The sequence below is a fragment of the Pongo abelii genome, chromosome 17, assembly GCF_028885655.2.
Source record: "Pongo abelii isolate AG06213 chromosome 17, NHGRI_mPonAbe1-v2.0_pri, whole genome shotgun sequence".
Lineage (NCBI taxonomy): Eukaryota > Metazoa > Chordata > Mammalia > Primates > Hominidae > Pongo > Pongo abelii.
Window position 1 is genome coordinate 39,958,701 of NC_072002.2, and position 288,358 is coordinate 40,247,058.

General features: G+C 39.7%; 1 long non-coding RNA gene across 4 annotated transcripts; it reads right to left on the reverse strand.

Annotated features, from left to right (window-relative positions):
• Nucleotides 1-79,492: 79,492 nt before the first annotated feature.
• LOC129051522 (uncharacterized) lies at nucleotides 79,493-200,801 on the reverse strand. Of its 4 annotated transcripts, XR_008515878.2 has the most exons (10): nucleotides 200,557-200,801; nucleotides 195,971-196,033; nucleotides 115,402-115,501; nucleotides 113,385-113,593; nucleotides 93,282-93,463; nucleotides 92,438-92,518; nucleotides 87,470-87,641; nucleotides 86,439-86,480; nucleotides 83,205-83,233; nucleotides 79,506-79,813 (listed from the first exon to the last, which is right to left on the reverse strand). It is a non-coding gene; the product is annotated as an uncharacterized LOC129051522 (long non-coding RNA). The 4 variants fall into 4 exon arrangements; XR_008515879.2 differs by lacking the exon at nucleotides 195,971-196,033 and having other exon boundaries at nucleotides 79,500-79,813; XR_008515876.2 differs by lacking the exons at nucleotides 83,205-83,233; nucleotides 195,971-196,033 and having other exon boundaries at nucleotides 79,493-79,813.
• Nucleotides 200,802-288,358: the final 87,557 nt, after the last annotated feature.

The following is a 288,358-nucleotide window of genomic DNA, read 5'->3' on the forward strand; positions in this document are numbered from 1 at the left end:
CAAACTGTCTCTCAGACCACAGTGCAATCAAACTAGAACTCAGGATCCAGAAACTCACTCAAAACCACTCAACTACATGGAAACTGAACAACCTGCTCCTGAATGACTACTGGGTACATAACGAAATGAAGGCAGAAATAAAGATGTTCTTTGAAACCAATGAGAACAAAGACACAACACACCAGAATCTCTGGGACACATTCAAAGCAGTGTGTAGAGGGAAATTTATAGCACTAAATGCCCACAAGAGAAAGCAGGAAAGATCTAAAATTGACACCCTAACATCACATTTAAAAGAACTAGAGAAGCAAGAGCAAACACATTCAAAAGCTAGCAGAAGGCAAGAAATAACTAAGATCAGAGCAGAACTGAAGGAAATAGAGACACAAAAAACCCTTCAAAAAAAATCAATGAATCCAGGAGCCGGTTTTTTGAAAAGATTAACAAAATTAATAGATCACTAGCAAGACTAATAAAGAAGAAAAGAGAGAAGAATCAAATAGACACAATAAAAAATGATAAAGAGGATATCACCACCACAGATCCCACAGAAATACAAATTACCATCAGAGAATACTATAAACATCTCTACACAAATAAACTAGAAAATCTAGAAGAAATGGATAAATTCCTCGACACATACACTCTCCCAAGACTAAACAAGGAAGAAGTTGAATCTCTGAATAGACCAATAACAGGCTCCGAAATTGAGGCAATAATTAATAGCTTACCAACCAAAAAAAAGTCCAGGACCAGATGGATTCACAGCCGAATTCTACCAGAGGTACAAGGAGGAGCTGGTACCATTCCTTCTGAAACTATTCCAATCAATAGAAAAAGAGGGAATCCTCCCTAACTCATTTTATGAGGCCAGCATCATCCTGATACCAAAGCCTGGCAGAGACATAACCAAAAAAAGAGAATTTTAGACCAATATCCCTGATCAACATCAATGCAAAAATCCTCAATAAAATAGTGGCAAACAAAAACCAGCAGCACGTCAAAGAGCTTATTTACCACGATCAAGTGGGCTTCATCCCTGGGATGCAAGGCTGGTTCAACATACGAAAATCAATAAATGTAATCAGCATATAAACAGAACCAACAACAAAAACCACATGATTATCTCAATAGATGCAGAAAAGGCCTTTGACAAAATTCAACAAAGCTTCATGCTAAAAACTCTCAATATATTAGGTATTGATGGGACGTATCTCAAAATAATAAGAGCTATCTATGACAAACCCACAGCCAATATCATACTGAATGGGCAAAAACTGGAAGCATTCCCTTTGAAAACTGGCACAAGACAGGGATGCCCTCTCTCACCACTCCAACATAGTGTTGGAAGTTCTGGCCAGGGCAATCATGCAGGAGAAGTAAATAAAGGGTATCCAATTAGGAAAAGAGGAAGTGAAATTGTCCCTGTTTGCAGATGACATGACTGTATATCTAGAAAACCCCATTGTCTCAGCCCAAAATCTCCTTAAGCTGATAAGCAACTTCAACAAAGTCTCAGGATACAAAATCAATGTACAAAAATCACAAGCATTCTTATACACCAACAGACAAACAGAGAGCCAAATCATGAGTGAACTCCCATTCACAATTGCTTCAAAGAGAATAAAATACCTAGGAATCCAACTTACAGGGGATGTGAAGGACCTCTTCAAGGAGAACTACAAACCACTGCTTAACGAAATAAAAGAGGACACAAACAAATGGAAGAACATTCCATGCTCATGGGTAGGAAGAATCAATATTGTGAAAATGGCCATACTGCCCAACGTAATTTACAGATTCAATGCCATCCCCATCAAGCTACCAATGACTTTCTTCACAGAATTGGAAAAAACTACTTTAAAGTTCATATGGAACCAAAAATGATCCCACATTGCCAAGTGAATCCTAAGCCAAAAGAACAAAGCTGGAGGCATCATGCTACCTGACTTCAAACTATACTACAAGGCTACAGTAACCAAAACAGCATGGTACTGGTACCAAAACAGAGATATAGACCAATAGAACAGAACAGAGCCCTCAGACATAATGCCACACATCTACAACTATCTGATCTTTGACAAACCTGACAAAAACAAGAAATGGGGAAAGGATTCCCTATTTAATAAATGGTGCTGGGAAAACTGGCTAGCCATATATAGAAAGCTGAAACTGGATCCCTTCCTTACACCCTATACAAAAATTAATACAAGATGGATTAAAGACTTAAACGTTAGACCTAAAACCATAAAAACCCTAGAAGAAAACCTAGGCAATACCGTTCAGGACATAGGCATGGGCAAGGACTTCATGTCTAAAACACCAAAAGCAATGGCAACAAAAGTCGAAATTGACAAATGGGGTCTAATTAAACTAAAGAGCTTCTGCACAGCAAAAGAAACTACCATCAGAGTGAACAGGCAACCTACAGAATGGGAGAAAATTTTTGCAATCTACTCATCTGACAAAGGGCTAATATCCAGAATCTCAGTGAACTCAAGCAAATTTACAAGAAAAAAACAAACAACCCCATCAAAAAGTGGGCAAAGGATATGAACAGACACTTCTCAAAAGAAGACATTTATGCAGCCAAAAGACACATGAAAAAATGCTCATCATCACTGGCCATCAAAGAAATGCAAATCAAAACCACAATGAGATACCATCTCACACCAGTTAGAATGGCAATCATTAAAAAGTCAGGAAACAACACGTGCTGGAGAGGATGTGGAGAAATAGGAACACTTTTACACTGTTGGTGGGACTGGAAACTAGTTCAACCATTGTGGAAGTCAGTGTGGTGATTACTCAGGGATCTAGAACTAGAAATACCATTTGACCCAGCCATCCCATTACTGGGTATATACCCAAAGGACTATAAATCATGCTGCTATAAAGACACATGAACACGTATGTTTATTTCGGCACTATTCACGATGGCAAAGACTTGGAACCAACCCAAATGTCCAACAATGATAGACTAGATTAAGAAAATGTGGCACATATACACCATGGAATACTATGCAGCCATTAAAAAGCATGAGTTCATGTCCTTTGTAGGGACATGGATGAAGCTGGAAACCATCATTCTCAGCAAACTATCGCAAGGACAAAAAAACCAAACACCGCATGTTCTCACTCATAGGTGGGAATTGAACAATGAGAACACTTGGACACAGGAAGGGGAACATCACATCCTGGGGCCTGTTGCGGGGTGGGGAGATGGGGGAGGGACAGCATTAGGAGATATGCCTAATGTAAATGACGAGCTAATGGGTGCAGCACACCAACATGGCACATGCATAAATATGTAATAAACCTGCACATTGTACACATGTACCCTAAAACTTAAAGTATAACAAAAAAAATTTAAACTCCTTATCATGTTCTTAAAAACTGTGCAATCCTGCCACTGCCCACCCCTCTTAGAGGGCTCATGCCACTCTGGGCCCTCTAGCCTTCTTGTTGCTCCTCTCCCCCTCCAAGATTATCTTTGCTTCAGGAACTTTGTACCTGTAATTACAGTAGCTCTTTCACATAACTTTGTTTATTTTGCAGCATTTATTGCAACCTAGGGTTTGCTTGTTTCTTGAATTGTCTACTTGGTCATCACCCAACTCTATCTCTCACCAGTATTTAAGTTCCCTGCGAGTGGAAACCTGGTCTACCTGGCACTAAGGTAGATCTCAGGGACCTAGAACAATGTCTGGTGATTACAGACATGCCATAAATAAAGAATATGCAATAGTAGGGGTGGCAAGAACTAAGAAGAAAAACGGAACAAGATAAGGAAAAAGATGGCATTTTATTAGGATAAGAAAAGGGTCTCTGATAAGAGTTATTTGGGCTAACATTCAAAGGGAATAAAGAATCCAGCTTTGTAGAGGATTTGGGAGAAGGATAGAGGGTACTCTAGATGGAGGAGACAGCAAGTGTAAAGAAAAGTCCTTCTGAAGGAACAAGAAGGCCAGTATGGCTGCAGGACTAGACAAACCATGTTGATGGAGCCTCTGACCCCAGAAGCAGAGTCCAGGATTTCCTTAGTTCTTTCTGGAACCATATCCTGAAGACTGCTCAATGCTTCAAGAGAAAGAACAGGGTATGGGGCCCTCAATCGGGCATGGGCTATGGCCTCTGGATAGTGGTTTCTACCTGTTGTGGCATATTCTGGTCTGCACAATCTCTGCTCTGCTGTTATGGCACATGGCAGGAGGGATGGGGCAGATGTCATTAAGGTTACTAAACAGTTGACTTTTAAATAGGAAGATTACCCTGGATTTTATGGGTGGGCCCAATATCATCACATGAGCCTTCAAAGGAAGAGGTAGAAGAGAGAGTCAGAAAAATATAAAGCATGAGGACTCCATGTGCCTTTGCTAGTTTGACTATGGTGGGGGCCATGTGTCACAGAAATGGGACCTCAATTGTACAACCACAATGAACTGGGTCCTGCCAGCAACCTGCACATGCTTGAAAATGGATTCTTCCCCAGAGCCCATTCCAGATGATACCTTGTTTTTGGTGTTGTGAGGCCCCAAGCAGAGAATCCATTCACATTTCCCTGGACCTCTGACCTACAGAAACATGAGATAACCAGTAAGTGTCACTTTAAGCTGCTACAGCCATGGTTAATTTGTTGTGCAGGAATAGGCTGAAGTTGAGAACAATTATCAGAAGAAACATCACAAGTAAGAGTCAGGGAAATCACAAAATGCAGGACTGTCTGAGCAGAGCTCCCTGCAGAGAGGGGCTGTGGGGAGCCAGTGATGGCAAAGCTCTAGGGCACTGGGGAAGTAGGAGCTCGCCTCAGCTAGCAGACCAAAGCAGGTGGCCCCCTGGTTGTCTCCCAGATTCCTACAGCTAGGACAGCATGGGGGTTTTCTGAGTGCACCCAAAGAAGCAGACTTTGCTACTTCTAGGTGACAGCAAGAGAGGAAAAATGTGAGGAACAGAGGGAAGAAAGGTGATTGATTATACTCAGTGACTCGCTTGACCAGTAGACTGTGGCAGAAGGGGTGTTCATGGATTTCTTAGACCAGGTTATAAGAAGACTAGTGGCATCTTCCTGGGTCTTTTGAAACACTCATTCTTGGAGGCCTGAGCCAACCACAACCCTGACAGGGCCACCCTGGTTGACACTCCCAGCTGAGTCTAGCCTTCCAGCCATCCACACCAAAGCCACAGGCCTCAAACAATGTCACACAAGCAGAAGAATTGTGCAGCCAAGACCTGTTTGAATTCTTGACAGCAAAATGATGATATATAATAAATTGGTTGGTGTTTGAAGCTACTAAATTTGGGGGCTATTTGTTCTGCAAGAATTGATATATGGAATAACATGGTGAGCCCTGACTCATTCAAGCTTCATTTGGGGTGTAGAAATAAAAGACACAAGAAATTAGCTCCCCTGTCACCCTTCAAAAGAGAGACACAGAAAACTTGAACCACTTGTCCCCTGGTGTGGACCCTCCCAAGGGGACTAGAGGTGGAAAAGACACAGCTCTTAACCCCAAGAATCTCTGCCACAGACACCTGCTAACGCTTTTTCTAACCCAGAGACCCAGGGGCAACATTGCACCAATGTGAAATTAGAAGTTAACATTTTTAGCTCGACCTGTTCATTGCAAATCCACCTTCTAAGCTGAGAACCACCCACACTCGGAATCTTCATCCTCACAATTCAGGGCTTGTTTGCAGCCCGAATGCCACAGCTGCCCTCATCTAAGTGAGGTGGATTCTCCCGTGAACAATACCCCGTGTGCCTTTAAGTTAGAAAATGTCCCTGGTCTAGTCTACCTTTCATGGTTCCGGCTTAGTCACTTCAACTGTTAAATAACTTGTGACAAACTGCAGGATTTCCTTGATGCGACAATTACGCGGCACTAAGTAATCTTATAAATCTTATACCTACTGGGTTTTTCTGCTCCCTCTGCCATCATCTGCATCTGGGCACAGGGCTTCTGTGCTGTTCCACGGGACTGTATGGTGTTTTGGTAACTGACATGGTCACAGGAAGACTCTGAAACAGGGTATCAATCTGGGCATGGGGCGCTGCATTAACTGGAGGTTTACCTCAGATGACCTACCTTTTCTAAAGTTATTTATTTTTTATTTTTTAAGAGCCTCGGTCTCAGTCATCCAGGCTGAAGTGTAGTGGAGCGATCATAACTCACTGCAGCCTCAAACTTCTGGGCTCAAGCCATCCTCCTGAATAGCTGGGACTATAGGCGCACGCCACTGCTACTGCACCCAGCTAATTTTTTTTAGTTTTTTTGTAGAGACAGGGTCTCACTATGTTGCCTAGGCTGCTCTTGAACTCCTGACTTCAAGCAATCCTCCTGCCTCAGCCACTCAAAGTGCTGGGATTACAGGCATGAGGCACTGTACTCAGCCATGACCTACTCTTTCAACATAACGGTTTCATTTTGAAAAACGTTAACTTCTAATTTCACATTGGTACATGTGTGATGCAAAACAGTAAATTGTCTGGCTTTTCCAGGAAGCCCCAGGGCCCCTCTAACATGAACTTTATTCATTCACTATTCATTAAGTGATTAAGTGTGTACTATGTGGGGGGTGCCATAGACAGATGCACAATGATTCAGACAAGATCATCATTTAATACTGTCCCCTGAAAAGTCTCTACCTTCTAAAAGTTCTCAGTTCCTCAAAGACTGGAGATAGTGGAAACAGAAGGAAACTCAGGCTGGGAGCTGAGACTGTGTGATGAGCCCTCATCACACAATTGTGTGAACCTCCAAGGTGCCTCACTCCTCTGAGTATCCATCTCCTCATCTGCTGCACATCGAAGGTCTCCCCAGCCGCATGTTTGTCATGGGCAGTTTTGACAGTCAAATAAGACATTGTCTGGGAAAGTCATCTAAGAAGTATAAAGCTCTGAAAATGTGAGTGAGAGCCCAGCGTGACCAAGCAGATGGCTAATTTAAACCTGGGAATCCCAACTCAGCATTAACCCTTCCTGTCTTCTCCCAGTTTGGCTAGCAAGCAACTTCATTTGTTCATTTAATAACATGCCCTCTTGTCATTTTTACTTCCATTCTGTATGTCACCTTTCCCTCCCTCACTATCATTTTCTACTAAAAATACTATAAGATGCTCAGATGCGGCAAGGCCCCTGCCGCGCACATGCATATGCATGAGGTGGAGCTCTTGCCCCTTGGAGACACTGATGTCAGGACTCTGGGGAAATGACTAAGTAACCATGACAACGTGGCTCAATGTTGCATCTTGTTTTGGAGGGCTCTGCGAATGGCCAGCCCGTTACACAGGCAGGACAGTGACACTCCCTCGGCAAGGAGCACAGAGTGCCCAGGTGGTGGCAGCCGGCCAGTAGTGACAGAGGGACCTCCACGTTTCCTTCCATCTGGCTCCCCTTCCCCACTCTGGTGAGCAGGGAGCAGCCTGTAATTTATCAGGCTGAGTTCCCCCACTCAGGAGCAGAGTACGCGTCGGGGACGGTGAGCGAGGCCAGGAAACACAGCCAACAGCCTTGAGAGTTTGGGTCAGAGATTTGATCTTTGTCAATTTCCTTCCCATCTTAACCAGGTGCCACTGACCCTTGGGTACATATTGAGGGAGATTTTTAATATTTTAAAGTCATTAACTAGAGTGAATAAATGCTGAAATGTGGGCAGAGATGGAAAGAAGACAAATTCTGGATAAAAAGCAGCCAACATGTTACAAGCATTAAGGATGTGAGTTTTTCTTGTAAATCAGCTTTATGTCAATAATAATAATTTAGTCACCATGTTACTTCCAAAGTGAACTTTCTCAGATAAACTTCCCTCACCACTATATTTTCTAGATCTTTTTAAAAAGTGTAAGTATGTGTTTCAAGCTCCCATCACGTACCGCTGAGATTTTGGAACTGTTTTATTCCATTTCCTCAGCCCTTCCCACTAGCAAAAAGTAATAATATAGTGAACACTCAGCGTGTATACATTGTACCAGTCAATTTCAGAAACATTTCCACTATTAAAAAATAATAATTCAATGGGGCCTCAGCATATGAATGTTACCCTATTGTTCAGGGCTATAATTTCAATAGCATTAAAAAAAAAACCTCCCTCACAAACAGCAAACAGGATGTATATTGAGGGCTGTATTCCAAATGCTATACTTAAACAATCCAGAGACATGTGAAAGAAAAGAAAGCAAATCACTTCAGCAACAACAATAAACAATAAAAGGAATGGGTAAGCACTGCTGAAGCACAGGATGTGGTGCTGATATCACCCAGGTCAGGTTGCTTTGCGAAATCCAGGGTATCAAGGACCTCACTCCATATATCACACTCTGTTTTCAAACCTACCTGCCCAGAGCCAAGTGCAGGAGACAACAGGCCCAAAGCTGTAGAGAATACCAGTTACAGGTGGCCCCCAGGGCTCTGATCACAAAAGCTTCTCTGAGGAGGGGGCTCAGTTACCCTCTAAGTGTCCCCTATTGCGTGCATTGGTGCTGGCCTTCCTGTTCTCATCCTCCACCACATGGCCATCTGAGCCCTGCCACTAATCAACCATCCCGGACAGTGATGATCTGACTGCTGGCCAACTGCCAAGAAAGCATCTCTGGGCTCCACACTCACAAATGTCAGGACAGTTAAGCTATTCCTACTACCTTGTTAAGAAGGAAGATTTACAAAGAAACTCACAAGCAAAAGTATAATTCACAAGTATGGCAAAGTCACAGTTGCTAGGTGGGCAAATACCACAAGGGTCACGTTAATCCTATTACCATACAAACGTGCAAGATTATCTTCCACAGTGCAATGTGCTACTCTGGGAAAGAGGAAATAGCTTTGGCCATACAGAACACTTTATTTAGAACCTGAGGCCACGGCAACAACTGTGTGTAAGTGGTGCAAAGTCAAAATTAGCCAAACAGTAAGAAGAAGAGTCATTTATCACTTCTTGTCTCTTGAGACTTCTTAAAAAGATGGCTTCCCTGACACTATTGCTTGTGCTGCTTTAGTATGCCATCTTAACCCCCTACACACCAAGCAGGTGAGCCAGGTTTCTGGTCCTCAGTCACAGGACTTCTTAACACAGGTAGAACACTTGACTTCTGACCCAAATGGCCAAACTATGAGAAATTCTACATGCTTTGCATCAGTCAGGATTCTTAATTGCAAGGGAAAGAAGTTGACTCTTACTGATCAATTAGAAAATAACATTATTGCCAGGATACTGGATAGCTCACAGAATGGTAAAGAGGTAGAAAATGAGTTGCCAGGCGCAGTGGCTTACGCCTATAATCCTAACACTTTGGGAGCCCGAGGTGGGTGGATTGCCAGAGCTCAGAAGTTCGAGACCAGACTGGGCAACACAGTGAAACCCCGTCTCTACTAAAATACAAAACAATTAGTCAGGCGGGGTGTTGTGCGTCTGTAATGCCAGCTACTCAAGAGGCTGAGACAGGAGAATCGCTTAACCTGGGAGACAGAGGTTGCAGTGAGCCGAGACTGCGCTCCAGCATGGGTGACAGAGCAAGACTCTGTCTCAAAAAACCAAAACAAAAACAAAGCAAAACAAAACAAAAAGAAAGAAAGAAAGAAAAGAAAATGAGCTTGCGGGGAAGTTTCCAGGAAACATACCCCAAAGCCTTGAACTGGTCTAACAGGAGAAAAAGCGTCACTGCTGCTGTCACTGAGCACGAGACTTCAGATTTGTTCTGAACCCTCTTCTGCAAAAGGCAGTTGAATTTACCAGCCCCAATCCACTCCTGTGCCAAGAATTCAACCTTGCAATCGTCCGCCAGCCTCAGCATGCTAACTTTTGTCCTTAGGCTTGTTGTCCCAGGGTCTCAAAATGGCTGCCACTGCTCTAAACACAATCACATTCTAAGCAGGAAAAAGGGCAAGAGGTAAGTTTTCCTCTTTCATCAGGAAGCAATCATTTTCCAGTAATTTCAAAGCAGACTTATCTTTACTTCTCATTGTTCAGACCTGAGTCTTGCTCCCTACCTTTTTCAATCTTGAAGGGAGACTGGAAAAGAGAATGTCTGGGAAATGGGGTTGAGTCACCCCTTAGGGCTAAGTACATTGACAGTCTTCACAAACTTGGGGTTCTGTGGTAAAGTGTATAGAATAAGTATGGTCTATTGGTTACAGAAATGTTATGTTACCTCCCACTGATCTCTTGAATTTGTTCCCTGGTGCTAGTTCTGCTCCTAAACATATTAAAAACTTGAGAAGGAAGACTTTTCTCATCACTCAGATTACGTGTAATTAGAATCCTCAGTCCCATCATATAGTCAAAATTTCAGTATTGTTGAAATCCTTCCTCACTTCCATTTCCTCATGAGTGTCCCCGCCCATAAAAAGTACCCGTGCAATCTGTACCCCGGCAATTTTTGAGAAAACAGGTCTTACAAACAGCCACCTCTCCATTGGCTCATCCATTCACAGCTACTAAGCCCTTCTTTCATGCTTTAGACTTCTTGGGTGGCCCACAAGATCCCTTAATTTCAGGAAATGAATATCAAGTTCTAAAATATATCACAAAAGCCCCTCTCATAGGCTAAATGAGTGGGGGAATATCCTCTGTCATTCACCCTGGTGAAACTGGTATCACAGCATAGCATTAGCTGACTCCCTCAAAACATGTTCCTAAAAAACCTCTCTTGGTTGCCTTATTTTTTACCATATTCTACAGGGAGATCTGTTTTCCAACTCACACTCACATTTGATATCTCTCTTCTTAGGAATTCTGTTGTAATGTCCTGTTACAGATGGAGGAAACTGAAAAAGTTATTTTTTCCACAACTAACTGCATCTGCCACAGATTTTAAAATGTAACATAATTTCACTTCCCTCCACGAAGGATTAATTGCCACAAGAATTGTCATCTTGCCATAAACAACAGAAATTCAAACAAAATATATGAAATAAGTACTTTCAGACATTGAACAGAAACACTGAAAAATTGTGATCCCTGAGGAAAAAAAAGATACAAACAAGATGAGCCTTATGGTTGCCCCAGCTTATAACTGGAAGGCCAAGTCCAGGCCACAGACCAAGGAATGGGAACTCCAACAAATCCTAAAGTTCTTTAATTTTTCCATAGGTTATTGGGGCACAAGTGGTATTTCGTGACATGAGTAAGTTCTTTACTTGTTATTTGTGAGATTTAGGTGCACCCATCAACTGAGCAGTATACACTGCACCCTATTTGTAGTCTTTTATCTTTCACCACCTCCCACCCTTCCCCCCAAGTCCCCAGAGTTCATTGTATCATTTTTATGTATTTGCATCCTCATAGCTTAGCTCCCACATATCAGTGAGAACATATGATATTTGGTTTTCCATTCCTGAGTTACTTCACTTAGAATAATAGTCTCCAATCTCATCCAGATCGCTGCAAATGCCATGAATGCACTCCTTTTTATGGCTGAGTAATATTCCATTGTATACATATACCACAGTCTCTTTAAAGACTAAAGTTCTTACTGAGCTGAAGAACATTGACCAGAGTTTGGGAAAGCCAAGGCAGCTAGAATTTTAAGGGCAAAGTAACATATGCAAGAAAAGAGTTCCAGAAATCTGCATAAAAGCCCCTCGGAAGCTTTGGTTTATTTGCTCATGCATAGGTCAATACCCCATTAGACCAGCAAAGAACAACTTCTAAGGAAAGAACAATTATTGAATACCTATAAAATAAACAAATTCAAGTGTTTACATAAGGCTTAGGATTGACTTTTCAGAAAGGCTACACCTTAGAAGTGAAGGTAAATTAATCCTATAATAAAGGCCACTTCAAACTTGCTCTAATCAGGAATAAAACCAAATTATGAAAACAACAACTTATCCCAACTAACTTACCTGTGTGTCAAAACAAATTCTATCACTCTTTAAAGAATACAAGATATGGCACAGAGGAACATAAAATTTACAATGTCCAGCATTGCATAAAAATAACTAGATAATCAAGAAGCAAGGAAAAGTGACCCACAACCACAAAAAAAAATCATTCAACAGGAACAGCCCCAGAAATGACAAATGGCATTAGCATAGCTAATTAAGTTGAAATAAACAGCTGTTCTAAAAATGCTTTATGGCTTAAAGAGATAAATAAAAACATGAACATAATAAGGAGAGAAATAGAAGACATGAAAAGACCCAATTGGAATTTCCAAAGACTCATGAACTTCAAGGTAGAAATATTTCTTATAAACTATCCAAAATGAAATACACACACACACACACACACACACACACACACACACACACAAATACTGGAAAATAAACAAAACAGATCTCAGTTGCCTGTTATACAATATTATCTAAAGTACATATAATTGTAAAAGAAGGAAAAGGGAGAAGGATAAAAATATTTGAGGAGAAAAGAAGAAATGATTATCAAAATTTTTCAAATATGATTAACAACTATAAACTTACAGATAAGGGCTATAAGCCCCAAGTAGAATATTACATTAAGATGCATCATAAACAACCAAAAACCAGTAACAAAGAGAAGAGTCTTAAAAATGAAGCAGAGAGGCTGGGTGTGGTGGCTCACACCTGTAATCTCAGCACTTTGGGAGGCTAAGGGAAGTGGATCCCTTGAGGTCGGGAGTTTGAGACCAGCTTGGCAAACACAGCGAAACCCCATCTCTACTAAAAATACAAAAATTAGCTGAGCCTGGTGGCATGCACCTGTAATCCCAGCTACTCTGGAAAGCTGAGGCACAAGAATCACTTGAACCCAGGAGGCAGAAGTTGCAGTGAGCAGAGATTGCGCCGCTGCTCTCCAGCCTGGGCAACAGACAGACTCTGTCTCAGAAAAAAAAATTTTTTAAATCAAGCAGCGGGAAAAAAGACACATTAAATACAAAAGAACAAAGATAAGAATTAAAGCAAACTTCCTGAAAGAAAACACCATCAAACTAGACTTCTACATCCAGTGAAAACATCCTTCAAAAATAAAAGTAAAATAAAGAATGTATCAGATAAAAGTTGAGAGAATTCATCATTCGTAGAGATATACCATAAAAAGAATTCTTAAAGGAAAATTTTTGGGCAAAATATTATTAAACTAGATTGAAATTTGGATCTGCACTGAGGAATGAAGAGTATCTAAAATGACAAATTTGTGGGGAATATAAAGACAAAAAAATTTTTTTGATTTTTAATCTGTTTACAAGATAATTAATTTTGAGCCAAAAATAATAACCATATATTGTGGGGTTTATAACATACATAGAAATAAAATGTATAACAATAACAGCCAAGGGATGTGAGTGGAAAATCACAATATATTGTTATTAAGTTCTCATACTCTACAAGGCGTGCCATAATATTATAATAAAGTAGACTGTGATAAATTAAAAATGGATATTGTAAATTCTATAGCAACCACTTAAAAATAAGCAAAGAGGAATGACCAATAAGCCAATTAGGGAAATAAAATGAAATCATTAAAAAATACCCAATTAGTTAAACACAGAACAAATTTCAAAGGCAGTCAAGGGTTTCTTGGGATTTACATGTAATTGTATTGCCTGGAACCAAGCACTGTAGACTTCATTGAAGGGCTAGACTTGTAATACTAAACTTTGGATAGCTCACAGTCTGTCTAACCATCCTTTTAAAGTGGGACTGGTCTTAGTAAAACTACCAATGTGATCCCAAAAGAGTAACACATCAACCCATTACCACATTAGCATACAGATGTATCAGACAATCCAGCCAGGTTCCATGACAAATCAGGTTTTTGGTGGCTGAGAGATCCAAGGCTTGAAGATAAGTCTAGAACCCTGGCAGAGAGAAAGAGAGGCTGGCAGGTGGAGGAGGTGTCACACGTTTTGGTAAACTCCAAGAGGGGAGGGTCTGTATTGGCCTTGTTTGCCTCTGGACACCAACACCTCACACAATAACTGGCACTCATCAGAAACTCAGTAAGCGGAAAGAAGGAAGAAAGACAGGAAGGTGGGAGGGAGAGAGGGAACATGTAGGGGAGAGAGGGGAGGAGGAGTTTCCCCGGCTCTGCGTCAGCACCTATCAGAAATCTGTGTCTCTGACATTTCTTACACATGACAATAATAACCACAAAACCCAGAAACTAGAGTAGGGAGAAAAAGATATGTCTTCAACGAATGTAGCACTTAGAGAAAAAGCCCAGAGTACTAATATTTAAAAAAGTGTCAGATGCATCTCTCTCAGATAACTTAAAAGATTTTTCTTGGCTAACTAGTCAGATTTGTGCCAAGAAACATCCATTTACTCTGGCTGTGCAGCTACCACCTGACAATTGTCCTAAAGATTGATGCATAATATAATCAGGAAGGTATATCTGCACAAATTGAGAGGTGTGGATATTACAAAACAGGTCTTAATGCACATCATAGGCCATTCCTCAGGCAGAACATTCAATTTAGAAATCTATTGTCACCTACATACATCTGCCAATAAATCATCGGAGAGATGCGTTTATATCAAGGGCAAAATACTTTGCCTTATGGTTCCTCCTAAGATCCTTGAAAATAAAATGGTTTATCCCCAGCATTTTTGTTTAAATGGCAATAAAAGCCTCACCTAACATGAAGGTCAAGGTAAGTAGGGCAATTGACGGACACACCAATTCCTCAGGAAGGGAACAGGTCTCTAATCTGCATCTAGCAGGACTTAGAATTGATACTGTCTCCTCACAATCTCATTGGTTATCTTAACCTATAAGATGTAGGCTTCAAATGTATGACTGTATGTGGTGACTTAATACCTAGAATTTACCTAAACAATTAAATATACAAACAAAAAAAATTGAGTCTGTTTCATGAAAACATTGCCATGTGGCTAGGAAAACAATCTAGACCTAAATACAGCACCACCACCCTGCCAACCCCACCATTATCTATCCCATTTTCTATTGAAATAAATAGAATTTCTTGGAAATCACCATAAGATTAAGAGAGAAAAAGTATTTATAAATATGATCCCTCCAGTCTTCTCTCTCCTTCTCCTCTTCCATCTCCCCTGCAACCCCCACTCTCTCTCTCTTTCTCCTGATAGGCTTGTTTTTTTCATCCCTCCCCAGCAAAGCTTTGCTTTCATCAATTGCCTTTCTGAGAAATCTACACTTTGCTCAGCAATATCTACCTGAGCCATTGGAGTAAATTTTCTTCCAGCAGCTCCTGCATATTGTAGGGAGGCTGAGGAAGGAGGAGGTCCGTCTCAGTGGGACATCTGTTTATTTTGTGTTTAACAAAAGAGAAAGGGTTGCTTGCAACAACATGTTTTGGCTTGGGAGCCTGAATGTAAACTTACCACAGTGACCTAAGCTCACCTCAGGAACATTGTTAGCTGACAACCACCTTGGGAGTGAAAAACAAAATCCCATTCCAGCTCCCTTTGACTGATCTAAGCTCCTTTTGCTGTCATTTAACACTGCAGATTTGATTTAATTTGATGAGACTTCTAAGACAATTTAGAAACTTAAGCATTTAATACCAACCCTGATCATTTCTCTTTCACACATGTTCAAAGGCTTCTTGGTTTATAAATAAAAAGTAGGATCAGATGTAAGGGCCATGATGGTATTGTTTTTCTACTTTTTAGTCTTCAAGTAAAAGTTATCTTCCAAAGGCAGAACCAGGAGGAATGAGTGGAAATTGCAGAAAAACAAGTTACAACTGAACATAAGAAAGCACTCTCTAACCATCAGAGCTGTTGCCAATGGAAGGAAACTTCCCTGACCTGGGAGGGGTTCAGGCAGAGACTTGGAACCACATGAGGCTCGGGTTGTATAATCTCTGAAGTTCATCACTATACATTATATGGCTCAAAAATTTGAAAAGGATTTTGCTTTCTGGCTACAATAATGTGACATTTCAGCAACAGAAAATCTAGGGTTACAAAAAATGTGTTAAAGGATACAGAGTCTATGCTGAAAAGACAACTTGACTCTGTTCAGTGAAAAACGAATGTACTGAAGGAAAGTAACAATCTGTAGGTGGAAGCTGCACCTTGGATCACTCTCTCTTTTCTTTGTCTTCTCACCAAAAACATGAAATCCTAGCTGAACCTGGTTACGCTGGTATATAGTGGGATTATTGTGATTTCATGTTTTTAATAAAATACTCATTATGAAATGTCCCTCTACTGAAGGTAACAGGGTATAACATTTGTTTTATTGGCAGAAAAGAAATCTGCACCATGATTTCTGCTACCAGGAAAACTGCTTCAATTCAAACTGAATCTTTAAGTCTTTAAACAGTTTCCACCAAGCAAACACCTGGAGGCTAGCAGCTGCCGAGCCGTGCCTGTGGGCACGTCGGCAAGAAGACAGAACCCCTGTGTGTGTGACTAAGGGGAGAGGGGGCTGCATCTGGTCTAAGTTCTTCACCGCCCCCCTTCCCCGTGACCGTGTCCTCTCATCCACAAATCGCTGGTACTCTGGCCAGCTACTTGCAGCTGCTTGTGACACTTTTCCTCAGCAGCCGCCATCCGTTACTCCATATCAGTCATTCCAAAATCTTTCTTTCTGCTTCCACTGCTATGCACATCACCCAAGCCACCACCCTCTCACCTGGATAGGATCGCTGCAAAAACTCCCAACACACACACCCTGCCCCATCCTCACCCTCCGCAGTGGGGTCTCCACAAAGCAGGCTGACGGATCCCGACACTGCGTCCAGTATTTCTGTTTATTATCTATAGCCCCAACTAGAATGAAAGCCCTATGAAACCAGGGTCTTTGTTTCTTTGTTTTCTTTTTGTCCCCCACAATATCACAGCACTTGGAACAGTGGCAGACACACTGTAGACATTCAATACATATTTGTGATGCTCAGTGGAATTTTCTACTTGCACCTGCATTCACCAGGGAAGTATAAAAATTGGATGCTGTGTTTCACAATACTATCAAGAGCATACACTTTGAGGGATAGGGTACCTCACATCCTTGACTTTTTCCTGACCAGTGAAGAGAGGATCCTGTTTTAATCCGACTTATGGATCTATTTCATCCTACTCAGGATAGCATAGTTTTTCTTAATGAGAATAACCACCAAGAAAGCCTCTTTCTAACACTTAAAAAAAAAAGAAAAAAAAACCTCTGACTTTCGTCTCTCAGCAAACTATTCATTAAGTTTCTTCACTGGGATGTGTGTCTTTGCGTAGCAAGTAAATAAACACAAATGAATGAAGGAATGAATGAATGACTCTCCACGGGTGGTCAGGGTTGTTTTGGGGTTTAGACAATTACTAGCTACTTTGCACAAGTACTATCAAGGCTCATTCCCACTTGAAATGGCTCTCCCTAAAAAGAATTCTCAATAAAGCATTGATTTTGGAAGAATCTTTGTATCCGCATGCTAAATAATGGTATTTGGACACTGAAATAAAGAAACATTCATCAGCTGCCAAACGTAGACTTGCATGGTCTAGCGTGGTATGCAGAGAAAGCACAACCTTAGTCTAGGAAAGCACAGTATATGAATCATGGCTCCACCACTTTGGGAAAATTGCTGAACATTATTGAGTCTCTTTCTTCACCTATTAAATAAGATCTGCCTTGCTGGGCAGTTGTGAGAATTAGAGATAACGTACAGAGAGCATCAAACAGTGTCAGACAGAGCCAGCACTGGATATGTTAGTTATTACTTTTCACAAATGGTAGTTATCGTCCTCATAGGTTAGACCAAGGACAGCTTCACCACCTTCCTTAGGAGATACTGCATTCATTTTCTATTGTTGTGTGGTTCTTTTCTCCCCGTTTTGCTTAGTGGCTTAAAACAATATGTTTGTTATCACACAGATTCTATGAGTCAGGTGTCTGGGAACAACTCCTGGGTTGTGGGTCCTCTGCTCAAGGCTACCGTTAAGGTTTCAGCCAGGGCTAGAGTCTCATCTGTGGGTCAGGTACCCCTTCCAGGCTCACATGGTTGTTACCAAGTGATCCCCTCACAGCTGAGGAACTCATCTCCGCTCAAATCTTCAAGGCCAGGAGGGAGACTGATTTCTTCCATCTCTGATCTCTAGACCTCCTTTGAAATGGCTCGGCTGATTAGGTCAGGCTCACCCAATATAATCTTCCTTTTAACATAAAGTCTACCTAATTACATCTGCAGAATCCCTTCACCTTTACTATAGAAGACAACCTAGTCACAGCAGTACTATATCATCACTTTTGCCGTATTCTACTTATGAGAAGCAAGTTACAAGCCCCACTCAGACTCAAGGGTGTGGGCCACTGGGAATCATCTTAGAAGTCTGCCTACCACAGATATAGTTGATACCCATGGGATCTGCTCATTGCTGGTTGACCTGCAGTGGTAATGGAGTGAAGTCAGTGAACACCACCATTAGCATATTTTCTAGCCTGCTGAGAACCCAAGAAAAATAGATATAAGGGACATGACTGTCACAGCTGGTCGGCAGAAGGGCAAGAGAGAAATCAAGACTTGTCATAAGTTGTTTTGGGATTCAGCCTTCCCCCCTTACTCAAGAGAGAAAAGAATAGGGGGCATTGTGATCATAGCTGCTGACTGTTCCAGATTCATCCAATCAACTGGCCAACAGCCCTCGCCCTCTTGGTGATGACTCAGTAGGGATACACGTAGGAAGAATTGCTGTTGAAGGAATGTGTGCACACACGTTCACGTGCACGCGCACACACACACACACACACACAGTCTGCCAGCCCACATGTATTCTGCTGACATTCAAGGATATCTGAGGCAGTTTTCTCAATGTGGCTTTCTAGGTTTTGGGATACAGTGGAGAGGAAGACTGTTTTCATGTGTGGGGGCCTGAAACCAATCCCTCTCTGCCACTAAGACAACACAGTGTCCACAATGACTCCTTCATATGTGGTCCCAGAAGTGCCAGCTGTCCCTAGGCAGATGAGGTCATCACCTAGTTAGGTCACAAATAGGAAGCCTTCTGGGGGGCTTAGAATCTGCCATCTCAACAGCTGTGTCCAGGAATCAGGGGAGCCAGCTGGGGCTGGTGAGCCGCTCACCCTCACACAGGGTCAGGGGCTTGCTGAGGCTCTGCAGCTCTGCTGGCTGCAACAGCTTGTATACGAGTTGCTTCTGAAAGAGCTCCTCTAAAATCCCCCAAATAGGATAATGCACACCAAAGTCTCGAGGGGCACACCACCCAGCTACAGAGCAGCCAGAGCCCAGCTGTATGGGAACCGCCCCTCCATGCTCAGACCCCTATAGCCAAGTAGTAAAGAACCGCGAAGCCTCTCCACCAGGCAGAACAGTTAGGTCGACAGCTGGCGATCCTGGTGCCCAATCACTTCTAAACCACATGCTTGCTTTAATTTTCCTTTCACTGAGTTCAGTTACTACTTTCACTTTCTTTCTTTACTCTTGTATCTCCTGCTCTCTCTTCTTTTTTCATGGTTTCTATTTGATTTATGCTTTTTTCTGTTTATTACCTGTTTATTACACTTTGCTCTCTGCAGCCTTTTTTCCTCCTTTGCCCTTTTCCTACTGCCAGTTTATTTCTCTCTACCACTATTTGACCCTCTTTGACTTGAACTTTCTACCTACACTAGCTGAAGGCAAGATGCCCAGCTTGAATTATCTTCAAACCTTTGCTATGAATGATCATCTAACCATCGTATGAATGTTTTCACCAGAACTTTGAATGTTTTCACCAGAATTTCTTTTTAAAGTCAATGAACAGATTAGATATAACACTCTGCCCTTGTTTAAGAAATAACTCCCTTTGGGTCTGGCAAATTCTTATTGAATAAGTTCTATTCTTACTGACTAGCATATTAGGTAAATTGTATCAACAGAACCAAAGAATGCAAGGTCCATATGGAAACATCTGTGAAGAAAATGAAATATCTTTCAAATGAGGCAAAATCCATTTCTCCTTAGTTACTGTTGATATTACTGTAGGCATTTTTACCTGCGAGGTATGACTTCATTAGCACGCACAGACAACCGTTAGCAAATTGAGGAAACGGGAGGCCCTCGCTGTGACTTCCATCACATTCTTACCTCTCTTCTCTCCTGCTTCCACCCCTCAGTGTGTTCAGCAAGCAGTTCGCACTGTGGAAGATTATGGTTGTATGCTCTGGTGCACTTACTCCTTAAACATCCTCAAAAATGATTTTCTGCATCATAACAGGAACACTTACAGATATCTTAGTGATGACACGGAAAATCTGACCACTTCAGCCATTCCGTCAATGTTTGAGAAAAAAATATTCCTGACCCAACTCTAGCTGAAAAGCAACTTGCTGAAACATCACCTAAAACAGGAGGTTCCAATTCATTGGAACTCAACTTATTACACGCTTGAGCAACTACTGGAACAAGAAAAAGCTGTGCAAGATTTTGCAGGCCAGGGTATGAGAACAAAAAAAAGAAAAAAAAAGATATTCTTTTAACCTTGACTCAGTGGAGTCTGACAAGCTATGTCAGTATCATCCTCATCCTTGGGAAGTCACTGCTGACAAAGCAAGTCTGGACTAGGGGTTTCACTACTGATCAGGTGTCTGTAACTCTTGGTCAAATAAATGCCAATTTAATTTGAAGTCAATAAAGTACTCCAAAGATTCACACCCAGGCAAGCCTTCCAGAGACTTGGGAAGGAAATGTTGGTCAAGGTTATCTTTCTTCACAATTCTTTTTTTTTCTGAGATGGAGTCTCGCTCTGTCGCCCAGGCTGGAGTGCAGTGGCACCATCTCGGATCACAGCAACCTCCACCTCCCTGGTTCAAGCAATTCTCCTGCCTCAGCCTCTCGAGTAGCTGGGATTACAGGCTCGCACCACCACACCCAGCTAATTTTGTATTTTTAGTAGAGATGGGGTTTCACCATGTTGGCCGGGCTGGTCCCAAACTCCTGACCTCAGGTGATCCACTTGCCTCAGCCTCTCAAAGTGCTGGGATTACAGGCGTGAGCCACGGTGCCCAGCCCCACAATTCTTGAATAGTAGTCTAACCCTGTTCCTTGGATGGCCTTGTTCACTCTAGTGAGGTTGATTTACAAAAATCTGCATAGGTCGCCAATTCTTTCCTCTCTTCTTAGGGCCCGGGGAATCACAGGAAAATCTTCAGTTTATCTTGAAATATGAAAAACACTTGTTTCCTCTCAGGCACTGATTAGAAAGTCATGGTGATCAGGGCTCAGGAGTAGCGGTGTTGGGAGGGGAGGGGCTGTGTCTTTTAAAGGCTTTCTCCTGTGCAGCCTAGGCTGATAGCTTCCACACTCGCTGATGTAAAGGAAACTGTAAACTCTCCTGCACCTGGTCTCCTACATGGAGGCCTCAAACGTTTCTCAAATACCTGCCGACAAAACAGTGATACCCTTAATAGTAATTAATATGTGTAGTAGTCTGTATGCCAGTATGTAAAAGACTGTCTCCTTTCTTAAACACAGGCAGTATAAGCCAAAGCAAAGTAGATGAGCAAAGCCACATACCCACCATCCAGATATTAGCAACTGGCTGTTTCACCCACGCATTTGCTAAAACCCAGGATTCACTTGAAAACAGTGGCCAGTGACATTGTCTGTAAATGTGTATATTTTAGTTTTACAGTTACAAGGAAGCTTATTTCATTAAACAGCTCTTTGCTAGGGATGGTGTGAACACATGCCTGGAAACAAAAATTCCAGTCCTAAAACAAAGAGTTCTTACTTTAAAAGTAAGGTCAGGCCATTTTAGGTACATTGTTGTTTTCATCCAGACTTGTTCCTAGAAGCCGTTAATTTAAAAAAACAACAACTCTATATTTCATTTGAGCCTGTTGACACCATATGTTTCAAGCTGAAGCTTCAAAACCAGTGCTATCTAATAGAAATATGATGCGAGCCAATTATGCACATCAGAAAAGAAAAAGAAACAGCTGAAATTAATTCAATAATACGTTATTTAATCTAATATATCCAAATAGTATTATTTAACATGTTATCAATATTTTAAAGTTAATGCATTTTTTGCATTCTTATTCTTGTGCCAAGTCAGAAATCTGGTGTATATTTTTTACTTAAATAGTGTATCTCTATTTGGATGAACCACGTTGCAAGTACTCAATACACTGGAAAGCACAGCCCTAAATGAATGAAAGCTGCCATGAGGATTGGAATGTCAGTTGGATGATGATGATGTAATAGAAATTGCCTAGGCTTTGGTCCATGCAGACCTGCTTTCAAATCCTGGCTCCACTACTCACTGGCTGTGTGACCTTGCACAAATCACTTAGCATATCTGAACGTTAATCGCCTCATCACTGAAGCAGGCATATTAATCCCTGCATTTCAAAAGAGTATTCTGTTATATTAAACATAGGCATATGTTGGTTGCTTAGGTACAATAACTAGCACATAGTGAAAACTCAATTTCAGGCCGGGCGCGGTGGCTCACGCCTGTAATCCCAGCACTTTGGGAGGCCGAGGCGGGTGGACCACGAGATCAGGAGATCGAGACCATCCTGGCTAACATGGTAAAACCCCGTCTCTACTAAAAATACAAAAAATTAGCCGGGTGTGGTGGCAGGCGCCTGTAGTCCCAGCTACTCGGGAGGCTGAGGCAGGAGAATGGCGTGAACCCGGGAGGCAGAGCTTGCAGTGAGCCCAGATCCACGCCACTGCACTCCAGCCTGGGCAACAGAGCGAGACTCCATCTCAAAAAAAAAAAAAAAAAAAAAAAAAAACTCAATTCCAGGCATTTAGCATTATTAGTATCAATCATGGGTTATCATGTATAACAACAGTGCAGAATATGTTTACATTTTTAATATCTGGAGAAAATATTCTTTTCTAATTTTATCTAAAGAGTATTCATATCAAATCCGCACTTCTTGGTAGTGGTTGCACTTGGTTTTGTTGTTAAAATAGTAAATCTTGTAAGGTAACATTGATGAAGATAGGACTCCAAGATTTTAAACCCTTAAGGAACAGAGACTATAAAGAGTTACTATTTTTAAATGGCAAAAACCTTGATGCTGCTCAGCATACACTGTGATTGCTGCCCTACCTATGGGGTGATCTAAAACTAATGTTAGACAATTATCTTCTAGAGCCAGAGGGACAGACCTCACCCCTGTGGGTAGTGATGAGATTTCCCTGAGGAAAGCAGACATTACCAGTGTATGGTTTTATATAACGGTAGACCCTGGGACAGTAGATGAAAGCTCAGTTGGTGGCACTTAGGGAGGTCACTTTAGGAGAGAGACTGTCCCTTTCTTTCTTGGAGACCTTGGTAAGTTAGACACTTGCACTCTAGAAAGGAGAGATAGAAAAATCGCTCCCAATGGGACATGGCTCAAGGCCAGGGACAGACAGGTTCCCAGTGAGGACAGCATATCGAGTGGCTTAGACCTATGCCTCCTAGGAAGAGTCTTACCTAGTATCAGTTTTAAATTTCTTTGCATTGTAATTTCCTTTGAATATTCCCAAGCCTTCAGTAAAATCTTGTTAAATATTACGCTATGGTCTCAGCAGTCATGGGGGGGAAACTAAAAAGAAGGATTGGACCCATCTCTAACACAGGACAGTAGCAGGGAGTGAGGAGCGGCCCCAGAGGAAAAGAGGGAGCCTGGCATGAGGGGAGGCAACCTGCACGGGGCGTTACCTACGACGACAACCCGGCTGGGGCAGTGAGCAGCAGGCTGCAGCTCAGGGGCTGGCCAGGGAGGGGGACTGCGGGGGATGCACCAGCAAAGACAGGTAAGGGAGAATGTTAGTGTCCCCACAGAGTCCCAAAAATGAAAGACGGGATTAGCCCATTAAAGGAACTGAATTCCAAAACGGTGAGTGCTCAATTATCGTAATGTAGACATTGAAAAGAATTGTGGCCACATTTTGTATCTCAGTCTGTGGGAGGCCTGAACATCCTTGCTACATAGTAAGGAAATATTAACTTCTCTAGCCATTTGCTCACAGTAGTATATTCCTGGACAAATTGTCTAACTTCTGAGACCTTCCATTTGCTCATCCCCAGAATAAGGGAATTGAACAAGGTGGTTTTCTGGTTTTTTCCAGAGATATAATCCTTTAGGTCATGATTTTGAATACCAGCTACCTAACGCATTTGGTGGATAGATGCTAGATTTGAAGATAGCCTTGTCATTCAAGTTTAGAAAGCGCTTCAATAACCTGAGTCTACACATGCGTCAGAAATCTCCAATTTGTATATTTGAATCAATTCAAGTATGAGCAAGTCTAATATATCCAGTGAAGATTTATAAAATGAATAAAACTGCTAAAAAATGAATGGAGGTTAGGACATTCTCATTTTACTTTATTAGAGCATTAAGATCTCACATTCATTATGCCTAATTTAGAATTAATTCACATCTGTGTTTCTATGAGTAAGCACATAGTAGGGGCCTAATAAATGTGAGTTGGCTAAATGACTGTAAAATACTCCCAGACAAGTTCAGTTTGACTCTTAATGCTATTTAAATTATTTCATAGGGAGGGGCCCACATGGCCAACTAGGAACAGCTGTGGTCGGAGGCTCCCATGGAGAAGAACAAAAACAGCAAGTGAATCCTGCATTCACAACTCAGGTGCCAGGCAGACTAAATGGTTTAGACACAGGAGGCATTCCCCACAGCGCAGCACAGTGGCTGTGGCAGATCATGGCCAGACTGCCTCTTTAGGCTGGACCCTGACCCATCCCCCCTCACCAGGTGGGGCCTCCCTGCCAGAACTTCAGCAGCTGCAGCCAGGGGTTTAGGGGCAGAACTCTCATCTCCCTGGGACAGAGCCCCTTTGGGGAGGGGCAGCTGCAGTCTCTGTGAATCAGCAGACTTAGTGTTTCCCCTGCTGGCTCAGAGGAACCCCAGCAGTAGGGACAAGTGCGCCCCCTCTGCTAAGACCCCAGCAGAGTGCACCCCCTCTGCCAAGAGGCAGCCAGAGTACTTTGTTAAGCAGGTTCCAGATCCCATGCCTCCTTAAAGAGTGAGACTCTTCAACAGGGGTCACCAGACACCTTATACAGGAGCATTCCAGCTGTCATCAGGTCGGTGCCCCTCTGGGATAGACATCCCAGAGGAACAAGCAGGCAACCATCTTTGCTGTTCTGCAACATCCACTGGTAACACCTCCAGGTGTGGAAGGGACTCAGGTGAATAGGCTCTGGAGTGGACCCCCAGCAAACCGCAGCAACCCTGCAGAAGAGGGGCCTGACTGTTGAAAGAAAAACAAACAGAAAGCAACAGCAACAACAGCATCAACAACAAAAAAAAGTCCTCACAAAAATCCCATCCAAAGGTCAGCAGCCTCAAAGACCAAAGCTAGAAAAACTCACAAAGAGGAGAGAGAATCAATGATAAACCACTGAAAACTGAAAAAGCCAGACTACCTCTTCTCCTCCAAATGATTGCAACACCTCTCCAGCAAGGGCACAGAACTGGGAGGAGGCTGAGATGGATGAACTGACAGAAGTAGGCTTCAGAAGGTAGGTAATAACAAATTTCGCTGAGCTATAGGAACATGTTCTAACCCAATGCAAAGAAGCTAAAGACCATGATAATACATTACAGGAGCTGTCACCCAGAATAATCACTTTAGAGAGGAATACTGAAAAACGCAACAGGAGAACTTCACAATGCAACCACAGGTATCAATAACTGAATAGACCAAACAAAGGAAAGAATTTCAGAGCTTGAAGACTATCTTGCTGAAATAAGACAGGAAGACAAGGATGGAGAAAAAAGAATGAAAAGGAATGAACAAAACCTTCGAGAACAATGGGATTATTTAAAAAGACCAAACCTATGACTCGTTGGGGTACTTGAAAGAGAAGGGGAGAACGGAACAAGTTGGAAAGCATACTTCAGGGTATCACCCAGGAGAACTTCCCCAACCTAACAAGACAGGCCAACATTTAAATTCAGGAAATCCAGAAAACCCCAGTAAGATACTCCATGAGAAGATCAACCCCAAGACACATAATCATCAAATTCTCCAAGGTCAAAATGAAGGAAAAAAATGGACCTGATAGATACCTACAAAACTCTTCCCCAAAAGCAACAGAATATACATTTTTCTCAGTGCCACATGGCACTTACTCTAAAATCAATCACATAACTGGAAGCAAAACACTCCTCAGAAAATGCCAAACAACTGAAATCATAAAAACAGTCTCTCAGACTACAGCACAATCAAATTAGAACTCAAGATTAAGAAGCTCACTCAAAACCAGACAACTACATGGAAATTGAACAACCTGCTTCTGAATGACTCCTGGGTAAATAAAGAAATTAAGGCAGAAATCAAGAAGCTCCTTGAAACCAATGAGAACAAAGAGACAACATACCAGAATCTCTGAGACACAGCTAAAGCAATGTTAAGAGCAAAATTTATAGCACTAAATGCCCACATCAGAAAGCTAGAAAGATCTCAAATGGACACTCTAACATCACAACTAAAAGAACTAGAGAACCAAGAGCAAAAAAACCCCAAAGCTAGCAGAAGACACGAAATAACCAAGATCAGAGTGGAACTGAAGGAGATACAGACACAAAAAAAAAACCCTTCCAAAAAATCAATGAATCCAGAATCTGTTTTTTTGAAAAAATTTAAAAAATAGACTGCTAGCTAGAATAATAAAGAAGAAAAGAGAGAAGAATCACATAGACACAATAAAAAATGATAAAAGGGATATCGCCACTGACCCCACAGAAATACAATCAACCATCAGACAATATTATAAACACCTCTATGCAAATAAACTAGAAAATCTAGAAGAAATATATAAATTCCTGGACACATACACAGTCCCAAGACTGAACCAGGAAGAAGTTGAATCCCTGAATAGACCAATAACAAGTTCTGAAATTGAGGCAGTAATAAATAGCCTACGAACAACAACAAAAAAAAACCCAGGACCAGACAGATTTACAGCTGAATTCTACCAGAGGTACAAAGTGTAGCTGGCACCATTTCTTCTGAAATTATATCAGACAATTGAAAAGGAGGGACTCCTCCCTAACTCATTTTATGGGGACAGCATCATCCTGATACCAAAATCTGGCAGAGATACAACAAAAAAAGAAACTTCGGGGGTGGAGCCAACACGGCCGAATAGGAACAGCTCCAGTCTACAGCTCCCAGCGTGAGCGACGCAGAAGACGGGTGATTTCTGCATTTCCATCTGAGGTACTGGGTTCATCTCGCTAGGGAGTGCCAGATGGTGGATGCAGGACAGTGGGTGCAGCGCACCGTGCACGAGCCAAAGCAGGGCAAGGCATTGCCTCACTCGGGAAGCACAAGGGTTCAGGGAGTTCCCTTTCCTAGTCAAAGAAAGGGGTGACAGATGGCACCTGGAAAATCGGGTCACTCCCACCCTAATACTGTGCTTTTCCACTGGGCTTAAAAAACAGCACGCCAGGAGATTATATCCCACACATGGCTCGGAGGGTCCTACGCCCATGGAGTCTAGCTGATTGCTAGCACAGCAGCCTGAGATCAAACTGCAAGGTAGCAGCAAAGCTGGGGGAGGGGCGCCTGCCATTGCACAGGCTTGCTTAGGTAAACAAAGCAGCTGGGAAGCTTGAACTGGGTGGAGCCCACCACAGCTCAAAGAGGCCTGCCTGCCTCTGTAGGCTCCACCTCTGGGGGCAGGACACAGACAAACAAAAAGACAGCAGTAACCTCTGCAGACTTAAACATCCCCGTCTGACAGCTTTGAAGAGAGTAGTGGTTCTCCCAGCACGCAGCTGGAGATCTGAGAACGGGCAGACTGCCTCCTCAAGTGGGTCCCTGATCCCCGAGCAGCCTAACTGGGAGGCACCCCCCAGTAGGGACAGACTGATAACTCACACGGCCGGGTACTCCTCTGACACAAAACTTCCAGAGGACTGATCAGGCAGCAGCATTTGTGGTTCACAAAAATCTGCTGTTCTACAGCCACCGCTGCTGATACCCAGGCAAAGAGCGTCTGGAGTGGACCTCTAGCAAACTCCAACAGACCTGCAGCTGAGGGTCCTGTCTGTTAGAAGGAAAACTAACAAACAGAAAGGACATCCACACCAAAACCCCATCTGTACGTCACCATCATCAAAGACCAAAGGTAAATAAAACCACAAAGGTGGGGAAAAAACAGAGCAGAAAAACTGGAAAATCTAAAAAGCAGAGTGCCTCTCCTCCTCTGAAAGAACGCAGTTCCTCACCAGCAACGGAACAAAGCTGGACCGAGAATGACTTTGATGAGTTGAGAGAAGAAAGCTTCAGACAATCAAACTACTCCGAGCTACAGGAGGAAATTCAAACCAATGGCAAAGAAGTTAAAAACTTTGAAGAAAAATTACACAAATGTATAACTAGAATAACCAATGCAGAGAAGTGCTTAAAGGAGCTGATGGAGCTGAAAGCCAAGGCTCGAGAACTATGTGAAGAATGCAGAAGCCTCAGGAGCTGATGCGATCAACTGGAAGAAAGGGTATCAGTGATGGAAGATGAAATGAATGAAATGAAGCGAGAAGGGAAGTTTAGAGAAAAAAGAATAAAAAGAAATGAACAAAGTCTCCAAGAAATATGGGACTATGTGAAAAGACCAAATCTGCGTCCGATTGGTGTACCTGAAAGTGACGGGGAGAATGGAACCAAGTTGGAAAACACTCTGCAGGATATTATCCAGGAGGACATCCCCAATCTAGCAAGGCAGGCCAACATTCAGATTCAGGAAATACAGAGAATGCCACAAAGATAACTCCTCGAGAAGAGCAACCCCAAGACACATAAATGTCAGATTCACCAAAGTTGAAATGAAGGAAAAAATGTTAAGGCAGCCAGAGAGAAAGGTCGGGTTACCCACAATGGGAAGCCCATCAGACGAACAGCGGATCTCTCGGCAGAAACTCTACAAGCCAGAAGAGAGTGGGGGCCAATATTCAACATTCTTAAAGAAAAGTATTTTCAACCCAGAATTTCATATCCAGCCAAACTAAGCTTCATAAGTGAAGGAGAAATAAAATCCTTTACAGACAAGCAAATGCTGAGAGATTTTGTCACCACCAGGCCTGCCCTAAAAGAGCTCCTGAAGGAAGCTCTAAACATGGAAAGGAACAACCGGTACCAGCCACTGCAAAAACATGACAAATTGTAAAGACCATCAAGACTAGGAAGAAACTGCATCAACTAACGAGCAAAATAACCAGCTAACATCATAATGACAGGATCAAATTCACACATAACAATATTAACTTTAAATGTAAATGGGCTAAATGCTCCAATTAAAAGACACAGACTGGCAAATTGGATAAACAGTCAAGACCCATCAGTGTGCTGTATTCAGGAAACCCATCTCACGTGCAGAGACACACATAGGCTCAAAATAAAGGGATGGAGGAAGATCTACCAAGCAAATGGATAACAAAAAAAGACAGGGGTTGCAATCCTAGTCTCCGATAAAACAGACTTTAAACCAACAAAGATCAAAAGAGACAAAGAATGCCATTACATAATGGTAAAGGGATCAATTCAACAAGAAGAGCTAACTATCCTAAATATATATGCACCCAATACAGGAGCACCCAGATTCATAAAGCAAGTCCTGAGTGACCTACAAAGAGGCTTAGACTCCCACATAATAATAATGGGAGACTTTTACACCCCACTGTCAACATTAGACAGATCAACGAGACAGAAAGTCAACAAGGATACCCAGGAATTGAACTCAGCTCTGCACCAAGTGGACCTAATAGACATCTACAGAACTCTCCACCCCAAATCAACAGAATATACATTCTTTTCAGCACCACACCACACCTATTCCAAAATTGACCACATAGTTGGAAGGAAAGCACTCCTCAGCAAATGCAAAAGAACAGAAATTATAACAAACTGTCTCTCAGACCACAGTGCAATCAAACTAGAACTCAGGATTAAGAATCTCACTCAAAACCGCTCAACTACATGGAATCTGAACAACCTGCTCCTGAATGACTACTGGGTACATAACGAAATGAAGGCAGAAATAAAGATTTTCTTTGAAACCAATGAGAACAAAGACACAACATACCAGAATCTCTGGGACACATTCAAACCAGTGTGTAGAGGGAAATTTATAGCACTAAATGCCCACAAGAGAAAGCAGGAAAGATCCAAAATTGACATCCTAACATCACAATTAAAAGAACTAGAAAAGCAAGAGCAAACACATTCAAAAGCTAGCAGAAGGCAAGAAATAACTAAGATCAGAGCAGAACTGAAGGAAATAGAGACACAAAAAACCCTTAAAAAAAATCAATGAATCCAGGAGCCTGTTTTTTGAAAAGATCAACAAAATTGATAGATCGCTAGCAAGACTAATAAAGAAGAAAAGAGAGAAGAATCAAATAGACGCAATAAAAAATGATAAAGGGGATATCACCACCGATCCTACAGAAATACAAACTACCATCAGAGAATACTACAAACACCTCTACACAAATAAACTAGAAAATCTAGAAGAAATGGATAAATTCCTCGACACATACACCCTCCCAAGACTAAACCAGGAAGAAGTTGAATCTCTGAACAGACGAATAACAGGCTCTGAAATTGTGGCAATAATCAATAGCTTACCAACCAAAAATAGTCCAGGACCAGATGGATTCACAGCAGAATTCTACCAGAGGTACAAGGAGGAGCTGGTACCATTCCTTCTGAAACTATTCCAATCAATAGAAAAAGAGGGAATCCTCCCTAATTCATTTTATGAGGCCAGCGTCATCCTGACACCAAAGCCTGGCAGAGACACAACCAAAAAAAAGAGAATTTTAGACCAATATCCTTGATGAACATTGATGCAAAAATCCTCAATAAAATACTGGCAAACAGAATCCAGCAGCACATCAAAAAGCTTATCTGCCATGATCAAGTGGGCTTCATCCCTGGGATGCAAGGCTGGTTCAACATATGAAAATCAATAAATGTAATCTAGCATATAAACAGAACCAAAGACAAAAACCACATGATTATCTCAATAGATGCAGAAAAGGCCTTTGACAAAATTCAACAACGCTTCATGCTAAAAACTCTCAATAAATTAGGTATTGATGGGATGTATCTCAAAATAATAAGAGCTATCTATGACAAACCTACAGCCAATATCATATTGAATAGGCAAAAACTGGAAGCATTCCCTTTGAAAATTGGCACAAGACAGGGATGCCCTCTCTCACCACTTCTATTCAACATAGTATTGGAAGTTCTGGCCAGGGCAATTAGGCAGGAGAAGGAAATAAAGGGTATTCAATTAGGAAAAGAGGAAGTCAAATTGTCCCTGTTTGCAGATGACATGATTGTATATCTAGAAAACCCCATCGTCTCAGCCCAAAATCTCCTTAAGCTGATAAGCAACTTCAGCAAAGTCTCAGGATACAAAATCAATGTACAAAAATCACAAGCATTCTTATACATCAATAACAGACAAACAGAGAGCCAAATCATGAGTGAACTCCCATTCAAAATTGCTTCAAAGAGAATAAAATACCTAGGAATCCAACTTACAGGGGATGTGAAGGACCTCTTCAAGGAGAACTACAAACCACTGCTCAATGAAATAAAAGAGGATACAAACAAATGGAAGAACATTCCATGCTCATGGGTAGGGAGAATCAATATCATGAAAATGGACATACTGCCCAAGGTAATTTACAGATTCAATGCCATCCCCATCAAGCTACCAATGACTTTCTTCACAGAATTGGAAAAAACTACTTTAAAGTTCATATGGAACCAAAAATGATCCCACATTGCCAAGTCAATGCTGAGCCAAAAGAACAAAGCCGGAGGCATCACGCTACCTGACTTCAAACTATAGTACAAGGCTACAGTAACCAAAACAGCATGGTACTGGTACCAAAACAGAGATATCAATCAATGGAACAGAACAGAGCCCTCAGAAATAACGCCGCATATCTACAACTATCTGATCTTTGACAAACCTGAGAAAAACAAGAAATGGGGAAAGGATTCCCTATTTAATAAATGGTGCTGGGAAAATTGGCTAGCCACATGTACAAAGCTGAAACTGGATCCCTTCCTTACACCTTATACAAAAATTAATTCAAGATAGATTAAAGACTTAAACGTTAGACCTAAAACCATAAAAACCCTAGAAGAAAACCTAGGCAATACCATTCAGGACATAAGCATGGGCAAGGACTTCATGTCTAAAACACCAAAAGCAATGGCAACAAAAGCCAAAATTGACAAATGGGATCTAATTAAACTAAAGAGCTTCTGCACAGCAAAAGAAACTACCATCAGAGTGAACAGGCAACCTACAAAATGGCAGAAAATTTTCGCAACCTACTCATCTGACAAAGGGCTAATATCCAGAATCTACAATGAACTCAAACAAATTTACAAGAAAAAAAAACCCCCATCAAAAAGTGGGTGAAGGATATGAACAGACACTTCTCTAAAGAAGACATTTATGCAGCCAAAAGACACATGAAAAAATGCTCATCATCACTGGCCATCAGAGAAATGCAAATCAAAACCACAATGAGATAGCATCTCACACCAGTTAGAATGGCGATCATTAAAAAGTCAGGAAACAACAGGTGCTGGAGAGGATGTGGAGAAAAAGGAACACTTTTACACTGTTGGTGGGACTGTAAACTAGTTCAACCATTGTGGAAGTCAGTGTGGTGATTACTCAGGGATCTAGAACTAGAAATACCGTTTGACCCAGCCATCCCATTACTGGGTATATACCCAAAGGACTATAAATCATGCTGCTATAAAGACACATGCACACGTAAGTTTACTGCGGCACTATTCACAATAGCAAAGACTTGGAACCAACCCAAATGTCCAACAATGATAGACTGGATTAAGAAAATGTGGCACATATACACTATGGAATACTATGCAGCTATAAAAAATGATGAGTTCATGTCCTTTGTAGGGACATGGATGAAACTGGAAATCATCATTCTCAGCAAACTATTGCAAGGACAAAAAACCAAACACCGCATGTTCTCACTCATAGGTGGGAATTGAACAACGAGAACACATGGACAGACGAAGGGGAACATCACACTCTGGGGACTGTTGTGGGGTTGGGGGAGGGGGGAGGGATAGCATTAGGAGATATACTTAATGCTAAATGACGAGTTAATGGCTGCAGTACACCAACATGGCACATGCATACATATGTAACAAACCTGCACATTGTGCACAGGTACCCTAAAACTTAAAGTATAATAATAATAAAAGAAAAAAAAAAAAAAGAAACTACTCCAATACAGAGTAGTGTCCTCAGAAAGCAAGAGGAGGAATGCCCCTACCTCAAATGTAACTCTTGCTTATATCGGATATTAAAGATAAGAACAGTGTACTTTATAACAAAGGCTTGTGATTAGCTTGAAAAAAAAAAAAGAATAAGAGACTTCAGGCCAATATCCCTGCTGAACATGCAAAAATCCCCAATAAAATGCTGACATATTGAAGTCGGCAGCACATCAAAAAGCTTATCCACCATGATCAAGTTGACTCCATTCCTGGGATGCAAGGTGGGCTCAACATATGCAAATCAATAAATACAATCCATCACATAAACAGAACCAATGACAAAAACCACATGATCATCTCAATAGATGCAGAAAAGGCCTTCAATATAATTCAACATCCCTTCATGTTAGAAACTCTCAATAAACTAGGTATTGATGGAACATATCTCAAAATAATAAGAGCCATTCATGACAAATTCACAGCCAATATCACATTGAATGGGCAAAAGCTGGAAGCATTTCTTTTGAAAACCAGCACAAGACAAGGATGCCCTCTCTCAACACTCCTATTTAACATAATATTGGAATTTCTAGCCAGGGCAATCAGGCAAGAGAAAGAAATAATGGGTATTCAAATAGGAAGAGAGGAAGTCAAACTCTTTCTGTTTGCAGATGACATGATCCTATATCTAGAAAACCCTATAATCTCAGCCCCAAAGCTTCTTAAGCTGATAAGTAACTTCAGCAAAGTCTCAGGAAACAAAAATCGTTATGCAAAAATCACAGGCATTCCTATACACCAACAATATTCTAGCAGAGAGCCAACTCATGAATAAACTCCCATTTGCAATAGCTACAAAAGGAATAAAATACCTGGGAATCCAGCTAATAAGAGATATGAAGGACCCTTTCAAGGAGAACTACAAATCGCTGCTCAAAGAAATCAGAGAGAACACAAACAAATGGAAAAATTTTCCATGCTCATGGATAGGAAGAATCAACATCATGAAAATGGCCATACTGCCCAAAGTAATTTATAGATTCAATGCTATTCCCATTAAACTACCATTGACATTCTTCACAGAATTGGAAAAAACTACTTTAAAATTCATATGGAACCAAAAAAGGGCAGATATGGCCAAGACAATCCTAAGCAAAAATGACAAAGCTGAAAGCATCATTCTACCTGACTTCAAACTATACTACAAGGCTACAGTTATCAAAACAGCATGGTACTGGTACAAAAACAGACACATAGACCAATGTAACAGAACAGAGATCTCAGAAATAAGACCACACATCTACAACCATTTGATCTTTGACAAACCTGACAAAAACAAGCAATGGGGAAATAACTCCCTATTTAATAAGTGGTGCTGGGAAAACTGGCTAGTCATATGCAGAAAACCAAAACTGGACCCCTTCCTTACACATTATACAAAAATTAACCCAAGATAGATTAAAGACTTAAATGTAAAACCCAAAACCATAAAAACCCTAGAAGAGAATCTAGGCAATACCATTCAGGACATAGGCATGAGCAAAGATTTCATGACAAAGACATCAAAAGTAATTGCAACAAAAGCAAAAATTGACAAATGGGATCTAATTAAACAAAACAGTTTCTGCACAGCAAAAGAAACTATCATCAGAGTGAACAGACAACCTACAAAATGGGAGAAAATTTTTGCAATCTACCCATCTGACAAAGGTCTAATATTCAGAATCTACAAGGAACTTAAACAAATTTACAAGAAAAAAAAAATCAACCCCATTAAAAAGTGGGCAAAGGACTTAACAGACACTCCTCAAAAGAAGACATTTATGCAGCCAACAAACGTATGAAAAAAAGCTCAACATCACTGAATATTAGAGAAATGCAAATCAAAACCACAATGAGATACCATCTCACACCAATCAGAATGGTGATCATTAAAAAGTCAAGAAACAACAGATTCTGGCAAGGCTGTGGAGAAACAGGAATGCTTTTACGCTGGTTGGTGGGAATTTAAATTAGCTCAACCATCATAAAAGACAGTGTGGCGAGTCCCCAAAGATTTAGAACCAGAAATACCATTTGACCCAGCAGTCCCATTACTGGGTATATACCCAAAAGAATATAAATCACTCTGTAATAAAGATACATGAACATGTATATTCATTACAGCACTATTCACAATAGCCAAGACATGGCTATTTGATGAGCCCAAATGCTCATCAATGATATACTGGATAAGAAAATGTGGTACATATACACCATGGAATACAATGCAGCCATAAAAAGGAATGAGATCATGTCCTTTGTGGGGATATAGTTGGAACTAGAAGCCATTATCCTCAGCAAACTAACACAGGAACAGAAAACCAAACACCACATGTTCGTACTTATAAGTAGGAGCTAAAAGATGAGAACACATGAACACAGGGAGGGGAACAACACACACTGGGGCCTGTTGGTGGGTTGTGGGGAGGGAGAGCATCAGGATAAATAGCTAATGCATGCAGGGCTTAATACCCAGGTGATGGGTTGATAGGTGCAGCAAATCACCATGGCACATGTTTACCTATGTAACAAACTTGCACGTCCTGCACTTGTATCCTGGAACTTAAAATACAATAAAATAAAATATTTTTTAAAAAAAGCTCAATAAACACTTTTAAGTAAACAATGAGTGCTCTCAAACCAAGTTCTGCTGATCTTTTTTCCGGCTTTATGGAAGTATGACTGATAAATAAAAAATTGTATTATAGTTTTAAAAATAAATAAAATAAATTATTTTATACCTTTTATTTTTTAACCTCATTAATTCTATTATGACTACCTCAGTACTCAGGAATGGGAACAAAATCCTATTATACCATCACAAATGATAATAATGACAAAGAAAAGAGGGATGTAGATACCTTTAAAAATAAGCACACCTATACAGAGAATTCCAAAATAAAATTGGACTTTTAAAAGTCCTATCAAAATAAATAGCTGAAAGTCTCCAGCCTAGGATGGGGTAAGGTTGCAAAATAATCTGAAAATAAGCAACAACAGATTTTCTTAGCTTGGTTTAAAGTAAGTAAAACAAGCAAATGAGAAGTGACTGCTAGGGAACAATGGCATAAAGTTAACACTTCAGTAGAAAGGCAGAGTTAGTTCCAGGTTGCTTTTTCTTCTCCATGAAAGAACTAACATTCAATCTGGAAAGAGTGGAATAATCATAATAAAAAAAGAGCATAAAAGTTTACAAAACTAAATATTATCCAGTTTCTAAGAATTTTATCCAGTGTTCGAAGAATGCTCAGCTGTTATCACTCAGTCATCTTTGAGGAATTATTAAAAATAGAAGAAGAGCTAAAAGGCTGAGGATGAGAAATTATTGTGCCAGTTTTCCAAAAGAAGGGTGAAAAGTGAATTCACTAGGTGGTAAGTGACTCCTGAGGAAATCTAGTCTGAATTATTAAGCCAGTCATTTGTAAACTTAGAGGAAAAAATATGGTGATTTCAGTAGGAGCCAACAGGGAATCACCAGGAATGTGTTGAGCCAATCTGATTTCAATCTTACTAATAGAGCTGCTTGGAGAATAGATTATGAATATGTTAAGGCATAAAGTCTCTGAATTTTAGCAAAGCACTTGAAAAAGCCCAATACTTCCTTGTAGACAAAAAGATATAGATGGAAAACAATAAAAGGAAGGTTAATTTTATAGTTTTTCAATAATCATAACATCAAAAAGTGTTAACTGCAAGGAATCAAAACATACTACTTGAGAAAATCACTTAGCCACAAAGGAAGTAAGAGAGAAAGGAAGGATCTACAACCAACTAGGAACGGCAGTACTAGGTCCCTGTCTATCAATATTTTCCTTGAATGTAAATGAATTATATTATCTAATTAAAAGACAGAAAGTGGTTAAACAGATTGAAAAAAACAAACAAACAACAACAACCACAAAAAAAAAAAAAAAAAAACCCAGAACCCAACTACATGCTGCCTACAAGAGACTCGCTTCACTTGTAAGGACACACGTAAACTGAAAGTGATAGACTGGAAAAACATATTCCATGCAACTGGTAACTAAAATAGACTAGGAGTAGCTATATTTATTTCAGATAAAGTATTCTTTAAGTCAAAAACTGTAAAAATGACAAAAAATGTTATTATATAACAAGAAAAAGGGCTAATGATAAAACAATCATAAATATATATGCACCCAACATCAGAGCACCAAAATATATAGGCAAATATTAATAGATCTAAAGGGAGAGGTAGACTGCAATATTATAATAGTATGAAACTTTAACACCCCACTTTCATCAATGAACAGATCATCCAGTCATCAGATTTAAACTGTACTGTAGACAAAATGGACCTAACAAACATTTACAAAAGATTCCATCTAACAGCTACAGAATGAACATTCCTCTCAACTGCATATGGAACATTCTCTAGGAAAGATTATGTTAGGCCACAAAACAACTCTCAACAAATTTAAGAAGATCAAAATTATATCAAGTATCTGTTCTGACCACAATAGTATTAAACTACAAATCAATAACAGGAGAAATCTCAAAAATTTTACAAATAAGTGGAATTTTTTTTTTTTTTTTTTTTGAGATGGAGTCTTGCTCTGTCACCCAGGCTGGAGTACAGTGATATGATCTCGGCTCACTGCAACCTCTACCTCCCAGGTTCACGCCATTCTCCTGCCTCAGCCTTCTGAGTAGCTGGGACTATAGGTGCCCACCACCACGCCTGGCTAATCTTTTGTATTTTTAGTGGAGACGGGGTTTCACTGTGTTAGCCAGGATGGTCTTGATCTCCTGATCTTGTGATCCACCCGCCTCAGCCTCCCAAAGTGCTGGGATTATAGGCGTGAGCCACCACACCCGGCCATAAGTGGAAATTAAAAAACAGTCTCCAAAACAACAAATGAGTCAATGAAGAAATTAAAAAGAGAAATGTAAAAAGTTTTTAAGACAAATGAAAATGGAAGAACAGCATACTAAAGCCTATGGAATACAACAAAAGCAATTCTTAGAAGGAGAGGGATGTTTATAACAATAAATGCTTACATCAGAAAAGAAAGATCTCAAATAAACAACTAAGCATTGCACCTCAAAGAACTAGAAAAACAAGAGCAAACCAAACCCAAAAAGAGTAGAACAAAATAAATAATAAAGATCAGTGCAGAAATAAATAAAATAGAGACTAAAAATATATGAAAGATTAATGAAACAAAGAATTGTTTTTTTGAGAAGATAATCAAAATCAACAAACCTTTAGCTAAACTAAGAAAAAAAAGGGGCTGGGTGCAGTGGCTCACACCTGTAATCCCAGCACTTTGGGAGGCCAAAGCGGGAAGATCACCTGAGGTCAGAAATTCGAGACCAGCCTGGTCAACATGGCGAAACCCCGTCTCTACTAGAAATACAAAAATTAGCTGGGCATGGTGGCAGACACCTATAATCCCAGCTACTCAGGAGGTTGAGGCAGGAGAATCATTTGAACCTGGGAGGTGGAGGTTGCAGTGAGCCAAGATCGCACCATTTCACTCCAGCCTGGGTGACAGGGTGAGACTCCATGTCAAAAAATTTAAAAAAGAAAAGAAAAAAAAAGAGAGAAGATCCAAATAAATAAAATTAAAGATGAATTAGGAAATATTACAACTGATACCACAGAAATAAAAAGAATCATAAGAAACTATTATGACAAATGTGCACCAACAAATTGCAAAACCTAGAAGAAACTGGATAAATTCCTGGTCACATACAATTCACCAAGATTGAACTATGAAGAAACAGAAAGTCTAAACAGACAAATTGATATGGTTTGGATCTGTGTCCCCACTCAAATCCCATGTTCAATTGTAACCCCAGTGTTGAAGTGGGGCCTGGTAGGAGGTGATTAGATCATGGGGGTGCATCCTTCATGAATGGTTTAGCACCATCCTCTCGGTTCTGTTCTCATGATAGTAAGTTCTTGCAAGATCTGGTTGTTTAAAAGTATGTAGCACCACCCCCTTCACTGTATCTCTTGTTCCTGTTCCCACCAGCTGAGACATCTTGCTCTCTCTTTGCCTTCCACCATAATTGGATGCTTCCTGAACCCTTCCCAGAAGCAAAAGCAGTATTACTTCCTGTACAGGCTGCAAAACCATGAGCCAATTAAACCTCTTTTTTTAATAAATTAGCCAGTCTCAGGTATTTCTTTATAGCAATGTGAGAATGGACAAATACACCAATAATGTGAAAGAAGACTGAATCAATAATAAAATGTCTCCCCTCAAAGAAAAGTCCAAGACCTGATGGTTTCATATATGAATTCTACCAAATATTTAAAGAACTAATACCAATACTTCTCAGATTATTCCAAAAAATTAAAAAGGAGGGAATTATTTCAAACGCATTCTATTAGGCAGCAAAGAATGAGCAAAACCCAGGTAAGCACACAACAACAACAACAAAACTACAGGCCAATGTCTCTGATGAACGTAGGTGCAAAAATTCTCAACAAAATTCTTGCAAACCAAATTCAATGCCCCGCTAAAAATATCATTCACCATGATCAAGTGAGATTCATCCCAAGGATGGTTCAATATATGCAATCATTAAATGTAATACATCATATTAAGAGAATGAAAGACAAAAGCCATATGATTGTTCTAATAGATTTTAACAGATGCAAAAAAAATCTGACAAAATTCAACATCACTTCATGATAAAAACTATCAGGAAATTAGGCATAAAACAAATATATTTCAACACAATAAAGCCCATATATAACAAACCCATAGATAACATCATATTTAACAAGAAAATGTTGAAAGCTTCTCCTCTAAGATCTGGAATAAGACAAGGATGCCCACTTTCACCACTCTTACTCAGCACAGTACCAGAAGTCCTAGCCAGAGCAACTAGGCAAAAGAAAGAAATAAAAGTCATCTAAACTGGCAAGAAGAAAATTAAATTGCCCTATTTGCTAATGGCATGATTTTATAGAGACAAAACCATAAACACTCCACTAAAAAGGTGTTAGAACTAATAAACAAATTCAGTAAAGTTGCAGGCTACAAAATCAACATACGAAAGTCAGTAGTGTTTCTATATACTAGCAGCTAACTATCAGAAAAAGAAATCAAGCAAGGAATTTCATTTACAATAGCTACAAAGAAATAAAATAAAATAGGGAGCGAGGAGCCAAGATGGCCAAATAGGAACAGCTCCGGTCTACAGCTCCCAGCGCGAGCGACGCAGAAGACGGGTGATTTCTGCATTTCCATCTGAGCTTTGAGGAGAGCAGTGGTTCTCCCAGCATGCAACTGGAGATCTGAGAACGGGCTGACTGCCTCCTCAAGTGGGTCCCTGACCCCTGACCCCCGAGTAGCCTAACTGGGAGGCACCCCCCAGCAGGGGCAGACTGACACCTCACACGGCCAGCCAGGTACTCCAACAGACCTGCAGCTGAGGGTCCTGTCTGTTAGAAGGAAAACTAACAGAAAGGACATCCACACCAAAAACCCATCTGTACATCACCATCATCAAAGACCAAAAGTAGATAAAACCACAAAGATGGGGAAAAAACAGAGCAGAAAAACTGGAAACTCTAAAAAGCAGAGTACCTCTCCTCCTCCAAAGGAACGCAGTTCCTCACCAGCAACGGAACAAAGCTGGACGGAGAATCACTTTCACGAGCTGAGAGAAGAAGGCTTCAGACGATCAAATTACTCCGAGCTATGGGAGGATATTCAAACCAAAGGCAAAGAAGTTGAAAACTTTGAAAAAAATTTAGAAGAATGTATAACTAGAATAACCAATACAGAGAAGTGCTTAAAGGAGCTGATGGAGCTGAAAACCAAGGCTCGAGAACTACGTGAAGAATGCAGAAGCCTCAAGAGCCGATGCGATCAAATGGAAGAAACGGTATCAGCCCTGGAAGATGAAATGAATGACATGAAGCGAGAAGGGAAGTTTAGAGAAAAAAGAATAAAAAGAAATGAGCAAAGCCTCCAAGAAATGTGGGACTATGTGAAAAGACCAAATCTACGTCTGATTGGTGTACCTGAAAGTGACGGGGAGAATGGAACCAAGTTGGAAAACACTCTGCAGGATATTATCCAGGAGAACTTCCCCAATCTAGCAAGGCAGGCCAACATTCAGATTCAGGAAATACAGAGAATGCCACAAAGATACTCCTCGAGAAGAGCAACTCCAAGACACATAATTGTCAGATTCACCAAAGTTGAAATGAAGGAAAAAATGTTAAGGGCAGCCAGAGAGAAAGGTCGGGTTACCATCAAAGGGAAGTCCATCAGACTAACAGCGGATCTCTCGGCAGAAACTCTACAAGCCAGAAGAGAGTGGGGGCCAATATTCAACATTCTTAAAGAAAAGAATTTTCAACCCAGAATTTCATATCCTGCCAAACTAAGCTTCATAAGTGAAGGAGAAATAAAATCCTTTATGGACAAGCAAATGCTGAGAGATTTTGTCACCACCAGGCCTGCCCTAAAAGAGCCCCTGAAGGAAGTGCTAAACATGGAAAGGCACAACCAGTACCAGCCACTGCAAAATCATACCGAAATGTAAAGACCATCGAGACTAGGAAGAGACTGCATCAACTAACGAGCAAAATAACCAGCTAACATCATAATGACAGGATCAGATTCACACATAACAATATTAACTTTAAATGTAAATGGACTAAATGCTCCAATTAAAAGACACAGACTGGCAAATTGGATAAAGACTCAAGAACCATCAGTGTGCTGTATTCAGGAAACCCATCTCACGTGCAGAGACACATATAGGCTCAAAATAAAAGGATGGAGGAAGATCTACCAAGCAAATGGAAAACAAAAAAAGGCAGGGGTTGCAATCCTAGTCTCTGATAAAACAGACTTTAAACCAACAAAAGAGACAAAGAAGGCCATTACATAATGGTAAAGGGATTAATTCAACAAGAAGAGCTAACTATCCTAAATATATATGCACCCAATACAGGAGCACCCAGATTCATAAAGCAAGTCCTGAGTGACCTACAAAGAGACCTAGACTCCCACACATTAATAATGGGAGACTTTAACACCGCACTGTCAACATTAGACAGATCAACGAAACAGAAAGTCAACAAGGATACCCAGGAATTGAACTCAGCTCTGCACCAAGCAGACCTAATAGACATCTACAGAACTCTCCACCCCAAATCAACAGAATATACATTTTTTTCAGCACCACACCACACCTATTGCAAAATTGACCATATACTTGGAAGTACAGCTCTCCTCAATAAATGTAAAAGAACAGAAATGATAACAAACTATCTCTCAGATCACAGTGCAATCAAGCTAGAACTCAGGATTAAGAATCTCACTCAAAACCGCTCAACTACGTGGAAACTGAACAACCTTCTCCTGAATGACTACTGGGTACATAACGAAATGAAGGCAGAAATAAAGATGTTCTTTGAAACCAACGAGAACCAAGACACAAAATACCAGAATCTCTGGGATGCATTCAAAGCAGTGTGTAGAGGCAAATTTATAGCACTAAATGCCCACAAGAGAAAGCAGGAAAGATCCAAAACTGACACCCTAACATCACAATTAAAAGAACTAGAAAAGCAAGAGCAAACACATTCAAAAGCTAGCAGAAGGCAAGAAATAACTAAAATCAGAGCAGAACTGAAGGAAATAGAGAGACAAAAAACCCTTCAAAAAATCAATGAATCCAGGAGCTGGTTTTTTGAAAGGATCAACAAAATTGATAGACCGCTAGCAAGATTAATAAAGAAAAAAAGAGAGAAGAATCAAATAGATGCAATAAAAAATGATAAAGGGGATATCACCACCGATCCCACAGAAATACAAACTACCATCAGAGAATATTACAAACACCTCTACACAAATAAACTAGAAAATCTAGAAGAAATGGATAAATTCCTCAACACATACACCCTCCCAAGACTAAACCAGGAAGAAGTTGAATCTCTGAATAGACCAATAACAGGAGCTGAAATTGTGGCAATAATCAATAGCTTACCAACCAAAAAAAGTCCAGGAACCAGATGGGTTCACAGCCGAATTCTACCAGAAGTACAAGGAGGAGCTGGTACCATTCCTTCTGAAACTATTCCAATCAATAGAAAAAGAGGGAATCCTCCCTAACTCATTTTATGAGGCCAGCATCATCCTGATACCAAAGCCTGGCAGAGACACAACAAAAAAAGAGAATTTTAGACCAATATCCTTGATGAACATTGATGCAAAAATCCTCAATAAAATACTGGCAAACGGAATCCAGCAGCACATCAAAAAGCTTATCCACCATGATCAAGTGGGCTTCATCCCTGGGATGCAAGGCTGGTTCAATATACGCAAATCAATAAATGTAATCCAGCATATAAACAGAACCAAAGTCAAAAACCACATGATTATCTCAATAGATGCAGAAAAGGCCTTTGACAAAATTCAACAACCTTCATGCTAAAAACTCTCAATAAATTAGGTATTGATGGGACGTATCTCAAAATAATAAGAGCTATTTATGACAAACCCACAGCCAATATCATACTGAATGGGCAAAAACTGGAAGCATTCCCTTTGAAAACTGGCACAAGACAGGGATGCCCTCTCTCACCACTTCTATTCAACATAGTGTTGGAAGTTCTGGCCAGGGCAATTAGGCAAGAGAAGGAAATCAAGGGTATTCAATTAGGAAAAGAGGAAGTCAAATTGTCCCTGTTTGCAGATGACATGATAGTATAGCTAGAAAACCCGATTGTATCAGCCTAAAATCTCCTTAAGCTGATAAGCAACTTCAGCAAAGTCTCAGGATACAAAATCAATGTACAAAAATCACAAGCATTCTTATACATCAATAACAGACAAACAGAGAGCCAAATCATGAGTGAACTCCCATTCACAATTGCTTCAAAGAGAATAAAATACCTAGGAATCCAACTTACAAGGGATGTGAAGGACCTCTTCAAGGAGAACTACAAACCACTGCTCAAGGAAATAAAAGAGGATACAAACAAATGGAAGAACATTCCATGCTCATGGGTAGGAAGAATCAATATCATGAAAATGGCCATCCTTCCCAAGGTAATTTACAGATTCAATGCCATCCCCATCAAGTTACCAATGACTTTCTTCACAGAATTGGAAAAAACTACTTTAAAGTTCATATGGAACCAAAAAAGAGCCCGCATCGCCAAGTCAATCCTAAGCCAAAAGAACTAAGCTGGAGGCATCACGCTACCTGACTTCAAACTATACTACAAGGCTACAGTAACCAAAACAGCATGGTACTGGTACCAAAACAGAGATATAGATCAATGGAACAGAACAGAGCCGTCAGAAATAATGCCACATATCTACAACTATCTGATCTTTGACAAACCTGACAAAGACAAGAAATGGGGAAAGGATTCCCTATTTAATAAATGGTGCTGGGAAAACTGGCTAGCCATATGGAGAAAGCTGAAACTGGATCCCTTCCTTACACCTTATACAAAAATCAATTCAAGATGGATTAAAGACTTAAATGTTAGACCTAAAACCATAAAAACCCTAGAAGAAAACCTAGGCAATACCATTCAGGACATAGGCATGGGCAAGGACTTCATGTCTAAAACACCAAAAGCAATGGCAACAAAAGCCAAAATTGACAAATGGGATCTAATTAAACTAAAGAGCTTCTGCACAGCAAAGGAAACTACCATCAGAGTGAACAGGCAACTTACAAAATGGGAGAAAATTTTCACAACCTACTCATCTGACAAAGGGCTAATATCCAGAATCTACAATGCACTCCAACAAATTTACAAGAAAAAAACAAACAACCCCATCAAAAAGTGGGCAAAGGACATGAACAGACACTTCTCAAAAGAAGACATTTATGCAGCCAAAAAACACATGAAAAAATGCTCACCATCACTGGCCATCAGAGAAATGCAAATCAAAACCACAGTGAGATACCATCTCACACCAGTTAGAATGGCAATCATTAAAAAGTCAGGAAACAACAGGTGCTGGAGAGGATGTGGAGAAATAGGAACACTTTTACACTGTTGGTGGGACTGTAAACTAGTTCAACCCTTGTGGAAGTCAGTGTGGCGATTCCTCAGGGATCTAGAACTAGAAATTCCATTCAACCCAGCCATCCCATTACTGGGTATATACCCAAAGGACTATAAATCATGCTGCTATAAAGACACATGCACACGTATGTTTATTGCGGCATTATTCACAATAGCAAAGACGTGGAACCAACCCAAATGTCCAACAATGATAGACTGGATTAAGAAAATGTGGCACATATACACCATGGAATACTATGCAGCCATAAAAAATGATGAGTTCATGTCCTTTGTAGGGACATGGATGAAATTGGAAATCATCATTCTCAGTAAACTATCGCAAGAACAAAAAACCAAACACTGCATATTCTCACTCATAGGTGGGAATTGAACAATGAGAACACATGGACACAGGAAGGGGAACATCACACTTCGGGGACTGTTGTGGGGTGGGGGGAGGGGGGAGGGATAGCATTGGGAGATATACCTAATGCTAGATGACGAGTTGGTGGGTGCAGCGCACCAGCATGGCACATGTATACATATGTAACTTACCTGCACATTGCGCACATGTACCATAGAGCCTAAAGTATTATAATAATAATAATAATAATAAAAAGAAAAAATAAATAAAAATAAAAAAATAAAAAATATATATAAAAAAGTAAAAAAAAAGAAATAAAATAAGAATAAATGTAACCAAGGAGGTGAAAGATCTCTACAATGAAAATTATAAAACATTAATGAAAGAAATTGAAGAAGAGACAAATAAATGGAAAGCTATCCTATGTTCATGAATTGGAAGGATTCATATTGTTAAAATAGCCAAACTACTCAAAGCAATATACAGATTTAATGCCACCCCCATCAAAATACCAATGACATTCTTCAAAAAAAATTTTTAAAATACTAAAATTCATATGGAACCATGAGAGACCCCAAATAGCTGAACTAATCTTAAGCAAAAAGAAAAAATCTGGAGGCATCATGCTACCTGACCTCAAAGAATACGACAGAGCTACAGTAACCAAAACAGCATTAAAAACAGACATATAGACCAATGGAACAGAATAGAGAGCTCAGAAATAAATCTTCAAATTACAGCCAACTGATTTTTTACAAAGGTGCCAAGAACACACATTGAGGAAAGGACAGTTCTCTTCAATAAATGATGCTGGAAAAACTGGATATCCACATGCAGAAGAATGTAAACCCTTATCTCTCGTTATACACAAAAATTAACTTAAAATAAATTAGAAACTCAAATGTAATACCAGAAACTATCAAACTACTAGAAGAAAACATAGCTGAAATGCTTCATTCATGTTATTGGTCTGGGCAAGGTTTTCTTGGATAAGACCTCAAAAGTACAAGCAACAAAAGCAAAAATAGACAAATGGGATTATATCAAACTAAAAAGTTTTTTCATAGCAAAGGAAACAAACAAGAGTGAAAAGACAATCTACAGAATGGGAGAAAAATATTTTCAAACTATACATCTGACAAGGAGTTAACATCCAAAATATATAAGAAACTTAAACAACTAGCCCAAGATACAAATAACCTGATTTTAAAATGGGCAAAAGACCTATAGAGACATTTCTCAAAAGAAGACATACAAATAGCCAACAAGTATATGAAAAGATGCTCAACATCACTAACATCACTAACCATCAGGGAAATGCAAATCAAAACCACAATGAGATATCACTTCATCCCAGTCAGAATGGCCATTGTGAAAAAGACAAAAGATAACAAATGCTGACGAAAATGTAGAGAAAGGAGAACCCTAATACACTGTCGGTAGGAATGTAAATTGGTAAAGCCATATGGGAAATAATATGGAGGTTCCTCAAAAAATTAAAAATAGACTACCATGTGATTCAGCAATCCTACTGAGAGGTGACAGCGTGCTGGCAGCCCTCGCAGCCACCCACTTTGCCTCCCACTTTGGCGGCACTTGAGGAGCCCTTCAGCCCACCGCTGCACTGTGGGAGCCCCTTTCTGGGCTGGCCAAGGCTGGAGCCGGCTCCCTCAGCCTGCAGGGAGGTGTGGAGGGAGAGGCATGATCGGGAACCCAGGCTGCTGCCTGGCGCTTGCGGGCCAGCTGGAGTTCCGGGTGGGCTTGGGCTTGGCGGGCCCGCACTCAGAGGGGCCAGCCGGCCCTGCCAGCCCCGGGCAATGAGGGACTTAGCAACCAGGCCAGTGGCTGTGGAGGGTGTATTGGGTCCCGCAGCAGTGCCAGCCCACCGGCGCTGTGCTCGATTTCTTGCCAGGCCTTAGCTGCCTCCCGGTGGGGCAGGGCTCGGGACCCGCAGCCCGCCATGCCTGAGACTTCCCCACTCCGTGGGCTCCTGTGCCGCGGGAGCCTCCCTGACAAGAGCTGCCCCCTGCCCCAGGGCGCCCAGTCCCATCGGCCACCCAACGGCTGAGGAGTGCTGGCGCACCGCGCGGGACTGGCAGGCAGCTCCACCTCCGGCCCCAGTGCAGGATCCACTGGGTGAAGCCAGCTAGGCTCCTGACTCTGGTGGGGGACTTAGAGAACCTTTATATCTAGCTAAGGGATTGTAAATACACCAATCGGCACTCTGTATCTAGCTCAAGGTTTGTAAACACACCAATCAGCACCCTGTGTCTAGCTCAGGGTTTGTGAATTCACCAATCGACACTCTGTATCCAGCTACTCTGGTGGGTACTTGGAGAACCTTTGTGTCCACACTCTGTATCTAGCTAATCTAGTGGGGAGGTGGAGAACCTTTGTGTCTAGCCCAGGGATTGTAAACGCACCAATCAGCGCCCTGTCAAAACAGACCACTCGGCTCTCTGTAAAATGGACCAATCAGTAGGATGTGGGTGGGGCCATATAAGAGAATAAAAGCAGGTTGCCCCAGCCAGCAGTGGCAACCCACTGGGGTCCCCTTCCACACTATGGAAGCTTTGTTCTTTCGCTCTTTGCAATAAATCTTGCTGCTGCTCACTGTTTGGGTCCACACTGCCTTAAGAGCTGTAACACTCAACATGAAGGTCTGCAGCTTCACTCCTGAAGCCAGCAAGACCACGAACCCACCAGAAGGCAGAAACTCTGAACACATCCGAACATCAGAAGGAACAAACTCTGGACACGCCACCTTTAAGAACTGTAACACTCACCGCAAGGGTCCACGGCTTCATTCTTGAAGTCAGTGAGACCAAGAACCCACCAATTCCGGACACACTACTACTGAGTATATTATCCAAAAGAATTGAAATTAGTATGTCAAAGAGGTATCTGAAAATCTATGTTTATCACAGACTATTCACAATAGCCAAGACATGGAATCAACCTAAGTGTCCATCAACAGATGAATAAAGGAAAATGTGATATATATACATAATAGAATATTATTCAGCCATAAAAAGAATAAAATTCTGCCATTTGTGACAACATGGATGAACATGGAGAATATTATATTAAGTGAAATAAGCCATGCACAGAAAGACAAATACTGCATAATATCACTTCTAAGTAGAATCTAAAAAAGTTGATCACATAAAAGTAGAGAGCAGAATGGTGATTAACAGAGGCTAGGATTTTTGGAGCAGAAGGGAAGAGGAGATGTTGGTCAAAGCATGTATAATTACAGCTAGGGGGAATACATTTCAAGAGATCTATTGTACAGCGAGATGAATATAGTTAATGATGATATATTGTATTCTTGAAAAATATAGAGAGGATGTTATGTACTCTTACTACAAAAATGATAACTATATGAGGTAATGCATTTGTTAATTAGCTAGATTTATCTATTCCAGAAAACATGCTTTACATGATAAAAACTTACAATATTATCTGCCCATTTAAAATAGATAAATGTGTCAATTGATGGCATGGGAAAAAAATCTGTCCTGCTCAAAATTTTTATTAGTTACCAAGGTGAAGATATGGAAAGTATGCTTATTCAATTTAAGGAAGACACAAAGCTGGGAGAGTTAACCCAAGCCCATATATTTCTCAGGACTCTTGATTACAAGTGAAAGAAGACCAGTTTAAATTACCCTCAGAAAACAAATTGTTCAGTGGATAAATTACTCCAGGCATAGTTGGATCCAGTTGCTCAAATAAAGCAACCAAGCATCAGACTTTTTCTACATCTTGGCTCTACTTTCCTCGGTGCTTGCTTCATTTTCAGGCAGTTTCTCCCAAATGTGGTCAATTATGGCATCAGCATCTCCAGGCTTATGTTCTACCAGCTCAACAATCATAATGAAAAGAATGGCCCTCTTGCCCAAGAGTTCTGGTCAAAGTCTTAGGTTGAGGCTTATTGCCCTGACTTAAGACATGTGCCCATCACTAATTCAATCACAGTGATTTAATGCTTTAAATCACTTCACTTGTCCAAGCTTGAGGTGGTGTGTCCTCTCATAGCCCAAAGTCTAAGAACAGGGAGAGAGTTTTCTCCAAAGAGATTCTATACAGGCAAAATATAATGAACAAGTACACCAAAAATAATAGGCTAAGATAATCATTTAAAAGAAAAACAAAATTAAATAATAACAGTACTGAACTTGATTTAAAACAATCAATTTTATAAATTAAAGATGAGGAGAGACCACATTTGTCAACACACCATGTGAAAAATATTAGAAGTTGTGTTAGACAATAAGCTCATTATGAGCCAACAATGTGTTACAGAAACTGGAAGAACTAATTTAATTTTAGGTTGCCTTAATAGAAAAATCATAACCCAATTATGGGATGTTATGGTCCCACTGTTTTCTTCATCGGTCAGATCATAGCTGAATGTTACATTCTAGAAGAATATTCACAAAGTCCAGTGCATCCAGAGGAGGCTGACAAGGATAAAGACCTAAAACATCAGCTAGAGGAAGACCTGAGGAAGTTGGAGAGTTCCATCTTGGAAAAGAGATCACTAAATTATAGCAATGTTTAAATATTTGAAATGCAATCCTATGGCTATAAGACCAACTTCCTCTCTGCTACTTCAGTGGGAAGAGCTAGTACCTACAGTGAAATGAAAGGGAAATGGATTTGGATTGGTTTAACAAGTAATACTGTCCAGCAAAATAATTGGCTCCCTTGAGATAAAGCCAGCTTCTGGCAAATGTAATTATTAGGAATGCCATAGGATTGTGTTGGTCACTAGGCAACTCCTGATCTATCTCTCCCAACTCTTAAAGCTATAATCAAGGGATTACATGAGTATCTTCCCCATTATGGGCAAGTTAACAGGAAATTCAGCCCCTTTCTATATTTTCAGTAGTGAGTGAAAGACTCAGAGCTTTTGAATCTGCTGCATGAATATTACTAAAACCCCTCACCACCCATGGACTGGAAGAAGTTCAGCACTATGTGGAAGAAAACTCCATGTGGAAAAACCTTGGAAGACAAGACACCAAGGAAATTGATGGTTTGGGCAAATGTCTGTCTCACCTGGCACCCTCATGCATTGGTCCAAACTCAGTGTGTGTTCTAAGTGAATTAAAACATCACTACCTGATAATTATTCTTATATCTACTTCTTCAGGGAAATGGTTCAAAATTCTATTGAAGATGTTTTAATCATCCCTTGATTTCTTTACCTATGTTATTTTATAACATAGATATTCTAAAAAGAAAAAAAAGTAGCAAGTACATTGCAAAAATGTAGTAAAATATCTGAAAGTGTTTAATAAATGTCAAACAGTGTATACATGTAAGGAGTTATTGTAATTATTATTCATTCTATCATGGCATAGATAACTTAGAATTGGCTATATTAAAATTTTCTTTAGAAAAATATGAGAATTCACTAAATCCTTGGAAGAAATAAAATAAGCAGGTAAAAGATATCAAATTTCTTTGAATTGAGAACTACAGTAGTTCCAGCCTACGGAGGCGTTACATTGATAGTGCATACTTAAACATCACTGAATTGCCATGAGGAGAAAATGAAATTTTGTGAAAAGTGCTTTCTGAGATGTTGTATAATTCCAAAGTCAAAATGTTATCATTATTCTGTTCTCATTATTAACTATGTTTTTATTATTATACTACAAGGAATTGGCTTCAGGAATATAGATATCTGGACTAAACCAACTCTACTTGATAATTAATATCAGAATTCTGGCACCCAGAGTGGGCAAAATCAGGTATGAGTTTTCTTACATGTGGATGGTTCAAATACATTAAATCAGTCCCTGATAGATTTCATTTTTAATTACTATTAGAGGACATAATGTCAAACATAGGGACTTTGTGGTCACTCTGTATATCACAAATTGCTCTTATAATAGTCCTTATGTTAGCAAAATTGCATGGTAAAAGCACTAGATCAATAATAAAAGTATGTTGAAGACCTATATTAAGACTATATGCTTAAAAGAAATCATTGAAACCATTTTGATTCTCCATTACCATAATTCCAAAGACCAATAAGTAGGATTCGTAAAGCCTAAATATTCTGTAAATTTATGAGAGTTGCTTTTTTAACAAGCTGAATCTCATCGTCTGGGATGGGGGATAATAAGAACTCATGAGGCTGGAACTTTTCATTTCACAAATGAGAAAACAGAGGTTCATGGCAAATAAATGTCTTATCTGTCATCCATTTTGAAATCCAATCTCAACAACAAGAGACTTCAACAAGAGACTGGAATCTGTAGTATTTCTTGTGAGAATTTTACATATTCTTATGGTAAAATATGACCACATATTTAATAAAACCCAATATGTCTATAATCCTTTTCCTTCATGATCATTATCCCTACCAAATAAATATTATTAAACATGTGTAAGGAGGCCTGGTTTAAGTTGGATGTTGTACTTTAAGGTCTAGGATTCATTTCTGGTAATAACCAAGATTATAATCAGAAAGGAATAAAAATATTGCCCAACATATCTACATACACAAATATGTAGGAAAATAGAACTGCACTACTTTACATGCACAAGGTCTGTAAAGAAACATGTTCATATGTGTATAGCCTATGGAAAATATAACAAATCGGAAAGATTTGTTAAAAAAAAAAAAGATTAGCAGGAAATATTGACCTTGTTTCCACTTGGGGTCAAAAAAATGCAAAGAGATTCTTTTGTATATTTTATTTCCCTGAGGAAGGTATGTTAGTTTAAAAAAAAAATCTTTGAGCAATGCAATCTCTCTAGTTTCCAGCGGTGCTTTCTTTTTCTAGTACTATTTTACCTCAGAATTATTTTTGCCTTGTTGAAAGCAAAAAGGCAAAATTTGGCAAACTTTAACCCAGTCAAAATGGATGTTAGTTGCAGTCTTATAACACTAATTTGTGCATCCTTACTCAACCGTAGGAAACTCCTTATGGCGCCATTTAACATTCTGAAAACATTTTTAGACTAGTTGTAGGTTCAAATGGAAATAAATATGACTATAAGTGTAGAATTGTCATTTTAATCAAATTAAATTTTCCAATTAGAGAAAGAAGTCTTATTAAGATTACCCATAATTCATATTCATAGAAGACTTCAGTTTGGGTTGTAGAACTCTGAAAGACCACTTCAAACAAGAAATTTGGATTCTTACAGTGATGTATTTATCAGCATATGTTATTGGTGACTTTTTAAGCACTAAAATACTTTTTATAATAATGTATTAATGATCCATAGTATAAATCTTTTAAGATACTGGCTGGCTTAGAGTTCAAAGGTTAAATTTTGAAAATGATGAGAAACTGGACAAATGTATTTCCAAACAGCATCATCACTTTAACAGGAACGAAGAGTTGAAATTTTGCTTTTCATAATAAATGAAAATCCTTACACTGTTTTAATGCTATTGTCTAAATGCTTATCTATGCTGGTTTTAAAAAAGTATATGACTATAATATCTATAAAATGTAATAAGAGAAATCAAATCAAAACAGAATGTTGAATCTGGTCAGCTTGAAGAGTTTAATAGTACCATTAATAATACATTCATAAACTGTGTTCATTTAAATACCAAAGTTGAGTTCTTAAGCAGAATAAATATACTCCGTGGAATCCAAGACTTTTTAGGATGACTCATTACTTTCAGTCCTGACATTCAGCTAATGATGATATATTACATTGTGTTTATGTCACATTGCATTTATATTACATTAGGAACAATCTTTATGACCTGATGTTCAGGGTTGTTTTTTCTTAAAATTTCTTCCAAACTTACACATTTTTCTAAACATTTGAATTCAAAAGGCACAAGTCTATGCACTATAATTAACATGCTGCCTGAGGTTTATAAGATTTAGGAAGCAAGAACTTCCAAGATTCCTGAAGCGATCTAACCTCACAAGACAGATGGTCTGCAACCGTCTCATCAGCAGGCTCAGAATTAGATCTAGGCAGAAGAGGCTGTGACCCCAGATGTGTGATTGGAGGGCATTAAAAAATGTCTTCTGTTCCACCTCTGGTCTGAATAGTATTTGTTATTCTGTTTACAAAAAGATGCATCCATGTGGGTCACGGTTGCATCTGCCAGAGTCCCCTGTTAAAATGTATCCTGTACATGGCTGAATACATTTGTTGAATAAATATTTACTAAGTGCCTACTATGTTCTAAGTACCAGGAGTAATATAGAGAGGCTTGAGCTATAGGGCTGCAGAAACACTAGGAAGTAAAAAAGAAATTTTAGGGACAGAAAAATCTGGGTTCAAACCTTATCACCACCACCTCTTACAAGCTGTAGAACCATGGATAAGTAAGTCAGTCTCAATTTCCTGACTTGTAAAATAGGGATGTTAGTACCCATGTCTATCATGGAGTATGGATCATAACTGATTGAAGCATGATTAAGCTAAGTGTTTGGAGGGGATTTAGGGGAGTTCCTGGCACATATGAAATATTCAATAATTATGGCTGTTGTTAATATTGTTATGAGCCATAGATACTACACTCAAGGAATTTAAAGTGAAATAGGAAGATATGGTATCTGCACACATAACTATGATACAAAGTAGAAAGAGCAGTTCAGAGAAAGCAAGATGGTCTCTAGAAGTAGGAGTCTAGGGAAGTTTGAGAAAAGAAGTCACAGTTGAGCTGGATCCTGAAATTTGAGCAAATATTTCTAGAAAAAATAGCAAGTACATCTAAATACCCAGTCAGGATTAGTGCATTCATTCATTCTCTATTCATTCATAATAAACATTCTTGGAGTTTAAGAGAGCTTCATAAAGAGAAGGGGTACATTTTTGTTAATGTGAATGGTGAGTTCTGCAATTTTTCTGCTTTGGGGGATTACAGGCACACACCACCACGCCCAGCTAATTTTTTTGTATTTTTAACAGAGACGGGGTTTCACCATGTTGGCCAGGCTGGTCTCGAACTCCTGACCTTGTGATCCACCTGCCTCGGCCTCCCAAAGTGCTGGGATTACAGGCATGAGCCACCGTGCTCGGCCTAAAATAACTGTTTATAGGCATTAGACAGCAGACAGCACAGGACTGTTATCTCCCAGAGAAGGGAACAAATGAGGTAAGTTCTAAAATCCCCATACATTTGGTCTAAAAACAATTTCTGGACAATGGGTACAGGGAGAGAAAACTCAAACTAAGGCTGATAGTCTCACTGAGGTGAGGAGATGCTTTTGGGGAGGGTGGATCTGGGTAGAGTACTAATGGCAGAGGCCAACTGTGAGTACTGGGTGCCAATCTAAGGTAAATCACAGGGGAGGGGGGATACAGGGAGGAGGAAACAAGCAGAAAATGTCCCCTAATTACTTAATAGCTAATTTAGGGAGAAATGATTCAATTAGGAAAGGAATGAAATGCATACATGGACACTGGCTGAATTCTGTAGATTAGAATACAAGGGATAGGAGATTTTGCATTGAGGGGATTTTTAGTATTCCATTTTATCTCCTGTATTGGCTTATTGGCTATGCCTCCTTTTAGATTGTTTTCAATGGCTGCTCTAGGGTTTACAATATGCATCTTTAATATATCCCATTCTACCTTCAAATAATTATTATACTACTTGACATATCATTGAAGAACTTTACATAGTATACCTTATACAATACTGTACTTCCTTTTCTCTCCTCCTGTCCTTTCTGTTATTGTCACCATAAATTTTACTTATACATATTTTATTAACCCCACAATACATTATTATTATTATTATTATTATTATTACCCTGCTTTAAGCCATCAGTTAACCTTTAAAAAGATATAAAAATGAAGGGAAAACATCCTTTATATTTACCAACATATTTACCATTCCTGTGCTCTTCATTCTGTCCCCACCGTACCCCCAACCCCCACCACCCCAATCTGGAATTATTTTTCTATGGTCTGGGATAGGGCTGTACTCTATAACCAACTGACTACTGCACTCAACATTTTACATCAATAGGCAGTGCATTATTCTGATGTCACTATTTTTTTTTTTTTTTTTGGAGATGGAGTCTCGCTCTGTCATCCAGGCTGGAGGGCAATGCCGTGATCTTGGCTCACTGCAACCTCTGCCTCCTGGGTTCAAGCAATTATCTGCCTCAGCCTCCCGAGTAGCTGGGATTACAGGTGCCCGCCACCATGCCCGGCTAATTTTTGTATTTTTAGTAGAGATGAGGTTTCATCATGTTGGCTGGTCTTGAACTCCTGACCTTGTGATCCACCCGCCTCGGCCTCCCAAAGTGCTGGGATTACAGGTGTAAGCCACCATGCCTGGCCGATGCCACTTTTTAACTGTTTCAATACAAAAACATAAAAATGTGTATCTGTGGCCGGGTGCAGTTGCTCATGCCTGTAATCCCAGCACTTTGGGAGGCTGAGGCAGGTGGATCACTAGGTCAGGAGATCAAGATCATCCTGGCTAACATGGTGAAACTCCGTTTCTACTAAAAATACAAAAAATTAGCTGGCTTTGGTGGCAGGCACCTGTAGTCCCAGCTACTCAGGAGGCTGAGGCAGGAGAATTGCTTGAACCCAGGAGGCGGAGGTTGCAGTGAGCCAAGATTACACCACTGCACTCCAGCCTGGGTGACAGAGTAAGACTCTGTCTCAAAAAAAAAAAAAAAAAGGGTATCTGTGGCAAAATATAGATAAGTGTTGAAATTAAATAATGGGTATACTGATTTATTACACCCTTGTCTCTACTTTTGTGTATATTTGGTATTTTCCATGCTTTTTTAGCATTAACCTTTTTAAGGTCTTAGTTTAGTCTCTCAGCTGTCTTCCAATTATATTCAGTCATGTTCAGGAGTAACATTTTATCCCTTCTCTTCATTATGCCTTTGGGTGTGGAGGAGCTCCACCAGTAATAGATCCATTGCCTTTATGACTCCTAGCTCCAACTTCCCCTGAGTAAGTGAAAGGACTTATCTGATGGGTGATTTTGAGATAGGAAAATGGGTATGCATAGTTCATCCCAATCTCTCCTTTCTTTTGAGAGCCACCTACTCACAGAAAGCACACACCTGTTCTGTCCTCCACACTGTAAGTTGTAGAGGGGCAGCCCCTATAAGAGGAGGCTAGTTCAGTGCTACCTGTGATCAAGAGGATAAGTCCAATTCTGGGATAAAGCATTAGAAAGTCCATTGTTGCTGCAATCCAAGCCTTGACAACTGTCCAGGTTTTATAAAGCCAATAGTTTTATGCCAATCTATCTGAGTACTTTGTCTTTCTCAGAGGATTCAGCACTCTGCAAGAAAGAAGGATGCTATGCAATGATCCCTTAAAGCCCCATCAATTCCTGCTTCATGCCTAGAAAGACTTTCCATTCTTTCTTTCCTAGTTATCTTTGTTGATCAACCTTCCTGAGAAGTTTTTTCTAAAGTACTTGATCAGGTGAGTTACTACTTCCCCCAACTCACACTCCTTTTCTCAGTACTCTGTTTGTACTCCCATTATATCATTTATAGAACTGTGTTGTTACTGTCTGTTTAGCTATCTGCGTTGCCAACTGGATGGTGCCTTCTAGAGCAAGGAAATGTTGTTCATACATATGTATCCAACACTGGCATAATGTCTGATCCTCAGTTAAGTATGCTTAAAATATTCTATAATTGAATGAATGAATAAATGAATGAAGCACTTAATCTTTTTGATTAGTAGTTTATTTTTTAAATCTTAGTCATTTTTGCTGAGAGAATCTAAGTACTCTAATGCCTGATCCAACAATCATGTATCTCAACTGAGTTTTGACCTATATTAAATTTATTAATTTATAATCTATGAGCTCTAAAGGCAATGTATTAATTTATTCAGTTCCTTAATTATTACACTATGGTACCAAGAGTCAGGAATCCTGATGTTCATTTTTGGCTCTATCACTGACATCTTTGCCTTCAATAAAACCACTTAATCAGATTGGTGCCTCAGTTCTGTATCTATAAAATGGTGGCACTAGTTTTCTTGGTAAGTGTTCTCATATCCCTTATTAACTAACACTTTCCATATGAACTTGCATTTTTAGTACTACATATTTAGTTATAATTTCAGACCACAGATGAACTTTGGAAGCTTATTGAAAAGCCATTGCATTTAATGCTGAGATATGTTTTTTAACTTTTTATTGGTATAAAAGTATTCTTTAATATTGAAAGAATCAGAGTCCATAAAATTACTCTCATTCAATGGAAAGATCATCATTTCCATACTTTGGCTAAATTAAGAAATAAAGACAAAATTTGGGTATTATTAAATTTAGTGATACTTGAGGGGAAAATATTCACATTAAAATATAATTAATGTATCTGTTAAACAGCAATTTTAATAAGAATGAAAGTCTGGTTCAGTATCAGAATGAAATTGAGTAGCTTTCTCATTTTAGTAACTGGAGAATTTCCCAGTAGCACCCGCCTATTTCTATGGCTTTTGCAGGGAAAGAATGAAGTTGATGGGAAAGAGACACTACTAAAGAGGTTAAGACATCTGTAACCAAGACTACCAGTAACCCACCCAATATTCATTTTTCCTTTTTTTTGAGACAGAGTCTCACTCTATCGCCAGGCTGGAGTGCAGTGGTGCAATTTTGGCTCAGTGCAGCCTCTGCCTCCTGGGTTCGAGAGATTCTCCTGCCTCAGCCTACCGAGTAGCTGGGATTACAGGAGTGCGCCACCACACCCAGCTAATTTTTGTATTTTTAGTAGAGACGGGATTTCACCATGTTGGCCAGGATGGTCTCGGTCTCCTGACATTGTGATCCACCTGCCTCAGCCTCCCAAAGTGCTGGGATTACAGGAGTGAGCCACTGCGCCTGGCCTTTCCCTTTTTTCACTAAATACAAAATTCCGATTTTACACTGAGAGGCAAAATTTTTGAGTTTAAAAAATACATTTCTAGCCTCTCTTGCAGCTAGATGTGGCCCTGACATTAAGTTCTGGCCAAAAAGATGACAGTGAGAGTTGTTGGATATGCTTTCCAGTGAGAAACCTTGAAAGGATGCCCAACAGCTGTAACACCCCTGTTGCCCTTGGCCTTTTCTCCTTTCTCTCATCTGGAATATAGACATGATGGCTGAATTTTCAACAATCATTTTGAGACTTTAAGGATGGAAGCCAGGGCTAAGGATGGCTTAATAGTAAATAACAAGGAGCCAGCCAGGGTTTGAGGTAATTTAATAGAGTTACCATGTAAGTTCCTGGGCATTCTTCAGGACTAATACTTCCTTTCTGTGAAAGAAAATAAATCCGTCATCTCTTTAAGCCATTGTGATAGGGTTGCTGATGCTGACTACCAAGTGTAATTTCTAGGTGGTACAACACATCCCACCTTAAGAGAAAGATAATCCCAGATCCACCTTACTTTAGAAATCTTGTGGGGCAGAAAAAAAAACCTTGTCAGATGTTTTACTATCTTCAGTTGCCAAGTTAAATTTTAAAATCTCAGATTGAGAAATGATCAACTACCCTTGGAAACACTGCATGGGGTCACAGCCCCAAGGGAAGTTTCCTAGCCTTCCTTGTAACAGTTACCCAAAACAAACAACTCTCTGCCAAGCAGTAAAACACAGATTCCACTTAGCTCTAAGCACCTGTGACTTCAAATACATATGGCCCCATGAGGGAGGTAAGATTGGTTCCTGTGAATATTGCTACCATTGTTTTTATTATTACAAGTATCTGTTCATAAGTCTGTTTCTCCCTGTAGGCTGAGTTTCTTGAGGGCTGAGATGGTCATATTAGTCATTGTGTCCCAAAGTAACCAGCACTCCAGAGATAGATGTTGAGTGAATAAATGAATGAATTCTTGGGCTCTAAAGTCCTCAGGAGCAAGTGATGGGGCTAAGAGCCATAGGCTGACTTCAAGAATGCCCAGCTAGTTCATTTTTCCCTCTGCTGAAAAAAAGAGTTGGGTAAATTGAAGATAGGAATATCTTCCACACTCAGGGAAGAGATATTCCACCTGGAAAAGATGATACTGATTGCACTACTTGTTATTCATTTTAACATTCCCGGATGACAGGAAGCTTTGCCTCCCCTTGTGATGTAGGATAGCAATCCACAGTTAGATCCAATGGCTGTGAGAAGGGGCTGTCAGGGTGAGTAGGCAGTCATGAAGCAGAGGAAATCTTTTCCATCAGAGGGGAAAACGGCAGCATGATAAAGTGTGAAGCATGTGGGGAATCCTTACTCCTTCAGTGAGAGATGTTACAACTATTCCATGCCTTGCGTCCAAGCACGAAATTCTGCTCAGATTAACAGAAGCAATTCTAAAACGGATTTCCAAAGTGATTTTGGTCTTGAAACATTTTAGTCAAAGAAAATCTTAAAGTCCAACGTGTAAGACTACAAAAGTGGAACTTCCCTGGTTGAAGAGGCAACGTGTAAGACTACAAAAGTGGAACTTCCCTGGTTGAAGAGGCAGGCGAGAGATGCAATGACTTCCTGTTCCCCATCCCTTCATCTGCGCTATCCCCACATTGCCCTTGGGGGAGAAAGCACAGTCTGAAAACCACTCAGTACTACCTTCTTGCTGTGCCTATAAATGAACCCATAGGCTAAGGAAAGATTTATTCCTTTACTCATTTCCCAGCAGCAGAAACAGCAGATTCACCCAAAAGGGGAAGCTTCAAACTTCAACCAGAGCCTAGATTTCAAAGTGCCTCCTCTTTCCCTGCTACCTATTTTACCTGCCTGCAGTTCCTCATAATGAAGCAAGCTATTAAACTATTCTTTCAACATTTGCCTAAATCCATTCCCTTCATTAGACAGTAGTATACTTCCATTTAAAAGAGGTGATTTGTTAAATGGATTATGCAAAAGGCTACAGCATTACTGACTAACATCCTTCTGTACATATGTCTTTGTTAACTTCCCAAAACTGCCTTTGGCCATTTGAAAGACCAGGAAAGAGAGTCCAATTAGCTACGTTGGTCCATTCTCCTTGATCAAACCACCTTTTAGCTATTTCACATTCTTTCAGTTTCTCAGATTTAGTGCCATCCTATCTGGATGCCAGATGTTTTATTTGAAAATAGTTACTAGAATATAAATGGAATGAAAACTAATCAGGTTATTATAAATTCAAATAAGGTAGATTGTTTTTTTGAGAAAATCTTTGGTGACTGAGCAAGCAAAGAAGTATTTTTATCAAATGAAACTTGGGCATCACACGAGAAAGCACTGGGTAATCTTTCCACATAGCTTTGGGCACTCCATCAATATTAAACAGTAGCAATAAAACCACCATGGCCGTGACCTGCAATGCCCCTGGATTCTCTTGGCTTCTCATGAAGTGTCTAACCTGTCAAATGGTATGATGTTTGTAAGGGGAAAACCTGTAGGCTGATAGTCTAATTCTGCACTTAGTAGGAGAGAGAAGCTTGGTTCTTGTCAAATAAGTCTAAAAGTTCAAGCACTTATTTCTAGATGCTGATAATAAATGTAGTCACTTCTCCTACGGTCAGTTACTTGGTGGGGATAACTTGGGCTCACCATATTATTTTTAAAGTCAAGTCTGACCATCAGCATAGAACATTGTGGATACTTTGTTTACTTATCATGTTAGTTTTCCAGGATTCTCATAACAAAGTACCACAGGCTGGTGACTGAAACAACAGAAATTTATTTTCTTGCAGTTCTGGAGGCCAGAAGTCTGAGACTGAGATGTTAGGAGGGTTGGTTTCTTCTAAGACCTCTCTCTTAGTTTGCATATGGCCACCGTCTCTTTGCGTCTTCACATGGTCTTCCATCTGTGTGTGTCTGTCCTGATCTCCCTTTCTTATAAAGACATCAGTTATATTGCCCTAATTAGGGTCCTTTCTAATGATCTCATTTTCACTTAATTACCACTTTTTTTTTTTTTTTTTTTTGAGACAGAATTTCACTCTTGTTGCCCAGGCTGGAGTGCAATGGCGCCATCTCGGCTCACCACAGCCTCCGCCTCCTGGGTTCAAGCAATTCTCCTGCTTCAGTCTCCCGAGTAGCTGGGATTACAGGCATGCACCACCACGCCCAGTAATTTTGTATTTTTAGTAGAGATGGAGTTTCTCCATGTTAGTCAGTCTGGTCTCGAACTCCCGACCTCAGGTGATCCACCCGCCTTGGCCTCCCAAAGTCCTGGGATTACAGGCGTGAGCCACCATGCCCAGCCCACTCAATTACCTCTTTAAAGGACATACCTCCACACATAATAACATCCTGAGGTACTGGGATTAGGACTTCAACATATAAATTTGGAGGACACACACTTTGTTCCATAACACTTAGAATAACTGAAGAAAACATCGTGTGCATTGATTACCAGTTCCTTATATTTTATAGTTGAGGAAATTGGACCCAAAGAAATGAAGTGCCATGACCAAGAATAGATTTAAAGTGGGATAGAATGAGAGATGGGCAGAACTAGGACCAGAACAAAAGTCTCTCAGGCTTTCAGTCCACTGCTGTCTCTGGAAATTTAGAGGGGGAAAAAAATGGTTCCATGAAAACCTGTTTTATGTCCAGTGAAGTTACAGTGTAAAAAGCATTACAGTAGTTGCTTAATCATGTTATCTATGGATCGGCACAATGAAGTTCACTTTCTCTTAGTCTCAGATGTAATTGCACTGACTTCTGGTTTCAGACTGTTACACAAAACTATGTGACTTCACTTATCTATCGAGAAGTGTATGCAATTCCAGGTGCATTCAAGACTGGGAATAGGAAAAAAATATTCAAATATCTATATTACCTTCTTTATCCTAAAGCAAGAAACAAATTGCTTTGGTGCCTCAGGTGGTCAGGTGTCATGTGGCTCTGAGTCAAGAATGGATATTTCCCAAGAGGCACTTTGAAATGTTGCCATAAATTACAACATATATCATGTGACTGGTTAAATGAATTTATGGTTTCTGTCATCTAGAATAAACTCAGTTGCCCCTCACAAAATGGACATATAGTTTAGAAAGATGCTTTCAAAGAAACTGCAGATTGAAAATAGCATAAATAATATAAGCACAAGGAAATAAGAAAATGGGACTGGGCCCGGTGGCTCACTCCTGTAATCCCAACACTATGGGAGGCCAAATCGGGTGGATTACCTGAGGTCAGGAGTTCAAGACCAGCCTGACCAACATGGCAAAACACCGTCTCTACTAAAAAATACAACAATTATCCAGGCATGGTGGCAGGCGCCTATAATCTCAGCTACTCGGAAGGCTGAGGCAGGAGAATCTCTTGAACCCAGGAGGCGGAGGTTGCAGTGAGCCGAGATTGTGCCATTGCACTCCAGCCTGGTCGACAGAGCAAGACTCCATTTCAAAAAAAAGAAAAAAGAAAAGAAAATGGTTGTGCTGGTTACCTTTTATTTATGAGATAAAAGCAATGAAGATACTTTTAATTATAAGGTAAAAGCAATGATCAGTAATTATATCCGATATATTGTATCTCATTCCTCTCATGCTCTTTTCTTTTTAAAGGGGAGAAAATCCCAGAGGATTTTACATAATTGACAGAAAAAAACCTTATTTTTTTATTTTTTTATTTTTGTGGGCACATAGTAGGTGTGTATCTACATCTCATCCTTTATACATTTACATTGTCATCATGTGTTCATCATGTACATCAAATGTACATCGGACGCCGTAAGATACCAAACATATTTTACAGTGTTCGTGAGTACACGTGTAAGTAAACATACATGTATTGTAAATTCTTGCTCAGCCTATTCTTTGTTGACATAAGATTAAAAAGGTATGGCAGCCACTGACCACAGTATTTAAAAAAGTGAAAGGACAAGATTGGTGCTTTTCCACAAGAAACTGCCCTTTCTTCTAGAACTTTCTGGTACACAGTAGCAGATTCACATTTGGGGGGTATTGTTTTTATTTTGTTTTGTTTTAACTTTTTACTGAAGTTTAACATATATAAAAAAGTTGCACAAATCATAATCCTCAAGGTGAATGCATCCACATATCCAACACCCACAATTCTAGGATGCTAGGAGCCCCTCTCACGACCTTTGCCAGTCACTAGCCTGGCCAAGGACGGGAACTCTTCTGCTCTTACACCATAGCTTTGGAGTGCCTATTTCTGAACCTTGTATAAATGAAATATGCTGTGTGTCTTTTTCTTATTGATTTGTAAGAGTTCTTTACATATTCTGAATGCAAGTCCTTTGTATTGAAACTATGTATACATTCGTATGTATTGAAAAATATTATCTTCCACTCTATAGCTTGGCTTGCCTTTTTACTCTCTTAATAGTGTCTTTGGATAAATAGAAGTTTTAATTTTTAATATAGTCCAATTTACCAAATATTTTTCTTTTATACTTAGGCCATGTATATCCTGTTTAAGAAATCTTTGTTTATTCTAAGGTCATGAAGATTTTCTTTGTTTTATTTTTAAAGTTTTATTGTTCTTCCTTTAAATTTAGATCTGAAATCCATCTGGAATTGATGTTTTGTATGGTACGAGGTAGTGGTCAAGGCTCAGGTTTTATATATGGATATCCCAACTAATCAGTACCATTAATTTAAAATACTGTCTCTTTCCCACTTCACTGCAGTCGTCTTTTTCATAAAACTGTGAATATTTATGTTTTGGTATGTTACTGAGTTTTCAATTTTGTCCCATTGGTCTATTATCTACCCTTGCATCAATATCACATGCTCCTAATCACAACAGCTTCAAAATAGATCTTCAGTCTGGTAGAGTAAGCCCTCTGTTTTTGTTTTTGTTTTTTTCCAAGATCATTTTGGCTCTTTAAGTCCTATTTATAAATAAATCTAGAATCTGTTGTAAATTTCCATTAAAAATGATATTATTTTAATTGTAATCACACTAAATGTTTGGCTCAGTTTGGGAAGGATTGATTCATTTATAGTACTAAGTCTTCCAATCTATGAACATGATATATTGCTCCATTTATTTAGAACTTTAATTTCTCTTAGTAATGAATTGTGGTTTTTAGTATAAAATATAAATTTTATTTTCATAACTCACATTAAATTTATTGGCAGATATTTTATGTTTCCTATCACTATTGTAAAAAAAATAATTTTTTAAATGTCAATTTCTAATTATTTGTTATTGATATGTAAAAGTAGAAATCCATGTTAGCAAATGATCTTTTATCCAGATACCATATTAAATTCACTTATTAATTCTAATAATTTTTCTTGTATTCTGCAATCTTGCTAAATTTATTTATTAATTATAATAGTTTCTCTCGAGTCATTTAAATGTTTGACAAAATCATGTCATCTATAAATAATGAAGATATGTTATTTTTCCTTTTTAATACACACGCCTTGTATTTATTTTTCTTTCCATTAATATATCAACGAAGACGTTCGATTCAATATTCAGTAGAAACCGCTATGGTAGGCTTCCACGTCTCATTCTCAGTCTCAGGGTGTTTCACTATTTCACTATGGTGTTCGCCATAGTGGTTTTGTTTTTTTTTTTAAGATCATCTTTCTCAGCTTAAGGAAGTTCCTTTCTATTATCATTTTGTGAAGAATTTTATGATAAATTAGTGTTGAATTTTGTCACACACTTTTCCTGTATCTATTAATAAGGTGAATTACATTTGTTGATTCTTTAATTGATATTAAAAGGCTTTGGATTCCTAAAATAAATTTGTAATATGCTATCCTGTTGTCATGTTGCTGGGATTAATTAGCTAATGTTTTGTTAAGGGTTTTTATTTCTAAGCTGAAGCAAGATAAATGACTATAATTTTATTTCTTTTAATGATCTTATCAGTTAAGGATTGAGATTATATTGCCTCAAAAAATTGGGGGTATTATTTTTTCTTTTTATATTCTCTGGAAGTGTTTGTGTGTCTTTTTCTTGTTGATTTGTAAGAGTTCTTTATATATTTTAGATGCAAGTGCTTTGTATTGAAAATATGTATATATTCATATATATTGAAAAATATTCTCTTCCATCGTATAGCCTGGCTTGCCTTTTTACTCTCTCTTTTTTTTTTAAATTTATTTATTATTATTATAATTTAGGTTTTAGGGTACATGTGCGCAATGTGCAGGTTAGTTACATATGTATACATGTGCCATGCTGGTGCGCTGCACCCACCAACTCGTCATCTAGCATTAGGTATATCTCCCAGTGCTATCCCTCCCCCCTTCCCCCACCCCACAACAGTCCCCAGAGTGTGATGTTCCCCTTCCTGTGTCCATGTGTTCTCATTGTTCAATTCCCACCTATGAGTGTCAATATGCGGTGTTTGGTTTTTTGTTCTTGCGATAGTTTACTGAGAATGATGATTTCCAATTTCATCCATGTCCCTACAAAGGACATGAACTCATCATTTTTTATGGCTGCATAGTATTCAATGGTGTATATGTGCCACATTTTCTTAATCCAGTCTATCATTGTTGGACATTTGGGTTGGTTCCAAGTCTTTGCTATTGTGAATAATGCCGCAATAAACATACGTGTGCATGTGTCTTTATAGCAGCATGATTTATAGTCCTTTGGGTATATACCCAGTAATGGGATGGCTGGGTCATATGGAATTTCTAGTTCTAGATCCCTGAGGAATTGCCACACTGACTTCCACAAGGGTTGAACTAGTTTACAGCCTTTTTACTCTCTTAATAATGTCTTTTGATAAACAGAAGTTTTATGCTATTTCTTTCATACTTATAGAATTGGTCCGTTTTTCTAAATTTTTTAATGTATTGGCATAAAGTTGTTTATAATATCTTCTTATTTTCTTCTTAATGTCAATTGACTCTGTAGTAATAACTCCTATTTCATTCTTGATGTTGGTAATTTGTGTTTTTTCTATATCTTTCTTGGTTGGTCTCTTTCTTTATCAATTTTATCAATGTTTTCAAGGAACCAGCTTGGGTTTTGTCAATGTATTGTATGTTTGTTTTCTATTTCATGGATCTCTGTTCTCGTTTTCATGGTTTCCTTCCACCTACTCTTTTTGAGTTTGACTTGTTCCTATTTCCTAGCTTCTTGAAAAAGAAGCTTAGATCATTGATTTTCAACTTTTATTATTTCTAATGTACAGTCTATAAATTTCCCTCTGAGCACTGTGTTAGCTGCATGCCACTAATTTTGATATGTAATTATTATTGAGCTGAAATTTTCTAATTTCAATTATAATTTCTTTTTTATCCATTGGTTATTTAGGAGAATATTGTTTAACTTCCAAACAGTTGAGCATTTTCTAATTACCTGTTAATAATTCATTTATATCCTCATTTACACTGTAGACAGACAACATAATCTGAATAATTTCAATGTCTTGACATTCATTGGGGCTTCCTTTATGAACCAACACATCATCAATTATGATAAAAGTTTACTGCGCACTTGAGAAGAATATATATTTGGATGCTGTTTGGTGCAATGTTCTATACTGTATATGACAATTAAGTCAGGTTGTAAAGATCTTCTAAATTCTTAATGATATTGACATATTTTTATTTCTCTTTTTAGTTCTATCAAGGTTTGCTTTATTTTTAAACTATATTATTGGGCACATGCAGATTTAAGATTGGAATATTCTCTCTTACTCTCTGTTAATAATACTTGCCTTAAATATGATTTTTCTAATATTAGTATACTATACTATCTTTTTGTTTGTGTTGTGTGTGCACGTGTGTGTTTCCTTTCTTTCACTTTAAACAAATTTGTGTCCTGATAGCTAAGGTATAGCCTTTGCAGTAAGCATATATTTAGATTTTTGCTTTTCAGTCTTACCATCTTAGTCTTTTAGTAGTAGTGTTTAGTCCATTTACATTTAATTTAATTTAATATATAATTGGGTTTATACATACTATCTAACAATTTGTTTTCTATTTCACTCATCTGATTTGTTTTTTTGTCTTTTCTCTTTTGGAACCTAGTTATATGTATGTTAGATATTTTCACTGTGCCTCATATATCTATTTCACTCATCCCTATTTTCATTTTTTCTATATATGCTTTGTTTTACTTATTTATTTTGAAACAGGGTCTCACTCTGTTGCCCAGACTGGAGTGTGTAGTGTGAACATGGCTCACTGCAGCCTTGACCTCCCAGGCTCAAGCAATCCTCCTGCCTCAGCTTCCTGTGTAGCTGGAACCACAGGCATGCACCACCAGGCTTAGCTAATTTTTTTAATTATTTGTAGAGACAAGGTCTCACTATGTTTCTCAGGCTGGCCTTGAACTCCTGGGCTCAAGTGATCCACCCACCACAGCCTCCCAAAGTGCTAGGATTATAGGTGTTAGCCACCATGCCCAGCCTACATATGTTTTATTTTTAGGCAGTTTCTATTTATCTGTCATCTAGTTCTTTAATCCTGTCTTGTTATGTGTCTAATCCATGCTAACTCCATCCATTGGGCACTTAATTTCATATATTGTAATTTTTATTTCTGAAATTTTTATTTTCTTTTCTCTAGATTTCAGTTTTCTGGTAAAATTTTCCATCAAACTATATTTCTTTCTTTTTTTCTATTTTTCTGAGCAAAATAACTACAGTTGTTTGGAATCCCGTATCTCTTAAATACAATACTAGATCACCTACAAGTGTGTTTGTACTATCTGAGTTTTCTCTTGAAGTTTGGTTATATAATCATATTTCTTGGCATAACTAATAATTTTTGTTTGAACAACAGACATGATGACTTTAGATGATATTATATTTCACCAGAGAAAGTTCACACTTTCCTCTGCTAGGTATAATAGATTCAGGGAGAAGGCAATCCCCTTTATCTACTTGGGACTAAGCTGTTACTATGTTAATAAATATTAAAACATTTATTCATGTTATTATGATTTATGTTATTTATAAATTATTGTATTTATGTTAATGGGAAATTTTTTATGGATTTTTTAACACCCCACTGTCGATATTAGACACATCAATGAGACAGAAAATTAACAAAGATATTCAGGACTTGAACTCAGCTCTGGATCAAGCGGATCTAATAAACATCTACAGAACTCTCCACCCCAAATCAACAGACTATACATTCTTCTCAGAGCCACATGGCACTTATTCTAAAATCGACCACATAATAGGAAGTAAAACACTCCTCAGCAAATGCAAAAAATTCATAACAAATAGCCTCTCAGACCACAGTGTAATCAAATTAGAACTCAGGATTAAGAAACTCACTCAAAACCACACAGCTACATGGAAATTGAACAACCTGCTTCTAAATGACTCCTGGTTAATAATGAAATAAAGGCAGAAATCAAAAAGTTCTTTGAAACCAATGAGAACAAAGAAAAAATGTACCAGAATCCCTGGGACACAGCTAAAGCAGTATTAGGAAGGAAATTTATAGCACTAAATACCCACATCAGAAAGCTAGAAAGATCTCAAATCAACACCCTAACATCACAAGTAAAAGGGCTACAGAAGCAAAAGCAAACAAATCCAAAAGCTAGCAGAAGGCAAGAAATAACCAAGATCAGAGCAGAACTGAAGGAGACAGAGACATGAAAAACCCTTCAAAAAAATCAGTGAATCCAGGAGCTGGTTTTTTGAAAAAAATTAACAAAATACATAGACTGCTAGCTAGACTAATAAATAAGAAAAAAGAGAAGAATCAAATAGACACAATATAAAAAAATGATAAAGGGGATATCACAACTGACCCCACAGAAATACAAACTATCATCAGAGAATTCTATAAACACCTCTATGCAAATAAACCAGAAAATCTAGACAAAATGGATAAATTCCTGGACACATACACCCTTCCAAGACTAAACCAGGAAGAAGTCAAATCCCTGAATAGACCAATAACAAGTTCTGAAATCGAGGCAGTAATTAATAGCCTATCAACCAGTAAAAGCCCAGGAACAGACAGATTCACAGCCAAATTCTACCAGAGGTACAAAGAGGAACTGGTATTTCTGATACTATTCCAAACAATTGAAAAGGAGGGACTCCTCCCTAACTCATTTTATGAGGCCAGCATCATCCTGATACCAAAATCTGGCAGAGACATAATAAAAAAAGAAAATTTCAGGTCAATATCCCTGATGGACATCGATGCAAAAATCCTCAATAAAATACTGGCAAACCAAATCCAGCAGCACATCAAAAAGTTTATCCACCACAATTAAGTGGCTTCATTTCTGGGATGCAAGGCTGGTTCAACATACACAAATCAATAAACGTAATCCATCACATAAACAGAACCAACAATGAAAACCACATGATTATCTCAATAGATGCAGAAAAGGCCTTCAACAAAATTCAACAGCCCTTCATGCTACAAATTCTCAATAAACTAGGTATTTATGGACCATATCTCAAAATAATAAGAGCTTTTTATGACAAACCCACAGCCAATATCATACTGAATTGGCAAAAGCTGGAAGCATTCCCTTTGAAAACCGGCACAAGACAAGGATGCCCTCTCTCACCACTCCTATTCAACATAGGATTGGAAGTTCTGGCCAGGGCAATCAGGCAAGAGAAAGAAATAAAGCGTATTAAAATAGGAAGAGAGGAAGTCAAATTATCTCTGTTTGCAAATGACATGATTGTATATTTAGAAAATCCCATCATCTCAGCCCAAAAACTCCTTAAGCTGATAAGCAACTTCAGCAACATCTCAGGATACAAAATCAATGTGCAAAATTACAAACATTCCTATACACCAATGATAGACAAGCAGAGAGCCAAATCATAAATGAACTTCCATTCACAATTGCTACAAAGAGAATAAAATACCTAGGAATACAGCTAACAAGGGATAGGAAGGACCTCTTCAAGGATAACTACAAACCACTGCTCAAGGAAATAAGAGAGGACACAAATAAATGGAAAAACATTCCATCCTCATGGATAGGAAGAATCAGTTTCATGAAAATGGCCATACTGCCCAAAGTAATTTATATTTTCAATGCTATTCCCATCAAATTACCACTGACATTCTTCTTCACAGAATTAGAAAAAACTACTTTAAATTTCATATAGAACCAAAAAAGAGCCCCTATATCCAAGACAATCCTAAGCAAAAAGAACAAAGCTGGAGGCATCATGCGACCTGACTAAATTATACTACAAGGCTGCAGAACTGAAACAGCATGGTACTAGTACGAAAATAGACATATAGATCAATGGAACAGAACAGAGACCTCAGAAATAACACCACACATCTACAACCATCTGATCTTCGGCAAACCTGACAAAAGCAAGCAATGGGGAAAGGATTCCCTGTTTAATAAATGGTGCTGGTAACACTGGCTAGCCATATGCAGAAAACTGAAACTGGACCCCTTCCTTATACCATATTCAAAAAATTAATTCAAGATGGAATAAAGACTTAAATGTAAAGGCCAAAGCCATAAAAACCCTGGAAGAAAACCTAGGCAATACCATTCAGGACATAGGCACAGACAAAGACTTTATGACGAAAATACCAAAAGCAATTGCAACAAAAGTGAAAATTGACAAATGGAATCTAATTAAAACAAAGAGTTCTGCACAGCAAAAGAAATTATCATCAGGGTGAATAGGCAACCTACAGAATGGGAGAATATTTTTACAATCTACCCATCTGACAAAGGTCTAATATCCAGAATCTACAATGAACTTAAACAAATTTACAAGAAAAAAAAATCAATCACATCAAAAAATGGCCAAAGGATATGGACAGACACTTCTCAAAAGAAGACATTTATGTGGCCAAGAAACATATGAAAAAAAACTCAACACCACCGATCATTAGGGAAATGCCAATCAGAACCACAATGAGATACCGTCTCATGCCAGTCAGAATGGCAATAATTAAAGTCAAGAAACAATATATGCTGGCGAGGCTGTGCAGAAATAGGAACACTTTTACACTGTTGGTGGAAGTGTAAATTAGTTCAACCATTGTGGAAGGCAGTGTAATGATTCCTTAAGGATCTAGAACCAGAAATACAATTTGACCCAGCAATCCCATTACTGGGTATATACCCAAAGGAATATAAATCATTCTAATGTAACAACACATGCACTATTTTATTTATGTTTTATATACTATTTATGTTTATTGCAGCACTATTTACAATAGCAAAGACATGGAACCAACACAAATCTTTATCAAGTCCATCAATGATAGACTTAATAAAGAAAATGTGGAACATATACACCGTGGAATACTATGCAGCCATAGAAAGGAATGAGATCATGTCCTTTGCAGGGACATGGATGAAGTGGGAAGCCATCATCCTCAGCAAACTAACACAGGAACAGAAAACCAAACACCGCATGTTCTCACTCATAAGTGGAAGTTGAACAATGAGAACACATGGACACAGGGAAAGGAACTACACACACCAGGGCGAGTCAGGGCATGGGGAGTGAGGGGACAGATAGCATTAGGACAAATAGCTAATGTATGTGAGGCTTAAAACGCAGAAGATAGATTGATAGGTGCAGCAAACCATCATGGCACACATATACCTATGCAACAAACCTACACATTCTGGACTTCAAGTAAAATATTTTTTTAAAAAATCCATCTAGAAGATTTTTCTTTTACTTCTTCGATTGTTTTATGGGGGAAAATTACATTAGGGCCAATATTTATGTTTAAAATCTTGTTTATTTAAAGGCCAAGGGCAATGTGGAATAACAAATGGTTCTTTTGTAATTTGAAATTTAGCCAGTCGTAGGGTAATTATGAAAGGCAACCAGGTAAATGAACATAAAGCAAGTTGGCAAGAAATCTGCAGAGCATGTTGACTTGTGTAATGTTCTCCTCTCATTGTCCAGTAGAAACCCTCTGTTGTACTAGCTATATGTCAAATGGAGTGGTTGAGAACACCATGGGCTTCTTAAATATACTACACACATCATTTGCCAATTTTTCTACAAAAGTAAGATATTTACAAAAACTACTTCTTTATAATATATTAATACTGACCTGAATTTTATTAGGATATGAAAATTACAAAGTAAAATACATATTCCTATGGGCATATATCTCTCTGAGGATGTTATTTTGAACCTACTATTTATCATATTTTGAAGGGGAGAATAATACTTTCCTTTAAGTGTTTAAAGATATCCAGTGTATCTTAGAAATATGTACCAAAATTTTCTTGTTAACGTAAATAATAATAATTTATAACATAATAAATAAATATTTCATTTTTTATTTACAATCAATGATAAAATATTAATAATGTTAATATAATAACAAGTAAATATTGTTAAATGCTTAACAATCTTTTGTAAGAGCCAGTGCTTCCTCCTTTATGCCTCATCTCATTGAATAATCTCATTAGCTGTATGAGTAGGTGTTCTGGACCTCATTTTACAGATGAGGATACTGAGCTTGGGCTCATACCCAGGTCTGTTTGATTCCGAAACTAATACTCTTAACCACAGCAGTATGTTGTTTATGAGGCTAAACGCAGCTGACGTATCGATTTCCAATCTGATAGATACCTATTTGTAGCTCCATTTCAAGCTGCATTCGATAAAGTGCAAATCAGGTTTTATCAACTCTACCATTTGTCAAAGGCTCAGATGAATGTTGACCGAGGAGAAAAGGTTGCAACTAAAATGAATTTCTGGCATTATCTGAATATTACAATTTTTTGTGTCATCTGTCCAACAGGACTTTAAAAAGCTGATCTTATGAATTCTTCCCATCCCTGCCCTTTCTCTGCAAAAGCCTTTCTGTCCCTGCTTTCCTGCTTCTTCTTGAGTTTCATGGATTAATCTGATCCTTTACTGTCCACTAACCTAGATTCTAATTAGAGGAACTGTGTTAATCCAATCAGCTGTCAATCCTAGGTATATTGGGATGCATTTGGTGATTGATTTTTTTTTTTTTTTTTTTTTTTTGAAACAGGGTCTCACTCTGTCACCCAGGCTGGAGTGTAGTGGAGCAATCTTGGCTCACTGCAGCCTCCACCTCCTGGGCTCAAGTGATCCTCCCACTTCAGCCTCCTGAGTAGCTGGGACTACAGGCACATGCCACCACTCCCAACTAAGGTTTTTTTTGTTTTTTGTTTTTTGGTTTTTGTTGTATTTTTTGTAGAGACGGGGTTTCGCTATGTTACCCAAGCTGGTGTTGAACTCCTGAACTCAAGTGATCTGCCTGCTTTGGCCCCTCAAAGTGCTGGGATTACAGGTGTGAGCCCCTGCACCCGGCCAGTGGTTGACTACTTTTTGAATAAAATCATAACTTATTGTAGAATGAGCTTGACCACTCCTAGCTTCCTTTTTCTCGTCACCTATGCGTTTAATTATTATTTTACCATCATTGCTGTTGCAGTTGTTATTATTGTTGTTCATGTGTCTTAAATAAGTCTTTCATTTTACACTATTTAACCAGACATGTCTACCTTACTGATATTTCCCCACCATATGCCTCTTTCTTGTTAATCTTAATAGAGATATCAAAGACTCAAATCTCATCATAAATTAATTCTACTTCCTTTGGGATACTTAAAAGTTTTAGGTCTCTATAAAAGCATCTGCTATAAATCTACTTTTTTCCATTCTGCAGTTTTTCTATCATTTTTTAATCAAAACAATAAGAATAAAAGTATATCTTAAGTAATAATCCCCATGCCCATGTTATTTGCATGATATTCCATCTTAATTTTTCTGATCTTATTATCAGTTCATTACTCAAAGTAACTTTTTTTCTCTTTCCTCAGGTTGAATGACTTGTAGTTAAAAGTATTTTTAATGGCTTTAGAAACTTCCTTCGATAAATTCTATAAATTATAGTCCAATGTTTTGAAGTAACACTTATGAGTAAAACTCTTCTGAACATTGGCAGATAGCGCTCTAGGAAATAGGGATCAGTGTAGCCAGGCAACGATTTCAGAATTATCACATGGTCAAGCAGTAAGGTGAATATGAAAAATGCAGGCTGAGGTTTTATAGACCCTCTCTGGAGGGGATGTCTTAATATTAGCATTACAAAAATGTCTCCAGCTCCCCGATCTTAAATACATAATTTGTGAATAATATTATGGGTTTGCAGCAGCAGTGAAGTATGATATATTGTTAATGCTTTTTGCAAATGTTAGAGTGGATATCTGTGAAGACGCTATTGTCTCTGATGGCTTTCATATGGCACAGTCCAAAAAACACTTCAATCCCCTGCTAAACTAGAGATTTTACTGTTCTGCAGATCACTAGAATTTTTATTACATCTAAATAATAATAGCCATTATTAGGACCAATTCATAGCTATAGAGTGTGCAATTTTAGGATTTTCTCTATGAATCTGGCTTATACTCCCTGGAATCTAAGCTTTCATTTTGGGGGGAAAAAAAGGTAAGTTAACTTTTTGTAGCTCTCTTGGATAGAAAGACAGTCCTGACAAGATTTAAGTACTGTGCCAGAAAGCCAAGCATATCAGGTTCCAATTAACATTCTCAATCCAAACTCATCTCAATTTTTCTCAGGTTGAAGGAGATTGGGCTATACTGAAGGGTTGTACTTATAAAGTGATTATGAAATTTTCTCCTGTCATTCAGTTTGGTGTGATATCTCTGGGCAATTTCGGATGTTGCTGCTGTAGCAACAGCGTACTTAGTGCTTGTCACATACAGGAGCATTCTGAAATTGTGAGGGAGGAGCCTTGATTTATAATGTGCTACAAATTGCTCTCAGCACTAGAATACAAATTCAAATATGATAGTTGATACCAATCTGCAATGTATTTTGGAGTAATCCCAATTGCTTATGAAAATCCCTTGATGGTTTGGGGATACATTTTGTCTACCAAACAGTCACTCTGACTGCATCGAGAATTCAGACACAATTTTTAAAATGCAGAAGGGATTTCAGGGCAAATTAGATTTTTCAAACCCCAAGTGTTCAAAATAGAGGCATCTTTGCTTTAAGCACCACGACCCTGTAAGACTCTGCAGATAGGGTGTCTCTGAGAAGAAATTTCATTCCTGGTAAATATGACTGGGGATGTCAGTTGAGCACAACTTGAAATAATCTGTGCATGTTAGGCATTTTCCTACATGAAGAGAGAACAGCGCATTTCTCATTTCCTTTCACATCTTTATTGCACAAGAGAAGCCAGTATGTGGTATCACACACACACACATGCACACAAGTAAATCCATTGGTAACTGTTTGTACAATCGCCTAAAAAGTGCCAGTGTGGAAACAAGTGTGTAATGTGGCTACTGAATCAATAGAGTTATAACATATTTTGATTACTTGATTAGAATCCAACACATCTATAATGCATTACTTGCTTAGAATTTGATAATAAAATCATCATAAACTAATGTCAAGTTCAAGTGCCTGTATCTAACTTGAGGGGAAAGAAGCAGAGGAAAGAACTAGACTAATCAGTACACTGCTACCAGCAGGGAAAGGAGGCATTCTCAATGGGCTTGCCCTGAGCTATTGTCAGCTGAATGCAATAGCCAGCAAGAAGGCATGGACAGCTGGAAAAAGGGAAGGCAGATTGTTTTTGTGGCAGTGAGCATGATCCTTGCCCATTGAAAGGCCTGAGAGAATTGCTTAACACCAGTCCCTAGATCAAGGATAGGCCAGGACAGGGGGATGTGCTCTTCATCATGTTACAGATGGGGAGGAGGCCCATAGACATGTCTTATGTTAGAAATTAAAGCCTTGTATTTGTTTGCTAGGGCTTCCACAAGGTACCATAGACTGGATAGCTCAAAAAAATGAAATTTATTTTTTCACAGTTCTAGAACCTGGAAGTGTCAGATCAAGGTGTCTGCAGTGTTGGTTTCTTCTGAGGCTTCTCTTTGGCCTGCAGATGGTCACCTTCTTCTCCATATCTTCCCGTGAGCTTCACTCTGTATGTGACTATTTAGTAATCTCCTCTTCTTACATGAACATCAGTCATATTGAATTACGGCAACCCTAATGATCTCATCCTAACTTACTAGCCTCTTGAAAGACCCCATCTCCAAATACAGTTACACTCTGAGGTACTCTTGAGTTAGAACTTCAAGATATAAATTTGGGAGAGGACACAATTCAGCCCATAACAAGCCGAGATGTTGATGTTACTTATGTTTCATCTCTACTAAGTTTCCTCTTTCCTTATGCTTTTGCCACATTAGCCAAAAGCATTTTGACAAACTGGGTCCTCCCTGCTTGATATAGTAAGAACATGTTAAAGAAGCCAATCAAGGATTTGATACCTCTTGGTTCTAAAATAGGCCTTCTAGTTTTATTTATGCAGTTACCAACTGTCTTGCACTATAAACTTCAGAGGCTTGTATTGTAGTTCAAGTTTAGCCATGTGACTTGCATAGGCCTTTAAAATGCAAATGAAAGTGAAGTGTGCCACTTCCAAGTAGAAGCATTCAGAGCCATTGCATGGTTCCACCGTGTTCTCCTTTCCTTTGGCCATAAGCCCTAAATATTCCCAGATTGAGCACATATTTGAGCAAAATCAGCCTTTGTTGTTGTAAGCCACCAAGATTTTTGGAGTGGTTACCATAGCATGGTTTAGCTGAAGCTGGGTGATACATCCTACATTCTTACCCCTGCCCCTGAGCCTCTTGCTCATCTGTATTGTTGAACAATTCATCAGTTACTATAAATCCCACTAGCATGTCCCATGTAGATCCATCTGCCCACCCTGGGAGGTGTCATAAGTTCTACTTGCTCAAATAAAACTCTGATTCCTTTTGTTCCTTAATCAGCAATCAGAAAAAAGCAATTTGACCAAACTGACACATAGGAAGGTGTGCAGAAACCTCTTCTGCCCAGGTTGATATATAACTTTTCTACAGAAACCTCTAATTTTTTTATTTCAATAGGTTCTTGGGGAACAGGTGATGTTTGGTTACATGGATAAGTTCCTTAGTGGTGATTTCTGAGATTTAGGTGCACTCATCACCTGAGCAGCACACACTGCACCTAATGTGTAGTCTTTTATCCCTCACCCCCTCCTACCCTTTTCCCTGAGTCCCCAAATTCCACTGTATGATTCTTATGCCTTTTGTCCTCACAGCTTAGCTCCCACTTATCAATGAGAACATATGAGATTTGGGAACCTCTGATTTAAAGAGAGATGTATTAATCCAAAGAAAAGACTCTCTAATAATGGGATTTCATAAAAGTTGTCTGGGGAAGAGGAAGGACATTTCAGCATCTGTAACACTACTTTATGTACTTACAAATACCCCTCCCTGCCACAGTTAGAAAGAAAACATCAACATGTATATTCTAGTGATCATATTCAAGATACAATCTGAACTATATATACCTATAACTACTTACCATGTGCAGACACTGTGCAAGGATCTTTGCATACATGATTCCATATAATCTCCTCAATGGCTCTATGCAACAGGTATGACTTTCCCCATACTGCGGAGAAGTAAATAACTCTCTGGCTTCATACAGCTGGAGAGAGACAGATCTCTGCTCACAACCATGGTGCTATATAACAGTGACACCAATATACCTTTTATTCTCAGCATCTCGGGGAAAATAGAGCATTATTGTGGATTTTTGAGTTTTTTTCATCCTACTTTATGATCTATGCTTTAATTTTTTAATGATGTTTATGATAAAGGGGAGTAAATGGAGACAAGTATTTCCCATAAGAATGTCTTAGTCAATTCAAAACCAAAGTTTATCTCTTCTGTTTCAAATACTTAGACATAATAGATGAGAAAGAAAACATGACAAAAGAAAAAAGAAAACAACAAACCAGAAAGATGTATCAAGGCTCAAAGCAACTCAAAGGTCCCTGTGGATCAACGACACAGAAACCCAAAGCAATAATGGGAAAGTGGGGGAGATGCTAAAACCACAGCCTATCAGATTCTGGTGGTCATTAAGCTCGCTCCAAAAAGGTAATAGGGACTAAAAGTGTTCCATGCCAGATGGACATCTAGAGCTAGGCTCACCGCTTGAAGCCAGAAACTGGAGGGTGTCTCTCTACTGTCCTAAAAGGAGATTTTTTTTTTTTTTAATGCTACTGAATGAGGACTGAGGCTTCAGTTGTTAAAAAGCCAGGAGTCTAGCAAAGTGGGAGGAACCAAGTTGCCTTCTGGTTCTGTGAACAGATGAGCTATGTTTCTAACACTATCAAAAACACTGTACAATGATAAAACCTTGTTCTTAACTAGAGTGCCAGGGCCTGAATGAAAGCAATCGTATAATCTCTAGGTAGAAAGAAGTGGGTACAAAGGGAGAAAGCGAAGGAAAAAACAATCTCCCTACTTAAGATGTGTTCATAAACCCAAATCCCAAAACACAAAGAAAACGAATGTTCACAAAGAGAGCCAAAAACAAATCAATTAGTTAAATAAACTCACTTCAAATAAGATCCATGTCATAAAACAGCCTAAGAAAGACTTTAAAATATGTGGCTAGGATGGTCAAAAATATAAATGAGCAACAGCATCTAGAAAAACATAATAACAAATAATCAAACAAGATACTTATGAAAAATAATTAGGAGTTTTAGAATTTAAAAAATATAGAGAAAAAGAAAAAATTAAGGGAATAAATTCTAGACTGGACTGAAGAGATTTAGTAAATTTGAGCAGTTGCGGCATGTATTCAATGGGAGTTCCAGCAAAAGATCATTGAAAAAAATGATGGTTGAGAATTTCCCAGAGATGAAGAAAGACATATATCCTTAGACTAAATGTGTGCTTCAAGTTCTGAGCAGGATAAAGAAGAATAAATGCACACCCAGTTTGAAAAAAATCTAAAAGCTGCCAAAAATGACAGATTACCTACAAAATAACAGCAATTAGGCTGGCAACAACACTTTCATTAGCAAAAATATAGGTCAAAAGACAACAGAATAACATTTTCCAAGTGCTCAGGTAAGGAAATAGTGAATCTCAGATTTTATACACAGCTAAACATCTAATTAAGAGAAAGAGGGAAAAATAAAGGCTTTTTTACATGTATAAAAATAAGAGTTTACCACTCACAGATGCCAATTGAAAGATGTATTAAAGACTATGCTCAGCATGAAGGGAAAGGGAAGCTGGCCTGAAGATGAATGTGGATGATGCACAGCTCCACCATATCCAACGCCCCAGCCATAGGATAATTCTATTTTCCTATCCCTCTTGAAGTCATGCTTGGCCATATGACTTGCTTTGGCCAAGGAAATGTGAGCAAGCATGATGGATAATTCTCTTGCATGGAAGCTTTAAGAGCCAGCATACCCTCTCCCCTCTGCCTCTGCTGATGCCGGCTGCTCCTTCAGGTGGCCTTCGGAATGCAGGAGCTGAATCCTAGCCAACCTGGAATGTAAACAAGAAATAAAACTGTATTGTTTCAGCCCCTGCTTTTAAAGTTGTTACCGCAGTATTATGACTAGGAAGGACAATTATGCAAATTTGGAGAGATTATAGAAATTGATAAAATATGCTGGGAAATTAATTAAAAATCAATTAGAAAAATACTAATTTTTAATGAACTTCCAAATCTCTAGGCAATGATAGTACAGAATATGTTCAAAGGAGAATGTAAAAATACTCTGAAAGAAATACTAAATAATCTTAAGCTTTGTTTAAAAATGTACAGATAAAGGCCGGGCACGGTGGCTCACGCCTGTAATCCCAGCACTTTGGGAGGCTGAGGTGGGCAGATTACTGGAGGTCAGGAGTTTGAGACCGGCCTGGCCAACATGGCAAAACCTCATCTCTACTAAAAATGCAAAAATTAGCCGGGCGTAGTGGTGTGCGCCTGTAATCCCAGCTACTCAGGAGCCTGAGGCAGGAGACTCTCTTGAACCCGGGAGGCAAAGGTTGCAGTGAGCTGAGATCGTACCACTGCACTCCAGCCTGGGCGACGAGTGAGACTCCATCTCAAAAAAATAATTAATTAATTAAAAATCTATACATAAGTATATGTGTTTAAAATTTAAGATACTCAACAGCAAAATGGAAAAGCAATCTAGTTTTCAAACCATAGAGTGGGGAAAGGGGAATACTGACAACTCACCCAATTCATGTGAAATTAGAACAAAGAGAGAAGAGGGGGAGAAAATGATGATAAACAGAAATCAGAAAAGAATATGGCAGAAATTGGTCCAAATGTAAAAATTATAATAAAATGAAAGGAGAAAAGTCACATATTAAAAGACCAATCAAACTGGATCAAACTGAATCTAATCACATTGAATTTTTTAAATTCACCTATTCGCTGTACTGTAAAAAACATACCTAACACAAAGTCACACAAAAAGATACAGACAAAGGACACTAGAGAAATTGTTTTCGACTGAACTGTACTCTCCCCAAAGTTCATATGTTGTAGTACCACCCCCGGAACTTCAGAGCGTGACCTATTTGGTGATGGGGTCTGTAAAGAGGTAATTCAGTGAAAAATGAGGTCATTCGGTGGGCCCTAATCCAATATGACTGGTGTCCTTATAAAAAGAGAAAATTAGGACACAGAGACACACAAAGGGAAGACCATATGAAGACACAGGGAGACAACAGACATCTGAAAGCCAAGGAGAGGCCTCGGGAGAAACCAACCCCTATGACTCAGACTTCCAGCCTCCAGGACTGTGAGAAAATAAATTTCTGTTGTCTAAGTCACCCATTCTCTGGTACTTTGTTCTGACATTCCTAGCAAACTAATACACTCATCCAAAAACATGCCAGTGGCAATATGAATATCAGACAAAACAGAATTACAATCAAAAAGAATTAATAGCATTACAATGAGATATCAACCATGCAAAAGGACCAGTCCACTAAGACATAAGGCCATTTCCTCTTGAACCCTCTCCAGCCAATTAGTTCCCACCCCTCCAAAAAAAAATCACTACTTCACATTACCAAAAACTAATAGTGAGTTTCCAGTCTTCATCTAACACAGCCTTTTGCAGCATTGGGCGGAGTGGATGATACTCTCCTTCTAGAAAGCCTTTCCTCACTTTCCTTCTCAACACAGTACTCTCCTCACCTTCTCCCTCTCACTGGCTGCTCTGCCTTTCCCAGTCTTAAATCCTAGCTGGAGGTGCCGGGCACAAGCTTCTGACACCTTCTCTCTCCACCCAAATGCTCAAGGCAGAGCAGAGGCTGCGGCTGTTTCCTGAGAACAGCTGCAGTGGTGGTGTGGGGGGATGTGGGAATAACAGTCCCCTGTGATGCAGGGCAGAGCAAAGGCGGGGCAGGGAGCAGACAGGGGACCAAGCAAACACACGGGCACAAAATCATGCACAGACATCACAAGGCTGTACTGCAAAGGGACTTCTTCATTTTCATCCCCGTATCTAATTCACTCAGGTCTTTCCCATCTCACTAAATGGCAATCCCATTCACTCAATAGCTCAGGCAAAAATCTTAGGAGCCACTCTTGATCCCTTTGTTGCTATACTCTCTGACATCCAGTTCATCAGCAAATCCAGGGGGCCAAGTATCCAAAATATATTCTGAATCCCCCCCACTTCTGACTATCACCTCCATAGTACAAGCCACTGCCCCCTCTCCTGCCTGGATGACTCCATTCGCCTCCTCACTGGTCCCTATCTCCCATCTTGTTTCACTACGGTTCGTTCTCCACACAGCCGACAAATGGATCCATTCAAAATGAGAGTCATCCCCTGTCATCCATATCTTGCCATTCTTCAAACACACTCATGGTGCTCTCTCAACATAACATCCCCCCTCCTCTGGGCCTTCCCTTCCATTGTCTCCACTTGGAATGATCTTCCCCATACACCCACATGACTCATCTTGTTGCTTTGTCCAGTCCATCACCTGAGTGGCCTCCTGAGAGTACCTTCTCTGGCCAGTCCTGTAGTGCAGCTCCCCATCCAAGCCAACCATCTCTCCCCTCGCCCTGCTTTATCCTTCCGCACAGCACTGGTTGTGACATCTGATATTAGGTGAAATTTGCTTATTAGAAAATTTGTCTCTCCCACTAGGATAAGAGCTACCTGAAAGTAGCAAGTTTCTTGGTCTTGTCCACTATGCCTGGAACAGTGCTGGACACACCATTGGTACTCAGTCAACATTTGCTGGTGGAACGAATACTTAGGTCAGTGAGTTAATCATGAAATTGTATGTATCTAATAGCAAGGAGGCATGAAGTCATTCTCTCTTACACCCCACGGAATCAGCAAGACCTTGAAATATTTAAGCAAAATCTGAGAGAATTCAAGAGAAACCCACAATCTTCAAGTTATATCTTTCTTTATATCAAGTGTGACAGATAAAGCAGATTTTTTTAAATAGTAAGAATGTGGCACATTTAAACAACAAATTAATATCTGCTCCAAAATATACATGAAACTCTATATCCCCCAAATAGAGAATATATATCCTTTATATGTACACATTGATGAAAACTAATGATACACTAAATCAGAAAGGAAGCTCTAACACATTTCAATGACTCTATATCATAGATTCTATCCATCATTTCTAGCAAACTTCAATGAATCTATATCAAATATGGACCAATGAATACGGTCTACATTTCATGAATCTAGGCTATATTTTGTGAACATGACAAAATTAAAATCAAAGTCAACAATAAAAATACAGGAAGTTAAGAAATACATATTTGGAAACCAAAAATTGGGCCTCTAAATATGCATGGGTTAAAAGAAAATTAGAACAGAAATTACTGTATTACATTTCAAAACTTGTGCTGTGTATCTAAAGTATTACTTACAGTTCAATGTATGGCCTTCAATGAATTTGCTACAAAACAATTGTTTAAAAAATAATTAAGCATTCAAATCAAGAAATTAGAATAACAAAAGAGTACATTATAAATGCATGAGGCAGGAAGCAAAATACGACAAAAGACACTTATGAAATAGAAACAAAGAATAGGAAGCATCTACAAAATAAAAGTTATCTTTGGAATAACAAGATGTTAAGTAATATTAACAAATAAAAAGGACAACACTACATACAGAAGAGGACAAAATTATTAGAAGTACTTTACATAACTTTGTGCCAATTAATGGATAATTTTGTATAAAAATAAATTTATCAACATTGAAGTAATAGAAAACTTCACTAAATTAATAAACTACACATTGAAAAAAGTAGCAGCCAAATCTCCTTCACTCCCAATTTTTCCCCTCAAAACAAGTGGCACGGTTTTACAGCTGAGGCTTAACAAACCTTTAAGAAACCCATAATCCCCATTTTAAAAACTATTTTATAAAAGAGAAAATGGGAAGACAAGACAATTAAGTTTATACCACATACCCAAAGAGAACAAAGGCAGTAGAAGGAAAGGTAGAAAAACAAAACAAAGCAAAGTAAAACCATATAGGAAAAAAAATTGATACATTTGGTTCATTAAAATTAAAAGCTTTTCTACATCAAAAGATAGCATAAGCAAAATGAAAAATCTATCCCAGAAAAATAACTTCTGGGAGAAGTTATTTGCATATACAGTCTATATAAAACAAAAGAATATGTGAAAAACTTATAAAATCAGAAAAAAAGGACAAATTAATGCAACAAATGGACAAAATATATACCTAAGCAATTCACAAAACCAGAATAGACAATAAGCTTTTAAAGAAAGACTCAATCTCATTAGTAATCAAAGAAATGCAAAGTGAACCAACAATGAGATGCCAATTTATTCCCAACATATTGGCAAATCTAAAAGCCTCATAATACCTCGTGTTGAGAAGAATATTGAGAAAGGCTGAGCTCTCGTATACGGTTGGTGAACCTATAAACTGGTTCCACAACTTTGGAGCACAATATGGCAATAATAAGTAAGGATAGCATGGCTAACAGCCTAAAAAGTCCAATTCTTGGTATATAATTCAGATAAATTCTCTGGCACATGTGACATGCTCAAGAATGATTGTTGCAGCAATTTTTGTTGTAGCAGGGGAAAAAAATCAGAAACAACTTAAATGTTCATTAAGAACAAATTGGCTAAATAAATTGTAGTACAATCATACAAAGGACTTTATACAACAATCAAAATAAATTAATTAGAGCTGCAATTATCAACATGGATAAATCTCAAAAACATTAGGTTAAGCAAAAAAAAGGGCCAGTTATAGAATATATACAATATATTATCAATATAAGACTGAAAACATACAAAGCAACACAATTTAATGTTTGTATATGGTGTATAAGCAGTGATTTTATTAGTATAAAAACATGCATAAGAATAACAATGTTGGCACTCAAGATAGTGCTAATATCTGGAGAAGAAGAGATTGTTATGTTATCAAGGAGATGTAATACACAGCAGGCTTTAACTATGTTGATGGATGAATGGATAGATGATACATAGATAGAGAGATAGATAGATAGATAGATAGATAGATAGATATAGTATTTTTATTCCCTTAAAAAAAGATCTACTAATTAAACTAAAAAGCTTCTGCACAGCAAAATAAACTACCATCAGAGTGAACAGGCAACCTACAGAATGGGAGAAAATTTTTGCAACCTACTCATCTGACAAAGGACTAATATCCAGAATCTACAAAGAACTCAAACAAATTTACAAGAAAAAAACAAACAACCCCATCAAAAAGTGGGCAAAGGATATGAACAGACACTTCTCAAAAGAAGACATTTATGCAGCCAAAAGACACATGAAAAAATGCTCATCATCACTTGCCATCGGAGAAATGCAAATCCAAACCACAATGAGATACCATCTCACACCAGTTAGAATGGCGATCATTAAAAAATCAGGAAACAACAGGTGCCGGAGAGGATGTAGAGAAATAGAAACACTTTTACACTATTGGTGGGACTGTAAACTAGTTCAACCATTGTGGAAGTCAGTGTGGCCATTCCTCAGGGATCTAGAACTAGAAATACCATTTGACCCAGCAATCCCATTACTGGGTATGTACCCAAAGGATTATAAAACATGCTGCTATAAAGACACATGCACACATATGTTTATTGCGGCACTATTTGCAATAGCAAAGACCTGGAACCAACCCAAATGTCCAACAACGATAGACTGGATTAAGAAAATGTGGCACATATACACCATGGAATACTATGCAGCCATAAAAAAGGATGAGTTCATGTCCTTTGTAGGGACATGGATGAAGCTGGAAACCATCATTCTCAGCAAACTATTGCAAGGACAAAAAACCAAACACCACATGTTCTCACTCCTAGGTGGGAATTGAACAATGACAACACACGGACACAGGAAGGGGAACATCGCACAGCGGGGACTGTTGTGGGGTGGGGGGAGGGGGGAGGGATAGCATTAGGAGATATACCTAATGTTAAATGACGAGTTAATGGGTGCAGCACACCAACATGGCACATGTATACATATGTAGCAGACCTGCATGTTGTGCACATGTACCCTAAAACTTAAAGTATAATTTAAAAAAAAAAAAAAAGATCCAAAGCAAATAAGGCAAAATGTTAACATTTGTTAAAGTTCCATTGTATGTAAGTAGGTGTTTGTTACATTACTTATTCTCAATGATTTTTTTTCTGTATGTTTGCAGTATTTCATAATAAAAAAACACAAAAAATAAAAACAAGGCAGGAGGCAGGAATATAGCGAAAGGAAGGACTAAACAAGAGAGGATGGGGGAACAAATCAGGTTAGAATTATCTGGAAACTGGGGGAAGGAAAACAAATACGAGAAGGTAAAACAAAAAGGACGTGCCAGACAACGAAGGTAGCAGAAAATGGACAAAAGAAAGCCGCCGCTGGCTAATGTCTGAGGGAATGAAGGCATGCCAATACCATTTCACCCTCTCTTCCACTGCTGATTCCACTAACTCAATGGCTCCCCAGGAGACGGGGCTGGTGGCAAGAGAATCCAGGGTTGCATTGATCCCACGAACATCACCTCTGCTCTCATTGCTCCCAGCAGCTGGATCTCTATTAGTGCAGAGCTCAGGGGGGCTGGGGAGAGGAAGCTTTATTTACCTGTCTCCACTTAGGCACAGTCTTGTCTGTGATTCCTGAAATCTAATGATGAGAAAGACGTGTTAGCACTCCTAAGACTGCTTTTCCCTGCCATGGTAAATCGCTCCCTGAGCAACGTCAACTTTAGGAAACTATTGACCATTTAATTCTAGCAAGTAAAGCCATTTCTGCTTTCAGGAGAAATTGATGTGTATTTTGTTCATACAATATAAAGTGGAACTTACCATCTTTAGTCCCAAACATTCCCCATCTCTGTCTGTCCCTCTCCCCACTCAGGCACGGAGTGTGACGCCATCTTGGCCTCTCCTTCCTTACCCTCCACGTTCAATAGTTATCACGTCCTCTCACCTGGGTCCCTACCAACTGCCTGCACAGTTGGTCTCCCTGCCTAAGGCTGCGCCCCTTAAAGACAGTCCCCATTCCACCATCTGATAAAGGTTGTTATAGCCCAGCTCTGATTTTCTTACTCTTTCCTCAGGAAACACAAATGCTGCACCATTGTGTGAATGCAGAGCTCAAACTCTCCACTCCAGGATTGAAAGGAAGCCTGCTACGATCTGGTCCCTCATCTCCTGCAGCTGTTCTGCTCAGCTCATGGCGATCATTAGGCACCCACAGTGTCCCCACCAAATGGTCATCCTTAAACATTCCCTGCCGTTTTCTACCCCTGAACATTTCCTTAAAATGTTCCCTCTACTTTCTCTTTCCCCATCTCCACCTAGGGAAATCCAGTCTAGCCTTCAGGAACCAGTTCGAACGCTGTCTACCTCAAGGCAGCTTCTCTAAAGCAAGATCTACACATCTCAGAACTGACATGTGCACCTCACTACTCTGTTAAAGAGGCAGAGTATTGTTTCCAATTCATTCCTACCTTCCAGTCATATCTAGCACTGTACCTTACACATAACAGATGCTCAACAATACTCCAATGAATGCATGTAAACATGCATTTATATATGTAATACCTATAAGAACATGCATTTTTATAACAGATTTGATATAAACCTAACTTTAGACCAAATGTTTGTTACCTGGTAGTCCCTCAATATGTAATTGTGAGAATTAGTGGATGACAGAGTAAATGAAGGGATGGATTTTCCTAAACTCGCTTTGCCATTGAATGAGACCTCACAGGTCACTGTACATCATTGTTGGTTGCTCTATGTTCTTTCCTGAAGATCCTTAGGAACACACTTCTAGGTTCTGAATGTAACAGATAAACATTAATTCAATTTAATATGGTTCTAAAGGGAAAATACAAATACAAGAACCTGTCTACATTATATAAATGCATTACACTTTACATTGCAACAGACAATGTTAATCACATAATTTGATGTTCTTCTTTTCATTGTTTACTGAACCCTCTTGTTTGAGTGATTCCTCTGCCTTTATTGAGAATACGCTATTGAGAGCAGCCCCTGATGAATACTAGCCCATTTGATTATTTTTTTAAAATAGCACTCAATCACCCTTCTTAGCACTAATAGCACCTTTCTCTACAAATGACTGCCACAGGTTATTAGGTCACATTTTCCTGAAATATTCTTCTTTCATTTATAACTTTTAAATTAACCCAATTATTTCTAACAGTGAGTATCTTCAACAGCAAAAAAAAAAAAATGTATTGTTATGTTACTCAATTCATTGTTGAAAGGAATTGGGAAAGCTTGTGGGAGTGGAAATTGATCATGAAACCAACACATCCTCTGTGCACTTTACAACACCTCCTCCCAAAGGAGCCGTCACTATGCTGAGACTACCAGGGCCACCAGCACCCTCTTGCTTCTGCACATCTAACTGAGAAATGACCCTGCACAAATGAAACTCAATTTTTTACGTCAATCAACTGATATTACTTCCAATGTAATATTTTCACTCACACAGCATTAAATATATATATGCACTAAACCTTCAGTCAGCTTGAAAAGAAGCTAACAAAATTTCACCATTTCAATAAGAGTGAGTCAATTTAGGGGGCTTTGTTTTGTCTAGAGGCAAGATTTTTCTCTTGGGTTATTTCAATACCATGAGTGTCAATCAAAGAGCCACACTCTAAAGACCAAGAGAATATCAGATGAGATCCATCACCAGGCTGAATTTTGGCCTGTATTTGTAAATGATTTCGTCAGCTAGGTCATCAATCACAAAGTTATCTGCATGGAGAGGGTACTTCATTATTGTTCTATGGGGCTCCAATTAAGTGGGACGTGACAAACAGTTATCACATTGACAGCTCATCCAAGTATCAGCAATTACCACAACCTATGGCCATGAGGGGAGTGTGGGCCTCTCTGTTTCCCACTTAGGTGGAGGCTGACTGAAATGAAGTATTTCCTTCCAGCAGCCTTCTGAGCATCGGGCTTCTCACCAAGAAAGCATTTCCTCATAAAACACTCATAGGCCCCCAATGCAATGTCTAATGTACAATCATGAGTTCACATCAATTTTAAATTCCTATACACATGCAGACTGACATTAGTGCAAAGACTTTCCATGCAAAAAAAGGATAATTATGTGTTTTTTTTCATTCCTAGAACTCTCAAGAAAACTTAAGCATTGCATCAGATTTTAGGTCCAAGCTCAGAATCGTAACCATGTTTCAGTACAGCATTTTGTACACTTGATCTGTGTATTTTTATATTTATACAAAAGTGTTTAGTCTCTACCATACCAAAGGAGTTGTACGACTGCATAGGAATGATAGGTGCTTTTAGCTCTTCAGGGAGAGCAACATAGTGGCATTTAAGCTGCCTGTGATTGACTAAGGTGATTTGATTTTCTCTAATAACTCACAAGAGCTGTTAGGAAAATTGGATGGTATTTATAATTCTAATTTGTTTTACTCTGTGACTCTAGGAAACAACATTGTGGTAAATATATTGAAATGTCAGGGTTATCACTTGCCACACAAAGTTTATTTTATTTTTCCCCCACTGAACAAATGCCAGCAGCTTAGCCTGCTGAGCCCGAGCTTATGTGAACCAGCGATCCAGGCAGCCTTTGGCAGTTCCGAGTGGCCATTTGGCCCACCCGAGCTTACGCTGCATAGATTCCCCGGGACGGCCTCCAACTTCAGGGTAGGCAGAGACTTTTCAATGCTGCTGGGGCCCCTGTATCCTCCCGCAGCAGCAGGCTGCCTCCTAAGAAGCTGGCTCCTCTAGCTGTTCCAAGAGGGAAACTTGAATACCGTTTTGGCAGCTTCGCAGCTCCATCCACTCTCTACCCATGGCTAAAGAAACTTTTTTTAAGTGCTAGAAGCAATGCTTTGGAATCTTCGTCCAGAATGACTTGGAGGAAAGCTGTCCTGAAAGTTGGGACTAACTCCTTTGGCGAGCTCTGCTGCGGAGCCAGATGCCATTTTTCAGCACGGCAAGTTCATATGAGGAACACAGCTCCAAGGACAATGTCCAAGGAAGGACAGCTCAGATGCACCAACAATTTCTTCATCAACAGAGCTTCAGTCCTGTGGGTCCAAATCCGTCTTCCGTGGAACACAGGGATCAGTTTCAGGAATCCTAAGCTGCTATTCTCCACTTTTTCTTCATTCATTAGTAAATCTGACCAGATGACACAATTACATCATGCCTTTTTTAAACTGCATTATCGTTGGCTTTGTTAGAGACTCATTTTTCATGCCTGTGAGATGCTTATCTTCCAAATAAAGAAAGGAGGGGTGATGAAAAGTGTTTGGTCAATCAGCTAAGACAGGCAGGCAAATCAGCATCCCAGGATGCTTTCTCTCATCAGCCAGAGTCCAGCTCTTGCTGCCTCAGTTTCGGGGTCTGAACAAAATAAGGTTTTTAGGATCATCCTGGCCTAAGCTCAGCTGCATGCTAAGGAATGCATTTTTTAAAAATTAATTTGTTTCATTTTGCTTTTGATTTATAGGGCTTGCTCATTCAGTTTAATCTTATTTAATAATTATGTAAAGAATATACGTAGTTCAAAAGTCAATCCTACCAAGCACTGGTCCTGTATTCTCCGTCCTTTTCTTCTTCTAGGGGTAACCATTTTTAATAATTTTTAGTTTATCCTTCCATGACTTAAGTATAAGCAAATATATTTATATATTCCTATCCCACATCTTTCTTAGATATGAGATAGCTTATCACATACTGTTCTGCACTTTGCTATTTCCATTTACCCAGGAGAGCACTCCTGAGCAGTCTGTATAGCTATTCCACATTTCTTTTTACAGCTGCATAGTACTCCTGGAGTGCTATGTGTCACTGTGTCATTGTGCCATAGTTTATTCATTTAAATCCATGTGGATAGACAGTAGGGGTTTTTTTGTCTTTTGAAATTACAGATAGTGCCACAATTAACAGGCATGCATATATATGCTTTCGTATTTTTGCCAGTTTATCTTTGACATGGGTTCCTAGAAAGGGGATTGCTAGTCAATGGATAATTATATACACACTTAGCAACCCCTTTCTAGGCTTACTAGTCAATGGATAAGTGTGTATGTAATTTACCTGGCTATTGCCTAGTTCCTTCCATTAGGTTTATACCATTTTTCCCTCCCACAAGCAATGTATGAGAGTGCCTATTTCCTCTCAGGTTAACCAAGAGAGAATACTTTCAACATTTTGGATTTTCGATAATGTGATGTCAATCTCCAAAGTTCTGGTTGTCAGAACCAGCTCCATGTTTCATGTCGGGAAACAATTTGTTTTTTCTAAGTGCTCACCTCAGAAAGCCCCTTGGTAATGTTACTGTTACCAACTTTGACTCCCTTTCATCAAAAGAGTGACTTTTCTCTAGGAATGAATGGGAATAAAAGCCCTTCCTATGATTTAGATGACAAAAAATATCATGTGGTCACACAGGAGCCATTAGCAAGGCCTCCTATTCATTCAACAAAGATTTGCTGAGTATCTCCCATGAACCTACTGTGTGCTACTAAAGTGCTTTTGGACTAAGGTATGGGGCTGAAGGGTGGTAAAGGTTTAGAAAAAGTGTCTACTATGGCAAGATAAACTATTCCATAATAGGTTCCAAATAACCCCAGGCAAGTGTGATATTCAGTTCTCGACTAACCAGCTGTGAATAGCAACATGATGCTATTTGCCCAACTCTGGTATTTTCTGCTGCCCCATCAAAAAGGAAAATGAAGAAATTTTATATTTAAGAGGTAGATGAAAGAAAAAGAGAGAACAAAAGCCAGATAAATAAACACGAGACTTTTCTTTCTACTGGGTAGAAGGCTGATTCAACTCTACAGCCATTAACACCCAGCAACAACTTGCACATTGACATTTATCAGTAAATGTTTGTGGAATGTAGGGATAATAATTTTAAAATATCTGTGTACTAGAGGAGAAATATCTAAACCTTCTTTCTCTAAGTCCTCTTACATAAAGAACGTTGCTGATTTTAACCTTTCAGTTTGGAAGTATTTCTTCCAATTCATCAAATTCTGAAAATAATAATAACTGGCCTTTGTTGAGTGGTTCATTTGTGCCAGGCACACTTCTAAGCCCCTTACTTTGTTATCTCATTCAGTGTTCTAAACAACCCTGTTTTGCATGCTTTGATGCAATTATTACCCCATTTTACAGATGGGACAAGTGAGGCACAAAAAGGTTAAGTAACTTATCTACAGTTCAGTTCTTAAGAGTTCCGAGAGTCAGGATGTAGAATTAACACTCTTGAATTCACTTGTAAACTGAGACCTGCAGAAGAATTCATTTGGGAACATAGAGTTGCTATACATAGAATGACCTTCCTATTCCTAAGTGAAACTGTCACCGCCACCATGGCCAAGTCCATCGTCCTCGCCTTGCTGCATCTGCAGGCAGTTTGCCCACCTCCTGGCCATTCTCGGTGGGTCTCATTCTGAGGCTCTATCTCTGCCTTGAGGCTTTTGCTCCAAATGAGTTGATCCTTAATCTGATTATCTATGCATGCAATTGGCCTATTCACCACCTCCCAGAAGCCTAAGCCTGGAGTGTATAGTCCAAAATTCTTTACTATATATTAATAGAAAGTACCTTACTCAGCCTTTCAGCTGTTTATATCACTGTGCAATGGTTTCCAGGATCCAGCTGTCATCAGTCTTCCCCATATGCCATCTAAAGAGAGATGAGTTGCAAGGTTCTATTGCCAGGCCTCCCGTCTTGCAATCTGATATCAGTTACAGCATTTAGATAATGCTGGTAAAAATGATGAAGAAGCTTGATGTGACATCTATGGCTGAACTACCATTCTCCAATTTTTTAACAACTTGCTCCGAAATTGAGATCATATAAGGGCCACATCCTATTAGCCATTCCAGAAAAATGTTGAGCTTCTTAATACTATTTTATTTTACTCTTTTTTCTGTCAATGAATCAATTATCAAACTAAAATCAAGGCAGAAAATGTTTAGCTGCATATTCATACTAACATCAAGACAGAAAACTTGTAGCTGCATATTCATTTGCTCTGGATCTAGAAGAAAAATAAATGAATCCCTGCCTTCTCTCAATTAATGCTGCTCTAAAGAACTATGCTGTTTTTTACAGAATAATCTAAAACCTCCTGTGTATGCTGTTATTGTCTATGTAACTGTAAACCTGATATGATGCTTATAGTATCTTCGCTAATTTAGTCCATAATCACAAATCACAATCATTCGTGATATAAAGACACAAAAGATAGAGAGATGATCAAAATAAAGGGACTGCCTTGAAAATATCTCACCCATATAAGGGAGACAGCACAAAATCAAAATCAAAATGTGATCATATAATAATTAAATGCTATTAGAGGATAATGCACAAAATTATGTCTTACCATTTTCTACATGACCATATGGTGTTTTTATAGTAGAAGAAAAAAATACATTTTTCTTACTTTAAAGCTCTTCAAAGTTAAACATGTATCTCTTGCGCCAGCACTAATTGGTTGCAACTCCAGGAACTTGGATCTGTAGTCCATGAGGGTAGAGCTCATTAATCCCTGGCTACTTCTGAAGTAGGACAGAAATCCTACTTCCCTTTAAAGTTTGCGGTTACGAGTCCTTGCATCTTCTCACCCTCAAAGCAAAGCGAAAACAAATGAACACAAAGGAAAGGAAGGTTTACATTATGGCTACTAAAAGATATGTTTCTGGTAAGTCCTCTCATCACCTAACCACACAAATGCATGGAACTTTAAAGATGCTGTGGTTTCTTCCTAGCCTCTACAGGCTCTTTTTTTTACTGAAGGCTTTATATGCTGCCATGTCCTGGGCTAAGAATTTAGAGATGAGAAGTCCACTTAGCATTGAGGGATAAAGAGTTCACCGGAAGAGAGTTCTGCCACAGAACTCCAACAGAAAATGCTTCTTTTATTAAAGGCACTTGGGCATTCAAAAATTCAAGTCCAACATGACAAATGGGGGGGTAACGAATAAATCCAAGATGGCGCCATCAACTGTAACATAATTGGATATCTCATCGTCTAATGCTTGCTTCAGGAGTATGATAACTGCTCCAGACATATTTCATTTTTCACGTATTCTTAGCAAAAACTAAAATTCAGCATATCCCCTGCAAGACCAAAGATATCATGATTTTTCTCATCTCTCAGAATACTTTGGTACAAATGTTTAGAAAAGTGTGAGCTGTAGAGAGTGATTTCACAATTGGTATATGGAAAGGCCTCAGAGAATGAAGTATTGTAATGTAACTTAAGTCACATGAGACTGGATATACGTCTGGAGTCCGGCCCATTAAAATAGAACTACATGGGATCCTATTCAACAAGTTTTTCCATTAAGATGAATAAGACTAAAACGTCATCAGCAGCAATGTCCTCCAAATGTAGCTATGAAAAATAATTATCCAACCTCAGTTTCTTGGTCTATTTCAAAATCTATCTCAGAACAGACAGTGCCCCTCTTCTGTAAGATGAGACACTGCTTGCTTGTCACACATTAAATTTTACTTAATATATAATTTCTCTTCAGATACAAGATCCAAACACTTTTTTTCCATTCTGAACAAAAATGTATGAGAAAAGACTCCTCTTCTCTCCCAATAGCTATTCTCAGCTCTATTTTAATGCAAATTAGAATTATACTTTCATTATTATGAATTAGAAATACATAATCAAAAGTGCATTTGAATTTTATTTGATATAAGCCCCTTCATACCACAAATTCTAATGGATCCATGACTATACAATTTCAATTTAGGCTGGGCATGGTGGTGCATGCCTGTAGTCCCAGCTATTCAGCAGGCTGAGACAAGAGAATGGCTTGAACTCAGGAGTTCAAGACTAGCCTCAGCAACATAGTAAGACCCCCATCTCTTAAAAAAAAATTTTAAAGAAAATAACTTATGAAAACAATAAAACCCTAATTTGTAGATTCCCCTGCCCTTGAAATCTTCAGAGAATGTTATTAAATTATTTTAACCAATATAAAAGATAAAACCAATTGAAAAGTCTTATTGGCTACATTTTCATCCATTCTGTCTATCAACAGATGCTTATAGACTACCTACTGGAGTCAGGCACTGGGCTATGCACTTAGGAACAAATAGGACACAGTCATTGAGCTCAAAAGACTCTTGTCTGATGTAGAAGACAGAGGTGTAAACAAACAATTACAAAACAGTGAGACTGCAGTATGTACAGGAGCTAATGGAGATGAGAAGAGAAGGTGCCTAAGAATGTGGGGAGAATCATGAAATGTTTCATAGAGGATGTAACATGACATAAAACTATATTTAAAATGTGAGGGGCTGACGGGCGCCTGATTACACCTGTAATCCCAGCACTTTGGGAGGCCAAGGTGGGAGGATCGCTTCAGTTCAGGAGTTTGAGACCAGCCCAGGCAACATAGTGAGATTTTATCTCTACAAAAATTCAAAAAAAAAAAAAAAAAAAAAAAAGCCAGGCACAGTGGTGCATTCCTGTAGTCCCAGCTACTTGGAGGGCTGAGGTGAGCAGACTGCTTGAGCCTGGGAGGTCGAAGTTTCAGTAAGCCCTGATTGTGCCAATGTACGCCAGCCTGGGTGACAGAGCAAGACTCTGTCTCAAAAACAAACAAACAAAAACAATGTACGTGGTAATTGAGAAACTGAATTTTAGCAGAGGATTCCATGTGTAAGTGCCAAGAGGCAGGAAAGAAGATAAAACGCATGGAAAACTGCAAGTGGTTCCATATGAAGGGAAGTGCTGGGATCTGAAGTCACAAATATCGCCAAGGAGAATATCTTGAAGAACATGGAGGAGGGGCTGTCTCAGGAGAGTCCCTGAAGGTTTTAAGTACGGTACGGTACAGCCCAGACCAGAGTTGTCATTTATACAGCATTCCCATCGCAATTGGGAGGCTGGACTGGAGGAAAGCAAGACTAGCAGCCAGGAGTGCAACTGGGAGTTGATGCAGTGGTACTGGCTGAGCTCATCAGGGTATGAACCAACACAGAAGAGAGAGAAGTCACCAGATAGACACTTTGCAAGTAGAATGGACAAGACTCAGTGACTTAGGTAAGAATGTGTGGAGAGAGGAAAGATATTAAGATGACTGGCAGATCACTTGATGGACCTTGAGCTCTTGTTTGGAGGATCTGTCTGGGAAATTCTGTCACTTACTATTATTGGTGGGAAAATATCCCTGTTGATCTGAGAAGCTCATCTTGTTAAGCAGTGAACTTTGGAAACAAAACACGGCATGAATATGGAAGCACAGGGGTCAGGGTTGTAGCACTTTTACAGTCAACTGGGTGGATAATAGTGTTGTTAATCAAGACAATGTATTAGGAGTAGAAATAGATTTTGAGGAGAAGGGCAATCGGCTGTCATGAATTCCATTTGGGGTAAGTTGAGATTGAGAGGTGTCTTTTAAGTTCAGATGAGGATGTTCTATAGGGAATTCGTTAAATGGATCTAGAGTTCAGAGGACAATTGGGGTATAGATATTTGTGAAACATCAGAGAATTGATGATAGTTGAAGCCACAAACTAGACTTCAAGAATAATTGCTGTGCTTTAGTGGTATGTCAGATTTTATCAAAATTGAATTCCCTTTTTTTTTTTTTGAGATGGAGTCTCGCTCTGTCGTCCAGGCTGGAGTGCAATGGCGCGATCTCAGCTCACTGCAACCTCCACCTCCTGGGTTCACGCCATTCTCCTGCCTCAGCCTCCCAAGTAACTGGGATTACAGGAGCACACCACCACACCCGGCTAACTTTTTGGTATTTTAGTAGAGATGGGGTTTCACTATGTTGGCCAGAATGGTCTTGAACTCCTGACCTCAGGCAATCCACCCACCTTGGCCAAAATCCATTTAGCCTCCCTAAGTGCTGGGATTACAGGTGTGAGCCACTGCACCCTGCCATCAAATTCTTCACACAATAGTTATTGACTCATCCAATAAATAGTAATGAGCACCTTCTAGTGTAAGAACCTGAGTGAGAAGCTTCAAGTAGAACTATGAAAAAGACAGAAGCCGCCCATCTCAAGACATGTATATTCTACAAGGGGATTCAAATGTTAAACTGGTTGCACAATATATTGTTTAATTATATTTGGGACTAGGACCACAAAGAAGAGATGTAGAGCTTTTAATGGAGAAACAAAATGAGTTCAGTGGCAAACTAGAGTTTCATGTAAGATTCTCTGAAAAGCTACTTTGAGGTAAATTTTAAAAGTGAATTAACCAGGCAAAGAGAAGAAAAGAGCATTCCAGGTAGAAGTAATTGGATATGCAAAGGACCTGAGGCAGAAAAGGTGGTAGAATACCCCAGACTATGAAAGCAAGTTAGTGAAACAAGCAGAAACGTATGTAAACATGCCAACTTATTAAGTTTAAATAGTACTTTCTTTGGGCAAATATTAAGTAAATTTGATCATAATATAGAAGTGTGGTATCCATGCCATCTGAGGTTTTATGCCTGTTGTTTAGAACTCAAACCCCAGTTGGTGGGAAAACAAACAAAGAAAGCATAAATATAGTCTGAAGACAGAACAAATTAATCTAAGAATAACTTCACTGAATACTACTGCACTCCCCGCAGCTGTGCAACGTCATGTTCCTCATAGAGAAAGTGAGAAAACAACCACTAAGATAGACTTCAACACCATAGCTAGATGGCTGTATAGACATACTACAGAAGAATATGTTATTTTCATAAGCATTTAATTATAAAATACCCTCAAAGCACCTGAGATTCAGGAATAAAAAAGATCAATGGTATTTTTCTCTTCAGATCCAGAAGGAGGTCACGCATTCATTTAGGGTATTTTAGCCTCCTAGTTCCCCTCTGTTCTCAAGATCCAACTTCTAATGGCACCTGGCTCTGCCATATGTAAGCTATCACCTGTAGCTACTTCACTCCCATAAAAACCAAGCCCCAAGATAAGATTGTGCAATGCCAACCAGAATAATTATAAATAACTGCAACAAAACATTTCCATTTCTCTCACTTCCGAGAGTATTTTGGGCTATATTTCCCGAATAATTGCTCATCTCAACTTGCCTATGTACATTTAACCCATTCAAGCCAAAGTTGATAGCAGTTGCACATCCAGAAGGAGCTTACACACAGTTGAGGGCATTCAAAATTGTTTTATGGATGAGGCAAACATTGTCTGAGACATTGTGTCATGCCCTACCGTTTCTGCAGATTTCCAGGAGACCTTTCATCTTACCTAATGGTTCACAAAGGACATCACTGTAGCATCTCCACCTCCTCGTGGTTTCACATATAACAGCTGCACCATGGGGCTGCATGGGGAATCCATGAAAGACCTTCAACAGATCTGACTCTGGCAAGTCATAGGCCCAGAAGAGAGAAGCACATGAGCTTGCTCCTTTCTAATCAAAACCAAAATCCAGAGCTTCTCCACAATATCATAAAAGCAAAACCATCACATTTGTGAAAAAAGCAGAGCATATGGTAATGGGATCATTAAGATCAGCCCTAAAGTATGTTCACAAATATCATGACAGCGTTGTGGATACTAATTGCTGTCTAAAAACACCACTTCAGCCTAAGTGCTAGTATTAGACAAGGGTACATTCTGTCAAATCTTGTTGGGCCCTTAATTGAAAGGGTCATTAAAAATTTACTGAAGGGGATACTGGAAACACTATAAAGGACAAAAGGTGTGTTTGATGCTCCATTCATTGTCAAGGATGCCACATCAAGTGTCAAGCGCTAGGGGTCAAGATAGGAGAGAATGGATTTGAAGGCAATGGTACAGAGAGCTTTTTTACATGAAGACCAAGCCCAGGGCTGCCTGACTTTAGGCTCTGTCAAATACACTGTGATGAAGCATTGGTGGTCCAACACACTTCCCATCTAAGAAATGTACCTACGAATTTACATCTTATGAATATTTGATCCAGCTACAAATATGAAAAAAACCAGCAGTCTCTGAATTATTTCATTGTTTTTGCCAAAGTCCTAAATTATTTTTCCTATAATAAAATAAAATGTATTGGGTGGGAACAAGAGTCCAAAAAGGCAAATACCAACTCAAGCCCATTAAAACTACTGTTCCAGCCATGCTGATTTTCTTTACGACATAAGTGGTCTACTTGGCTGACAGCAGCAGAGACTTAGGTCAATACTGTCATTCCCGCCTGCCAGCACTGCAGACTTCATGCATTCTCCCTTGAATTAACTCGACCACAGGCTATTTCTTGTAGGGTATAATGAAGAAATTGGCCAAAGTTCCTGCAAGAGATATAATGTTGACATGAATTCTTTAAAACACATAAACAAACCTTGAAGACTAGAAAGGTCATGGTGAAAGAAGCAAATTTCCTTACTTTAATATTTATGGGAAGAAAAGAATTCTAATCTGGGAAGTGACTTATGAGCAGTAGCAATAGGTCAGGGGCAGAATGTCACATGTGACCATGGGGACCAGACAGGTTACTAATCTTTGGTAAGGACTGTGGGGAGATGCTGTAGGTGTGCTGTGCTCTGTGTGTGTGTGCGTGTGCATGTGTATGCAAGTGTGTGTGCATGCTAAAACAGCAAGATTAAAACATTCTAGCCAGAAGAATTTGTTCTATGCTGAAAGTTCACAGAAGGATAGTACATTTAACATTTGAGAAAAATAAGATTTTTAAAAAGTGAACAAGTATGTCCACGGTAGTTACAGAGACTGTTGGCAAGGAAAATCCCCTGAGGACTGCCAAATGTGTCTTGATATCCAAAAGAATGAATGCTGAGCCAGAAATGTTGTGAAATGGGCTCCATGATTTCATCTCCTGATATTTATGCCCTTGTGTTTTTCCCTCCCACTGCGTGTGGGCAGGACTGTGAGTCGCTTCTAACTGATCACATATGGCAAAAGTGTTGGGACGTCCATGACTCCATGTATGTGTTTACATAAGGCTGTAATCCTTGTCATCAGAGGAGAATATCTCCCTTGCTGGCTTCAAGAAAGAAAGCAGCCATTCTGAAAAGACCCATGTGGCAAGGAACTGAGGGCAGCCTCCAGCTGATGGGCAACAAGAATCTTAGGCCCTCAGTCCGGCATCCTGCAAGGAACTGAGTGCCAGAAGTGGATTCTTCCCCAGTCAAGCCTCAGATGAGTCTACAGACCTGGCTGACACCTTGAAAAAAGCCTCTTGAGATTCTGAAGCTCAGGACACAACCAAGATTTACCCAGACTCCTGACCAATGAAACTGACATAAGTCTGTGTTGTTTGTCAGAAGTATTATTACACAGCAATAAATAATTAATACAGAACTAATACTGATGCCAAAGGCTTTGACTTTGACTCAGTTCTTTTTTTTTTTTTTCTTCTTGGATATGGGATTTCACTCTGTGGCCCAGGCTGACATGCAGTGGTGCAATCATAGCTCACTGCAGCCTTGACCTCCTGGGATCGAGCAATTTTCCTGTCTTCAGTCTCCTGAGTAGCTGGAACTACAGGCATGCACCACCATGCCTGGCTAATTGTTTTATTTTTATACAGACAGGGTCTCACTGTATTGCTCAGGCTGGTCTGGAACTCCTGGGCTCAAGGGATCCTCCCACCTCGGCCTCCTAAAGTGCTAGGACTACAGCACACCCAGACTGACTAGGTTCTTTCATCCCTAGGGGCTTCTCCTTTATACAATGTGATCACCCACATGTGCTACCAAAAAATCCAAAGAAGATTATAATAAAGTTATAGAGGGCCAGATTTTATGTCAAGATATCACTGAATGGAACGATGTAATACATAGAAGAAATTATAGAATTCACAGCTGTGGATCTCCATTTATCTTCCAAGGAGAACGAATTCTGACTTTCTAAAGAAGCAGTAACAATCCGTCTTCTGTGGAATATAAAAGAATATAGATGTGTCTGTAATGTAGCCTATGGTACATTAGAAGGAGCTTTGGAGGCAGACAGATTGAGGTTCAAATCCCACTTTTTCTCTTTACAAACTTGGACAATATATTGAGTTTCAGTTTACTCATTCAAACAATTGAAACAATCAAACCAACCCCAAACAGTGTCGAGAGAAAATGAATAAGATACATAACTTAGGCATCAACTGCAGGAGGAAAATAAATACTAGTTCTCCTCCCCGTTCTTTTTTTTTATTTATTTTTTTATTTTTTATTATTATTATACTTTAGGTTTTAGGTTTTTTTTTCTTTTTTTTCTTTTTATTATTATTATTATTATTATTATTATTATACTTTAGGCTCTATGGTACATGTGCGCAACGTGCAGGTAAGTTACATATGTATACATGTGCCATGCTGGTGCGCTGCACCCACTAACTCGTCATCTAGCGTTAGGTATATCTCCCAATGCTATCCCTCCCCCCTCCCCCCACCCCACAACAGTCCCCGAAGTGTGATGTTCCCCTTCCTGTGTCCATGTGTTCTCATTGTTCAATTCCCACCTATGAGTGAGAATATGTGGTGTTTGGTTTTTTGTTCTTGCGATAGTTTACTGAGAATGATGATTTCCAATTTCATCCATGTCCCTACAAAGGACATGAACTCATCATTTTTTACGGCTGCATAGTATTCCATGGTGTATATGTGCCACATTTTCTTAATCCAGTCTATCATTGTTGGACATTTGGGTTGGTTCCAAGTCTTTGCTATTGTGAATAATGCCGCAATAAACATACGTGTGCATGTGTCTTTATAGCAGCATGATTTATAGTCCTTTGGCTATATACCCAGTAATGGGATGGCTGGGTCAAATGGAATTTCTAGTTCTAGATCCCTGAGGAATTGCCACACTGACTTCCACAAGGGTTGAACTAGTTTACAGTCCCACCAACAGTGAAAAAGTGTTCCTATTTCTCCACGTCCTCTCCGGCACCTGTTGTTTCCTGACTTTTTAATGATGGCCATTCTAACTGGTGTGAGATGGTATCTCATTGTGGTTTTGATTTGCATTTCTCTGATGGCCAGTGATGGTGAGCATTTTTTCATGTGTCTTTTGGCTGTATAAATGTCTTCTTTTGAGAAGTGTCTGTTCATGTCCTTCGCCCACTTTTTGATGGGGTTGTTTGTTTTTTTCTTGTAAATTTGTTGGAGTGCATTGTAGATTCTGGATATTAGCCCTTTATCAGATGAGTAGGTTGCGAAAATTTTCTCCCATTTTGTAGGTTGCCTGTTCACTCTGATGGTAGTTTCTTTTGCTGTGCAGAAGCTCTTTAGTTTAATTAGATCCCATTTGTCAATTTTGGCTTTTGTTGCCATTGCTTTTGGTGTTTTAGACATGAAGTCCTTGCCCATGCTTATGTCCTGAATGGTAATGCCTAGGTTTTCTTCTAGGGTTTTTATGGTTTTAGGTCTAACGTTTAAGTCTTTAATCCATCTTGAATTGATTTTTGTATAAGGTGTAAGGAAGGGATCCAGTTTCAGCTTTCTCCATATGGCTAGCCAGTTTTCCCAGCACCATTTATTAAATAGGGAATCCTTTCCCCATTTCTTGTTTTTCTCAGGTTTGTCAAAGATCAGATAGTTGTAGATATGTGGCGTTATTTCTGATGGCTCTGTTCTGTTCCATTGATCTATATCTCTGTTTTGGTACCAGTACCATGCTGTTTTGGTTACTGTAGCCTTGTACTATAGTTTGAAGTCACGTAGCGTGATGCCTCCAGCTTTGTTCTTTTGGCTTAGGATTGACTTGGTGATGCAGGCTCTTTTTTGGTTCCATATGAACTTTAAAGTAGTTTTTTCCAATTCTGTGAAGAAAGTCATTGGTAGCTTGATGGGGATGGCATTGAATCTGTAAATTACCTTGGGCAGTATGGCCATTTTCACGATATTGATTCTTCCTACCCATGAGCATGGAATGCTCTTCCATTTGTTTGTATCCTCTTTTATTTCCTTGAGCAGTGGTTTGTAGTTCTCCTTGAAGAGGTCCTTCACGTCCCTTGTAAGTTGGATTCCTAGGTATTTTATTCTCTTTGAAGCAATTGTGAATGGGAATTCACTCATGGTTTGGCTCTCTGTTTGTCTGTTATTGGTGTATAAGAATGCTTGTGATTTTTGTACATTGATTTTGTATCCTGAGACTTTGCTGAAGTTGCTTATCAGCTTAAGGAGATTTTGGGCTGAGACAATGGGGTTTTGTAGATATACAATCCTGTCGTCTGCAAACAGGGACAATTTGACTTCCTCTTTTCCTAATTGAATACCCTTTATTTCCTTCTCCTGCCTAATTGCCCTGGCCAGAACTTCCAACACTATGTTGAATAGAAGTGGTGAGAGAGGGCATCCCTGTCTTGTGCCAGTTTTCAAAGGGAATGCTTCCAGTTTTTGCCCATTCAGGATGATATTGGCTGTGGGTTTGTCATAGATAGCTCTTATTATTTTGAGATACATCCCATCAATACCTAATTTATTGAGAGTTTTTAGCATGAAGCGTTGTTGAATTTTGTCAAAGGCCTTTTCTGCATCTACTGAGATAATCATGTGGTTTTTGTCTTTGGTTCTATTTATATGCTGGATTACATTTATTGATTTGCGTATATTGAACCAGCCTTGCATCCCAGGGATGAAGCCCACTTGATCATGGTGGATAAGCTTTTTGATGTGCTGCTGGATTCTCTTTGCTAGTATTTTATTGAGGATTTTTGCATCAATGTTCATCAAGGATATTGGTCTAAAATTCTCTTTTTTGGTTGTGTCTCTGCCAGGCTTTGGTATCAGGATGATGCTGGCCTCATAAAATGAATTAGGGAGGATTCCCTCTTTTTCTATTGATTGGAATAGTTTCAGAAGGAACGGTACCAGTTCCTCCTTGTACCTCTGGTAGAATTCAGCTGTGAACCCATCTGGTCCTGGACTCTTTTTGGTTGGTAAGCTTTTGATTATTGCCTCAATTTCAGAGCCTGTTATTCGTCTATTCAGAGATTCAACTTCTTCCTGGTTTAGTCTTGGGAGGGTGTATGTGTTGAGGAATTTATCCATTTCTTCTAGATTTTCTAGTTTATGTGAGTAGAGGTGTTTGTAGTATTCTCTGATGGTAGTTTGTATTTCTGTGGGATCGGTGGTGATATCCCCTTTATCATTTTTTATTGCGTCTATTTGATTCTTCTCTCTTTTCTTCTTTATTAGTCTTGCTAGCGATCTATCAATTTTGTTGATCTTTTCAAAAAACGGGCTCCTGGATTCATTGATTTTTTGAAGGGTTTTTTGTGTCTCTATTTCCTTCAGTTCTGCTCTGATCTTAGTTATTTCTTGCCTTCTGCTAGCTTTTGAATGTGTTTGCTCTTGCTTTTCTAGTTCTTTTAATTGTGATGTTAGGGTGTCAATTTTGGATCTTTCCTGCTTTCTCTTGTGGGCATTTAGTGCTATAAATTTCCCTCTACACACTGGTTTGAATGCATCCCAGAGATTCTGGTATGTTGTGTCTTGGTTCTCATTGGTGTCAAAGAACATCTTTATTTCTGCCTTCATTTCGTTATGTACCCAGTAGTCATTCAGGAGCAGGTTGTTCGGTTTCCATGTAGTTGAGTGGTTTTGAGTGAGATTCTTAATCCTGAGTTCTAGCTTGATTGCATTGTGATCTGAGAGATAGTTTGTTATAATTTCTGTTCTTTTACATTTATTGAGGAGAGCTTTACTTCCAAGTATGTGGTCAATTTTGGAATAGGTGTGGTGTGGTGCTGAAAAAAATGTATATTCTGTTGATTTGGGGTGGAGAGTTCTGTAGATGTCTATTAGGTCTGCTTGGTGCAGAGCTGAGTTCAATTCCTGGGTATCCTTGCTGACTTTCTGTCTCGTTGATCTGTCTAATGTTGACAGTGGGGTGTTAAAGTCCCCCATTATTAATGTGTGGGAGTCTAAGTCTCTTTGTAGGTCACTCAGGACTTGCTTTATGAATCTGGGTGCTCCTGTATTGGGTGCATATATATTTAGGATAGTTAGCTCTTCTTGTTGAATTAATCCCTTTACCATTATGTAATGGCCTTCTTTGTCTCTTTTGATCTTTGTTGGTTTAAAGTCTGTTTTATCAGAGACTAGGATTGCAACCCCTGCCTTTTTTTTGTTTTCCATTTGCTTGGTAGATCTTCCTCCATCCTTTTATTTTGAGCCTATGTGTGTCTCTGCACGTGAGATGGGTTTCCTGAATACAGCACACTGATGGGTCTTGACTCTTTACCCAATTTGCCAGTCTGTGTCTTTTAATTGGAGCATTTAGTCCATTTACATTTAAAGTTAATATTGTTATGTGTGAATTTGATCCTGTCATTATGATGTTAGCTGGTTATTTTGCTCGTTAGTTGATGCAGTCTCTTCCTAGTCTCGATGGTCTTTACATTTTGGCATGATTTTGCAGTGGCTGGTACCGGTTGTGCCTTTCCATGTTTAGCACTTCCTTCAGGAGCTCTTTTAGGGCAGGCCTGGTGGTGACAAAATCTCTCAGCATTTGCTTGTCTGTAAAGGATTTTATTTCTCCTTCACTTATGAAGCTTAGTTTGGCTGGATATGAAATTCTGGGTTGAAAATTCTTTTCTTTAAGAATGTTGAATATTGGCCCCCACTCTCTTCTGGCTTGTAGGGTTTCTGCCGAGAGATCCGCTGTTAGTCTGATGGACTTCCCATTGAGGGTAACCCGACCTTTCTCTCTGGCTGCCCTTAACATTTTTTCCTTCATTTCAACTTTGGTGAATCTGACAATTATGTGTCTTGGAGTTGCTCTTCTCGAGGAGTATCTTTGTGGCGTTCTCTGTATTTCCTGAATCTGAATGTTGGCCTGCCTTGCTGGATTGGGGAAGTTCTCCTGGATAATATCCTGCAGAGTGTTTTCCAACTTGGTTCCATTCTCCCCGTCACTTTCAGGTACACCAATCAGACGCAGATTTGGTCTTTTCACATAGTCCCACATTTCTTGGAGGCTTTGTTTGTTTCTTTTTATTCTTTTTTTGCTAAACTTCCCTTCTCGCTTCATTTCATTCATTTCATCTTCCATGGCTGATACCCTTTCTTCCATTTGATCGCATCGGCTCCTGAGGCTTCTGCATTCTTCACGTAGTTCTCGAGCCTTGGTTTTCAGCTCCATCAGCTCCGTTAAGCACTTCTCTGTATTGGGTATTCTAGTTATACATTCGTCTAAATTTTTTTCAAAGTTTTCAACTTCTTTGCCTTTGGTTTGAATATCCTCTCGTAGCTCGGAGTAATTTGATCATCTGAAGCCTTCTTCTCTCAGCTCATCAAAGTCATTCTCCATCCAGCTTTGTTCCGTTGCTGGTTAGGAACTGCATTCCTTTGGAGGAGGAGAGGAGCTCTGTTTTTTAGAGTTTCCAGTTTTTCTGCTCTGTTTTTTCCCCATCTTTGTGGTTTTATCTGCTTTTGGTCTTTGATGATGGTGATGTACAGATGGGTTTTTGGTGTGGATGTCTTGACCTGCAGCTGAGGCTCCTCCCCTTTCTTTATCCCATAAGATTAATGCATCTTAGATTTTAGAGGAGAATATTTTAAAACAAAATCAGGGAAAATACAACACTAGAAGGAAATGTGGCCCAAGAAGTGTTAGATGCACTAACAATGAAAACCTGATTATATAATTATGAATAGTATTAACAAAGAGGAATTATCCTAAGAAATCACAGTAGTTGCTTAGAGTATCCTCCAATAAATCCTTCTTTTTCTCTTTTTTTTTTTTTTTTTCTTTTTCTGAGACCAAGTCTTGCTCTGTTGCCCAGGCTGCAGTGCAGGGAGTGCAGTGGTGCGATCTCGGCTCACTGCAAGCTCCACCTCCTGGGTTCAAGTGATTCTCCTGCCTCAGCCTCCTTTGTGTCTGGGACTACAGGTGTGCACCACCACACCCAGCTAATTTTTGTATTTTTAGTAGAGACAGGGTTTCACCATGTTGGCCAGGATGGTCTCGATCTCTTGACCTCGTTATCCACCCACCTCAGCCTCCCAAAGTGCTGAGATTACAGGCGTGAGCCACCACTCCCGGCCAATAAATCCATTTTTTATGTGTGTGAATGAAAAAGAAAGGACAGTTATATAACTCAAGGTTCAGAGTAGGAGGAGGAAGAAGAGGAGACAATGGACCATAAGAAGAGGGCCACAGAGACCACAGGCCAGAAAGAAACTTAGGCCAAGCTCGGTGGCTCACACCTGTAATCCCAGCACTTTGGGAGGTCGAGGTGGGTGGATCACTTGAGATCAGGAGTTCCAGACCAGCCTGACCAACATGGTGAAACCCTATCTCTACTAAAAATACAAAAATTAGCCAGGCGTGGTGGTGGGCGCCTATAATCTCAGCTACTCGGAGGGCTGAGGCAGGAGAATTGCTTGAACCCAGGAGGCGGAGGTTGCAGTGAGCAGAGATCACGCCACTGCACTCCAACCTGGGTGACAGAGCAAAACTCTTTCTCAAAAAAAAAAAAAAGAAGAAGTAAACTTAGCCTGGCGAAAAGTGCAAAGACAGAAACACGTCTACTGTGCTGTATTCAAAACAAAGAAGTGAAAAATAAAAGGAATACTATCTTTGGTTGGTGAAGATGTGCAATATTTTCAGGTGGTACAAAACAAACTGCTTTTACTTTGCACTCATCTTTACCAAGAAGGGCGATCATCAAACAGAAAAGAGAAGAATAGACATAATTAAGATACAACCAAAGAGTAAGATTATGGAGATAATAGGAAAATTGTAACTTGGCTCAGATAATTACTCCCAGGAGAAATAGTTTGCAAATACAATTGGAGAACCACTTCCATTAATTTGTTTAAAACCTTATAGAACCAGAGAAGCCAAAAAACTACAGATAGGCAAAAAAAAAAGATTTTTAAATAGTAAATGCTTGATAAATCTTGATACTGATACTCAACTAAATTCTCTAATGGATAATCAAACAGATGATTGGTAAGCACTTTGAGAGAAGAAATTATCATCACTAGGAGCCAAAATGAGTTCACTTAAGAAGATGTTAGGCCAAACAAATTTTATTTATTTCTTTAAAAAGTGACTGCATTGGTAAATTAGAAGATGCTAGAAGCATACTTATAAGATCTAGAAATTAGAACTGAAATAGTGATTTTTTATTTTATATTTAGACTAGAGGGATAGGACTTGAGAGAAGGGCTATCTTCAAGTGTTTCAAAGACTATCATGGTAAAGAAAATATGGTTCATCACATGGACAGAGGGAAAGGAACATCATACAGCGGGGCCTGTCGGGCAGTGGGGGGAAGAGGAGGGAGAGCATTAGAACAAATACCTAATGCATGCAGGGCTTAGAACCTAGATGATGGGTTGAGAGGTGCAGCAAACCACCATGGCACATGTATAGCTATGTAACAAACCTGCACATTCTGCACATGTATCCCAGAACCTAAAGTAAAATTAAAAATAAATAAATAAAAGAAAATATGGTTCATGTACACCATGGAATACCATACAGCCATAATAAAGAATGAAGTTATGTCCTTTGCAGCAGCGTGGATAAGACTGGAGGCCATCATCCTCAGCAAATCAATGCAGGAACAGAAAATCAAATACCACATGTTCTCACAAGCAGGAGCTAAGCATTGGGCACAGACGGATATAAATATGGGAACAATAGACACTGTGGACTACTAGAGGGTGGAGAGACAGGGGTGGGTTGAAAAAACTACCTATCAGGTACCATGCTCACTACCAGAGTGACAGGATTTGTGCTCCAAACCCCAGCATCATAAAATATTTTCATGTAACAATCTGCACATGTACCATGTATTACAAGGAGTTAAAATTACTGAGCATTGCTGCACCCTTCAAATCTAAGCCCAAATGACTTGAGGAATCTCTCTGATCACTTGGGTTTAGAGTTGAAATCCTTGCTATATGTTGCTATAACACATTTACATTTCCACGATTGTAGTGTTTTTGTCAGAATGTATTATGATTGCTTGTTTAATTGCCAACCTCTCCAGTGGGACGTAAGATCCATAGAGCAAGGACCAAATCTATCTTTTTGGTTTGTTTTATCCCCAGGGTCTAATACCAGACCCCATACATGGAAGGTGCTTTATAAATACTTGCCAGTGGAATGAATGGATGAGAAAGTAAAGGAATTTTCAAAATTTGTGCTTCACAACAATGTGGTTTTCATCTCAATATCAAGAGGAACTGTCTTATAATTAGGAAAGAAATTATAAATTCCTCATTCTAAAAATGTTCAAGAAGAATATGAAAACCAAATGATCCATACAGCGTTCCATACAGTGGAATGGAAGTTCAATTAGATGGCCTCTAAACTCCCTTCTAACTCTACTCTAAATTCAAAGCCATATCACCTTTTAACATAAAATCAAAGTGCACAACCCCAGAATTCCAGAGGTACAATAGCTGCACTAAACAGTGAGCTCCTGAAGGCTGGTTTTATTCTTTTGTTGTCTCCTACCTTGCCTAGAACAGAGCTTTGCCCAAGCTGACAGTTAATAACTGTTGATAAATAAATGGCTGCAATAAATGTAGATTGTTTCTGAAATGAAAACAACAATGAATATATTCAGTCTGACCATCTTATTTCACAGAAAGAAGTTCTTTCCCAAAGATTGAGGTGACTTCTCAAAAGTCATCCAGCTACTTGGGGACACAGCCAAGACTTTATACAGTTTACTGCTATTTCCACCAGTCTAGGTTGCCTTAAAGACTCTTTACGGAAACAACTGAAGACAAAAAACCCAAGGACTCAAGACGTCTAGACCATTTGGGGACATCAAAAGCATCTCTATAGTGAAAAACCAAGGGATCAAGTCACCACTGTAGTAAATCCAAGAGGGATATTCGCCAGGATCAGAAGAGATAGCACAGAGAACTAGAAGTTCATTGCATTTCCAGATGATCCATACAGTGTTTTGTACAGTGGAATCGAAGTTCAATTCAATGGCCTCTGATCATTGCATTTCCTAAAGTAAATTAGGGATAGACAAAATAATAATAACAGTAGCATCATATGTTAAGGCTCTCCTCAAAGGGTTGAGCCATCTCATTAAAGTTTGGTGTCTATAACTCTACAACATAAAGAAAAGTGGGCAAGTTACTGTCACTTGGTTACCTTGGTCAAATAAAAATTCAGATGTAGAATGTAATAAAGGAGATTTTTTTGGCCTGGTTCTCTGCATATACATATAATTAACGTATATCATGATGATCAATTTTAGGGCCTTTCTCATTTCTACTGGTGGTCTATATTAATCTAAATCACAAAAAAAGTAGGAAATCATTATGAGACTTTGCACTCTGTAGCTACAGTCCATAGGTCCAGGATCAACAGAAAAGTTTTACCTGGCAGTATTTCCTAGGACAACATGCTCTTTGTTTCCTTTTGTAGAACTATTTGATAAAATGAAAAACTGTTGCATTTGTCCATTCAAAGGATATTCAGAGAGTGCCCATTGCATAGTGGCCACTTTGATGACATACATTGCAAAACATAGTCCCCTTAACAGTCAAGAAGGCTAGAACCAAGGACCGGGTACTGTGGTCATTGCTTCATTAGCAGTAGATCCAGTTCTGTGGGAATCCAAACAAAGGGGAACGGGGCCTGCCAGAGGAGCTAATGCTGGAGAGGAATCTTGAAGTGACAGTAGAAGTTAGCTGGCCAGACAATGGGTCATCATCGTTTCTGGCATAAGGCAGAGCATTTACAAAGGCACAGTCATGGCAGGAACTGCAGGCAATCTGGTGTGGCTGAAGTTTGTGGATCATTGAAAGGAGGTGCTCTAACCACTCTGGTCATTTAGCTTGGAACAGGGACAGTCAAGGACTTTTTCCTACTCTTTATCCTCCCTGTCTCTATGTGTGTCAGGCTCTCTCTCATGCTCTCCAGAGGTATTACAGTAACTTCCTAACTATGCTCCCTCCTGCCAATCTTTCTTTCCACTTTTCAATGCATCCTCTACGTTTCAAAAGATTTCACTTTCCAGAACGCAAACCTGATCATGTCATTCTCCAGTTCAATCTTTGCCTATGAGATAAAGTCCCAATTTCTTGGTGCAAAGCATGAACATTTTCCATCCTGGCTTCTTGCCTTTCTAACTTGATCTGCTAACTCTTCCCACCTCACAGATGAAAATGCAGCCTGGTAATGCATACATACTCAACATCCCCTCACATCTGCTGCACCTCCTCACACCTCTGACCTTTGTACCTAGTGTTTCCTCTGCCTGGCATGCTTTTCACGGAGAGAGATCAAACTCACCTTCAGTAAAGCCTTTCTCCACACAACTACAGAGTCCTTCCTCCATCTCCCCATAGTCCCCTGTACAAATCTCTACTCATCAATTTGCACAATATATTGGGTCTTTGTAACTTCCCCACCCAGAGGAATATCCTTATCTCAGTTTTCTTTGAGTTACCATTACCCTTCAGAATTACCCAGTACTTGGCAAACAATAGATCCTTGAGGTTTGTTAAATGAATAAATGAGCCACTATTTCTTCATATTAAAATTGAAACCCCTTCTCAGTTTGACTTTTTGTTTAGACCCATCATCACCTATATCTGAACATGGACAACGCTCCATCTCTCCCCTTTGATTTACACTTCTTGCAGGCCCTGCCTTACCTGTCAACCACCTGTTTTTTCCAAACCATGGACTCCAAAAGCACCTGAAAGTCCTCCAATGCTGTGAGGATTCATCAGTCATGCAAAACACCCTACAGGTAAATAGTCACAAACACCTTCATTAAAAATAACCTGTGCATGCTTTACACATCTGATGATGATGTGTAATTTTGAGTGTGAAAATTAAGGGGAAGCATATCTCATAGTGCTTCCACAAACAAAAAAAAAGTGCTTAGAGAAAAAAGGCCTAAAAGTTAGTTCTTCCTGCCCTGGGATAAATGAATGTGTATAAACAGGAAAACCATAAGGAGTCCATACACTGATGTTCTTAGGAAGAGGGGAAGGGACACTTGTTCACTTTGTGGAAAATCAGCAGGAAGAAATCACACTGGACTGCTGTTTACTCCTGTTCCTTCATGTGAACTGGCCCAGAATCCCTCCATTGTCCAAGGGAACAGACGGGAGGGAAGGGGAGTATTTACATGAAATTCCTGTGATAAAATTAAATCTGAAATTCACATCCTAATTTCACAACTCTTTCCCAGAATGTGGAAAAATATGTTGAGGCATTGATGGTTCAAAAGACTGAATGGCTTCTTTAAAAGGTAGACTCAATATTGTGCAAATATAGATATATATATATAAATATATATGAAATGGAAATTAATGTACTATTTGAAGGTAATCAGCCTTTCCACAATTATTTCATGGTCATGGATTTTGTGTTGATACTGGTTAATTAGCCAAATATGAATTATATATGTATATTTTAAGTAAGTGTGCATGCATATTAAAGGATTTTTCCCTTTATTTCATTATGAAGCAACTCATTTGCTGTGGCTCTGCATAAAGCTCTAATACACATCAAAAAGCAATCAACAAACTCTTTGAGTACATCAAGCAGGATAATTTAGATGGTTTTTAATCATGATTATGAAAATATAATTAGGTGGTTTCATGTTTGTTGTTCAGTACATGTAAGGAAAAGTGATTCTCCAAATAGAAACTGTGGGCAATATTACACAGAAACCACAAGAGAACTGCGCGCATGAGACACAAGTGTGAGCACATGCTCACTCACATGTGCGTGTACACACACACACACACACAGAGGGTCCCTTTCTTCAACACAACAGCAGCTCTCATATTTAAAAAGAATATTATTTCTTTCATGATGTCAAAAGAAATCTTATTTAATAAACTGATTATATAGAAGTAGGTTTGAAAAATGCCTCCCTTTAATGTCATCATAAACTTTAGACGTCGCCTGCAATTTAAAACAAATCCTCCCCGCCATAGCCCCTACAGAAAAAGAGTGAGGAGGCTCATCAGGGCTGAAGCAGCTCATGTGTCATAAGTGACCACTGGGAGTCGGCACAGTCATGGATCTGCACAGCTAAATGATTATGCACTCATGGCTTTTGGTAATCCATTTGAAATAAACCTCATATTTATCTATCTCCAATCACCCAGTTTAGAAGTCAAAGGATCTGTAAGTTCTCACACAGATGGCTGAATCACACACAAGCTAACTGCTGTCTCATGCCCACCTATCCAGGCATCCCCTACCATGGCCAGGAGAGATGACATGAGGGACGTGAGGGACTCCATCCCCCTTGTCCCCCATGGTCTCTCTTGCTCCAGAGTTCCCTGGTGGGCTTTCCCAAGCCACATTTTATTTTTTTCCCTGTGCAGACAGAGTTGATTACTGGCCCTCTTAGAAAAAATCCATCCTTCCTAGTCCATCTCAGAAATCATGTACAGGAGCCTGGGGTTGTGCTTGGAAGTAATTTGGTCACCAGCAAGCTGGCCCCTTTTGTTGAGAAATTCAAAGAGTTGTAGCACCATGACTTTAACGAAGCCACAATTAGAGTGGCTTTCTTCCAGCACTGTGTGTAATCTGTTTTACCACAGAAATACAAAGTTGCTGTCTATGCACACAATTTTAGCATTTCTGGTTTTTATGCCATCTTACTTACAAGAAACTCCCAGCTGTTATAATTTGTCTCATCCATCGCTCTCTTGTAGAGCCAGCCTTTGTTCCTTTTTTTCAGTGCCAGGGACTTGCTGGGTTTCACCTGATGTGATTTGTCCAGGCATTAATAATGCATCTTCAAGATGCAAGATGCATGAATTCCTTTAGTAACGGATCTGCTGGCAGAGGGCTGTATTGTATTGTACAGTTTTGCTGCAAAAAAGGTAAGGCAAGGGACAAAAGGAAGGTCATCAGCCTTGGGAGTGAGGGTACCAGTTGTTTCGGAAGGTCATTGCAACCAGCTCATAGTAAAGGCAAGGGCATGCTGAGGATAATAAACATTCAACCAACAATTTCTTTTTTTAAAAAAAAGTTATTGCCAAATCTGCAACTCATAACTCGTCACTATAAATGAAAGTGACTTGCACATTCAGATGACTATTCAGGAGGTCCAGGATGCTGTCTATCTTCATGTCTTACTTGGTCTATCAAAGGATATTTCCTACTTATAGATCCTCATTCTCCCTTTGGATTTTGGAGCACACTCCAGCTACCTTCTCAGTGGCCTTGATGTGATTGTTGTTAGTGCTACTCATACGCATTTTTTATCATCTTGCATTTGTAAAGAGCTTGTATTTTCAAGCGCTTTATAATCATTAATAAGTTATTTCTCACAATTATCCCAAAAAAGTAGGGCAGAGTTCTTTTCTCGATGTCACAGTTAAGGAAACAGAAGTGCAGATAGGTCGCAATGCCAAAAGTTCACAGGGAGTATGCATTCCAAAGTTGGAATAAGGTCACACTTAGAGGGCCACCCTACCTCCAACACCAAACAGCTACCTCTAGAGTGGGAATGGGAACAACAGAAGGCAGAATGTGGAACTCAATTAGAAATAACCAGGTTGCTTAGTGGACACATTCATAAACCCTTCAGAAAATAATCCTGCTTCAGATGACCAGGTTTTGAATTCAAGATTAGCAGTGCTACCTGGCTCCAACATCATAGACTTTCTTAAGAAACCATGAATTGCCTGTGTAATGTTGAAATCAAAAAGTTCATCCATGGACTGAAATGGTAGCTTGTGCAGATGATCATTTAACTTCCAGTTTCTGTGAGGACTCCTGACAAGATTTGTCAATATTCAACCGAACCACACTTTCTGTACAGTCATTAGAGTAGATTCACCTGCCTCCTCCTCTCATTCTGCCAACCTCCCACCCCCCCTTAAAAAAAAAAATTCATTTAATCAATAACATTTGCTTTCAGGGCAGCTCTCCTTTACTGCTGTTCCATCTCTGTCTGGGTTACCATAGCAACTATTCTCAGAGCAGTGTGATACCCAGTTTATACATTTCAGCCCTGTCACATGACTGACTACCTGCTTCTACTTTAATCATTGCTGGAGGGAACACTCAAAAAGTGGCTGCTTCCTGCTTCCTGTTGCAGTCCACCAAACTGCCCTCATGTTTTACATTTCCTCCCTCAACCTAGAAAACACGTGTTAATTGTGCTGACTTCCAAAGCAGAGAAGAGGGAAGGCTACCGGGGTAGGTGAGATTACCCAGATTGCTAGAATTAGCAGAGCCTTCCAGGCCCTACAGCCAAATTCTCCTTTTTCCCTGCAGAGATACTTTTGTATTTAGCAGGCCCCCTTTCTAAGATCTTAATTGTAGAGGAAAAGATGTGTCTGACCTCATCCTAGCCTGAGATCCATCTTCCAGCGGCCCCATGACCATCGAACACTCGTCTCCATTCATGTGGCCATTTCGTGGGCCCCCTGCAAGGCAAGGCCAGGAACTAGGGACCTCAGGAGCCTCCCTTGTTGCAACTTTGAGGGGTCTGTTTAAATCACATTATAAAGCTAATGAAACACAGCTAATGAAGCACAGATGTCCTATCAGATTTGGAGCTCTGAGTCCCTGTAAAAGCCCAGTAAAAATAAATGAAAGGAGCCTTGTATCCATGGAAATGGGCAGCTCACATGCTAATCCTTCCCCTCACCCATTTATGAGTTCATTACCATTTCTAATTCCAGGGCTTCTGAAAGCATTTGCGGCTTCTGGGTCAGTCATTTCCTGGAACTCATGGCAGGCTGGGCTCGAACATCCTTGGCTTGGCCCCTTTATTCGGAGATAGAGGAAAGTAAAGAGGTGTATATTGCTTATCAGTTGCACAAGCTCCTGGTTACCTTTTTTCCTTCTGAGATGCTGGGAAGAATCTAGAGTCCTGTGTCCTCCTGGGACCTAGCAGAAGGATTTCCATGACCAGGCTCCTATGTCTGTCGGGAATAGCAGTGGTGAACCAGATCGGGAGTGGTCTGGTACCAAACAGCTTTTCTGTCACAGAGTCAGTTACACACCACACTCATCATCTTTCAACAAACACAATATTTTCCCTCATTAAATGGAGTTGATTTCAGCTACCATTATACAGTTACTATTATATGACAAGGTAATGAAGAAAAGTAACAAAAGAGGGTAATTTTATGGGGAAATAGGGTTCGACTGAATCAAGGCACTCCCTGGAATGACGGGCGTGGGCAGGACATTTAGGGAGCTCTAAGAAGCACCATGAGGACATCAGCAACCCAGGGGTGGAGGGTCCAAGGAGAGCGAACATGATACAAAAAGAAGAAAAGGAGCATAGAGCATCTTCAGAAACAAGACCTGCCTCTCTCACAAATTTGGCTTAATGAGATAACTGAGCGGCTTCTTGGGATATAGGACAAGGGATAATGGGGCCTCTGCCCATCAGAGACCTTGCTTCCTATAATTTTTTGGCTACTGTGTAATGTTCATTCTCTTTCTTGGGTATTTTTTTGTTGTTGTTTGTTTGTTTGTTTTGAGATGGAGTTTCACTCTTGTTGCCCAGGCTGGAGTTGCAATGGCACGATCTCAGCTCACCACAACCTCCACCTCCCGGGTTCAAGCGATTCTCCTGCCTCAGCCTCCCAAGTAGCTGGGATTACAGGCATGTGCCACCATGCCCAGCTAATTTTGTATTTTTAGTAGAGACAGAGTTTCTCCATGTTGGTCAGGCTGGTCTTGAACTCCCAACTTCAGGTGATCCACCGGCCTCGGCCTCCCAAAGTGCTGGGATTACAGGTGTGAGCCACCGTGCCCGGCCCTTTCTTGGGTATTTGTTTATAGAAATAGGTATTTCATGTTGGAGCCAAAGTGGTTCTCTCAGGGAGGCCCTTGGATAAATCTCCACGTTTTATTTTTGAAATATAATTTTAGAATTTTAAATTCTCAAAGATGTATTCTGAAGGAAGAGAACATGTTCTCAACTTAAAAGTAAATATCTGAGTGTCAGTAATACCTTGCATTAATGTTCTCCCTTTAAGAGATTAATTATACTTCTCTATCACTTAATCAGACCCAGAAACTGAGGATAAGAGATGTTAGAGATGATGAAACTGAGGCACAAGGAATAGAGAGACTTTCCTGGAGCCAGGCATTATCACAAGCACTAGAACTGAGGTTCCTTGTGATACATTTCAGACCCCAAGGAAGGAAGCTATAAGCTCTAGACATTCTTCCAAAACAATCAATTTTGTTCATCCTAATAGCTGAAAAATGAATGCTTTGTAAAAATGGTCCAAGAAATTAAAGCTTAGGCTTGTGATTATTACAGTGATTTGTCAGCGGTAGTGTATGATTTTTGGAAGAGCACCAGCTGTATTAACAAGAGAATAAGAGCGCAGTTCATTTTTCATTTACCTAATATAGATATCCTTGCCTCACCAAAGAAAGAGCTAAAAAGAAGTGATAAAACACCAGCGATGGAGCAACATAAGTGACTTAACGGAAAATGATTTAATCCTTTCACCGCCTGCTAACACGAGAGATTTTTACCACTGACTTATGTGAACAACTGTCTGAACTCTCAGAAATAGAAACAACCCTAACCAAAAAAAAAAAAAACAAACAAAAAAAAAACTGGAAAAGTTATGTGGGCAGCTAAGACGATTTAGCTACTCTCTCTACCATCTGACTCAGGGCCAGTGAGGGGGGAAATGTATCACAAAAATTAAACACAGTGACCTATATGTTGACAGGAAAGGTATGGAAAGAGCTGACGGCTTATAATGAGAAAATGTGGGATGTGCTTCATGGATCAACAATCTGTTGCTCAGAACTTTCTTCTCCCAGTTAAGACAAAGCAGCTAGACTTCAGCAGGCAACCTAATCTCCCAGCCCAAGCCGGCTCGCCAGCTGTCCTGGAGTTCTTTGGCTCACACTGTTTTTCCTTTCTAATCACTGTCCTCTTTTCTTCCTTAATCTTTTATTTAACACACACCCTCTGTCACTCTTTTTTTTTTTTTTCAAGAGACGGGGTCTGGCTATGTTGTCCAGGCTTAAGTTCAGTGGCTATTCAAAGGCATGATCCCTCTACTGATCAGCATGGGAGTTTTGACCTGTTTCGTTCCCAGCCTGTGCTAGTTCACCTCTTCTTAAGCAACCTGGTGGTCCCTTGCTCCTGGGAGGTCACCATATCAATGCCAAATTCAGTGCAGACACCTGGCATAGTGCACTACAGCCCAGAACTCTGGGCTCAAGTGATCCTCCAGTCTCAGCCTCTCCTCCTGAGTAGCTGGGACTGCAGGCCGGTGCCACCACACCCAGCCTCTGTCACTCTTAGTAACACGTTTCAGACAGAGTGGATTAGCCCAAATTCATAGAACATCCTACCTATTTAAGATGTTTAAGATAGAAGAATCTTCACTCAACAATTTCAAAAATGAAATCAAGACCAAAGTATTTGAATTATTTTAAATCAAATTTAAGAAACTGCTGGCATCATAAATTGAGAGACTTCCTATACTTGACGGAATGGATGCTTTGAAGTGAAAGAGTTGAGCATTTTAAGTTTCAGGTCTAAGAGTTAACTTTCACTAATGCTGATGTCCCCAGCCAGAGGGTAGGCATGTGATTTGGAGACATCAGGCGAGCAGTAGAAACCCATGCCTTGCACGGCTACCTTTTCCTCATTAATGCTCTTTCCAAAGTTAACAAGAGTTGAGAAGACTCATCTTCTCAGCGATACAAATTAAGCTAATATTTTGCACTTTGGAACAAAGTCCTCAGGAATACCTCTCAAGCTAATAGCTCTGCATCTTAACATAAACCGGAAGTAACTCCATTCTATAGTAAAAGTGTGTTACAAAGCCCTTGGCATCTCTTGTCTCAAGTGCGTCTTCATGATACTACAGGGGAAGGAAAGTATTTTACAGATAAGCTACCAGAGTTGAATGGCATCTGATTGCCCCACAAAAAGCTGGGGCAGATTTGCTCCAGAATCCAGCTCTGCCAGTGCCTGATCTCTGCTCTACGTGTGGCCACATCTTTCTAAGATCTCATACTCAAATAATACATCAGTTTGATCCGCTGACCCACTGTCTCTACTTCTTTTGGAGGAGTATGACTAATATATAATTGAGTGGGCCGGGTGTGGTGGCTCACGCCTGTAATCCCAGCACTTTGGGAGACTGAGATGGGCAGATCACCTGAGGTCAGGAATTTGAGACCAACCTGGCCAACATGGTGAAATATATACATATATATATATATATATAATTGAGTAACTAAAATAGCAGATTCCTCGAAACTACATCTTGAAAACGTAGTGCTTATTCTTGGATTAGAAATAAAGCTATCACTTGCTTTCTTCAAAAGTTGTAAGCAAATTTTATAACCAAAGAATTTTAATGATTAACTGAATAATTTAATCCAAGTCTCTATGACCAAATGAATGCTGGACCAGGGGCTCTGAGTTTTACTCCTGATTTTACTACTGTGAGATTTCTAGGTATCAATTCTCTTCTTTGTAAAATAAGGGGATTAACCCAATTTATTCATAAGGTACCTTTCTTTAAGTGTAGATTTTATGAATCTAAAATCTGTCTTTGGGGATATTAGGCTTTCTTCCTAAATGCTATATCCATATTAATCCTGCTTCATTTTCCCCACTAAGAAAGAGCAAGCAGCACTTTCCTCTCTGTTCCCTCCCAAGAGCTCTCTGCGGAATAAGGAGGAGTCTCCTGGGTTTAGGCAGAGACTAGCAGCCTGTGGTGCTCACATATCTATTCTGGAGCCCCAGAGGCCCTAAAGGGAAACTGGCCAAAGAAGGAGAAAAGGGGAACTGGTGCCTAAAAATGCATGGACAATCTCCCTGCCTGCTCCCCTCCCTGGGAGCGTCCCTGTGCCCTTCCTCGAGGAGTCCAGAAAGGCTTCTCTGTTAGCAGCCGGGTGACCTCTGCCCTCTTTGCAAGGACTCTGCTCTTCAGCTGGTGTGATGCCTGCACACAAAGGACTGTAGGCAAAAAGAGAATCCGCTCAGCTCTGCACCAAGAAGGGCGACTTTCCAGACACACAGAGCCCAGAAATAAATAATGCCCTGCCACCTACAATTTCACAGGAATAATGAGGAAAATAATGAGTTAAGCATCACTACTTGGGCTCCTGTGCTTTGAAAAATAGTCTAGTGGTGATGATGATGATATACTCCATGACATTATAGATTGATATCAACCAATATTCACATGACTAATCAAGTAAGCATCTTATTAAGCAAAATTACTAAAATATATTTGGCAGAACTTTTTCCTCCATCTTCATGTTTGCCATGATAGCCCACTCTTACTACTATCTTGAGACTAAGAAAAATACATTTAAATATGCTATCTTGCTCATTTCTTTCACATACTAATCTAGCCAACAAATGTATTGATCATCCTCTTCATGCCAGGCACTGTGTTAAGAATGAGAGAAGGAAAGACAAAAACACACAGTGTCCGCCTTCGGAGATCACACTGTCTAACAGGGCAACTGACATTAACAGCAACATAAGTGCTATGATAAAGATATTGCAAAATAGAGTGCCAGCTCCGGAGAAGGGAACTTTAATAGAGATTTATTTGAGAAAGAGAGACAAAGAACAAACACCATGCCATTTTAAAATAAACTATTTTCTTAGTAAACAGTTTAAAGGAAAGAAGAATCAGTGATTATGAGGGAAAGACCCTTAAAATAATGTGGACATCGAAATCTTCAGGTGTCATAGTTTGCACCTTCAGGGACAGGCTGGTGCACATAAGATATGCTATGATATAGTATTGTGCTAGAGAGGGACACCAGAATTATGGTTATTCTGAATTTATTTATACAGGAAAATTCTCATCTTTCTACAAGTAACTTACCTGCTTGAGGAAAGGTGCAAATTAGCAGAACATTCTAAAGCCTTCTATAATGTGTTCTGATGTGGACTGGCGGAGGGTGCGGTGCCCGCCAAATAGACTCTAGGAAGGAAAATGTCCTGACGACCCCAAGGCTGTTTCTATAGGTCACACTTGCACTCCAGTCTTAAGCACACAGCTGACAGTGCCGCAGCCACACATTTGTGCCACATCAACATCAAGTGGTGTCTGAGCAGGGCACTGTCATTGCTTGGACTGGCACAGGGTTTCCAACACTGTGTTGGTACAGCTTTGCTGCTAAGGCTTTACTCATTATTCCACCTCATTCCTGATGCCCACCAGAACCATGCATACCTAGTACCCATCATCTCCTTTCCCTTCCTCCTGCCAAACATGTCCTTTCTTCCACCCAAAGGGTAAAAAGCAGTCTGGCCTTCGTTTCTACTGCTGAAGTCTAGGAACATGCACCCTCCTGTTTTTGTTTTGTTTTGCTTCAATAACCTCCCTCTCTTATCTCTTCTCTCCTTTTTCATCCTGTTTTTCTTATACTTTATCCCTCCATTCTTCCTCCTTACATCACTGTACAAAACAGCATATTCTTTACAAACCTATTTTCAGTATTTTTATATCAAGACATCATCTACTTCCTGGCGTATATTCCCTCTAATGAGTAAAGAAAGGTATCTCTTTGAACAAGCCATAGAAAATTTAAAAATCTATTTATACATGAGCAAAATGAGTTAAGTAAGGAGAAAAATAAAACCTCTTCCATTTAAGTCAGGGAAAGGATAAGAAATCATGTCATCAAGTATGACGATCATACCAGTAGTCCTCGCCGATACAAGAAGTCACAGAAAATAAATGAGATGGTAAATTGGAAGGAGACAAAACTGCAATTATTTGTATATGATGTTATTATCTACCCAGAAGTCAAAAAGAATCAACTGGAAAACTGTTTTGATTAATGTAAGAGATAAATAAGATCGCCAGATACAAGATCAATATATATAAACCACTAGCATCTTCATTTATCAACAATGTCCCCTTAGAAAATGTAATGAACAAAGGTTCTTATCATGATAACAGAAAAATGCTTAAGTAGACCTAATCATATGCTAAAAGGCTCAATATTTTATATGTAAAAATTCTCCCCAATTAACCTGTATATTAAAAACAACCAGAATAAACTTAACACACTGATTGTAAAGTTTATATAAAAGAGAAAGGATTTTTAAATATCCAAGAAAATTTAGAGAAAAAATAGCAAACCAAATTTGTGCTAACAAGTATTAGATATGTTATGTAGTTATACAAATTGAAATGATGTGGTATTTGGGAAGGATTATGCTCCAGCTCAAAAAAAAATAGAGAGGAATAAATACAAAATATCTCATATATATGTGAATTTAACACATACAGTCAATCAAGTATTTTAAATCAGTGGAGAAATATATGCAATAAATGACACTGGGGAAATTATGTCTTTACTTTGGAAGAAAACTTGATTCCTACATCACTCCACATACAAAAGTAAATCTCAAGGCAATTCAAGAACTAAACACAAAAAATATAGAAATATAGTAGAGGAAAATATGGGAGAATTATTTTATAATTTTGTGACTGCATATAGTCTACACAAAGAAAAAGATGGACAGATTGGAAATAAATTTTAAAATTCTTTAAGATAAAATACATCACAACCAAAGCTAAAAGGCAAGCAACTTGAAGAATACATTTGCAATAAATGTGTTTCAGACAATAGATGAGTTTTTATAATATACAAAGAGTTTTTATAAATCAATAATAAAGCAACCCAAGAGACAAAAAATGGACAAAGATATAGCTGATATTGATTGATAGGATCCTATTTGCCAGGCAGTATCTTAAGCATTTTTTATCTATTAACTCTATTAATTTGCATAGTAATTCTTTTGATCAGATACTATTATCATCTCCATTTACAGACAAGAAAATTGAGACAAAGAGAAATTTAGGAACTTGTCCAGAGTTATCAGTTAGTAAATGCTACAGTCAGGATTCAGATTTTTAAATTCTGATGCCAGAGACCAATTCAATGAAAAAGAAAACAAATAGCTAATAAACTTAAGAAAAGCAGTTCAACATTAGTAACTATCAGGGAAATGTGAACACTAAAACACAATAAGGTATTTTTACCTACCAGTCATTGTTTTTTTTTTAAGTGGATTTATAAGACTAACATTACCAAGAGTGTCGGGAAACGTTTCCTCTCATCATCAGTTATTGGGGATGTCCCTTGGTATAGAATTTTTAGAGGGCAATTTAACAATATCCATCAAACTTAAAAAAAACTTATGCTTTGACTCACAAACTTCATTTCTATCTCGTAGAAATATTTGGACACATGCCCAGAGATGTGCAAAGTGAAAAACTGAAAATAGCTTATATGTCCATCAATAAGGGGATGGTTAACAAAAATGATTATATATCCAATCATAAATTTTACGTAGTGTAGCGGTTAAAAAGAGTGAGTTATATCTATAGGAACTAAATGGAAAGACATCTAAGATACATCATTAAGTGTAAAAAGCAAGTCATAAGATAATATGTGTAATCTGATATCATATACAAACATGTCCACATTACATATTCATTTATTCACTCAACAACAACAAAATTAGCACCTATTACCTGCCAGGAACTGTTCTAGTCAGTAGAGATAAAGTAGTGGGCCAAGCAGACAAAGTCTCTCTTTCCTGGATTTCACATTCTATTGGGCAGGCTGACAATAAACAAACAAGCAACCCAATAAAAGACCAAAATAATTTAAATGGTGTGTTAGTTTTGCATTATTGTCAGAACAAATTATTGCATACTTCGCAGCTTAAACAACACAAATTTATCTCCCAATTCTGTAGGTCAAACGTTCAATCCAAGTTTTGCCCAGAAAGGGCTGCATTCCCTGGAGGCTCTAGGGAAAGATGTGTTTCCTTGTTCTTTCGAGTTGTTGCAGAATTCGGTTCCTTGTTGTTATAGGACTGTGGTCCCTGTTTCCTTGCTGGCTGTCAGCCAAGAACCATTCCCAGTTTCTAGAAGCCACCTGCATGCTTTGGCCTGGTGTCCCCCTGCCTCCATCTTCAAAGCCAGCAGTGGCAAATCAAGTCCTTCTCATGCTCTGAACCTCTTGCCCTTCTCTCTGACTCAGCCAGGAAAGGTTCACCACTTCTAAGGCCTTGTGTGATTAAATTGGACCCATCAGGATAATCCAGAATTATCTCCCTTCCTTTGGGTTCATGCTTTTACTTGTATCACATTTGGTCCCCTTTGCCACAGAAGAGAACATATTTATCCACAGGTTTCAGGGATTAGGGCATGGACATCTTTGTAGAGAAGGGAGCTTTATTCTGCCTACTACTGATGGTAATAAATGCCAGGAGGAAAACCAAAATAGTGACAGGCAAAAGGTGATAACGAGGGGAGCTCATTTGCATTGTGTCATCAGAGATGCCCTCCCTGAGGAAATGAAATGGGTGTCCAGCAAGTGACCATCTGGACAGAGCGTTCCAGGCATGTATTTAAATATACAGGAAAAGGCATGGAAAGCTACATATTAAACTATTCACATGCTGCCTCTGGAGAGAAGAACGCAATTCAAGAGTGGGAAAAGATAAAAGCTTTATCCCATATCCTTCTATTTGTTTGGAAGTTTTACTTGTGTAATTTTTTAAATTATGCTTATAAAGAGTTAGAAACAGAAAAGGGAAATATATTTTGGGGGGGGTCACAGTTAAAGCAAAGAGAGTTTAAGATTTAGGTACTAGTGAAAGTTAATATATTCTAAATTCTGACACACACAGTGAGAAAATAAAAATAAAACTTTGTCTTGGATTCTATGAAAGAATCTGTTCTAGAGGGCAGCAATAGATCAATACCCTCCTCTTCTGAGTCTTTTAGGAGAATACACTTGCCAATTAGACATTTTTACACATCAGCAACCTTGGAAACTTCTCCTGGCTATAACCTCTTTATTTTGCTTCGAAGTCCTAACTTGGTACTCATTTGCTGAGCTCTTACTCTGGATAGCTCACATTGTTTCATGTGGTTTTCCAAGGAGGACACTAAAAGCTTCTCTGAGAATGCAGGCAGGCAAAAGAAAAGTTATTTGAATGGGCTCTGCAGTGTAGCAATCTGTCACAGCAAAGGGGTGAGTCTTGCCGGAACGCATTTCTGCTACTCAAGACACAAACAAGGGAGGGATCACAGAAGGATACACGGAAGTGCCTGTCGGGGAGCTGAAGCGCGTGGCTTCAGGGAGACAAGACAGAAGACCAAAGGGCTCTCCCAGGACACAGGAAAGCAAAACTTTGAGCAATTTAGTATCAAGACCCCAGGATACAACTGCAGAAAATAGGCTTTGTGTGTTTGTGTGAGAGAGAGTGTGTGTGTGTGTGCGCTTGTGTGTGCTCACACATGCATGTGATACTCAAAATTACAACTCCTTCGGAGCAAAGATATGACACTAAAAGCAGTGAGAAGCACACAATAGCTACAGCTATAAATGAAGGAGTTCCTATTTCTGTACTAATCACATAGATTTGTTTTTGCAGACAGCCTGCCTATCAAAGATAGGGATTCTCTGAGTAACATGTTTGCAACAGTCTAGTAAATTCTTCTATTTGAACGTCTCTTCATCATCTAAAGAGTGACAAATCCAAAACCAAACACATCATTTTCTGCTCACAAATATTTTCTCCTCCCAGCCCTTCTTCCTGCCTGAGATAGTGACACCCTCTTTTTCTCCATCACTCAGGCTTGAGAACTTGGAGTCATTCTTACCTCATCCTTCACCTTCAACTAGTCATTCCCCTCCAATCCTTTTTGGAAGTAGGTAAAACATAAATCACATACAAATAAAAAACAGTATTTAATCAGCATATAGTCAATGTAAACCTCTCCATCTTTGTTCCCGCTTTCATCCCTGGTCAAGGATCTTATCCCAGAAGTATTTATCTGAAGTATTTCCTCAGGAGGCCACTCCACCCACTGCCTGTCATTTCAGTCCAAACCTTCCATATCTCACTAGCTGGTGAACACAAACACAGCCACATTATCATCCCGTGAGCAAATAGTGTTTCCGAGGCCCTTTTTGGTTTGCCTGAGGTTCAAAGGCTGGAAGCCGAAGTCTCCCAAAGCCCCCCTTCCTCACTTTCTGAGGTCTTGGCTGGCTTAAATATGCCCCCAGCCTTCACTCCTGGGCCTACACAGCCCAGGGGCCTGGCAGCTCCTTCCTCTCAAGAGTGAACTACAAAAGCCTGGGTGCAACACCTAAAGGTCCAGAGACTCTGTGAACACAGGGAGGCAGATTTGGCAGAACCTCCTTCCTCCGTGGGTTTCTTCCATGTGGGGGTCCTGAGGCCTTCATCCTTAGCCTGGCTGGCAAGTCTAGTTTCCTCTCGCTGCCTTTCCTTTCCAAGAGGTGGCAAAGCAGGACTGAGAGCTGACCAGCTGTCCTCTGCAGCTCAGAGACAAACTGAAGTGTGAAACCAAACAAAACCACACTCATCCACAGCAGAGCAAGAGCAACTCAGGCTTGTGTTGTCTGTGTCCATGCAGCAAGCCCAGACTCTTGCTCCCAGCCCTAACAGAGAGAAAAAGAAAGAAGTGGGGGTGGGAGGGGGTGGGATCAGCAGTGCCCAGATGCACAGTTCTGTCTACACACAAAAAATCATATTCCCAAATGAAGCTTTACCTCTTCATTTGTTTCTTCTTGCAACAAGTGTTTTTTGAGCACCTACTATGTGCCAAGGATGGGACAGAACAGACAGGAGCCTCCTGGAGCAGAAGTTCTGGTGTGGGAAACAGACAGTTTTTAAAAATCAAGAAAAATAAGCAAGGTTGTTTTGGGTAGTGACGAGTCAGAGAGGAAATGAAGCAAGGTGCTGGAATGGAGAGCACAAGGCCTGCTTAGGTAAGGCAGTCCCGAAGGCCCGTCTCAGTGGTGACATTTGGGCTGAGCATCAGCTGAGCGGAGAAGAGGCTGCCCAGACTCTGCTCCAAGTCAGTGGCAAGCTGACGTTTTTCCCAAGAAAATTGGGTGGACACATAGCCTCGCATTTGTATTAGTTTGCTAGGGATGCCATAACAAAGTAACACTAATAGTTGCTTAAAAGACACAAATGTGTTTTCGCCCAGTTTTGGAGGCCAGAAATACAAAATCAAGGTGTCAGTAGGGCCCTGCTCTCTCTGAAGACATTGGGGAAGGATCTGCTCTCACCTCTCTTCCAGCTCTGACAGTTCCTTGGCTTAGAACAACATAACTCCAGTGTCCACACGGCACTCCCCCTGTGTGCATGTCTGTGTCCCAATTTCCCCTGTTTATAAGGACACCATTCATATTGGATTAGGGGCCACCCTGTTGTAGTATGACTCACCTGAACTAACTGTATCTGCAACAACCCTATTTCCAAATAAGGTCACATTCTGCAGTACAGGGGAGGGGGAAGTGTGGATTTCAACAAATAAATTTCGGGGGATGCAATTCAACCTCTAACAACATTTCTGTAATAAAGGGGTCCATCCAGGATGGGTGGAGGACCAGCTTTACCCACAATGATCCAACCTGCTCATTCAGAGAAGGCTGAGCTTTCCATTCTGTCTCTCCCACATCACAGAGCACAGCACATAATAAATGAATGAATACTTGTTGATGGTTGATTAATGGTACATTTTACTCTAAAATTTAAAAGGCATGTGTTATCATGTTGAGATAGTTTGGGATTTGTTTGTGTGCCAGCAATAGTTCCCGTGCTTAGTAGCTAGGAAAGGCTTAAATCATTTTTGGGTCTGATATGATTAGTAACTGTTCCCAGAGACCATGTGGAAAAAAATAGCTGGCATCCAACGCTGAGCCAGCCCCCTTTGTCTCCCACCTGGGTCCCAGAGGCAGCAGAGCTGATGAGCTCAGACGAGGTTGGCAGAGGTCACATTTGTTGAAGATCCATGAAGAGATACTGGTGAAAGTGCAGCAGCAGAATGCAGCCATCCAGGCCTCCAGGCAGCTCAGCCCCCTCACCCAGCCTGGGGACACACAGCTGCCCGCTCCAACCTCAGAGGGGCAAATTCCCTGACATCAGAGAAGCAGCCCTGGGCCACTGAACGGAAACCTGGCTAGCGAGGAAGCAGCTGGTCTTGGCAAACAAAAAATAATGCCCCAGGCAAAAACAAAGTAAGAGGGAGCCTGGAAAAGCTTCATTCTGAGGAGCCACTCCCTCCCTAACCCAATTTTTAAATCCAATATAAAATTCTAAGGCTATTCAGAAAACACCGTGGCAAATTCCTTCAGTCTAAATTCTCTGTGATGAGAAATTCCTAGAAGGCTTTTCTTTTCCTTTCAAAACACTGGACAATTTTCTCCAACAGTATATCTCACATTGTGGCCAGCCATCTTGTTATCCATTATTCTTTTTGAATGTAACACAGAGAACCACAAGATCTTGTGGAATTTCATGTCTGTGTTACATAGAATTGCATTTTGAAGTAGTGTTTATTGTTTTCCTTTTATTTTTATCTCATGAAATAAACTATTCATGACAACCTGCTTTTCATTGTTAAAATTATATTTATGTATGCACATATAAATATAGCAATCTCTTATGAAATATATGTTTAATTGATTTATTAGTTTCCTACTGTGCTTAAGAACTCATGAACCTGAAATTAGCTGTGCATAATGGTTCTTCTGATAAGAACAGTGACTCTACAGATACAAATGAAACAAGGCAAAGTGAAATTTTCAGAGAAAGATCTAGTCAAGCTGGTTAGAGGTCTAAAGCAGACATTTCGTCATTCTTACTGATGACAATAATAATAGCTCAAATTGATTATTGAGTACATACTATGTGATAGGCAGTATGCTATGCCTTTTGTACCTACCTTAATTTAAATCCTTTCAACTCCATTAAAAATGATTGCTTAGAATCATCATGTGATTTAACCATGATCACAGCTAGTAATTGGGAAGAGTTGGGATTCAGACCCTAGTTCATCTAACTCTAAACCCCAGGCTTAGTTCAATATACTATATGGATTAAAATAGGGACAAACACCATTAAAACATTAATCAAAGATTGAAAGCTATAGGCAAATATCACTGGTATATTCTTTTAGAAAGTTGATTTATAAAAATAACTGTAAGAAGAAGCCAGGCAAATTCCAAAGGGTAAACTGAGGCATGTGGCTTTTTAGAACTTACTTTGAAATACAATTGTGGATATATGGAATATCATTTTCACTATTTTGAAGGTAAGTTCTAGAAGCACTGGAGACTTATAATGATAAAAATTACATGATAACTTTTTATGCAACAGGCTTATTGAACACAACATTAGGTGAGTGATGCTATTCTAAGAAGAACTAGTCATGCTGGGCTAAATTTTCCAAGAATGCAATTTAAGCCCACAGTAAGGTGTATTATAAAATGAATGGGATACCGTGGTTCAAACACAGCCCTCAGAATGGTCCATCTGTGGACCTTATCTCACCAATTCTCATTAAACAGTGATTTCATTTCTCTCCATCATCACAAGCTCCACTCCTGGGCAGTGTTCAGCTGCCTGGCTGGTCTCACAACACATGCAAATATGAATTAAAGGCGACCGCACCACAAGACTGAGGAGAGTTCAGTAATACCCTTCCCAGTGTGAAGCACAGGGCCCCAGCCATCACAGATGGGAAAAAGAAATTGGTGGTCCCAGCAGGCCCTCTTTTTATTATCCCCTGAGGCCTCATTTGGAGCATGACAGTCACACACATGCACATGCGCACATACGCACACACACACGCACGCACACATACACATATCTAAACCACTTTACCTGCTGTTTCCATCCCAAGCACCTGTAAGGTTAAAGATGTGTTTGGACTCCACAGAAATAAAATCCCAAACCTTTACAGATACCTTGTCACAGACTCTCACTGCTCCTCGGTGATACTTGTAAAAGGAGATATGTTTTCCTTATTATCCATATGGGGAAATTGACGTGTGAAATGTAAACATTTGTTTAGAGCTAGAAGGAGAGTCAAAGACAGAATATGGGAGTGGAATTGTTCTGTCCTCTGACCTCCTACAACATGGAGTTTTTGCAACTTTCCTATAGCCCTCATTCTTTATCACAACGTGATAAAGTTACTTGTACATTTGTCTTGTCTCCCTTATGGAACAATAAGCCCTTCAGGATGGAGAACTATTTCTGGTTCTCACCATATCTAGCAAGGTGCTCTCCAAGGTTAACTGTGCAAACTCCACATATGTTTATGGATTGTAACAAGAGGGCAAACAAGATACTAACAGTTCTTGTTAGCTGGATGGAGTGGGGGAGCACTGGCAACAGTGGCTGGCAATTGTGGCAATGGTTGAGCATTAATGGGTTTCCTTTACGATACACACATTTTCCACCAAATCTTCTCACTGCTGGTCACCATGAATGGAAGACAGAAAGCACATGAGTGAAAGAGAGAAAATATACACCATGGTGATTTCTAAAGCAGCTAGTGAAGGCTGAAGTAAGGGTGAATGTGCAAGATAGCCACTAGAAGTACTCACCCATTTGGTTCTGGGTGCCCTGTAGCCCTACCAACCAATTACAAAATATATATATTTTATATATATAATATATATATTTTTTATATTTTTTATATATATATTATATATTTTTTATATATATTATATATTTTTATATGTATTTTATATATATTTTATATATATATTATTTATATATATATTTTATATATATATATTCAGCTTGAAGGAAATCTCCTGGGAGTCACATGTCTACTGGCTGAGATTAGTCTGACTGTGGCCCAGATAGAGGTCTAAACCAGTCCTGAACTACACAGGGCACAGCCTAGGGCTACACATGCTTCTCATTCTGTTAAAGACCTGGACTGCAAGTCTCAAAGGCCAGCCATGTAGTGAGTCATCTGCACTTTCCAGCCCAGCCAAGCCTTGGATGGCCAGAGCCTGAGCCAAGATCACAGGCAGCAAAACTGCCCAGAGCTCTAACAATCCACAGAATCCTAATAATAAAGTGGTAGTTGTTTTTAAGACACTAACTTATGGCGTGCTTTTTTATATAGCAATAGGTAATGAGAATAAGTCATGGATTATTTGTTACATAGAATAGATAATGAGACTGATGCCTAAATAAAACAAGATTTGGGGAAAAGGACAGGGTGTATGGGGAGGGGTGAGTGTATTTTGCACGTGGAAGGACATGAATTATTGGAAGCAGGGTGCAAACTAAGGTAACCACTCTTCAAAGATGCCCCTGCCCCTCGCAGTGAATCACGCCTCCTGTCATTCATGAGTAATATATAGTCCCTTTCCACAGAGAACATGCGATCCAGAGAATGTGACAGAATCACTTGGTATGGCTTCCAAAGTTATGTCATAAGCAACCTTGAAGATTTTGTTCTGGGGGAAGCTGTCTAGTGTGTCACAGTCCAACTACCCTGTGACAACATGGTAAGGACAGGCCCATGGAAAGAGAAAAATGTCTGGTCTGCCCTCCTCCAAGCCAGCCTTCAGCTGCAGCACCAAACATGGGGGTGAAGAAACCACTTGAGTCTCCTGCCTTCAACTGATTCCAGCCTCAGCTGTGTCTAACTTCAATCACATGAGACACTCCTGGCAAGAATCTTTCAGTTGAGTCCAGTCAATCCACAGAATTTGGAGAGATGATATTAAGTTGTTTTTAAGCCAATAAGTTTTGGGTTTGTTTATTACGCAGCAAAAGGTATTTGTTCAAAATATTAGGTTTGTACAATGTGAATATCTCAAACCTTCTGGTTCTTTTGCAGGCAAACATTTTCTGCTTGCAGCAAATGCAAAATTTGGTATGTCCTCTATATGATCAAAATGTCAACAGATCATTCCTATCCAGGTTCAGAGACCAAAGAAAGAAAAAAGTAAAGAGAAATCATTAGGCCTTGGACTTCAAGTGCCCACTTACAAGAAATTTCCCCTAGAAACCTTCTGGACTATAAACCCAGCAAATTAAAGAAGTCCCTAAATTATGTAGAAGACTATGCTATATTGGAGAGTTGAACCAAAGGAGCAGCTGTGGAAGAACAGTTGCTAGGTTGTGTAAGGAAAAATAGTGGGCTAGGGAGCCATGGCCAGCAGTGCAGGGAATGGGGTCATGGGCCCCCATGTGGCAGCAGAACTGCCTCCCCAGGCAGGCCTTGGTTCTGTCCAGATTGCTGTCGATCTGTCTCTTACTCAGATGCAGATGCCCTCTCTCGTGGCACCCGCTCATCCCCAATTTTCTCAGACATTTCTAATCTCAGACATGCACATCCATCCTAGAATTTCTTACCATATGAGATATCATTCTGTAGCTTTGTATGGAGGCATTGTGTAGGCTCTGAAGAGAGATTGACCTGACTTTGAAACCCTGCTCTGTCCCTTACTAGCTGTGAGACATGGGTAAGTTATTTTCACCTCTCTGAGCCTCAGTTTCCCCATTGATAAAAGGAGGATAATAATGGTGCCTATATAATGGAATACTGAGATTGTTTCATGCACAAAGAGCCTCAAACATTGAACACACTCAATGCTATGGTCTGAATGCTGGTGGTCCCCAAAATTCATATGTTGAAACCTAATCTCCAATGTGGTAGTATTAAAGGAGGGGACCGTTGGGATGTGATTAGGTCATGCTGGTTCCACTCTCATGAATGGGATTAGTGCTTCGATGCGACAGGCCTGAGGGACACAGAAAGGTAAATACCGCACATCTTCATTCATATGTGGAAGGTAAATAAGTTGATTCACAGTAGAGAGTAGAATAGTGGTTACTAGAGGCTGGGAAGGGTAGGGGAAGGCAGGGATAGGGAGAAGTTGGGTAATGGATACAAAATTACAGCTAGATAGGAGGAATGAGTTCTAGCATTCTATAGCACTGTAGGGTGACTATAGTTAACAACAATTTACTCTATATTTTCAAATTGCTAGAAGAGAGAATTTTGAATCTCTTCTAGCAGTAAGAAGAAATGGTAACTTTTTTTACATGATGGATAAGCTTATTATCCTAATTTGATCATTATGCGGTGCATACAAGTATTGAAATATCACACTGTAACCAATATATTTGTATAACTACATGTCAATTAAAAATTTTTAACTGTGGAAAAAAAAGAGGCCTGAGGGAGCTTGTTGGCCCCTTTCCCCATGTGAGGATACAGCTAGAAGTCATCATCTGTGAGAAGTGGGCCCTCACCAGACATGGAATATACCAGCGCCTTGATCTTGGACTTCCCAGCTTCCAGAACCGTGAGCAATAAATTTCAGTAGTTTATAAATTACCCAAGCTAAGCCATTTTGTTATTGCAGTCCAAATCACCTAAGACAATTAGGTATTATCTTATTCTTTAAAAATAATGTATATTTTCCTCTCTCTTCCTCCTCCTAGGAGTTGCACACACTAAACAAATATTGCTAAAGGACACCGAGGCCCCTTTCAGCCTAATTCCCCACAGGATTATTAGCCTGTGCCTTGGGAAGATGTAATTATTTTGCAGATAATTCATCCTGAGGGCAGAACCACTAAAGACATCTTCCCCGCCTCACCCCACCCCAGCCCTCCCTCAGCGTCCTGAGAGGTAGTGAGAAGCCAGAGAGCAAGGGAACAAGAAGTGAGCTCCTGAGCATAGTGAACCAAGGAGGAGATGAAGGATGCAGGAAAGGCCCCCACAAGGGCTGGGGGAGAAGGGGATGGGAAGAAGGGAGGAGGAAGTCCCTCTGCCTATGGTGAGGGTGCAGGACCAGGGCCCACACTTCTGAGATAAACAGTGGGAGGCTTAGGCGTGGAACAGAACAGAAAAGCCACTCGCTTCTCAAGCCCTCCTTGAGGGCTCCACAGTGGTTTGGAATACATTACTTAAATCTCAAACACAGGACATCTTGGGTCTTAGAGTGCGCGCTTGGCTAGCTAACAGCAAGATCTCTGCAGCCTGGGATATTGGGCTACAGCACGAGGGCATACTGTTATGTTTTCCACACCGTGTAATTCAAATCAGAAAAAGTCATTTCCAGACCATACATCCTAATTTGCAGGGGTGAGCGGAAATATACTCTGTGACCTTTTTTGCCCCAGTGAAGTCAAGCGTCTCCGATGAACATCCTTCTACAGCCTCGTGATGCCTGGCTAAAGCAGGCAGCACTGCTCCAGGCCAGCCACGCTTGGGGAATCACCCCCCAATGCCCTGGGAACTCTGCAGAAGCTGTCGGGCAAAAGCTCCCACCCGGTTGTCACCCTTTGCTGGTCACTGCTGCCTTGCATACGTTCTGTGGCTTTGCTCTGCTCCCCCGGGACCTGCAGATTTCTGGTTTACACTCAGATTGGCTGGATGTATTCAGCCTTTTTCTAGGCAATTTTCTCCTGCCTGTACCATGACAAACCCACTCTCCTTTGCCTCCCTAAGCAGCTAGGCCCTCACTAGCCAAAAAAGCATAGGGCAAAGCTGTTATACTGAAGTTCCTCCCATTGGGACAGTGATTTGGAATCGCCAAGGATTTTCACAGTTTCTTTCATTTGATTCTCTCAACAGGTGTTGTTAGCTTTTTTTTTTTAGATGAGGAAACTAAGGCAAAGAAAGTTTGAATGACTTGTCCAAGGACATTCATATTGTCCAAGGTCATAGCCAGCAAGTAGCAGAGTAGGACTCAGGCTATAACTAGTGGAGACCAACGTCTAGATGAGCCACAAACTCCCTCACCCTCCTTTCCACTGGTGTTGCCACTGCCGAGGTTCAGTACAACCTCCTGTCTTGCTAGGACAATCAATCAGCATGGTGTCCTCACCGTCTCCTGCAGTATCCCCTGACAATTGCCTGCCAGGTCATTCTCCAATTACAGTTATATTATTCTTTACTTAAAAACTTAGAAGCAGTGACACAGCAGCAACAATCACACCCAGTGACCAGATATTGGTTTTTAAATACCATTCTTCAATATATGCAACCAAGCCTCTCTGGAGAAATGGCTGATTCCAGGGCAGAGACAGGGAAGATACAACATACGCAATATGAAGATACAACATACTCAGAGACACCACAGCCACAATGACAAGGGTAGGTCAAAATGACACAGGAGACAATCTCAAAGAATTCCCAATGGCCAGAGCAAGAATGATTGAAGAAACAAAATAATTAACACTAGCATTGGTTATAACCCAAAGTTTATCCAAAGAATTAAATGAGTATCTGTGAGTCCATACTGATATAAATAAATGACTGAATAAATAAATATATGAAGAAGAAAGGACAAATCTTCCTTACAGAATAATTCCAAATAATAAATATAAAAGGAATAATAAAGAGGAAAATTACTATTAGGACACCACAGTAATGATTGCTGCAGGCAAGATTCACTGATGAATACTAAAATTAGGAGGTGAAATGTTAAGAAGAAACAAGATATCTGCATAGCCTCAAATTATCTCCTCTATAATATTTATTAATTACTGTGGTTGTTTTAACATATGTCCACCAATTATTTGATACTCCTCTCTCCAGGAAGTGGAGCTTAATACCCCTCCCTTTGAGTGTGGGCTGAATTTAGTGACTTACTTCTAAAAAACAGAATGTGAAAAGGGAAAAAGAGTATCATCGTAGTTGGGCATGTTGTCTCACACCTGTAATCCCAGCACTTTGGGGGGCCAAGATAGGCAAATCCTTGAGTCCAGGAGTTCATGACCAGCCTGGACAACATGGCAAAATTCTGTCTCTACAAAATATAGCAAAAATTAGCTGGCATGGTGGTGCACACCTGTAGTGCCAGTTACTCAGGAGGCTGAGGGAAGAGGATCACTTGAGCTCCGGAGGTCGAGGCTGCAGTGAGCCATGATTGGGCCACTATGCTCCAGCCTGGGTGACAGAGTGAGACCCCCATCTCTCTCTCTCTCTCTCTCTCTCTCTCTCTCACACACACACACACACACACACACACACAAATCAGAGTAACATTGTGGTAGAGAAATTTAACAGACATCACCTTAACCAGTGGTCATGGTTCATGTCTCCAGTAATAAGTTGTGTTAATTTCACATATCCCCTGATACCATGCACTGACAGGGCGATTCACCTCTGTGGCATTCTTCCCCCAAATCCATAAGCCTGGGCTAATCATGACACAATATCAGATGAACCCAAATTGAGGGACATGTTACAAATACCTGACCCAGACTCATCAAGAGTGTCAAAGTCATGGATAAGAAAAGATTGAGGAATGGTCACAGATTGGAAGAGAGTAAGGAGATGGGACAGTTAATGCAATGTGGGATTCTGAATTTGATCCTGTAACAGGAAAAGGGCATTCCTGGAGAAACTGACAAAATATGAATAAAATCTTTAGTTTAAAAACAAACAGGGCCAGGCCCGGTGGCTCACGCCTGTAATCCCAGCACTTTGGGAGGGCGAGGCGGGCAGATGACGAGGTCAGGAGATCAAGACCATCCTGGCTAACACATATTTAAAAACTAATATCTAGTCACTGAGTGTACTTGTTGCTAACCCCATCTCTACTAAAAATAGAAAAAAATTAGCCGGGCCTGGTGGCACACCTGTAGTCCCAGCTACTTGGGAGGCTGAGGCAGGGGAATTGCTTGAACCCAGGAGGCAGAGGTTGCAGTGAGCCAAGATCGCCCCACAGCACTCCAGCCTGGGCAACAGAGCAAGGCTCCATCTCAAAAAAAAAAAAAAAAAAAAAAAAACAACTTCCAATGTCTAAGCAACAAAATACAGACTCCTGAATAGGGCACACAAGACCCTTCTGAGTGTGACCCGAAGCCCCCTCAGCCCCTCTTACCACCTCCTGCATTGTGCTTTCCTCCCCAGCCATTCCACACCAAAGGAGGGCCAGGAAACCCCCACTGATCATATCATCTTGTCTCTTACTCTTTCCATATCTCATCCCTCTGCCTGGCATGGCTTTTGCCCTCTTCTCCACATGCCTACTCACTTGTTTACCTGATCATTATCTTTATAAGGCTCAGTCCAAGAATTGCTTCCTCAATGAACATTACTTTGACCATCCTCGAATCCCAGTGGCCAGTCTTCCTCCCTTCCTGTCTCCCTCTCTTTCATTGACATGGGGAATCTCATACCTACTTTCATCAGCATCTGTAACATTTTAGTGCATTTCTGTAAGTGACTGTCTTCCTTGTCTAGGTAATAAAATTCTTGAGGAAAGTTGATCTCATTCATCTTTTATAGCTTCAGAATTTAGCACACTGAATGAATTAATGAATGAACAAATGAATGAATAATGAATGAACAAGTAATGAGCAAACTCACACTAGGAATTTATTGGCTAGAAATTCATAGATGTGTAAATTCATCTCAGCTCTGCAGACATCTTTGAAGAAAACTTCTGCTCAAAAAATTTCAGAATGCTTTGTGAGAACACATACATCAATTCTATAAACACACCTTGAGCTCAGCAGAAATACTGACAAAGAGCCAAGCCTGCCTCAAAGAAGCAAGCCTCACAGAGGGCCGAGGCCCTGGAGCTCACCTCTGGACACTTTTCATTCCCTGTACTCAGCCAGCTCAATTAAAATAGCCTTGCACAGAGCTGCACTGGGCCTGCTTTCAATGCACAGCATTGGCCAGCTGCAGTGGCTCATGTCTGTAATCCCAGTGTTTTGAGAGGTTGAAACAGGAGGATCACTAGGCACCAGGAGTTCAAGACCAGCGTGGGATATAGAAAGACCCCATTTCAACGAAAAAAATAAAAATTAGCCAGGCATGGTGGCACATGCCTGTATTTCTGGCTACTCAGGAGACTGAAATGGGAAGATCACTTGAGCCCAGGAATTCAAGGTTACGGTGAGCTATGATCGTGCCACTGACCACCAGCCTGGGCAGCAGAGCAAGCCTTGTCTCAATAAATAAATGAATGAATACATAAATAAAATGCACAGCCTTTATGTCAGTCAGATCTCTACGTTGAAGTAATAGACCTTTAAAAACTCTCCCAAGTCAACCGAGTTGCTTCCTACTGTGGTTGCAGAATCAAAACTCCTTTTCCATGGCATCTTTCAACAAACATATATGAATTTTGAGTTCATTGCCATTTATCCGGGCATCTTTAGGAATTCTATATTCCTTCTTACAATGTGAGCATTTGAGTAAGTATGCAACCACACCTCTTATAGTAGGAATTTGCACTCTCATTTGAATGTTGAGGCAGCTGGCTTTCTGTGTTTTTGTTCACATGCTGCCTCAAAAATAAAACAGCAGTTAGAACATGTGGAAAAGGCAAAAAGTAAAATAAAATAACAGCAGAAGCCATGCATCTCAAGGTATGTTAAGGACACAAGAATAGTGTCTAAAGTTGAGCAAGAGGTCTCCAAGCATGAAGATCATTAAGTTTGGATTGGTCTGGAAAGAAGACAGAATTCATTGATCTGACCATTATCAATAAATGTATCCATTAAGCACCTACTGCTTAATGTATGTATGTAATACATACATACAAAGCACTGTGCTAAAATTGTGGCAGGTGCACAAAGGCTTAACATTACTGTTTCTACCATGACAGGAAGAGCAGTCTAGGGAAGGAAAACAGTAAGTGCATTTGAAAAGATGACTAACATGACAAAAAATATGGTTGAAGTTCAGCTTCAAAGATCCCTGTCTCTCCTTCCCAGGGGATGCTGGACAATAAGGTTTGGTCTTAGGGTATCATCTTGACAATAGAGATAACAGCCTCTACAGCAGTCTCTGCATATGACCAGGGCTCAGAAATGATCCTATGTCCCCCAGTCTCAGTTTATCCATCAAGGAAAACTGGCTTCCCACTTCCAATTGCTTCAGAAAAAGGGCACTTCTCTCTCATTGGCCAATACATTCCTGGAATATAGGCAGAGGATAAAATATCTAATTACCTTTTAACTCAACTATGTTAGCTAACTGCAGGGCAGGAACATAATAAATCAGAACACTGTCACAGTTGGGTTCATTCAGTTAGGTCCATCCAGTTAGCCAGTACAAAGTTATCTCTTGACTCATGAACTCTTTTGAACCAATACACAATCACCATCTGAACCTCCAATATTATGGCCTTCTGTCTTTTCAAAACAGAGGAAAAATGCACCTGAAATGGGAGTTTTTCACATACAAGCTTTTCTTTTCATCTCAGTCCCTGAGCTACAATAGCCACAAAGAGAATCTTAAGAAAAACACAAGTTTGATAAATGTGTTCTGAAGGAGTTCAGAGATGGGCAAGTTTAAAGAGAAGTTGAGGGTTCAGCTTAGCTTTGAGGAACAAAAAGACAGACCATGGTGATGAGAAGGACAGATATTCCAAGCAAGCAGAGCAAAGGCACAGACAGAAATGCATTGGCAGGTTCAATCCCTTCCTGGACTCGCCAATGCAGGGACAATGGGAGATGTGGTTAGAAAGTTGGGTTGACAGCATACAGGGATGGCCTACAATGCCAGGAGAGGGACTTTCCTCTGTGAATGTGAGACTGGGAACCATTTTTGATTTGTGTTGAGAGGACGGCTACGTTGAGGGCAATGTCTTAGAAAGCATAAATATGCTGCCTGGATGGATGATGAGGTGCCAGAGGCCAGAGGGAAATAGTGGAGACTTTAATAGCAGTTTGAATAGAAAGGAAGGAGTGTTGTGAGAAAATTCTCTACACTCAGTTTGGGTGTAGAGAAAAAAAGAAGAGATGAGGTAACTCCCAAAGGAACCAAGAGACTAGCCATGCAATCTAGAGAAGATTCAAGACTGGAGCCAGCTGCCCAGGTTTAAATTCTGTCTTTCACACTCATCAGCTGTGTGAAATTAGAGGCATTCACTTGGAGTTTCTGTGCCTCAGTTTATCATCTGTAAAATGCAGATGATAATACAGTTGAGCATCCCTAATCCAAAAATGTGAAATCCAACATGTTCCAAAATTTGAAACTTTTTGAACACTGATGTGGTGCCACAAATGGAAAATTCCACGTGTAAGTACTTAACACAAACTTTGTTTCATGTACAAAGTGATGTAAAATATTGTATAAAATTATCTTCAAGCTATGTGTATAAGGTGTATATGAAACATAAATGAATTCCATGTTTAGATTCAGGTGCTGTCCCCAAGATATCTCATTATGTATATGCAAATATTCCAAAATCTGAAACAATCTAAAATTGGAGACACTTCTTGTCCCAAGCATTTCAGATAGGACACTCAACCTGTAATATTTGGCTCATAAGGTAGTTGTGATATCGAGTTAAAACATGGAGAATAGTGCCTGGCACCCGGCAACAGCAGTATGTTTAGAAGCTGTTGTTGGTGCTGTACTTGTTATGCAAAAATCAAGACCAGTAGCAGTAGGGACAAAAATTAAATCCTTTCAGAAATTGCTCTGGTGAGAATGGAGCCATTAACGGGAGGAATATATTACAATAAGTCATTTTACATTTACCATTAGGATATGAAGTCCCCATTCATTGCCCCTGCTTCCCTAACGTGTATTTCCCCAGCTACCCTCATGTGTCCAGACCTCCTAATGCACCCATCCTAAAATTTCTAACCCTAGTTTATTTGAATGGAAGTGAAACTTCATTTGGGATACTGGCTGAAAGGGGATTTTAAAATCATTTCTTAAGTAGAAAAGCATTGCTCTTAATGCATTCAGAGAGCCAGAAGCCTCCAAGAGACACACTTATCAAAGGACATTGCTCTGAATATTATATAATCTGGGCATCTGAGGTTGAAAATAAATCCCAGGCACATTTCCCTCTTGCCCTGCCTCAGACAAGGGCATTGCCAAAGCTCTCAACCACATTTCCCCAACTACAAAGCAAGGATAAAAATATAAATATTACCCCAAGAGGAACTGCACTTGTTTGAAAGAAAAGGAACAAGGGAAAAGGAATAAATAAAGAAAAAAGAGAGTGCATATTTGGAAACTATTACACATTATTAGATTGGGAGGAGGGAGGCATTGTGGCATCTAAACACTTAAGGCAAGAAAGGAGCTGGGAAATAGGAACACCACTGGCCCTAGCCTCTTCTCCACAACTGAGCCACAGCTGGACTTGGAACAAATTGCTTAATCCATACATGCCTTGGTTTATCCTGGGATGTCATGAAATTTCCCTAATGTCTGATCCTCCAGGTTCCTTAAGTGGCAGGTGGCTGGAGTAAAGGCATCATTTTCATTCAGCTGGTTTTCATTTTCTAAATATAATAAATGATGAAGGTAGCAATGATCAGTACTGATGTAACACAACATCCAAGGGGCTCAAGGTGTCTATAGACACCATCATTTCTCTCAAGGTTTTTGCTATTTTTGCTGTACATTTTGTTACCCTTGGTAATGACTGTTGGCTCCAAGGTATTTACAGTCAAAAAGCCTTCCTACTTTAGACAGAAACTTTACTCATGCTGTTTTAAAAGATCCCAAAGTGTGATATGTCTATCCAATAGTTGGAGGAAAGATAGAACTGAAGTTTGAGGCAAGTTAACTTTTTTCTGAAATAGGCCATCACCATTCAAGATAAATGTAAATTTATGATCTGATGGACACCGAAGCTTTTTATGCATGTACAGGCTCTTCCTGGTGTGTGCAGTCATGATTCTGGTCCTTCACAGGGAGGTTTATAATGATCCTCATTTTCAGACTCAATTCCACCCCAATTCCTGAGCCAGTTCTACCTAAAGCCAAAAGTCTATCCATTGTCTCAGGCCACCCTGAACACACAGGTCATCACCTTGAACTAGCAATAGGCCCAGATACAACTGCTGAGTTCACACCTTTCCTCCAAATTCCCTTGCTGTTCATTTATCATATCCAGTTCCTAGATTCCCAAACTCCTCAGGGTCAGCTTTCCCTGCCATCAACCCCATGCCCACCTCCCATGCGTACTCCCCAGGAGTCCCATCACTCTCACCAGTTACCTTCTTAGTTGCCCAGGCACAGACTGGACAATGGCCATCTCAACAATGGCTTAGGGAGACATGTAACCAATATCCACAAGGTCTCTCCAGGCCTTGAAATTGTGTCAACCCTCTAGAACCATCTAATGGCCCTAGAGAGGGGGAAACTCTGAAATAATTGAGATTAAATTTGCTACCAGCACAAAGTGATAGAGGTTCTAATAGAATTATATTTTAGAAAATAAAATAATTTTACATGCCTCTCTGAGTTTGGAGCTGCAGTCCATATCCCCACCATTTTGCCAGCATCCATCCTCTGGGATGGGCCTGCTGCAGTCCCTGCTGGCTGGCATGATGCTGCCAATGGACAGAACTCTCTGATGGTAAGTGACTCCCCACCTGACTCCAGTGGCTGAACAGCCGGCTTCAGCACCTCCTCCCTATGGTACAAACTGTACCAAAACACTTTCTCTGCCATTCCTTCCATCTTGGTAGGGACAACCCAACCCTCTTGCCACTTGATTTTCTCTTAAAAACCTAGTACACTCTTTCTTAACCAATGGGTCGTCTCCCCAGGAAAAAGCACACACCCATATACACAGGGAAACGTATTTTGGCCACAGGGATTCACTGACCCATCAGAGGCCAATGCATGAACTCCAGATTAAAAATCCCTGCCTTTGATACATACAGCTCAACACACACTCAGTTCATCTTGCCTACCCAGAAACCAAGAAGGGGCGTGGACACCCACCCCCAGGTCCAAGCCACTGACAGCAACTGTAGATGCTGCAAGGCAGCCATCTGGATTGACTGCCTCAAAGAATGACCCCTTCTGGGCATAATTCCACAACACTCATGTGTAAAATTTATGGCTTTACTTAGAAACTAAATAATGCATGTCATTTTAAAAAGATACATCTTAATTATGCAATAATCCATTTAAAATAGGTTTTAGTGGAAGGACTGGGGAGAGATTAGTCTACAATCCCAACTGGGAATAAATACCAGTAATAAGTACCCCAACAATGGGAGCAGAGAACTTCCTGGCCCATCCTGTCACCTCCCAAGCCTTAGGGCAAAGCTGGGGAGAGAATACTCCAGCATCAACCCACTGATTATGTCTTCTGTGACCTGGACCAGAGGTTCTAGAAAAACATATGTGGAAATGAACAGTTAAGATATAGAAAATGGATCCAATTTTAGCAGATACCATGAATAGCTAGCTGTACTTTCCTTACTCTTCCTTTTTCCTCATGAGGGTTCTGTGGCTAGAAACAAGGTATTGATGGGACTGAGATCGTAAGATTTTGCCTCCTTTCCTCTTTTGCTAGTAGTCCTATCCATGAGGGCCAAAGCTAAGACTAGGATGAGAATGTATCATAAGTATTTTCACTTCTTTTTAAAATACATACACTCATGAAATCAATGTTTGGAAAGATTTTGTCTCCTAGAATAAATCACCCTTATTTTTTAAAGATCTCTAAGAAAGTTGACTCCCCAAGTTTTTAGCCAATATTTTATACCCCTGACATTCACACATTCAACCTTTATTAATATTTATTGTGTATATACTAGATGTCGAGTCCTATTCCAGATAGTACAGATATAAAAAGGGCCTGCAGAGATCGTATGCAGTGAGCTGGCCGACGTTGACCAAGTGTAACATCTACAAGGAAAGAGAAGCGTGGCGTCCCCATAGGGGATCCAACCTAGGTAAGAAGTTCCTCCTCATGTCTAACTGAAATATGTCTTGCGTTACTCAAGTTCATTTCTTCTTCACACAAATAGAGATGAGAAAATCATTTATTTTGTTAAAACCCTTATAAAATGGTTACATTCATGAAATCTTATTCTTCTCTTCTGTTGATTAAACAGCTCCACTTCCTTTAACATTTCCTCACAGGACATATTTCCTTGCCTTTAATAATAAGTTTCCTCTTATTGGGGCAGACCTTTACCATTTATAAGACACTTTGTGGTTTACAGAGCACTTCTGCATCATTATCACACTTTGATCTTCACAACAACACCGCAAGGAAGGTGCTGAAGATATTTGCTGAGTGCCAAGTATGCCCAAACCACTATTCTAGGGCTGTGGGGGCACCCGTGCCACTTTACACTTGTCCCCATTGAAATTTATTCCAGTTTTGTGGAGCCATTTTCTCAATGAGTCGAGGCCATTTTGAATTTTATTTCTGTATTGCTGAGCAGCAACAACTTCACCTAATTTAGTGCCCGCTGCAAATTTCATGAGGATAATCTTAATTCCTTTATCCAGCCCATCAAAATAGCTATTGAGTAGGCTAGATCCTGGCCCCAATACCTCTGAGATAGCACTCAATATGTCCCCCTAGATTGATAACTCCCCTTGGGGTGAAGGCTCCTATCCTCTAGCAGAAGTGTAGACAGAAATATACTTTAATAACATATCAAAGACAGTGCCTTGGTTAAGAAATCAAAATCTTTACTAAAATTGAGATAGATCCCATCGATCAATTCCACTGGCCTACATAGCCTCTCACAATCATGGGAGGAAATTAAATTGGTCTGGCACTATTTGCTCTTTACAGAGCTTTACTGATTGCTACTTAGTATTTTATGTCCTTTCAGGTGCTATTCAATTGATTATTTGGTGATTTATTTCAAGATCTTCCCAGGTATCGATGTTAAGCTCACAGGTCTGAAATTTTCAGGGTCATCCTGTCTTTCTCTCTCAAAGATGGGCACCTCATTTACCCTTTTGCTATCCTTAGGGGATTTTCCAATCCTCTGTGGTTTGGGGGAAACACTGTCTAATAGTCCTAAGATGAAAGTTGAAAATTCATTCAGTATCCTACAGGGGAAGCCATCAGGTCCTGCTGACTAGAACATATTAGGTTTTTCTAAGTTTTCTAACTATGCAGTCCTTTTGGACTTCTGTCCTCCTATTACAATTGGGACTTATTCCAGGCAGCAATTTATAGGTGTTATTATCTTCCCCCTGGGGGAGGAGAGTGAGGATGAAATTGTAAAAAAATAAAATAAATAAAATAAAAAGCTCTACTTTTTACTCTCTCTTCTGCTTTAGCATCTCGGGCAGAGACCACGTCATGCATCCAGATCCCATTTCCTTTTCCTCTTCTTGGCTATCCCAGAAGACTGCATTTCCAGCCTCCTTTGCATTAAATTGGGCTCATGTGATTGGGTTTGGGCCAATCTAATGATGGAAAGAATGACGCACACCACATTCTGGCCTGAACACAAACTCTCTGCATGATCTTCCACATTTTCTCTTCTCCTTTGGTAACAATGTGGTCAGTGCATGTTGATGCAGGACCAACACAAGAGAAGGGAGATTGGACACATGAAGAACACTCAGGAAGGCTGCCCTAGAGAATTGCCTGACTTGCACTGAGCTGTGACATAAATAAGAGATGCACTCTGGTACTGTTAAACCACTAGCTAATAGGAAGTTTTCTTTATGTTGATCTAAAATCTCTCTCCCTGCAGTCCTCTCACACTGACCCGAGTTTTACCCTTTGAGACAAACAGGGAATATTTCTCTGTCAATTATAAGGTAAAATTGTCTAAGTGTACATTTTTGATGGATAAAATATTTAAAGAATATCTTGTCTTATTTTCTATTATGTTTCCCAGGTATATATTTTTTATTTCGACCTTGCTAATCCGTCATACTATTTTATATATTTATGTAAATTGTGATTTCATGTTGAGGAGACCTTGCCAAAGGACCTTAATCCATCGTGTGCTACACAAAGAGAAAACTGACAAGATCAATTTTTTTGTTATAAGAAATTACAGCAGGTTAGATAACTATGTATGTGTGTGTTTTAATTTGCAAAGGTTCTCTAAAATTACCTACTAGAAAGAAAAATGTAACAAATACCTGAGTAACCATCACCCAATGTTTCTATGTCTTAATCTATAAAAGAAACAAAACAGCCCAAGTGCCTCAGTTCCTTCCTTGGTCTCATTTCCCTTAATCCTACCTCAGAAAAAAACTTTAAATAGGCACAAGCTCTCACTGTGTTGTCCAGGCTGGTCTCAAAACTCCTCAGCTCAAGCGATGTTCCTACCTTGGCTTCCCAAAGTGCTGGGATTACAGGTGTGAGCCACCATGCCTGTCCCAGTCTGCCTTTATATACTTGAACTACAGATGGTAGATAGATAGATAGATAGATAGATAGATAGATAGATAGATAGATAATAGATTTATAGATATGTGTGTATATATGTATATATATTTGATCATAAAGAATGTATTATATTCTGTGTTTTTACTTTACATAAATGGTGGTATGTTTATCTCTACACAACTTGATTTTTTTTCACTTACTGTTATATTTTGAGACATAATCAATACGACACATATAGGTCTAGTTTATTCCTGTTTAACTGCCTTGTGGTATTAATCCGTTGTATAAATACAGCTAGAGATTATTTCTCCATTTCCCTGTTCATTAATGGACATAGGCTATTTACAATTCATCACTGTTACAATAATGCCAGTTATATTCTAAAGTGGTTATACTGCTTTTCTTTCTCACAAGTTATGTATGCCAGTTTGTATTTCACCATTCCTTAATCCATATTTGGTATAGTTGAGATAGTTTTTTTTTTGCTAGTCTTCTAGATCTTCCTGTTTAAATTTGCATTTCATTCTATTCAGCCTTCAATTTTCATAAGATTCTTCTATAAGGTATTATGCATATTATTCATATAAATTATGAAATATTTTATAGTTTTATTCATACTATAAATGACATATTTTTGTACTGCTGTGTTTTCTAATTTTGTTCAATTAATAATTTTCTGAAAGGACACAGGATTTGTAACAACCAACCCAGGAAAACAACATCTAATCAAAAAAAATTTTTAATTTTAAAAATATTTTATAGTATTTTTATTTGTTAATATAAGGCTCAGCCTTCATGCATTCAACAAATATTATTTAATGGCTACTAGGTTCTAGGCCCACACTTAACAAAGGGGCCACTCCCTTGAGTATAAGACAGGCAATGCCTGCAGCTGTGGTCCCATTGACAATCTAATGGTGCTCAATAAATAAGCAAACAAAAAAATGAAATGGAATATTTTTATATTTATCGATAATCTGCTCCCCATGATTGTGGAAAATTCAGTAGCTCTTGGGACTCCAACCCTCCCTCTAAATTGCCCAAACCCCAGAACACAAGTACCTACATTTGCTTCTTTCTGCCATGTGATGTCACTGCAAGTAACTGAGCCCCTACTCTGCCACAGATGATACTGTCTTCTGTAATTGCAGAGGCCTGCCCTTCACCACACTAGCCCTGACACGCATGTGCCCCTGCCCGCACCACATCAAACACCAGTACTTGGACTTTCTCTTCTACATCCCCACTGCTTGTGTCACTGAAGAGTAGGAGACGGTGTGACTGTCCCCTCAATGCCATTTGAGCACAAGTTAACACATTTTCTGGGCACAGGTACACTTCCTTCTACTGCAGGATCCATAGGCAATGCACATTGTGCATGCAGCTAGCAGAGGGTGATCCTCACCTGATAGTCCCAAGAAGAGCAAGTCCAGTCCTTCCCAGTTGCTCCACCTAGGCCACTGGCTATGCTCTCTTACATACAGGGACCTTCTAGAGGATTGGCTCTGCTTCCATGGACATCTCTGATAATGTTACCCATGGGCCTCAGCAGTCTCTCCATGAACTTACTACTTTTTACTTAGCTCAAGAATGGCTTCCTGACATTTCCAACCCTACCTTCTCAGCCCTGCCCACAACAAGTCCTCCAAGGTGACCTGATTTCCCCTCTATTCTTTTTCCAATCTATTGTGTATTGTGACGGCATAAAATCCATCTTCAGCTTTCCTTCTCTTTTGATTCTCAAGAGCCTATATTGAAAGCCAAATAGATCAAGTATTGAGTCTGTCTTCTGCTATTGCAATGCTGTCTCTTCAAGGAAATGCAGCTACCTGTGACAAACCAGAGAATGAGTTATACACCAAGAAGTGCAGAAATAAAAGCATGAAGATTAAGACTCCAGGATACTGTACAGTAAAGCTGAGAAACAAGAGAACTTAGAGTTCCGGAGTCAGACTACCTAGGTTTGAATCCCACTTCTGCCATTTACTGGTATGTAATTTCGGACAAGTTACTTAACCACTCTGTGCTTCAGTTTCCTTGTCTGTGAACTGTAGCATATAATAAACTACCTCAAAGTATTATTGTGATGATCAAATAAAGCCTACATTTGTAAAGCACTTAAAATAGTGCCAGGAACATAGCAAACACTCAAAAATATGAGCCATTATTGTATACTTGAAGATAACCCATGGCTAGTTCACGTTCAGCTAATCACACAGCATCTTGGGTCTAGATGCTTGTCTCACAATTCCCAGACTTTGGTTATGCCTGAATATGGGGTGGTCACCATCTGGAAGCCCTGCATCTTCATGAAGCTGTTCTTCATTCTTGCTTGGTTTCCAAGAAACGTATGGCCCAGATGTCTCACTACGTAGTTTCACTCTTTATTACTGGTTAGCATTTCAACCAGAAGTCTCTTCTGAGTCTCCTGCCATGGAGATAGCCACATGGCTTATTGCCTCATTTCCTTCAGGTTCTACTTAAATGCCACTTCCATGGAGAAGCTGTCTCCAAAAAGAGAACCTGGTATCCTTCATTCCACCTGTCTGCTTTATTTTTCTCCATAGCACTTACCACTACCTAACATTTTATTTGTGGATAAAATGTTATATAATGATATACATGTATGTAATTTATATGTTGTAAAATGTTATATAAATAGATATTACACATGTACAGTCATGCACCATGTAACGATGTTTGGGTCCATCACAGACCACATATATGACAGTGGTCACATGAGATTATGATGGAGCTCAAGAATTCCTCTTGCCTAGTGATGTCAGAGCTGTCCTAACATAGCACAATGCATTACACACATTTGGAGTGATGTGGATATAAACTAATCATATTGTGCTGCCAGGTGTATGAAAGTATAGCACATACAATTATGTACAGCTCATAATACTTGATAATAAATGACTATGTTAGTGGTTTATGTGTTTACTATACTATACTTTTTATCATTATTTTTGAATATACTCCTTCTAATTATTAAACTAAAAGAAAAGGTTAACTGTAAAACAGGCTCAGGCAGGTCCTTCAGAGGGTATTCCAGAAGAAGGCATTGTTATCATAGGAGACAACAGCTGCATGTGTGTTATTCCCTCTGAAGACCTTCCAGTGGGGCAAAAAGTGATATTGATATTCACAGGCAAAGACAGGGATATTGATGATCCTGACCCTGTGTAGGTCTAGGCTAATGTGTGTGTTTGTGTCTTTGTTTCTAACAAAAAATTTAAATAGTAAAAAAGTTAAACTGAAAATTTTAAAAATAGAAAAAACATATAGTATAAGGATGCAAAGAAAGAAAACCTTTTTTAATGACTGTTCAATGTGTTTATGTTTTAAGCCAAGTGATATTAAAGTTAAAGATAATGTAAAAGTGTATAAAGTAAAAAATTTACAGAAATCTAAGGTTAATTTATTACTGAAGAAAGAAACATATATTTTTATAAAGTTAGTGTAGCCTAAGCATACAGTGTTTCTAAAGTCTACAGTGGTGTACAGTAATGTCCTACGCCTTCACATTCACTCGCCACTCACTCACTGACTCACCAGAGCAATTTCCCGTCCTGCAAGCTCCATTCAAGGTAAGTGCCCTATATAGGTGTGCCATTTTTTTATCTCCTCTACAGTATTTTTTTTTTTTTTTTTTTGAGACGGAGTTTCACTTTCGTCACCCAGCTGGAGTGCAATGGCGCAATTTCAGCTCACTGCAACCTCCCAGATTCAAGCGATTCTCCTGCCTCAGCCTCCCAGGCAGCTGGGATTACAGGCACCTGCCATAACGCCCAGGTAATTTTTGTATTATTAGTAGAGGCGGGGTTTCACCATGTTGGCCAGGCCTCTAACTGCTGACCTCAGGTGATCCACCCACCTCTGCCTCCCAAAGTGCTGGGATTACAGGCGTGAGCCACCACGCCAGCCTCTCTACTGTATTTTTATTGTACCTTTTCTATGTTTAGATACACAAATGTTTACCATTGTGTTACAATGGCCTACAGTAGTCAATGCAGTAACCTACTGCATAGGTTTGTAGCCTAGAAGCAATAGGCTATACCGTCTAGCCCAGGTGTGTCATAAGCAATACCATCAAGGTTTGTGTAAGTACACTCTATGAAGTTCACAGGATGAAATCACCTAATGGTGCATTTCTCAGAGTGTATCCCCATCGTTAAGCAATGCACAACTATCGATGATTTACAAGAAGCACTTTTCCAAAGAGGGGCATGTCTGGCTCATTCTCATTTCAGGTTTCTGAACTAATGTCATCTTCTCAGAGAGGATTTCCATGGCCATGGTAGTTACTCTCCAAGGCTGCTTTATGCCTTTCTAGTAGCTATGGCTCTATAATTATTGTATATTTTTATATTCATTCATTTGCTAATTATTTGGGTCTTCTAGAGCAATGCAAGCTTCATGGGGGCAGAGGATTGTCTTTTTATTGCTGTATTCCCAATACCTAGAACAATACCGTAGTAGGTGCACAGTAAATAAATACTGGGTACATGAACAAGTTTGTGAATGAATAATTTTCTTTAGCTCATAAAATCCTTTAGCTTTACCCTTCATTCTAGTTTTCCTTTCAACTGAAAATATATTCCTCCCAACCTCCACATTTCCAAATCTTACCCAGTCTTCAGTTTTAACTAAAATGTCTCCTCCTCCAAGAAGACATTCTTGAAGTATGGCCAATTTGCTAGCTGTCTTTCAGTAGCCATTCTTTCCTTCTCCCACAGAAACAGAGCTCCAGCTTTGAGCTGTTAGGCACATAATCCTTCAGAAAAACAGCTACATTTCTCAATTTTCCCTGAAGCTAAATGTGGTCATGTGGCTAATTTCTAATCAATGGAATGTAAGCAGAAATGTAGTATGTCAGCTTTCAGATGGATTCCATTTTATTAAAAAGCTTTTGTATACCCTACCTCCCTTTTTCATCTCTTTCTCTATCCAGCTTCCTGAAATCCGTTGTGATGGCTGGAGCTCTAGGTACTATCTTGAACCATGAGGATGCAGGTCAGAGCCTAAGGATGGCATAATTGTGAGCCAGAAGGAGCCCAAGTTCCTGAAGACCCAGCAAAACAGAACTCCCACACCAGTTCACCTACTGACCTCTGGACTTTACCTGGAGAAGAAATAAACTTTTAATTTGTTTAAGCCATTATTCACTTTTTTTAAATTAGAAGCCAAACCTTATCTTAACTGATATATTCAGCTAAAAATCACCAACCTCTTCAGAACACCATATACTTGAATACTGTAGCTGGATCTTTCTTATGAAACATCATTCCACTTTTCTGTTTTAGTATTAGCCAACCATTTATTGAGTGAATACTGTGCCAAACACTGAGTTAATTCTCCCAACCACCCTACAAGGTAGGTATTTTTATTTCCATGTAGCAGGTGAGAAAGCTGAGGTTCATGCGGCTTTGGTGACTTCTCTAAGTTTCCACAGTGATAAATGGCGAGAAGCAGAATTTGAACCCAGGCCTCTCCCAAAGTCTGTGCTTTTTCTATTACACCCATATGCATGTCTTCCTGCATTTACGGTAAGCTCCTTGAGGGTGGGGACCATGGCTTATGATCTTTTGTACTTTCATAATGCATACCCCAGTTCCTGCCACATCTTAGGTCATCATAAATAGTGAGTGAGTGAGTGAGTGAGTGAGTGAGTGAGTGAGTGAGTAAGTGAGTGAGTGAGTGAATGAATGAGTGGACAGATGAATGGCTGGATAGTTTCCTTGGCACACAGTTCATGGAAATGTCATTCCATTTTGTTTATAACTTTCTGACATACACCCTCAGGACCAAAGCTGGAGCCATATGCAACAATATTAGGCAAGTGTTGTAGGCTAGATTCCCCAGAAGCAGAGCCTGAGACAGGGATTTGGTCCGTGTGATTTGTGGAGGGAGTGCTCTTCCGAAAGCACCTGCAGGGGAGTATGTAAAGGCAAGCAAGGATGTGGTACCAGATCAAGTCCTTCCTTGGCCTGATCCACAAAGAGCCTGGAATACAATCCACCCTACAGAGTCACCTCCACCTTGAGGCAGTCCGTCCTTGGCTGCAGGGCTTCCTGCTGTGGGAGGCAGAATCACCAGTCCTCCTCAGTGCAGGGCAGTCCTCCTGAGAAGGCGGCAGTGATAAGGAGCAGCCACTACTCACAGCAGCCAAGGGATGGGGGACCTGGGGAAGGAGCTCTGGGCTGCACCAACAGCACTCGGACAGCAAGATTTTCATTGGAAAGGGTAAAAAAGAAATGTTACTCAGCTTCATTTCAGAAGTGGGGAAAACCTGACGTCAATGAGCTTATCTTGACTGCAAATATGTAAAACTACCCCAAATCTCTACCTCTCTGAGTGAAGTGAGACCCTCCCTGCAACCATATATGTTCTCAATCACTTCAATTCCATGATTAGGCTTCCTCTTTGAGATTTTTTTTTCAAAATTTTTCAGACTACTTCTCAATATTCTATACACATAACCAAAACCTTTAACAAATATGCCAGGGAGGGGTGTGTGTGTGTGTGTTTGTGTGTGTGTGTGGTATGTGTGTCTGTGTGTCTGTCTGTCTGAAAATCAAACTATGCAAATAAACAAAGCTTCATTATTAGTCACAAATAAGGATAATCATTAAATAGTATTTTCTTTGAAGTTGAAGAGTAGAATATTCGGAAAATGAAATCAAATTATTCTTCTAGCCCAGAATACTACTTAACAGTAAACCCTATTCATTACATACAGCCATTGAAGAAAATTCATGAGGGAAAAATATGATGCTATTTTGTAACTTGACAAATATGAGGCATCGATGTTGTCTGGGAACATCATTTGAACAATAGCAGAATTATGGAGCTTTGAGGAAGTGTCTGTCTTTTGGTCAGCTTCTTCACTGACCCTGTGTGACCCAGTTTGTTGGATCTCAGTGCTAAAGAGTGGTGTTGGTAGCATACAACAGCTTCCCATCCCCAAAAGCCAACCGTCAGTGCCCACTGTACCCAGTTAGCACACCAGGAGAACAAAAACTCTGATATTCCAAAGCTACTCTGCTGTCACATAAAGGGGAACATGCACTAATCTTTCCCTGGATTATACCAATTAAATAGAAGTATTTCCTTGTTTTATCTTCTGGCTCTCTTTCTCTCTCTCTCTCTCTCTCTCTATTTCTCAATTTATCTTTGAGATTTTTACCCCAGGACAACTTTCCCAAAAACTCATCAAAAAATGTTCCAGACCTCAGCTAAGGTTTACACCCTGAGAATTTGTTATTCATGAGCCAGGCCTTTTGAAGTCTGATTTCTCAGGATTGATGCTTTATCTTTAAACAGTGAACATGAACATTGACTCAAAGGACCTCTGACAATCACTTAGGAATAACTCAGACATTTGTGTCTGGGCAAGGTCTCCCCTACACAGGGAACCTTTTGTAAATATTACTTACTAGAACCATAACACTAATAGATGTAGTTAATAATTATCACAATGTGCCAAAACTGCACAGTTGGCTCCCTGATTACAATATTAAATTGCTATTGAGCTGTGGTATTCGCTTCAGGCAATACTAGTAAGAACCCCCTAAAGACCCTGGCTGGCCTCACCATACAAAAATGGAAAATGTTCCACTGCACACAATGCTCAGGCAGCAGTGGGCTTTGCCAGAAAACAAACACAAAACTCAAACAATAGAAGGAAAGTTTTATCAGAGCTGGTGTCCTTTCACTTGGGAACTGTCATCTCTCAGAAAGAAAAACATGCACACACTTGATAGCGGCTCACAAGGCAAGCCATTACTATGAGCACGGTGACTCACAGTGCAGATAGAGAATACTGCACAGCCAGAGCTGAAAGGCTTTGTTTTACTTGCATCTGATGATGTCTTCAGATAGGCCATTCCAGCTCTGAAAGGTTGAGAGACCCTCAGAATGCGAACAGGCTTCTCTCTCTGTGAGCAGGGCGGGAATTTTCTTTTCCCACACACCCTCTCCTCTTTGCCTGACAGGTCAAGTGGCCTGGACAATAGGGCAAAGCTACTGAGAGCAAAACTGCAATTTAATTGAGAAGTGTCATTAGCTCCAGGATGGCACATTCAAAAGCAGACACATGGGAGGCACTTGTCATATGCAGCACACACCAATTCACTCCTCATTCACCCACGCACTGCCATCCTACCTCCATATTTGCAATTTCAGAAACCCACAGTGGGAAAATAAGCACTTAGCAATCGATTTGCACAGACAGCCGCCCAGCCTGCACAAACAGGAGGCTGGTTTGCCCACCCTGGAGATACAGAAGCATTTCAAGGGGACAGCCACTACTGAGGCTGAACTTAAAATATGCTGCTTTACAGGAAATCAGGGCTCCAGAATGCTGCAGTAACAAGAAAAAGAAACAGCAGCTATTAGGCAACTAATCAAAAGAAATTCAACAAGAAGGATCCTACTTGTGCCTTGACCTAATTCAGACCTGGCAAACCAGTAAACAGCCAGCAAAATGCTTTTGTGCTGGTTAGGAGAGGTTACATTGGAAGTCATCTGCCATTCTCTTAGCAGCTGCATTGGCTCTGGCCTGTGCAGGCAGGACATGGTAATGGATGTTCCTGGCACAGAGGAGAGAGTAAATGGCTGCTCCTTTTCTTCCCCCAGTGCAGTGAGTCTACCTGCTCCAGATTACCAAGGTGTGCTGGGTTGGATCCATTTCCCAGGCCAGTACAACCTGGTGTGAGCTTGGAACTCAATGGGTAATTCAAGCCACCATGTCACCTGTAACACATATAAGGTCCTTTATGTTTAATTTGCATCAAATTTGCCAACAGTCAATGTACCTGGGCCTCTTTCTTAGATGCTGCAGGATAAACATCCTCCATTTCTCCTGGGAATTTTTGGTATTATCTTTCCCTTCTTTTTGTTTACAAAAATATACTTTTTCACTAAAAATTTCTTTCTCACATCTTAATCTATATTTTATGAATCCCTCAAGGATAAATAAGATGTTTGTTTATTTCCCTATTTACAATGCTGTGTGACCTTGAGCAAGTTACTACCACTCTGTGCAGCAGTTCCTCATTTAAAAGTTGGGATGATGCTAATGCCTAGAAAATCTCTTAGCAGAAATGCCCAGTACAAAACAAGCCTCCAAAAACTGCTAGCTGATGATGTTGTTATTATTATTGCTATTGTTATTAGCACTCTTGTCTTTTATCCTCAGAATCTAACAGTGCCTGGTACACAAAAGAGGTTCAGAATATGTTCTGTGACCAGCTGACTGACTGAATAAATGACTGAATGGATGACTGCTTTAAGTGACAAGCAGCTTTCTATCCTGAGTTGCTCCATCCCAATCATCATTCTCCCTATGCCAAGAAATAAGGAGGTTTGGGTCACATCATTTCATCTGCTGCATTCTGTACCTCTCAAGTCTCAAGGTCAACTGCCAAACACAACCCAACAAAAGAGGATAGCAACATAAACGAGATTTTCTTTCTTTATTATTATTATTTTTTTGTAGAGACAGAGTTTTGCTCTGTCACCCAGGCTGGAGTGCAGTGGCATGATCATAGCTCACTACAGCCTCAAACTCCTGGGCTCAAGCATTCCTCCCATCTTAGCCTTCCCACCTCCGCAGGAGCTGGGGCTACAGGCATGCACCACCATGCCTGGCTGTTTTGTATTTTTTGTAGAGACAGGGCCTCGCTATGTTGTCCATTCGGGTCACAAACTCTTGGCCCCAAGCAATCCTCTTTCCTTGGCCTCCCAAAGTGCTGGAATTACAGGCATGAGCCACTGTGCCCACCTAGAAGTGTGATTTTTTAAAAGTCTCTTGTCTTTCACTCTAACGAGCCTGTGAATTTGAAGGGAATAAATAATCCAAGCTGTTCCTGATGATTATTTTCAAGGATGCTCATACTGGGATGGAAGGTTGGGGAAGAGGAAGCACATATCAGCAGCACTATCTATGGCTCCTCCCAAAACTACCACAAGAGGAAGAGAAACCAATAGAAAGGCTGGCTGTCTGTATAGAAGTTCCCATCACAGAATAGACCACTGAGCTCAAGCTAATCACAAGTCAATGAAGTGATTTCACAGAGGCATTGAGAGTAGAAGGGCACTGGAGTTACGCATACCCATGTTCTAATTCCAGTTCTGACACGTGAATCATGGACAAGTGACTGAAGCTCTTTGAGTCTCATACTGTTCATCTGTGAAATGGGGATGAAATTTCCTCACAGGGCTTTGGGAAGTGTAAATGAAAGGATATATAGAGAGAACTTAGGATAAAGTCTTTTCCACAGAAAGCTTAGGTATTTTTGAGGTTAGTGGATCACTCTCCATGCTGAGTTCTAGGCAAACTGGGAAATAGACTCAGGCCTTCAAAATGGATCAAATGTTAGTTTTGTAATTGGGGAAACTGGACTGCATTTAGGGCCAAATTGGGCCTTCTACTCCTCATAACTTCAAACCAACCAACACCTTGAGATCCACAAAAGGGAGAATAGCATCTACTATTTCAGCAACACAGAAACACCCCTTGCTCCTCCTCCCACTAGTGGTATTGGGATCTGCTGCTAGAGCTCCACTTCCCTCTGCTGTCCTCATTGCAACAGGCAGGTGAGCTGCGTCATTCCCATTGCAGCCTAATCCTTAAGCTGAGTCCATTCCTCCTCTTCCACATGTAGGACTAGATCCCAGAGCCTTCTTTCCTTTTGCTTCTCTTTTTCTTTCTGCCCCAGATACTCATCTCTCTTAACCTATTCTTGCATATTCTCCTGGAGCCCGAGGCTATATGGGATGGTCTGTTGCTTCTGGGCTACAAACCTGGACAGCATGTTACTGTACTAAATACTGCAGGCAACTGTAACACAATGGTAAACATATCTAAACATAGAAAAGGTACAGTAAAAATACAGTATTATAATCTCATGGGACCACCATCATATCCACGGTCCGTGATTGACCAAAACATTGTTAGACGGCACAAGACTGTATTTCCCAGGAACCTTCTCTCAGGGGATACACAATGGCTACATTCCCACCTACAATTTCTGGGCTACCCCAAAACTCATCTAATTCTAGTTAAATTTTTCATCTCCCATCTCCCTTGTCTTTCTAACTTAAATCTGTGCAAAATGATAGCACATTGGACACAGCTATCTCAATCTCCAAGCTTTCCCAATGGCTTTTATTTTGACTCTTTATCCCGACATTAAATACACCCCCCACAATTGGGGCTTCTCACATCCCTCAGGGATAATCATTCTCATTTGTTCTCTGAGACCTTGCCTGTCTTCCTCTTTTGGAGCTCTTTGTGCCCAGTCCCTCCCCTGATCTGGTAATTCTCTTACTCTCCTATTGACAAGCAATATGCCTGACTATATTTGCTTTTTCCTTTTCCATTAGTCTAGCTCAGTATTTTAGATGCTTGCCAAAATCTTTGGGACAAGATTGTATTGTGTTTCTTTTAAAATAATCAAGGAGGCAGATGTTTCAGACCATCTCACTTCTAAGAGACTTAGACATCCTGTGGTTTCTAAGAAATCCTGTGACAGACCAGTCTCTACAGGCCTGAACCACTGACTGACCTAGAGACCAGTCAATAATTGGTTTATTACCACTGCTTTGGCCTTGACTCTACATAGATTACTGAACATTGAGCTATTACTCATGGGTTTTAGCCATTTGCTTGTGAGATGAATGATTTCAAGCACCCACAACAGCCTGGACTCCCTTGGCTTTGAGGGGAGCAGGCATAGAGGTCTGGCCTATAACCAGACAACTGCTACAAAGTAGGGCAGCAGGTGGGTGTGCTCTCATTCTTTATACAATTTCCTGAGAAAAACGTTTGGCAATGAAGACAACCAATGACAGTTCCACTCCCTCCTTTGAAGTAGATTTTATAAACTAACCTCAAAGATCAAGCTTCCACAATTTTTGAATACTTAGCAAGCATTATATATTCCATATGTTGTAATAATATAAAATTTATCTTTTGGGAAAAGCATACACAAATTTTGATGTGTCTTAACTTGAAAACAACAGCTAACTCAACCGATATATTACTTTCTTCTTTTTGCCCCAAGAAGGGGTGACTGAATCATCAAATACACGATAGGAGTTAAGGGAATATTAGGCCTACAAAGGAGAATTTGACCAAGAATCTCCCGGAAGGACATTATGTTAAGTAAAATAAGCCAGGAACAGAAAAATAAATACAGCATCTTCTCACCCACATGTGGAAGCTTAAGAAAGTAGTTCTCATAGAAGTAATAAGTAGAATGGAGGATACTAGAGGCTGGGAAGGGTAGGGGGGAGGGAAGTATAGGAAGAGATTTGTTAAAGGGTACAAAATTACAGCTAGATAGGAGCAATACATTCTAGTGTACTATACCACTCCAGGATGACTATAATGAACAATAACATATTACATAGTTTCACATAGCTAGAAAGAGGATATTGAAGGTTCTCAACACAAAGAAATGATAAATGTTTGAGATGATGGATATGCTAATTACCCTGATCGGATCACTAGACATTCTATGTATTGAAATACCACTATATACTCTATAAATATGTATGATTCTGTGTCAATTTTAAATTTTTAAATGTAATGTAATTTTTAAAAAGAAAAGCAATTCTGGAAGAGATGTAGAAGAATTCATATTATCTATCTTATAAATATTTGATGGAATTTACCTACAAAGCCATCAAGACTTGAAGTTGCCCTTGTGGGAAAATTTTTTAACTACAAATTCAATTTCCTTCATAGATAAGAGGCTATCCAGATGTTTTGTTTCTTCTTGGATGTGTTTTGGTAGTTTGTGTTCTTCAAGAAATTGGTCCCTTTCACTTCAGTTTATCAATTTATGGGCAGAGATTTACTTGCAATATTCTCTTATCACCATTTTAATATTCCTGGTGACTATGGTGATGTTTCCTTTTCCTTCCTGATATTAAATTTAGTTTCTTGTCTCTTTTCTTTTGTTAGTCCAGATAGAATTTCACTAATCATTGAATTTTTCAAAACAGAAGCTTTTACTTTCATTGATTTTCATTATTGTCTTTTCTATTTTTAATTAAATTGGCTTCTTTTACTTTCATTATTATATCTTCCTTTTTGCTTTTGGTTTAATTTGCTCTTTTTCTTATTGTATAGAGTCAGTAGTTAGTCTGTCTGTTTGAGAGCTTTCCTCTTTTCTAATGTAAGCATTTGATTAAACTCTAAGCACTATATTAGTTTTGTTCCATAAATATTGACATGCTATATTTTATTTGTATTCATTTCAAAATACTTTAAATTTCCTTTTGTGGGCTTCTCTGAATCATGAGTGATTTAGATGTTTTGCTTAACTTCTAAATAATTCAAAATTTTCTGTTTTTCTGTTACTGATATCTAATTTAATTATATTATAATTGTAAACTTTTTAGTATATTAATTTTTTAATGTTTTATGGGAGAAAATATGGTATATCTTTATGGGTGACTTATCAGTATTTGACACAAATATGTATTATTCTGTTGTGGGGTTAAATTGCTGAAAAATGTAGATTGAGTCAATTAGGTCAAAAAAAAAAAAAGAATTTCTTGGAACATGAGGCCTCCAGGAGCTCAACCTCTGTCCTTCTTTCAGATCTGCCTTACTGGGCCTCCAAGACCCCAACCTTTCCTTAGGATTGCAAGACTTCACTTTACCTTTTCTATCTGTTTTGTTTAGGCTACTTAATCTCAGTATTTCTTAAGGAAACTTTCTTCCTCACAAAATGATTCCTAATCAGAATGATTTTTTTTCAATCTCCCACTGTTACTATTCCTATTTCTAAATCAAAGCCTGCTATTAAACCTACTCAGTTTTTCCTGGAGAGTCTCGGCAAACCTGATTCCTAGAGTACTACATAAAGCTTTTTAATTTCTTTTATTATATTAAAAAGATGGAATTACAGTAATTCCATTGAGGTTTTCCTCCACCTAACTTAAGAGGATGACATCTTTGTATTGTAAGGGCCCATTCCCCTTTAGAGATTTACTAACCAAAATCTGCCTGCATCTGAACCCTGCATGGGTCCTTGAAATCTACAACCATAATAGAAGATTATATAATTAACAAGAGAAAGTCAATTTGAGACCATGTTGGGTGAAGAAGGGCATTGGCTGCAATAGCACACGAACAAACCACATGATACCAAGAAGGTGGTCTCGCCATTGTTCCCTCTTTGACCCAAGAACTGGTTACAAGTCAAAACAAGTAAAAGAACAGGATTTGAAGCAGCTGACCAATAACTGCTACCAATCCCTTTATAATTTAAAGGCTGGAACCATACATACCAGTATTTCTAAGTCCTGGCCTGCAGAGAAACATGTAAAGAGAACAAAATGTTTCCACTTACCAAAGCCAAAAAAACTGTACAACAAAAGATACTTTTATTTTATACCCAGTGCACCTGCTAAGGTCAAAAACAGCAACCCCCCTCCCATAGCTTGTGCCTGATAAAAATAGCCACACACCTGTGACTACCAGCAATAAAGATGTCACAGATTGTAAAGAAAAATCTGACAGACGCACCTTTTCCAAAGCCTTTTTCCAAACCATATCACCAGCACAATGTCTAGGTCCCAGAATGGATGTCCAAAATTGAGCCTTTATATCATTTATATAGGAGTTTGAGAAGGTTCCTAAATTGCACATACTCTCCATTCCAAGTTCTGAATCAATATGAGTCAAATAAAGATCAAAATACTGATTTAATTACCAGTATAAAGAATGAGGCTGCTTGATATTTAGTGAAAAGGAACAAACTCCACGATGCATAGTTAAATTTAAAAGTTAGGTGCATAACTATGTGGGGTATATGTCATCTTTATGTGTGCATGTATGTAGACATGACCAGAAATCAAAACAGTCTTTTTACACCATCCCATTATGTCTGGATTTTAGAATCCACATGGGGGAAATATGGGACAACAGAGTAGATAATTAACTAGACAGTCACTTAAAGGATTATGGCTCGACTCACCCCCTGTTGAGAAAAATATTAAATAAAGAAAGGCCATACATATGTGGCCACCTGTAAGCCATTATTAACCCCTTTCACTAGAGAAGCAATGGATATCCCATCCTTACTGCCTCATCAATCACATTCATCTCCAACTCCCGTGAAACCCAGCAGTGAGACAGGTGGAGAGGAGAGAAGGTTACTTCTCAATGCTACCGTGATGCTACATAGGAGAGCTAAACAGGTACGTAGTAACAGATTTGAACTTAGCTGGCACAAACTAATCCTTGACAAAATTAACCAAGTTACAGGTATCTCTGAACATGTTACCAGGGTTCAACTAATCCCTATCTGTACAATTTGGCAAACTTTTTCTTAAAAGGACAGATTAGTAAATATTTTAGGCTTTGGGGGCCACATGGCTCCTGCTGCAATTATTTGACTCTGTCCGTGTCTTGTGAAAGCAGCCGTAGATGACACATAAGCAAAAGGGTGCAGCTTCATTGCAATAGAGTTTTATTTACAAAAACAGGTGAGCAGGAGTTTGTTATCCTCACTTGCTGAGTGAGGCAACTTCACTTCTTTAGATAAGAAATTTGACTGATGCAAAAATACAAAGAATATTTCCATAGCCTAGGCCCTCACTGTCTCTTACCCAGCCTATTGCAGTAACTTCTAATTTATCCCTGGCCTCAGGGTGTCCCCACTCCAACTCATTCTATGCACTCCATCATAGTTTTATCTCCAAAATTTAATTCTGATTACCTGACTACCCTGCATAAAAACCTCCCATGCCTTCCAGTTGTTTCAAGAATAAAATGCAATCTCTTTACCACAGCTTAGACAATTCCTATTTGGTTCCAACCAAGCTATAAATTCTTTCCTGCATATGCTAGCCTCCAGCTCTATTGAGGTGTTGAACATTCCACAGATACGCCACACTCTCCTATGTCTTCAAATATTCCACATGCTGTATCAGAGTAATTAATGAAAACTACCACAATAGACACACACAACACAATAAAATTCTATTACTCTTTCACACAAAGTACCATGCAGGTCAAGGAGGGCTCTCTTCTTTCCAGCGGCTTAGGGATCCAGGTTCCCTGCTTCTTGTGACTCAGTTGGCTCAACACATTTCTACCAAGTATGTGGCAGCAGGAGAAGGGAGAAATGGATGAAGCATGCCAATGCTTGAGTGCCTAGGATACTAAGTCATGCATCATTTCTGTTCACAACCCTATTCACTAAGGATCCAATTCAACCCTATTCAGTCACAAGGATCCAATTCAACTATAAGAAATCTAAAAAATATAGGGGAGCACATTGACAATTTCTATGCACAAATTTTCTCTGCCACATAAGCTATGACCTTTGCTTGAAATATCTTTCCACTTCTCTTCCTAGAAAACATCTTCTCATTTTCCAGATCCTAATCCAATATCACCTTCATAACCTGTTCTGACAATTATTTCCCCCTCTCCTATGTTCCTGTAAGTCTCCATACAAATCTGTGCATATAGATCATCCCACTTTACCATTATTTGTCTGCACAACTAACTCCAAGTCAGAAGACAAGACGTTATCTTTCTCAGTGACTTACTTCCCAGCACCATGCCAGGCATCTATAAAGGTAGAATATGTATTTTTCTATATGAACAAATGAGCCCCCAAAGTGAGCTATAGAAGGATTCGCCCATGGAAACAAAATAAGCAAAGAGGGTTGATTCCTCATGAGTCCTCATGAGTCCTTGTCATGGGTCTGAGTTACCAGTTAAGAGGGAAACTACCTATGGTAAGTGAGTTCTCAGAAAGGGTGATTTCTGGACCAAATATACTAAAGTTTAAAACATCTAAAAGAGCCACATAATTATAGTGTGCCCTGTAAAGTTTAAAGCAATATAACCCTTTGATTCTGGAACCAGAAGACTTGGGGCGTTTCCAGTTGGGAGCAGGAGTTATTGCTGAGACCCCATGTCCTAGGGCTTTCCTCTGAGAAAATGAGAGGGGTAGACGGTGGTACTAATATTTCCAGGCAACCAGCCAAATTAGCGATCCCAGGCATGTTTGTGGGTTGTGAGACCCACTGTCCTTCTCTCTTGCTGGCATTTGAGTCCCTTCCCATGCCCAGTCATGCTTTTTTTAATCTTTAAAATAAAGATCAAATTTGGAAAAAGTCAGTGGACTCCATCCCATTTCCAAAGCAGAGAAATGTTAGAAACTGGAAGTTTCCAGATGGCTGCCTCACATTTTTTGGTAGCCTGCTGCATTCTGACTGAGGTTAGGTAACCATAACAAAAAGCAAAACGAGTGACTTCAGTGAAAAGTTTGCCCGGGACAAAGCCAAGAGGTACGATATTTCTGTTGGATTACAATCAACAGAAGCAACTTTAACTGATGTCGGTTTTGTTCAGAATTCTGGAGATACATATAATACATCCAAGGACTTTCAAAGATTTTCAAGCTTTTGATATTGCAGTTGAACAGCTTGGTTGGCCAATTTTTATCCCCCCTGCCCCAAAGCATTTATTAATGAATCTAAGTCATGAATTTGTGGCTAGTGCAAAATAGCTACCTTTATATCAATGTCCTGTAGTTTATAAGTTCACCATTTTCCTGGAAGAATCAAGAATCATATTAGCTGTGACTCTCCTAAGCATGTCTCTCAATGAAACCCTGCCATTAGCACCAAATATTCCAGCAGTCTAACTAGCTGTGGGCAACATCTCATCTCAGTGACAAAATCTGCCATCAGCCTCGATTAATTTGGAGAGCCTGTCTCATCAGAAAAGCTGCATGACAAATCTACTTCTGGTGCTAATGTTAACACACTGCCATCAGGGCAACAGTCAAAATACATTTGAGTTCTGGACTCCTGTGAAAACTTATCACTGAAGCACACTCCTTGCTGAAGGACAGGAGCTGCCCTTCGCTGAGGGTGAAAATTGGTTCCGTGGGGAAAGCTTCAAAGCCATTTCAGCCATTAAAATGTGACTGAATGTATTAGGAAAACAGGAGGGGTTGAAGCAGAGTGTGGAGGTGCCATGGGGGCTGGGAAAGAACCTGCTCCAGAGAGTAGCCGAGTGACTGACCATGTCGCCATTCTCGGGAGCAGAAAGCGTTGGTGCCACAGCCTCATTACAGTCAGGTGGTTTACCATACCAATTATTGGTGTACCGACCACTTTTAGATAGACTTCATATCAAAAATTAATAATGCCAATGAGGAGTGCCACTCTCATTCAGGTGTGGAGCTTGTTGCTCAGAAGGAAAATAAAGATGATATAGTCTTGAATCTAGAAAGCACTTTAAGTCTGTTTACCAGAGAAAAACTGCTTGAAAGCTTCATAAAACAAGAGAATGTTCAGCTGTGGCCAGGTATGATAAGAGTGGCCTTGTCTAGTGCTGTGGTTCTCGAGGTGCCTTCCTCAGACAGCAGCATCAGCATCATTCACAAATTGGTTAGAAATGCAGAGTCTCACCTGAGGTCAGGAGTTCGAGACCAGCCTAGCGACATAGCGAAACCTTGTCTCTACTAAAAATACAAAAATTAGCCAGGCATGGTTGTGCACGCCTGTAGTCCCAGCTACTCAGAAGGCTGAGACAAGAGAACCGCTTGAACCCAGGGGGCGGAGGATGCAGTGAGCTGAGATCATGGCCACCGCGCTCCAGCCTGGGCGACAGAGCCAGACTCCATCTCAAAAAAAAAAGAAATGCAGATTCTCTGGCCCCAACCTAAGCCTACTGATCCAGAAAACCCTTGAGGTAGGGCCCAGCAATCTGCACTTTATGGAGCGCCCCCCACCCTGGCCTCCAGTGTTTCTGATGCTAGCTCAGGTAGGAGAACTGGATTCTAGAGAATACAAAGTAAGCTTTGAGTTCACCTCCTAGCCCAGCTGCCCACTCAACAGATGACCTTATAGATGGACTTCACCTTGCTATCCTTCCATCCTATTCCAACTAGAAAATGGTTAGTCATTCCAAACACTGTGGCCCAAACCTGCCACTCCACCCTGTATCCCCTGGGGTGAAGCATAACCTATTCTGGAAGTCTCTATTTCTTCTGCAAAGATTGCAGGATTACATAGATGTTCTCTGACCTCATTTTGCGTAAACCTAGGTCCTCTGAGGAACTGAGCAGAGTATTACTACAGAAAAAAAAATTTTTTGTTCTGGACTTGGAGTTGGAAAAGACTAAAAAACTCCAGATCAGAATCCATCCAGATCAGGGTTGGTCAAATCTGGCTGGCTGCCTGATTTTGCAAGTTAAGTCTTAGGGAGGCACAACCATGCTCACCCATTACTTATTGTCAAAGGCTACTGTTGAGCTACAACAGCAGTCAAGTAGTTGCAACAGAGATGGTGTGGCCTGCAGAGCCTAAAATGTTTTGTCTCTGGCCCTTTACAGAAAATATCTTCAGACGCCTTGTCTAGATACACAATCAGTCGCCACTGAAATAGAAACTCAGGGTAAGAGGTGGTGTGTCGGGGGTCAAGAGCTAGAGAAGAGCAAGAGCTTCTGGTTCTAAAGCAGAAGAGACTGCACTGGAGCAAATGACATTTTTCTCGTACCTCAAAGCCCCAGGTTTGAAACTAAAGGCAAGTGCAGGGCACCCAAAAAGGAGTCTGATCTGTCAAAAGCCCCTCTGGGGCCTGGGTGCAGTGGCTCACGCCTGTAATCCCAGCACTTTGGGAGGCCAAGGCTAGAGGATCTCTTGAGTTCAGGAGTTTGAGACCAGCCTGACCAACATGGTAAAACCCTGTCTCTACTAAAATACAAAATTAGCTGGGCGTGGTGACGCATGCCTGTAATCCCAGCTACTTGGGAGGTTGAAGCAGGAGAATCGCTTGAGCCCATGAGGCAGAGGTTGCAGTGAGCCAAGATCATGCCACTGCACTCCAGCCTGGGTGACAGAGCAAGACTCCATCTCAAAAATAAATAAATAAATAAATAAATAAAATTTTTAAAAAGCCCCTCTGGAGATCTCACATATACTGGTCCACAGACCACACTTGGAGAAATGGGGGTTGATCTGGCCCTTCAGATGCAGAAAGATGTAAATATATCCCACCGTGCTTAGAAAGTTCATCTGATAAAAATCTGGTCTAAATCTCCCAACTGCAGCTGTGATTTCTTTTTCCATTTTCTAACAAATTTGGCAAGGAGTGAGGAGAATACGTTTAAACTTTCAGGCTAGTTTAATTAATTCAGTCTAGAATGTGTGTAATTACTCATTTAATATTCTTCTCAAAATTTATACGGTGACTATTCCAACTCTATACTTGTAAAGATCATTTTAAATTTATAGAACCCAACTTCTAGCAGACCAGAGAGCTAAATGTAGTTTTGACTTGTACTATCACATAAACAAGTGCTGGTTCCAAATGAAACCTTCGGGCATTTTGGAATTAGGAAGTTCTAATCTCTCAAAAACGCAGATGGGCGGATAGCTTACACATGTCAAGGGAATCCTCAGGGTATGGTGAGAAAACTGACTGATACCTCTGAGGTTACAAAGAAAATGTTGAAAATTGTCCACTTTACAAACAAATGCAGAATTGTCTAGAATTCCATAAGAATTCTAAAAGAACTGAAAAATAAGAAAGAATTTTTGTTCTAAAACTGAGCTATCTTAAATGCTTTTCGTTATACAAGCTATAAGATCCCATTATCAAAAATGTATAAAATAGAGAAAAGAAAATCCACCCGTGGTTCCACCATCCAAACGTGGTCACTGTGATGAAAAAAACTCTTGACGTTTAAAATTACTGAGAATCTGTTTTCCTGCTATAGAAAGAACTGTTTCTAAATTGTCAATGAGCCAATAAGAACCACAAAGTTCAGTGATAACAAGTAACCAGGACCCAAATAATGATTAGTTCTTCATAGTAGCATCAACAACATACTCTCCATAGAGCCCTCCCCATCCCAACCTTCAAGACATAATCTCAACCCCTTTCCTCCATTCTATTCCTTCTCCCTAATTTCTCTTTCTCTCTCCCTTTCTTAATTGGCTATAATATAATTACAACTTATGCTGATTGAGCCCTGTGCTGAGCACCCTGTGAGTAGGTACTATTATATTTTAATGTTACCAGTGAGAATCTGGAAGCTTAGAAAAGGAGTGTGGCCAATTGTTACTATTGTGATCCCAAATTTATTCACAACTCTCTATATGTATGCCTATTCAAAAAGTGGCATCTATTTCTCTAGGATTCTTTTTTTTTTTTTGAGATAGAATCTTACTCTGTTGCCCAGGCTGGAATGCAGTGGTGCAATCATAGCTCTCTACAGCCTCCAACTCCTGGCCTCAAGTGATTCTCCCACCTCAGCCTCCCAAGTAGCTAAGACTATAGGTGCACACCATCATGCTTGGCTGATTTTTTTTAAGAGATGGGGTCTTCCAGCTTCATCCATGTCCCTACAAAAGACATGAACTCATTGTGGGGTGGGGGGAGGATAGCATTAGGAGATATACCTAATGTAAATAATGAATTAATGGGTGTAGCACACCAACATGGCACATGTGCACATATGAAACAAATCTGCATGTTGTGCACATGTACCCTAGAGCTTAAAGTATAATTTTAAAAAAAATTTTTTAATTAAAAAAAAAGAGATGGGGTCTTGCTATGTTGTCTGAGCTGGTCTCAAACTCCTGGCCTCAAGCCATGCTCCCACCTGAGCTTCCAAAAACACTGGGATTACAGGCATGAGCCACAGCATCCAGCCTTCTAAACCTTAAATTTGGTCTTAGTCATGTGAATTAACTTATTTCATGGGACAATAGCAAATGAAACATAAGTCAAGGCTTGATAGATGCTTGCTCATTGGAGCCTGCCCTCTCTTGCTGCTGAGAACTTTCAGCCACCATATAAAAAAACCCAGCCTAGCCTGTTACATGAAGAGAGAAGACATAGAGAAGGGCCCTACCCAAGGCCCTAGATGTGTGAGTGAGCCCAGCCAACACTGTGTGGAGCAAAATGATGCTGTCCCAGTTGAACCCAGCTGAACTGTCAACCCATCATATCATGCACAAATACATCATGATTTTTTTCAGCTACTGAATTTTGGGATAGTTTGTTACACAGCCAAAGCTAACTGACACAAGTATTTTGCTAAAAGTCACACAGGCAGGATTAAGATTCAAGCCCAGATGGCCTTTACTCTAGAGCTCAAGTACTTAACCCCATGTTATACTGTGGAACTCCCATGAATCTAGTTGGTACCATGCATGTAATCAATGCCCAACCATGATGCAGAGTCCCCTTAAAGACAAACATAATGATGAGTTATCTGTCAAGCTGGGGCTAAAGATGGGCCCATTTCATGTGTTGCTGTTAGTAGCTCATTTTTAAATTCAGGCCAGAGGTGCCTGGGAAATAATTAGCTGCAGTGTTGCTGTCCTCTCATAACAAATTTGAGGGCAACTCTTTATTTTTGCTAAAGCTAAACAGTTTGTGGCAACAAATGTTACTTACACTTTTCTAGGAATAGAAATGTATTTACTTTTAATCAGTTGGGGACTCATTAGTGAGGCTGTCTTTATCTCCCTGAGTTTTTGCCTTCTTTGCTTGTTTTTATTGTGGTTTTGTTTTTAGTTTGTTTTCTGATTTTTTTTTCTTTTTGCCCTATATTAGTGTTTTCTTTGTTTTCTACAGAACCCTCTGAAATAAACTATAATGGGCTGAACAAATCAGAAACTGAAGCAATGTCAGTTGCAATTTCAGAGTCAGCCCTTATAATCTACCCCTTTCCACAATCCTTCCCTATGCCTTACAAAAATGAAGGAATAACTGATAATTTAAAATTAAAAGGCTAAAATTCAAATAATTGAGCTGTATGAAGCATCAATCTGGTGCAAAGCCACTAATGAGAAATTCTGGTAAAGACCATACACCAAAGCATTTCTCAGAAACATGAAGCTTTTAAAATATTTTTCCACAATAACAGACTGAAAAGATTTACAGACATAAAACCAAACAGAATGAAATATTTTGTTATATAATAAACTAAGGTCATGTGGAAAAGCAAATTTGGGTTACTAAGTCTGAAAAACAATTATCACTATAACTAACTTGGGTAGCCTGAAGTGAATCAGTTTTTATTTTTTTCTCTTATTTTCTCTACCTGTAAAATGGGTCTCATAATCATTGTGTTGTGGAATGATCAACAGTAGCATTTCAGATAGTATGACTTAGGAAAAGTCTGTCTTTGAAATTCCAGTGATTCTTAAGGATTTTTTTTTTTTTTTTTTTTTTTGACAAGAGTCTCACTCTGTTGCCCAGGCTGAAATGCAGTGGCGCCATCTTGACTTACTGCAACCTCTACCTCCCAGGTTCAACTGATTCTCCTGCCTCAGCCTCCTGAGTAGCTGGGATTACAGGCACCCACCACAACACCAGGCTATTTTTTGTATTTTTAGTAGAGACGGGGTTTTGCCACGTTGGCCAGGCTGGTCTCGAAATCCTGACCTCAGGTGATCCACCCCCCTCAGCCTCCCAAAGTGCTAGGATTACAGGTGTGAGCCACCACGTCTGGCCAACTTAAGCATTTTTAAAATCCTGGGTCTTCCCAGAATTCTACAATGACCCTCCTAACACACACACACACACTCACACACACACACACTCACACACACACTCACACACACACACACACACACACTCACACACTCTCTCTCTCTCTCTCTTTCTCTCTCTTTCAATGGCATCAGTCACCAGCAAAGAGAGCTCCCCTTGGTCCCTGCCTGCATCAGAGAGCCAGTTCTGGCCATGGGCTTGGGGTCATCCACCCCGCCTCTCTCCAGCAAGTGCAGTATAGACACAGTCTGCAGTTCTCATACCCATCATCTAATGTGCCTCATGGATAGATTTAGTCATTCAGGAATTTCAGGAGCATCTGGTAAGGGTTTCCCTGCTTACCCTCTCTTTATATACCCTAATTACCCCTTTTGCCATGGTTTCCAGTGCCCAGTTTTTCCCTCCAGGTCCCTGGTAAGAACTAGAATCTAGCTGTGCACCACAGATAGTAAGCTGAACCCTTGGTCCCTCACTGGGTCCTTGCAGCCTGGGGCTGATCTCCATTTTCTTTCTCACACATAGTCTCAGATCTCTTTATAAGATGGCCTGGATGAGCTCCCATCAAATGATAAGAGCTACAGCTTCCCAGAAGACTTTCCATTATATCTTTCTCTCCTACCTTGGATTTTAATGTGCACTTGCTAAGAATTTAGTATGTCCCACTTATTTGGATCCAGTGTCCTGACAATCTGTTCTTCCCTGGGAAGAAAACTGAAATTGGCTCTATGTCCCCAGGAAATTTCCCCTGGGCTCTTCCCTGCACTGATCCCAGTGGTCCAGACTCATCCACTTCCACCTGGCCAAGAGGTGGGGGTACTTCACCATTTAAGGGAGGAAAAACATCTGTTCAGAAACCCTAAGCACGGTAAAGATTCTCTAATACAAGTGAGCCACCCCTGGGGTATCAACAAAAAGAGAAGAACACTACTTAGTTCTTGCTTCTTTATGCTAATATTCTCTCCCACCTCCCAGGGAGAAAAGGACTCTTGGTAAGGAAGAAACTTACTTTTTCTCTTGTGGATTTTGATTGAAACTTTTTTTTCTGATAGCCCTTTCTAATCCTGTGCTTTTTGGCATCTTCAAATTGTACCAAGCTCTCTCCAGAACACTGCAGAAGATAAGGGCTTGGCTTAGAATCTGCCCTGTGTTTAACTGTATAATTGCATTGTTTGCATCCTCTTCCATCCTTGCGTATCTGAAGGAGCTGTGTGCCTTTGATTCATTCTTAAAACTTGTGTCTCATAACCAAATTGTGTGACTGTTTTAAAAGGGAATAGTTGGCTGGGCACCGTGGCTCATGCCTGTAATCCCAGCACTTTGGGAGGCCAAGGTGGACAGATCACTTGAGGTCAGGAGTTCGAGACCAGCCTGGCCAACATGGTGAAACCTCGTCTCTACTAAAAATTCAAAAATTAGCCAGATGTGGTAGCAGGCACCTGTAATCCCAGTTACTCACGAGGCTGAGGCACGAGAATTAGTTGAACCTGGGAGGCAGAGGTTGCAGTGAGCCGAGATTATGTCACTGCACTCCAACTTGGGCAACACAGCAAGACTCCATCTCAAACAAAATTAAAAATTAAAATTTAAAATTTAAAAAAATGGAATTGTTGAGTAGTCAGGGATGAATTCATTTTTCTTACCTAGTTTTCTATCTTTCCCCATCTCAATCAGAAAGAGAAGATGGATGAGATAAGCTTAGCTATTCAACTGAGATCAGCTTGGCCATTACCTGGTTCCATTAATCCTGTTTTGTGCAAGTTCCACAAAATATGTAAGCAAATTCTTTGCACCTCAAACCCCAGAGCCTGATGCCTGTTTCTCAACCACAAACCACAAAATACTCTAGAACTCATAATCTCCTTTTCTTCTCAGTCAAGTATGCCTTGGCACTATCAAAAACTCTCTCTTAGAGACAAATTTTCCTCTAAGCTCAATTTACATGGAATCAAGGGCCTTGGGCAGCAAGCTGCTGGAATTCTTTCAGTATCATGTTTGCCTGCAAAAGGGCATTTACTCTTGACATTTTTGAAGATATTCATTTTACAACCCAATTTTCACACTCAAATAATCACCATCTGTGTTGTCCAGTGTAGAATGATCACTGAAAGCAAGGGCAAGTTATTTTCGCCTTCACTTTGTGTTGCTTTTTGTTTTGTTCTAACTGGTGGGAGCATCATTAATTTAGTATTTCATTTCTAAGTACTATTGCTTTATGCAAAAAGAAAAAGAGAAGGAAGAAGGAAGCGGGCGAAGGAAGAAAAGAAAGGATACCTGGGAAAGAATAAAATGCAGTAAACCCTAGCAAACTTTTCCTCATGAAACATCATTATTGTTGTTGCTGTTGTTGTTTGTGCCACTTTTGTTGCATATTTCACCATAATCCACTGAGTTGGAAAGATAATCTTTATCCCAATCTGAGATTCTGTAATGTCTGGAAGCTAACTCAATCTACATATCGCACTTGATTGATAACTCAGTGCACTATAAACATGCTCTACTGGCATGTTCATTTCATAGAATTCTTGGGTTCTCCTTATCTGAGGAAGACACCTCAAAATGGAACAACTGACACCCTATGAGCCCCAGATCCCTGTACTTCCCCTTTTGTAACACTCATCAGATTTTAAATTACTTGTTCTTATTGCCCACTAAGTCCTATAATATTATGTACCATATCTGTCTTAACTACTCCTAGAGGCACAATGCCTCTTCAGATTATGTTTGATACTATCAGTGTGCTCTAAAAGCATTTATTAATTGAATTAGATAAACGAGTGAATCTTGATTCTGCTTCCTTTTCTTTCTTAAAAGGGAATCTGAGCCCTTTATATCATAAAAATACCAAAAGAATTATTATCCCTCTTAGACCAAAAAAAAAAAAAAAGAGAAAGAAAAAAAAGGCGAGCACTCAATATATTTTGTATAAAAATCAGAATGGTTTCCTTGAAAAAATGCATTTTTCATATTAGAGTTTATTTGGGAAAATGGCATAAAAGTGAAGAAAGAACCAATATGCCAAGCAATTACAGAATTTCATGGCACTTTCCTGTCTCAGCTAGTTTGATGGTATTTAAGGCTAAGTCTGATGGAAAATACTTTTCAATGAATTTGTGTTTATTTTAAGATGGGACTAACATAAGCTGAACAGAAAAGAGCAAATATAAAATTCAGCGCATTACCACGCTGCATGAAGTGCTCACAGGACTTGCTGACCACTCCATAGTAAACAGATACTGCACCAAGCCAGGCGAGACAGAGATGGAAACCATATGGGTTTGTAGTAAAATAACATAGTTTATCTCCACAGGTGAGAGGAAGTGCCGATGGGAGCAAATACTGTATGCCGTTAAATTTAAACCAAACACACATTAAGAGCTCTGTTTTGATCTTTGTTGGAGGAAAAACAAAGACATTGGACAACTGGACTAAGTAAGTACCTCTCTGTTCTCTGAGAGGGTGGCATGTTTTAGACTACATATTGCCCCATTTCGACAGACCCCACGTGAGCACATCTGGAGAGGCAGAGCAGTTTAACATCTGTGCTTCTGAAGATTAGAGTTATTGTTGCAACCACATCAGTGACTACGCATGGGTTTCCATTAATAAACCATGTGACTTATTTTAACTATTATTTTTATTGTCTTATACCTAGGTTGGGGTTTTTCTTACAAAAGCAAATTTGTGTAAGTCCCCTAAGTAGTACTTCCAGAGGTGCTGGCTAAAGCTGGAAAGGAGTAAAAGATTCAAACTAACTGGAATTTATAGCATTCCTTCACAAGACAAAAGCAAATGCCTCAATTTAGAAAGTTAACTCACACTATACAACAGTCCACCAATATCTATGGTTTCACTCTCCACAGTTTCTGTCCCCTGCAGTCAACCACGTCTGAAAATATTAAGTAGGAAATTCCACAAAGAAATAATTTACAGCTGGGTGCGGTGGCTCACACCTGTAATCCCAGCACTTTGGGAGGCCAAGGCGGGTGGATCATGAGGTCAGGAGATCAAGACCATCCTGGCTAACACGGTGAAGCCCCATCTCTACTAAAAATAAAAATAAAAATAATTAGCTGGGCATGGTGGTGGGCACCTGTAGTCTCAGCTACTCGGGGGGCTGAGGCAGGAGAATGGCATGAACCCAGGAGGCGGAGCTTGCAATGAGCCGAGATCGTGCCACTGCACTCCAGCCTGGGCGACAGAATGAGACTCCGTCTCAAAAAAAGAAAAACAAAAGAAATAATTTACATGCCTGGACATGAATCATTCCTTAATCCAGAGTCTCCAAGCTGTATACCTGCCCCTTACTCACTTAGGAGCCATCTCAGTTATCAGATGAACTGCAGTAGTATCACAGTGCTTGTCTTCAAGGACAACAGTAGCCTGACATGACATCACACTGCCTACATCATTCACTTCCTCTCTTCACATAGGCATTTTATCTTCTCATGTCAGCACAAGAAGAATGGTAAATGCAGTGCAATATGATAGTTTGAGAGAGAGAAGCCACATTCACATAACATTTATTATAGTATACTGTTAGAATTGTTCCATTTTATTATTAGTTGTTGTTAATCTCTTACCATGCCTAATTTATAAATTAAACTTTATCATAAGTATATATGTATCGGAAAAAATGTAGTGTATATGAGATTCGGTACTATCTGTGGTTTCAGGCATCTACTGGGGGTCTTGGAGCATATCCAAGGATAAGGAGGGATACTGTACTTAGTTCACATGAACATTCAACACCAGGACTCACAATATCTACCTCTATGACAACACAGGCACCAGAGAAAATGCACAGATGCTCTCCGACTTTAAAATACAGATTTATATCTTAAGGAAGACATCCATTTTCATGGCAAGATCATGTAAGATCAGTTTGGAAATTAAAATGATTGACCTTTTGCTTTTGATTAAGTTCTGGTGATACCAATGGCCTTCCAGGGGGCTCTCCACCATCTTGTGCTATGAATGTTCATAGTAACAAAACATCTATGCTTTTTTTCCAAGTGAATTATTAATTCATTTGATATAAAAATCAGACACCATCTTATTGGTGTATTAGGGTCATGCTAACTATCACAACAAATAAGCCCCAAAATTTTAGTGGCTTGACACAATAGAATTTATTTCTCATTCATCTAACAATTCCATGAGAGTTTTCCTGGTCATTTGGGTGATTTCCTCCACATGGTGATTCAGGGATCCAGGCTTCTTCCAACTTGTGTTGCCACCATCCCCTAGGGCCTTAGAGGACTCTGCTTCTACCCAGGGGAAAGGAAAATGAGAGACCCTACCTACTTAAAAGCCTCAGCTGAATGTGACTACAAATCCCCTTTACTCATGTTTTATTGGCAAGAACCAGTCACATGGCCACTCATGGATGAAAGAGAAGCTGGATAGCTGTCTCCTAGTGAAAACTCCACATTATCAAACAAGGCACACAAATATTATTTTGATAAACCATCTATACTACAAGTGTCTAATGTAAATCATTCTTGGTTTCCTCTTTAACTTCCAAGACACTTAATTTTTGTTGGAGTCAACTGGGGCCAAGGAATAGGTGAACTCTAGGGTTTTTATACCTCCCATTCCTCCACTGACAAAATATCTTGGGGACAAGACTCATTTGAAAACTGGTAATCTAGGTAATGATTCAAAAAATGGGCAAATGTCCAAATGTACCCTAAACAAGTTCTCCTAGCTGCTCTTCAGAACACTTGATAGTTTCTGTAACTAAAGTTATGCCTTTTGCATTGTCTTATAGCTGAAGTTGGGAGCCCTCTACAAATTTAAAAAGGATGATTAGTTATCAGTGCAGGATAACTATAAAGAAAAGGTACTTGCTTTTATTTACTTCCACAAAAGAGCTACTTAAGCCCTAATGTCACTTGGCCCAATGAGATATACAAATGGTGCTATGGCTTGGATATTTGACCCGCCAAACCTCCTGCTGAAATTTGATCCCCAGCGTTGGAGGTGGGGCCTGCTGGGAAGTGTCTGGGTCATGGTGGCAGATCCCTCATGAATGGCTTGGTGCCATACTCGCAGTAATGAGTGAGTTCTCACTCTATTGGTTCACACAAGAGCTGGTTGCTCAAAGGAGCCTGGCAGCCTGTCATCTCCCTCTTCTCTCTTGCCTCCTCTCTTGTCATGTGATCTCCAGACATACCAACTTCCCTTCACTTTCCCCCATGAGTGGAAGCAGCCTGAGGCCCTTACCAGCAGCTGATACTGGCGCCATGCTTCTTGTACAGCCTGCAGAACTGTGAGCCAAATAAATCTCTTTCTTTTATACATCAGGTATTTTTTTATGCAACACAAATGGACTAAGACAAATGGCAAAGGACCAAGTTAATTGTGGCTCTAAGGACTTGGAGGAGGCCAGGCTATAAACAGCAGGAGGACAAGTGGCCAAAGCTTACATTTTGCTTTGGGTCCAAACAAAGACTTTGCCTTTACTTGCCCTTAAAGGGAAAACTCTGATCTGGATATAAGGGGACACACCCTGAAGAGCTTTAGCTCTTGATCCTTACTACGGAAAAATTGGATGAATATTAACCAAACCTGAAAAGAGAGCTAGCTGAAATAAGACTCATTATAGTGTACCGAGAGGCAGACACTGAACATTGGCCATTTGAACTCTTTAAATCCCCAAAGAAAGGTCATGAATAGAGAGTTCCTGAGCAAGCCACTCTCCTAGGAAAATCTCATAGGAAAAGTGCCAATGATATATAAGGGACATTTGCATTTAAGCAAACAATGATTCTTTCCATCTGGCTAAATGCTCTTAGAAAGCATCCTGGAAGTTTCAGCCACTCACCCCTTCTGCTGATTAGGCTGCTCTGTGACTCGAGAGTTCTGCCCTGGAGGACTGTCAGCAAAGCAGTTAGCATGTCCAGATGTGGACACTTCCTTAAAGGTGAAGTACAACAGGGGGAAAAGATTAATCTGTAATGCACTGAAGTCAGAAACTAACCCAGCGATGTGTTCAATGAAAAGGAAAAGATGCTGTTGAATTTTATCTCCAAGTGGTGTCATTATTTCCAACTAACTTACTCCTTCAGGCGACTGAGATAGTTTATTTTCCCAAAGCCCTTTCCCAACATTGCACACGCCCTTCTCTTGCTAGAACCCAGAGAGGAACGACAGCAGCTGAGAAAACATTCCAGTCCCCAGGAAAAGGAAAGACTGGCTGATGATTACTGAGCGGGCGGGGATGGCAGGTTGTCACCCCAGGTGCGTAGCTCAGTTTGCATCAGGGAAAGGGGGATTTCAGTGGGGGCAAAGGCCTTTTTGTTGGCTGTGCAAGTCACAGGGGGTTAAAGTGCAGGGAGGTTTTCTTGAAAAAGCAGAAAATAAAATTCTTAATATTATGTATAGTATAGCTAGAATGTGATATTTCCTTCCACTTGTTAAATTGGGATTTTTGTTTTATGTGCTTTGGATTTAGCTCCTAGGTGCTCTCTGCTTAGTTTAAAAGGGTTTCCATCTCCACATTGTCATACATGGAAAAAATATACTGAAGTAGTGCGCCGTATATCGTGACTTTTATTTTGCTGTCAGACTGCAAGTTACAATATACCTGTGTGCATTAAAGACTCAGGGGCTTTCAAATGGGAAAGTATCCCTTCATACACCGTACAAAGAGAACTACAGCCCTAGAGGGAAGAGCTGGCAAACAACTGCTGGCCTTCTTGTGCATATCAACCACACAGCCCAGATTTCGGCAACAGCTCCAATTGCCTGTCACTAGAAAGGTCATTTATTAAAAACACAACAAAAAAGTTTTCATCAGACAACATGGACTGATTTTTGGTTCATTCAGAAAACACTCAACATATTTATTTATTTATGTATTAGCCAGCCATAAGCTTTGGCCAGTTTTGTGTTCTTTTTCAGGAACAGTGACAAACTCCTGGGGTCCATCCACATCCATACTCAGTGCCCTGACCCCTCATAAGATCAACAGCATGCTTCTCCCACCAGCTGTCACAGGGAGGGGTGCTGGCGGACCCTGGACCTAACCCCTGCGTCTCTCCGTGTGCTCACCACCTGAGCAACTGGCTCCACATAAACAGGGCATGTCTGGTGATGAGACCAGATGCTACCAGGGTCTGGAATTTTTTTATTATTATTATTCTAAGTCTTATGCTAGCCACATAGCTCCTGGGAGCCATGCAAGAAGTTCTATTGAAGGTCATGAATTACTGACCCTTAGAAATGCCGTGGAAGCTGGAAGGTACTCATTCACCACCAATGCACTTCTGCAGTCTTTCTTCATGACGGGTAAAAGCTCCGTGTGGAAACAGAATCCCATGGATTGCAGGTGGCCTCTGAGGATGGCTCAGCCTGGGGATTTTGCCAGGGATGCCACACATAGGGGGACCATATGCACAGGAAAGGTCCTCGACCAGTGTGTGGAGACACACGTGTTAAAATGAGGGGAACCAAACCAGATTAGTTCATTCAGTGTAAGCAAAAAAGTGCAAGCTATCAGTCATCTAAGTTCAAAAAAGCAATTTACAAGTAAATATTCACCTCAGCCAGCAAGATACCAGTCTTTTCTGTTCTGTAATAAGGTTTTGGGGAAAGACAAACTATTTGTAAAGAGAAACAGAGAGAAAGAGAGAAAGAGAGAATGAATAGAAGGACACCTGAGAGAAAGCCAGCGGCAGTAGCAATGGGAGGAAAGAAGGGAAATACGGTTAAAAAAGAACCATCTTTTTCTCCACTGAAATAAACTTACTTTATACACCTTTCTCTTGGCTTTTGGATTCAAAGGTACCCAAAGAGAGCAATGCCTGGTGCAGAGCTAAGACTAGTTTTATTTACAACACCAGGCTGTTTAGAACTCTCATTTTATTCTTGGTAATTTGATTGTTTGGTCACGCCTCCTAATAAGTAAAATGTTACACTGGAGTATTTGTTTAAACCTCTCAGCTTCGGATACAGTAAGTTACTGAATGATGTTTGCTAATGGCACACATTCGATAATTCCTATAATGTGAAATCTCAGCCAGATTTAATGTTTAATTTCCCTGGGATTCACTCTGAAATTATTACAGACATTATGTATTCTGCTCCCTGGACTTGGAATTAATTTCAAAACAGAGTAAAAGTGCATCTATTTTGGTACCTTGTGGGAGTTCACATCAGTAACATTCCATTTGTCCTGAAGTTTCTGAAGTTTAAAATACCTTTTCACTTTATTTCATTTGATCTGGGTTGAGTAGCTACAAGGCACAGTCACCCGGAACTGCATCTTTGTTTCTGTGTGTAATCCTGGACATGCTATTGCTTGATGAGTTAACACTCCTGCAAAACTGTATTAATCCTCCAAGCTTTATCTGCCTAACTAGAGGGTATATTTTTGTGGTTATCGTGGTACAAAAATATTGCCAACATGCAATAATCTGGCAAAATAAATAAATAAATAGCTACATCAACAGCTTTTTATAAATATCTGTCACAGAAACAGGATTCACAACATGCATTGCTTTGATTAATCAATCAATGCATTGGCTATGCTTCCAATACCTGGCCCAAGTAGAAAGCTCGGTGGCTGGAAAACCTCCAAACATTTTAGAATAAAGCAACCAGACCTATGTTAGGTTGTGATCCAAAAATTCCCAGACAATAAATCTTTAATTTGCTACCCTGGCAACTCTCACCAAATTTGAATTAAAAGAATATTTTCCACACAAAGCTTTGAAAGGATTTGCCTCCTGAACAGTTTTAAAAGTTTAACCTTTAGCTGAGGCACACTTCCTACAGACCAAAAGGAAAAGAAGTGAAAAAAAAAAGACATCAAGGGATTAATTCACAAATTTTACCCCAAAATGAATGACAGCTGTTTGGGAGTTCAATTGCACTGATGTCCCATTAGGTTCAAAACATCCTGGGTCTTGCAATTATCTCATAGATTTAATAAAACCTTGTTAGTGAAAATTTTACCTCCCCAGTCTGGGTCTCAGCCAGTGAACTCACACATCTATAACTATATATAACTATTTTGAATGAAATGCTAAGCAGGAAGGGAATTCAAGTAGTTAGTTCATCCCACGAGTTTTCATTTTTATCTGATAGATCTTATTTGACTATATCTCCCCTCCTCCACCAGAAGGATGGGGGTAAGATTAGGGATGTAGAGGTGGTATCTGTAGTTACAGTTTCAAGTGAACAGACCAATGGGTTAAATATAGCCTAGAAGTTTGCTGGGAGTAGTAGAACACAAGCTTTGGAAATTTGCAGCTGCTGTATAATAAATAAGCAAAGACATGGAATTAACCAAGATGCCCGTCAGTGGTGGATTGGATAATAAAGAAAATGTGGTACATGTGGTACACCATGAAATGTGGTACATGTGGTACACCACGAAATACTATGCAGCCATAAAAAAAAGAAAGAAATCATGTCCTTTGCAGCAACATGGATGCAGCTGGAGGCCATTATTCTAAGAAAATAAACACAGGAACAGAAAACCAAATACTGCACATTCTCACTTATAAGTAGGAGCTAAACATTGAGTACACAGGGATATAAAGATGGAAACAATAAACATGAGAGACTTCTAGTGGAGGGAAGGTGGAAGGAGGGTGAGGGTTGAAAAACTAGCTACCCGGGGGATAGGATCATTCGTATCCCAAACCTCAACAACATGCAATTTACCCATGTAACAAACCTGCACATATATCTCCTGAAAACAAAATGAAAGTTGAGAAATAAAATAAAATAAAACGTGCATTTCTCAGCCACCTCCCCCCCAATACTAGGAGTGTCAGTCTTTAATGTTCTATTATTTTGGACAAAAAATCGTGTTTTAATTTCCAGTTTGGAGCTTATTAATGAGGTTTATACATGTGAGAGTATTTCATTGAGAGCCTGCCCTTTTCCAGACATTGTGTTATATGCTGGGGCTATAGAAGTGTACAAAACAGATATGGTCTCTGTCCTTGTACAGCTTCTACAGATGATTAATAAATAAATAAATAAATGCCAGTTGCCAAAATGGGTCTATGAAGAAAATAAGCATTGTGTGGAGATAAAGGGCAGTACTGGAGACAACATGTATCTGGAGAGCCCAGCTGAGGGAACAGTATTAAAGCCGAGACACGATGGATAAGAAGGAACCAGTCGAGGATAGAGCAAGGGGAAGGGCCCGCAAGAGAGAGGAGCAGCAGGTGCAATGTCCTTGAAGAATGCAACACAGCCCATGGCATCCTCTGGGAAATGGCCAAAGGCTGACATGACCAGGAAACAGTAAGCAAGTAACAGAATGACTTATCATCAGATTGGAAAGGGGGCCAGGAGCCAGATCATGTAGGGCCTGGAGGGCTTAGAGGACTTTGGATTTTATGCAAGTGGGGTTAAGTAGCCACTGAAGGATCCAAAGCAGGGAATGACATGATGCAACATATGGGTTTAAAAGATCATGTGGAAAATGGATATAAGGAGACATGGGGAGCTGCAGAGGTAGCTGTTTGGCAGTTGCTGCAGTGGAGCAAGTGCAAGCCCAGAGCAGGGCAGTGGGGATGAGGAGGAGGGGCAGGCGGAAGGTCCGTTTTGGAACTAGAACTAGCAACGTCGGGCGATGGACAGGAAGTGGATTTTAAATAAGGGAAAGGATGACTTCTGTATTTCTGATTTGAGTGATGGAATAAATGGTGATGTCATTTGCTGAGATGGGGAGGCCTAAAAGGGGAACATGTTTGGTGATAAATCAAGAATTCCAGACTGACACAATTTATAACAATGAAAACACAAAGCAAGCTGACTATTTGGCAATCGAGATGGTCATATAAATTATGGTATAAACATATATTACACCCTTCATAAAGTCATGATTTTGAAGAACAGTTACTATATAGAAAATATTCATGTTAATTGAAAAAGGAACACATTATTTTTTATACAGGATGATATATACAAATATAGGTTAGAAATAGAGATAGACTAGAGATAGAAGGAACAAAGAATGAAATATACCAAAATGTTTATAATGAATATATTTGATAGTAAGATTACAAGTAATTTTTATTCTTTGTCTTTCTTCATTTTCAAATTTCTCCTATTAAACCTATATTATTATTATTATTATTATTATTATTATTATTATTATCATCACACCAAGAAAAGTTATTAAAAACAGTAAGTCCTGGGTGCAGTGGCTCACACCTGTAATCCCAACACTTTGGGAAGCAGAGGTGGGAGGATCCCTTGAGGAGTTCAAGACCAGCCTGGGAAATGTAACAAGACATTGTCTCCACAAAAAATTTAAAAATTAGCCAAGCATGGTGGCACATGCTTGTAGTCCTAACTACTCAGGAGGCTGAGTTAGTAGGATCACTTGAACCCAGGAGCTGGAGGCTGCAGAGGGCTATAATCACGCCACTACACTCCAGCTTGAGTGACACAGTGAGACCCAGCCTCTGAAAAAATAACACAAAAACATCATTCTATTTATCAGCAGTAGTCCACGGTTTAGTTTGGGTAAAGTCATAATTAAACCATAAAATCCAGTGGAAATAGATAAAACACAGTGTTGTGCTGTCGTGTCTTAGCTGAAGGCCTTGAAGATTATCACTGTTATTTTACTTCCAGACACATGTTTCGTCAAATGAAATACATTACTTGAATATTTCAAGGCTAATTGGTGGAAAACTTCAGATTAGAACTCATCTCCTGGTTCACAGTCAAGTGCTTCTTCCAGGGGCTCTTAATCAACCTCAGCAGCAGGCACCCCCATCTGATCTCACTAAGGATGCTGAGACCAGCCAAGAATTCTGAGGCTTGCACAGGGCCAACCAGCCTCACAGGCAGTGTAGAAAATCAGCAATATACTATGATTTCAGGGGCACCTAGCATTTCCATCCTAGCATTGTCCCTCTCCCATCTGCTTGACTAATATCTTAAATTCCTTTAATGAGGTTCAGTTCCTTTTATTCCACAACTAAAAATAAGGCTTAAAAGTGCATGTTTCCAGGAGCGGTCATCTCTTGATTAAATTCACCCTAGGAGTTTAGGACTTCTAACAAATACAGTTGGCTGTATGGGTTCTGCATTCGCGGATTCCGCGGATTCAACCAACCTCAGGCGAAGAATATTCGGGGGCGGGAAACAGGAAAATTCGAAAAAGCAAAACTTGAATTTGCCTGCACCACATACCACATTTAATCCGTGCAAATGAAGTGATGTATAGGCATTGCATTAGGTTTTATAAGTAATCTAGAGATGATTTATAGTATACTGGAGGATAGATTACAGGCAAATACTATGCCATTTTATAAAAGGGACTTGAGTCTCCATGGATTTGAGTATTCATGGGGTGCCCTGGAACCAGTCCCTCACAGATACCAAGGGACAATTGTACTTTATGAGAAAAGGTTTTGAAGGGGCCACCTGAACACTGAATGCCTAAAAGTTAGAGATTTTCAAAACAAGGGGAATACAGAGACGGGGCGAGACTTGGGAGAAGTAGTAAAAGGAACAAATATTTAATGAGCCCTTTCTGTGTACTGTCCACTCGGCTAGTTGTTTCACATGTATGCTGTATTTAACCTACCACTCCAGCAAGGCAGGGTTATTACTCCCAATTGACATTCATTCACTCAACAAATATTTACTGAACATGTGCTAGGTATGCTCAGCAGTAGTCTAGTTCCTGGAGATACTGCAAAAATGAAAACAGGCAAAGTCCTTGCTCTCGAGGAGCTAACTCAGGCTACTTGGAGGGGATAGACAACACATATTCTTAAAATGAATGTATAGTATAACAGATGGTGATAAGTGCTATGAAGAAAAATAAGGCAGAGTGAAGGGATAGCAAGGCACTTTTTATGGAAGGTAATAAAAAATATGTCAAGATCATACAGCTGGCAACTGCCTGGGCTAGAACTAAACTCGGTTTCCTGAACAGCTGCTTTCCAAAGCCCCTGCTTTTTTTCTGTGTAGTACTACCGCCCTAGAAAGCGCGTCCTACCTGGCAATTTTGCCTGGTGTTAGTCCTGCCAACAACCCCCAAATATCCTAATGGGCAAACCTTTGGTAAACAATTGTTAGCCTACTGTGAGTCGAGTAAAATCTATTTATAGGTAATTGTTCAGCATGATTGGTTTTTGCTTGTGCATGAATTCAAAGCTCCTTCAATCCTGGTATCTTTCAAAAATAAAAATAAAAACCTCAGCCTATAAATGAAATTAAACAACTTTCCCCTGAAATTTTTGGAGCCCCAAACTTGAGTAAGTATAAGCAACATCAATATCTATTTCAGCAAAAAAGAAAAGAAAAATGTGAATACAATGCAAACTTCAATCTTACAGGGTTATTTTTCTTTCTTCTGCCTTTTTTTTAAAAAACTACCTTGTTCAACCATTTTTTCCCCTGTGCCAAAGAATAGGGGGGGAAGAGTAGGGGGAAGAAATTACAGCAAAAAGTGGCATTTTGTTTTTGTTCAGTGCACCTTTACATGCTTATAAAAGTCCATCTTCAAAAATCTTACCCACTGAAGGGAAGCAGAGCAAGATGGCCAAATAGAAATCTCCAGCAATCAGCTCCCCTGCAGGAACGCCAAATTGAACAACTTTCCACACAAAAAAAGCACCTTTATAAGAACCAAATTTCAGGAGAGTGATCACAATACCTGGTTTCAATATCATATTAAGGAAAGGGTAGGTAAGGCAGTCTTGAATTGCCTACACCACCCCTCCCCAGCCCCCAGCAGCAGCGGCATTGTGCAGAGAATCTGTGTGGTTGAGGGAGGGAGAGCACAGTGATTGTGGGTCTTTGGATTGGAACTCACTTCTGCCCCATCACAGCGGAAAGAAACACGGGGCAGAGCTCAGCCAGCAACCATGGAGAGAGCATACAGACCAGCCCTCACCAGAGGGGGATTACTCATCCCAGCAGTCAGAAACTGAGTTCTGGCAAGTCCTGCCACCATGAGCTAAAGTGCTCTGGGGTTCTAAATAAACTTGAAAGGCAGTCAAGTCCACAAGGACTGAAATTCCAGGGCAAGTCCTGGTGCTATAGTGAGACATCAGCCTAATGAGGCAAAAGAGTGTTTGTGTCGCCCCTTCCCCAGTCCCAGCCAGCACAGCTTGCAGCTCCAGAAAAGACTCCTTCCCTCTGCTTGAGGAGAGGAGAGAGTGAAGAGGACTTTGCCTTGCAACTTGGATACCAGCTCAGCCACAGAAGAATAAAGCACCAGGCAGAGTCATGAGGCCTTCCTTCATTCCAGGCCCTAGCTCTCAGATGACATTTCCAAACATGCCCTGGGCCAGAAGCAAGCCCACTGCCTTGAAGGAAAGGACTCAGACCTGGCAGAATTCACTACCTGCTGATCAAAAAGTCTTTGGGCCCTGAATAATGACCAGTGGTAGCCAGGAGTACTTGCCATGGGCATTGGGTGGGACTCAGAGCTGTGCTGGCTTCACGTATGACTCAGCACATTCTCAGCTGTGGTGGCCATGGAGAAAGAACCCTTCATCTTGAGGAAAGGAGAGGGAAGAGTCAAGGGGCCTTTGTCTTATAGCTTGCGTTCCAGCTCAGCTGCAGTGGGGTAAAGGAGCAAGTGGGCTCCTGGGGTCCTCAAATCCAGGCCTTGGCCCCTGGATGGCATTTCTGGACCTGCCCTGAGCCAAACGGGAGCCCACTGCCCTTAAAGGAGAAACTCAAGACTGGCAGCATTCACCATAAGTTTACTGAAGAGCCCTGGGCCTTGAGTGGATATTGGTGGTAGCCAGGCAGTATTTACTGTGGGCCTGGGTTAGTGATGGATATGGGGAGAGACTCTTCTGCTTTAGGAAAGAGGATGGAAGAGTGGGAATAACTTAGTCATCCAGCTTGGATGCCAGTTCAGCTGTAGTAGAATAGAGTAGCAGATTGATTCCTAAGGTTCCCAACTCTGGGCCCTGGCTCCTGGATGGCATCTACAGACCCACCTGGGGCTGAGGGGAACTCGTTACCCTGAAGGGAAAAACATGAGGCTGGCTGCATTTGCCGCCTACTGATTGTAGAGCCCTAGGGCCTTGAGTGAACATTGGCAGTAGCCAAGCAGTGGTCACTGTGGGCCTTGGGTGAGACCCAGTGCTGTGCTGGCTTCAGGCCTGACCCAATGCAGTCCCAGTGGTGGTGGCCACAAGGGTTCTTGTGTCACCCCACCCTCAGCTCCAGGCAGCTCAGCACAGACAGAGAGAGAGACTCTGTTGGGGGAAAGTAAGGGAACAGAACAAGAGTCTCTGCCTGGTAATCCAGGGAATTCTCCCTGATCTTACCTAAGACCACCATGACAGTACCTCTATGAGTCTGCAAGAGTCACAGCATTACTGGGCTTTGGTTGCCCCCTAAAGCAAATACAGCTTCAGTGACCAAAAACTTAGATCACAACACCAGAGTCTCTTGGAATATCTGGCCTTCCCAAGAAGAACAGGTACAAACAAGCCCAGACTGTGAAAACTACAATAAATACCTAACTCTTCAATGCCTAGGCACCAACAAATATCCACAAGCATCAAGACTATGCAGGAAAACATGATGTCATCAAACAAACTAAATAAAGCACTAGTGGTCAATCCTGGAAAGACAGAGGTACATATGTGAACTTTCAGACAGAGAATTCAAAATAGCTGTTTTAAGGAAGTTCAATGAAATCCAAGATAACATAGAGAAGGAAGTCAGGATCCTATCAGATACATTTAACAAAGAGATATAAATAATTAAAAAGAATCAAACAGAAATTCTGGAGCTAAAAAAATGCAATTGACATACTGAAGAATGCATCAGAATCTCTTAACAGCATAATAGATTAAGCAGAAGGAGGAATTAGTGAGCTTGAAGACAGGTGATTTGAAAATACACACTCAAAGAAGACAAAGGAAAAAAAGAATAAGAAAGAATAAAGCATGCCTATAAGATCTAGAAAATAGACTCAAAAAGGCAAATCTAAGAGTTATTGCCTTACAGAGGAGGTAAAGAGAGAAATTGGGGTAGAAATTTTATTCAAAGGGATAATAATAGAGAACTTCCCAAACCTAGAGAAAGATATCAATATTCAAGTACAAGAAGGTTAGAGAATACCAAACAGATTTAACCCAAATAAGACCACCTGAAGACATTTAATAATTAAACTTCCAAAGGTCAAGGATAAGAAAGGATCCTAAGAGCAGCAAGAGAAAAGAAACAAATAACATACAAAGGAGCTTTAATACGTCTGGCAGCAGACTTTTCAGTGGAAACCATACAGGTCAGGACAGGGAGGTATGACATATTTTAAACGCTGAAGGAAAAAAAAATTTTATCCTAGAATAGTATATCCAGAGAGAGTATCCTTCACAAACATGAAGGCAAAATACTTTCCCAGACAAACGAAAGCTGAGGGATTTCATCAACACCCGACCTGTCCTACTAGAAATGTTAAAGGGAGTTCTTTAAACTAAAAGAGAAGGATGTTAATGAGCAATAAGAAATCATCTGAAGGTACAAAATTCACTGGTAATAGTAAGTACAAATAAAACACAGACTATTATAACACTGTAACTGTGGTATGTAAATTATTCATATCTTGAATAGAAAGACTAAGAAATGAACCTATCAAAAATAATAACTAGAACAACTTTTAAAGACATTGGCTGTATAATACATAAATAGAAATAACAATAAGTTAAAAAGAAGGGAGATTAAGTGTAGAGTTTTTATGAGCTTTCTCTTTGCTTGCTTGTTTGTTTATACAATCAGTGTTAACTTGCCATCAGTTTAAAATAATGGGCTATAAGATGTTATTTGCAAGCCTCATGGTAACCTCAAATAAAAAAAATCCATAACATACACAAAAAATAAAAAGCAAGAAATTAAAACATACCACCAGAGAAAATCACCTTCAATAAAAGGAAGACAGGAAGGAAGGAAAGAAGGAAAAGAAGCCCACAGAACAACCAGAAGACAAATAACAAAATAGCAAGAATAAGTCCTTACTTATCATTAATAACATAGAATGTAAATGGACTAAACTTTCTAAAGACATAGAGTGGCTGAATGGATTTAAGAAAAAAAAAAAGCAAGACCTAATGCTGCCTACAAGAAATACACTTTACCTATAAAGACACATAGACTGAAAATAGGGGAATGGAAAAAGATATTCCATGCATATGGAAACTAAAAAAAAAAAACTATAACTATATTTATATAAGACAAAATAGATTTCAAAAAAAAAGTATCAAAAGAGACAGAGAAGGTCATTATATAATGATAAAGGAGTCAATCCAGCAAGAGGATGTAACAATTGTAAATATGTATGCACCAAACACTGGAGCACCCAGATATATAAAGCACATGTTATTAGAGCTAAAGAGAAATTCCAATATAATAATAGCTGGAGGCTTCAACACCCCACTTGCAGCATTGGACAGTTCATTCAGACACAAAATCAACAAAGAATTTAATCTGCACTATAGGCCAAATGGACCTAATAGATATTTGCAGAACATTTTATCCAATGGTTGTAGAATATACATTTTTCTTCTCAGCACATGGATCATTCTCAAGGATAGACCATATGTTAGGTCACAAAACAAGTCTTTAAACATTCAAAAAAATTGAAATCATATCAAGTATCTTCTCTGACCACAGTGGAATAAAACCAGAAATCAATAAGAGGAATTTTGGAAACTATACAAACACATGGAAATTAAACAATATGCTCCTGAAAGACCAGTGGGTCAATGAAGAAATTAAGAAGGAATTGAAAAATTTCTTTAAACAAATGATAATAAAAACACAACATATCAAAGCCTATGGAATACAGCCAAGGCTAAGAGGAAAGTTTGTAGCTATAAACACCTGCAAAAGGAAGTAGAAAAACTTCAAATAAACAAGCTAATGATGCATCTTTAAGAACTATAAGAGCAAGAAAAAATCAAACCCAAAATTCTTCAAGGAAAAGAAATAATAAAAACCAGAGTAGAAATAAATGAAATTGAATCAAAACAAATGCAAAAGATCAATGAAACAGAGTTGGTCTTTTTGAAAAGATAAAATCAACAAAACTTGAGCCCAACTAATTAAGAAAAAAAGAGGGAAGATCCAAATAAATAAAATCAGAGATAAAAAAGAAGACATTACAACCAATACCACAGCAATTCAAAGGATTATTAGAGGCTGATTTGAGCAACTATATGCCAATAAATTGGAAAATCTAGAAGAAATGGATAAATTCCCAGTCATATACAACCTACCAAGATTGAACCATGAAGAAATCCAAAACTCAAGCAGATCAGTAACAAGTAATAAGAGCAAAGCAATAAGAAGAAGTCTCCCAGCAAAGAAAAGCCATGAACCCAATGCCTTCACTGCTGAATTTTATCAAACATTTAAAGAAGAACTAATACCAATCCTACTCAAACTATTCCAAAAAATAAAGGAGAAGAGAATACTTCCAAATTCACTCTACAAGGCCAGAATTTTTTTTTTTTTTTTTTTTTTGAGATGAAGTTTCACTCTTGTTGCCCAGGCTGGAGTGCAATGGCATGATCTTGGCTCACTGCAACCTCTGCCTCTCAGATTCAAGCAATTCTCCTGCCTCAGCCTCCCAAGTAGCTGAGATTACAGGCATATGCCACCACGACTGGATAATTTTGTATTTTTAGTAGAGACGGGGTTTCTCCATGTTGGTCAGGCTGGTCTCGAACTCCTGACCTCAGATCCTCCCACCTCAGCCTCCCAAATCCTGGGATTACAGGCGTGAGCCACTGCACCTGGCCTGAGGCCAGTATTACCAGGATACCATACTTAGACAAAGACACATGAATAAAAAACAACTACAGCCCAATATCCCTACTGAACATTGATGCAGAAATCCTCAATAAAATACTAACCAAATTCAATAACACATTTAAAAAATCATCCATCGTGACCAAGTGGGATTTAAGGATGCAAGGATGCAAGGATGGTTCAGCATATGCAAATAAATCAATTTGCTGCATCATATCAACAGAATGAAGGCCAAAAAACATGTGATCATTTCAATTGCTGCTGAAAAAGCATTTGATAAAATTCAACATCCCTTCATGATAAAAACCCTCAAAAAACTGGTTATAGAAGGAGCATACCTCAATACAATAAAGGCCATATGCAACAGACCCACAGCTAGTCCCACTGTTATTCGACATAGTACTGGAAGTCCTACCTAGAGCAATCAGACAAGAGAAGGAAATAGAGGGTATCTGCATTGGAAAGGAAGACATCAAATTATCCTTGTTTGCAGATGATATGATTTTACATTTGTAAAAACCTAAAGACTCCATCAAAAAACTATTAGAACTGATAAACAAATTCAGTAAAGTTGCAGGATACAAAATCAACAAACAAAAATTTGCAGCATTTCTATATGCCAACAATGAACCATCTGAAAAAGAAATCAAGAAAGTAATCCCATTTATGATAGCTGCAAATAAAACTAAATGCATAGAAATAAACTTAACCAAAGAAGTGAAAGATTTCCACAATGAAAACTATAAAACACTGATGCAAGAAACTGAAGCAGACACCAAAAAATGGAAAGATATTCCATGTTCATGGATTGGAAAAAATCAGTGTTGTTAAAATGTCCATACTACCCAAATCAATCTACAGATTCAACACAACCTCTATCAAAATACCAAAGATGTTCTTCACAGAAATAGAAAAAATAATCCTAAAATTTATATTGAACTACAGTTGACCCCAAATAGACAAAGCTATCCTGAGGGGGAAAAAAACGGAGGAATCAAATTACCTGACTTCAAATTATACTACAGAACTATAGCAACAAAAATAGCATGGTACTGTCATAAAAACAGGCACACCAACTAATGGAACAGAATAGAGAACTCAGAAATAAATCCATACATATATAGTAAACTCATTTTTGTCCAAGGAGCCAAGAACATACACTGGGGAAAGGGCAGTCTCAAATAAATGGTGCTAAAAAAAAAAACTGGATATATCCATATGCAGAATAATGAAACTAGACCCCTATCTCTCACTATGTACAAAAATCAAATCAAAATGGATTAAAGACTTAAATCTAAGACCCCAAACAATGGAACTACTACAAGAAAATGTTAAGGAAACTCCAGGACATTGGTCTGGGCAAAGATTTCTTGAGTAATAGCCCAAAAGCCTAAGCAATCAAAGCAAAAAATGGACAAATGGAATCCATCATGTTAAAAAGCTTCTGCACACCATGGGAAACAATCAACAAAGTGAAGAAACAATCCACAGAATGAGAGGAAATATTTTCAAGCTATCCATCTGATAAGGGATTAATAACCAGAATACATAAGTGGCTCAAAAAAACTCTATAGGAAAAAAAATCTAATAATCTGATTTTAAAATGGGCAAAACATCTGAATAGACATTTGTCAAAAGAAGACATACAAATGGCAAACATTTGTGGTACATGTAAACAATGGAGAACTATTCAGCCATTAAAAAGAATGAGATCCTGTCATTTACAACAACATGCATGGAACTGGAGATCATTATGCTAAGTGAAATAAGCCAGGAACAGAAAGACAAACTTCACATATTCTCACTTATTTTGAGGAGCTAAAAAAAAAATGATAACAATTGAACACATGGAGATAGAGAGTAGAATGATGGTTATCAGAAACTGGGAAGGGTAGCAGGGGAGGGCAGGGGTGGCTGGGGGAAGTGGGGATGGCTAATGGGTACAAAAATATAGTTAGATACAGTGAATAAGATCTACTATTTCATAGCACAACAGGGTGAGTACAGTCAACAATAATTTATTGTATAATTTAAAACAACTAAAAGAGTATAATTGGATTGTTTATAACACAAAGAAAGGATAAATGTTTGAGGTGATGGATACCCTATTTACCCTGATGTGATTATTATGCATTATATACCTGTATCAAAATATCTCATGTACCCCATAAATACATACACCTACTATGTCCACAACAATTTTAAAAATATCTTACCCACTAAATACAAGACCTTGGAAATGCCTATTCTAAACCCATCAGTGGTATCACAGTACTCAAAGGTCAGCCCAAGCCCACCTGGAGTTTCCAGGTTCTTTGTGGACAAAGGTAGCCTAATCATGAGCTGGGTGACAGAATATGATACTCTACTCTGTCTTCACAGAAAAAAGGAGGCACAAACAGAAATAATTTTTTTTTTTTTTTGAGATAGAGTCTTGCTCTATTGCACAGGCTGGAATACAGGGGCACAATCTTGGCTCACTGCAACCTCCGCTTCCTGGGTTCCAGCAATTCTTATACCTCAGCCTCCCAAGTAGCTGGGACTACAGGCGCCCACCACCACACCTGGCTAATTTTTGTATTTTTAGTAGAGATAAGGTTTCACCATGTTGTCCAGGCTGGTCTCAAACTCCTGGCTTCAAGTGATCCACCGACCTAAGCCTCCCAATATGCTGGGCTTACAGGTGTGAGCCACCATGCCCAGCCAAATATTAATTTTCATCAAGAGAAAATCAAATTTGTCCAAGAACTCTATTGACAGAAGTGAAATTAGTTTTTGTCTAGCAAATAGTTAGTGGAGTTGGAGGATTAGTCTATTGCCCAAGAAAGAAAGTAAACCCACTGGAGTCCAGAAACATTCATGTTCTCAATAATGCATTTAACTCTCAAAAACAAATAAGATTTGTCTCTGCACTTTTACATTTCAAAAACACCTAAGACTAGATGATCTAACGCTCTCCTCTGCTAAAAATCAGATTATTAAAACAAGTTCCTTAAACTCATAAAGCTCAAGACAATTGTTAAAATTTTTATTTAATGTCAAGTGCCAACCCGGGCAGAGTCTCTCTCAATTCAAACAAAATTCACTGTAGACAGTAGCAGGCGCAGGCTTTTCAGTTGATGGACTGCAGCAGAATTCAGTTACCTCCTAGTGTGAACCATTGGCCTAGCACACATAGACTGTTTTTGTAGGGAAACAAAATAGGATTATTGTATTTTCTGGACGTTCTCAGGATTAGGCTAGTAGAAATAATGTTGCAGAATGCTACGGCTTTAGACAGACCAGCTTGTTAATATTCCCACAAAATTCATTCTCCTAGCTTTTGGTGATTTGGAGTACAATGGAGGCCAGTTGAAAAATAGTTTCAATCAAGTTGGTGGGGAAAGAGGAGGTGAAGCCTGGATTGCCAGATTTCTGGTTAACAGAGTCCATGAATTTCCTTGTAGCCTTGCATAAACCAATGTTCCTGTCAATTAGAAAGAGCAGGCACTAGAACCCTAATTATATAACTATGAAGACCCTGAACTTGGTCTGAACTTTGAGTAATTTCTATCAGAAAATCTGAGTTCTCTATAATCCTTGTTTGTATCTTCCCTCCCCAAAGTGAGTAATTTACTTGGGATGAAGGACATGATAGTAGACACAAAGGATCAGCAACTGGTGCAGAGACAAGTCGATGAAAGGGAAGAATCTGGCCGGAGCTCAAGCTGCTCAGGGTTTTACCAGTTCTCTGGTGAAGAGGGATTGGAGTTGATCCCATAGCCATTTTATCTCAATTGTCATTTTTGGTACATGAACTTAATTTTAAATTAACTGGTAAACTCTAAATTGTGCACTCCAGAGGATGGGTTCTGCCAGTCTCAACAAACCCTTTTACTCTTTTTCAAAGTTAGAGGACTCCTTCAGCTATTGTTAAAGATTGGTCTGGGACCCAAGTAGGCCATCAGGTTACTAGGGTTCTTTGCAAGGAAACTTAACGTATTTTTTTCTGCCTGAGTGTGCTACAATAAGGGGTATGGCTGTTAAGATAATATAAATGAAAGGATTTTGTAAACTGTAACAACACTTAAATATTGTCGCCTGCCAACAGAATCACAATATTCTCCATTCCAAATATCTCCTGATTTCCAGCTAGAGGTCTCACACATTAATGGACCTTGCAAGCCCATCAACCACCTTTACCTTCCTATAAATCAACCCCAACCACAATACTGTGTTCATACTGTTTCAATTGAATACAGCCTGTCTGACTAATATTCACTAGGGGTTATAAAGTAAGAATCTATCCGTCTACAGTGATACTCATTTACCTTGAGGAATACACACTCGTGAACACAGATACATACTTTTTTTCAAAAACATGGACATTTTTTTCAAAAAGAAAACCCTAATAGTTTGAAAGTAGGCATTCAATATTTGGTGTTTCTTTTTAAAGCTTTATTTTTACCTGGTCTCCTCCCTTAATTGCCTCCAAAGCTGTGCACGGCTTCACCTAGCAAAGTTGTCCTGATAAATACAGCTGAACGCTGTGGGCAGAAGTAATGAGTATGGGAATTCCTCCTACTTATAACTAACTTCTGTTCCTTTCTTGGGGTTTAAGATGATAGAATAGGCCCCAAAACTACAGAGAATAAATCAATATGAATCAACATATTACTTTTGTTGGTATTTCTAGCACTGTGATCCACCAGCTACCCATAGTGGGATTTCAAAAAGTTTTTTCCAAGAATTTCATTCTCCTTTGTCTCCAGAATAAATAAAGTGCAGAGCAGAATAAGCACAAATGGGATTTTGAAATTCATCCCCAAACCACATGAATAGGAAGTTCCCCCCTCATGGCAGAACAACTTAAGGGGCATTTTCTGTGATTTTTTTCCTTACTCGAAATGTCATTTTAACCTGATCTCATCTGATATGATGAAAAGGAATGGTAATTTATGGTGTGTTAGTGTAAGGAACATTGTATCACAGTAAGGATCTACAACTATAGTTACACCTGCCAAGGGACAAAGTAGCTGATTAGTTTCAAGTTGAAACCGGCATGTGGAGGCAAAACAGCCTGCTGTTTTTATTAGAGTCACCTCTGACATTCCTGATTTCCTAGAACTGAACATCTTTGCTGGAGGAAGGCAACATGTTGGCATATGAGCTGTATGTAGGTAGTAGAGTTGGTTCCTGGGAGCCCTGTAGTGCCAGCCCATGCTAGATTCAATTGAAAGATGCTCTCTGCAACTAAAACGGAAATATATATAAATATATATATGAAAGTTAAATATATGTTATAAATGCCTGCTCAGGAGTAAGTTTATTCCCAGCCTCATCCCAAAAGCAGGGGAAAGAATGTTCTTTTAAAATCCCAAATCTGTTTTCTTTGTTTTGTTTGTTTGTGACAGAGTTTCTCTCTCATTGCCCAGGTTGGAGTGTAATGGCACTCTCTCAGCTCACTGCAACCTCCACCTCCCAAGTTCAAGTGATCCTCCTGCCTCTGCCGCCTGAGTAGCTGGGATTACAGGTGCCTGGCACCACGACCATCTAATTTTTGTATTTTTAGTAGAGACAGAGTTTCACCATGTTGGCCAGACTAGTCTCGAATCCCTGACCTCAGGTGATCCACCCGCCTCGGCCTCCCAAAGTGATGGGATTACAGGCGTGAGCCACCGCGCCTGGCCCCGTATCTCTGTTTTTTAAAGTTGATGTCCAACTGCTCTCTTTCTTCCTCCAAAAGGCCAAACTCTTCAGCCTGGCATTTAAGCCTTTTCTTGATATGTCCCTAAATTCCAATCCAACTTCATCCAACTCTTTCCCTATATGTATCATAATTCTCGTCAAGCTGAATTACTCAGGGCTCCAAAAGAAACCAGGGTGCCTCCAAGTCTTTACATGCAAGCCATATGCACCACGTAGAATGTCCTTCCTTCTAACTCTTCATTTTAAAATCCTACACAAACATTAAGATGCAATTCAAATGCACCTGTTCGGTGAAGCATTCCCTGATTCCCTACCTGGAATTTCCTTTCTGAACTCCCACTGGAAGAAAAACATCTTCCTCAAACACATTTTCTTCTCTTTGAGGAAGGTCAGAGAAAAACCTTGACATAGAGACAAAGAAAGACAACAAACTACAGCCCTATTAGGGGCTTTACAACTATCTCATTTAATTCTCAACAATCCTGCAAGGCAGGTATTATTGTTCTTAGCAGATACTGAACCTGAGGCTCAGAGAACTTTTTGAATGAAATCTTTGCCTGTCAGACTTAAAAGCACACAGTTTCCACTAATCCACCCTATTTATCATTACTCGTGTTTATACAGCTTTTAGAATATTAACTGTGGTACTTTGTGAACATCTCTTTTCTCTCTTACTGGATCAGGAGTTTGTTTTGTTGTTGTTTTGAGATGCGAAAAGGAGCCATCTTATTCACTTTCCCCACCCCCCTCACCCCTGTATAGTAAATTTCTTGCTCAAATTTGTGTTAAATTAATACGCATTTTCAGAGGGAAAATTTTTAAAAGAAAAGGAAACAAAGATAAATTTCTCTTTCTAATTGCTCATCTTGAGGACACAGAAAAGAAACTAACTAACAGGAAATTTGGCTATTTTAAGTTCGAAAATGAAGGCAACTATTTTGGTAACAACAGTAGCTTCCATTTTTTGAACTGTGATTCAGTGTCAGACCCTGGAGAGACTTTTTTCTTTTTTTTTTTTTTTTTTTTTTTTAATTCTTTGAGACAGTCACATTCCCTTGACCAGGCTGGAGTGCAGTGGCACAATCTCGGCTCACTGCAGCCTTGACTTGCTGGACTCAAGCGATCCTCCCACCTCACCCACCTCAGCCTCCCAAGTAGCTGGGATCACAGGCATGTGCCACCATGCCCAGCTCATTTTATTTTATTGTTTTGTACAGACAGAGCATCACTTTGTTGCCAAGGCTGATTTCCATTCCAGGCTCAAGCGATCCTCCCACCTCTCTTAAGTGATCTTAACTACTGAGTTGTCTCACCTTTATGTCCTCTGGCCTATTGAATATTCATTCTCAGGCAAAGCTCTGTTTTCTTTCTGCCACCTAGCAAAACAAAACAAAAGCCTCTTTCCTCAGTGCTTTTTCTCAAATCTATTTTCATGAATCCTCAAATAATTTCCCATATTTAGAGGACAGAAACCCTGAACACTGATTGAGGAAAAGCAATGCTGCCGTCTTCCTCTATACAGTAGCGTGAACAAAAATCATTCAAAGGAATCCTTTCCGCATCCAGCCAACACAGCAACGCCCGTACTACAATCGGTACTTCCCCCCGTGTAGGTAGCATGACCCCTAGTGGGCACCAGTGGTAAATATCTAGATTTTAGCATTGATAGAAATAGTGTACAAGGGTTTATTTTAATAAGTGGATAGAAAAATAGGTCAAGATGTTGTCATCATAACTATATTAATTAATGTGACCACATATTTTTGTTGACTATGAAACACACAGGAAAGATATCGTATATACTTTTTAAAATATAATATTCAGAAACCAATTGTAAAGTGAGTTTTTATATTTTCTTTTGTTACCACCTTTAGCTTCTATAACTCTTAATTAAATGCTCTCCATCTTCAACCACATTTCTTCAACAAAGATAACTTGCACAAGAGTGCTTTCAAGAAAGGATTAAAAATGGTGAGGTTGGGACATTTTCAGTTTGTCTAGATGAAATACTCTTATGAATGCATCACCTTAAAACATCCCAGTCCACACTCAGTGTTACTCGTAATTTCACTGATGCTTAATTTATTTCACCACATATTATAGTTTAATTAAACACCAGACAGGAGCTTCTCTGGGATCACTCTTTCTTTCTACACAGCAATGTTTAAGTTCTTTACATTTAAAGCTAACAACAAAAGTGGTAGTCAAAGGAATACAGAACTATGTTTTATCTAAATAACTGGGTCATATATATTCCCATTTTATTACCAACAGATAGTCTGTATTAGTCCCTCATCTCCCAACTTTTTTTTAAGTAAGTAGTAATTCTTATTAACAGCAGTGGCACCTGCACGGGGGTGGACAAATCTGGTGACCAGCAGGTCCCCCTGCTGTTTTGCTCAACTGGCAACATGCTCTCAACCCTGGCAGCTGCTCCTGTTTTATTTTTTTTCTCCCAGGCAAATAGGAACTTCATGGACATTTAGAAATTCTTTTCTCTGAACCAAAACTTTGGCTTCAGAAAGTAGCAATGAAATTCACAACAGAGGATAAATTTTTCTATATGTATTTAATTACATAAGGAAACGAATACACTTCTATAAAAAATTTAAGCCACACAGAAATGTCTAATCCATGAACACCCTTTTATACCCCACCTCCATCTTTCTCCCCCCACCAAGTGTGAGGAGGTCCAGAGAATTCTTTCCACAGAAATGAATATAAAACTGGACATCCTTACTAATGACAGCCATTTCATGTCACTCAGAATGACCACAGGCAGAAAACAACTCGAGATATTTGTTGTCTTTCTTTGCAGTCCTGTGTATACGCATAAATAAATAGCTTGGGTTTGTTTCACTTTACAAAAACATGATCTTCCCATATGTTTGCTCTGCAACTTGCTTTTTTGCTTAACATTGTGTATTGACCATATTTCTGTATCGCCGCCTATAGGCCTCTTTCATTCTTTTTTTATCTGTTGTACAGCATTGAACAATAAGATGTATCATGGTTTATTTGGTCATTTCCCTATTGGTTTAAGGTTGTTTCTAATATTTTCCCATTATACACAATACAGTAATGAACACCTTGAACTATCTTGATATACTTATGCAAGTACATCTGCTGGCTAGATATCTAAAAATGAAACTCCTGAGATGAAGAATGTGCAAATATTAAATTTTAAAAGATAGTGCCAAATTCTGTTCACAAAGGCATGAATGTTTAAGGAGTTGCCAGGCCTTTGGAACTAATCATAAATGTTAGCACTGGAAGTGTCCTTAAAATTGTCTAGCCAAAAAGCCTTTGTTTTTTTATGATCATATTGGTAATATTTATTAATGCAAACATAATTTTTAATAATGATAAAAAGATGCAGTGAAAGAAAAAATAGCTATTTTAGAAAAGTGTATTCCATATCCTCTTGTTTAGTTTTTCGTAAAAAGATTGCTTTTTTTATATATACATTAAGTTCTGGGGTACATGTGCAGAACGTGCAGGTTTGTTATATAGGTATACACGTGCCATGGTGGTTTGCTGCATCCAACAACCCGTCACCTACATTAGGTATTTCTCCTAATGCTATCCCTCCCCTAGCCCTCCACCGGCCAACAGGCCCTGGTGTGTGTTGTTCCCCTCCTGGTGTCCATGTGTTCTCATTGTTCAACTCCCACTTATAAAACCTTTGTTTTTTAAGACAATACTAAGGTTTGTAGAATTTATATGACTGGTCCTATTTCATGAACCCAGGCTCCAATCCAGGTTTTCTGACTGCCCCACCCAGTACTTCTCCCACTACAACATATTTTATGGGGGCAAAATTAGACTTGAATTTTGGAGTAAACGTTTCCAGAGAAATAGAATGTCTTTTATAAACAATTAAAAACATCTTTTCTTCCCTTGGAGTTTTCAGCAGTATGAAGAACGACTAGGATTTATGTTATGAATCAAACATTTGGAGTGGCAACAGCTCTACGAAACAAGCAAACAAGTAGGTTCTGTATCGGAACACAATGCTACAAGTTGAAACCTATAAATGGAATCTGATTTCCTTACTAAATGATGTTAGAAATGGAGGGTACAGTTCTATACTCAGGCACTCATCACTTTAGGGAAATTATTCCAGTCGTCATACTCCAAAGCTCCTCAAATTATTTGGTAGTGCATAATAAATTACCTCAAACTTAGTGGCATTTTTAAAAAAAACATTTTATCATATTCCTGGTTCTGTGGGTCAGGGGTTTGAGAAGGGTACAGCAGTGGTGGCTTCTCTCTGCTCCACAATGCCTGGAGCCTCAGCTGGGAAGGTTCACACATGGGGGTGACTCAACAGCTGGGGCTGGGATCGTCTAAAGGCAGGTGGAAGCTGGCTGTCATCTGGGATCTCAGCTGGGCTGTTGACCAGAGAACCTGCACATGGCCTCTCCATATGGTCTCTGTGCTGTTTTATGGCACAGTGACGGGGTTCCACGGACAAATGTTCCAAAACTTATCTTCCAGTAACAGTGATGTAAGGAGATTAGGAGAGTGCCCTCCACAGAAATAAATATAAGACCGGACAAACATTTCTTAAAAAAAAATAATCAATTTCAGGTCACTGGAAAATGACTAAAAGTAGATAACATCTGGAGAAGTATTTACTCATGAAGACTACCAGTCAGGCCGGGCACAATGGCTCACACCTGTAATCTCAGCACTTTGGGAGGCCGAGGAGGGCAGATCACCTGAGGTCAGGAGTTCAAAACCAGCCAGGCCAACATGATGAAACCCCATCTCTACTAAAAATACAAAAAGTATCTGGATGTAGTGGCACACATCTGTAATCCCAGCTACTAGGAAGGCTGAAGCAAGAGAATCACTTGAACCTGGGAGGCGGAGGTTGCAGTGAGCCCAGACGGCAACTCTGGGCTCTGTTGCCTGAGCAACAGAGTGAAACTCCATCTCAAAACATGAAAAAAGAAAAAGGAAAAAAACAAAAGAAAGAAAACTACCACTTGGGTAAATTAAGTGACTCTGTGGCTTTTTTTCCTGAGAGCATTCTAAGCTCAGGTGACAAAACCCTCAGCTCCACCTCCCAGAGGGATCTGGGCTCAGGATGAGAGACAGAGCACTAGAACAAGGCAATACTGGAAGTGAGAGAACCTTAGAAGGGCAGGGGTAATGAAAGCTCCACACATCTCTGGCTGACTGCTAATGGACACATGCCTGAGGGAAACCCCAAAATGCCCAGCAAACATTGCAAGCTCGGGAAACACATACATGGAGGTGAGTGGCAGCAGGGCCTTAGAGACAATGGGAGCATCCTTCACTAAAGGAACGAATAAACACATTGTGAAGGATATATGTTCCGGAATACTATGCATCAGGTGGAAGCTACCATCTAGATGTACATGAGACAAAATGGATACATCTTAAAAACATATTTGAGGGATAATAATTGTGATAATGTCAACCAATACTTATATAGAACTAATCAGAAACCCCCATGAGTCTGGGACTTTTCTAAAATATGTCCATATATTAACTCATGTAGTCATCAAAGTCATTAGGTTGGTGCAAAACTAATTGCAGTTTTTGCCATTACTTTTAATGGCAATTAAAAGGCAACGTGGTATAGTCAGGATTCAACCAGGTAAATATTACCAATAGGATATGTATATATAAATATTCACATATGTATTTAATTACACAACTACAAGAATACACTCCCATAAAAACGTCAAGCAATATAGAAATGTCTAAACTGCGAACACCCCTTTACATCCACCTCTTTATGCCATTCTTCTTGTCCTCCAAACATGCAGAAGTTTATATATTATATATCTTAATATATACCTATAGATTATATATATCTTATATACCTATATATTAAGAGATTTTTTACAAGAAATTGACTTACACAAATTTAGGAGCTGATGTCCAAGTCCAAAAACAGTGAGGAAGTGAAGATCGTGGGCACAGGACAAAGTTCTCACCAACTGGGGGGCAGGAAGGGAAGACGACAGGCAAGATGGAACTCCATGGGCATGGGCTGAAGCTGTCATCACAAGTGGAATTTCTTCTGTGCGAGTGTGGTAGGCAGAATTCTAAGAATGAACTCAACTGACTTTGAGCCTTGACACCTTCCTTTTGAGGGGTGGTGGAAATCTGTGAATATGAGAAGCCATTATTCCCTTGATTGTGTTACCTTATGTAGCAAAAGGGAGGTCATCGGGATGGGTCTTGTCTAATTACACGAGACCTTTAAAAGCAAAGGGTTTTCTCTGCCTGGTAGTGGAAGAGGAAGTAAGAGATTTGAAGTACAAGAGTGACTGCTGGCTTTGAATACAGAGGGGATCACATGCCAAGGCTCTTTAGGAGCTGAGGAAAGCTCTCAAGCAACAGCCAGATAGAAAGTGAGGCCTTTGGTCCTACCGTCCTACAACCACAAGGATTTGAATTCACCCAACAACCTGAATGCACTTGGAAGTAGATTCTTCCCCAGAACCTCTAGATGAGAACCTGGACAACACTGTGACTTCAGCCTTGTCAGGCCATGAACAGAGAATCCAGCCAAGCCTGCCTGTACTTCTTACTTCAAAAACTGAGATAGTAGCCAGGTGTGGTAGCATGTGCCTGTAGTCCCAGATACTTGGGAGGCTGAGGTGGGAGACTCGTTTGAGCCTGGGAGGCAGAAGCTACAGTGAGCCAAGATCATGCCACTGCACTCCGGCCTGGGTTACAGAGTGAGACCCCATCTTAATAAAAAGAAAAAAACTATGAGATAATAAATGACTACATTGTAAGCTGCAAAGTTTTAATAATATGTTAGGTGGTGTTGTATACAGAATGTAAGTGTCCCCCTCAAAAATTCATATGTTAAGGTGTAGCTGTATTTGGAGGAAGGAAGTAACTAAGGTTAATTAATTACTTAAGGTCAAATGAGATCAAAAGGGTGGGTGGACCTCTGATATAAAAGAATTCGTGTCTTTTTTTTTTTTTTTTTTTTTGAGACAGAGTCTCCCTCTTGTCACCCAGGCTGGAGTGCAGTGGCATGATTTCGGCTCACTGCAACCTCTGCCTCCCGGATTCAAGCTATTCTCCTGCCTCAGCCTCCTGAGTAGCTGGGATTACAAGCAGACACCACCCCATCATGCCCGGCTAATTTTTTTATTTTTAGTAGAGAAGGGGTTTCATCATGTTGGTCAGGATGGTCTCGAACTCCAGACCTCATGATCCGCCCACCTCAGCCTCCTGAAATGCTGTGATTACAGGTGTGAGCCACCTCACCTGGCCAAGAATTAGTGTCTTTATAAGAAGAAACACCAGATGGCTAGCACTCATTCACAAGTGCCCTCTGTCTTGCATGCTCTCCCTCCTTCTCTCAATCTCTCTCTCTCTCTCTCTCTGTGCCATATGAGAACACAGCAAGAAGGTGGCCATCTGCAAGACCAGAAGTAGGCCCTCACCGGAAATCAACTCAGCCAGATTTTGTACTTGGACTTTCTAGCCTGCAGAACTTTAAGAAAAGAAATTTCTATGGTTTAAGCCATGCAGTCTATGATATTTTGCTATAGCAGGACTAAGATATACGTATGTAACTAACCTGCACATTGTGCACATGTACCCAAAAACTTAAAGTATAATTTAAAAAAAAAGACAGCAATGGGAAACTAATATAGGAAGCTACTATATTATCATTATCCATGTGTTACAGTGAGGAAACTGAGTAAGATTCTATCACACTTCAACAAAGGCGCCGTGACCACTCAATGGAGGAAGGACAGTTGCTTCAACAAATGGTGTTCTTTTGCCCTGCAAAAGAATAAAGTTGAGCCCTTATCTTGCACCTTGTAAAAAAATTCACTCAAAAATAATTAAATACTTAAATGTAATACCTAAAACTGTAAAACTCCTATAAGAAAACACAGGAGAAAAGCTTCCTGACGTTGGACTTGGCAATGATTTCTCGGATATGAGAAAAAAAGTACAGGCAACACAAGCAAAGCTAGACAAATAGGACCACATCCAACTTAAAAACTTCTGTGCATGAAGGAACAAAGGACACAATCAACAGAGTGAAAAGGCAGCCTATAGAATGGGAGAAAATATTTGCAAATCGTATATCTGATAAGGGGTTAATATCCAGGATATATATAAAGAAATCCTACAACTCAACAATGGCAAAAAAAAAATTTAATTAAAAAATAGACAAGGCTAGGTGCGGTGGCTCACGCCTGTAATCCTAGCACTTTGGGAGACCAAGGCAGGTGGATCACCTGAGGTCAGGAGTTCGAGACCAGCCTGGCCAACATGGCAAAACCTCATCTCTACTAAAAGTACAAAAATTAGCCTGGCATGGTGCCAGGCACCTGTAATCCTAGCTACTCAGGAGGCTGAGGCAGAAGAATCACCTGAACCTGGGAGACAGAGGTTGCAGTGAGCCAAGATCACACCACTGCACTACAGCCTGGGTGACAAGAGTGAGACTCTGTCTCAAAAACGAAAAAAATAGACAAAACGTTTGAATGGATATTTTTCTAAAAATGATACACAAATGGCCAAAAATATATTTTAAAAAATTCTCAACAGCACTAATCATCAGAGAAATGCAAATCAAAACCAGAATAAGTTATTACCTAACACCCAATAAGATGACTGCTATTAAAAAAAAAAGAAAAGAAAAATGGTTTGCAAGCATATGGAGAAATTGGAACCCTTTTGTGCCATCAGTGATTCTGTAAAATGACACAACTGCTGCTACAGAAAACAATATGGAAGTTCCTCAAAAAATTAAACATAGAACCACCATGTAATCCAGTAATTTCATGTCAGGGAATATATGCAAAAGAATTGAAAGCCAGGGTGGAGCCAAGATGACCGAATAGGAACAGCTCCAGTCTACAGCTCCCAGCATGAGTGACACAGAAGACAGGTGATTTCTGCTTTTCCAACTGAGGTACCGGGTTCATCTCACTGGGGAGTGCCAGACAGTGGGTACAGAACAGTGGGTGCAGCGCACAGTGTGTGAGCCGAAACAGGGCAAGGCATCGCCTCACCCGGGAAGTGCAAGGGATCAGGGAATTCCCTTTCCTAGTCAAAGAAAGGGGTGACAGACAGTACCTGGAAAATCGGGTCACTCCCACCCTAATACTGCGCTTTTCCAATGGGCTTAACAAACGGCACACCAGGAGATTATATCCCCCACCTGGCTCAGCGGGTCCTACGCCCACAGAGCCTCACTCATTGCTAGCACAGAAGTCTGAGATTAAACTGCAAGGCGGCAGCGAGGCTGGGGGATGGGCGCCAACCATTGCCCAGGCTTGAGTAGGTAAACAAAGCGGCGGGGAAGCTCAAACTGGGTGGAGCCCACCACAGCTCAAGGAGGCCTGCCTGTCTCTGTAGGCTCCACCTCTGGGGGCAGGGCACAGACAAACAAAAGGCAGCAGTAACCTCTGCAGATTTAATTGTCCCTGTCTGACAGCTTTGAAGAGAGTAGTGGTTCTCCCAGCACGCAGCTTGAGATCTGAAAACGGGCAGACTGCCTCCTCAAGTGGGTCCCTGACCCCCGAGCAGCCTAACTGGGAGGCACCCTCCGGTAGGGGCAGACTGACACCTCACATGGCCGGGTACTCCTCTGAGACAAAACTTCCAGAGGAACGATCAGGCAGCAACATTTGCGGTTCACCAATATCCACTGTTCTGCAGCCACCGCTGCTGATACCCAGGCAAACAGGGTCTGGAGTGGACCTCCAGCAAACTCCAACAGACCTGCAGCTGAGGGTCCTGTCTGTTAGAAGGAAAACTAACAAACAGAAAGGACAGCCACACCAAAAACCCATCTGTACGTCACCATCATCAAACACCAAAGGTAGATAAAACAACAAAGATGGGGAAAAAACAGAGCAGAAAAACCGGAAACTCTAAAAATCAGAGAGCCTCTCCTCCTCCAAAGGAACGCAGCTCCTCACCAGCAATGGAACAAAGCTGGAGGGAGAATGACTTTGACGAGTTGAGAGAAGAAGGCTTCAGAAGATCAAACTACTCCGAGCTAAAGGAGGAAGTTCGAACCAATGGCAAAGAAGTTAAAAACCTTGAAAAAAAATTAGATGAAAGGCTAACTAGAATAACCAATGCAGAGACGTCCTTAAAGGACCAGATGGAGCTGAAAACCACAGCACAAGAACTACATGAAGAATACACAAGCCTTAGTAGCTGATGCGATCAACTGGAAGAAAGGGTATCAGCGATGGAAGATGAAATGAATGAAATGAAGCAAGAAGAGAAGTTTAGAGAAAAAAGAATAAAAAGAAACAAACAAAGCCTCCAAGAAATATGGGACTATGTGAAAAGACCAAATCTCCGTCTGATTGGTGTACCTGAAAGTGACGGGGAGAATGGAACCAAGTTGGAAAACACTCTGCAGGATATTATCCAGGAGAACTTCCCCAATCTAGCCAGGCAGGCCAACATTCAAATTCAGGAAATACAGAGAACGCCACAAAGATACTCCTCGAGAAGAGCAACTCCAAGACACATAATTGTCAGATTCACCAAAGTTGAAATGAAGGAAAAAATGTTAAGGGCAGCCAGAGAGAAAGGTTGGGTTACCCACAAAGGGAAGCCCATCAGACTAACAGCTGATCTCTTGGCAGAAACTCTACAAGCCAGAATAGAGTGGGGACCAATATTCAACATTCTTAAAGAAAAGAATTTTCAACCCAGAATTTCATATCCTGCCAAACTAAGCTTCATAAGTGAAGGAGAAATAAAATACTTTACAGACAAGCAAATGCTGAGAGATTTTGTCACCACCAGGCCTGCCCTAAAAGAGGTTCTGAAGGAAGCTCTAAACATGGAAAGGAACAATCGGTACCAGCCACAGCAAAAACATGCCAAATTGTAAAAACCATCAATGCTAGGAAGAAACTGCATCACCTAATGAGCAAAATAATCAGCTAACATCATAATGACAGGATCAAATTCACACATAACAATATTAACCTTAAATGTAAAATGGGCTAAATGCTCCAATTAAAAGACACCGACTGGCAAATTGGATAAACAGTCAAGACCTATCTGTGTGCTGTATTCAGGAAACCCAGCTCACGTGCAGAGACACACATAGGCTCAAAATAAAGGGATAGAGGAAGATCTACCAAGCAAATGGAAAACAAAAAAAGGCAGGGGTTGCAATCCTAGTCTCTGATAAAACAGACTTTAAACCAACAAAGATCAAAAGAGACAAACAAGGCCATTACATAATGGTAAAGGAATCAATTCAACAAGAAGAGCTAACTATCCTAAATATATTTGCACCCAATACAGGAGCACCCAGATTCATAAAGCAAGTCCTTAGAGATCTACAAAGAGACTTAGACTCCCACACGATAATAATGGGAGACTTTAACACCCCACTGTCAACATTAGACAGATCAACGAGACGGAAAGTTAACAAGGATATCCAGGAATTGAACTCAGCTCTGCACCAAGTGGACCTAACAGACATCTACAGAACTCTCCACCCCAAATCAACAGAATATACATTCTTTTCAGCACCACACCACACCTATTCCAAAATTGACCACATAGTTCGAAGTAAAGCACTCCTCAGCAAATGTAAAAGAACAGAAATTATAACAAACTGTCTCTCAGACCACAGTGCAATCAAACTAGAACTCAGGATTAAGAAACTCACTCAAAACCACTCAACTACATGGAAACTGAACAACCTGCTCCTGAATGACTACTGGGTACATAACGAAATGAAGGCAGAAATAAAGATTTTCTTTGAAACCAACGAGAACAAAGACAGAACATACCAGAATCTCTGGGACACATTCAAAGCAGTGTGTAGAGGGAAATTTATAGCACTAAATGCCCACAAGAGAAAGTAGGAAAGATCTAAAATTGACACCCTAACATCACAATTAAAAGAACCAGAGGAGCAACAGCAAACACATTCAAAAGCTAGCAGAAGGCAAGAAATAACTAAGATCAGAGCAGAACTGAAGGAAATAGAGACACAAAAAAACCTTCAAAAAATCAGTGAATCCAGGAGCTGGTTTTTTGGAAAGATCAACAAAATTGATAGACCACTAGCAAGACTAATAAAAAAGAAAAGAGAGAAGAATCAAATATACACAATAAAAAATGACAAAGGGGATATCACCACAGATCCCACAGAAATACAAACTACCATCAGAGAATACTATAAACACCTCTACGCAAATACACTAGAAAATCTAGAAGAAATGGATAAATTCCTCGACACATACACCCTCCCAAGACTAAACCAGGAAGAAGTTGAATCTCTGAATAGACCAATAACAGGCTCTGAAATTGAGGCAATAATTAATAGCTTACCAACCAAAAAACTCCAGGACCAGATGGATTCACAGCCAAATTCTACCAGAGGTAAAAGGAGGAACTGGTACCCTTCCTTCTGAAACTATTCCAATCAATAGAAAAAGAGGGAATCCTCCCTAACTCATTTTATGAGGCCAGCATCATCCTGATACCAAAGCCTGGCAGAGACACAACCAAAAAAGAGAATTTTAAACCAATATCCTTGATGAACATTGATGCAAAAATCCTCAATAAAATACTGGCAAACCGAATCCAGCAGCACAGCAAAAAGCTTATCCACCATGATCAAGTTGGCTTCATCCCTGGGATGCAAGGCTGGTTCAACATATGAAAATCAATAAACGTAATCCAGCATATAAACAGAACCAAAGACAAAAACCACATGATTATCTCAATAGATGCAGAAAAGGCCTTTGACAAAATTCAACAACCTTCATGCTAAAAACTCTCAATAAATTAGGTGTTGATGGGACATATCTCAAAATAATAAGAGTTATCTATGACAAACCCACAGCCAATATCATACTGAATGGGCAAAAACTGGAAGCATTCCCTTTGAAAACTGGTACAAGACAGGGATGCCCTCTCTCACCACTCCTATTCAACATAGTGTTGGAAGTTCTGGCCAGGGCAATCAGGCAGCAGAAGGAAATAAAGGTTATTCAATTAGGAAAAGAGGAAGTCAAATTGTCCCTGTTTGCAGATGACATGATTGTATACCTAGAAAACCCCATCGTCTCAGCCCAAAATCTCCTTAAGCTGATAAGCAACTTCAGCAAAGTCTCAGGATACAAAATCAATGTGCAAAAATCCCAAGCATTCTTATACACCAATAACAGACAAACAGAGAGCCAAATCATGAGTGAACTCCCATTCACAATTGCTTCAAAGAGAATAAAATAACGAGGAACCCAACTTACAAGGGATGTGAAGGACCTCTTCAAGGAGAACTACAAACCACTGCTCAATGAAATAAGAGAGGATACAAACAAATGGAAGAACATTCCATGCTCATGGGTAGGAAGAATCAATATCATGAAAATGGCCATACTGTCCAAGGTAATTTATAGATTCAATGCCATCCCCATCAAGCTACCAATGACTTTCTTCACAGAATTGGAAAAAACTACTTTAAAGTTCATATGGAACCAAAAGAGAGCCCGCATCGCCAAGTCAATCCTAAGCCAAAAGAACAAAGCCAGAAGCATCACGCTACCTGACTTCAAACTATACTACAAGGCTACAGTAACCAAAACAGCATGGTACTGGTACCAAAACAGAGATATAGATCAATGGAACAGAACAGAGCCCTCAGAAATAATGCCGCATATCTACAACTATCTGATCTTTGAGAAACCTGACAAAAACAAGCAATGGGGAAAGGATTCCCTATTTAATAAATGGTGCTGGGAAAACTGGCTAGCCATATGGAGAAAGCTGAAACTGGATCCCTTCCTTACACCTTATACAAAACTTAATTCAAGATGGATTAAAGACTTATATGTTAGACCTAAAACCATAAAAACCCTAGAAGAAAACCTAGGCAATACCATTCAGGACATAAGCATCGGCAAGGACTTCATGTCTAAAACACCAAAAGCAATGGCAACAAAAGCCAAAATTGACAAATGGGATCTAATTAAACTCAAGAGCTTCTGCACAGCAAAAGAAACTACCATCAGAGTGAACAGGCAACCTACAGAATGGGAGAAAATTTTTGCAACCTACTCATCTGACAAAGGGCTAATATCCAGAATCTGCAATGAACTCAAACAAATTTACAAGAAAAAAACAAACAACCTCATCAAAAAGTGGGCAAAGGATATGAACAGACACTTCTCAAAAGAAGACATTTATGCAGCAAAAAACACATGAAAAAATGCTCATCACCACTGGTCATCAGAGAAATGCAAATCCAAACCACAATGAGATACCATCTCACACCAGTTAGAATGACCATCATTAAAAAGTCAGGAAACAACGGGTGCTGGAGAGGATGTGGAGAAAAAGGAACACTTTTACACTGTTGGTGGGACTGTAAACTAGTTCAACCATTGTGGAAGTCAGCGTGGCGATTCCTCAGGGATCTAGAACTAGAAATACCATTTGACCCAGCCATCCCATTACTAGGTATATACCCAAAGGATTATAAATCATGCTGCTATAAAGACACATGCACACGTATGTTTATTGTAGCACTATTCACAATAGCAAAGACTTGGAGCCAACCCAAATGTCCAACAATGATAGACTGGATTAAGAAAATGTGGCACATATACACCATGGAATACTATGCAGCCATAAGAAATGATGAGTTCATGTCCTTTGTAGGGACATGGATGAAGCTGGAAACCATCATTCTCAGCAAATTATCGCAAGGACAAAAAACCAAACACCACGTGTTCTCACTCATAGGTGGGAATTGAACAATGAGAACACATGGACACAGGAAGGGAAACATCACACACCGGGGACTATTGTGGGGTGGGGGGAGCGAGGAGGGATAGCATTAGGGATATACCTAATGCTAAATGACGAGTTAATGGGTGCAGCACACCAACACGGCACATGTATACATATGTAACAAACCTGCACGTTGTGCACATGTACCCTAAAACTTAAAGTATAATAATAATAAAATAAAAAATAAAAAAAAAGAATTGAAAGCCAGTCTCAAAAAGATATTTGTATGCCTGTGTTCATAGCAGCACTATTTATAATAGGCAAGAGATGGAAGCAACCCAAATGGTCATTGATGAATGACTAGGTAAATAAAATGTGGGATATACATACCATGGAATACTATCCAGTCTTAAAAAGGAAGAAAATCCTATCACATGACACAACATGAATGAACCTTGAGGACATTATGTTAGGTGAAATAAGCCAGTTATAAAAAGGATAAATACTGTATGATCCCACCTATCATATGAGGTATCTAAAGTAGTTACATTCAAAGAAACAAAAAGTAGGATCTTGGTTACCAGGAGCTAGGGAGAGAGAAGAAAGGGTAGTTATTCTTTAATGTGTGTAGAGTTGCAGAGTTGCAAGCCAAAGAATTCTGCAGATCTATTTCACAATGATGTGAATTATGCTTAATACTACTGAACTGTACACTTAAAATGATGAAAATGGTGTTATGTGCTTTTTAACCACAATAAAGCATATTTGTCACAGAAATTTAGTTAATGTAACTAAACATGTATATATGTTGCTTATATAATCACTGTAAAAAATTATATTACAATATCATTTACGTAAATGTAAGGACCATTTCTACACATAAAGTATATATTTTACAGGAATACATGCATATTAGGAAGCGAATCAAAGATATAAAATGGGTGTCCAGGTGAGTGAAAGGAAAGGATATGAGGCAGGTTGAAGATAAGGAGATAAGTTTTGGCGGGTGGAGAAGAGACAGAGACAGATGAAGCAAAAGAAAGGCCTTGCATGTACAGGAGAGAACGATCACCATTTTCAGTGCCTAAAGTACAAAGAAAACAAAACAGCTTGGGTAGCATGATCCTACTTCTTCTCAATATGTTATGTATATTTGCAAAGAAGAATATCTGGAAGCATAAATATCAGAATATTAACTGTGGTTTTCCCTAATGCTTGGAAGTATGGATGATTCTTGTGTATATTTCCTAATTTAACTGTAGTAACGGTGTATTGTTAAAAATAATCTTTAACATCCAATACATACAAATATATTATATGCATGTTCATGTATAATATATTTATATTAGTGTCTATTATATATAATATTAATGTTATATGAATATTATGCATACAGTCATCCATCATTTAATGAGGAGAATACATTCTGGGAAATGTGTTATACACCAATTTCATTACTGTGTAAACATCATAGAGTGTACTTATACAGACCTTGATGGTATACCCTACTACACAGCTAGGCTATAAGGGATAGCCCATTGCTCCTAGGCTGCAAACCTGTACAGCATTACTGTACTGAATACTGCAGGCAATTGTGACAAAATAGTATTTATATATCTGAACATAGAAAAGGTATAGTAAAAATATGATATTATAGTTTTATGGGACCACCATCATATATGTGGTCTGTCATTGAAGAGAACATTTTATGGCACATGACTGTATATGTATGTGTCTTAGTCATGTTGCTATAACTGAATACTACAGACTGGGTAAATTGTAAGAAATAGAGGTTTATTCAGCTCATGGTTGAGGAGGCCAAGAAGTCCAAGATCAATGGGCCAGCACCTGCGAGGGCCTTACTGCTGCACTATCTCATAGCAGAAAAGCAGGACAAATGATGCATGCCCTCATGACTCAATTGCCTCCCAAGGGCCTCAGTTCTCAACACCACCACAATGACAACCCAGTTCCAACACATGAACTCTTGGGGGACACATGCAATGCAAACCATAGTAGATTGAAGGACAATATGGTAAACCAATCACATGTAACTATAATTATTTTTAACAGCTCTGAGGTATAATGTATATGCCATTAAACTCACACATTTGAAATATAAAATTCAATGGTTATTAGTATATTCACAGTGTTGTGTAACCATCACCACAATCTCAATATAGAAGATTTTTATTACCCAAAAAGAAACTATGTATTTCTTAGTAGTCACTCTTCATTTCTCTCCAAACACCCACGCCTAGGCAACAACTAATCCATTTTTTTCTCTATAGATTTGTCTTCTCTGGACATTTAAAATAAATGGAATCCCACAATACTTGGTGTTTGGGGAATGGCTTCTTTCACTTAGCAAAATGTTTTCAAGGTTCATCCATATTGTAGCATGCATCAGTACTTCATTCCTTTTTATTGCTGAATAATATCCTATGGTATTATGCCATAATTTATTTGTATAGCTGAATAATATTCTATTGTATTGAAATATTACATTTTGCTTATCCATTCATCACTTATAGACATTTGAGTTGTCCTCTCTTTTTGGCTACTGTGAATAATGCTGCTATGAATATTTAAGTACAAGATATTGTGTGAATGTGTGTTTTGTTTTTCATGGGAATATACCTAGAAGTGGAATTGCTGGGTTATGATAACTCCATGTTTAACATTTTCAGGAACTGCCAAAGTATTTTCAAACTGCACCATTTTACATTACAACCAGAAGTGTATATGGGTTCCAATTTCTCCACATCCCCACCAATATTTGTTATTATATGTATTTTTATTATAATTATACTAGTGGCAATGAAGGGATATCTCATTGCAGTTTTGATTTGCATTTCCCTAATGGTTAATGATGATGGACATTTTTCCATATGAAAATTGGTCATCTGTATATCTTCTTTGGAGAAATATTTACTCAGACTCTTTGCCTTTTTGTTTTTTGGGGTTTTTTTTTTGTTTTTTTTTTTGTTGTTTTTAACAGACAGGGTCTCTCTCTGTCTCCCAGGCTGGAGTGTAGTGACACAATCATAGCTCACTGTAGCCTCAAACTTCTGGGCTTGAGCTATCCTCCCACCTCAGCCTCCCGAGTAGCTGGGACTACAGGCATGCTCCAGCATGCTTAGCTTTTTTTTTTTTAATTTGTTTTTGTAGAGGTGGAGTCTCACTTTGTAGCCCAGGCTGGAATCAAACTCCTGGCTTCAAGAAATCCTCCCACCTCAGCCTCCCAAAGTCCTGGGATTACAGGGACAAGCCTCCACATCTGTCCTCTTTACCCATTTCTACAGTGGACTATTTGTCTTTTATTCTTAAATTGTAAGAGTATTTTATACCTCCCGGATACATGGCCCTTATAAGATATATGATTTTTAAATATTTTCTCTCATTCTGTAGTTTTCTTTTCACTCTATTGATGATGTCTTTTGAAATGCAAAAGATTTTTTATTATAATGAAATTCAATTTATCTAATTTTTTTGGTCACTTGTGTTTTGGGTGTCATGTCTAAGATGGCTTCACTTAATATGAGGTCACGATGATTTACTCCTATGTTTTCTTCCAATAATTTTATAGTTTAGCTTTTACATTTAGATTTTTGCTCCATTTAGAGTTAGTTTTTGTATATGGTGCAAGGAAACTATCTAAATTCATTATTTTGCATTAAGTTCTCCTAGCATCATTTGTGGAAAAGATCATCCTTGGCAACTTTTTCAAAAATCAATTAACATTAAATGTGGTCATTTATTTTTGGATGCTCAATGTTATTCTGTGGATCTATATGTTTTTCCTTAACACACTGTCTTGATTACTGTAGCATTGTAGTTAGTTTGGAAAACAGGAAGTGTGAGTCCTCCAACTTTGGTCTTCTTTTACAATATTGTTTTGGCAATTTCAGATCCCTTGAATTTCCATATAAATTTTAGGAATAGTTTGTCAGTTTCTGCACAAAAAAAGGCAGCTGAGATTTTGACAAGGATTGTTGAATCTCTAGATTAATTTAGCAAGTATTGCCATTTAAACAATACTGTCTTCCAATACACGAACATAAGATGTCCTTCTACTTAAATCTTCCTTAATTTTTCAACAATGTTTTGTAGATTTAAAATACATGTTTTTTACTTTTACATCTGCATATTTTATTCTTTTGTGGTATTGTAAATAAAATTTTCTTAATTTCATTTTTGGATTGTTTAGTACTAGTATATAGAAATACAATTTTTTATATTGATATTATTCAGTTGGTGCAAACGAATTGCAAAAACTCCAATTACGTTTGCACCAACCAAATATATACTAAAAGTTTGCTGAACTCATTTGTTAGTTCTAATTTTTCTAGTGGATTCCTTAGGATTTTCTATATATGAGATTATGTAATTTGCAAGTAGAGATGGTTTTACTTCTTCCTTTCCAATCTGGGTGATTTTGTTTCTTTTTATTGTCTAGTTGCCCAGGCTAGAATCTCTCCAGTACAACCTTTAATAGAATGGCAAGAGTGGACGTCCTTGTCTTTTTCCAGATCTTAGTGGGAAAGCATTCAGTCTTTCATCATTAAATATAATGTTACTTCAAAGCTTTTTATGAATACTTTTTATGAGATTGAGGAAGTTCCCTTCCATTCCTAGTTTGTTTAGTATTTTTATCATGAAAGGGTTTTGGATTTTGTTCAATAACCTTCTGCATTAAACAAAGCGATCATGTATTTTTGTCCTTTATCCTATTGATATGGTATAATACATTAACTGATTTTCAGTTGTTAAGCAGATCTTCCTTTCGAAAGATAAGTCCCACATGGTCATATTTGGTTTCCTAATCTTTTGCTAAGGGTTTGTTTGTTTGTTTGTTTGTTTGTTTGTTTGTTTGAGACGGAGTCTCGCTCTGCCGCCCAGGCTAGAGTGCAGAGGCGCAATCTCGGCTCACTGCAAGCTCCGCCTCCCGGGTTCACGCCATTCTCCTGCCTCAGCCTCCCGAGTAGCTGGGACTACAGGCGCACACCACCGCACCCGGCTAATTTTTTTGTATTTTTAGTAGAGACGGGGTTTCACCATGTTAGCCAGGATGGTCTCGATCTCCTGACCTCGTGGTCCGCCTGCCTCGGCCTCTCAAAGTCTAGATTACAGGCGTGGGCCACCTTGCCCAGCCTTGCTGAGGTTTTTTTTGTGTGTCTATATTTAGTAAAAATATCAGTTTGAGGTTTTTTTCTGTGTGATGTCTTTGTCTGGTTTTTGGTATCAGGGTAATATTGGCCTCATAGAATGAATTGGGAAGATTTCCCTTCTATTCTATTTTTTGAAAAAGTTTGTAAAGAATTGGTATTAATTCTTCTCTAAATGTTTAACAGAATTCACTAGTAAAGCCATCTGGACCTGGGCTTTTCTTTGTGGGAATATTTTCAATTACTTATTTAGCCTCATTACCTGTTATAGTTTGATATTATCAGATTGTCTATTTTTTCTTAAATTATTTTTGGTAGTTTATATCATTCTAAGAATATGTACATTTCATCTAAGTTATCTAATTTGTTAACATACAATTGGTTGTAGTATTCCCTTATAATCCATTTTATTTCTTTAAGGTTGGTAGTGATATTTCCTATTTCATTTCTGATTTAGTAATTTGAGTTTCTATTTTTCTTGCTCAGTCTAAATAGAGCTTTGTCAATTTTGTTGACAATTTCAAAGAACCCAATTTTTTGTTTCATTGCTTCTCTCATTGATTTTTCAATAATTTATTTATCTCTGCTCTATGTCTTTATTTTCCATCTTTCTGCTAGCTTTGGATTTAGTTTGCTCTTCTTTTTCTACTTCGTTAAGATAAAAAGTTACATTACTGATTTGAGATCTTTCTTTTTTTGTAATATGGGTATTTAAAGTTATAAATTTTCCTCTAAGCACTGCTTCAGCTTCATCCCATAACTTTTGGTAGATTGTGTTTCTATTTATCTCAAAATAGTTCCTAATTTTCTTTGGTTATTTAGGAGTGTGTTGTTTAATTTCCACATATTTGTGAATTTCCCAAATTTCTTTCTGTTATTAGTTTCTAATTTCATTCCTCTGTGTTCAGAAAACATAATCCATATGATTTCATTTCTTTTTATTGTTTTTAGTTTTTTATGGCCTAGCATGTGGTATATATATTGAAAAATGTTCTATGCACAATTGAGAATAATGTATATTCTGCTGTTGTTGGGTAAAGGGCTCTATAGATGCCTATTAAATATAGCTGGTTTCTGATGTTCAACTATTTTATTTCATTAATGATCTTTTTCATAGTGGTACTATTATTGTTGAATTATCCATTTCTTCCTTCAATTATGTCCGTTTTAGCTTGACATAGTTTTAAACTCTGTTCTTAGGGACACACAGACAGACAGACACACACACACACACACACACATACATATATACATGTATCTTCCTGATGATCTGACTCTTTTATCATTATAAAATGCCCATCTATATCTCTAGTAACATTTTTTGTTTTAAAATATGTTTTATCTGATGTTAGTATTGCTACTTCAGCTTTCTTGTGGTTACTATTTGCATGGTAGATATATTTCTCTTTTTTTTACTTCCAACATACTTGTATTTTGTGTCTAAAGTGTGATTTCTGCACATAGCGTATAGTTGGATCTTGTTTTACATCCAGTTTGCCAATCTCTACTTGTTTCTATTGTTTAATTTATTTAGATTGAATGTTACTACTGATATGGTTGGATTTACACTGCTATTTGACTTTTTGTTTTCTATCGGTTTCTCTCAAGTCTTTTTATTCTCCTATTCCTCCTTTACTCCTTTCCTTTACGTTAAACAAATACTGCCTTGTGTAACACTTTAAATTTTTAGTGACTTTTTAAAGACTTTTTCATTTTTATTTTTTGTTCTTCCTCTAGGACTTATCACATACATCTTAAGTTTTCAGAATCTACTTCAGATTTATACTAACTTAATTTCAGTGAGATATAGAAATGTTATTTCTTTATAGTGCTATTTCATCTTCCCCTTTTTTGTACAACTATTGTTATATATATTATATTTATATATGTTATAAACCCAAGAATATATTGTTACATTATAACATTATATAATTTTATGTCTTTTAAAGAAGCTGAGCAAATAAATGAGACTATTTATTTATAAAGTTTATTATATTAACCTTCTTATTTACCATTTCTTTTCATTTGTTCCCATGATTTCAGTAACCATCTGGTGTCATTTTACACCAATACAACTTCGCTTAGCTGGGTATGGTGGTGCCTATCTGTAGTCCTAGCTACTCAGGAGGCTGGGGAATAAGGATCACTTGAGCCCAGGAATTCAAGGCTGCAGTGATCTATGATCATGCCATTACACTCCAGCCTGGGTGACAGAGCAAGACTCTGTCTCTAAAAAAAAAATTAAGAATAGACAAATAAATAATTTAAAGTAATCATTTTGCTCTTTTGTGTACCCATCTGCTTTGTGCTATTATTGTCAAATAAATTACATCTTTCTATGCTATAGGTCCATAAATACAGATCAAGATGGGGGTGTGGGAGAGAGAGAAAGAGAGAAGATACAAGTGCTTTTAAATTATTAAGTGAAGAAAGGTGAAGTTGAGTATACTCACAGTAATCCAAAGATGAGAGTAATTTTAGCAGGATTCTGTTTGTCTCACTCCTTCATCTCTCTTTTAGTTTCCTAACAGTCCGCCTCTATCGGTATCTCACTCAGCTGTTTGGCTACATGAATTGCCAGCTGATTGCCTTATTGTTCTCAGCAATGCTCTGGGCCATAAATTGCTACACAGCCTAATCCAATTAAATTTGAACCCCTTTGCAAAGACAGTCTTTGAGGCTTGTTTCAATCCCAGGAAAGGCTTTTGTTAGCTCTTTCCCTAATTCTTTCTGTTCTGTGGTTTAGCTTATTGCTATCATGAAGCTACCAGCCTCCTCATAATTGCTTACTACCAAAATCTCCATTGCTTTTGATAGCAGCCTTGGACTTCAACTTTACCACACTTTGTTCCAAATAAAATCAGTGCCCTTAGGGAGAGCTATGGAGTTCTCTAATCTCACAGCCTGCCTGTCCCCCTGGGAAAAACCTCTGTTCCACTGCTCTAGAGCTGAGGGAAGGAAGAAGGGCTTGCTTCTGTTGGAGTGACATCCCTGTTTTATGTGTGAGGCATTGGGAGGAGGTGGTAGACCTGATCTTTTCTTGTCTTCTCTCCTGGCATGGAAACAGGACTATAAAAGTGAGTTAAAGTGAAAACCACTGGGCCCAATATTCTTGGTCTGCCCATAATAGAGCTTCTGCAACATGGAGCTGGGGAGTGAGGAATAAGAAATTCTAGCAGCTTGCTTCTCCAGGAAGAAACTGTAGCCCTAGACTGGAGCTTGGGGGAGTAGAAGCTCTTTGTTCTCGCCCACTCCCACCTAGAGCAGAGCTTCCATCACACTGAGGTGGAGTTTGTTGTAAGAAGGGGGTGGAATTCTGCATAAATGTCACAGACTCTTACTATTCTTACAGAGACAGTAAATTTTCTTTCTTTATTATTATTATTTTGAGATGGAGTCTCGCTCTGTCCTCCATGCTGGAATGCAATGGTGCAATCTCGGTTCATTGCAACCTCTGCCTCCTGGGTTCAAGCAATTCTCCTGCCTCAGCCTCCTGAGTAGGTGGGACTTACAGGCACCCGCCACTAAGCCCGGCTAATTTTTGTATTTTCAGTAGAGATGGGGTTTTGCCATGTTGGCCACGCTGGTCTCGAACTCCTGGCCTCAGGTGATCCACCTGCCTCAGCCTCCCAAAGCGACTTAGTAAATTTTCTTAAATATATGTTTTTTCATTTGCTGTATGCCCTTAGGACAATTTCCAGAAGACTTAAATGGTGTTTTCAAAATGTTTACCAGTTAGAATTGGTTAGCTGAGGCCAGGCATGGCAGCTCACGCCTGTAATCCCAGCACTTTGGGAGGCCGAGGCAGGTGGATCACCTAAGGTCAGGAGTTCAAGACCAGCCTAACCAACATGGAGAAAGCCCATCTCTGTGAAAAATACAAAATTAGCCGGGCGTGGTGGCACATGCCTGTAATCCCAGCTACTCGGGAGGCTGAGGCAGGAGAATCACTTGAACCCTGGAGGCAGAGGTTGTGGTGAGCCGAGATCACGCCATCACACTCCAGCCTGGGCAACAAGAGCAAAACTCCATCTCAAAAAAAAAAAAATATATTGGTTAACTGAGGAGAGGATCAGTGGAGCTCTTCCTACCACCATTCTAGAAGTTGCCCTTCTATATTTCTTTAAAAGATAAAATTTGCCTAAGGCTAGGAGCCAGGAAACCAGAAGACTCAAAGAGGAACCTAAGGTTGGAATCCACCAAGACTGGCCTGCAGGGCAGTGAAAACTGTGCACTGTGCTTGCCAAGCCATGTGCCCATGTAGCTGTGTTAATCTAGAAGAAATGGCACATTTTTCTAACGTGCGTAGGGAGAGGGGCACCGCTTTCTAATTCACACAAAGGCACCAATGTACTTGCACAGCCCCAGAAGCCATAGAGACTCCAGTTGATGGGTTATGTAGGATGAGTCAACCATCCAGAGCAGTGATTCCCAATTTTGGCTGCTCATTAGGATCACTTGGGGAGCTGTTGAAAAATACCAATGTGAGGGTCCCTCCTAGACCAATTAAATCACACTCTCTTGGGATGGGGCCCAGCCATCAGTATTTTTAATGGCCCCTCAGAGGACGCTAATGTACAGTCAGGATTGAGAACCACTGATCTAGAGCTGGGAGCCAGGGGAATGGGATTCTTTGAACCTAAATACCTCAAGAGGATATCAGCTGACAATGGAGTTCCCATGCTGGCAGCTGTAAAATGCTGTAAAAGTAAATAGTGACTAAAATTGGCAGAGCAAAGTAAGTCAAATTTACAGTAAGTAGTTTCTTTCCTGAAAGAAATTGCTGAAGTTGTCCCCAAGTAATAAGAAAAACAGACAATGACACTGTAAACATAGTTTCCAAACACCCCCACTGCCAGTCCTCACTGATATGGCTCACCCAAGCCTGGTCAATTGTCTCCTTGTGTCATGATGATGCTATGGTGGCAGGCCCTGCCCACTCATTTGGCCACACTCTACTCCATGCTATTCTTGGCATGGATAGGACTAGAGGCTGTCTTTACAGAGACATTAATTCCCAAAAGCCAGAGAACATAATGCCTTCAATCCCAGGGACAGGCTATTGTCCTTTAACAAGGGGACTCTACTTAGTCCTAGAATGTTCTGCCCAAAACATAGAAATAGAAACAATATTTCTATTGCATAGAAAGGAATCATTAGTCAAAAAAAAATTGGTAATGAGAGAATTTATAAAATGTTATGGAAATTCTCTGGGTCATTTGCCGACCCCCTTCTTGTCTTGGATGCTCCGGCTTGCAGGAAGTCCATTGTGTGCTCCATAAATGCTGTTTTGTTCCCTTCCTTCCTTCTTCCAGAGACCCCCTTACTCACTCAAAAAGCACCATAGCACAGTAAAATTTGAAAGGTTGGTAGAGATCTTCTAAATGAGGGAAGGCATACACATGGCTTATGTGACCCACTTCCTCATCCTTTGCTGCCTACAAATATCTATGATTGATTCATGGTACTCTTTCCTGGGAACTCAGGCAGCCTCTCTAGAATTGAAACATGAGTAGAAACTTCTTTGCCATCTCTGAATCAAACTAAAATAACTTGGTACAGTAAGATGAGTTTGACCAAGAATCAGACTTAGATTGAAAGTTTAGCCTAGCTACTTTAAGCTGTTGACTTTAATAAGTTACTCCATCTCTCTGAGTCATATCAGCTAAAAGGGAGAACTAATGCCTACCTGGGTTATTGGATTAAATAATCTCAATGGTCCACCTCACACTGTATCTATCAGGTACTCATACTTCTCTTGCTCCTATAGGGGAGGAAAACAAAACTCTTCCTCCACACTCCTAGGTTCTCTGATTAGTGACCTGAAAATTAAACGGACAAAAGAGAGATAAACAAGAGGAAAACAAATAGACAGTATTAACATGTGCAATACATATACATGTGGGAGAAACGCAGAGATGAGTAATTCAAAGGGAAGGACAGAATTTGGGGGCTTGTAGAGCATCTTCACAAAGAACAATAAATTTGTAGAGAAGGATAAAGGGTTTAGGCTTTTAGGGGCAGCAAGCTGTGGGAAGGTAAATATATGGGAAAAATAAGGGTTATTTCAGTAAGTTTTGTTAGGTAAATTCTTCTAAGTGCTGTCCCAGGGCTCATAAGTCTAGAGTTATCTCCAGTGCCAACGAAGAATCTAAGCCTGCTGATAGGCAAATGGGAGGAAGGCAGAGAGCTTTATTCATTCAGTCATTCATTCACTTATTTTTGGCATCTGCTGTTTCTCAGTTTTCTTCAGCTCAAAATAATCTTCATGCCAAAGTGGCATACTTTAAGGTAACATATTCTGATCCCCTACACTCACCATCCCAAAGCACACACATACACATACACAAACACACACACACACTTCTTCACAAGAAAGGAAAACAAATAAGCCTTCAGTGATAAAATGACTTGCTAGTTAGTGACACCTTAGTCAGTGGCAGAATTACTAGCACTAAATAGACCTGATTAATGAATAATAACAACCTCAACTCAGGACAAATGGCTTTTAAGTGTTACCTAGTGTATTAGTCCGTTCTCATGCTGCTGTAAGGACAGACCTGAGACTGCGTCATTTATAAAGGAAAGAGGTTTAATGATTTACAGTTCCACAGGGCTGGGGAGGTCTCAGGAAACTTCCAATCATAGCAGAAGGGGACTCAAATACATCCTTCTTAACATGACGCAGCAAGGAGAAGTGCACAGTGAAGTGGGAGAAAAGCCCCTTATAAATCAGATCTCCAGACAATTCACTCACTATCACAAGAACAGCATGGAGGTAACCGCCCCCATGATTCAATTACCTCCCACTGGGTCCCTCCCACGACATGTGGGGATTATGGGAACTACAATTCCAGATGAGATTTGGGTGGGGACACAGCCAAACCATATCACCTAGATTGATCTAACTGAAAATATACTCTGCCAGAATTTCCTTATCATTTTAAATGTCTTGGTGTATCCCACACAACTTCCTATTCAGAGAAATACTAGCAGCCATTGCACAGGAAGAGTCTGCACATGCAGACTTCACTTGTGCAATACAAAAAAAAAAGCACTGGATTGCTGGGCCTGGTGATGAAGCTTCTTGGGAGGAAGGTGGTGCTCCTCCAAGCAATTTAAAAAGACATTTCTTTCAGTGGCTTTGGTCAAGGCTTCTCTCTTAGCTCTCAGAATGCCTGGCTCATAAAGAAGGGCCCCAGCAATTCTAAAGTCATTGGGAGCCTCTGCAGATCTGAGAACAGCCTTCCCACTCTCATCCCCTGCCTCACCCTGTGCATTTTTCCATCTCCCAAGCTCTCTTGTTTTCTGCACTTTTAAAACTTCTTTATATTTATTCTAGCAGTAGCCTGCCACGCAATAAAAGAATGAGGGAATCTCGTTAAAATTATATCAGAAGGAAAAAGATGGAGTAGACCTTGAAATTCCCGCAATCTACACACAATAACCTAATCAACTAGAATACACAGGTTAAATGGAGTCCGCCCTATGGTGAACCTAGAAGATTGAACTCCCTCCCGGGGAACTGCTACCTTCAGGGCACCTAGTGGTAGCCATATTAAAATGCAGGTATGAAAATACCTCACATTTTAGAGCACTTTTAACTTTCCTACTCACTTGCACAACTATTTATTTTACTGACTTCAGTACAAAGGCCCAGGAGGAGGAAAAGTTATTGCTATTATCCCATTTTGAGAGTTAAGGCAAAAGAGGCAGTGAGGTTTCTCTGAGGTCATCTCATTAGTGGTGGGATAAATCCAAGCCAAGAGTCCAGTCTTGCTTCTTCCCACATACCCACGTCTTCTCTTACTTAAAATGAAGCCAGGCTGAAACATAGTCAGATGACTGACCTAACAATTGTAAGATCATTTTTCTCTCCCTCGGCTTCTAGTTTGAATTTGACATGAGCTGAGTAAGCAGGAGATCGCAGTGTTTGCTCAGAACTAAAAGTGACATCTTATAAGTCTGCCTTAGCCTGCAACTGAAAAGGACCCAATAATCCCACAGATAGTTTTTTGGATAAACATATAAATTGACCCTGCTTGTCTTAAAGCTTGAACCTTACATTTGTTTTAGCTGTTTTTTCCTCAGGAAAGCACCCGTATCAAAGACCTGAAACTCACCAGATCACGTCATCCAGACAGTGTGATGCTGGACCCCTCCTTCATTATTATCCTTCCTTGCCTCTCCCTAGCTCTTGTTTTCTTACACATTGTTTCATTTCCTCACTCCTGTATGAAACCCTACTTTCAGTCGCTCAAGGAGAGGATTTGAGACTGATCTCCCATCTCCTTGGCTGCAGCACCAAATTAAAGCCTTCATCCTTGGCGATACTGATCATCTCAGTCATTGGCTTTCTGGGTGGTGAGCAGCAGGACCTAGACTGAATCCCTGGTGTTTCAGTAACAGAAACACAGGAGTGGCAGGAGGATCAGAAGTCCATGTGGACAGCAACACTGACTGTCCAGAAGCAGGATAAACACCCTGCTAAATTTAACCTATTCCATACATTTACATGTCCTCTATGTACAGAACAATATGTCCTGACCATAACTACATTAAGTCATAGTAGTTATAGTCAGGACATATTTTCTCAGTCAAAAGATATTAAAAGTTTAATATGTGAGGGCAGTGGGGAGATTGGCAAATTTTTTTAGCATTGAAAAAGGGCCCACAGAAGGTAAAAATCACCACTTCAGACTCTTTCTTGGCTGACCTCCACTCAAAATTCACCATTCCTGATTTCCATTCCTTCAGGGGCCTGATCTCTGCTTTAAAATGATAGTAAGCTAATATGATAATATAATATGTATTAATAATTTAATGCTTACCCTTCCTAGGTAATATATGTGCATTTTTAAATGAGTTGTTTTAGACAACACACTTTAATCCAAAGCAAACTTTCTAACCCACGTTTCTCTAGTGATGACCTCTCACCTGAGTCCCAGACCTATATATTCTCAGCTTACTAAACATTTCCATTCAAACCTCCCAGAGGAATTGAAACTCAATATGTCCAAAACTGATCCTCCACTTCTATCCTTCACCTCAGTCAGTGACACCACCAATCATTCACTTAAAGCCAGAGACCTGGGAATTATTCTAGGTTCTTCACAACCCCACCCCAGCCAAGAGCTGGTCCAGTCTGTCTAACTCAGCATCTCCCAAATGGTGTTTTATGAGCATCGTGTCAATAGGCAAAATACTTTCCCTGATCAAACAAGTTTGGAAAACATTGGTTAGACAAAGTTAAACCTTTTTTATAGAACTAAAGGTTTCTAATATGTTGCCCTGAATTACAAATAACCAAAAAAGAAAATATACCACCTCATGTTCCAAACTCATTTGCCCAGGGAACTCTGATTTTCTTTGCAGAGTATCTTGCAGGATCTATGTATTACAGAACATACTTCGAGAAATGCCATGATCAGATATTTTTGAACTGTGTTTTATTATCACGCATTGTCTCATGCAATTTCTGTGTTGTAGATAAGTAGTGTTGTAACGGTGTACATATAAGAAACTGAAAGTCTCAGGCATTACATGACCTGAAAGCCAGAAATGTGAATGAAAATATTTTCTTACAAATATTTATTGAGAAATCCCAGTCAAAATATCACTGGGATTTGGGGGCACTTCATGAAGTGTGCTTATGCTTAAGAGTAGGAGAAAGTCCAAAAGAATCCTAAACAAACAGCTGGCAGGAGCGATGGCTGGAATGTGCTGTTAAGGGTGAGGTTTTGGGGGGGTGGTTCTAGGCTTATTCTCCACTGGTTTGTATTGTTTGAATTCGTTATAGCAAGCTTATGTTATGTTTATAATTTATTTTCTTAAAACATCAATACAGAAAAAAAAATAAACAAATGCCTGGCTGGCGATAGTACTGTTTTAAAAATCCATCTGAAAGAATGAAAATGAAAGAAGAGCCAAACATTCTTGGAAAGTGTAAGAACTTGTGCTACCAATTATTACAATGTACTTAGAGCTGTAGTCATTTTTTTTTCCCGAGACGGATTCTCGTTCTGTTGCCCAGGCTGGAGTGCAATGGCGCAATCTCGGCTCACTGTACCCTCCGCCTCCCAGGTTCAAGGGATTCTCCTGCCTCAGCCTCCTGAGTAGCTGGGATTACAGGTGCCTGCCATCACATTCAGCTAATTTTTGTATTTTTTATAGAGACAGGGTTTCGCTCTGTTGGCCAGGCTGGTCTCAAACTCCTGACCTCAGGTGATCTGCCTGCCTCAGCCTCCCAAAGTGCTGGGATTACAGGTGGGAGCCACCATGCCCGGCCAAGCTGTAGTCATTCTTAAAGTGAGCTAGTGGCACAGGTATATAGACCAACAGATGAGTTAATCCAATAGAAACTCCACAAATACAGGCAAGGAGATATTGGCAGCACACTCTAACCAACTGAGCTAACAGGCCATCGTGTGAGGCAAGCAGACATAAAAATTTAGTAGATGATTAAGGTGGCATTTTAAAGCAGTGGTGAAAGGTAAACTCAATAAATTTTACTAAAACAATAAGGTAGCTATGTCCCAAATAAATAAGCTTGAATTCCTAACTTATTTATTATACTAAAATAAATTCCACATAAATCAAAGACTTAAAAATTATTATGAAGCCTTGAAAATAATAAAAGAAAACATAGGTAACTATTTTTATAATTCCAGTTTTGAAGGAAGCCTCTTTAAATGTATACAAAAGCCAGAAATGATCAAATCAAAGACTGTACATTGTACAACACAAAAATTCTCTAAAACAAAAAAGATCACTGCAAGGTGATTTACAAACAACATATAGAAGAAAAATGTTTGCAGCATAAATGACAAAAAGTTAGCATATTAATATATTAATATAAAGCCCCCTGGTAAATCACTAAGAAAAAGAAGACTACCAGTAAACCACAAAAAAAGTATAAGCCCAAATTTCCTTAATTTAGCCTCAATTAAAATTAAAGTTAAAATCAGAGATCATAAGTTTTTGTTTGTTTGTTTGTTTATTTTTTTAAGAGCTGGGGTCTTGCTATGTTGCCCAGGCTGGTCTTCAACTCCTGGGCTCAAGCAATCCTCTGGCCTCAACTTCCCAAGTAGCTGAGAGTGCACACCACTGGGCCTAGCTACAGATTTTTAACAGCAGGACTATAAAGAAAATATTGAGAAAAACCACTGAACAAGTCTTTCACATTTTATTGATAAAAATAAGGAAGAAACCTCAAGATATTGAAAACTCAGATACCTCAAAGAAACCAAGAATATAAATACTACCCAGGTTGGAGTGAAGGTTTTTTCTTATAATCTTTACACTTAATCAGTATTTTTGTCACGATGACATTGAGCCCTGGGTAGATCATTTACCAGAAGCTCTCTGGTGAGGTTCTACTTTATAAATAATATTTTATAGGCACATAATCTTTAACCTTGAGGTTAATAAGTATGCTTATTTGTTTGGTATGGAAAGTGTTATTCATTGTTTATTTAGCATATGAAAATGAATTTTAATTAATTCAACAAGTTAATATTTAACCCACTGATTTTTACTTTACCCACATTATTTTAAATAATTCAACTAGGAAAAAAGGAAGAAACGAAGGGAGGAAGAGAGGGGAGAGAGAGACAGAAAGTGTGTTCTAGTTTGCTTGGAGTTGGAAAACCACCACTTTTTCTCCTTGCATAAATTACAATGCAAGTAAAAAAAGAAATAGTAAGTATAGCCAAAACAATGTGAATTTCAACTTTTCCTCAACATGATTTAATACTGAAAATGACAAAGAACATTGTATCAGTCAGGATTGCTTTTGGCTAAAAGCTATAGAAATCATAACATTGTCTAAGTAATAAATACATTTAATTACTTCAAATGACAAGAAGTCTGATAGGAAGTTCTAGGAATTGATTCAGCCTCTCGCAGATGTCAACTTGCTGAGTCAATATCTGTATGATTCTCTTGCAAAATTCACCTCTTAAAAAAAAAAAACCAAAGCAGTAGGGAAGCTTCTCCAGGTGGGAAGTCCCGCAGATCCCCAAAAGCTCACTCATATGCCCCTTTTGCCCCCAGTGTAGACATCACTGGCCACACCTGTCAGACTGCACTGTGATTTTTCAGTTTTCCTGACTGTCTTCTCCATCAGCAACAGTGAGGGCACTCTCGTCTGATTTCTAGCACCAAACACGTGCCTGGTGTATGAGGAGGCCCTTAATAATTGCTCTTTGGATGTTGAATAATGGTAAGCAAGTTGAAAGAGTTAGGGGAGCCCAGGCACTTTGCAGCATCCTTTTGGTCCTGCTCAGAACCTTGCAACTAAATGGTAGAAAACAAAGGGAAACAAAACGGTAAGGAAATTCTGAAACACCACAAGACCAGGAAGAGTGCACAGAGACATGGTCATTGCCAGGCTGGGCCCAATGCAAATCCTGAAAACTTGAACCCAAAGATGCTCAGGCTGCCAGCGGAGGTCTGACCTCAGACAAAACTGAATGTTGTGCCTAGGTAAGCCTCAGTGGACTTCACATCAGCGTCTGGCTTCCCTTTGACATATCCCAGGAAACATGTTAAAAATAAGGGCATCCTTCATTCTTCTCTTTCAAATCTCTCAGGACGGCCCCTCCCCAAATAAATTGGACTTTTTTTTTTACTCTCCTTCTCCAAAACCAGCCCGTGAGGATCCTTTACTGACCTTTGAAAGAAATTCTCCCCCTCTTCATGTTTGTCCCTCAGGGGTATGCTTCTATCATAAAGGCTTTACTCGTGATAGCTATAGCCCAGATTTCTGCCTTGGAAACACAAAAACCAGAGACCAGAGTCCACGGCAGATGGCGAGGGCTGCCAGAGTGAGAATTATGGAGAGAGAAACAAACATCAATGCAAAATTATCTTCTTTTTTTTTTTTTTTGCAGTTATTAAAACAGTATGGTATGGGTACATGGTTTTTTTTTTCTTTTTATTATTATTATTATTATTATTATTATTATACTTTAGGCTCTATGGTACATGTGCGCAACGTGCAGGTAAGTTACATATGTATACATGTGCCATGCTGGTGCGCTGCACCCACCAACTCGTCATCTAGCATTAGGTATATCTCCCAATGCTATCCCTCCCCCCTCCCCCCACCCCACAACAGTCCCCGAAGTGTGATGTTCCCCTTCCTGTGTCCATGTGTTCTCATTGTTCAATTCCCATCTATGAGTGAGAATATGCGGTGTTTGGTTTTTTGTTCTTGCGATAGTTTACTGAGAATGATGATTTCCAATTTCATCCATGTCCCTACAAAGGACGTGAACTCATCATTTTTTATGGCTGCATAGTATTCCATGGTGTATATGTGCCACATTTTCTTAATCCAGTCTATCGTTGTTGGACATTTGGGTTGGTTCCAAGTCTTTGCTATTGTGAATAATGCCGCAATAAACATACGTGTAATGCAAAATTATCTTCTACCACATTTGTCATGCTGGTAGATCTGAGCATTCCTACAAAAGAAACTTACTCTTCCTCTACATGTCCCCAGCAAACTAGGTCTCTGCCCCAAATTCAGTTTTTTGGAACAGTAACTCTCTAGCAAAATATTCCATGGTACGGTGGGTGCTAGCTTTCCCAGGCTCAAGTAGGGAAGTCCTTTTGCAGAGCGAATTTCTTGCCTCAGTTATCTGGGGATGGCTTATCTAGGAGCCCGTCAGCTTCTCCTTTCTGCATTTACTGCCCCATCCACCAGAGGGAGCCTGGCACCAGACTAAAGTGAATTTTGTGCGAAGGTAAAATGGACACCCCGTCAGTGCCTGGCTTCAAGATGGTAGCCCTGAGGGCAGCGAGTTCCCTTGTTCAGATCTCCAGTCTGCTTTCTTCCTCCTCGGTTGAGGCTGCGTGGGCACCTTATGCAGGAGGTGGAGAATTGTTACCTTATCTTCCATTCTCAGGAATCAAGAGACCACATGCTATGATCTGTCTCTCCTTTCCCAAGACCACCCCAATTCTACCTTAGTTTGGTCAGTGCCGCGGCGGTGCTCTAGAATATGCCATGAGAAGTTCACTTTTTTTTTTCCTACAAGAAAAACAAAAGGAAGGAAATTTGTGTTTCCCTAAACTCTTGCAACGCTCTTCAAAACACTGTCCTGAGCCTGGGCAGTGTTCCGCAGATCCTGCTTCAGCGTCTGTCTCTCCGGCTCCAAGGCACAGTCCCCCACCCTCAGCAAGTGCCCTAGGCCACTGCAGCAAGGTGTGTGCCTGTTTGAGTGTCAGGCCAGCTGGGGCAAGCGAGATTCCACCTGCCGATCCGAAATGTCTGAGAAGAGTGAAGGAGTGAAGGACGTCCCATCCCAAAATGTGCTGAATTGCTATACTGATTATTTCGAGTTGCAAACGTCGGAGAAACTGTAGTTTCAGAAAAGGCTAGCTGACCTGTCTCTTCCTACAGGCAGCAAACCATAAGGATTCCTCTGGGAGGCCGGCTCGGTGGCTCACACCTGTAATCCCAGCATTTTGAGAGGCCAAGGCAGGCGGATCACTTGAGGCCAGGAGTTTGAGACCAGCCTGGCCAACATGGCTAAACCCTGTCTCTCCTAAAAATACAAAAAAATTAACTGGGCATGGCGGCACGCTCCTATAGTCTCAGCAGGAGAATTGCTTGAACCCAGGAGGGAGAGGTTGCAGTGAGCCTAGATCGTGCCACTGTACTCCAGCATGAATGACAGAACAAGACTCAGTCTCAAAAAAAAAAAAAAAGAAAGAAAAAAAAATCCTGGATCCAGTCCCACCCTGGACAAGTACAAATCGTGGTTTATACCTCTTTATTTTCATTCATTAACCGTTTTTACATTAATTCACTTAATGTCTGTATTAAAACCACATTATTGTAGGGTGGTAGGAGCGCAGTCCTCGTAAATTTGGAATCACCCTCTTTCCCCAGGATTATGTGTAAATTCTGAGGGGGGCCTCACAAAGTGCTAAAATGTTTGGTCACTATAGGAGGCCATGAAGTGTTCATTCTTCATTCCTTCCTACCCCCAATCCCCCCACCCTGGGCCCACTTGTGTCTCCACAGATGCCACAGCACTTGCGGGGGTACAGGAAACCCTTGCTGTTTGGGTGCCACCTTGTTCGTGGTCTGTTCAGGCTAGTACTCTAGCCACCTCTCCTGGTACTGCCCCCGAAGTGGGGGCACAGAGCCCCCCTCCAGCACCCACCAACAGCTCTGCTCTCCTCCCTTCCCCTAGCCATCCCCTCCACTCCCTGGCCCAAGGGAGTTGTCTCTTACTCCAAGAGAAACCCCCTCTCCTCAAATCCTATTCCACCAAATTCTTAACCTCTATCCCAAATCTCAGTTCTATCTGAGGCTTAGGTTTTGCAAACCAAAGCGACTTCCTCTTTCTCTTGGACACCTTTTCACATCACTCCCTTGAGGCAATGACCTAGAGAAATTACTTTAATGGAGTGGGGCAGAAGAGAGAAAGAAAATACTAATGGTAGGAGAGAGAGAAAAAACATCGGTTAATATTTTTAAACACCACCAGGTTGCATCTGCTATTACCTGATTTAAAATTGCGTTGTTCTTAAATCTCAGATGACAACGGTTATTGAAAGAAAGATGCCTTCCCTGTAGGCTATTGTCCTTTATTCTCCCATCCTGAGTACTCTTTGTTTAACCCCAGCCTGGAAGCTTGCTTTACACCTTCACCCATAAGCCTGGATCCATTTTTACAGCAACCACCTCTCTGTCCATTATTCCACTTAGCCATTCTTCTGCCTACAGCTCTTCAGAGCGCTTAACATTTCATTAGGTGCTTCATCAGGAAGACAAGGAAGAAGTGGGGTATCTCAAAATGACTGGCTTCATTTGCCAATTTCTTTGTTTTGCACTAGAAAGCATTTCTGCAACTCAGTTGGCATATTCAAGCACAGTCAAGAGAAACTCCTCTCGTCAATTCCAATTTCACTCCATTTACTGGCACACATAGTTGAATGGGCTGTTTAAGTGGGGTTGTTATCAAATGAAATGAATTTGAATTTGCATTATATATACTTTCAATTATTTATGGTTTAGGGTAACCCATATCAGTGACTTTTCCCCTCTACTCTCCTGAATCATCAGGAGAAAGCAGAAGGAAAAGTAACTCATAACTCAGCACTTTTTGCAAGGTCTGATGGTGATTACTGCTTACCATGCTGAACTGATCTTCATTAAGAGCTTCGTATCCAGGTTTCTTCCCATAGCCTTTCAGACCTTTGAAGATCTTTGGGACTAGGGCCACCACTCCATGGGGCTAGAAGAGACCAAATGTGATTGGAGAGGCCCTGCTAGGTCCCAACTGTTCTACCCTCCTGAAATCCCCAATATTGAAGCTGCTTTTAAGGCTGCTTTCAGAAAAAAAGTCTTAATTAGACACTATTTGAGTAATTCATTTAGGGTTTAGGACATGGCCCTTTAAAGGCCACTGTTAAAATGTATTTTCGTGGCCTGCTTGCCATGAGGAGTCTCCCCTAATTTTCTCCCATTACCAGTTTAGTTAACCATCACCCAGGAAGGCTCAAAGAATCCTTCAAGGGATTCTTGAAGGATTCAAGGGAGGGTTTCTGTAAATAACCTCAGGACTGTGTCCTTAATGGTGAAAGGATAGAGCTTGATATTCCATTATTAAACAGCCTATTAAGTTCATGCACAGACTCTGGAGAATGTGTATAATGGGACCTCAGCTTAGAACACAAACAAAAGGTCTAAGTCTTCAGTTAAACCTAGGAAGCTAAGCACAAAATAATCAAGTTAGGTATCCCTTCATTCCAGGTCTGGAGATAAACACAGATTCTTAAACCAGTTCTTTTTTTATTTAATTCATTGTCATACAACTCATTTCCAACAAAGTTTATGCAAGCATTTTGGTGATTTTCTTAAGTCTTTTCTTACATAAAGAAGAGCCATATTGGAAAATTGTGGTGGTATATCATTAAAAAACAGATAGGAAATTATGAAGAATTGATATGGTAACTAAAAGTAGATTACAGAATAAAAGCCTAAAGAAAAGGAACATAAACAAAATTAAAGGGCAGCATTTGGAGGTCCGTTAGTTGCATGGTAATTGGGAGTCAAAGCAGAATCTGTTTAGAATCCACAAAGCCTATTAGGAGTCCAGAGGACCAGTAGCGAGTCAACCAAAATTAGGAAAAGAAATCAGATTTTAATTGTAAACAGAAGACTAATCATTAGCTGTTCCCTTTCCCTAGAGTAAGTCATGGATAGTTGCCTGACATTTTACATTTTACTTTAAGTACAAAGAAAAAATTACACAAGTGGCCTACTCATTAGCAGGTTTTCCTGCATTAGTGGCCATCATAAATGTAGCTAAAATCCAAGACTTAAAAACATCTTCTCAATTTCTTCCTAACAGCATACTTTCGAAATTGTCTTTTATTCTCTCCAGGTCTACTATTGCAGACAGAAGACCCCACTTTTCATACGTACATAAGAGCGCACTCATGGCTTCAACCAAGTCACAGACCAATCAGCCGTTCATTGAAAATCCAGTTAACTCCAACTTTCAGGAGTGTAATTCACTGCTAAGAGGCAAAAAATTGTTCAATAGCTGTCATGTTCATTTGGTCGAGGCAAATTAGGTCACCATAAGCCACAATTACATACATTATGAGACAGGATCAAATGATCCTGAAATTGGTAATATCTTTTAATAACCATGCTTATTACATAGGAGTTAAATATGACTTTTAATACTTATTCTTGCTATAATATCTTTACCTATATTAGGGCTTCAATAGCCAAATACCTTGGGCTCCCAAACTGCTGGGGTGAGCCACTGCTCTTGGCCTTAACCACAGTTTTAGTTTTCAAGGGTTCGGTGACCCACGGTCAAATGTGGTCCAAAAATATTACATCACTACTCTTGCACTTTGGGGCCTCTGTTAAGTAACATAAGGGTTACTTGAACAGTACAAGATATTTTGAGAGAGAGACACTACATTCACATAACATTTATTACAGTAGATTATTATAATTGTTCTATTTTATTATTAGTTATTGCAGTTAATATCTTACTGTTCTTAATTTATAAATTAAACTTTATCACAGGTGTGTATATGTAGGAGAAAACATAGCACAGATTGAATATCCCTATTCTGAAATCCAAAATGCTCTAAAATCTGAAACCCAAAATGCTCTAAAATCTGAAACTGTGAACGCTGATATGATGCTCAAAGGAAATGCTCATTGGAACAATTTGGACTTCAGATTTTCGGGCTGGGAATTCCAAACTTGTAAATACAATGCAAATATTCCAAAATTTTTTAAAAATCCAAATTCAAAACACTTCTGGTCCCAAGAATTTTGGATAAGGAATACTCAACCTGTGTATATAGGGCTTGGGCATCCACTGGGGATCTTGGAACATACTCTCTTCAGTTAGGAGGGGACTACTATATTGAAAAGCAACCTTATTTGATTTTACTTGGATACCTCTATATTGTAAGATCTATATTGTAAGATCTATATTGATCTATGCAGGTTCTAGGAACATTTCTATGGTATATAAAGGAAACAGAAATAGCTCTACTTTTTAAATTTCATTAAATATAGTATTATTAGTATTAACTACTACTTCCTAAGTAGAGTTTTTAACTTTTTGTTTGGCTTTTTTTTGTTTGGGCACAAACTTTATAACCCAAGGGCTCCATGTTACATAGTTTTTAAAAAGACTGTACTGGCTGGGCGTGGTGGCTCATGCCTGTAATCCTAGCACCTTGGGAGGCTGAGGCGGGTGGATCATCTGAGGTCAGAAATTTGAGACCAGCCTGGCCAACATGGCAAAACCCCGTCTCTAGTAAAAATACAAAAATTAGCCAGGAATCGTGGCAGGTGCCTGTAATCCCAGCTACTTGGGAGGCTGAGGCAGGAGAATCGCCTGAACCTGGGAAGTGGAGGTTGCAGTTAGCTGAGATCGCGCCACTGCACTCCAGCCTGGGCGAAACAGCGAAACTCTGTCTCAAAAATAGTATAAATAAATAAATAAATAAATAAATAAATATAAAAATACCGTACTAAGTATTTTATCCACTTTAGCGCCTGGTAGGTATAAGGTACTGGGATGGGCATTGGAAAGACTATTAAAATGTATAAAGTAGCATAGGACTAATAGAATAAAAGAAGTACCACAGGAGTTCAAAGGAGGAGAGGTGGCTTCCAGGGCAAGGATCAGGAAAGACTTCATGGAAGTGATAGAATAAGAACTAGACCAAGAAGAGTGAAAAGAATTCTGGTAGGCAGCTGAGCAGATATTTCATTCAGTTACTCAGTGTATATTTGTTGAGCCATAACTGGTGCTGGAAAATGTCATGGGTGAAGGTGCAGAGGCAGATACACTCAAAAATGTTGGCATAACTGCCAGCAGATGGGCTAAATTAAATGCAGCACAGTTATAGGGCTGTGGTGAGAAATATGGCTTGGGACCGACTCATGAAGGTCCCTGAACATCAGCTGAAGGAGTTTGGACTTCACTTCTGGGTAACATGAAGCCATTAAAAGGTTATAGCCAATAGGGACCACTAGAGTGACAAGAGAATAAGATCAAAGAGACCACACCAGAGAATATCAAACTGAAGGAGGAGACAGTGGTCAGAAATGTAGAACTGGAAGAAAATGATGTCTCAGACACCAGAAAGTAAAGGTTCATGAAACAGAGAGTGAACAACAGCACCAGATGCTACAGCGAGGTACAAAGGATGGAAACTGAAAATGGGCAATTGGGAGCACTTGGTGAATCAAACGTGAGCAGTTCAGTTGTTTTGTGGGAGCAAGAGCCAGAATGCTGTCTATTTGGAAGAGCAAATGAGAGCCAGGAAGGAGACAAAAGCCAGGGCAGAAAACTCTTTCAGAAATAGGCCCATCATGGGCCATATTGAGGGACAGCTGTGTCTTGTCCAAGGACAGAATTTTTTAAGATAGCATGGATCTGGGAATGTGTGGGGAAGGAGCCTTAGGGAAGGAGCCAGAGGACAGGGGAAGTTTTAAGAGACAATGGGGAAAAATGAATCTGCTGATAAAGTAAGAATTTATAATCTAGGAAGCCCTTTATAAGAAGCAAGAAGAGGCCAGGCGTGGTGATTCACACCTGTAATCCCAGCACTTTGGGAGGCCAAGGAGGGTGGATTGTGTGAGGTCAGGAGTTCGAGACCAGGCTGGCCAACATGGTGAAGCCCTGTCTCTACTAAAAATACAAAACTTAGCTGGAAGTGGTGGCGTGTGCCTGTAATCCCAGCTACTTGGGAGGCTGAGGCATGAGAATCGCTTGAACCCAGGAGGCAGAGGTTGTAGTGAGCAGAGATCATGCCACTGCACTCCAGCCTGGGCAACACAGCAAGACTCCATCTCAAAAAAAAAAATTTTTTTAAAGCAGAAGCAAGAAGAAGAGAACAAATGCCTTGGTTTTCCAGCACTCCGAAAGCATACCACCACAGAATCAGGCAAGACATCAAGATGTTGAGGAAAAAATGACAAAGGAAACAAAAACTGGAAACTCCAATCAGGGCCAGAAATATAAAAAATGAAACACAGTTGTCCAGTATATAGTGATGAGAAACCTCCCCCAAAGTGACCTGAAGCACAGTCCAGGACCATATTTCTGTATACCTGATTGCCTCTGTGGCTGAATGGTTGCAAGTGTTCCTGATGATAAAATGAGTTCTGGGCTGGACCCTAGCCCCTCTTGTCAAAGACTGGCACTTGTAGGTGACACTCAGAAAGGGTAGGAGGGATTTCCCAGCTGTGGGCCTGATGGATTCAGCTAGGTCTGTGGAAGTAATAGGAAGAATGAGAAAGGATGTTTATGTACCAAAAAAGTGATAAAGCATAGGCTGTCTCTGTTCATCTATCCTTGGCCAAACTGGTATAATTCTTGATGGAATTTTAATTAGTTAAGTAGAGGAGAATTAGAATGAGTAAGTAAAATTTAGCACATTATGCAAATGGTTTCAAATAAATTCCTAAAAAAGTGACCCCAAATATTTCACTGAAAGAGATACAAATCTCTGAAATGAAGTGAATTTGCTGTTGAATTTCTGGAGTGAATGCTTTGAGGAGAGGGCTTGTCCCTAGAAAATCTCCAGTTGCTACCACTTCCCAAAGGACACCTCCCCGTAGACCACTGAGCAAGGTTATATTGTGAAAGACTCAGACTGAGGAGAGGGCTACAAAGAAGGCTACAAGCTCTTCAAATTATCACAAGGCCTCTCAGCTCTGCCTATTAGAAGGTTAATCCTAATTCCTGTAAATGAACCAGATTTGAAAATGGGTGCTTATGAACAGATTCGGCCCCAATGCCACAGCTCACAAGGCAGCCAGGCGAGTAGCCTGTTCAGCTCACCATTCAATGATAATAGGTTTACCAAGTGAAATAAAGGCTAGGCTGGGGATAGGGGAGAGTATTTTACCCTGTTTGACCTCTTAGGAAAGTCACCCAGTGTGTCCTAGGGGAAAAGAGCTGATAGGAGAGAAATACAGACATGCTCTCTTATCTGGGTTAATAATCCCTTGTTACAGAAACAAAATAGAAAAAATAGATTCTGATGACTTTTGTGATTGTCTTATTTGTTTTTATTTTATGTACTGCAGTGGGGCAGTGTTAGCCTAGTTCTCCTGCTCACTCTCCACTACTGGAACACAGCGCTATGCAGTTGAACCCACAAACACTTAAAGGAGCAGCATCAATTCTTCCACATTTCTTCCAGCTCATATCCCTGAGGGCACCCTCTGTCCCCACAGACCACATATACACACCGGCATGCCCAGAATTCCGGACAGCCCTTCTCAGTGAGAGGTTGGGTGGAACAGACTTAGGTGGACTAAATTGGGGAGATCTAAAGTACAGCATTGCATTACATTGTTTGTTTTACCAACCCCACAATTCTGCTTTTAAGAAATATTTAAGTCAATCTATCTGTGCAAAGAGAAAAATTATATGGGTTATTAATTCTGTTTATGCCTTTTTACATAAAGATCATTGAGTTTTCAGACTACTGGTTCTGCACACACACATACACATCACATTTTACAAGCCTGCATGAGCTCCTTTGCAAATGTTAATGTCTCCTTCTTAATGGGAATTCTTGTAATGAATGTGTGTATGTATGTATGTGTATATATATATATATATATGCACTATATACAGTGGATGAGCAATGTTTACTCTTCTGATTCCCATCATTTTCTAAAATAATATTTTACCTAATCAAAAATAGAATACATGTACATTATTTTAAACATATGTACAAAATTTTAAAAGGAAAGGAAAACACAAAAAAGAAAAAATATATATATATCTTTGAGACAGAGTCTCATTCTGTCATCCAGGCTGGAATGCAGTGGCACCATCTCCACTCACTACAACCTCTGCCTCCTGGGCTCAAACGATCCTCCCACCTCAGCCTCCCAACTACCTGGGACCACAGATGTATGCCACCATGCCCAGCTAAATTTTTGTATTTTTAGTAGAGACACGGATTCACCATGTTGCCCAGGCTGGTCTCAAACTCCTGAGCTCAAGCGATATGCCTGTCTCAGCCTCCCAAAGTGCTGGGATTCTAGGCATGAGCCACCACTCCTGGCCAAAAGAAAGAAAATTTAAATCATTCATAAGCCCCTACCCAGAGATAAATGCTGTTATCATTTTGATATTTGTATTTCTTATCTGGTTTTCTATGCATAAGTCCATCTTGTTTTTTTCCTCCAAAATAGTATACTGTGTATACTTTATTTTATAGAAAGGTTTTTTTCATATGTCAGACATATTTTTCCATATCAATAAAGATTATTCCAAGCATGATTTTCAAAAAATGCATAATATGCCATAGGATTGATGTACCTTGTTATTCAATCATCCCCTATTGTTGGATATTTGTTTCCAATATTCATTATCATTAGTCAAATTATATTGAGCATCCTTTTATCTTTACTTAAATCCAAAATTATTTCCTTAGGGTAAAATCTTGTAAGTCAAATTGCTGAGTCATTGGGATTAAGCAATTATTAAAACTTTCTGTATTTTGTAAAATTTCCTTTCAGAAAGATTATACCAATTTAAATTCCCACCAGCAGTGTATCAAAGTGCATATTTTCCCACTTACCAACAGTAGGTTTCCTATTATTTTGACTTTCTGTCTTTTGGGAATAGGACTTGTTCTGACCGTGTTCTCTAAACTAGTAAATTAACAGCATTATTAGAGTTAAACATATTCCCATGATGCCTTCTGTAAACCTGTCAGGCCAAACTAGCCATCAACATATTAAATTTGATCATTGAACCACTGTCCTAATGTGGCTCCCAGACCCTCAGTTCCTGTGGCTAGTCTGTTCTTTTTCATCCACACGAAATGTTTCTGATTGGATATCTAAATGCTCTTAAGTAAAAATAAAGATAATTTCAAACAGTTGGGGATAAAGATTCCAAATATGGTTCTATAAAATGTAATGAGGTTTTGAATTGTAAACTCTCAATTGAGGAGAGAGAGCTCTGTGATGACTGTGATGCTCGCAGGAAGATCTAAAGAGTAAACAGCTCAGATCCCTGAACGGACCTCTGCAGAATGAAAGCTGGGTAAGAGCTAGCAGGAGTGAACAGAACAATATCAGAGTAAATAGACTGTACCGATTCCAGGAGATAAGATTGATAAAATCCAGCATAGTGCTAATATATCCCACCCACATAGTCATATGAATAGGATTAGCTTATGGAAATGTGCAACCTAAAATATATATATATATATATATATATGTATATGCTATGTCAGGCCATGGCAGCGGGCTTTTTTAATGTAATGAACAAAATATCTCTCTAAGGAATCTTCCTAACACTGGATCTAAGCCTGGTAGAATAATATAAAACGGGATGTACTGAAAATAATTGTTTAACTAGCACTGCTAGTACACATAAAGTTAAAACTCACACCCAATTTTCTCATCTAAAACAGCGTGAAACTCAATAATTACTATGAGAGGTAACACCTAGAAATGTTTGACAGGGAAACCCATTATTGCTGTGTAAGGCTGCCACCTGGCCTCCTCCTCGTCAGCCAAAGGAGTAAATGAGTCCCCGAATGCTTAGGGAAAGCTGACACGCTGAACTAATCTTTCATTTATTGATTTGCTAGCTCACTGAAAAAAAGTAGTATATCAATAAATGGCTTTACTTAAGAAGTTAAGGTCCAAGAAGAAACAATGAAGGTTTGCTGGAATATATTGAGTACAACAGAGTTTATAGAAAATGAAATCAAGGGCTTCTGGGAGAAAATTGATGTCTGGTAAGCACATAAGAGCATCAAACAACATAAAGGTCAACAAACTTTAAGATGTACTTTATAATGTCCTTCCTTTTTTCTGCCGTCTTATTTGTACAAAATAAAAAACAAAAACAATAAACTGGGAATTTCCAGATAAACCAAATTAAGAGCAGTAAGCAGAATGAATAATTTAGAACGCTAGGATCCAGCAAAATATGATTTCCTGACTTATGACTTTATGCTTAATTATAATGATCAATTAAAGAAATCTCTGTATGAAAATTAAAAATAGGGAATCCTAAAATGATAAAACTAAAAAGGAAAGAAAAAGAGAAAAGGCAATGATGTAAAATTAAAATAATCCTTAATTCTGAAGATGAAAATGGTCCCTGAACATACTTAAATTACTTCTTGGCTCTTGCAGTCTTATATTACTCTTTCATAAGAAAAAATTGTAAAATTTTCCTTTACACTAAGAGAAAATGTTGCTGAAGCACATTTTCTTAGTGTCTGAAACATGACATATTACTAATTCAGGGTTGTATAAAATTATTTATTAATAAACACGGAAAGTTCATTTTGCATAAATTGCTAAATAAATTAAATAAGTATGTGTAGTAAAATATTTTGGATGTTTTGAATAATGAAGAGAAGACAGTCCCATGATGTTATTCCTCAATACAGTTACTAACATTTTTGTGTATTTCTAATATTTTTAATTTGAATTAATGTTTATTATGCAGTTGTTATAGGGCACATAAAATTGTGTAACTTCTTTTCATTTAATAGCATATTAAAAGCCTTTTTATTGATACATAATATTTTACATATTTATGAGATACAAGTGATATTTTGTTACATACATATAATGGGCAATGATCAAATCAGGGTATTTGGGGCATCCATCATCTTGAGTATTTATTATTTCTACATGTTGGGGACATTTCAAGTTCTCTCTCCTAGCTACTTTGAAATATACAACATGTTGTTGCTAACTATAGTCACCTTACTCTGCTATCTAACTTTAGAACTTATATCTTCCATCTGTGTGTTTGTACCCATTGACCAACCTCTCTTCATTTCCCCCCACCTGCCTACACAATTTTCCTAGCCTATAGTGTCTATCATTCCACTCTCTACCTGCATGAAATCAACTTTTTTAGCTCCCAGAAGTGAGAACATGCGACATTTGTCTTTCTGTTCCTGCTTTATTTCACTTAACATAATTACCTCCAGTTCCATCCATTTGCTGCAAATGGCATAATTTTGTTCTTTTTTATGGCTGAATAATATTCCATGGTGTTTGTATACTACATTTTCTTCTTCCATTCATCCACTGATGGACACTTGGTTAATTCCGTATCTTTGCTATTGTGAACAGTGCTGCAATAAATATGCAAGTGCAGACATCCTTTTGCTAGACTGATTTCTCTTCTTTTAGATAAATGCCCAGTAGTAGAATTGCTGGATTGTATGGTAGTTCTATTTTTAGTTTTTTGTTTTTTGAGGCCAACTCTCACTTTGTTGCCCAGGCCAGAGTGCAGTGGAGCAATCTCGGCTCGCTGCAACATTTGCCTCCTGGGTTCAAGCAATTCTATTGCCTCAGCCTCCCCAGTAGCTGGGATTACAGGCACCTGCCACCACACCTGGCTAATTTTTGTATTTTTAGTAGAGACAGGGTTTCACCATGTTGGCCAGGCTGGTCTCAAACTTCTGACCTCAGGTGATCAGCCCACCTTGGCCTCCCAAAGTGTTGGAATTACAGGCGTGAGCCACTGCACCCGGCCTATTTTTAGTTTTTTAAGAAATCTCCATACTGTTTTCCATGGTGACTGTATTAATTTACATTCCCACCAACAGTATATAAGAGTTCGCTTTACTCCACATCCTTGCCAGCATCTGTTATTTTTTGTCTTTTTACTAATAGCCTTTCTAACTGGGATAAGGTGATATCTCACTGTGGTTTTGATTTGCATTTCCCTGATGATTGGTCATGTTGAGCATTCTTTCATATATACCTGTTGGCCATTGGTATGTCTTTTTTTCAGAAATGTCTATTCCTGTCCTTTGATGAGATTATTTGGTTTTTTATACTGTTGAGTTGTTTGAGTTTCTTGTATATTCTGGCTATTAGTCCCTTGTCAGATGAATAATTTGCAAATGTTTTCTCCCATTCAACATGTTTTGTGTACACTCCGTTGATTGTTTCTTTTGCTGTGCAGACACTTTTATCAAAAGCATTTTGTTTTATTTTATTTATTTATTTATTTATTTATGACAGAGTCTCTTTCTGTCACCCAGGCTGGAGTGCAGTGGCATGATCTCAGCTCACTGAAACCTCTACCTCCTGGGTCCAAGCAATTCTTGTGCCACAGCCTCCCGAGTAGCTGGGGCTACAGGCATGCACCACCACACTCCGCTAATTTTTGTATTTTTAGTACAGACAGGGTTTCAGTATGTTGACCAGGCTGGTATCAAACTCCTGGCCTCAAGTGATCCACCCCGCTTGGCCTCGCCAAGTGCTGGGATTACAGGTGTGAGCCACTGCACCCAGGCATCAGAAGCATTTTAAATGTTACTGTGTGAGAGCTACCAAATGGTCTTGCCATTGCGTTTTAATTTTTAGTATTTTTGTTGGACATCTGAATTACATTTATTCATTGCTACACTATAGAAACCATCGTGATAAACATCTTAATGTATATTTTTTGTGCTAGATTGATTGCCAAAATGGCTAGCTGTTTTTCCCCTTCCTGTGTCCATGCCCTCTTGCCATGTAACTACCAGTGCCCTCCCATTCTGATTCTGAGCTCAGCCATGTGGTTTGCTTGGCAAATGAGATATTAGCGAAACTTGAGACATACAAGTGCTTTTACATTGGGATTTATTCCCTTGCTGCTCCTGGGAACTGTCACCATATGAACAAGTGTGGACTTGCTTGCTGGTTCATGAGATACATAGCTTAGTTGCTCCCACACCTTCTGCAGACCTGCCAATCACCAGACTTGTGAGTAAAGCCATCCTAGATCATGCAGTCACCAGCCAACACACCACTGAACACAGAGATTTGGACAAACCTAGCTGAAATTGGCAGAGCTAGCCTTGACAAGGATAAATACCCAGTGACCACAGAATCATAAGCCAAATAAATGTTATTGTTTCAACCACTTGGTTTTGAAGTGGTTTTTTATATAGCAAAATTCAATTGATACAGGCTTTGTCTATATTTCCTTATGCTACTTACTCAGAAATATATTTACTTGACCCCGGGGGCAAGAACATTGACTATTCTTTAATTATCACATTCAGTGATAATAAATTATAAAAAACACCTACTTTCTCAACATTCAGTAGCCCAAGAATGCATTAGCCTTTAAGTTACTATTATCTGAGTGGTTTCCACAGTCTTAGAAAGTTTTTTTTCAACTTTTATTTTAAGTTCAGGGGTACATATGCAGGATTTGCAGGTTTGTTACATATGTAGGTAAACGTGTGCCATGATAGTTTGCTGCACAGATTATCCCATCACCTAGGTATTAAGCCCAGCATCCATTAGTTACTCTTCCTGATGCTGTCCCTCTCCTTACCGCACCGCCGTCCCCGCAACAAACTCCAGTGTGTTGTTCCCCTCCATGTGTCTATGTGTTCTCATTATTCAGCTCCCACTTATAAGTGAGAACATACAGTGTTTGGTTTTCTGTTCCTGCATTAGTTTGACGAGGATAGTGATTTCCAGCTTCATCCATGTCCCTGCAAAGGACATGATCTCATTGCTTTTTATGGTTGCATAGTATTTCATGGTGTATATGTACCACATTTTCTTTATCCAGTCTTTCATTGATGGGCATTTCGGTTGATTCCATGTCTTTGCTATTGTGAATAGTGCTGCAATGAACATACGTATGCAGGTATCTTTATAATAGAACAATTTATATTCCTTTGGGCATATACCCAGTAATAGGATTGCTGGGTCAAATGGTATTTCTGCCTCTAGGTCTTTGAGGAATCACCACACTCTCTTCCACAATGGTTGAACTAATTTACACTCCCACCAAAAATAAAAATAAAAATAAAAAAGCATTCCTTTTTTTCTACAACCTTGCCAGCATCTGTTGTTTTTTGACTTTTTAATAATAGCCATTCTGACTGGTGACAGATGGTATCTCATTGTGATTTTGATTTGCATTTCTCTAATGATTAGTGATGTTGATTTTTTTTCATGTTTGTTGGCCGCATATATGTCTTCTTTTGAGAAGTGTCTGTCCATGTCCTTTTCCCACTTTTTAATGGGGTTGTTTTTTTCTTGTAAATTTATCTATGTTCCTCATAGATTCTGGATGCTATACGTTTGTCAGATAGATAGATTGCAAAAATTTTCTCCCATTCTGTAGGTTGTCTATTCACTCTGATGATAGTTGCTTCTGCACAGCAACTATCCCACTTGTCAATTTTTGCTTTTTTTTTGCAATTGCTTTTGGCATTTTTGTCATGTTTAATTAAATCCCACTTGTCAATTTTTGCTTTTGTTGCTATTGCTTTTAGCATTTTTGTCATGAAATCTTTGCCCATGCCTATGTCCTGAATGGTATTGCCTAGATTTTCTTCTAGGGTTTTTATAGTTTTGGGTTTTATATTTAAGTCTTTAATCCACCTTGAGTTAATTTTTGTATATGGTTTAAGCAAGGGGTCAAATTTCCAATTTCTGCATATAGCTAGCCAGTTATCCCAGTACCATTTATTAAATAGGGAGTTCTTTCCCCATTGATTGTTTTTGTCAAGTTTGTCAAAAATCAGATGGTTGTAGGTGTGTGGTCTTATTTCTGAATTCTCTACTTTGTTCCATTGGCCTATATGTCTGTTCTTGTATCAGTACCATGCTATTTTGGTTACTTTAGCCTTGTAGTATAGTTTGAAGTTGGGTAGCGTGATGTCTCCAGCTTTCTTCTTTTTGCTTAGGATTGTCTTGACTATTTGGGCTCTTTTTGGTTCCATATGAATTTTAAAATAGTTTCTAATTCTGTGAAGGATGTCAGTGGTATTTTAATGTGAATAGCATTGGATCTATAAATTACTTTGGGCATTATGGTTATTTTCATGATATTGATTATTCCTATCCATGAGTATGGAATATTTCTCCATTTGTTTGTGTCCTCTGATTTCTTTGAGCAGTGGTTTGTAGTTCTCCTTGAAGAGGTCCTTCACTTCCCTTGTTAGCTGTATTCCTAGGTATTTTATTCTTTTTGTAGCAATTGTGAATGTGAGTTCATTCATGATTTGGCTCTCTGCTTACCTGTTGTTGGTGTATAGGAATGCTAGCGATTTTTGCACATTGATTTTGTATCCTGAGACTTTGCTGAACCTGCTTATCAGCTTAAGAAGCTTTTGCCAGCCCCTATTTTGATCCTAATTTTATTTATCTTGGCTTGGGTAGTAAAGTAAAGGTGATTTAGAACACAAGTTTACATTCATTCTATATTGATAGTATTTTTGATATTTTGAGTTAAAACATCTTAAAATTAATTTCACCTATTTTTTATTTTGTTACTGTTTGTAATCAGAAAAATTTAACATATGGCTCAGGTTTGTGGCTGGTATTATATTTCCATTGAACACTGTTGCCCTAAATGTTTTCAAGGTCTGGATAAAGGATGCTGATTTAAACTGAGCAGTAAAGAAATTAACTGAATGAAGTTAATTGCAATCTGGACAGAGATGAAGACTCACATGAGATGACAGTACTGGGTCAAAGCGTGGTGTATTGGTGAAGGAACTGTTTCTTTTCCACCTTCTGAAGGTTTGCTGAAATGAACTAATAGACAGATCAACAGGAGAAAAAGCACACAAATTTGTTAATGTGCAAGTGTACATGGAAGTTGTACAAAATATGAGACTCAAAGAAGGAACAGGTGGCTGAAGGGTAAACAGCACCCTCTTCATAGGGGACAGAGAAATGACAGAATGTAGACAATTTTGGAATCTGGTTTTTAGGAGAATTAAGTAGGCCCCAAAGAGCAGACAATAGTTCATAAATGATTCTCTTTGGAAACTGAATGGGACTGAAGAATAGGACATAACTTGTGACAAAGTCTGCCTAGGCGGGGTGATATCCTGTCTTCCTTCCTGTGATATGAGTTTAATCCTTTCTGGGCAGTGAAATTTCAGGGAGGGGAGTGAAGACCACTGTGTTTCTCCTGGAAGAGCTTCAGATAAGGAAAATTCAGAGAGACACAGAGTTCCACTCTGTGCTGGGGGAGAAAGAGGAGAAGGTTAGAAAGTTCTTGGTTCTGAGGCTGCTTCTAAGGCTTTTTAATTTCTTTTCATTCAAACTGTTCCACGTTTCAAAGTGCCATGCTTTGGAGTATTGTTTTCTAAGCCTCAACATTGCCCTGTCTAAAATTTTCCTAGAAGTTTCACACATTAAAAGCTGAGTTGGTGGCCATGGAAAGAAAAATTCAGTTTGTAGTTGAGTAGCAAATTATCTCATTAAACCAGTCTCCTATTCTTAAGATAGGTCATTCCAATTAAAAAGTTCTTTGTCATGTCAATAGGTGACATTTTAGGGCTCTATTCGTGAATAGTTTCTCCATTCTGGAGATATTAGGTAGGAAAAAAGTAAATGCTTCAAATCTGTTCACGAAGATATACTTTACCAAATTGCTGAAAGCTATAGCTAGCTTAAAAGGAACAAAGTTTTCTTAAATCTGGAAAACAAAACATGAGAAGAATCATCAATGTTTTGACCCAAAAAAGCCGTAAAAACCATACGCTTTTATCAGTTTTATTCCATGTGATTAATCTTTATTCTGCTTGATGTTGAGTGAGCAGTTTTCTAAGTTCAGTTTTTAGCAGAGTTCTGTAAATTCAGTCCAGTGTTATGAACTCAAAGTCATTAGAAACCTGTGCTTATCAGAATTCTTTTCATTCTTTTCATATATCTCCTTGAATATACAACACTTTAGGATTATAACTGCTTGCAAAGAACTTTCAGAAAAAGCATCAGAATAAAGCAATTAACTGTGGGCAATAAGACTTAGAATAACCAAGGTTAAAGATATGATTGGAGTTCATTATAATAATGATGCAATTAATATGAAAATTATATTATTTTGTGGCCTATAAGAATTTAATAAGATAATCATACTATATTGTGACCAATGACAGATTTTTAGGAATATACAGTTTCTGAACACTCACCAATAACATAAAATTTTAAGTCAAAAAAATTAAACATCATTTCTTATTTGTTAGTCCATCCAATATAATTTTAACATTTCCAATAAGCCTAATTAGTTTAATATTTCTCTGTTGAACTTTCAAGGGCCCCATGGAATATCCAAAAGATAGTTTGTGGTCAAAAAGGCTTATGTTGATTTTTGAGAGGTTTGTCAAGTATCAAACATTTAAAACACTGGGTCAAAATAAGATCACCAATCATTGTGAAATAATAGTCATTCATTTAGCCAGAATGACAATGAAAAGTCTTGAAAAGCAAATACAGGAATTTACATAGTTGTTTAAAAACAAACAAAAACTTTACTCTTTGAGAGAGGATACTTGGTTTCCTTAAGTAATCAAAAGACCTAATAAAGACAGCATGAGGCACAAATAATGTTTCTCTCTCTCCCCCACTTTGCTTTTGCAGTTCACTTTAAAAGGTAAATAAAAATCTTTTACTACCTCTTGGCAGTACTACATGAAAATCTTGTTTAAAAGACAAGACCAAATTTTAGTTTTGTATCAGTGTACTTTTGATATTAAGGCTCAATTTTAAAACCTGTTATAATAAATTTACGTAATCATAGTCATTTTAACCACATAAGATTCTTTTTTGCACTCTTCCCCCCATCTTTTTTATATTCACTTCTTTTTGTCTATAACATTTTATCTTCCACTTATTTATTCTGAAATAATTTTTAATACCCTCTAAACTAGATAAAATTACTTTTTTCCTGAACAATAACACATGTCCACATATATTTTTAAATAACTTTCCTCACCCAAAACACATTTTTTCCTTGTACACTTTGTATACAAAATAGTTTCCTTTATTTTTAGTAATTTTAATTACATAAAATAGTTAGAATTTTTAACCCTAAGTAGCCTTAATTTTCAGTGAAAACCTAGGAAGCAAGCAATTTCGAACTGTCATGTACCAACATTTTATGAATACATATCTTATAATTTTAAGAAATACATGCCTTTTCATAGAATAATTTTTCAATGTGAACTGGACATATTTACTGTAAAGTAACCCTTGATATCCCCAAGAGCCAGAGATTAGGGAGTTTAATGCAAAAGAGAATAGAGCATCAGATCTGAGAGGAATACCCACCCATGACTTTCGGAGCTCCATGAGGAAGACAGAGGACCCCAAAAGTGGGGGGTCAGTGGTATCTTTTGTGTGTCCTTCAAGGTGGCCCAGGGTCATCAAAAATCTCATTTAGGTTCTTTATGTGATAGAACTCTGATATTCCCCCTCAGTAATTTTTAATTTGCTGACCACTAAATGGAGGGGAACACATTTCAAATATACAAGTCATTCCAATTCAAAGAATTCATCATCTGGTCATTAACAATTAGGATCTCCAACGGTGTATTTATTCCAGTAGTAGCTCAATTCAGTAAGCCTCTTCATGGAAAGACCAGGAGGTAATTTTCTAGGTTTAGAATAAATTTTTAGTGTGAAAGCAAGAGGCATTCTCAAAGAGGGTGCAGAAGATGCAGCCCTTAAGATCCCCCAAAATTCACTTTCAAAAATAGATTAAGATAGTGTAAAGACCTGTATTAGCATAGGCAGTTAAGAATAACGTTTGCAGTCAGGTGCGGTGTCTCACATCTGTAATCCCAGCACTCTGGGAGGCCGAGGCGGATGGATCACGAGGTCAGGAGTTCAAGAGCAGCCTGGCCAAGATGGTGAAACCCCGTCTCTACTAAAAATACAAAAATTAGCTGGGTGCGGTGGCAGGTGCCTGTAATCCCAGCTACTTGGGAGGCTGAGGCAGGAGAATCTCTTGAACCCAGGCAGCAGAGGTTGCAATGAGCTGAGATCGTGCTACTGCACTCCAGCCTTGGCAACAGAGTGAGTCTCTGTCTCAAAAAAAAGAACAACATTTGCAAATGGTGTCTCCAGTCCACCGCAAAATGTGGAATGGCATTAGTCACAGACCTACTAATCTGTGACATCGGATAGGCACATCTGGGATTGGACTTTCCCAGCACTAACCAGACAACAGAGGTAGAGATGACAAAAGCCCCTTATGGATGGAATTTATTAAGATAAACTTCCCTGAGAGCTTGGCACATTTAGACAAAGAGAAGCCTGCCTAATAGCATTTTGTGTCTTGGGTTCCCAGTCTTCTCAGACTGGCCACCTGGCACAACCTGACAACTGTACTTACCAGCTGGCAAAGAACAAGAAAGAGAGGCTCTGACTTGTTCACAAAGCCAGGTTCTCAAGATACAAAACAAGACAAGCAAGGAACCTTATTTGGTTTTTGTTTCAGGGACCCACAGCAAAGTTTCTATGACAGGCTGGTGAGAATCATGAACTCATTGGTCTATAAAGACAGCTCAAACAATGGGCTTATAAGGGCTTTAGGCCCATGTTCAAAAAAAGGTTGTCCTTTTTACAACAAACAACACACAAGACAGAGACAAAGGAAAACAAAGACCATTTCCACGAAAAAAGAGATCATCCAATATGAGTATTCATACCAAAAAAATATATACCAGAATTGCTATACCCAAGGACTAGTTTGTACAAATGATTTTCTCCTACTGCTCTAAATTTGCAAAGAAAAAAGGAACAGGCAGTGATTTTTACTATCCATTCAACCTCATTCCATAAGCTGGAATCAGATCCAAGGGGCGGACTAGTAAGAATTCCTTACCCTTTCGTCACCTTATCGGGTTCTAGGTTCTCACAACTGCAGTTTCCAGAGGAACAGAGCAGTTTTGCATATCCTGCCAACTGTGCCAAATCTAAAGGAGTGAATAAAAAACTTCCCCTTCACCCTCTGAAGGTTTGCTGTGAACTGACAATAGACAGGCCAACAGAAAAAGCAAACAATTTTATTTTTTAATATTGATTATTGATTGATTGAGACAAGGTCTGGCTCTATTGCCAAGGCTGGAATGCAGTGGTGTGATGTTGGCTCACTGCAAACTCCGCCTCCTGAGCTCAAGCGATCCTCCCACCTCAGCCTCCTAAGTAGCTGGGACTACAGGCACGCACCACCAAGCCTGGCTAATTTTTGTATTTTTGTAGAGATGGAGTTTTGCCATGTTGCTGATATAGGAGTTAACAAGGAATTATTTAGGCAAATAGTGAGGGTAAGGAAGTCCTCAGTAAGGTTTCCCTTTTAATGAAAAGCAGCCTCCAAATCACTTCTAACAAAGAGCAGCCTGTAAAATGGAGCTGCAGACATAGATAAGCAAGCTGGAAGCTTGCATAGGTAAATGCCAGCAGCTGTGCCAATAGGAAAGGTGCTACCTGGGGACTAGGTGTGTTCAATATGGTGGCTCCATCTTCCCTTTTCCTTATCAACCACTTGTACAGTAAGGAGCAGACAACATGGCACCGACCAGGTAAAAAAACCCACTTGCATAATAAAAAGATTAGGGTGGGGTGGCCAGTTTCTTTGCACACTACGTAAATGTCACACCTAGTCCAACCAATCTTTGGGCCTTATGTAAATCAGAGACTGCCTCCTCAAGCCGGTCTATAAAACCCCATGCACTTCACCACAAAACTGGAAGTCCCACTCAGGCACCCCCTCTCTCCCAGGACGGAGAGCTATTCTCCTTTCTCTTGCTTTCGCCTATTAAACCTCTGCTCTTAAACCCACTTCTTGTGTGTCTGAATACTCGATTTCCTTGGTGTGAGACAAGGAACCTCTGGTATTCACCCCAGACAAGACGCCAATTCATTGCCCAGACTGGTCTCATGAGCTTAAGCAATCCACCTGCCTAAGCCTCCAAAACTGCTGGGATTACAGGCATGTGCCACTGTGCCCAGCTGCATACAAATTTATTATTTAATAAATTTATTATTTCCATGCAAGTGTGCATGGAAGTTCATGAGACTCAAAGAAGGGCCAGATGGCTGATGCTTACATAGTAGCCTCTTCATGGGGGACAGGGTGATGGGAGAATGTAGACAATTTTGAGGTGAGGTTAATGATTTTTAGGAGAATTGAGTGGGCCCCAGTGAGCAGACTATAGTTTGTAAATAATTCTCTTTGGAAACTGAATGGGACTGGAGGACAGGCCATAGCTTGTGACAAAGTCTGTCTAGGTATGGTGATATTCCTCAGTCTTCCTTCCTGTGATATGAGTTTAATCTTTTCTAATTAGTGAAATTTCAGGGAGAGGATGGAATGCAATTACATTCCTTCTGGAGGATCTTGAGATAATGAGACTTAGACAGACAGAGTTCCATCCACCCTGTGCTTGCGGAGAGAAACAGAAGTTCAAGTCCTTGGTTCTGAGCCTGCTTCTAAAGCCTTTTAATTTTCTTTAGTTCAAAGTGCTTAGTATGCCGAAGTGCCATACTTCAGGGTGTTTATTTCTTCCCTTGACACAGAAATGAAAGATTACTAAGCTTTCAATTGGTGACACAGAATTATCATAGAAACATGTAGCCCTTAAACCCCATATCCAATCTACTATCTCCGAACACATTCTAGCCATGATTTGCCAATTTCCAATAACCAACCTCAGTTCACTCACTATAATAAATCTTCTAATGGGTAAATATATTTCCAAGATCGGGAAACGCTAGAATAAGACATAAATATAATTAAAGAGATCAGGCCCGGCACTGTGGCTCAGCCAGGTGTGGTGGTTCACACCTGTAATCCTAGCACTTTGGGAGGCAGAAGCAGGTGGATCACAGGAGTTCTAGACCAGCGTGGGCAAAATGGTGAAATCCCATTTCTACAAAAAAAAAAAAAAAGTCAAGCATGATAGTGCATGCCTGTAATCCCAGCTACTCTGGAGGCTGAGGCAAGAGGATCGCTTGAGCCCAGGAGGCAGAGGTTGCAGTGAGCTGAGATCATGCCACTGCACTGCAGTCTGGGTGACAGAGTGAGACCATGTCCCAAAGCAAAAAAAAAGAAAACAAATCAAATCGAAACCCATCATATTAACAATTTTGTATTGAATTCAGGAAAACTTTTTTTTATCATTGGAACAGTCCACCTGTATCTGGTATTAAAATATTTGTAATTTTAAAAGAATTTGGCATATTCGTTATTTTTGTCCAATTAATAAGCTTTATGATTCCAATTTAAATGTGTAATTAATTTTAGAATTGTTTTAAAAGGAATAAGATCTTTTTTTCTTTTTTCTTTTTTCTTTTTTTTTGAGACCAAGTCTCACCATGTTACCCAGACTGGAGTGCAGTGGTGTAATCTCAGCTCACTGCAACCTCTGCCTCCCAGATTCAAGAGATTCTTATGCTTCAGCCTGAACTGAGTAACTGGGACTCCAGGCGTGAGCCACCACGCCAGGCTAATTTTTGTATTTTTAGAAGAGATGAGGTTTCCCTATGTTGACCAGGCTGGTCTCGAACTCCTGACCTCAGGTGGTCTGCCCGCCTCGGCCTCCCAAACTGCTGGGATTACAGCATAAGCCACCATGCCTGGCCAATTTTTAAAACATGTACATAATGTTTGAAGGTTTCAAAGCATTTATTTATGTTTATCATTTGTCTTACTATGTTTGCAAATGTAATGCATATAGATTTACAAGAGTTTTGTAAGTTCTTGGAAAGTTTCTCCTTGTTAGAGTCAACAGTTTGCCCTGTTGGGCATTCAAAGTTCTATAACAGAAAATAAAATCTGTTAAATGTATTGATGCATCTTTAAATGTTTGAGGAATTAAATTTGTAAATAGAACCAGTTGTTTAAGGACTTTCAGTCTTTTTAACTTGAGTTAGTTAAGTAATTAACCTCAAAAAAAGTGAAGCTATTTATTATAATTTTAATAGAGTTTTACATAGAAAACAAGATTTGTAAGTTAAAATTTAAAACTTAATAAAATAGATTTAATATTTTTTAAAAATTTTATAAACTATTAATTAAAAACTCCAGTACTGTAAGTAGTTCTTTCTATGCACAAAAGCCCCATATTCAGGACATGAAAAAATTATGCAAGGGAAGGTACCCAAAATTCTTGGAAGAAAGCCAAGACTTGTGTAGAAATTATACTTGCTTTTTAAAGGAATGTTTCCATTAGAGAATAAAAAAGCCAGTCTTAATTTAGGAAAGAAAATTGTGATTAGATGTCATCTCAACCCCCGTATCAACCTCAGGAGGCCAGGACATCTCTGTCCTTGAAAATACTTGCCTGATCATGCCCATGAAACTGGGTTGTCGGCAAGTCATCTGTGGGCATCTCTTCAATCAAGGGGACCATGTTGGTTCAGGGGTGCTGGATTGCTCAGACAGTGAAGGATTCTACCTTGGCAGATATTACCTTCACATTGCTTTGAGCTAAGAATAAAGAGACAATAAAAACTGGGTAGCAGTCCTGAAATTTCTGTCTTATCATTATTAAAAGAACCAAAGTTGGGCCTATCCCAGAAAGGGGTCTCATTCGTAACTCTGGCCGTCTTTAAAACATCTGTATGCCCACATTGTCAACTCTGGTGAAATGCTGACCCAGGCTTGCCTCGTACTTCAATGTACCATACTTTGCTTTCAGAGAGAAGCCAGGAATAAAACTGAAAACACAATTTGGGGCCAAATTGTGGAAGGCCTTAAACGAAGACCAAAGGGCATTTACTTTATTTAAAAGGCAGTGATGAATTGGCAAAGATTTTAAACATGTGGGTAAATTTATTCCAAAAAGTACTTTAAAAAGATTAATCCTTTCCAGTAGCATACACTTAGGGAAAGCTTTGAGATGAGAGACCAGTTAGAAGATATCACAAAATTGAACCTAGCAACTCAACATCTCACAGGACACATTGGGAGTGAAAGAGGATACCAATGGAATGGAATTCTAGGTGGAAATCCCAGCTGCCCTTAGCAAACTGGGATGCATAGGGAAAGAAAGAAGGAAAGAGAGAAAGAGAAAGACAGAGAGAAAGAGAGGAAGGAAGGAAAAAGAAAAGAAAATAAAAGAAAGAAAGAGAAAGGAAAGGAAAGGAAGAGGGAGGGAGGAAGGAAGGAAAGAAGGAAGGAAGGAAGGAAGGAAGGAAGGAAGGAAGGAAAGAAAAAAAGCAAAAAGACTTAGTGATTTACCTGATTCAAGAGATTAAGTAGAAGGGAGGAGTCAAATATAACTTTGAGCTCTGGGTAGTTTGGAGAACACTGGTGCCACTAATAGAAACAGGACACACATTGGTTGCTGGGTTTGGGGAGGAGGTAACCAGGTGGAGATGTCAAGCAAACAACAAATGTTAAACCAAAGCCCAGCCAGGTTTACAGATAGGGGACTCATCTCCATAAGAAAGGAGGGAAAAGCAGATAGAGAAAGACAGTCTCGATAGTACATTTATTGTAGTGGGAGGAAAGAGGAAAGATCATTGGTAAAAGAGATAACCAACAAGCCAAAGACATACAAGGAGGACAATCACCATAACAAAGGCCTTCAAGTGAGTTTGGAGAAAACAGGAGACCAAGGGTACCAAACACTATAGAAAATTCCAAGTTGAGAAGAACAGAGCCAAAGCTAGTGGCTTAGCAACTAAGAAGTTACTAGTGCAGCCTGGGCAACATGGTGAGACCCCCTCTCTACAAAAAATAAAAAATAAATTATCTAGGCATGGTGGCACACACCTGTGGTCCCAGCTACTCAGGAGGCTGAAGTAGGAAAATCTCTTGAGCCTGAGAGGTCAAGGCTGCAGTGAGCTGTGGTTGCAACACTGCACTCCAGCCTGGGTGACAGAGCAAGACCCTGTGTCAAAAAAAAAAAAAAGCACTGAACATCAAGAAAGCAATTTCTTTAAAGGGATGGGAACTAAAGCTAGGTTGCAAGAGGGTAAGTAATGAGTGGTGACAAGAAAATAAAGACATCTTTCTCCTTCCTTTCCTTATCAAACACTTAAATGTTTGGAAGTCCAAGATCAAACATTTAAATGTTTGATCATGAAAGGAAGGAGAAAGATATAAGGGTGCTTGGGGGATAGTCTAACCCTGTATAAAAAACATATTTCCAGCAGCAAAATTCAAAAGCTAAATTCTCGTTCTCTACACAGGTAAGACGTATGTGAAAACCACCTGATTCTCTTGGGCTCTGTCTATTCATTTTGGAGCAAGCCCCACAAAGCTCATATAATAACCTACAGCATGTTAACTTTTGTTTGAAGTCTCACAATGAATGTAAATTCTAGATTTATTGTTTCGGTTGAATTCGAGTCAAGTGGTTCTTTGTGTTATTGGAATTTTGTCAAAAATCTCATTCCTCATTCAAATTCCCATTTAATTGTCATTTAAAAGAGCGTGTCAATTTAGGTATATTCCATCTTAGAAATACAATTTTCATTTGTAAGTTACTCAAGAAAAAGAGAAAAGGAAAAGTGAAAAGAGGGTGGAAGGAAAATAGAGGAGAATGGCAACTCACTGTAATTACATATATACACATGAAAGTAAGTAAAAATCTTTCTAGATTTGCTCATTTGAAGACTTGGTTGTTAAGCAAAACAATATGAATAGTCAACAACTCATCATAGTTTTACTGTGACTTTTTTTTACTTTATGAGAGTGCAAAAGCAATACACATCCATTAGAAACCATATTCAAGTACCCTTTAAAGTATTCTGTTTTTCACTTCCAGTACAGTATTCAATAAATTGCATGAGATATTCAACACTTTATTATAAAATAGGCTTTGTGTCAGATGAGTTTGCCCAACTGTAGGCTAATGTGTGTCTTCTGATCATGTTTAAGGTATGCTAGGCTAACCTATGATGTTTGGCAGGTTAGGTATAGCAGATGCATTTTCAACTTGCAATATTGTCACCTTACAATGGGTTTATCGGGATGTAACCCCATCATAAGTTGAGAAGCATCTGTACTTCAAGGAAATAAAAATTTACTTAAATTATTTATCATCCTGTGTGCTGTTCATCCGCTCCCAATCTGTAGCCCCCTCCCTTCACCTCTCTAGCTCATAGTCACTTTCAGATTATAGTTGAACATCACTTCCTCATCACTGTCCTTCAAACTGGGTTAGGATAACATGTCATATGTGACTTTCATAACCTTCAACATATTTTATTGTAATTACTTGTTTACTATCTGTCTTCTTCAGCAACCAATAGTTTGAGAGATTAGGAGCCATGTCTGTTTTGGGTACAAATGTATCAGCACTTTGTGTAGTGCCTAGCACAAAGTAGGTAAGTGCTCAATAAAAATACTTAGTAAACAAATAAAGCTCTCAAAAACATGATCATCTGTCTTAATCTATTTGGGTTGCTATAACAAAAATACGATAAACTTGGTGGCTTATAAACAACAAGCATTTATTTCCCACAGTTCTAGAGGCTGAGAAGTCCAAAATCAAGGCACTCTTAGATTCAATGTCTGATGAGGACCCATTCCTTATAGATGGTGCCTTCCTGCTGTGTCCTCATATGGCTAGCTAGCTCTCTGGAGTGTCTTTTATAAGGGCACTAATCCCATTAATTAGGGCAGAGCCATCATGACCTAATCACCTCCCAAAAGTCCCACCTTCTAATACTATTACCTTGAGAATTAGGTTTTAATCTATAAATGATGGGAGCACACAAACCTTCAGACCACAGCATCATCTGTCAACTCTGGATCTATCTTCTATCCCTGAGCAATTACAGCATATTTTTTGAATTCATAGAACCAAAGATCATAGTACTTCAGGACCATAAAGATACTTAATGATCTGATTTAAATACTTATATTTAGCAATAGGGCCCTTTTTTCCCCAAAATATAATTTTATAAATGCTCTCTAATGTCTAAGTGAGGTAAAAGAGAGCTATTGTGGATGAAGCATGGGTTGAGGGAACCAGAACCCCGTCTGTTCTGCCTTGAATTTCCAAGGAAGGGCAGCCACATGTACCTCATACAGCTCCACAGAGCCTTGGGCTCCATGGAACACCATTTGAAAACCACAGAATTGGACTTGCATCTTCACAATATATTAAAAGTTCCTAGAAATCAACAAGAAGAAAGACAAATTAACTAATAGAAAAAAATATGAAAAGGAAATTCACTGAGGAAGAAATATTGATGGCCAATAAAGACATATAAAGATGATGGGCTTTTCTGCTAATCAAGCAAGTGTAGAATAAAACATGAAGGAAAAATACTTTACCCATAATACTGGCAAAAATGCAAATATTGATACTATAAAGGTGAGAAATCATTGTTATGAAAGTGGAAATTGGGCAGCAATTCCAATTTTAAATTGTAATTGACCTTTGATCCAGAAATATGACTTCCAAGAATCTAATCTAAAGAAATCCCAAACATGTGGCCGGGCGTGGTGGCTCACGCCTGTAATCCCAGCACTTTGGGAGGCCAAGGCAGGCAGATCACGAGGTCACGAGATCAAGACCATCCTGGCTAACACGGTGAAACCCGTCTCTACTAAAAATACAGAAAAAAAAATTAGCCAGGAGCAGTGGTGGGTGCCTGTAGTCCCAGCTACTCGGGAGGCTGAGGCAGGAGAATGGCGTGAACCCAGGAGGTGGAGCTTGCAGTGAGCTGAGATTGCGCCACTGCACTCCAGCCTGGGCGACAGAGTGAGATTCCCTCTCAAAAAAAAAAAAAAGAAAAAAAAAAGAAATTCCAGACGTGCCCAAAGATAAACATCCTTGAAGATATCTGTATTAGGCCGTTCTTGCATTGTGCTAAAGAAATACCTGAGATTGGGTAATTTATAAGAAAAGAGGTTTAACTGGCTCACAGTTCTACTGGCTGTACAAGAAACACAGCACTGGCGTCTGCTTCTGGGAGGCCTCAGGGAGCTTACAATTATGGTGGAAGGCAAAGGGGAGGCAGGCATCCCACATGGCAGGAGTGGGAACAAGAAGAAGAGAGTGGGTGGGGATAGGGAGTGCCACACACTTTTACTGAACCAGATCTCATAAGAAGTCACTCATTACCTCAAGAACAGCACCAAGCCAGGAAGGATTCGCCCTCATGACACAAACACCTCTCGCCAGGCCCCACCTCCAACACTGGGGATTACATCTCAACATGAGATTTGGAGGGGACATCAAAATGATATCAATATCTTTGTCCATTATTTTTATTTAAAAAAAATTGGAAACAACATCAAGACTCTCCGTGGAAGAAGATTTGAATAAATTATAACTTTAATACTATGAACACTATAAATTAATTTTTTGTAGATGATAAATAATAATAAAAATAATGATAAAAGTAATAGTTGATGTAACAGGATGTTAAAGTGGAAGTTTTAACCAAGGCACCAAAATGCAGTAAATATACCACACCAAAGTAAAATACCAATCTAATTTTCAATGAAAATAATCAAGGAACCAGTTATTGAACTCTTAAGCATCTTGTTCCATTTGAAGACAAAAAAGAATCAATTCATGGGAAATTAAAAGGATTCCAGAAATACTTCTTTGCCAAAAGCTGCTGATATACTATGAGTACTATCAAGGTGGAAGGGTTTGGGGTGCTCCTTGTATATCCAAGTTAAGGGAGAGGGACTCTAGTGAGACTACTCAGAGAATGAAATAAGCACCCCCTGAAGTTGGAGGAGAAGGAGGATACAATGAATTGTATCTGATCCCATCTAAGAAATCTATGAGTAGAGGTAGGCTGTGTAGCTACTGATGAATGAGTAGAAGAAGTTTCTGTGTTGGGGGTGGCCTGCACTCCCAGAATTTATGGAGACAAGAAGACTTGAGTAATTTCATGGGCCAGGTGTGGACCATGGGGGAGAGACAACAAGCCTGAGGTCTTCTTGGGACCTGTCCACCTGGGCCAACTGAGAGGGTGGACAGGCCTCAGCAGAGAGAAGCTGATGGTAGCAACATATTCCTAGGGATCGCAGAATGGGAAGGCAGCCAGCTGGAAGCAAACTCATCATTCTTGTCAAGGGAAATATAGGTGGGAGGTCCCGAGGGGTTGGAGGATACACCAAAGAACCCATGCAAACATCCATGAGAGAAAGAGCCTCTTATTAGAGCTGCCACATTCAGAAAGCACAAAACTGGTCAATCATGAAATAACTTTCCTACCCTCTTCTGCTACTCCTTCCCTCTGTCTGAACCCTGAAAGTGTCAGAGACCACAGAAGATACCAGAAGACAGGCAGCAGGATAAGATGGAGAAATAACATGGAAAAAGAATAACTTGAACCCAATCCATCTTCCCCGAGTGGGCTTCCCAACAACAGCAGGTTCTAGCTTGAATAGGGGAGAGGTAAAAGGCTTAATTGTAAATCACATTCAAAGTTTTGTTTCTCATCTGGTCTTGGATATTCTTATTTTTGAATTGACACTATGTTTGCCACTCAAGGTGACTCTGGGACTTGTTATGACCTAAGGGTATTCAGAAGATTTGTGGGACTCCCAGAGCTTCCATCCAGGAGCAGGGGAAAAGAATTCTCCACTGAATAAAGCTTAAAGGGTCAGGAGATGATAAACACTTGCCTGGTGATGCTAGCCCTGCATACTCCATGCTCCACGTACCGATGATGCATTAACATTGCCAAGCACAGTGCTGAACACTTTATTGCATTATATCAGTTAAACTGCAGATGCTGCCATAAAAAGAAAACACCAAACAAATAAACACATGCAATAGACTCCCATTTGAGTGTCTATGTTTGAATGTGTATATTTGAATATGTCCAGAGAAATGATGGGAAGGTGTGTTAGTCAAGGTTCTCTAAAGAAACAGAAACAGGATGTGTATATATGTAGAGAGAGATTTATTTTAAGGATTGACTTATACGATTGTAAGGCTTGGAATGTTCAAAATCTGATGGAGAGGATGGCAGGCTGGAGACCCAGGCCAGAGCTGCAGTTCCAGACCAAAGGCCACCTGAGGACAGAATTCCAGATGGTGGTGGAATCTTGCGTGGTCAGTGTTTGTTCTCTTGAGGACTTCAGTTGATTGGATGACGCCCACTCACTTTATGAAGGGCTTTATGTATTTATTTTTATTTTTGGAGAAAATAAGCTTTATTATAATGATTTGAGATTTTGTGCATGGTAAAGAAATACATATGAATTGTGTTTCTCCTATGTTTCATGACAGAATTAATTTAAAGCTTCATTGTAGACCAAAGCATCCAAAAAACAGTGGTACTTTTTTTTTTTTTTTGAGACAGAGTGTTGCCCTGGAGTGCAGAGGCACAATCTTGGCTGAATGTAACCTCTGCCTCCCAGGTTCAAGGGATTCTCCTACCTCAGCCTCCCAAAGTAGCTGGACTACAGGCATGAGCCACCATGCCCAGTTAATTTTTCTATTTTTAGTAGAGACGAAGTTTCACCATGTTGGCCAGGCTGGTCACAAACTCCTGACCTCAAGTGATCTGCCCCCCTTGGCCTCCCAAAGTGCTGGGATTACAGGTGTGAGCCACCTTGCCCAGCCCCACAGTCTCTTTTTAATGAGTTTGCAGACACCAGATGATTCCTGCTCTGGTGTTGGCGCCATCAGGGATGGTGAGCTTGAGCTTTCCACCCTGAAGGGCAGTGTGGGGAGCGGCAGGTGCAGGAATTCCAGCATGCTGCTCTGCTCGCTCCTCTTCATTCCCTTCATGTTCAGTATCTTCCAGACGGCTTCTGTGCTGCAGTCTGTGAAGAGTTTGATGTAGTTGTCAACAAATACCACCAACAGTTCATGAGGGGCTGTCACTACCTACCAAGGGAGGAGGCAAGAGCAGGCCCACCAAGGAAAACTCACAGTTGCAGTTCACCAGTTTAAATGCTAATCTCATCCCCAAAAAAACACACTTACAGAAAACATCCATAATAGTGTTTAACCAAGTATATGGGAACCATGGTCCAGTTAAGTTGACACATACAATTAACCATCCTAGAAGGATACACACTAAACTATGGACAGTAAGTGGGTATCTTTGGGGCAGGGACAGAAAGTGAAATGATAGCTAGGCGTGGTGATGCACCTGTGGTCCCAGCTACTCGGGAGGCTGAGGTGGGAGGATCACTTGAGTCTGGGTGGTTGAGGTCTCAGTGAGCCATGATCGCACCACTGCACTCCAGCCTGGGTGACAGAGCAAGACCTCGTCTCAAAAAAATAAAATAAATAAATAAACAAAAGTGAAAGGAAATTAGGTGTACTCTTCACTTCTTTCTCTCTCTCAGAATACATTATTCACCCTGAGACCTGAGGAGCGGGGAAGTGTACTACTTCTGCTGCATGATAGACAACCCCACCTGACCCTTCCCCAGCTTCTGTCTGACACTTTTCTAGCCAGGCTTCTCTGCACAAGGTCAGGAGCTTTCAGCAGTACATGCTTACCCTGAGTCCTTCGCCACAATATTAGACTGTGTTTCAGGCATCCAGGACTCCGGAATGCCCTGTCCAGGGTCCCAGAGCCTGTGCATGGTACCTTCACAAGTCAACCTCTCAAGGGCAGCTGCACCCCCACCAGTGTGCACACCCCCAGCCCTAAGAAGTGACAAGGGGCAGATGTTTGTGGGGCTGAAGTCCGGGGGAGTTGAGGATAGAGTTGGATGTGCAGACTGGGTTGCCACACGTGTGTGCCCAAGGCCCTTGCAGTAGGAAGGGAAGATGAGGTGAGGGCACGGGCCAGGGCCAGCTCTCTCTACCATGCCATATTTTGACGAAGAACTCTGGAGAGTCTAAGAATTCTTCATTTAAATCCCATCTTCCAATTCACTAGGACTGTATATTTGTCAAGGTAAAAGAATATGTTGAGAAAATATAATTTTAAACAAAATCTTCTTCCAACCCAGAAACCCTCTCCACAAAGGCAGTAGAGAAAATAGTTTTATTACTGAATAAACTATTAAACCAAAATGTGATGCACATCACAGGCAATCCACTAAGGAATTACAAAGACAGAAAGAAATTCCAGCCTTTAATATAGCCAAGAAGATACAACCCATTATATACCTTTTCCCAAGATAAACAAAAATTAGTTCTCAAATAATAGGATTCGATAGCACCATTTATAACACATAGTTCATCCTAAATTCACCTGGTAATTGGAGTAACCATCTGTATTAGTTAAATGATTTTATACAAAGGAAAATAAGCTTCTCCTATCTTTATGACAGAAAGTAATTTTGCAAGTCATGGCGGGGAGGCAATCACCAAAGTTAGGCTCCTACCCTCCCTCAGAAACTGAGAGATGGGGTGCTATCTACCTCAATGATTATATTCTAAAGCAATGGCTGCCAGGCCCTTGAGAAAGACATTCCTGGGTCACAAAGACAGCAGAAAACTTATTTAGCTCTAAAAACATTTACATACATGTCAAAGAGACAGGGAAATAACTTACAAGTACACATTTTCTAAAGTAAATACTCTAAGAAAAGTGAAGGAAGGTAATTCCTTTCCTTATTTTTAACAAGAATTAAGCCTCTTATTTTTAATATTTACTTACCCTTACACATAGGACATATTTTACTTGATAGTTTGTTACCTTATCTTGTAACATGTAGATATGTAGACACGCTATATGTGGATCTGTATTTGCTTTCTTCACCGGACCTACAAATGTTAGAAGCTGGCTTTTTCTTTTCTAAAAACAGTGATATATTTGATAATTTCAAAATGATTTTTTAAATTTTATTTTAAAGGAACAGATATACATTAGCTATTTTTAAAAAACAGTCATTTGTTTTCACTGTTAATTCAGTTGACTTTCTCCTATCGCCCTATGGGTTCTTATTTTAAATGTGCTTTGCATATGTACAAAGAAGGCACGAATCATGTTAGTCGTAGAAACTACTGGCAATCTTTATTATTCTTCAGGAAGGCTGCTTTAATGGGTCTGCCCAAGCAAATACTAGTTAATTTTCCTCTTAATGTGACATTGCACGTGTCACTCTTTGATACTGAAAATTTTATTTTAAAATGTGTCCTTCAGGTAAAGAAGCTAGTTTGAGCATGCAGTAACCCAAAGCTAAATACTGAACATGTGGTAACAAGATTGCAAAAATGGAAACCAGGAAATCTAAATTCTATTACCAGTCTTGCCACTAATCATTAGTGTGTGACCTTCAATTAGGGATTCTTTTGGAGTCTCAGTGTCTTCATCTGTAAAATCAAACTAGTGGACTAGAGTTTCCTTCAGACACAAAATTTTCTTGGCATCTTTTCAGATATCTTTTCTCCTTCTTACTCTTTCCCTATTCTCACTTGTTTTTGTTTTTTGGTTCATTTTCACCGTCTCTATGTGGCCTATATCTGCGAGGATATAGGGTGAGTGAACAGACCCTTAGCTCCAAACAATCGGTGATTGAACCCAAACCTCCACCCGAAGAGTTCAAGACATTCTATTTCTGTGCAGAAAATAAAACAGAAAACCAGTAGTAAGTCAAGGTCTCCTTTGTATTTCTTCTTCTTTATCAGTCCTGACAAGGTCTTCTTAGCAAACCCTCATCCTTATTTTCCACCTCCAACTCTACACCTTCAGTTAAATCCCTCCCTTCCTTTGCAGTTTCCATAGTTAATATTCTCCAGGATTTGTTTTTTTCAATGCATCCTCCTTAGATGACTCTTCTAGAAGGTTTCTTTTTTTTTTTTTTTTTTTTTTTTCAGATGGAAATGTAGTCCACAATTCTTCCGAAGGCAGTGGCTGATTCAGGCTTCAACATAAAAAATCCACTATCACTATAATCTGTTAATATAATGTATTAATTCACAGACTTGCTGTTTTACCTCTTTTCACATAACTCTCATTGCTATGTCCATCTGAATTTGGTTGCTTGTTGGCTCTCTTACAATCCATGGAAGGATGTAGGACTTAGCTATTTAATTCACAATATGCAGCTTGTCGTGCACACATGGGCGCTTCATTCATAATGATTCTTTAATTCGTTGCCTCAAGTGCTTCCATATCCTTATTCTTGCTCTGATCACTGAAATATGGGTTGGGTTTCTTTTTTTTTTTTTTTTCATTCTTTTCTTAACCTGTTTTTATCTAAGGAGTATGATTGATTCTGCAGGGTGTACAGGAAGCATGGTGCTGGCATCTCTTCTGGTGAGGCCTGAGGAAGCTTCCAATCATGGTAGAGGGTGAAGGGGGAGCAGTCGCATCAAATGGCGAGAGCAGGAGCAAGGGAGGGCAGTTAGCTATTTATTTTATAAGGGAGGAAGCTGAGGCTAGGAATCACTGAGCAACTTGCTCAGGGTCACCCAGGAAGTTAGCGAGAGAATTGCAGCAAGAACCTAGTCCTCCTGATAAAGCTTGGCTCTCTTTCCATTGGTTTATGCTGCTTCCCATTCACTCAGGTTGTTTACTCTAATTTCAGGCAAGTTAGGCTTATCTCAACAAGTCTTGCTATGGCCTAGGAGTTAAACAGCAACAAGGATCTCAAAGAAAACTGAATGTAGAATCTGGATACTTCAAACTTGGGGGAAAAAAACCATGTTTTTAGTACATAATCATTGTGTAAGAAGCTAGTCTTCAATCAATATGTCAGAAGATGTCATTTTGCACTTCCAGAGTTAAAGATTTTTTACTGCCATGACCCCTCCGTCCTCCCCATGACAGCTTCCGGATTCCTATAAAGCCCTAGCACCTCACATTCCCCCAGCCACTTCTAACTCTGCCTTCCTCTTCCTCTAGCTCTCCACTTCCCTCACTCTGCACCTCCTGGGTTTTCCTCCGCTCCACACCAAGCCAAACTTGAAACTCATCTTCACACTCAAAGCTGGCTTTGTGCATAGCAGACTTTACTGAGGCTGCCTTTTCCCCTGGGATCAGCTCCCCTTCCTATTTCTCTTTGCCCTGCTCTTTCTCTCTCTCTCTCTCTCACACACACACACACATACATACCTCCTCCTACCTTCCTGAGTTTCTGTTCTCTAGCTCCCTCCTCTCACACTCAATTCTTTTATTTTATTATGCAAAGCAATTTAGGTTCCACCCACAACTCAGCTGCTACCTTTGTATATCCCAGGCTTTGCAAGGCCTGCTCCGGGGCCCACACTAGAACAGCATGAAAGAAAGGGTAAAAACTTTATAATTTCCATTTTTTTCTTTCTCCCAGCAATGAAAAGGCATAGTATAGAGATTCATTTTCACACTGTATCAATTCAGATGATTTCACCTGTAACTAATAGGAAACCAAAATCAAACTGATTTAAACAAAAAGAGGTTATGGAAGGAGTTTACTATAGAGTTTGGGAGGTTTTGGAATTGACTTCAGGACACAAGCTGTCTCTTTTTCGCTCTGTCATCCTCAGCTTACTGGCTGTCCTGAGAGCTGTCCCTTTATGGTCAGAATATAGCTTTCATCGTTCCAGAAATCAGTGTAGACACAACAATGTCAGGCAGAAAAACACAGACATGTCCTCCCTTGAGTCTCTTTTTATCTGTAAGGGAAGGCCATTCAGTATCTCACTGACTGTAACTAGGCCCCGTGTATCCCCCTAAAATAGTTTGGCAAAAGAATGGAATTACTAAGAATGGTTTACACCTATCATGACTCACTTCCAGGACTGAGAAGATGTTTTTTCCTGAGCACATTGGTTACAGTTGTCTATTATTATACAACAAAGTGTTACCGGTAGAGGGTCTTGACTGCAAGTTGTCCAGGTTCTTGGCGTTTTGAACAAAGAATTGGACAAAATGCCCAGCAAAGCAAAGACAGAATGAAGCAACAAAAGAACGAAAGCAGGGATTTACTGAAAACAAAAGTACACTCCACAGTGTGGGAGCTGGCCCAGCAGTGGCTCAAGGACCCCTAAACAGAATCTTCTCAGGTCCAAATATCCGCTAGAGGTTTCCCATTAGCCACTTCATGCTCACCTCATGGAAATGAAATGGTGGCCTACAATTGGTCTGATGGGTTGCCAAAAGCAACCAATCAGAGGCTGAAGTGGAGTTACAAAGGTCACACTCCTGTGCAAACATCTGATTGGTTGCAAAAAAGTAACCAATCAGAGACTAAGGTGAAGTTAAAAAGTTGTCAAAAAAGACACTGCCAGCAATCAGTCTGATTGGTTGTGGACAGCCAATTTCCCATCTGGGAAAAGTGAGGGGTTTGCAAAGGGAGTAGCCTCTGGTCCTTTTGTTACTTAGTCGCGGAAAGTTAGGGTTTTCCCTTCAGTTTAATTCCAGAAAGTCGGCATGAAACAGCCTTAGGTTCCCTACCTCCAGATCCTATTCTCCTGCCTCAAAACCACCCAAACACTTAGTGCCTTAAAGCAATTTACTATGATCTCTCATAGTTTTGTGAGTTACCTGAGCTCAGCTGGGCATTGCTTGGCTCCCTTCTGTGGCTGCCATCAGATGACTGGGGCTGGAGTCTTCTGTAGGCTCGGCTGGGCTGGCTGTTCCCCAAGATGGCCTCCTTGCTCACACATCTAGTCCTTCAGTGCTTGTGCACGTGGCCTCTCTCTTAAGTGGAGTGGTCTAACCTTCTTACCAGGCAGCTCACGGCTCCCAAAGACAGGAAGCAGAAACTCCATTCCTCTTGAATGCCAAGCCTGGAGCTGGCTATACTCTCTCATGCCATATACTTCTGCAGTATTCTATTGGTCAAACCCAGTCCAGCCCAGATTGTAGAGACTCCACTCCTCAATGAGGGAGTACAGGGAGGGAAGGAATCCATGGCAGCCATCTTTGGAGTCAGGTTACTGTAGGATTGCTGGCCGACATTCAAATAAAATCAGCATCCTGTTGGACAAGGAAAGAGCAGAGAAATAGCTGTTGAGCAAACAACCACTTTAGCTTTTGTTTTGCAAATTGTGTCTGAAGAGATGACGCAGGTTTGTAATCCGGCCTAATCATGGGGCCTTCCAGTGAATCTCAACCAGAATAGCCTTCCTTGAGAGACCCCTGCAGACTCCGCTGACTTGCTCAATTGCTCACTTGGTTTCTAGCTACCATATTTTTTTAAATCATAAAGTATTTTAGGGCCGGGCGCGGTGGCTCACGCCTGTAATCCCAGCACTTTGGGAGGCCGAGACAGGCAAATAACATGAGGTCAAGAGTTTGAGACCAGCCTGGCCAACATGATGACGCGCTGTCTCTACTAAAAATACAAAAATTAGCCAGACATGGTGGCGTGTGCCTATAATCCCAGCTACTCAGGAGGCTGAGGCAGGAGAATCACTTGAACCCAGGAGGCAGAGGTGGCTGTGAGCCAAGATCATGTCATTGCACTCCAGTCTGGGTGACAAGAGCGAAACCCCATCTCAAAAAAACAAACAAACAAACATATATATAGACAGAGAGAGAGAGAAATTCAAAGGCCATTTTATGCAGCAAACCATTTTACAGATTCAGAGATAGGGATTCAGGGAAATGGTATGCTCTGTCCAAGGTAAACAATAAATGGCAGAGACAGGACAGTCTAAGCCTCTGGCACTAAGCCTCCAGCGTTTCTCAGTCTCCCATTCTACCTCCACAATATAGAGTTCAAATTCACAGCTAGGTAATAGAGCACTGGATTAGGAGTAAGAGACTATGTTCTATGTCTAGCTTTATGTGATATATACTGTTAGCGGCCCCTCAATATTCGGGCTCCCCTTTTCACAGTAAAAAGACCTCCCAATTTTATTGAGAGCATGTGCTTAACTAAATACTGCCTTTCCCAAACTTCCTTGCAGCAAGGTACAATCGTGTAACAAAGTTCTGGCCAATAAGATTTAAGCACAAGTGTGTGAATTCCAGGAAATCTCTTTACAAGCCAGCGTCCACCCTTGGCCTGTTTCTTCCCCCTCTTGCCTTTCCTCCATCCTAACACCTGACTCCACTGTGAGAGACAGAGCTGGAGAAGCCATTGTGACCACACACACAATGAAAGAAACAAGGCCTGAACACTCTGCACAATTGCCCACAAATGATTTTATTTTTACCCCCAAAGTTTCTCCCTCTCAGCTTCCACAATCCCCAGGTACAGCATTACTGCCCTGCCCAACACAAAACTACCCCTAACTTTTGCATCCTCAGCTCCCTTATTTCTGTCCTCAGTCATCAAATCCTTCACCATGTCTTTCTGCTTCTCTCATCATTGCATCCTTAGGCTCTTCCCTCCAGGACTGACTTGCCTGAGCAGCTATCTGATTAGTACTGATAGTGACAGCAGCAACGAAAGCTACTTGCCAATCTCCTAAAATGACACTTTGCTCACTGCCTTGGCTGTATTCTTTGCTTTTGTCAGTCCTTGTTCATGGTGTCCTCTGGGGCAATGCATCTTACAAGGCAAGAAAGAAATGGCAAGGGTAGGACCTTCCACCAATGAATGCACAGTCCTACCAAAGAGACAGTATGCCATTCATTCATTCATTCCCTCAGCAAACTTTAGTTATGTGCTTATTGTATGCCAGGACCTGCGCTGATGCCAAAGATAGAAAGACATGGCCTCTGCACTCAAGGACCACCTCTTCCAGAGGAGAAGACAGACATGTATAAATAGAAACCAGAAACAAACAATTAGATGAAAATTTATTTTTAAGGAGAAAGTCCTAAAGCCAAGTTTCTGTTTGCCATTCATGGAAGAATAATGCAAACACTACCCGAGTCTCTGAGGCCCAGCCTCCACATTCTGGAGAGCATCCCATAGAGCCCATGCAATAACCTACAGCATGCTAACTTCTGTTGTAATCTCTTAGTGGTTTCAAAATGCCCATCTATCGTTTTAGCTAAATGGGATTTGGGTGATTACATTCCTTCCAGCTCTAAATTTCTGTGTTCTGTGAAATACATAACTAATGACAATTATGGTTACCTAGACATATATACATGAGTGCTTAGAGGTGCTTAGAGTGATAGGAATGTCTGGAGATGAGCAAGTTAATCTAGGAGGGTTTAACAGAGGAACTATCCACATAGGCATTCCAGTAGGAATGAGAGTGCCTTCCTGTCAATGATAGTTCCGAGTGAGTAACAGCCAGAAGCAGAACCCCAACTTGTGCTTAATACAAGAATTTCCACGTGTATATTTCATTAGAAAATAAGATAGCACTATTTAACAAAATGTTATAATTTCATTGCATATTTACTTTCTATGCCCCCAACTGTTTCCAAAAATGAATTTGAGACCTCTATGCAACAGGAGGATTTTGGAAAGGATAAGAGAACAAGAGTCTTTTGCAGAAAAATAAATTAGAATGACAGAATTGATCAGAATATTTACCTCTGAGCTTTCTGGTGGCTAAGACAAAACGCAAAACATCTTGGGTTACAGAGTTTTCATTAACTGGTAAAAAGAAGCCTATCAGTTTATCAGGATCTCTTTTTACATTTTGAGGAGAATTTATTGTATAGATCTTTATGAATGGGACAATGAACAATTTTAGCAGACTATACTTAAGAGCAGATTTACAAATATGATATACCTTACAGCAATGCTCAATAAAACACCAACACATACAATCAAAATATACTTCATTTAGAACTACTTAATAGAATATTGCTATGAACTATAGAAACCTACTTTTAGAAGGAATGTAGGTCCTGACCTGGGACTGTTTTGGAAAATTGAATGTCCTAAGCTGAACTGCCAACCCAGCTGAGCTGTCGCTTTGTACAGATACACTTCTGTGTCACCTAGGACTCTGCAACGAGACTGAGGGTTTCTTGGGGAATTCCCAGCCAACACTTGCTGACCACCTGACCAAAGCAAGACAAACTCAGTCTCACACAGAATTCTCCAACAACAACCTGCATTCTCAGCTGCCTCAACCTGAACTCTGAGCACCCTGTCTAACCTCTGCTAAAAGCCATCGGCAACACTGAATACCCTTCCCAAATGGATCAGGTGCTGCAATGCCAGATGGCAGACCAGGGCTGCTGATGTGTCTTTGTTCTCTCTCCAAAAGTCTGGGTGTGTGGATTTCTCTAGTCCCCTCCATGTCTGCTGGTTTGTCCCTTGGATAGCTCAGGTTCAGTGCAACCAACTCTTATCAACAAATGTCTGTCCGGGGGCTACCTGGCTTCTCACCCCTAATGAGTAGCAGTGATCAGCACCCAAAGCCATTCAAAGAGGAGGGACTTCAGAGACCAAAAGTGGACCTTCCAGAGCAAGACAGGACTCCACAATCCTTTCCAAACTTTGTTTCCCAAGAGTTTATGGAGAATCTATAACCCACTCTAAAATTACTGTAAAATCTCCAGATTTCTCTAGATCCACAAAGCAGATTCAGAGAGCCCCAGAGGGCTTTAAACTTCTTTTTCCCAAGTCTCTCTTAGCCTCAAAATCCAAAGCATAGCCAGCAGAGGAGTGCAGGCTGGAAGGTGGACACCCATCTCTATTCCTTTGCACATGCCTCTTCCACTTGCATGGACCTGCCTCTCTCTTGTTCATCTGTCAAACTTCTATTCATCCTTCAAAACCCAGGTCAGTCAGGTCTGGAAAAATTTTCTTGACAGCACCCTCTCTCCATGAGAATAAATCACCTGCAGCTCTGAACTATTTCTTTACTTAATATAGACTTTATTATTGCCAGTATCATTTCACGTATTTGTTTCTTGTGCTCGGCTTGAAACTCCGTGAGGCAGAGATTTTTACTGCTGTTTGTAATCTTCAACCCTAGCAGAGGGCTTACCATTTTCTAATGGCTTAATTAGGGTTTGTTGAACTATCTGAACAAGAGCTTTAAATGTGATTAAAAATTCCAAATATTACACTCGGGATTTGCCAGGTTCCCAGATGGCCTTGGAAGGTCTACATACTTCAAATGCTGTCTGCGTCTGCCGTATTTCAAATTAGATTAAGAGTTGTTAGAGTTAATCTTTTAGAGTTCAAGACTTATTACTGGTGATAAGTTGAAACAGGGAGGAATTGTGTGCTCAGTGGTGTTATGAAACAATAGAAGGAAAATATTTTGAAATGTTTATTTCTGTTGTTCCTTGCTTCTCCCCATTCCCACCCCAAACCCACTGAATTCCTCCATTTACACACCGAGAGCCTCTTTTCTCCTTGGCTCATGGAAGTCTGTCACTAGGAATCAGAACAAAAAGCTTTAGGCACTTGACTATTTGGAGTAGAGGGGAATTTACTCACCTAAACCCAAGGAGAAAGACTGAAATGCATACTTGCAAAGTGGAATTTTCTGTTCTTAGAAATAGAAAAATGTTGCCTTCCCAGCTGGGAAAGGGAGAAAAAAAAAAAAAAAGAGGAAGAGACTCTGCTGGCAGTGTTTAAGAAGAAACCAGCAGAGCCAGCAGCCTGAGCCCACCCTCTGGCTCCTGTGTGCAAGGGCCCTAAGCTGACAGCAGCCAACCCATCACCCAGGCACTCCCTGAGTGGGGGTGACTCTCATACGGGCATCAGAATTATTCCGCCCCCACTCTCCCTACCCATCCTACACAGCCCTCATCCCACAATGGCCCAGGACACTAGTAAGCTCCTCTCAGAATGCAGAGTGAATGACATCTCCTCCAGGGGCATGGCAGGAAGGGAAAGCTCTCTAACAAGCAGAAAGCATATGGAATCATTTTGAAATCAGCCACCCATCAGCACAGCAGTGGGACATAGCATCCCCATCACAATGGCCTCGTAATTGGGCAATGTTCTGAAATGTGAAAGCTTCCAGGTTAAACATCAGGCAACTCAGGTGCTGAGGTTCCACTGGTCCCCACAGGACTCTGGCGCAGTGATCTATGGTGAGGAGGGAGTGTTTTCTCTGCCTTTAGACAACACAGTTACCCTGTTTTTCTGTTTGGGAGGGGGTCCTCCAGATCACACTATCCAGCTCCAGGGAATACCCACAAGTGCTAGCATTTTTAATACCGGGGGCTCCCTTAAAAAATGTGCTTAAAGTTAAAATCTAACCTCAAATATACATTTTCTTACTTGGTGACTGAGGCGTGAAATGGAATCATGTGGGATAAGGAAGTGGCAGAGTAGAACAAAGAAACAATACCAACAACACAGAAATCAGTGTTTCCTGAGCTCTGGGAAGCACATGTTTGAGAAAGTTAATTCCCTGGGAAGTGCTTGCTTCTACGCCGTAGTTTTTTCTGTTCTACTCTACCACTTCCTTATCCCATGTGACTCTGTTTCATGGCTCAGTCACTGAAAAGAAAATGTATATTTTAATTTTGAAGTGCGAATTCTGAAACATGTTTGAAGTATGCATTGGTGCAACAAAGCTGAATCCCTAAGCCTGACAGATCAGCAACAGAGGTGAGACACTTGAAAGGAAAGTTGAGAGCTCAAAAAGTTGATTCAGCAAGAAAATTTTGGATGACATTAGGTGGCGAGAAGTAAATAAGTGGCAAACTAAACTACTGTTGCTCAAAATCAGGTAAAAACGAAGGCCACCAAAAAAATAATTCAGGCACCTCTAGAAGGCAAGTGGTAGCAATTCACAGGAGAAAAAAGGGTTTATTTTTGCACTGATTTTTCTGAAAGAGAAGCACTGCAATGGTTGAACTCAATTAAAAGAATTCTAATACTAATCACTTCATTTGCAGAGAAGAATAAATCCAAAAGAAAGGTGTATACAATAGGTTATTCTTGTTTTTTTAATCAGAAGTACAGTATTTTAAGTGACCGGTCACATTTTTTAATGGCGAAGAAGGCTATAATTGTTTTACCAAGACAGTTACTCAATAATTCTTGCGCTATTTACCATTATAGAGAAAATCTTTGTAGACAGGGAATTGATGGTTGTAGAGACATAAGCCTTGCAGAAGTTCAGCACAAAAATGCTCCTTTGTCCAGCTGACAGTTCCACCGAAGTCAACGACTATCTGGGGCTTGAATGTCACTCGCTATTTATGTTTTTTAAATTTATTTATTATCTTTTTTTTCTTTTCTAGGAAAAGAAAATCAAATGATTATATCCTGGGAGGCAAATTTTTATCTTAGCAGGAAACAGCTTTATGCTTATATGTTATCCTAACAATAGCAACATTTGCATTACCCAAGCAGCCCCCTCCTCAGCTCTACAATAAAAATCTCTTCCCATGATTCCTGATCATCATCAGCCTTCAGTTTATTTACTGCAGGAGAGGAGAAAGAATGTTGATCTCTCAAGCCCTTACTGCACTTCTGAGAGATCTCAAGATTCCCAAACTTGATCTGATGATGAATATATATATATATGTATATCTTACAATGTTGTATATGGAAAGTCATGTTTACATAAAAGGCCTGAATATTACAGACTCAGAAAAACAAAGGCATGAGTGAAGAAGAGAAGTCTTGAAATAAAGAGACAAAGAATCCCTGATAGCAATAGACCAGCTGTCCCTCAAAAAAAGACTTCAGTCAATAGCACATCTTTGAGGATTTTTTCAGAAACTAGTTCAATTAGCTATTAAACCTCTCCTGAACTTTTCAGTAGTAATTTTTCAGTTCTTCCTATTACTCAAGACAAAGTGAGACAAATAGCCTAAACAGGAAAAAAAAATTCTATTAGCAACACTTACTAATAAAATCAAGAACATAGAACTTTTCTCTTAAAAATGAACTATAAATTTTTCAGCTCCTGACTTCAGCCATTTATTATTTTTATTTAAGAACAAAGTGTACAGAGTCTGAAGAATGCACACATGTGTACAAATGGCTCAGGAACCACATACATAAATTCAGAGATTAAATCCCTTTAGTGTTTCATGTATTTGTGCTCACGTAAGTCAATAAATTTTGAAGTTATAGGTTTCTAGAGCAAAAAGAATTTTCTGACTCTCTCATAGTGAATATTTTATGTTTTGAAAAATATATAAGCAAACCCAAATTGAGAGAAATTCTACAAAATAACTGATTTATACTCTTCAAAAATGTCAAGGTCATGACAAAGACAGACTGGGGACTGTTCCAGATTGAAGGAGACTAAAGCAACTTGACAGTTGAATTCAATGCATCATCTGGGATTTTTCTCTTGATGTAAAAGTACATTATTGGGAAAATTAGCAAAATTGAATAAGGTAGATCAGACAATAGTATTATATCTGTGCTAATGTTCTGATTTTGGTTATAGCACTGTGGTTATATAAGAGAATGTCTTCGCATTAGCAAAGGTATAGATGTATTTAAAGGTATAGCAGCATCATGTCTGCAACTTACTCTTCAGAAAACAGTTTAGAAAAAAAAGATTAAATGGACACACACACACACAGAGACTGGGGGGAGCAGTAAAGCAAATGTGGTATAATATAAAAATCTACAGAATCAAAGTGAAAGATATATGGAAATTCTTTGTACTATGCTTGCAAGTTTCCTGTAACTCTGAAATTATGTCAAAATAAAGAACTGAAAAAATTTCATAAAAATATATGGTATTAAATTTTTATTCCATGCAATCCTACATGGCCTTTAGCAGTATTTACTTAAGAGGAGCACATTAAAGGATCAAGACTTTACTGCGCTGTTTTACCCTAAAAATACATGCAAGGGAGCCCTATTTTGAGAAGGAAATATCTACAATAAGTTTTTAAAAAGAAAAACATGGATGATTACTTTCATAGTCTGATACCTGGAAAGAGACTTAGAATGTGGATAGATTTCTTACATGTTAGCAATAAATATATTTTAAAAGCTGAGGGCCGCTTATTTCAGATAAGGGAAAAGTTAGTACCAAACGGAAGAATTACCTCCCAAAATATCAGTACCTTCTAAAAGAGCAAGATTACCAGGACCAAAGACGTCAAGTAATAGCCCTAGATGATAGTCTGCAAAACCACTGGCACAACCTCTGTGTTATGTGTTTTTGTATTTAACATCAGTAATTTAGTCAGAAGCTTTTAATAACATAACTTTTTAAATGTTCCTAGTTTTTACATTAACGTGTAGGAGAATGGGTTGGTCTCCTTGCTGCTTTAGATAAAGATCCCCGGAGTAAAATAAGAGGAACTCATAATAAAATATGAGTAATATGACCACATTACCAATTGTTGGTTTTTTTCCAATTTCAATAAAATTTCAAACCAACGTGCTTTATTTTCCAATCCAAACATTTTATTAACACGTATTTGCATTTAATTATTGAGTTAGAAAATTCCTTGGTAAAAAATAAAGTTCGAAGTTAATGCAAATGGTGCTTTATTTCAATCTTACCTGAGTAGCTCTAAAAGCCATGTGAATCTTCTGAATGTCTGGACACAGGCTTCAATTTTTAATATTCCTATCTAAAAACTATGAAACCATTTTTCTCCTAATTTGACTTCATTGTCCTTTCTCAATAAGAACTCTATTCCCATTCAGTTTGAAGTTTATGGCTTCTGTTCTTTAAGTCATATAAGCCCAAAAAGGTCAGAACATTTTTTAGAGAAGAGAGTGTGTTTTTTCAACCCTCACGTGACTCAAATACATCAAAAGCGTAGCCCAGCTGATGCTTTAAACACTCACCTACTAGTTGGTTTGGGAAGTTTTAACCTAAGAAAATACAGTCAATAACGTAAGATGAGACTTTTCAGTAGCAAGTTCTCAAATTACCTCCGTTGCATATTCTGTAGTAACATACATGACCTTTTTAATTTTTTTTTTTTTCTAAGACAGGGCCTTGCTCTTTTGCCCAGGCTAGACTGCAGTAGTACAATCATGGCTCACTGCAGCCTCGACCTCTTGGGCTCAAGAGATTCTACTACTTCAGCCTCCTAAGTAGCTGGGACCACAGGTGCGCACCACCACAGCCAGCTAATTTTTAATTTTTTAAAATTTTTTGTGGAGAAGGGACCTCAGAATATTGCCCAGGCTGGTCTCAAACTTCTGGGCTTAAGTGATCCACGTACCTTGACCTGCCAAAGTGCTGGGATTACAGATGTGTGCCACTGCATTCAGTCACATGATGACACAATTGTTTATTTGATTTTGCAATATCGTTTCTAGACTTAAAAACGGAATCTATTAATGGGGTAATAAAATTTTTTTTATTAAAACTGTTAGTTTGAAAAAACAGGTCTGGTAGTTATAAAGCAACTATATTGGTCTCCCACTGTCCTTTTACTCAGTTTCCCTACCTCCTTGAATGAAATTGGGCAGGTTCCATAGCTTTTCTGGATACCCTTCGGCCACAAAAGTTTCTCTGGTGACTCTAGTCCCCCAGACAGTCTTAGTTCATTAATAAAATGGCCAGTCCCTTATACTTGTCAAATTCTCCAACTATGTTTAAAGTTGTTTTCTTCCATTCTGCAGCTAGGCCTGATTTGGGCTGAATACCTACAGTGGCAAAGATGCACACAGTTGGCTTCTTGACTCACTCTGCCAGCAGTATCCTGCCCCTCCTCATCAGCCCCAACGCAACTCCAGCTGAGGCTTCAGACCTCAGGGTTGAAGAGGAATAGGAAAGGAGAAGGGGTAAGAGCAGCGATGTGGTGTGAAACTGTCTTCTTAAAAACATTTACAGCTGATTCATTTTCCCATGGGCTCGTCAGTGGATTCTTGGGCAATAGGGGATCGTTTACCTATTAATACAATTTACCTGTCCTGGAAAAAATTATCATCTTACACTGGGAGCTTACAACTATCTCCCTCAGTCTCTGCAGTCTGGCTGTACTCCTTCAACATCTTCCTGACAAGGTCTCCTCACCCCTACAGGTAGAATTTTATGGCAAGGTCGTGGACAAACTGTCACCACCTCTTTCTCTTTTGTGGCCCACGCTGGTTACAGAGAAGCTCTCGGGCATTGTTGCAGTACAAATGCTGACTGTACAGCCTGTCCCCTACCCAGTGATCAATATCCCCCCTTCCGTCAAAGCAAGCAACCAGTCCTAGGCCTACTGAAGTATCTTTTCCTATGCATAAAGTGAAAGCAAATACTCCTGGCCAGACGTGGTGGCTCATGCCTGTAATCCCAACACTTTGAGAGGCTGAAGCGGGCGGATCACGAGGTCGGGAGATCAAGACCATCCCGGCTAACACGGTGAAACCCTGTCTCTACTAAAAATACAAAAAAATTAGCCGGGCATGGTGGCAGGCACCTGTAGTCCCAGCTACTCAGGAGGCTGAGGTAGAAGAATGGCTTGAACCCAGGAGGTGGAGCTTGCAGTGAGCCGAGATCGCGCCACTGCACTCCAGCCTGGGCAACAGAGCGAGACTCTGTCTAAAAAAAAAAAAAAAAAAAAAAAACAGAAAGAAAGTAAATACTCCTTTCAATACTCCTTTCTCCTCCCACTTTGGAATTGTAGAAAATTTCCCAAATGCTATGGTTTGAATTATTGCATCCTCCAAAATTCATATGTTGAAATCCTAACCCACATGGTGACAGTATTAAAGGCGGGGCCTTTGGGAGCTGATTAGGTCATGGGAGCACAGCCCTCATGAATGGGATTAATGTTCTTATAAAAGAAGCCAGAGAGAGACCCCTCACTCTTCTGCCATATGAGGACATGCAAGAAAGTGCCATCTATGAACCAGAGAGCAGTTCCTGAGCAGACACAGAATCTGTGGGTGCCTTGATCTTGGACTTCCCAGCCTTCAGAGCTGTGAGAAATAAATGTCTGTTGCTTATAAGCCACCCTGTTTCTATAATAGTGGTTGTTATACGAAGCAAGACAGACTAAGACACCAAGTTTGCTCCAAAATTATTTTTCTTATTTTCAACTCTCCTTTTAAGTCTCCCCCCTAGGTCTGATAGGCAGCTAAGGGTTACAAATCCAGTTCTCAGACAACCCTTTTACAATCCCCACCTTGGTGGTCCAGAACTTGGGAGTAGGTGGCATCTATTGTTTTGTAATCAGTGCCAGAACTGATCACATTTTTTTTAACATCCTGTTCTTAATACTCTTGCAATACCTGTTGAGATAATTAAAAGCACATTGGAGTGTAACAAAGTCTGTGTCGGAAAGTATGGTAAAACTCTCTTTATACTGGTTTTAATACAATATTTTTATATGTGATATTACATGTACAAGTAAATCTTTAAAAAGGGAAAAGGTACATTACATTTGCATGCCAATATTAATGCACCTGAGTGTTTCCATCACAACACAAAATTTTAGTTGTACTGTTAAAAGTGCATATCCAGGTGTATGACTTCCCTCTTCAATTACCTCAATGACCACATACATTCACATCCCTCCACAGAGCTCCATGGGACCATTTCAGAAGAATTCATGGGCCCCCAAATAGTACTAAAATGGAGAATTTCCTTGCCACCAGAGACTTGGGGAATGAGCATAGACCTCTGGAAACTACTCTACTGTGTTTTTTCTCACCTGTCTCCAATTTGTCTACAAGTGGCTAAATGTGATATAAAAGTAATTGCAAATAAAGTTGGCCTTAAGATTAATTATAATAACACAGCACAATTTGGTTCTCTATAAAATATGTTAACATAAAGTCATTTGCTCTCTTCCATAGACATCTTTGTGTTTGTAATGCTTAATTTCCTTTACTTCTATTTAAAAAGAAAGAAAAAACATATGATGGGTGTAGAATCTATTCTACCCAAACTACTAATATATCATGAAAATATTTATTTCTTAATTTATCTTTACCTGGCAAAGCAAATTATATGATTCTAACACTTTTAGAACAAAACGGACCTTAGGAATAATTTGTTCCAAACTGCGTATGTAAATTTTCTATGACAGCTATAACAAATTACCACAAGCTTGATGGCTTAAAACATAAATTTATGGCCAGGCGCGATGGCTCACGCCTGTAATCCCAACATTCTGGGAGGCTGAGGTGGGTAGATCACCTAAGGTCAGGAGTTTGAGACCAGCCTGACCAATATGGTGAAATCCCTTCTCTACTAAAAATACAAAAATTAGCTGGGTGTGGAGGCATGTGCCTATAGTCCCAGCTACTCAGGAGGCTGAGACAGGAGAACTGCTTGAACCCAGGAGGTGGAGGTTGCAGTGAGCCAAGATCACGCCACTGCACTCCAGCTTGGGTGACAGAGAGAGACTCCATCTCAAAAAACAAAATAAAATAAAATAAAAACAGAAATTTGTTCTCTCATAGTTATGGAGGTTATAAATCCAAAGTCAGTGTCACCAGCAAAAATCAAAGTTTGTGTCCCCTCTAGGGGGTTTAGGGAAGGATGCATTTCTTACCTCCTCCTGTTTCCAGTGGCTGTTGGCATTCCTTGGCTTGTGGCTGCATCACTCTAACCTCTACCTCCGTGGTCACCATATTGTTTTCTCTTTTTCTGTATGATATTCCTTTCTGTTTTCCTTTGATAAGGACACTTACGATTACACTTAAGATTATCCAAGATAATCTCCCTATCTCAAAATCCTTAACTTAATTACATCTGCAAAGACCCTTTTTCTATTCAATGTAATATTTATAAGCTCCATGGATTAGGGCTTGATATCTTTGGGGCCCTTATTCAGCCTCCCACACACTGCTCGTGTTAGAAATGAAGAAACTGAGACCAAGAGAGAAATGTTGCTCAAAAGTCATGCAACTGCCTGTAGTCCCAGCTACTCGGGAGGCTGAGGCAGGAGAATGGCGTGAACCCAGGAGGCGGAGTTTGCAGTGAGCTGAGATCACGCCACTGCACTCCAGCCTGGGCAACAGAGCGAGACTCCGTCTCAAAAAAAAAAAGTCATGCAACTAATTAGAAATAAAGTCAACACAAGAATATATACGTCTTGATTCCAGTTGAGTATAACCCCCTTCATTCCAATGACTCTATGATATTTTATCACCTTTGTAAAATTACAAAATACATCTGAATATACATACGTGTTTTCAAAACTGGCATCCTAGTATATACTAGTTTTGCATGAACTTCATACCATGTCAATTCCTTCACTTTTAATCACTATGTAGTATTCTGTTGCACCAGTTTAGCAAAATCTGTATCATCATACCTAAATTATTGAAAATTTAGATTGTTTCCAGTTTGCTTGTTTGTTTTGCCAATGAATATTCCTGTCCTGCAATGAATATCTCTGTGCATCTTTGCACCTTTGTATTCATTTCTGATTGATTTCTAATGACAAAATCTTCTTTCCCCCCCCACCCCCCGAAACAGAGTCTTGCTCTGTTGCACAGGCTGGAGTGCAGTGGTGCAATCTCAGCTCATTGCAACCTCCGCCTCCCAGGCTCAAGCAATTCTCCTGCTTCAGCTTCCCAAATAGCTTGGATTACAGGTGCGAGCCACCACACCCAGCTAATTTTTGTATTTTTAGTAGAGACAGGGTTTTGCTATGTTGGCCAGGCTGGTCTCGAACTCCTGACCTCGTGATCCGCCTGCCTTGGCCTCCCAAAGTGCTGGGATTACAGGTGTGAGCCACTGCTCCCAGCCAACAAAATCTTAGAAACAAAATTGCACAGTAGCAGATATGCCTATTTTTGAGGCTGTAAAACAAATTGCCCTCCAGAAAGAACAAACAGCAGTATTTATGAATGTCCTTTGCCCGCCACCCTTACAACAGGATTTGGCATTCTTCTTAAACTTTGCTTATCTGAAAAATTAAAAAGTGTCTTGCTGTTGTTTTAATTTGAGGTTTACTAATCTTTAGCCATTTGATGTATTATCTGTTGTATTGACTACTTATTTTTTGCCTGTATTTCTATTAGGAGCTATATTTTTCAGGTTGATTTGTGAAGATCCTTAAATAAGTATATTAACCCCCTAAGCATATAAATTGCAAGTGGATTTTTTCCCAGTTAATTCATTTTTAATTTTTTTAATATAGCCAATTTGTCTGGATAATATTCATTTGTTTTTTAATTGTATTTATTGCATTACATTTTCTCCTGACATCGAAAGCTTTACATTGTTTGTTGGTCAAATGTATCATTCTTTCCTCTTGTATCATTCTTTCTTCTTAAGGTGCCCATGGTTCTACTTGGCGCCCATATTTCTTAAAAGAGAGTGGCATGACATATCTTGGGAAACAAAAGGGAGGAGCTGGCTCAAGCACAACCAGAGTAATTCCATCCGCTGTGCCAATGTTACAGGAAAAGGTTCCCAATACAGACCCCAAGAGAGGGTTCTTGAATCTCGCACAAGAAAGAATTCAGGGCGAGTCCATAGAGTAAAGTGAAAGCAAGTTTATTAAGAAAGTAGAGGAACAAAAGAATGGCTACTCCATAGACAGAGTAGCCCCGAAGGCTGCTGGTTGCCCATTTTTATGGTTATTTCTTGATGATATGCTAAACAACAGGTGGATTATTCATGCCTGCCCTTTTTAGACCTTATAGGGTAACTTCCTGATGTTGCCATGGCATCTGTAAACTGTCATGGCACTGCTGGTAGTGTAGCAGTGAGGACGACCAGAGTTCACTCTCGTGGCCATCTTGGTTTTGGTGGGATTTAGCCGGCTTCTTTACTGCAATCTGTTTCATCAATAAGGTCTTTATGACTTGTATCTTATGCTGACCTCCTGTCTCATCCTGTGACTTAGAATGCTTTAAGTGTCTGGGAATGCAGCTTAGTAGGTCTCAGCCTCATTTTGCCCAGTTCCTATTCAAGATGGAGTTGCTCGGGTTCAAACGCCTCTGACAGCAAGACACATAAACAGCTGGAGAATGTTAAAGATGGCAGTGTGAAAGGTGACTGTAAATATCTTCAAGCTCTATCCCTTTCAAACTTTGGAAACATGAAATTCCAAAGAAATGCCACAGGGCCCCTGCTAGGACCCTGGGACTTCTGAGCAGGTGGCCCGGGACTCTACTGCAGCTTCAAACAGAACAGCTCAAATTTTATCTTTTTCTGTATTGGACTAACACAAAATGTTACATAATGTTACAAAATGTTTACACTCTTATGTGTTTCCCTCTTAAACTGCCCTTAACACTCTTAAATTTGCCAACAAATGTTTAAGTGTACGGTACCGTAGATCATTAAGTACAATGTGCTAAACACGATGTACAGCAGATCTCTAGAACTTTTTCAACTTACACCACAAGAACTCTTTACTCACTGAACAGCAATGGAGGGGGAAATGGGGAGTTGCTGTTCAATGAGTATAAATGTTTCATATTTTTTAACGGGTTCCTTAATCTGATCAAGAGCAATACACTTGTTTATAAAAGCCACTAGATGGCCTCCACTTTCTTATCACCATCACTGTTTTGGCCTGCACTCAGTAAGAACTCCCTCAATGTGGCCTGACTTAATTAAGTCACTTGTCTGAGGTAGCACAGTTAGTGGCCAGGCTGGGACTGGAACCTAGGTCTCCAGATTCTCAAGTCAGTGTTATCGTCAGAAGCATGAGAACCAGAACAACTCTATCTTGAGTAGGGCTGGGTACAATGAGGTTGAGACTTACTGGGCTGCATTCCCAGACAGTTAAGGCATTCTAAGTCACAGGATGAGACAGGAGGTCAGCACAAGACACAGGTCATAAAGACCTTGCTGATAAAACAGGTTACAGTAAAGAAGCCGGCTAAATCCCACCAAAACCAAAATGGCCACAAGACTGACCCCTGGTCATCCTCACTACTACACTCCCACCGGCGCCATGACAGTTTACAGATGCCATGGCAATGTCAGGAAGTTACCCTATATGGTCTAAAAAGGGGAGGCATGAATAATCCACCTCTTGTTTAGCATATCATCAAGAAATAACCATAAAAATAGGCAACCAGCAGCCCTTGGGGCTGCTGTGTCTATGGAGTAGCCATTCTTTTATTACTTTACTTTTTTGTTGCTGTTGTTATTGAGACGGAGTTTTGCTCTTTCGCCCCGACTGGAGTGCAGTGGTGCGATCTCCACTCACTGCAACCTATGCCTTCCCATTTCCAGCGATTCTCCTGCTTCAGCCTCCCAAGTAGCTGGGAGGCACTCGCCACCATGCCTGGCTACTTTTTCTATTTTTAGTAGAGACAGGGTTTCACCATGTTGGCCAGGCTGGTCTCGAACTCCTGACCTCGTGATCTGCCCTCCTCGGCCTCCCAAAGTGCTGGGACTACAGACGTGAGCCACTGTGCCCGGCCTATTCCTTTACTTTCTTAATAAACTTGCTTTCACTTTACAGACTCGCCCTGAATTCTTTCTTGTGCGAGATCCAAGAACCCTTTCTTGGGGTCTGGATTGGGACCCCTTTCCTGTAACATTATTGTCAGAGGCGTGTGAACCAGAGCAACTCCATCTTTTTTTTTTTTTTTTTTTTTTTTTTTTTGAGACAGAGTCTCGCTCTGTCACCCAGGCTGGAGTGCAGTGGTGTGATCTCATCTCACTGCAACCTCCACCTCCCGGGTTCAAGCAATTCTCTGGCCTCAGCCTCCAGAGTAGCTGGGACTATAGGCGCCCACCACCATGCCCGGCTAATTTTTGTATTTTTGGTAGAGATGGGGTTTCACTGTGTTAGCAAGGATGGTCTTGATTTCCTGATCTCGTGATTTGCCCGATTCAGCCTCCGAAAGTGCTGGGATTACAGGCATGAGCCACCGGGTCTGGCCCAGAGCAACTCCATCTTAAACAGGAGCTGGGTAAAATGATGCTGAGACCTACTAGACTGCATTCCCAGATGGATAAGGCATTCTAAGTCACAAGATGAAATAGGAGGTCAGCACAAAATACAGGCCATAAAGACCTTGCTGATAAAACAGTTTGCAGTAAAGGAGCCGGCCAAAACCCACCAGAACCAAACTGGCCACGAGAGTGACCTCTGGTCATTCTCACTGCTACACTCCCAACAGCGACATGACAGTTTACAGATGCCATGGCAACATTAGGAAGTTACCCTATATGGTCTAAAAAGGGCAGGCATGAATAATCTACCAGTTGTTTAGCATATCATCAAGAAATAACCATACAAATGGGCAACCAGCAGCCCTCGGGGCTGCTCTGTCTATGGAGTAGTCATTCTTTTATTCCTTTACTTTCTTAATAAACTTGCTTTCACTTTGCACTGTGGACTCGCCCTGAATTCTTTCTTGTGCGAGATCCAAGAACCCTCTCTTTGGGTCTGGACTGGGACCGCTTTCTTGTAACATTATCACTGCCATTGTCACACTGTCTACAGTTCTTATGGCACTAAGTTTAATAATATCTGCTGGATAATTGCTCTAATCTCCTATTCCATGGAAAAACAGATGCACACTTCAACTTTCTCCATTAACATTTTCCAACTGTTTATGTGTCTTGCCACAATGGATGGAATTACTGTGGTTGTACCGAGCCAGCTCCTTCCTTTTGTATATTCAGTTCATGGTTGGTCATGGCTGGCTGCCCTGGCTTTCTCCAAGACTGGCCTTACTGGGATGGGATAGAGGGTCCCCTAGTGGCTGAACCTGAAGAGGACTGGCTATGGTAACAAGAGGTTTTGTTGTTGTTGTTGTTGTTTGTTGTTGTTGTTGTTGTTGTTGTTGATACAGAGTCTCACTCTGTCGCCCAGGCTGGAGTGCAGTGGTGTAATCTCGGCACACTGCAACCTCTGTCTTCCAGGTTCAAGTACTTCTCCTGCCTCAGCCTCCTAAGTAGCTGAAATTACAGGCACCTGCCACCACACCCAGCTAATTTTTGTATTTTTAGTAGAGATGGGGTTTCGCCATGTTGGCCAGGCTGGTCTCGGACTCCCGACCTCAAGTGATGAGCCCACCTCAGCCTCTCAAAGCGCTGGGATTACAGGCATGAGTCATCACACCTGGCCAGTTTGTGCATTTCTAACGAGCTCTCAGGTGTTGTGATGCTGCTGGGCTGAGGACCACACTTCCAGTGGTCTATCTGAAATTAGCAAGCAAGTCTCCAGAAAAGACCTAGAGGGAATAGAACACAGGGGATACATCTGGTGACAATGATGCATGAGCTCTGGTCTCAGGAAGGCCAGCACTTGGGAGATTTCTATGGTGGGAGGCTCTGCAAATCCTCCAGGAAAGGCTTGAATATGGTCGCAAGCCACAGAAAAGGCAAGAAACCAAAACTTCTGTTTTGCTGGAAGCTGCCTGGGTTTACAAAAAATACACAACTGGGCTCAGAAAAGCAAATGGGTGAGTCTTCTAATGAACCATCTACATGCCTAGCACCCACACGGGGATCAACGAGAGCCTAGAGTCCTGGATTGTTTAATAAGATCCACTTACTAGTCTCCCTTGACTTTCAAGTTAACACCTCACCGAGGTGACTTCGCATGCACTGGAGTGGCACCTAGCTCCATGGTGGCAGGAACATTATCTGATTGGAGATGATCGTCATAAAGGCTTTGGGACAGGAGCATTTGCTAAGCTGGTTTCAGTGAGACTTTCACAAAGCTCCTTAAGCAGTTTGCCTCATAGCAGGCAATATTCAGTCTTCCTCCCTCTGTGGCGTTATGCGGGGGCTTGGAGCTTCATTAGCCTCAGTTTAATTTTTACCAGATCCCCGCTGAGCATACACAGAAGCAATTTTTTTAATTGCCTATTTTTTTTATATTTTGTGCTTTTCTTTCTTCTTCTTTTCTTTCATTCAAAAAAAATTTATACAAGTACTTTTGCATCAGGGAGATGAGTCATTGGTGAAGTTTGAAGTTTTGTTTGTAGGGTGTTTTTAAGGCATTAGGGTAAAGAATATTCTTCTCTTTTTAACACTATACAATTGACCAGCACTTTGGGAGGCCAAGGTGAGTGGATCACTTGAGGTCAGGAGTTTGAGATCAGCCTGGCCAACATGGTGAAACCCCATCTTCTCTACTGAAAATACAAAACTTAACCGGGCATGGTGGCTTGTGCCTGTAATCCCAGCTACTCGGGAGGCTGAGGCAGGAGAATTGCTTGATCCAGGGAGGTGGAGGTTGCAGTAAGCCGAGATTGCACCACCGTACTCCAGCCTGGGCAACAGAGGGAGACTCTGTCTCAAAACAAAACAAAACACTATACAATTCAGAAATATATACATATTTTTGTCAATAATGGGGGATATCTTTTTGTAACAAAATGTAGAAAAAACAGCCCCAAAAATATTTTTTTCAAACACTGTCTTGCATGTAAAATTATATTATTCATTACTTTGCTACATAAAGTATAAATTTAATTTCTGCAAATGATAGTTATATTTAATGCTCATCTTGCAAATATCTTTTATTAAAGATAAACATTAGGCCAGGCTCAGTGGCTCACGCCTGTAATCCCAGCACTTTGGGAGGCCGAGGTGGGCAGATCACCTGAGGTCAGGAGTTTGAGACCAGCCTGGCCAACATGGTGAAACCCTGTCTCTACAAAAATACAACAATTAGCCCGGCGTGGTGGTGCAGGCCTGTAATCCCAGCTACTGGGGAGGCTGAGGCAGGAGAATCTCTGGAACCCGGGAGGTAGAGGTTGCAGTGAGCCGAGATCGCACCACTGCACTCCACCCTGGGTAACAGAGCAAGACTCTGTCTCAAAAATAAACAAAAAACCAAAAAACCACATATTATTTTCATTTCTATTTGTCAGTTACAAGCTTGAGACAAACCAGAGATAACTTCATTTTTAATTTTCTGAGTTTGTTGACAGCACTTTTCCTTTCTAATCCTTTCTTGAAGATCCAGGATTGGGTAAAAGAGGGGTTTCAATTAGTCAGGAGTTGGCCTTCCTCTTCACAGAAAAAAAACAAATGTTTTGCTTGCGTTTGGTACATTGCGGAGGGTTTTCTCTGGCTCTGATCTACAGTTGCTATGTTGAAAAGTCTTCCTGTTTCTATTATATCACTGAAAAGTTCATGTTATTTTAAAATGTCCCCTGCCACAGCCTCGATTCTCCCGAGGAGCATATTCCTTTCCATAGAATGGGCATTTTTTTGAACTTAATATCTTATATTTGATTACCATTGGTGCATATTTAAATGCTGTCTTGCTCATCTTGTTTATTACATATATGTATTAAAAACTAATAAAAGCAAAATAATACAAAAAATGAGCATTTCATTTTGGCATCCTCCCTATTACAAAACCCTGCAGATGTTTGGCTGCCTGTGATATATTTTGGGGGGTGGAATTTGCAACTGCTATAATTAAGCAATACCATTAAGTCACCCGAGAGTAAATTAGAAGCTAAACTGGTGCTGTGTGCTCAGGAACCCAAGATTATGGGCTGAGATCTCTATTCAGTGTATGAAGTCAGCTCCCTTCAAATTGATTCTGAAATAAAAGGTGTTATTTCTATTCCCCACCCCCAAAATACATAAGTGTATTAAACATGTCCCTAATATTGATTTGGCATGCCAGTTGTAATCTTAAATTGTAGGGGGAAAATGTTTTTGTAAACAGAGCTATTTCTGTTTTGCTACTACTGTTTCAGCCATAATGGGCAAGAGAAGTGTGTAGGTCTGGATTATTTCCAAGGATTTGGCTGGGTTCCACTGACTCAGTAGCGGTAAAAAAAAAAAAAAAAAAAAAAAAAAGAAAGAAAGATAAGAAAAAGAAATCAGGAGAAAGAAATAGGGAAAAAATAGTCCCAGTATATATTGTTGCAATTAGAATTGGATAGTTAATGTTACTTTTCAGAGTCTTCCTTACATAATACCATCTGAAGCAAGATCATCAAATCCCAACAACCCAAAATACAAATTGTCAGCCATCTGAGTAGAACATTGCTACAATGATTGTCACCAATGGCAGTTTAAGCAACCTATAATCAAATATACCCAGAATATTAACAATTAAATACATGTTGAATTGTCTAATATAATTAAAAGCTATAATCTTGAACACACCATCATGCTAAGCTCCTCTCTTCAAAGACAATTTAAGTTGACCAGACTAAGACAAAATGATTATCTAGCCCCTTGATACTCAAAGTGTGCTCTTTGGAACAGTATCAGGAGCATAGTGTGAGAACTTGTTGGAAATCCAGAATCTTAGGCCCCACCCATGGCCTACCAAATCAGAATCTACATTTTAACAAGATCCGCAGTGATTCGTGAGCATATTTACATTTGAAAAGTACATAGACCCTTTACTTCCTATCTGCTTTTGGATACCTCATTTGGCCTAAATTCACAAAGCCTTTTAGTCACCAAACTGCAGTGTCTCCATTGAATCTTTTCCCCACCTTTCCACTTGTCAATCCTTCTTTGACTTTGATGATATGGCTGATCTTCTAAAAGCCACACTTTATTTTGGCAGCTTTCCAGAATTCTTTACAAATACCCAACGTGCAGAGGATTGAACATCCTCTCTCATCTTTCCAGAACAGCTTTCAGTGAGGTTCTCAGAGAAATGTTGACAAGATATTGATGCTGTAAACATTTTCAATTTAGTCCTTAGACTGATCTTTTATGCACTTGAATTGTTAGGACAAATTGCTTTTATCTTCATAGCTGTCATATGTCTCTCCAATCTCACAATCTGTGGCAAATTGGCAACCCAAGTTTAGGAAGTTTTTTGTTTGTTTGTTTGTTTTGAGAAAGACTCTCGCTCTGTCACTCAGGCTGGAGTGCAGTGGCATGATCTTGGCTCACTAGAATCTCTGCTTCCTGGGTTCAAGAGATTCTCCTGCCTCAGCTTCCTGAGTAGCTGGGACTACAGGTGCCTGCTACCACGCCCAGCTAATTTTTGTATTTTTGGTAGAGACAGGGTTTCACCATGTTGGCCAGGCTGGTCTCGAACTCCCTACCTCAAGTGATCCACCCTCCTTGGTCCACCCTTCTTTGGGAGCAAAGAGCATGTTGGCCAGGCTGGTCTCAAACTCCCTATCTCAAGTGATCCACCCTCCTTTAGGAGCAAAGTGCTGAGATTACAGACATGAGCCACTGTGCCTGGCAGTTTATGAAGTTTTCTATTCTTGTTTCAGTTTTTCTTCTACAGATACTACTCTGCTTTGCTTCTTCATTAGTCTGGACTTAATCCATTTTTATCTGGCAGTCTTTATGCAGAGGGAACTTTTTTTTAAAGTAACATTTGTGACCAATCAGGAGTGTGTCTTCCCAGAACAACTCCGAAGGCTTTCTTCCATGCACTTCTCAAGCTTCCGCTTTTTCACTCTTCCTTATCAACAGAGATGGATTAATGTTTCCCATTCTCCATGATTTTGTTGGAAGGTTGCAAAGGGTATCAACATAAGAGGGCATATACCCTCTAATGTTTTGCTTTAAGAAAAAGGGAGACAAGGCCGGGCACGGTGGCTCACACCTGTAATCCCATCACTTTGGGAGGCCAAGGTGAGTGGATCACAAGGTCAAGAGATTGAGATCATTCTGGCCAACATGGTGAAACCCCGTTTCTACTAAACATACAAAAAAAATTTAGCTGGGCATGGTGGCGTGACGCTGAAGCAGGAGAATCACCAGAACCTGGGAGGTGGAAGTTGCAGTGAGCCAAGATCGCGTCAGTGCACTCCAGCCTGGTGACAGAGAGGGACTCCGTCTCAAAAAAAAAGAAAAAGAAAAAGGGAGGCAAATACAGACCTATCTGCATGAAGTTCACTGCCTTATGTTCCTAAAGGTAAAAAAAGATTTAATTATGGCAAAGTCCAATCAACCACTAATGGTAACTAGTATATCAACCAAAAGGTCAAAGTCAGCTTTGTAGCTGAGCCAGCCTCTATAGATTCTTCTCCTTCTCTCCCAAAATATGCTTGCTTTTCAGTTGCCATCATGATTATATTCAATATAAGATTTTGCTACGTA